General features: G+C 39.4%; 2 protein-coding genes across 3 annotated transcripts; one reads left to right on the top strand and one right to left on the bottom strand.

Annotated features, from left to right (window-relative positions):
- Positions 1-8,968: 8,968 nt before the first annotated feature.
- On the bottom strand, positions 8,969-11,495 carry Sur-8 (leucine-rich repeat protein shoc-2). Its single transcript, XM_067152912.2, has one exon. It carries the CDS (start codon positions 11,031-11,033, stop codon positions 9,345-9,347), a length of 1,689 nt encoding a protein of 562 aa, XP_067009013.1. The 5' UTR covers positions 11,034-11,495; the 3' UTR covers positions 8,969-9,344.
- Positions 11,496-108,342: 96,847 nt separating this feature from the next.
- Positions 108,343-227,742, top strand: LOC136878824 (very long-chain specific acyl-CoA dehydrogenase, mitochondrial). Of its 2 annotated transcripts, none has more exons than XR_010860845.2 (11): positions 108,343-108,623; positions 117,695-117,905; positions 123,364-123,582; positions 124,621-124,745; positions 142,487-142,617; positions 171,294-171,469; positions 179,338-179,601; positions 179,956-180,124; positions 189,311-189,498; positions 203,076-203,210; positions 215,504-215,640. XR_010860845.2 is itself a non-coding variant. In XM_067152334.2 (11 exons), the coding sequence occupies exons 1-11, from the start codon at positions 108,556-108,558 to the stop codon at positions 225,533-225,535; spliced, it is 1,902 nt and encodes a 633-aa protein (XP_067008435.2). In that variant the 5' UTR covers positions 108,343-108,555; the 3' UTR covers positions 225,536-227,742. The 2 variants fall into 2 exon arrangements, 1 of the variants encoding a protein (XP_067008435.2); XM_067152334.2 differs by lacking the exon at positions 203,076-203,210 and adding an exon at positions 225,398-227,742 and having other exon boundaries at positions 215,504-215,716.
- The last annotated feature ends 60,616 nt before the right edge of the window (positions 227,743-288,358 follow it).

The raw sequence follows: 288,358 nt of genomic DNA, 5'->3' as shown, positions 1-288,358 counted from the left end.
AAGTATGTTTTCATTAATCAAGAATGCAAGTTAGAGGTTCGAAGGCGATCAGATACCGCCCTAGTTCTAACCATAAACGATGCCAGCTAGCGATCCGCCGAAGTTCCTCCGATGACTCGGCGGGCAGCTCCCGGGAAACCAAAGCTTTTGGGTTCTGGGGGAAGTATGGTTGCAAAGCTGAAACTTAAAGGAATTGACCGAAGGGCACCACCAGGAGTGGAGCCTGCGGCTTAATTTGACTCAACACGGGAAACCTCACCAGGCCCGGACACCGGAAGGATTGACAGATTGAGAGCTGGACACTGGGGAGTAGCTTCTAATGAAACAGTCTACAAGGAAATAGAACCAGTAATGAGCACCATCAGGAAGAAACGCATTTCATTTTTTGAACATTTATTCAGGACACCAGAGAACAGTATCATCAGGAGAGTAATGGAAAAATTATGGAATAGTAAGTGCAACATTAAGTGGATTACAGAAATCAGGGAAGATATGGATGAACTACAAATTACAGTGGAAGACCTAAGAAACAAAACCAACAAAATCAAGAAACAGACAAACCAGACTGCAAATCAGAATCAACAAACAGACAATAGGAAGGGTGATTCGGTGAAGAAAGAAGGATAAGATCAGAGAGAATGAAAAAGTACTGGGCTGACAGGAAACTGAAAAATTCTTTGTATAAAGTTGGCTAGAGTGGTCCAATGAAGGCCATAAAATGTAAATAATAATAATAATAATAATAATAATAATAATAATTGGCCTGAAACTAAAGCCAAAAGAGGGATAAATGAAGCTGTTTTGCTTGATCGCCATTACATACAAGCATTCATTTCAGATTCCATAAACAAGTTGCTTGTGTTTACCAACGATTCTAAGGAGCAAAACCATAAACTATGTTGAAATTTTGGCAGTCTCAAGTTCTTCATGGTAGGTTTAAAGAAATAAAGCACCACATTCGAGTAGGGGACATAGCTATTTACCCTGTTATCATCACTTTGGAATCATTGAAAAAAAAAAAAGCACCGAAAAGATAAGGTTGAGCATTATGAAGAAAGGATGACTATGATAAAAAAGAAAAGTTCACTATTGTTGATGTAAAAGGATTTATGATCAAAGATTATGTTTCTGCCCTTGGTACCATGCATTTCAAAAACGTTGTAGCAAACATAATACATTTCAGATCACTAAATATAAGAAATCTATATTTAAGGAATAATTTAAAGATGGTGGGAATGTGTATTTCGCTATACATTTCCGTGAGGGTGAGAAATTCAGTACTGAAAAGGATTCCCACTTCCTTGAAATTATTTCAGGAAAGACTAGGTAAACAACTGATAGAGAATCTGCTACCTGAGCCCCTGCCCTAAACACAGATCAGCAGTGATTGATGGTGCATTTATGATGAAATATGACTAACGGTACCTCTCCCACCACAGGCTTTGTACTCCTACATGCTGACAGAGAATGCAAATGAATGATGTTCTAAAAGTGACAAAGTGCCTCACCAAACCAAATACACTTGCTTACTATGAGCGCTTAAAGTGGTCGTACTAACATTGCCCAAGATAAAATTGAAGTCCTACAGCGCTATCCTTCCAAAACATTCAATATGCTTATGGTTAGAGTTACTACACCAATGGCCCTCAGTCTGGGGCCCCCTTTAAATGTCAAGATCAAACACTGAAAAACCTAGGTACATTAATATAGAGAGACTTTACAACCTCAAGGTACGAGCTCAAGTTTTAAATTTACAACAAAAGAACAAGAGTTGCCACATGGAATGTGTGAAGTTTGTATATGGCTGAAAAGCTTGTTAGTATTGAAGCACCAATGCAGTGCCTGAAGATTCTGGGCCTCAGTGAAATTAGATGGCCTAGATCAGGGACACATAAATTCATCCCCACCCCTGGAGATTGTGTCATGCTTCTTAAATTGCAAACTTCACACTGTGTCATGAACACTGTTCAGGTTTATGCTTCAACAGGAGATAAATATGACGAGTTGGTTGGGGAATTTTATAGCACCCTGGAGAAGGCAATGACCCTTACAAAGGTACGTTTTGGAATGGAGGATGACACTGTTGGACAATATGGTCTTGGTGAGAAGGTGTCTCAAAGTTGTCTGGTGCAGTTTTGTTTGAAACAACACACTCTGTTATAAACACCTTCTTCAAGCTATATTGTTATTAGTTTTACATCTCACCAAGTACATTTTTATGGTTTTTGGAGATGCCAAGGTACCAGAATTTTGTCTTGCAGGAGTTTATATAGGCTACGTGCAAGTGAATCTTCTGACACAAGGCTGACTTATCTGAGCACCTTCAAAATACCACCGGACTGAGCCAGGATCGAACCTGCCAAGTTGGGCTAAGAAGGCCAGTGCTCTAATGTCCAAGTTAGCCTACTTGGCCCGGCAACTTGAAGCTACATTCCCAGCTCTTGTATACTTGGATATCCCCTGTGGACTGCTAAAGTCTCCTTGTCAGGAACCAGATAGACTTCATACTTATCAAAAATCATACGAAAAAAAGTTTGTGAAAGTGGCCAAAACCTACACTGGTACAGATGTTAATAGTGACCACAATCCTGTCATCATGGATTTCAAACTCCAGCGCCTTGTCAAGATCAGAAATTCTGAAAAACATAGGCACATTAATATAAAGAGACTTTACAACCTCGAGGCATGGGCTCAAACAACCTTGAAGCTTAAAAAGTGGAAGAGTGTAGTAAACAACTCAAGAACATTTGATGTTTAATCAAAATGGAGTGTTCTAAAGAATGTATTCACTGATACTCAAGAAACAAGACAGTGTATATTCAAGCAGCCATGTATGACGGATGAAATATTACAACTTATGGAAGAAAGACGGAAAATGAAGCACAGGGATAAAGATCGGTATGAAGATTTGAACATGGCTGTGCGGAGAAAATGCAGGGAGACCAAAAATAAAAACTTTGGTTGGTGGAAAGGTGCAGAGAAATAGAATATCTCCAGGAGAAACATGACTTGGTCAACCTCCATAATAAAATCAAAGAACTTGCGGGGAAATATTGTAAGCCATATAAAGCTATAGTGAGGTGTACCAGTAATGTTATCTAGGTGGGAACAGAAGAAATGCTGAAGTACTGGAAGGAGTAGATTAAGAATCTATTTAAAGATGTACTGCCAGAAAAGCCACCCTGTGTTGATGACTGCAATGAAACAAGTCCTGACATAACAAAAGAAGAAGTATTGTATAAACCTCCAGAAGAAAAAAACTCTCAAACTCATTGCTCAATGTTAAGGTAGAGGTCTAGACCCCCTAACTGCACTATTCAATGCAGCATATAAGTCAGAGAGAATTCCACCCAACTAGTTACGATAAACTTTTATTAGCCTACCTAAAATAGCTAGTGCATCACATTGTGATTTACCGCATGACCAGCTTGATGTTCCATGCCTTAAAGGTATTCTTACACATCATCCACACTTGTATCTATGCAAAATATGAATACGAAATTGGTCATACTGTTTGGTTTTAGACACGGATGGGGAATTTGCAAGGCTCTTTGAATGTTTTGACTCAGAGATGCCTGGATATAAATGTCGATGTGTACTCATGCTTCATCAACTATCGAAAAGCTTTTGATTGCGTATCTCATGCAAAACTGGCTAAGATTTTGAAAACTACGATGTTGATGTTGGTGATCTATGTATCAACACTTGGCTCTAATGGAACCAAATAGCAGACGTCAAAATAGAGGGAATCATAACTGAGAATACAACTACATGGAGAGGCGTACGACAGGGCCGTGTCCTGTCCTCTCTCCTTTTTTAATATCTACTCCGAGGCTGTGTTCAGAGAAGCTGTGGAGGATGTTAACCTAGGCATCAGGATCAATGGCAATGTCATTAATATCGGCTTTGCTGATGGTATGGTTATGTTAGCCCGTAGTCTTACTGATCTTCAAATTATTATTAACAACATTTTAAGGATCAGTACAGCATTTGGTATGTTTATGAATACTGGCAAGACCAAGGTGGTTGCATTTTCAAAAAACACCAAAGCAGGCCTCCTCCCACATCAACAATACAATTGTTCAGCAAATGTCCTCCTTGAAATACCTTGGAAATGAGCATATAACTAAACAATACAATAGATGTATTTATAAGACCCTTACAGTAAGTATAGGATAAATTCCTCTTAGGGCACCATCTCCCTACAAACACTGGCAATACAACTGATTACGACTACTCATGAAAGAGCGGCTTGAATGGTTTCAAACAGAAGTTCAACAGAACAGAGTGAATTAGCACTGCGATCCCAAGAATGAAACCTTATACAGGATCAAGCAAGCCAAAAATGTGTTCAACAGTATGAGGACCCTATTCACCAGTAGAAACTTCAACCTTCAATCCCAAGTTCGGATGATGAGATGCTATGTTTTCCCTGCCCTTCTATATGGTTTCAAAGGCTGGACACTCAACCTCTTGCTGGAGAGGCAGACTGAAGCTTTCAAAATGTACTTGTACAGAAAAATGCTTTGAATATCCTGGGTAGAAAGGAAGACCAATGAGGAAGTCCTCAACTTTGTACACAAGAAAAAAAGAGCTTCTAAAATCTATCAAGGACCGAAGGCACAACATGAAAAGTGAACGATATGAACTTCAAATAGTTGAGGGAAAAATTGAAGGACGACAAGTTGTGAGAAGACTGAGAAATTCCTGGCTTGAAGACCTGCGCCAACGGTACAAATAAACTTTTATTGAAAACTTCTAAGCCGCTGTTTCATGAGTAATCATAATCACCAACCGTTGCAGGGAGACGGCATCCTAAGAAGAATTTGTTCGGTACTTCCTGAAAGGGTCTTATAAAACACCTTACTGGATAGTTATTTTTTTCACACCAAAGGGCCCAAATGTTGTGAATAAAAATATGTTTATATAAATTAAATGACTGCATGTAGAACACCTAAACATTGCACATCTGTACACACCCCCTTTATTGCTAGTGAAAACATAACTAAGTGAAGTATATTACAAATGTTCTCAAGTTCTTTCTGTCCTGAAAAATTTGTAATGATGGATTTGGGCTCTCCTTCTACTGACCTATTCCATTACTATTACTACGTAACAGAACACATATATTTATATATTCTGCTTAAAAATAAAAGCAAGTCATCCTCATTCTTAGGGACCTCTCCTTTCATTTTAACTGTTGCACTAACAAGGTCAAGTGTGTAGTTATGTTGGGATGGGAAGGTAGCAGCTGTGACCTTAATTTAGGTACCACCTGGAGTGAAGCAGGAAATCATGGACATTTTCAGGACTGCCAGTGGTGGGAACCAAACCAACTACCTTGCAATGCAAGTCTACAGCTAATGGCAAAATCACTTGGTTAGATGCAAACAGATTACCAAGGAAAATTATTTACAACTTTACGACATGAGACAAAGAGAAGGTATAGAGATTTGCTAATAAGAGGTGGGAACTGGCTCACCATCAAAAATGAAGAAAGATTCCAGGATAGAAAATGGTGGAATAGCTTCATAAAATGACCCAATGAACAGATGGAACAATGTTTGATGTGATATTGATTTGAAATATGCCAGGCATCAAGTCTATATGGTCTGCCACTGTAGGTTAGCTTTTTTCTTATTACAAGTTGTTTTACGTCGCACCAACACAGATTGGTCTCATGGCAATGATGGGACAGGAAAGTACTATAGGAGTGGGAAGGAAGCGGCTGTGGTCTTAGTTAAGGTGCAGCCTCACCATTTGCCTGGTGTAAAAATGGGAAACCACAGAAAACCATCTTCAGGGCTGCTGACAGTGGGGTTCGAACCCATTATCTTCCAAATACTGTAGGTTAGCCAGTTGAAGTACTGTTGGTTGAAAAATTTCACCATCAGAATGTTGACTGCAGGATAGCAGAGACAGTAGTACAGAATTTCTAATCAATTACAGTAAATGGTGCCAAAAGCCTGGATTCAATTCCAAACCTCTCCGCAGTGTTCATATGGAACGAGCATATGGTATTGTGTGTGGTGATTCGTCATTCAGATGGGGACATTAAAACCCGTCCAGACTCCTTGGTATTAATACCAATGTAGTTGGTCCGGTATTGGACATTCCTATGGGAATCTACATCTATATCACCCTTGGTATTACTCGACAGAAGCAGGCCATTGCAATTTAAGAATCTCATAATTGTTCCGTATTGACTTTACAGTAAAGAAAATATGTCATTTCAGTAGCCTAGTCCACATTTCCTAACTTTGTACAGGTTAATTTTTATGCTATTGATACTTTTCACCAAGACTTCACGAATGAGTGTTTTTATATATTACTCTATATGATTTTTGGTTATGTTTGTGTTTTTATGTTATGGCAAGTTAAAATATTTCGAGATCAATTCTTTCTTATGGACATTTCTATAAACTTTATACTTCTTCATCTTCTTCAAGGGCTGCCAATAAGTGGCAATACTCCCTGTGTGTCACAGGATACTCCATACCAAATTCTAACCTAACTGTGTCTTTAATAGTGCATTCCCGTAACCCAGTACTGTAACCAGTCACTATAAATAATTTTGTCACTAACAGTAATCTAATTGTTACTAAGTTATTAATAAATAAAAGTGTCACCGAGAGTATACTAACCCTCCATATCAAAAATGTTGACACTGACAGCAATAAGTATAAAGGACGCTGTGTAACTCAACAGAACTCTAACCTAATCCTATCACTAACAGTGCTTTCCAGTGAATCAGAACCTAACTTGTCACTAACAGTAACCATCAAGGGTCATTAAGGGAAAGGAGTTATGATTACAATAACAGTAATATTTGCCTACACTGAGGTTAGTCCACTATGCATTTGTTATATGCCAGCCATGCAATAACATTGTCCAACAGAGCAAAGGGTGGATAATGACAAGTGTTAAGCGAGAGTGAGAGGGAAGATGGCATGATGAAAACTACCGAGCAATCTGAAAGTTTTGGGAAATGATACAGTTGTTTGTTTCTGAATATCACGAGACAGGCCTCCTTCTATACAACTGAAGAGTTGAATTCCGTCCAACTACTTGAGGACCGCACAGTGAAAAGCAGAGTAAGTGAAACTTCAATACTAAGGCACAGATTGATATTCACATGAAAAAACACAACAAATTTAACAGGAGTGAATAAAATACCCACTACATTCATACCTATTGGCTGTTGGATGACTGTGTGTGTTGGATGACAGTGTGTGCTACTACTGATATCACTTTGCAGTTACAATAATAATTTATATTTGCGGGTCCACCTTTTCAATATAAATTCTTTTAGAACTAATTTTCAAGAATTGTCTAGTCAATATGGAAATAATATAAAATTCGTTATTTGTAACAATATTACCTTTTGTTAAAATTAGTACATACATACTATCTGTGCAGAAGAAAATTCCAACAGTTCTTCACTTTGAGCTAGCTTTTCATCCATCCTACTGACTGTTGCTGTTTTATATTCCTACTGTTCAGTAATATTTGTTACAGTTTCTGTTGTACATAAATATCCATTATTATAACTGTACAATGAAGGCTGTTCACCCCCCTGTGGTGACAGAACATCCCCTGGTCGAAAGGTCAAGATAAAAAATGAATGGAAAACATTTACTGTAGGAAAGTTACAGTATTTACTGAATACATAAGTGTGTACAGTAACTGAACTGCTTATAGAGGTTTGTGTCAATGAATATTTAATTAGCTTTGAGGGTAAAAATATAATAACCGGTGCTGAAGGATTATTTCATAGAATGTTGCTTAAAATGCTTCCAAGCTTACCTTAAAATGATCGTGGAAGAGAGATGTGTTCAATACACTTGCCAGGGACCAACCTACCCACCCCTAGAAGTACATTTACTTTTATAACCAAAAATACGGCTTTAGACGCCCTACTCCATTGCTTATAATGGTGATTGGTTCACGTAAGGAAGAGGATGACGTCACTGACACCTCGGATGAGGCCGAGAATTTGTTACCCACCATTGCCACACTCCCTTCGAGAGGCTCTTTTCTATCGCCTTGGCGCATACTGTCTGCATGGCAAGGAAAAAAAGTATAGCCATATCAAACCAACAGTTGGCAGCATTGTCGTTCCTCTCGGTGCTACTAGTGTGACAGCTCATGTTACTAAACCTTGAGTACCGCTTACTATAGTTTTGAATGGAAAATTCTAGGTTCCCATGGAAGGATTTAAATATTTTTCACCAATAGAGCATGTCAAAAACAGATCAGATGTAAAGCTTTTCAGGCGTTTGCTCTATTAGTGAAAAATATCTAATTCCCTCCATGGGAACTTAGAATTTTCCATTCGGAATTGCTAGGCAGGCAATAATTCCACTGTGGAGATTTATCTCCCGTATGCAGTTATCAGACTGTGCCTTTTATAAGGGCTTCTGATAAGTTCACCTGCATACACCCCAGCGTCAGTGGGTAGGGTCTGACACATCCAACTCTGACGAGTCTAGTGTCAGACCCAAACCAAAACGCTGGTTAATAGAGCAAACGCCTGAAAAGCCTTACATCTGATCTGTTTTTTACCATAGTTTCCCCGCTTTGAGTGATGATTATCTATTAACTGGAACATGTGTACACACTAGGCCTAAAATATGTTTGAATAGTAGACCAACACATAAAAGCAATAGTTCTCAAATTAACTCTCCCGCCTTATCTGTGTCTGTCACAGAAATGTCTGACTATATTAAAATGTAATCACTGTCTAACAGCCCTTAAGATGCCACCTTTCCATTACAATGGCCTAAATCTCAATGAAATATGTTTCTACATCTGCATCCAAGGATAACAGAGTACTTTCAATTTAATAATAAACATACCGTATCACAATTTCACTTTGTTCCCGAAGCAGAGAAAGTACTATTCAAGGCATGCAATCAACAATCATATGTGACTGGTTGTTATGAATATTTTAAGGATTTCTTCACAATGAAACAGCATACCAATAAAATTCAACCACTGGCACTAAGATCTTATCACTGCAAGTCTCTATCAGATGTCTCAGAAATGTAGTACATTTGGATTACAACAAATATTTCACATTCAGCACAACATTCTCATTCTTCCCTGGATGGGATCAAAAGTGAGCCATATGCAACATATACACTATACTATTACATTATGTTCATGTGAATATTGGCCAATTCACAACAATGGTTTCAATTACATATATATATATATTTCTCCAAAAATCTTTTGAATTGAAGTAGTTTTTCTAAACTAGGGCCTATTCTAATAATTGAGTTTACTAGGACAGGAGAAGTTGGTTAATCTTTCAATCCATCAAAAAGGACAAGAATACTGACCTACATGGCACGATATGGGCCTTGCATTTTCAAAAAGTGAATTACAAGAGAAGGACCACCAGCTACAATTTCTGGAGGAATCTGAGTCAGAGGACAATTCTCAATACTCATTATCTGCAAATTACTACAGAGAGCTAATTCAAATGGTAAATTGTGCAAATTAGGATTGTCATTAATATACAAGGACTCCAAATTTTCTAATGTTCCTATCTCTTCTGGAAGATAACCCAAATTATTTTCACCAACACTCAGATAATCTAGGTTTGTTAAGTGCCCTATGGCTCTTGGCAATGTGGTAAGTTGATTGGATTGGAGGATCAACTTCTGCAAATCTCGCAGAAAACCTATTTCATTTGGTAAGGTCTCAATTTTGTTTTCTTCCAAATCAAGAACTCTAAGTTTCCTTAAATTACCCAGACTTGCTGGAATTCGCTTGAGAAGATTGTTTGAAAGTATGAGAACTTCCAAGCACTGCAAACACTGAATATCATCTGGAATTTTAGTAAGCTGATTTGTTCCTAAATTTAGTTCAACCATGTTACACCAAGTACCCACATCCAATGGCAAGGATGTTAACTGATTTTCTTTCATGTTTAACTTTGTCAAGTTTTTAGCACGAGAAAATATTCCATATGGGATTTTATCAATTTGGTTGTGTTCCAAATTGATCGAGTCAACGTTTGTGAACTGGGAAGGGCCACCAGATGGGTAAGATGTAAAGCCATTTCTTGACAAGGTTATGCTAGTCAAATGACACAAACTGGAAAGAAGACCATCTGGAAGCTGAGATATAGCATTTCCTTCCACATTGAATTCATCCATATGCACACAATTGCTGAGTGTCCTTGGTATTGCACTAAGTCGATTGTACCTTAAGCCTAATCGTATAAGAGCCTGCAAATTTCCAATAGACTCTGGAATGTCCAAAAGTTCATTGTGTTGTAAATCTAACGTTGAAAGTTGAACACAATTACCAATCTCTGTAGGGAGATGTTCAAGATGATTATGTGACACATCAAATGTAATTAGGTTAACTAATTTCCCAATACCAGCAGGCAATTCCTTAATTTTGTTCTCTCGGAGACTCAACATGGTCAGATTTGTAAGATGTCTTATTTCATCTCCAACTACTTTAATCCTATTGAATCTGAGAAATAACGTTGTCAGTGATGTTAATTTATAGACAACATCTGGGATCTCATTTAACTTGTTGTGCCTGAGATCAAGAACTTTCAAAGATTTTAGGTTGGCTAATGCATCAGGTAAACTAGTCAAGGAATTTTCACTAAGTGCCAAGGTTTGCAGATTGACTAGGCATCCGATCTCAGGTGGAAGTGTCACCAACTTGTTACCATACAAATAAAATTCTACTAAATGAGTTAAATCACGAACTGTCGAGGGCAACTGCGTTATACTAGATTTACTCAAATCTAGCCTTGTCACACCATCTTCTTTGCACCGCAAGAAGTCTTTAGCCACATCTAAATCTGCTAATATGGGTTTATTTTTCTTGACTGTAGGTTTAGGTTTATTTGATTCCGGGTGCTTGACAGTAACAACCTTGGGCCTGGCGCCATCACCCCCTCCTAAAGATCCCGAAGATAACTTCTTTTCCTTGATACTTTCTTTCGATTCTTTTGTACTCGAACTGATAGATGTACCAGATGCTTGTTCTGCCGATTCCGGCATGTTTCTTTTTTCTAAAGGTGATAGGCCACCTTCCTGGACGAGTCGATTTATTAAAACTTCGTTTGGAATGAGTCAGTATATGATAAACGCAGATTGAGTAGTTGACATTTTCGCCAAGAGAGTGATACTCGAAAAACAAGGCGCTGTCCACAGTGAAATAAATACGTGTTTACAAAACGTTGAAACAATTAACAATTTCGATCAACAAATTCCGCAAGTACACCACATACATTTAACTTTCGATCAATTACCACAATACACTGCATACACACGCAGCAAACTGACGCGAACATCTCATTTCAATTCTCAGCAGATTAATTACCGAACTATAAGTCTTGCGAAACAATCGCCACTAAATATGATACCAATTAAACTTCGTAAATTCTAATCGGCTTCCTTAGAACTGTCAATCAACTGCGCCGCAAAATTATGCATCAAAACGAAGAAGACTACAAAAACTACAGACCGACATGACGGCGAAAAAAATACACGAGCAAGTCAAAGAGTAAATATGATTGGTGGGGTGTAAAACCAGAATCTCCTAGACAGGAGTTTTTGTTGGTTTTAATAATAATAATAAGAGAAAAGCGCACAAGGTGCATGGATGTTCTGCATATAGCAATTTAGTCGCTACAAAGTTGTGTTAGGGATATATGTCTCTGGTGACAGCATAGCGCTTATTACCGATCACACTGTTTATCGCACTGTTCACATACATACGAAACTTTGTCCGGAGCGTTGCCTACACTATAATACAAGGCCTTGAAATGCACTCGTGGAAACGGGTTACTTCCTAGTTCACCATTCAGCCGCTAGGATCGCGGTGTTGCCCCAGTAGTAGGGCTAGGCTGATTCTAAGCCAATTTCAAGGTCATCCGGTCTCCCGAGCCAATGAGAGGCCCCGGAGTGGGTCACGTGACTGCTCTTAGCGAATGGGAGAGCAGCGCAGCAGGGAATGCTGAGGATGGGGCGTGGTTTGGTGTTTCCCGCTATGCCGGTGAATGGGTGGGGGGGGGGGTAGGGCGTTGGCTCCCGCCAAGACGCCATCTTGAGTCAAAGCTATGGTTGGGCGTTGGTTTCCCGCCAAGACACTATCTTGAGCTAAAGCTATGGTTGGGCGTTGACTGTCCGTTCCCGCCAAAACGCCATCTTGAGCTAAAGCTATGGTTGGGCGTTGACTGTCCGTTCCCGCCAAAACGCCATCTTGAGCTAAAGCTATGGTTGGGCGTTGGTTTCCCGCCAAGAATCCCATCTTGAGTCGAAGCTATAGTTGGGCGTTGACTGTTGGTTTCCTGCTAAGGCACTATCTTACTCCGGAACTATGTATGGGCGTTGGCTCCTACTAAGACGCTATCTTAAACTGAAGGGCGTTGGCTGTTCGTTCCTTAACAGGCTACTATAGAATAAAAACTATTAAAGTACATCTTCTTTATTGATCCAGGAATTGAAAGTGTTATTGAAACCGAGCCATTTAACGTACAGTTTATTACCACGTCTCCGAAGAACACGTTCTACTAAATAATGATTAGGGTATTTGGTTTTCTGTAACTCTTCAGCATAGAATCCTCCCTCGATGGGTTGTCCAGTAAGATCATGGAGTAAATAGGTGACTGGGTTGGTGAGTTTGATCTTGTTGACTTGAAAAATTTCTGTGCTCCAGTTAGGGGTGTATCCTTTAGCGAAGACGGATTTGTGTTTGCTGATGCGGACAAAATCACCTTTTTGAAAGCGATGACGCCGTGGGTCGGCTATTTTGATTACACGATGAATAGCATCTAAGCGGGGTGTATTCTTGGTAACAAGGCGAGGCTTTATGCTGATGGTACGATGAGGTGTATCGTTGTACCTGGACATTAGCTTAGGTAGGAGTTCGATCCAACGATAGGTGCCCTGAGCAGTAAATTCTTGCCACATGAGTGTTTTGAGTGTGCGATTGAATCGTTCTACTACACTTGCTTTGAGGTTGCTGTAGGTTGAATAATGGTGAATGCTAAGTGTCTTGAGATAAGAAGAAAACGTCTTGTTGTAAAACTCCTTACCTTGATCCGTTTGAAGAAGACGTGGGCAACGCTTTGACCGTTGAATGATACGCTGGAAAGCCTCTGTAACTAGTGAACCTGTCTTTGCGCGAACGGGTTCTGCAAAGGCGAATTTAGAGTACACATCAATAACAGTGAGCAGATACTTGTAGCCGTTATTGCTGCGGGCGTAAGGAATCATTTCAACAAGATCGGCTTGCCATAGATCATCTTTTCCGCGTGTGATAACACGTCTACGACGATAGGTGCGACGAGCTAGTTTATGTAACTCGCGAGCGATGCTAACCTTTATAGGTGAGATCTTGCTTCGAGGAGCCATTACTCGATAATACCTGCGTGACGTAATTCCTCTTCTATTTCTAGAATCTCTGCATCGTGTCCCGTATGACCAGCCTGTTGAGAGGCTTTTAATAGTTGTAAACGTTCTACAAGTCGGTTAGGATCGTTCCAGTACGTTACGTCTACGTATTGTGACAGGGGTTTGTAGGTATAACGGAGACCTCGTGCAGAAAGGTGTCGTGTAGGAAACAGTTTGGAAATAATTTCTCGATACTTGTAGCTTTTGTTAGCATTGACAGCTTCTGAACGCTCGTAATTACGTCGAAACGCTTCTGTAGCAAGAAGAATAGATTTATATTTCTGAAGATCGGCGTCAGAAATGATATCGGGGTCAGGTAGTCGTGAAAACAGAAGTTCGAGGAGACCTTTGGTAGGTTTGTAGGTTACATTCTTTACGACGAGACTGTTATCATCAATCTTGATTTCAGCATTACCGATACGAAAACGATCCTCCTCATAGCGAATACCATAGGTGGTGTCGGTTTTTTTTTGTAAATAGTTTTTCTAAGTAGGGAGCGGTAAGTGGACCGTAGGTGCTTTGAAGAAATTGCTTTAACTGACTATGGTATTCTGGTGTAGACAAGACGTCAGACAAGGTTATCTCTTGTTGTTTGGTAGGTGTTTCTGCAATAACGTCTGTAGGTATAAACTCAACCTGCTTGACCTTTTTTGGCGGTGTAAAGACATCGTCTTCTTCTTTATCCTGCACCTCCTCGAATTGAGATGTTTGTGTAGTAACAGAACTTGTGGATGCTTTTGGTGAAGATGTAGATTTTAACAGTTCTTGCAACGGTGTACCGAGTTGTGTTTTGAAAAATAAATCAGTGTCTGCTTGAAGACGTTTAAGTTCTTTAAATTTATGCCGAATATTGTTCCGTGCACGGATAATACGTTGCTTAACCGCTTTGTTGGATGTTGACATGATGTCGGATGCAGGTCGAGTGCGGTCTGCAGAACATACACGCATCCTTAAATACGTATAAAATGGTCGAACCCCTTGCGATACCGACCATGATCAACTTCGCTTTCTTTGTCGATAACTAAAAACCCGTAACGCTGTGATGACCAACATGTAGCGCACAGGCGTTTAAAATCGTTAAAAGTCATATCTGTATTAACATGATCGTCATACACGTGACGCATATTAAGTTCATCTTGACGGAAAAGCACAATCATATTAGCGTTGTCACGTATCAACTGCTTGGGTATACGGGAATAGGTTTGGCATAAATAAAAACAGTCTACATTTTTGTGTCGTCCCATACTAAAGTACGCTCGAATGACGTCGTGCTGTTCAGTAGCTACATCGTCAAAAATCATAAGAGAATCGGGAAGTACATCATCTGGTGACACGACTTGCTCACGTGCATGGAACGGAAAATAGCTCATACCTGCAAGATCCTGCATAACAAGTTGTAAAAAGACATACAGTGGTTGATAGAGTGACTTTGCAAAAATGTAAATATTTTGAAATCGTACCCCGTTAAGGGAGGTAATGAGGGTGAGTAGGAGGTTGGTCTTTCCACAGCCTGATGGCCCAGCGATAATGCATCGGATGGTAGAAGGAAACAATTTTCCATGACGACGTAACGAGGTTGTATCAGAGCTAGGTAGGAGATGAGACAGTACGTTGCTTACAGGCAATGTGTCTTGTTGCTTAATAATCTTCATGTTGACTGATTAAAGAGGTAAAGAGGTAAATAATATATAGCCACGGACGAGTCACTGGTTTAGCAGTAACAGCATGGATGCGTTTGGAAGAACACGGTCTGCGAAAAGAAAACGTGTGTTACAGGCCGTTGAGGATCCTAAGCAAGACACTGATCCGGTGAACAAACGCTATGTTGATGCAGTTGCATTACCACGCACTACAGACCTAGATTACGATTTTAAAGGAAAGCGTTTAACTAATATACAAGATCCTACACACCCTTCAGATGCGTGTTCAAAGAAATATGTAGACTATTACCGTTTAAGACGAATAAAAGGAGAGTATGAAGCCCAAAAGAAACGAATCACGAACGTGGCTGATCCTGTAAATCCTCAAGATGTATGCACGAAAGCCTACCTGGAAGCAAATGCTGTAGTAACAACAAAAGACAATAACTATGACATGAAAGAGCGTCGAGTAATACGATTGGCTCCCCCAACAAACGACACGGACGCAGCTAGAAAGGATTATGTAGATAATAGAGTGAATAATTTACATCGATTAGTGCCAACTCTAACTGAGCAAGGCTATTCAGCAAACAATAAACGGCTGATACAAGTTGCTGATCCTGTTAATGAACAAGACGTATGTACAAAACATTACCTAGCTTTTGAATTGAGTAAACTCGGAACAATTCAATATGGTATAATATATATGAACAAGCTGAGACTAACTGACGCAGCTGATCCTAAAAATCCTTTAGATGTCGTTACTAAACAATACTTGGATAAAAGGCTTGCACTGCACGTGGAAAAAAGGGATGTAAGCGATTCCGGCCGCATTGAATTCAAACCAAAGAAACCTTAGAGTATTCAGCAGTAACAGGATAGATAAACGAATGAATAAAGAGGTAAGTATCAGTTGGTTAATGAGTGTTGACGAGTAAAGGTGTGCAAGATGGTGAAACAAAGTTATCCTAACGTCATGAAGAGGAAAACAAAGGCAGTAGGGTGGAAAGCAGCAGTAAAAGCAGCGCGGCAAGCCTATCGAGGAGAAACCAATCCACGGTTAGCTATTACCAAGGCACTACGAGCGGCAAAAGCAAGAGTTAGCCCTAGGAGCAAAACAGTGTTTCACAAGCGTGCACGAGTTATTCCTATACCGAAACGTGGAGGATTTTTACCAGCACTGTTTGCTGGACTAGCTGCATTAGGTTCTCTCCTTGGTGGAGCTAGTGCTGTAGCTAGGACTGTTAAAGCCGTCGAAGAAGCAAAACAGCAGTTGAAGGAGAGCGAACGTCACAATAGGACTATGGAGGCGATTGCATTACGAGGTAAAGGAGTACACATGAAGCTGGCCCCATACAAGAAAGGGTTGGGTATCTACATGTCACCAAAAAACGCCTACTGAAAGCACTGCCACGTCGAGCTCTAACCCATGAGGAAGTTGCTACGTTTGCTAAACAATTAAAAATTCCCTATTTTCGTGGCGTGTTTATGCGAGACCAGTTACCGACACACCCACGTAACTGTGAGAGTGCCGTGATTAATTTGGATGACAGTGATGGTTTGGGAACGCATTACGTAGCTTACGTTAAACGCGGAACTAAAGTGTGGTATTTCGACAGCTATGGAAATTTACCTCCACCGGTGGAGCTCGTTGAATACTTCGGAAGCAGTGCTGTTATCGTTTACAATACAAACCGTACACAAAAATGGAATACGCGCATATGTGGTCGACTATGCTTAAGGTTCCTATATGAATGGCAAACAGAAGAGGAGAGTTATCAGTGTTAGAGTGATGTCCGGTGTTGCAAGAACGTTTACTATACGTGGAGAAGGGCCTGAAACTACTGTGTACTTCAACCCGCCGATTGAACTTGGACATCGGCTACACGGACTTGGACTAGTTTCCTTTGAAGGCTACAATAAAATCTATAACGTGCGAGAGGGGTCGAACAAGTTTTATTACGACGATCACGTGCTAACCCTACCTCCAGGCACATACTCAGTAGATGATATTCGTGAACATATTGAAAATATTTTGATTCAACAGTTTGGTTTCGAGAGCTTTATTACTAAGAAGCGCAAGTTCTCTCTTACAGCAAGCAACGTTACACACAAGTGTGTTATCGAATCCTCGTTTAAGATCGACTTTAAATCACAACCCGACTCGATTGGGCCGTTGCTTGGATTTACCTCAAGAGAACTAGCACCGAACGTACGCTACGAGTCTGACCAACCGACGACACTGTTGGATGATCATCACGTGACTATTACCTGTAACATTATTACGGACGTGTACAGCAATCAACGACTTTCACACGCCCTGCATGACTTTGTTATTACAGAAGAAGGTGGCTACACTATACGGGAGAAGCCAGCTGTGGTGCTCTATCATCCCGTGACGGTAACACGCATCAGTGACATTTCCCTTCGCCTTGTAAATAAACGCAATCAGCTTATTAATTTAGATCCACACACGCACGTCACCTATAAACTTCACCTCAAACCAGTATGAAGCAAATCTACAAAACACGGTGTGCATCGATGAAGCGCAGCACTTGTTTCCGTGGAGCCATCAAGTTAACACGTGTGCATAAAAAGATTCTCCTAGACTTAGGCTATACCCTACGAAAACAACATGGAAGATATGCTAGACATTATGAGCTCAGCAGTAACCCAGGAAGGCGTAGTGCGAAGTGAGCTTCATTCCTATCAGCCTTTTACGTTTGGACTTAATAACAATGATGAAATTCGCACGGTTATCAACCAGCAGGATGTATACACTTTACCGCATGAAAGTTACCTCTACATCGAAGGTCGCATAGAAAAGGCAGATGGAAGTGGTGCAAGCACTTCAAAACTAAATAACAACGCTCTTGCTTTTCTCTTTTCGGAGGCACGCTTTGAAGTGAATAATGTCGAAGTAGATAATACAAAGAATGTTGGCATTACAAGTGCAATGAAATCCTACCCTTCATTTGGCAGTGAAGAAATTAAACCGTTACGTACGGCAGGCTGGTGCCCTAATGCTACTAACGACTGGATGATTAATGCGGATGGTACGTTTACAGGAATTTTACCATTAAAACACATTCTAGGCTTCGCCGAAGATTATAAACGTATCATCATCAATGCAAAACAGGAACTGATTTTAATCCGTGATCGGAGTGATTACAATGCTCTTAAAGCAGCAGCCGCACCTCTAGATTCAAAAATTACACTACATCGTATTCTGTGGAGGATTTCTCAAGTAACATTATCCGATCGAGAAAAACTTCGACTGCTTAAAATTGTAGAAAATGATACTCCAATACCTATACGCTTTCGAAGTTGGGAACTGCATGAGTATCCTGTGCTACCGACAACAGACAAACACAGTTGGGCTGTAAAAACATCACGCTTCACAGAAAAACCTCTCTATATTATTTTTGGATTTCAGACAGATCGTAAGTTTAAACATGCAAAGGATTCTTCTCAGTTTGATCACTGCAAACTAAGAAACTTTCGACTTTACCTTAACGGAGTTACCTATCCCTACGAAAACATAGACATTAATTTTGATAAAAATAACTTTGGTGTGCTATACGACATGTTTTGTAAATTCCAATCATCCTACTACCAAAAAGAAGACTGTCCTCTATTTCAGCCTGAGGATTTCAAAAATCAAGCACCACTTGTTGTGATGGATTGTTCATACCAGGAAGAGGCTATAAAAGAATCACCCGTTGATATTCGTCTAGAATTTGAAACGAGCGAAAATATTCCAGCTAACACAACAGCCTATTGCCTCATTATTCACGAGTCTGCTGTAACTTACCGCCCTCTATCAAATATCGTTACACGATTATAAATAAGAATGTAACTGATCTGTTGACATCAGTGTTTGTTTAAACATTGTAGAAGAGTACTGCTGAGAACATTAGATGCTATGGTAGATGAAAGTGCAAGATTAAGGTTAGAAGCGGAGCGTTTGAAGACATTTGAGAAGTGGCCTGTAAAATTCATTGCTCCTTCAAAATTAGCAGCAGCTGGTTTCTATTTTATTGGCACTAAAGACATTGTACGATGCTATTTTTGTGGAGTAGAATTAGGACATTGGGAAGAAGGTGATGATCCATTTCATGAGCATGAACGCTGGTCTCCGTCGTGTTCTTATGTAAAATCTGCAAACAAACAGGTAAAACAAAAGTGTAAATCCTGCTTACCTAACACCGAGTTCGATGCTATACTTGTTATTTACCTTTCGGTGGTGAGTGAAGCTATTGCAGCCTATTATAAACGTAAAAGCTTGCGTCATATGCCACAGCATCTAATTGCGTATTTACCTACTGGATTTTTGTCAACGTATGCCGCTTCTGATGTTAACGATGATTGGGATCTACTACCTACTCACAGTAAGATGACATCGGATGTAGCAGCATGCAGACGCTGTCAACGACACTTCAAGCACCGGGGTGAAAGTGGAGACGATTGGGATGGACCAAATCCAATGATAAAAGACTGTACACAATGTAAGAATGAATTTTTAAATGTATTTAAAAATTGTAAATAAATCAATTTGATGTTTCTTATTTTAAGTTTTAAGATGAATTTTAGAAAAAACCCTGTTTTACCCCTCAAACCTTTTTCTTACCTTTTCATCTCAAAACATCCTAAAACATTATTTAAGATAAAAATCATAATTTTAATGTATATGCTTATGTTTTGACGTATTTTTTCGATTTAAGCAGTTTTTCTCACACTCCTTCTCCCGAGCACTCCCGGGACACTTCCGGGCACTCCCGGGACACTTCCGGGCACTCCCGGGACACTCCCAGGACATTTCCGGGCACTTCTAGGACATTCCTAGGCACCTTGAGTTTAACGAGCTGCTGCTTGTTTATACAACGTTTTGCTAAACGGGCATAACTGCATACTACAAGTGCACAAAACTGATGACTATCCTGTCCTAAACGTTTACTGTGTTAATACACAGCTTCATTTAAACCGAGAAGGGCAGTCAGGCGTAAAACCTTTATTCATCTACCTCAAAACCCTAGTACAAGAGAAGAGCAGAGGAATGAGTTTAAAAACATAAAGTGTTATCCGCGCTGTACCTCTATCTTGGTAGTCTAGCAGCTAGTGTAACGTTACCTGACACAAAAAAAGGCTTAACTTCATGGGTTTGCTTGATTAAACGATAAGCTATGCTAATCTCGGCTAGAGGTCTGTAGTCGCCGATGAATGAGATGATCAACATGTACGTTAGATTTTGTACAGGTGCACTCGTGCGTACAAGTGCACTCATGCAGTTGAAGATATCCGTCAGGTGCACTCGTGCGTACAAGTGCACTCATGCAGTTGAAGATGTCCGTGAGATTTTGTACTCATGCAGTTGAAGATGTCCGTGAGATTTTGTACAGGTGCACTTGTGCGTACAAGTGCACTCATGCAGTTGCGTGTAGAGCTAACCGTGAATGTGTAATTATTAGAAAGTAGATGGTCTGCAGTATATATAAAGCGAACCTATAGCTGATTTACTAGTGTCCACAATCACTCTAAACGGAAGCACTTCTTTGGTAAGTAAAATCTGTTGATTTCCTATTCTAAAATAAATTATTAATGACTAAAACGGTTACACAGAAAGAGATATTGCAAAAGTAACATTAATATAAAATGTTTACAAGTTTATTTACATAACAAATTACATACTGTATAAGAAGTATAATATGATGATGTTCTCTCAAGATATCTTACAAACTGTCTAATTGATGGATTAATTCATCCAGTTCACATTTCTCTATGTCTATAAGTGATGGAGTTGCCTGTATACACATATAGTCGAAGCTAGGAAAGTCAGTTTTTTCATCATAACAAGCAGGAAATGTTACATTTTTTATGTGCTCCCACTTACAATACCATAATGCCTTTAAGCACACTGTGCACCAGTATTCACTTTTATAATTATATACTCTCTCTATAACCATACAGAATGGTAACACTAATGTTTCTGTAATAGGAACATAGTCATTCAAATTAAAAAGTGTACTAGCACACGACAAACAATAATACATATCATCTAGAATACAATTTAAATAAAATTTCGTTACTAATTCTGTGTTTTGCTTTGCTGTATCAGGTAACTGTGGATAAATAACATCATGGTTGTCTGAATCAATCACCTGTTTAAATAAATTATATGTAATATTATCATACAAAATCACACGTTTCACACCGGGATTTCCACAACGTTTTTTCACCTGTAGTGATGTAGAGCAGCTAGCTCTCTTTCGTTTATTGCAAGTTGTTGTTGATTCTGTCTGGGACTGTTCCCAGTCACTGATTCTCGTGCTGCAAAGAATACATTTAGCGTCAGGTCTAAATTACCGGTAATGTTTAGATACTTAAATGCAGCCCACCACCGTTCATTAGTTGAAGTACAAGCAGACATGATGCAGTTCGGTATTATGAGTGAACACTGACATGTACAACAATATATATGCTTCTTCGAAAACCACCGTGTTAATTTTATATGTTTATATTTGTCAGGAGAGACACAATCCACACAATAAAATACTTGAACTGTTGCATCAGTACATAGAAACTTATAATGAACATTTTCGTTAGTATGTTGCAGTACACTTTCTGAATATTCCTCTAAAGATTCATAACAATACAAATCAGTTCTTTCAGTAGCAATATTCCTTTGCATACAGAGTTTCCATGAAAATAAATTTTGAGTTATTTCTTTTAAAGGTATTCGTGAGTAAAAATACCTTCTACTTCCACTCGATGTTGTTGCTTCAGAGTTGAATTCAGCCATACTGCTTGAGAACTGTACAAGACCGTACTATGCTGGATCACTGATACTTCTATTGCTGTTGGTGTTTATTTTATATTATTCGTCAAGGGCGTTTAGGGCGTTGTTAAGGAAAAGTAAATAGTGAAAGTATGTTTTCAAGGTTTCTATTTTGTATATAAGATGGATCCGTAGACAGGCAAACCACAGTTCTTCACCGCCAGTACTACGAGCAGCTATACTTTACTACACCTAACTACCTGTGTAAGTACACAAAATGAATCCTATAGATCAACAGAAATATCAGCATGTGTTACTAACGAGAGACATGAAATATAATACTTTTAAAAAGATTCAAACATCATCGAAGTATCGTTTTTGCATTCCACCTGTGCCGGTGCCGCGACTAGGTCAAACACGACTTAGAACAGATTATTATATTGAAAAGGCGACACGCATTCCGCAATATATTTGTGTAAAATGTGTGTCACCAATACACCTGTTAAACAAAATTTCAGAGACTGAAGTTGGTTTCTATAACGACTTTCTGCAGCAACTGCTAGATTTGCAGTATTGGTGCAGTTGTTGCAAAGAAGGACTCTGGAGGTTTGAGTGGGACGATTTGCCCTGGTCATTGCTTCAAGTTCCACGGTCAGGTTCTACTAGAAATTCACCCGAAGAATACCTTCCTCCAATTTTACCTGGTCATATTAATGCTGCGCAGTACCTCAACTTAAAAAAGCAGATTGATAATATTATTCAATTTCGGAATGATATTTTCGCAAATGCCTTTCCAGTTTTATAACTAGTTCCTTATTGTGTGTCAACTACCTGATGATATAATTATATGTTTAAACCCGGTAGAAGTTGTAAAAGCATACAACAATTCGACACACCATGTCCTACGATGTCGGCATGTAAAAGATCTCTGATGACACATTTAGTGTTCATCCGACAAAATCAAAATGTCTGCACACATTAACTAAGACTATATTATGATTTTTTGTATTTAAAAAACTCTTTAGTAACCTGTTAGTCTACAAGGTTTTTTTGTGTATCAGGTATAAATATCGCTCGCTCTTGTACATCACTATCAGTTCCCTCTCTGATCTCGTCCGGTCAACTCAGGAGGTTCTCTACCAAAAGGTAAGTTGTATCAGCTGATTATTTATTATGCATGCTTAGTATAGTGATTACATCTTCTAAACATAACAACTGATTTCTTTTTTAAAAAATTTTAGTTTACCATGGATCCTCTAATCGAACTAAATAATCTTGGGCAATCTTCAGGGTTAGAAACAAAACGGCTGCGAGACTTGCCGGTAAATCAACCATTTCCAGTCACGTCCCTTCAAAAAATAAAAACTAAGTTTGGACCTCGGCTACTGTGCACGTGTGAAGAGTTTGTCGTTTTCCTGCCAGCGCGCTTTAACGACGTATCTGACGATTGTATCACAGCCATTAACAGTCGCAACATATGCCTAGAGTATCTTGGTGTACAGAACGGAGTTTGCTTGCTTCGCTTCAACGAGGGAACAATTGTTTGAGCAGCAGTGGCATACTGCAAGTATAAGATCTATTACTGTGTAAAACGTTTATTATTGTAATGCTACTAATAAAATTATAACTGTTCTAGTATACTGTTTATATATTTTTTTTAACATAGATTGTAGTGTAAGTTTTGGTGTATATAACGATTTATTACTATGGCATCTAGTAACTGGGAAGATATCAGCACTTGCTTTTCAACTCGTATTGCAAGCGGTGTTATAAAAAACCCCAACAATATCGTAGACCCTAAATATTTTTTACATTCTTGTTATAATGTATTTCTCAGTAAAGTGTTGGTATGGTTAGGGTTACATGCTGCTATCAAACTAAACGGAGAATTAGCTTGTAAGTTTGTGTTGTACAAAGACGAGAAAGAAGTGCACGAAACATTTTATTTGATTACAAAAATGAAGAAGCTCTTGCGATCTGATAATATTGCGGAATGGTTTCGCAAACACATCGTAGACGCGTTGCTCTCTAAATTTGATAAATTTCAGGAAGGGAGTAGCGGTAAATCCTTGCAAAGTATTTTACACCTTCAACTAAATGCTTGTCGGTACGATCCTCTAAATTCCGGTTCGCGGTACATCACACTTCCTATGTCTGTTAAAAATAAAAAAGCTGTCATCAATATTCAAAATGACGACGACTATTGTTTTCTATGGTGCATAGCTGCTGCGTTAAAGCCGGTTACTATACATCACAACAGACCAACACAATATGAAGATACGTTCAATCAATTACTCTACACCTTAAATTTTGCTGACGTCACCTTCCCTATGGATGTGTCAAACATTGCCAAATTCGAATTGAATAATCCAGACTTTTCGTTTTACGTGTTCAGTTTAGAAGGTGAACGTATTATAGGACCCCTGCATGCAGCTACTGATCGGAAGCAGCATCACATTCAACTCTTGTACATTTCTAACGAAGACAGCAGTCACTACTGTCTCATAACAAACCTTTCCCGCTTGCTAAGTTCACAACTTTCTAACAACTACAGGAAGAAGTACATATGTGAACGCTGTTTACAGTACTTCTCTTCACAAGCTAGGTTAGATAATCACATAGTTGATTGTGCGACTCAACCCGCTGTAAAACTCGTTTTCCCCGAAGGTGACGCAGCAAAGATGAAATTTCGTAATTATCACCGGCAGAATCCCGTTCCATTTGTCGTCTATGCTGATTTCGAATCCCTGACACTTCCTGTTGAACGGTGTCAGCCAGATCCCTCCAAGCCGTACACTGACTTCATTCAGAGACACAGTCCTTTTTCGGTAGCCTATCATGTTGTTTGCTCCTACGACACTTCGCTTTCATTTTTTAAGATGTTCCGGGGACCAAACTGCACCGCATGGTTGGTAAAGGAACTTGAAGATCTAGCTAACCGTGTCCATACAATTTTAGAAAACCCGGTTCCTATTGAAATGACATTAGATGATTTAGTTGCTCATGATGAAATCAATCAATGTCATATTTGTAAGCAAACTATTACTCCAACACAGATTAAGGTGAGAGACCACTGTCATTTTACAGGCCGTTACCGAGGACCGGCTCATCAGTCGTGCAACAGTACGTATCGAGCAGCAAAGTTCATTCCCTGTTTCTTTCACAATCTCTCCGGCTATGACTCGCACTTCATCATACGCGAGTTTGCTAATCTACAAAGTAGTCAATTTAATGTAATCGTTCAAAACCATGAGCGGTTCATTAGCTTTACAAGACGTGTAGGGGATATTAGCATTCGCTTTTTAGACTCTTACAAATTTATAAGTTCCTCTCTTGATGCACTCGTCAAGGGTCTTCCTAGCGATGAGTTACACTATATACGTCAGTATTTTCCTCATCCTGAACACTTTCAACTCTGTATTCGGAAAGGAATTTTCCCATACAGTTATGTTGACCATTGGTCAAGACTAGATGAACAACGATTACCTCCTCAGTCTGCCTTTTCTTGTGTTTTGAATGAAAGCAGTACTCCATCGCTAGATGATCAGCAGTCTGCATCATCGAGTACCACACATACCAGGGCTATCTCGGATGAGGAGTACACACACGCCTGTAACGTGTGGAACAAGTTCGGCATAAAATCACTAGGTGAGTATGCCGACTTGTATTTGAAAGTAGACACACTTCTACTTACGGATGTGTTTGAGAAGTTCCGTAAGATGTGTTTATCTATTTATCATTTAGATCCATGTCACTACTACACAAGTCCAGGTCTTTCGTGGGATGCCATGCTTTTTACACGGGTATCGAATTAGATCTCCTTACCGATGTAGACATGCTCTTGTTCTTTGAACGTGGCATTCGAGGAGGACTAGTCTCTCTCGTTAGCAGACATGCTACAGCTAATAATCCGTACCTGGATAACTACGATCCGGAGAGAATCGATTCATACCTCATGTACTATGACGTAAATAATCTGTACGGATATGCTATGTCTCAGCCTCTACCATGCAAAGATTTTGCCTGGCTATCAAGGAGAGAGATTGATCGTTTTGACCTTCATGCCGCTGCTAAAGATCCTCACCAAGGATTCGTTCTTGAAATTGACGTATCATATCCATCCACATTACACGATGCTCATTCTGACTTGCCATTTTGTGTTGAGCAAATGATTCCCCCAAACAGTGAATCCAAGCACAAAAAGCTATTAGCCACACTGTACCCTAAGAAGCGGTACGTCATTCACATACAAAGTCTGCTTCAATGTTTAACTTACGGTCTACAATTAGTGCACATTCATCGCATCGTTAGGTTTACACAACAAGCATGGCTTAAACCCTACATGGACTTGAATACGGAACATCGTCAACGAGCTACTACTGATTTTGAAGTTAACTTTTTTAAACTCATGAATAACTGTGTATATGGTAAAAGTATGGAAAATGTCCGCAAGCATCGTGACATTCGTTTAGTCAACCAGTGGGAAGGCCGATACGGTGCACGTCAGTATATTGCGAAGCCTAATTTTCAAACTTACAAAGTCATTGATCGTGATCTCCTCACCGTTGAAATGAGTAAAACAGAACTGCTCTATACGAAACCCATTTATTTAGGTATGGTTATTCTTGATTACTCAAAATTAAAAATGTATGACTTTCATTACGGATTTGCAAAACAACACTTTGATGACGTCTCTCTACTCTACATGGACACGGACAGTTTCATTTACTGTATTCACAATACCAACGTCTACGATGTAATGCGAACCCATTCTAAACACTTTGACACATCCTCCTACGGTTCTGACAATCAATTTCGCATTCAGCCACTTAATAAAAAAGTAATAGGTCTCATGAAGGATGAATGTGGTACTAATCTCATGACGGAGTTTATTGGTTTAGCACCTAAAATGTATACCTATCAAACAGCTAATTCTCGTTCAGTAAGGAAAGCAAAGGGCGTTCGTTCTAGTGTAACAAAACACTTACAAGTAGATCATTACCGTAGAGTTCTCTACAATAAAAAGGAGGCTCTATGTAAGCAAATACGCATAATATCCCGCTCCCATCAAGTGTTTACGGTAGAACAAATGAAACGCTCTTTAGTTGCCTTCGATGACAAACGCCACTGGTCTTCTGATAATCTCACTAGTTTGCCATGGGGTTATGATAGTTCCTAGTGTATTTCCTTGTTAATAATGATGTATCTATTTTATGTACTTTGTACACTATCATCTCTGTAAATAATGATGTATCTATTTTGTGATTATATACTTTGTATTATCTTCTTGTCAATATAAGATTTAAAAAGAATACTGTTTTATTTCTCTATTACAACAAACCTATCCTTTTCCTAAATACATTTTTAGGATATAATTAAATAACAATTCTATGATGTTTTACAAAACAACTTTATTTTTGCAAGTGTACATGAAATTAACATTTAAAAAGTTTTTACATAGATTTTCTCATCTGCCTTCCTCTTCGACTCCTAATACCACCACCTATCATCAGTTTTCCTTTCATAGCACCAGCGACAACCAATGCAGCCATCTTCTCTGCAACCGATGCATTAGGTGACGTCACACGCTGCATAGCCTTACGCAGCAGAATCTCATCAGCGACACGTCGCAGTTCAGGTTTGTTGTCACGTTTACTAGCACGATAAGCCAAGTCATGTTCCTTGCAAGCAGCGTCCAACATATTAATACCAGGATCTCCACGTGCCAGGCGAACGTCTAGTCGAGTTCCAGGGCCACAGTATTGATAAGAGGGTAGATGAAGCTCGAAAGGAAGAAGATCAACTACTTTATCGATGAGCCCACGCCCAGCACGCTTCTTCACCATTGTCCCAACACAACTCGTCTTCTTTTTTCGCGCTTGCTGGGTTACTCTCTTCCTCTTCGCAGCCATGATAGGTGTTAACAAATGTAGTCGATTTACTTTTATGTCCGTGATACAGTTTGATTAGTTGACACGTACGACACTGCCTCACCGATGGTATCTTAGCTAAACTCACTTGATGGTGATGCTCATACACATTGCAAGGTTGAAGCTCCGATAAAACAGGATCTTGAGTCCAAGCACGTGGCGCCTGATCCCAGATCTCCTTTACAGCATTCGCAGCTACATACAGTAGAAATGCCTTAGGCAAAACATTCAACTCCTCCTCAGTAAATGTGTCCAGTTTCTTCTTACATGCGAAAAACTTTACAATTGCCTTTTCAATACTGTTTAAGTTACATCCAGTATCAGACAAAAATGAAATAGACATACTGAGGTCTTCACTGCACAGGTGTATCCTTCTCACTGCTCTTATTTACACTAAAACACGGTGTTTTACACATATTTCTCACCTCCCGGCATGCATTGCAGCATAACCAATCAAAAAGCAAGCACACATAAAGAAAGGATTTCCTAATCGTATCTACGTTGTGTTCTCTATTTTGAACAAGAGTTTGTAATGACGGACATCCCAGGTCATGTAGATCAACTAGTTCACAAGTTGGTGATACGTACTTGCGCAGCCATTCTTTCTTTTCACAGCCTTTAACACACACTACGTCCGCTTCAGATAAACAAGCATTCATAATCATATCTAGGAAGTAATAAGGAATACCTTCTTCTTCCCACCGCAGTCCAAGATTCTTCCTAATCCATTGTGTTTGCCGTTTATCCTCATCAGTTTGCAACTGATAGGGAAACGGAGCATCAAAGACGAAACTGCTAACTTTTGGGGCCCACAACGTAGTGCAATCCAACACAGCCAGTTCCTTAAACACAAATCTGTTTCCATACACTTTAAAACCTTGGACGTCAACAATCAACGTTCCTGGCATGATAAAGCACACCACACTCTAGCACAGTATCATGTCAACTAAATCATCTTATTTAGAACTCACACCTAAATTCCAGAAGTTGTTACAGATCATCTCTATTAGTGCACTCTACTTTGCCACAGAGTAACCAATAGCAGAGCGGCAACAGTCAATTACAAAGTAAATCATAACTTCAACTGAAGATAGCGCCTTAGCAGCAACTGTCAGCCAACGCCCAACCATAGCTTTGACTCAAGATAGTGTCTTGGCGGGAACGGACAGTCAACGCCCAACCATAGCTTTAGCTCAAGATAGTGTCTTGGCGGGAAACCAACGCCCAACCATAGCTTTGACTCAAGATGGCGTCTTGGCGGGAGCCAACGCCCTACCCCCCCCACCCCCCACCCATTCTCCGGCATAGCGGGAAACACCAAACCACGCCCCATCCTCAGCATTCCCTGCTGCGCTGCTCTCCCATTCGCTAAGAGCAGTCACGTGACCCACTCCGGGGCCTCTCATTGGCTCGGGAGACCGGATGACCTTGAAATTGGCTTAGAATCAGCCTAGCCCTACTACTTGCCCCCTTGTATTCGCATGGCCGTATATGTCAATAAGTCAAGTATATCCTAAATTTAAAAGAACTGAATGTTTTTGCGAGTATTGACAGTACTTTATTTATAGACTGGTGCTGCATTGGCTTGGATATGTCATTGAAGTTTCAAAACTTTCCTTCTGAGGGGCTTCTTATCAAGTTTCAAAACTTTCTCTCTTCTACTTGAGTGGTTCAAAGTAATATTGTCTAACAGAGGTCTCAGAAATTTTCATAGTAGAAAAAGAGGTGGTTTTTCGCCTTTACACTTCCCCCACTTAATTTCACTGTTGAACATGTCTTTCGAAAAAATAAACGTACACCTTTTAGTAACTCTCTTCGGGACAAGTACTGCGTAGCGGAAGTGACAAATTCCGTCATTCACTGCAGAAGTGCCACAGACGACTTTCGGTATCTGAGGGCTCCTCGATCTTGAAAACGAATAAGACACAATGTTGGACATTGAGTAGCTGGAGAACAGATATGTTCTAAACAGCCTTTACAGTCTGTTTTTTCTTTTGTCACACGAACCATAATGTCATTGTATTCCGCTTGGAGTCTTAGGTAGCTGAAGAAGAGCTCGATGTCATAGCTCGTTAGGTTCCTCATCAATGCATAATGCAAATGTATACTTATGAGGTATTTTACGCAGGCCACAGAGGACTGGGTAGTCAAGATCTATGTCTGATACATTTCTCTCATGATTCTTTTTTACTATCTCTGAATGCATTTTAAGTTTCTTAATATATGACAGGAAATCATTAATTAACCAACTGAGGAGTTCACCTTCAGTACTAAAAGATGCTTTTTTTTTTGCTAGTGACTTTACATCGCACCGACACAAATAGGTATTATGGCGACGATGGGATAGGAAAGGCCTAAGAGTTGGAAGGAAGCGGCCGTGGCCTTAATTAAGGTACAGATCCAGCATTTGCCTGGTGTCAAAATGGGAAACCACGGAAAACCATCTTCAGGGCTGCCGACAGTGGGATTCGAACCCACTATCTCCCGGATGCAAGCTCACAGCTGTGCGCTTCTAACCGTACGACCAACTCGCCCGGTTAAAAGATGCTCGTTTGTTCTCGTTACGGAATGTCCCATGTGAGGAGTTGCAGACATTATGCGCATTGAACAATTCAATAAAATGCTCCATAAAACAAATGGCTTATTTTAAACTGTATTTTATGGTCTCGGAACAAAACCACCTCCATACTTTACAAACCAGAGATTGTTTCAGGGGAAAATACAATATTTTTAGCTCTTGCTAGATTCATTTGCGTGAAATTTGTTGGGCAAATTATTTTCCTCGTTGGTTTCCTAATTTAAGATTTCTGAGTTTGAAGAGGCCTCACAAAAGATCGCCGGTCACGGTAGCATAGTTTAAAAAAAAGTCCAGTGACAAATTTTGGGATCGCCCGATTCTTATGACGTACCGTAACTCGGATCAAAACTTAGGAACAGAGGCCTACTTCGATCAGTTTGAAGTCGTATCTTATGCGTAATACTTCCTCTGTATAATGTTTCGAACATTGAACATTCACTGGAAACTTGTGAAACGAAATTCCACTGCCTTTAATTTCTCGTGAATAAACCATGACTGGAACTGCGAATGCTTAACATCAGACAAATACATAATACATTCATAACCAACTCAGTTAATGAACACGTTTAAAGGCGCGAGCCTGGTAGACTGGGGGCAAGATAGCGATCCTAGCGGCCCGGCATTGAACTTCAGTGTAACCACTTCCATAGCGTTTTACGGGCTCTATTTCCAGGCCTTGTATTATAACGTAGGCAACGGTCCGGAGTATGGAAACCCTTTTTCTTGAATACGCGATGGTGGAACCCGTGCACAGCGTGTGGCGCAGATCGTAGTCCTCACCTTTCCATTCTGTAGACGTCATTGCTTCGGTCAGACATGCAGGTCGCCTAATAGGCCGTCTACTAGAAAAAGGCCTGCACCAGGCCTCTCCGGAGGCCATACGCCATTATATATATTGCTTCGGTCGAGTAGAATTCCAGCCATATCTCTTTTTTCTTGTTCTGAAGTTCTTCTAAGAGTTCCTGATATGCTTTTGTGGATGGTAGGGGCATTTTCTGTCATAACTGTTCTATGAAGAAAGGTTCCCCGACGAGCTCATGTGATAGTCTAGAGGGAGTGAATTTCGATACACATAATCGCCTTTTAAGATATGTTGCTTTGATCTACTCGATGTCTTTGAGATTTGATTTGGTGAGATGAGTCCATATTAATTCTAGTCCGTAAGTCACTATGGGCATTATCGTGGTGTTGAAGATCTTTATGGCAGTGGTTACAAAGAGTCTGCGCAGGAGCTTTTTATTTTATTTTATTTACACATTTTGGCATTTGGTCCGTAAGACTATGCTGCCAGCTCTGTACATTTAAAAAACAGGAAGGTCAAAAAGCAACATCTTTACCACCTGGGACCTTTCATCGCGTTGTGACTAATTGGTGATAGAAAGCTACGGTACAGGAACTTCGGTTGGATGAGGACATTTTAAATACAGACTATAGAACAAACGTATCACAATGTTAAATTGGCTTCACTTAAAAATTTGGCTATTGCTTGCTATATACGGATGTCATAGCTGCTGAACAACGACGAAAGGGAACTGGGAAGTGGAACTTTGAGTTGTATAAGCGTTTGATATAAATTGGTTACTTGTGGTTTGTATATAGTGCATCCTAAATTGTATGGTTGAGGTCTGCTTTTTGATTGAGGTCAGAGGGATCACTAGATTGAATGCGAATAATTACCCACACGAGGATCAAACAAAGCGTTTAAAATAGGCATACCTATGGAAAAACGGGAAATAGTTTTTGACACAGAATTCTGGCCAAATGGAGTAACCTACCGCACTTATCGATTTCGTAAATAATAAAGACGAGACACCCAGAGAATTCCAGAAGACGACAGGCAAGACATTGGACATACTACTTTGGAATGTGGGAGGGTTAAAGAGTATTGTTAATACAGCACCAGATGCTATTTGAATAGGACAAGATGTAATAATATCTACAGAAACATTTTTGATGAAGCCTTTTGGCATCACAGGATATTACACAGCACACACTTATGCTAGACCAAAAGTTTTAGGCAGACCGGAGGGAGGTGTATTCCTCATGTTCAAATACACCATAGGAAATATTAAAGAGATAGTAAAGGAAGAAAACATGACAATCGTAAAATCCATGGACATTACAGTAGTGGGGATGTACATTACATATGGCACATCAATAGAAGACACATCGGAGCAGGTATTAGGGGCTATATCACAAGCGAGAACAGAAGAAAATGCAATTATTGCAGGAGAATTCAACTGCAGAATTGACAAACCAAATAACAAAACAACAACTAAACTGAATATTCTACAGGAGGAAGGTTTTAAACTCATCAACAAGGCCGAAGATATAACCTATATAGCGTACAATGGAACAAGCAAAATATACTTAGTTTTTTATAGAGGAAAGAAGATCATAGCTAAAAACCAAAAAAGAAATGGAATACCTTGAACACATCGCTCACTATAAACATATCCCCATACATACCAGAAACATAGATGAAAAGTCACTTCTAGACTCACATAAAACAACAAGAAAAATAGAAGTACTACAAAACAACACACAAGTTATAGAAAACGTGAAGTGACACCTAAGAGACAATGATATCAATCTCACCATACTACCATTCAAGCTGCTATAATTGCAGCAACGGTACCAGCCATCAGGAAATCGAAACCATGGTTTGACATTGAGTGCTACCAACACCGAAGAGAAACGTTAGATGGCCTACACAAAGCAAGACTCAAAGATGTAAAAGATGCCCTACAGGAATATGCTAGGAAGAGAAAGGAATACAAGATGCTCTTAAAAAGCAAGAAATCACAATTTATAGGAAAAGAAGCACTAAGAGAAGCAGATGAAGCACGCAAGGACCCCTACATAGCACTTAGAAGAAAGGTCATCAGAACACCAGATGAAATCCAAATGGAAAGTTGGGAATGCCACTTCTCTCAAATTTTAAATAAAAGACAGACAGACAAATCACATGGTAATAGGACACCGAATAGTAGTACTGTTGGGAGATCAGAAGAATGCACATGCCCGATAATAATAATAATAATCGTATGGCCTCAGCTACCGTGTGCAGACATTTCAATTTGACGCCATCTGGCTGTCTGCTCGTCAATTTCGACGTTCCGTTTTACTCTAGGCCCCCACTAGATGGCAGACCGAGTAAACCGAAACTCTCTTGGGCGTCTATGGCTGAGATTTAATGAATTTTGTCGGGTAAACACCAAATGTGTCACCAGAGATCTTTTACATGCCGACATCGTACGACATGGAGCGTCGAATGGACTTTTTTCCGCCCTTCAAAAATCCGACTACCTCTGCCGGGTTTGAACCCGCTATCTTGGGATCCGGAGGCCGATACTCTACCGCTGATCCACAGAGGCAGCTACATGCCCGATGAGGCATGGGGTGAAGGAGTTTTCACCAGCAAAGCCAGTGACGCAGCGGTTACCATAGCAACTCCGCTACTACCCAGGCGACTTTATATTGGCAGCTCTTCGCTCTTGTCAGTTGTAATCCAGCAAACTGCTAAGTGTGAGTCAATGTTTTCGTGTAGCAGATAAGAGCAGATCTGTCTGGGAAGAAAAGGAAGTTCGTGCTTGCAGGCCACATTCCTTATTCTTGCATTCTTCTCATCTCTACACAGTATAATTGGATGGTTCTGGCGCCTTCTCCTCCTCCGGCTACCAGGGGCCCACTCCTCCTCCCGAGGGGCCTTCCCAGGGGCCCGCTCCTCTTCCCGGGAGGCTTTCCTAGGGGCCCGCTCCTCCTCCCGCGGAAAATTTGAATTGGTAAACAAAGCCACATGCTTTCTGACAGACAACAACGCATCGCTAACCTCACTGGTGCCATCTTGGCGGGCCTAAACCTCAGTGCTACCAACTTAACCTCACTAGCGCGAGATTTGAATTGGTAAATAAATCCAGGTGCTTTTTTGGCAGCCAACAACGTATCGCTAACCTCAGTGCTACCATCTTGACGGGCCTAAACCTTAGTGGTGCCAACGTAACCTCACTAGCGCGAGATTTGAATCGGTAAACAAAAGCCACGTGCTTTTTGATAGCTATCTTCCACCATCTTTAATCAACAGCCAGGTGGCGTCAAATTGAAATGTCTGCACACGGTAGCTGAGGCCATACGATTATTATTATTATTATTATTATTATTATTATTATTATTATTATTATTATTATTATTATCGTGAGGTGTGTTACTATCTTTAGTGCATGGCTCGTAGTCAAATATGGAACGATACTCGTCACGAGAGTTGGGGGACATGTATTTAATGTACGGTCTGGCAGGATGTAGTGCCCGTAAAGCAACACAACGGTACAGAGAACGCTTTCCCAACAGGCGTCATCCCAATTTAATAAGTTTATCATCGCGGATACCTACTTACGAGAGACGGGATCATTCACGCCAGTAGGAAAGAATGAGTGGATCCAGATCACCTCAGCCTCTGCACCAGGGGCGTATTCTCCTTGAATGCAAGGCATTCATTGCATGCGTTATGATAACACAAAGAACTGTCTGATGTACGATTTTAGGTTGTTTCAAGTCGAATATTAATGATTTCATCTCTCAGAAGTTCAAAAGGTCCGCGCAACTGTACTGGTTCCGTTGCTTGACTACGTGTGGTGCTGGTGTAGTCTCGCCGTCTACACCACTCTAGGAAGAAAGAGACAGCGATTGGAGGAGTTACGGTTGTAAGGCATGCAATCTTAAAATTGCATTCGGTGGCAGACGTAGTTCTGAAACCCTCCGAACGATGTCGCTGCAATTGAAACTTGGTCAGAATTTGTCACCCCATACCCGTGCTACCTCTGCCATCTGTTAGCAACTTGGAGAAAGTCGGCATCTTTACAGCGAACGGGACCCACAGATTACCCCCCAGCGAGAATCCAACGTGACGAAACTGACCAATGCCACTGGGGTGACTTACCTCCAGTGCTTGAGTTGTGGCTAACTAGTGAGTTAATTCATTGTGTTTTCGGTGTTTTATTATATTTTGCGCACATATGGTATTAACGGATATAATTGTAAATCAGTTTGAAAAGCCATTTACTGGCCGTTCGTTTGATGAAAAGATTCAAATAGTTAAAGCCGGGAGACCTCTACCTTCCCTCGTAAATTTCTTCTTCTTCTTCTTAATCTGCTTACCCTCCAGGGTTGGCCTTTCCCTCGCACTCAGCGAGGGATCCCTCCTCTACCTCCTCAAGGACAGTGTACTGGAGCTTCAGACTCTGGGTCGGGGGATACAACTGGGGAGGATGACCAGTACCTCGCCAAGGCGGCCTCACCTGCTATGCTGAACAGGGACCTTGCGGGGGATGGGAAGATTGGAAGGGATAGACAAGGAAGAGGGAAGTTAGGTACCATCCCGGCATTTGCCTGGAGGAGAAGTGGGAAACCACGGAAAACCACTTCGAGGATGGCTGAGATGGGAATCGAACCCACCTCTACTCAGTTGACCTCCCGAGGCTGAGTGGACCCCGTTCCAGCCCTCGTATCACTTTTCAAATTTCGTGGCAGAGCCGGGAATCGAACCCGGGCCTCCGGGGGTGGCAGCTAATCACACTAACCACTACACCACAGAGGCGGACCCTCGTAAATTTAATAACAGAAAACAAGAATTGTGTACACACGTTCAATCCAGAAACTTACAGTAAAACTGTTTGGCTCGAGTTCACCTACATGTAATTAGGGTGAGTAGAATGGAAATTTACTTAATACATTGTGTTAACTGCATGGTTACTAGTTGCATGCCTCAGTGGAGATTCCAGGATACGCCACTGCTCTGCACCCGTTGCGGGGGTCTCTCACTGGCCAGGCCAGGCGTGTGCGGAACCTTAACTACACACCGGAGGTCTTCATGTAAGAGGCAATTATTTCCTGAAGGTTATTGTTGTGGGCGAGGTGCAGTGACCATGTGGTGACTGGATATGCTTTAAAGTTCTCTTACTGGTGAAAGGTGAACAGGATGTTAGTTTATGCAACAAGCAAATTGTTCTTTACTGAACTCCACCCCTACTGTGACTGAGGGAAAGAATAAGGAGAGGTGCAGTGCAGCTGTTAATAGGCAAGATCTCCTTGGCAGTATGTTGAAGGTTTTCTACCCGCGAAAGGTGAACAAGATGTTTATGGCAAGTTGCAATTTTGAGTGAAGGCTAACCAGCGACGACTCCACCCAACTGGTGAGGAGTGAAGGTGATGGCAGGGAGTATTTAATGAGCAGAGCACGCCATGCTAACTATAATCTAGTTGGTAGAGAACTTCTCTACTACCGTACTTTTCTTTCTTCTTCAGTGAGTGAGTTGTAAGTTCATTTAGTTAATTATTTGTAAAAGCAATACAAATTTCAACAAAATGGATATGCTACTGAAATTAAATAAGAAAGCAAACGCACCTCAATTTCATTAGAGAAATATAAGCGAGTGGCAAATTAACCATCCTTTTAAGGTTAAGGAACTGGGAGCAGTGGAGACACGTTTCGGACGGAACATAATAGCCGAAATTGAGGGTGAAAATGAAGAGACCGTGAGTGATTTCCTACCAGCGCAATTTGCGAACATTTCTGCAGAAGAATTAGAAGAAATAAATTTATTAAAACAAATAACCTGAATAATGATCTATAAAGGCATAGAGAGGGGGTACCAACAGGTGTGCTTCCTACAGTAGAATGCCGACAGTTACAACAATTATTTTCACTAAGTATGCAGAAGGTCTTTTCTTTTTATATGAAACTTCTTTTTTCCTTATTTGAATAATTATTTTGTTAATTTAAAATAGTATGCGCTGATTATTTTCAGGTCCGTGTTGCTATGATGAATTGGAAGAAAGTGGAGATTAAGCCTGGATCCGAAAATCAAGCATATCCAGTCATACAGAGTCAACGATTGCAAGTACATCGAGGGGAGGAAGTCGACGCAATTGCACAGCATGATCAAGGTAATGCGGGACAGCTGAGCGCAGAACAGCAGCAAGAACTGTCTGGTAATTGTATTTAACTATGGAACGTAGGGTGTGGACTCTTAAATTTCACAGTATATGTGACGAAACTTATTAAAGCATATGAAAGCCAGCAGTGCTGTAGTGCGATTTCTCTTAACCGAATTTTCAAGTAATGAACATTTTTTACTGTTTGTTGGGTACAATACATTCGAAGAAATATATAAAATTGAATTTTACTTTTCCTCACAAGAATCGACTAAAACTTCTTATTACCGGAATACAATATTAGAGAAGCTTCAGGACGAGTTTCCAAGCGAAGCTATTCACTGTTCACTAGATGTAGTAGGGAGTGAGCTGGCTCGATGGTTATACTGTGTGATGACGGATTGTACATTCTTGATAATTCGTTGCTCCGCCAAATGTTGGACTTGTCTTGAGAACGCAGAAAAAAATTTAGCACCAGAACGAAATTTGTGGCCGCATTTTTTAGTCATGGAGTTTCCTTCGAGCAAGCGTAGAAAATTAGACATTAATTTACAGAAGGACGAAGATGAGGGAAGAATGCAAGCACATTTTGATGGAGCGTTTGAACGCATTCGTGCGCTTATGAGGGAGGTAAATGGATCCCTATTAATATCATATAAGTTCGAACCTAGCGAGGAGCGAGAAGAAGCTGCTCAGTTAGAGCTGATTGAAAATCTTAACGAGCAAGAGGAATTGCCTAATCGGATGTTAGAAATTTATTTACATGCTCTCAATGTTAATGGGCTAACTCTTCAGATAGAAGATCTGTCTGATTTCCAGTGTAAGCAAATTGAGAAAGTCTTTCGTCGCAGAGTGTACACACTAGCGGTGGTAAATGTTAAAACTGATTTCTTACTTCCAGAAAAGTTCCTAGATAAACCTTACGTGTGGTTTAATAAATATGTGAAGAAAGCACTTAACACACAAGCATTAAAAGTAAATACTGTTCTCTGCACACAACATGTTCTTCACGATAAAATCGCTAACAATTATTTTCATGCTAGGAATGCAGAAATTAACGAAGGTACGAATTTAAGACAGTGGTAGAACGAGCATGTGACTAAACCGATTCTGAAAATAATGACAGAGTTCGAGGCTCGTGATTCGGGTTGGTCTCTGCTGCGAATTTGTGAATTGCATATAAACATTAATAAATATGTTGGTTTTCACGTACGCAAGTCGCAGAGTAGTCTAACGTTGCCTTCAGCAATTAGAAACAATAATGCAATTATTAATCTGCAGAACACACGGGATGCTTGCTTTGCATGGAGTGTAGTTGCTGGCTTATTTCCAGCTAAACGAAATTTGAATCGCATGTCTTCTTATCCACATTATAATTTAATTTTAAATTTAAAAGGCATACCAATCCCGATGTAAATGACATATATTAGAAAATTTGAAGGTCAAAACGAAATCTCGGTGAATGTATTTGGAGCGAAGTACGATGAAAACAACTGGGTGTGCATAGGACAGAAAGAAGTCAATAAAGAGTTTACTCTTGTACCTTTGTACGTTTCATACAAAAGGTGTGAAAAGAAAGTAGATCTACTAATGCTTCAGGTTGGTGACAGTGAGAAGTATCACTTCTGTTTAATTAAGAATCTTTCACGTCTTGAGCGCTCACATCTTACGAAGTGTCAGAAAAAACTTATATTTGCAGACGATGTTTGTCTTACTTCCGTAATGAGGAAAAACTAGATTTGCACAGTAATGACTGTAAACAATTTCCGGTGGCAAGAAGTATAATGCCTTCGGATAGTGAACGACTAGTTCACTTTGCAAAGTATAAGGTTAAAGGGTCAGTGCCTTTTATTGCGTATGCTGCCACAGAATGCATACTGAAACCTGTGTCTACTTCTTTTCCAAAAGATAACACATCGCATTCAACTCCAATGCACGAACATATGCCATACAGCCTGGCATATTTACACTGTAGTTTTGACAGAGATTTGTGCTCTTTCAAACTCTATCGAGGTAGTGATTGTGTTAAATGGTTCGTAGATGAGATGTATAACTTGGTAGACACGCTTGTACCATCTTATTTTGAAACAAAACTGATGTTACCATTGACTGTTGAGCAAGAAAATTATTTCCTCTCGTCTACTTATGTCACATATGTGAGATGGAAATCGCAGATAATGAAATTAAAGTTCGCGATCATTGTCTTTTAACTGGTGTTTACAGGGGATCAGCACATCAATCGTGTAACATAGAGTATCGTAAAATTTCTACATTGCCGGTAGCATTCCATAATTTGACGGCCTATGATGGTCATTTTATAATTAGAGAACTGCGTGGGAAGAGAGGGGATGGTGCGCCAAATCTTGGAGGAAACATCAAATTGTTAGCAGTGAACATGGAGCGATACAAGGGATTTTCAAACTTTATACGTTATAACCCAAGACAATGTGTTGAGCTAGGATTCATAGACAAGCTGTATGAACTTTATTCCTTTTTCACTGGACAAAATGGCACTATTACTTAGTGAGAACACAAAGCTTGTAACGAGACGTTATTTCACCGATGATTTACAGTTTAAACTTGCTTCTCGGAAAGGAATATTTCCTTACGAATACATCACTAGTATGGAGGTGTTAGACGACAGTATTTTGCAGCCACGGTGTTCACTCATTAGCTCTTTGAAGGGTAAAACTGTGTCGAAAGAAAACTACGCGTTTGCTCCCCTTATATGGAATAAGTTTAACTGTAAATCATTGGGTGAATATTCCGATCTTTACTTGAAAATCGATACCTTTTCTCTTGGCTGATGTATTTGAAAATTTTAGATTGAGTGTAAAGGAGACATATGGTATTGATGCCGCTCATTTCTACACGGCACCGTCTATGTCCTGTAGGGCTATGAAAAAAATAACACCTGTTCAGCTAGAATTACTTCAAGATATGGACATGCTGTAGTTTGTCGAACACTCTATACGCGGTGGCAATGTGCAATTCATTACGCGGCATGCAGTAGCAAATAACAAGTACATGTTAACATAGGATGAGTCCAGAACAGAATCATACATAATGTACTTTGCCGTGAACAATTTGTATGGATTCGCTATGCAACAGTTTCTTCCGACGGGCGGGTTTCAATGGGTAAAGAATATCGAGAATTTGGACATTATTAATGTAGGTGATGAAGTAGATAGAGGGTATATGGTGGAGGCTGATTTATTTTAACCCCCAGAACTTCATGATAAACATGCCGATTATCCTTTTTGCCCTGAAAAATCCACGAAACTAATGAGCACTCTTTACAACAAGGAACGGTATGTTCTTCATTATAAACTATTAAAACAGTGTGTAGAATTAGGTATGAAAGTAGCTCGCATCTACAGAGCGATTCAATTTAATCAGAGCGCATGGCTAAAATGCTACATTGATTTGAACACACAGAAACGAAAGCTAGCAAAAAATGAGTTCGAGAAAAGTTTCTATAAATTAATGAATAACGCAATTTTTGGTCTTTCATTAATGAACATAATGAAGCTGGGCGACATCAAAGGGGTCACACAGTGGGAGGGTCGTTGTGATGCTCGAACGTTGATCGCAAAAGCAAACTTCAAACGTCGTATCATAGTGGATGATCAGTGTATGTTTATCGAAATGAAGAAACTTCAAATTCTTCACAATCAGCCGGTTTACCTCGGTGCTACAATTTTAGATTTGTCAAAAATGAAAATGAACGATTTTCACTACGACGTTATTTTGAGAAAAACTGATTCAAACTCACAACTACTATACATTGACACCGACAGTTAAATATACAATTTCTCATTTAATATATACGAGTTTGTGAAGGAAAATTCAGTTTTGTTTGACACAGGAAACTATAACGAAAATAATCCTTTCCAAATGGAAAGAAAATTTTAGGTGAAATAGGTTTAATGAAGGATGAAAACGGTGGAAGTATCGTTGAAGAATTTGTAGGTTTGCGGGCAAGGATATATGCTATTAAGTTGTGTGAAAAAATGAAAACTACTTGTAAAGCTAAAGGTGTCAAAAATGTTTTCCATCACCTTACAATTGATCAGTATAGACGTTGTCTGTCTGAAGGTGAACGACTGACCAAACTACAAGTGTACATCTCTTCTACTTCTCATTCCGTGTTCACGGTTCATCAAAATAAACTAAAACTCTCATGTAATGATGACAAAAGGTACATCACACACAACAAAATTCATTCATTACCATTTGGACATTAAAGTCTTGCAGAGAAGGAATAGGCAAAATAAAGAAGCAGAAAATCTTATATTAACAAATTGTAACCAATGTATAGCAGATATTTTTGCCCCGCGGGAACTACCTTGCATAGTAGGCCCCCTTTTGCGTATCCTTTTTTTTTTGTAAGCACCTCTTCCTCGTCCTCATCGGTTTACCCTTCCGTATGTAATAACAATGTAATTTACTCTGTAGGTGATAGTAGTAAAATGTGCATCCACACTATCTCCAGGTTATCAAGTAATAGCAGGAGAAGCTCTTTAAGAGAATTGCAATCTTATAAAATTGCAAAATAGATATTTTTTCTTCTGTATTCAATTTATCAATTTTTTCGCTCTAGAGAGATTTGTAATCTTATAGAACTACAAACTTGATAAACATTAAGCTAATTTTTGTTTTTCCTTTGTTCAAATTATTGTACTGTATTTAAACTTTCTATTTTAAAGTGCACTGTAAACCTTCATTTTTTCTACTGTCTATATTTAACAGGGCGTTGTAAATCTTGATTTTATTAATATTTTCTCGAAAAATAAAAGCCAAACTAGATAATCAAAAGTTGTTAGATTTTTTCAACTATCCCACCCTATTAGTTCCTGCCGCCACCTTTCTTTTAGTCCTAAAGAAAAAAGGCAAACTTAGGGGTAGGAAAATGAAAAAATATGTATTTCTTTTTAAATTACACTAATTTATTTTAACTATATAACTAGAGGAATTTTTAAAAATACATTTTTGTATAATCTTCGCACTTCTTGCACAGCTAGTAGACCTGCAGGGGAGAAAAACGTTAATTAGTTGATAGCAAAATAAAACAGAAAGAGCAAGCAAGAAGAAGGAAACCATTATCTATTTTCTTCACTTTAATAATTGTTGAATCAGTAGCTGATATCAAGCTCGGACGTTAATAGTCGTTCTTGTTGTTGTTGCTGGCTCATGAATCCTGACAGGGATGGTGTAAGTTTGCCTTAAAATGATCTAGTTAAATACTGCCAGAGCGCACTTAACTGATGTTCGTAAATAGTTAATGTTTTTTTTTGCTAGGGGCTTTACGTCGCACCGACACAGATAGGTCTTATGGCGACGATGGGATAGGAAAGGCCTAGGAGTTGGAAGGAAGTGGCCGTGGCCTTAATTAAGGTACAGCCCCAGCATTTGCCCGGTGTGAAAATGGGAAACCTCGGAAAACCATCTTCAGGGTTTCGATAGTGGGATTCGAACCTACTATCTCTCGGATGCAAGCTCACAGCCTCGCGCCTCTACGCGCACAGCCAACTCGCCCGGTGAGTTAATGTTTTCAGCGAAGAAGGCCCACTCAAATTTATTGAATCTGCCCATACCTTCCTTCTTCAATTCCTTTATTACTGAACACACTATTCTCATCATACCATCTGATGATTTTAACCAACGATGAACTGCGTGAACGTTGAACATAGCACAGCTGCCTGAATGTCTTGCTATATCTGGAAAATGACGTGGACAGTCAACAGGAATACACTCGTTACTTATTGTCTTTAAATCGGGCACACCTTCTATAATGTTAAAATCAATTATGCATGAATGAGGATACTCTCGTAGTGCCATTAGACGTAATTAAGTAACACAGTTGCACACAACCAGATATTGGTATTGTTGATCACTGAGAAGATTGAAGTACGACGTAAGCGTGAAATCTAAATTAGGTACACTCACACCTAATATTGCTGTAGATAAAACATGTGTAGACGAATCTATATTACAACAAGCTATCTCTTAATTTCCAGTGGGTAATTTTTGAATGTCAACAATCACTCCTCTAGGTTTTGCACTCATGGTGTGTTCGATATCGAAGAACTGAAGCAGAGAATCCTCTCTTTCTCTCGTTTATACATTCTGTTAGGAGAAAAGGAAGAAAAACTCGTAAAAGATTACTGGAAGAAGAATACTTCATTCGTTGGAGGTTTATAATTTATTATACGAACGTGAATAATGATTCAATGTAGAGTAGTGTTGGCTGGAATAGGTTCGTTCCTTTCAATTTCAATGCGAACAATTATATAGGAAGATTTTATCGATTCTAGCTGTTCCATGCAATTAATGACAATAGGACAATGCGATTGAAATTCACTTTATGATATGTTCGGTTTAGAACGATTATCGCATTACGAAACCTGATGAACATATCATGCAATTCACTGCAATTGCCATTGTTATAATTAGCCACATCCTTTTCATATGGGTAAAAGTTTGAATTTAAGAGGCGGCCGGAGCTGGAACGGCCGGCCACCAGCTCAGTAGTTGTTGTGACATGGGTCAAAAGTTTGTAAGAGTTTCTATAAGGAAATGGAACAAGGTAAAATTATTTTGTTTTTATAGCGTACGGTAGTCTGTGATACATTACTCATTAGTGTAAAAGCATTTTAAAAAGAAATGCAAGTATAGTTATAAAATGGTATTTAAAATAACGAATCTCCATATGAAATTGAGCTCTAAACCGCGGTTTTCCTAAACTTGTTTTAAGTCAAGATGGTGTACAAATTAGAAGCAAACTATACCGTAAAGAAGTTTATTTTTTTCTCTAAGCGGCTACTTTAACATAGTTCAAAATTAAGGATTCTTTATATATTTAATCGTGATTTTAATAAAGCTCTGCTTATTGACTTCCGAGTGTCGGCCGAATTCTAGTGCTGGTAGTTCAGCCACTTTCCGTCAGATGCCGCAGCGTCACAAAGCCTTGTCCTTGAAGAGGGATGATGACAGATTAGCTCTTAGCCGGCCACAGACGAGCGATCCATTTGGCCCGAGTCCATTTAGATCGAGTCCATTTGGCAGCGGTCAAAATTAGGTAGACACACACGAACGCTCCGCGCCGAGCCCAGCTCCAGGCAGTTGTGATTATCTGCTTGTGAAGTTCACTGGTTCTGAACATGGACGAAGAATTCATCACCTTAGCAGCCGCTGCTGTGGTTGTGTGCATGAAGTTGAAGACAAGAAATCCGAGGAGAAAATGGCAAAAGGAGTGGTTGGCTAAAAGAAGGAAATTTACTCATGTCAATCTGTTGAATCAGCTTTCATTCGAGCCTTCAGATTGGCGAAATTACTTGAGAATGGATGAAACAACTTATCATACCTTGCTGAAGATGGTTACGCCCATGATCGAGAAAAGGGATACAAATATGAGACAAGCTATCAGCCCTCACGAGAGACTGACTGCTACTCTCCGCTACTTAGCGTCTGGATGTACCTATGAGGAACTAAAATTCGTTACTGCAATATCGCCTCAGGCTTTGGGAACTATAATACAAGACATGTAGAGCGATTCTAAGATGTCTGCAAGGATGCATGAAGGTAGGTAAAAGTTAATTTCTAATTCAGTAGCAAAAATATGCGTACGCCTACGAAAATGTAGTTGTTCAGTCATATAGTAGTGTACAGGGTAAATTATTTTCTAAATACTAATACAGTAATAGCAGACTTACTTTTATTTATCTATTTATTTATTTACAAAAAAATGAAGCGAAATCTGAAAAAATGCAAGTAATATATGAAATGAAAAACCTCGGGTCAAAGGAGAAGAAACAACAGTACTACTAATTCGAAAAGTCTACAGAAGAATTTATTGTATTGAAATATTTATGGATACGGCTCTGCAGCATCGAAGTACGCCCTCATTATGGGGTCCTGGCTTCCTGAGGAAGAGGCAGGCAGACGCCCTTCATCGGTGACGATTCTGGAAGTGGCGTTTAACACTCCCTTTTCAGCATAAAAAATAGCGTCATTTATGAGTTTTTGGCAAAAAGGTGTCATCGAAGCCGAAATGGACTGCATGTTTTCGGCAACATATTCCCCAAACGCATCATGAGGTTGCCTTGTTTTTTCAGTTGGTGTGGGAATGGTGACAGGCTGGTCCATTCGTTTAGATATTTTCTCTAAAACTTGATCCACTCTTGGAAGGGGTCGCTTGAAAGAGCGAGATGATCTGGATGATGCTGAACATTGACTCCCAGTGCTCATGTGATCATCATTATCTGCCGAATCTCCATCATTGCTCTGGAAAAAATGAAATGAAAAAATGAAATAAATAAATAAATAAATAAATAAATAAATAAATAAATAAATAAATAAATAAATAAATAAATAAATAAATAAATCATGAAATAAAAGTAACCAAATACAAAACAAATATCTTCTTACAATAATAATCCATTTATACAAATTTGATAATATACGTTATATTTTATTCATCACATTGTAATATTTTATTGTTCACGTTTCCTTTTTCAGATGCCTCATACTAAAGAAGAATGGAGAACGATCGCCCGCCGATTTGAGGATAGATGGCAGTTCCCCCAACTGCCTTGGGGCGATCGACGGGAAACACATTCGGATCGTCCCCCCTCCTGGAAGTGGATCTTATTTTTGGAACTACAAATATTTTCATTCCATTGTACTTATGGCGTGCGCTAATGCCGACTATGAATTTATTTGGTGTGAAGTTGGCATTAACGGTCGGGTATCAGATGGTGGAGCATTGAAAAACACTGATTTTTTTGAAAAACTGAACATGGGCTAGCTCAACATCCCTCATCCAGAGCCTTGTTCTGGCAGTGTGACTAGTTTACCATATGTTTTCGTTGGGGATGGGGCGTTTGCTTTGAGGAGCGATTTTTTGAAGCCCTATGGTGAAAAAACTTTAACAAGGGATCGCAGAATTTACAACTACCGTTTATCGAGGGCTAGGTGAATCGTGGAAAACATTTTTGGGATCATGGCTAATCGTTTCAGGATCTTTCACAGCAGTATAAATTTATCGTTGGATCGAATAGATATTGTAGTATTGACGTGTTGCGTCTTGCACAATTTTCTTCGGAAAACCTGCCCGACTTATACCATGGAGGAAATAGAGTTCGAAGAAGGGATATCACCAACCGAGACGCAGACGCCGCTACAAACTACCGCATCGTGGAATGCACCTGCATCTGCGAAGCTCGAGAGTTATTCAAAGAGTACTTCGTTGGTGATGGTGAAGTGCCTTGGCAAGATGAAAGAATATGAAATGCCATGTTAATCACAAACTTACATAATATGTGCATTAACTTGTTTCCCTCGTGTGCAGAAGACCTGTTTTATTTCTATGCACTTAATGTTTAAAAATAATTAATATTGGGGATGTGTTTGATTATGAATGGTTTGACATGAGAAGTTACAAATAAAATGTATTACTCAACTATAGTCACTTATTGTAAATTTACCTCATCTTCCCCAAATGGCATATCATCTAACACCGACGTTACCGAATGACTTCTTCGTGGTATGTCTTGATCTTTCAGGAAGCTCAGTTGGTCGTAGTACCAGAGTTTAGGAACGTGTGCACTAGATGGTTCTGTCCCTGTGGTCTGAGATGCCTTTATCTGAAAGTCAAATGTAAGATACCCCAATTGAGGAATTCAATACAACATTCTTTTATATTACGTAGCCGGTTGAAAATGTGTTAACAATACACACAGATACTACCATACACATCCGTTTAGTATTTAATAATAATAATAATAATAATAATAATAATAATAATAATAATAATAATAATAATAATAATAATAATAATAATAATAATTGCGGCACTTACCTTCCTCAGCTCTTTGTTGTACGAACCCCGCATAGAAGAAAGTTTCTTTAGCACCGTTTCCCGGTTCGCTTCAGGATCTTTCGTTTTAAATAATTACACAAGTTGGTCAAGAGCGTTATTGCGTTTCACTTTGTCGTGATAATCTGCATGAGTCACTTGCCACAGGCAAGGATGATTGCGATAACTCTCAATCATCTCAAGTACGAAATCGCGCCCGCTAATAGTACCAGACATTTTGTGAGATATATGTTGACGACAAGGGGTCTCTTTCAATACTGACAGCAATTTGGAGCGGGGATTCCACACACACGGTGAGGCCAACAGATGGCTCGAGTCCAATCGGACCCGCGATTCCCCACACACGGGAAGTCCAATTGATGGCTGGGTGGCTCGGCGCGGTGGACTTTGGATCGGGCGGAAATCCAGCTGTGCCTGCCGAGCCACGCCGATCCATGTAGGATTCCCCACACACGATAGGTTTCTGGTTCGGCACCAGGCCAATTGGACTGATGGATCGCTCGTCTGTGGCCGGCTTTACCCATGCAGGGATGTGGTGAGTGAGATCTTCAGCTGCTCTCAGTTGCTTCCTCACCCTTGCTTCATAACAAGCGGCAGTGGACACGCTGACAATAATTCGTTACTCGCTAGTTGTGGTATGACCTTTCAGTAGCACGTTATTTTTTTACCGAGTGCAATGGAGTGGCAAAATGCTTGATTTGTAATAAGACATTAAACTTTGTTAACAATTTTAACACTGGGGAAGTTCGCCGTGCGGCTGTGAGCTTGCATCCGGGAGATAGTGGGTTCGAACCGCACTGTCGGCAGCACTGAAGATGGTTTTACGTGGTTTCCCATTTTCACACCAGGCAAATGCTGTGGCTGTACCTTAATTAAGGCCGCGGCCGCTTCCTTCCAACTCCTAGGCCTTTCCTATCCCATCGTCGCCGTAAGACCTATCTCTGTCGGTGCGACGTAAAACCACTAGCAAGGAAAAACAGCTGCCTTATCTGAGGTAGATGTTACCTGACTTTAATGAATTGTCTTTGTTATATTAGTGACGCAATGATGCTTACTATTCAAAATAAGACAATTAACTTATTTTTATTGGTAACTGTAGGTCGGAGGTGAATCGTCAGTTCGAATAAGCTACAACATATCTTACTAAAAGAATGGCTAAATGGCGTAACGTTACAGAAAGAGATTCAGTAATGGTTGAGAATCCGCATACTGAATAGTAGTTGCTAGTAGAATAAGAATAAATTGCTATAAATATACGTTGTTCCTCTTTCAGTTGTAGCCTATTACAGTATGGGCAGTGGCGGTTCTAGATACTTAAAAACCGAGCTGGATAGCTGCAGTCGCTTAAATGCGGCCAGTATTCAGTATTCGGGAAATAGTAGGTTCGAACCCCACTGTCGGCAGCCCTGAAGGTGGTTTTCCGTGGTTTCCTATTTTCACACCAGGCAAATGCCGGGGCTGTACCTTAATTAAGGCCACGGCCGCTTCCTTCCCACTCCTAGCCCTTCCCTCTCCCATCGTCGCCATAAGACCTATCTGTGTCGGTGCGACGTAAAGCAACTAGCAAAAAAAGAAATTAAATGGGGGGGGGGGGCTGTTTGGATTTGAAAATCTTGGTAACGGAATTCAAAAGAAAAGTAACCATGTTTATGAAAATACAATGGGCAACATTAGCACAACCATTAACATGTTTATTTCAAATACGTTATATCCGGAAATTATCAATTTCTTTATTATTAAGGAATTTTAAATCAATGAATTCACTAAAACTGAGCCCCCAGCCCCGCCAGGGCTAGAATCGCCACTGGATATGGGTTTAAATCTACGTTTGTTACTAGTGTGCACGGAAACTCACCACTGCACTGCTTCCCTTGCTCTCGATACGAGGCTTGCAGGCGGACCTCCCCTGTTTCTGCATTACAACCCTCCTTGAGGCTCCGTGCATGTGTCACTGTTTATAATACCCATTACAGCTGGGACAGATAGAACGCAACCGTTTCGGGAACACAACCGTTGTTGAATGAAACAATTACAAGAATATAACCGTTTTTCAGTTGCAGTGCGGTGGTGGTGATTATTGTTTGGATTTTTGCTAGGGGCTTTACGTCGCGATTATTGTTTTAAGAGGAAGTACAACTAGGCAACCATCCGCTATATAACTCTAATCAGAGAGAAAAAATGGAAGGGATCCGACACTTCGAAAAATGAAGGTATCGGCCTAGGAAAGACAAGGGCCACGAAGGGCGTGAAAATGAAAGACTCCATAGGTCTCCTTACGTAATACCGTCGGGGTCGGAAAAGAACAAGAGTTGACTAAATGTGGTCGGATAGGATTGATGAGAGAAGAGAATATCGTCTACTGCAGCTGGTTATTCAAGGGAAGATACAAGGCAAAAGATGACCAGGAAGAAGGCGCATTCCTTGGATTGATAATTTGAAAACTTGGTTCAACTGTTCCACTACTGAGCAACATCCAAAGCAAGAATCTCTATTATGGTAGCCGATCTTCTGAAAGGAGATGAACCGAGCTCGATAGCTGCAGTCGCTTAAGTGCGGCCAGTATCCAGTATTCGGGAGATAGTAGGTTCGAACCCCACTGTCGCCCCCTGTGGGTGGGGGTGGTAGAACAACACCCACGGTATCCCCTGCCTGTCGTAAGAGGCGACTAATAGGGGGCCCAGTGGCTCTGTACTTTGGAGCGTGGGCTGGCGACCACGGGGCCCTTAGCTGAGTCCTGGCATTGCTTCCACTTACTTGTGCCAGGCTCCTCACGTTCATTTATCCTATCCGACCTCCCTTGGTCTACTCTTGTTCTCTTCCTACCCCGACGCTATTAGGTATGCGAGGGCTAGGGAGTCCTTCATTTTCGCGCCCTTCGTGGCCCTTGTCTTCCTTTGACCGATATCTTCATTTTTCGAAGTGTCGGATCCCTTCAATTTTTTTTTCTCTGATTAGTGTTAATAGAGGATGGTTGCCTAGTTGTACTTCCTCTTAAAACAATAATCACCACCACCACCTGAGTCATATGATGAGCACACAAGTACAATGTAGTGCAAACTGATTGATATCTATCAAGTATACGCGTCCAGATGAATACAATAATCACCACCGCACTGTCGGCAGCCCTGAAAATGGTTTTCCGTGGTTTCCCATTTCACACCAGGCAAATGCTGGGGCTGTACCTTAATTGAATCGATTATTTCAGAAACCAGTCAAGCGCCAAGTCTATTATTTTTTGGAAAATGAAAAAAAACTGTCTAGCATCAGACAAAATGTAATGGTAGGGGTTTTAATTTTTTTTGCTAGTTGTTTTACGTCGCACCGACACAGATAGGTCTTATGGCGACGATGGGACAGGAAAGGGCTGGGAGTGGGAAGGAAGCGGCCGTGGCCTTAATTAAGGTACAGCCCCAGCATTTGCCTGGTGTGAAGATGGGAAACCACGGAAAACCATTTTCAGGGCTGTCGACAGTGGGGTTCTAACCTACTATCTCCCGAATACTGGATACTGTTTTAATATTTTAGCACGGAAGTATTATATCTCTTAATAATTTCTATCTAAGGAAAAATATTTTGTGCTTATTAACTTTGCTATAAAAAACCGGAAAATATTTCCACTTAACTGGTTTCTGAAATAAACGAGTGTTGCAAACATATTTTTATGGGATAATTCTTGAGTTTTGAAGGGATTTTTTCATAAACCCCATATTTGTTTTTAAAAAAACATATTTTAATAGGTTTAGACTGTATTGCTGATACAACAGGATGAAATCAGCAATGCCTGCTCATCATGACAAGAGGTAATCAGTCCTTATAAACAAACTCCACAGCACATTCTCTTTCTGTATTAGGCCTTTGTAAAATGCTGTCATAAAAGTGTTCATATTCCATCAGGTAAGGTTTTAAGGCATTTAATTCACGTACCTTCTTGATATTGATGGCACCTAAAACAAACAGTAACAAAGAATAATGTAGGGCTCAGACCAGGTACTTCCTTGTCTGAGTAGGAAATGTAACCTTCTCCTTTTACCCTTGCATTCCGAGTAATATTACGCGTGTGAGTTTGTTTGTCTACCACTCCTCATTTCCTTTTTTAGATACAGGTTCGTCATCTGAATTTTTTTTTTTGCTAGTGGCTTTACGTCGCACCGACACAGGTCTTATGATGACGACGGGATAGGAAAGGCCTAGGAGTTGGAAGGAAGCGTCCGTGGCCTTAATTAAGTTACAGCCTGGTGTGAAAATGGGAAACCATGAAAAACTATCTTTAGGGCTGCCGACAGTGGGATTCGAACCCGCTTCTGAATTTTCAGACATATCACTAAGAATATAAAAAACACTGCACTAAACAAAAGAAACATTTTTTGAATCATTTGTTCACAAAACTAGGAACATGCGATTCCAGAAACACAACAATGACAACAAAAACAGATGAACCGCTGGTTATTCTGGATTCAGAACAGCAGCGCCAACCGGCAGCAGTTTACCGCAGAAATCAACCAAGCGGTGTCACTTAACTGGTTTCTGAACTAAATACGAAACTCAACGTAATGCCTGACCATTATAGGACGAGGTTTCTTGACTGGTTTCAGCACCAAAATGTGCGTATACCCTCTTAGTAACATATTCTGCCATTAACTCATTTTTCCATTTTTTGGCACTTGACTGCTTTCTGAAATAATCGATTCAATTAAGGCCACGGCCGCTTCCTTCCCACTCCTAGCCCTTTCCTGTCCCATCGTCGCCATAAGACCTATCCGTGTCGGTGCGACGTAAAGCAACTAGCAAAAAAAAAAAAAAAAATAACACTTGATGAAGAGGGATATATCAACGTGAGGAGCCCGGCACAAGTAAGTGGAAATAAAGCTAGGACTCAGCTAAGGGCTCCGTGGTCGCCAACCCAGACTCCCAAGTTCAGAGCCCATGGGGCCCGCTTTAGACGCCTCTTACGACAGGCAGGTGATACTGTGGGTGTTATTTTACTACCCCCACCTACAGAGGGAAGTTGCAGTGCCCCTCAGCTGTAGCGTTCTTTACCAGCACCGTTTCAGAGTCTCATAACGGGTAGGTATACAAAACCGTCGTTTACAATCCTTGTATTTCTTGGAAATGGGGTTTTCCAACATAACTAGAATAACTCACAGGTCAGATAGGTCATTCCGGTGAGCAGCGTTGCTATTGGCTAAAGCGCCTGACGTCACCGAAAGCGAGAATGAAGTAGTATTCTTTTGAGCTTAGTAGTTACTCTAATTACAACTCCGTACTCGAGAAACGATCTACGCCGCTTTTACTACGGCCAGGGAACGCCACATCTTTATCTTCGTATCGTAGCCGTGCCAATAAAACACAATCAGGGCCAGACACCAAATAGGAAGTCGGCCTCCCCCACCATGCCTAACTGTGTATTACCAGGCGTAGATCTCTCCTTCACCGATACAGCCCTACTGAAGTACCTCAAGAACGAAGGAATACCTGTCACAAAGCTAAGCCGGATCCAAATAGACTTCAGATCCACCGACCGAATCCTCATATAACTGGCCACAGAAGACGCTTCGCCGAACCATGTCCGCCCCATATGGTAAACGACTTGGGACCGGACCCGGGAGCCAAGCCACCCCGACAATCTCAGCAACCAGCAACAAGGCCACCTCCGCCATACACTCCACCACCCTACTCAATAACTTACCCACTCACCACTACCATTACCACCATCACAACCACCATGGTTACCAACCCTACCCACTCATCCCGCAATACTCCCATAACCACCTCAGTAATGACCCACTCCACTCCTATAATGATGTCTCCCCTACCCCCTACCCAGCCTAGCCCATTCAGGCCACTAATCGAAGAAGAAGACGCCACCAGCATGACTACAGAAACTACAAGACAGACGCCATCACCACCTCCAGCTCCCGAGTCCAACGGAAAAATCCCGCCACCGCCCGAGTCCAACGGAAACAACACACCAACGCCACCACCAGCGCCCCAGTCCAACGCCAACTGCGTCGTCAAAGGAATTAATCCAACCTTACCATCTGAAATCATCACACAAGAGCTAAGACGATCAGGACTTAACCTGAAAACAGTATCCAGGGTCCACAACTCAGCCGGGCTCACCTACATGGTGCGGCTCCTTCTTCAGCAACCCGAAGACGCGGAAAGGCTCATACAACACGGGATCCAGCTCTTCGGGAAGCAACACCGCGTAGAACCATCTCGCTCCCCTTCTAAAACCCACCTCACAACCAGCCCCGTCCCCAACACCATCTCCCGAATCCACATCGCAATACCAATCTCCTTCACCTTCTACTCACAACCCTAGCCAACATCACATCATTCTACCACCAAATTCTTCCCCTCCTACTCTCTAGTACTAGATAAGGAACTATATGTAATTCGCAATATTTGTAACATGTATAAGAACAATGTAACCAATGTATGTAAAAACTCAATAAAAAGCACGAGAACAGATGCTGCACTCCTTAGCCAAGAGGCCAACCCCCCAAAATCTCCAATTAAACGCAACACCGTTCCCCCCTCATCCAACTCCCTAAAACCTCCAACCCCGCCAAATCTCCTGGCCAGAGAGAAGGCGTTAGGTACCTTCTAGGTGGCCCGTCCCTCTCCTGAATGAAAACTTCCCCCTTGGTCCTTGATCTAATTACACTCCACTCAAGTCATGAAATACAGAACTAATGGATATTTAGATGCTGTAACATTTATTATTTAAAACTTATACGAGAACATACGACTTCAAATCCGTCTTTGTCAAGACAAAGAGACTCTCACAACGGCTCGAAGGTTGGAATGCAGGCCTTCTGCCCCTTGGCAGGTTCGATCCTGCCTCAGTGCGGTGGTATTGGAAGGTCGACACGTTAAAGAACTCTTGCGGGACAACATTCCGCCAACTCTGCGTCTCCGAAGACAAGTTATTTTATCGAATTCAAATTTTAACACAATATGCAATGGGATGTTTTATACATTGTTTATATATTTCAGAACTGTTTGTTTCCAAGGGAAGAAACTGTTATAAATTTGTAAGGCTTTTTTATAACTCAGGGTTGTTGGAAAATTCCGTTCTTGGTCGCGTTACAATCTTTATCGTATGTCCAAAGTATCACTGTGTGACTAAAAATTGCGTAAATGAATTCTTCTGTTATATCAGTTTGTATTTTCATTGGATAGAATTATATTATGTATCACTTACTGGCCGGTACAGGGAAAGACGTGAGGCGGGGACGGGGTTGATGCACTACTTCATTTCAACATCGGAAACAGTGTCCGGCGTGCTGGCCGTTGGTCACAAGGGTCCCGGGTTCGATTCCCGGCAGGGTCGGGAATTTTAACCATAATTGGTCAATTTCTCTGGCATGGGGTCTAAGTATATGTGTCGTCTCCATCATCATTTCATCCTCATCATGACGCGCAGGTCGTCGCCTACGGGAGTTAAATCAAAAGACCTGCATCTGGCGAGCCGAACTTGTCTTCGGACACTCCCGGCACTAAAAGCCAAACGCCATTTCATTTTTTTGTCGGAAACAGTACCTTATTTTGACTGCTTTGCTCAGCACTAACCGATGCTCAATAATTTCCTGGAATCTTTCGCATTCCGTACAAATGTCAACACCATCAGCTCCGTGCAAGTACTGTATCACAACTTCCTGGTGACAGACTATGTGACGCTGGAGAGTGAGAGGGGAATCGCTCGTTCGGCCTTGGCTTTTCTTACTGCCATCTATGCACCCGCGATGTAACTATCAGTGGAGTTAGTTGTCGACATCAACGAGACTAGTGGCGATATTTTGAAATAAAAGATGGATCTTGAGCTGACTACGGCCGCCTCTTAAGAATATGGCAAAGGATTGACTATTACAGTGATCGAACTCAGAAGAAGAAGAAGCATTAATTTTTCTTTCTATCGGTTTGGAAAGAAAGCATTAAAACTCTCGGTTTTTCTATTTGTGATGTAGTCATAACCGTCCAATTATTTTTCACTGAATTTGGATTAGTGGGCAACTCATGATAACACCACGATCGAAATGCTACAGGAATATAAGGACTTTTTTGTATCAACTTTATGCGTTTAACTTGTTCCTCGTCAGACAGTATTCGAGTTGGTTGCTTTATATACATTTGTGGCGGCCTCTAGTATTAATATATGAGTATAAACTCATGTATGTTTTACAAACTCCCAGTGGCGGCTCGTTTGGGAGGCGCTAAGGCGCGCGCCCCCCACGGGGTTCCATTAAATTAGGGAATTTTAATCTCAAATGTTAACAAGGGAAATATTTTACTATAAGATTATTATCAAGGGCGCGAGTTGTACTGTACTTCGGCCCGATGCGCTGCTGGCCCCGCGCAGGAGGGCGCTCTCTCATAGCGGACCAAATACTCTGAGTCTCGCTTGACTGGCCTTGAGGGAGCCAATCAGAGGCGCAGTAGAGATGTGCTGTTCTACGGAGATTCCGGCGCGTTTCTGCCGCGGCCTATCGTTGTAGCCAATCTACCCGAAACATTACTGATTTGATTTCTATTTAACAGGGGTCAGTTTGTGCCATTTCTATCCTAAAACTAGGAACTATTTTACTGACGCACTTACCTGAGTTAAATGTGCCGGCATATATTTAAAATAGTCTTGTAATTTTTAGGATTATTAACTAACGAAACGAGTAACGACTGTAACTACTGTCTCCTCGCACTTGACTCATGTTGGCCATACTCACTGGAGAGCGCGATGTTTAGCTTTGTGTTGATGAATGTTTTTGTGAGGTGACTGTGACAAGGTGAAATTAGGAGAAAGGTTGTGATTTATATGTAGGCGTAGTGTAATGTTTGCACTTCATACAGTATGATTACCGCCGAACATATTAAAGAACTAACGTTTTCTTCTCTTTCTATCGAGAAGAAAGTCGAACTGAAGGAGTGTTTTAGGTCGACACCAGACTTCTTGCTGAAAAATCCGGAGACCAAGAAAAATGAAAATAGGGCTTTCCAAAGAAAAATTAATTCTCCTGACGTATATAACAAGAACTCGCGGATATGTGGAAATGATATCTCAGAAACCTTTTACTGCTTTCCTTGCCTGCTATTCCCCCGTTCTAGGAAAGGAGATAAATGGATCACCACAGGGGTGATATCAATAGTACCATGGACTTTAAAACGCTTGGTGACGTCAATGTCGTGTCTTGTTTAAGTGATCACTACAATGAAACTATTCGTAAACTCGATCGTGGACAAGAACAGGCAAATATTACTATTATTATTATTATTATTATTATTATTATTATTATTATTATTATTATCATCATCATCATCATCTGTTTATCCTCCAGGTTCGGTTTTTCCCTCGGACTTAGCGAGGGATCCCACCTCTACCGCCTCAAGGGCAGTGTCCTGGAGCTTCAGACTCTTGGTCGGGGGATACAACTGGGGAGTATGACCAGTACCACGCCCAGGCGGCCTCACCTGCTATGCTGAACAGGGGCCTTGGGGAGGGATGGGAAGATTGGATGGGATAGGCAAGGAAGAGGGAAGGAAGCGGCCGTGGCCTTAAGTTAGGTACCATCCCGGCATTCGCCTGGAGGAGAAGTGGGAAACCACGGAAAACCACTTCGAGGATGGCTGAGGCGGGAATCGAACCCACCTCTACTCAGTTGACCTCCCGAGGCTGAGTGGACCCCGTTCCAGCCCTCGTATCACTTTTCAAATTTCGTGGCAGAGCCGGGAATCGAACCCGGGCCTCCGGGGGTGGCAGCTAATCACGCTAACCACTACACCACAGAGGCGGCGTATTATTATTATTATTATTCAATAATTTTCAATAATAATAATGTTAATGTATGATCAGTCTTCAGCCCTAAGGCTGGTTGGATCCTCAACAGCTCTGCCATCAGCGGTAATAGATGGCCTAGGCATCACTGAAGAGGCATACTAGGGAAATGAGGAGTGAGGTAGTTTCCCGTTGCTTTCCTCACTGAGCCAGAAGTTGCTGTTACATATGAGTCTGCCAAGCCCACTGAAATGCATGCACCAACCGACCCTATGAGCAACTTTTTCACACCATTCATAACAGGGACTGGCTGCAGAAGGAATGGCATTACTAGTATCACTCATAGGCCTACCTCAGTCACTTTCATATTGTCAAAGCCAAGAATAAGACAGAGACAGATCAATGAAAGAAACAAAATTGCTCTAGCCCATACCAGAAGACATAGTGCACTGTAAACACTAGGTCCTGCCAGTAAAGCCATGTAATAATAATAATAATAATAATAATAATAATAATAATAATAATAATAATAATAATAATAATAATAATAATAATAATAATAATAATAATAATAATCAAAACAATTGCATATGCATAGCACCGTATAGTGTTCGAAGTGTGTATCGCGCCCCCCACTGCTGATATCCACGAGCCGCCACTGAAACTCCTTGAACTTCGTTTATGTTTCGAAGACTTTTATATATTGATGTTCTGTGCTTCTAATATTATCATTATTCTCTCTGTTTATTATCCATGTTTTTACTTTTCGTCACCACGATAGTTGGAGTGTTATTAAACACATTAATACACCATCCCTGTTCTATTATTCAAGTAAATAATCATCATCAATTACTACCAGAGCCGTCTACATTTTACAAGCCGGAGTCATGTAAGTTTGGCAACGTCCAGCGGAGGCGGAGGCGAAAGCGCGGGAGCTATCTGTGTATGTTGATGTGTAGTGAACTTCGTGTTGCGTTTATTTGTATTTTTCATGGATATGTTCGAGTATATGTAACAAGGTAGATGACTGAGGGACATACGTAGAACCTATTATCGAAATACGTGAAGGCATGCCCGAATTTGGGTTATTAATAACACGTTTAGTGTATTTGCAGATGCCCAGAAAATGTTGTGTTCCTATGTGTCGTAGCAACTATGACATCAAAAAGGATGGTTATGTTACCTCATTTAGGTTTCCTTCTGATGAGGAATTAAAACAAAAATGGATTCGTCAAGTTAAGCGGGATAATTGGGAACCTGGGAAGGATTCAGTCGTGTGTATAAAACATTTCACAGATGATAGTTTTTCAACAGGGGAAAAGTTTTGTGATAGTAAAGGCAATATAACTGTACAACCACCTAAACCTAATGAACTTCTTCCTAATGCATGTCCAACTATTTTCCCAAATTTGCCCAAATATTTGTCATCGAAGAGTGTAAAAAGAAAAGATCCTGAAGATAGGAGACTGGAAATTAAGAGTAGGGAAAACAAGAGGAAAACAGATTTGGAGGAATCAAAGCTTCAAGATGACTTAATAGCTGACTTTAATCATTTAAGATCCCTTCTTCATACCAAAATTGACATGTCAGTATGGCAGATCAGTATCTGTAATGAATTTCTTTGTATATACAGATTAAATCTGGATGATTTGCCAAATGTAAGTAATTTACTAAAAATTCACCAGGATATGCATGTGACTGTATATGTTAATAGTTATCAGGTGTCAGTCAAAGAAATTAAATGTTTAGCTGATGGTAAAATCTCCAAGTGGTCTCAGCTAAATGAATATTTATTAAATTATACAGGAGCCACTGCTAGTAGTGTTAGTGTTGAATGTGTACAAAGTAATGTACTTAAAATGCTTGACAAGCTCATAGAGTTTTGTTTTGTGAGGTTAGCAGTGAAAGCACAGACTTCTCATCTAACCTTGTTTTCTCAAGGGAACAATTCGAACTTTGTACTAAAAGGAAAAAGAGTTACTCAAAAAGTACATTGATTCTTGCCTTTATGTTGAACTGTCAGTCTCACGCTGCTTATTGTTCTTTGCGTGAGAGTGGTACACTGATACTACCACACCCTAAGTACCTTGAAAAATTAGCAGCAAATTTACAAGTGTCACCTAATTCGGAAAAGGAAAACAGAAACTTTCTTTACCGAGTGACAAGGAATTTATCAGACATTGGAAAATGCACTGACTGACAGAGCAAATGCAACACCAAGAAGGAGTGGTCAGAACTTTATGCCAATTGCAGGGTAGACTGACGTCACTGAGGTATGCTCATTATGTGAAATGCGCCGCTGTGCTGCGCACGTAGCGAACGATAAATGGGACACGGCGTTGGCGAATGGCCCACTTCGTACCGTGATTTCTCAGCCGACAGTCATTGTAGAACGTGTTGTCGTGTGCCACAGGACACGTGTATAGCTAAGAATGCCAGGCCGCCGTCTACGGAGGCATTTCCAGCAGACAGACGACTTTACGAGGGGTATGGTGATCGGGCTGAGAAGGGCAGGTTGGTCGCTTCGTCAAATCGCAGCCGATATCCATCGGGATATGTCCACGGTGCAGCGCCTGTGGCGAAGATGGTTGGCGCAGGGACATGTGGCACGTGCGAGGGGTCCAGGCGCAGCCCGAGTGACATCAGCACGCGAGGATCGGCGCATCCGCCGCCAAGCGGTGGCAGCCCCGCACGCCACGTCAACCGCCATTCTTCAGCATGTGCAAGACACCCTGGCTGTTCCAGTATCGACCAGAACAATTTCCCGTCGATTGGTTGAAGGAGGCCTGCACTCCCGGCGCCCGCTCAGAAGACTACCATTGACTCCACAGCATAGACGTGCACGCCTGGCATGGTGCCGGGCTAGAGCGACTTGGATGAGGGAATGGCGGAACGTCGTGTTCTCCGATGAGTCACGCTTCTGTTCTGTCAGTGATAGTCACCGCAGACGAGTGTGGCGTCGGCGTGGAGAAAGGTCAAATCCGGCAGTAACTGTGGAGCGCCCTACCGCTAGACAACGCGGCATCATGGTTTGGGGCGCTATTGCGTATGATTCCACGTCACCTCTAGTGCGTATTCAAGGCACGTTAAATGCCCACCGCTACGTGCAGCATGTGCTGCGGCCGGTGGCACTCCCGTACCTTCAGGGGCTGCCCACTGCTCTGTTTCAACAGGATAATGCCCGCCCACACACTGCTCGCATCTCCCAACAGGCTCTACGAGGTGTACAGATGCTTCCGTGGCCAGCGTACTCTCCGGATCTCTCACCAATCGAACACGTGTGGGATCTCATTGGACGCCGTTTGCAAACTCTGCCCCAGCCTCGTACGGACGACCAACTGTGGCAAATGGTTGACAGAGAATGGAGAACCATCCGCACTCTTATTGACTCTGTACCTCGACGTGTTTCTGCGTGCATCGCCGCTCGCGGTGGTCCTACATCCTACTGAGTCGATGCCGTGCGCATTGTGTAACCTGCATATCGGTTTGAAATAAACATCAATTATTCGTCCGTGCCGTCTCTGTTTTTTTCCGAACTTTCATCCCTTTCGAACCACTCCTTCTTGGTGTTGCATTTGCTCTGTCAGTCAGTGTCTGTAGCTTTAAGTCTTGATGAAATTTATGTGAATCCCTCTCTTTAGTACAAGAACGGAGTACTCATTGGTCAAGCCAAGAATAGCCCTTTACAAGAAGCAAGAACAATACAAGCTTTCATGGTGCATTCTGCATTTGGATCCTTTAAGGAAGTCATCTCTCTCACCCCAGTGAAAGCACAGTCCGGAGATATTTTATTTAACCTGACAATGAATGCTCTGACACTTGTTCAGAATACAGGACTAATTGTTATGTGCATAATATGTGACAACAATAGGATAAATAAGAATATGTTTCGCAGTATGTGTTCATTGTTAGGAAGTGAAAGTCCATATTGTGTACCAAATCCCGAACACAAGAATTTACAGATATTTCTCATGTGTGATCCTGTACATATATTTAAGAACATCAGGAGTAACTGGCTGAATCAGAAAGACAGAGACAACACTTTTATTTTCCCTGATTTTGAAGTAGATCAGATTATCCGTAAGGCGTGCTTTAATGATTTAAGGAACCTTTATGTGTACCACAGTCATGCATCCAACCTGATTGCTACAGCTTTTAAACTTAATTATAAAACGGTGTATCCCAACAATCTTGATAGGCAGAAAGTGTCACTTGTTGATAATCTGTTCCATGACACCACCATAGCTGCTTTAAAAAGCAGTCAACTAGATTCTAATGCCACTGCAATTTTTTTTAGAAATTATTAGTAAGTGGTGGCGTATTGTAAACGTCAAAAGTGTAACTAAAGGAATTTGCAAGAGGGACCACAATCAAATGCCTTTTACTGAACTAGATGATGACCGCATTCAATTTCTTCAACATTTTTGTGAGTGGGTAAGCAGTTGGGACGATTTAAATTTGGTTCATGGTCACTTAACAACTGACACTTCAAGAGCTTTGGTACATACCACAACTGTCCTGTTAAAGATTATCCAATTTTCATTTGAAACTGTGAAACCAAATTATTTAATGTTAGGGAAGTTTCAGAGTGACAATCTGGAAAGAAGGTTTGGTCAGTACAGACAGCTTAGTGGTTGTAACTACAATGTTACTGCACTTCAAGTTATAGAAAGTGAGAAGAAAATTAGGATTAAGAGTGTTCTGGGCTTGCACTCATCTAGGTATGGAAAAGTGCAGTTTGACTGTAGCCAGTTAGAAATGTCTGATTCCAACAAGGCAGATGATATTAGGCTCAATATGGCAGTGATAAAAATGTTTGACTCACTTTTATCATGTGACATTTCTGATGGGCATTTTGAGATGTCAGGTGTAATATACATTTCTGGGTATGCAGTAAGAGCAATATCCTAAAGGATAAGCTGTGACACATGTTTAGGTCTCCTGCAGTGCAATGAAACAGATGACCCCTATTTTGAAGAACTTCAGAGAGGTGGGTTAGTGGTGCCATCAGATTGTGTTGTGTGTGTCTGTGTAACAGTGACAGGAATGTTTACCTTGTTGGTGTCTGAAGACTACAAGGAAGACTACCTTGATTGTGGAAATCACAAAGAAGTTCTCTTCTCTCTATCCAGATCTGCTTTAGGGAGAGATGAAAATCAACAGTTCTGGTTTGAACAGGGTAACTGTGGGCATGACAATAATAGTCTAATAGACTGTTTATTGTCCACATTTTGCAACGTCATGTTGAATAATTATAGAAAGCAGATTAAGAACAAGAGTTATGCCAGCAGTGATGATAAAATCAGTAAACGAAGGAAGCTGTCAACACTCCATAAATATTCAGCTCGTGAGTACTGTTCTTTAAAGGGTTTTGTTTTTATGCATGTAAAATGTGTATTTCTAACTTTATTGAGTGCATTTCTTGATGTGTGTGTTTCTTAGTGTCATTTTTCACAGTGTGTATATTTTTCATAACCATCATGTTGGTCTAAGTGCGCTGAATATCATTGAAGTCAATTCAAAGTCGGACACGCCCCCTTTTCTCTCGGCCTCCGATTTACAGATACAGCGTTGCCAAGCGTACCTTCCGGCTTTAACTGTAGATGGCTCTGATTACTACACATTTATGTACTTTAACCTTAGATGTATCTTCCGTGTTGGCCGAAAACAGTGCACATTTGTCATCTGTAGGACGAATAAAGATAAATTCAAGTTTGCAATTTATAAATGGTTTCCTGTAGTCCTCAAATACACCGCAAAGAACACGCATTGGGGTATTTGTATGGAACAGCTTTGTAGTTGAGTGAGCAATATTCGCTTCGTTTCGTGGTGTAGTACGGTAATTGAAGTTAAACAACCGGCATTTTGAAGCGGTAGCATTTCATTTTTAGAATAAGTGGCGAACGTGCTTCTGGCACTAGTCGTACCTACGCGCCGTGTTTTTCAATTTCCTTCCCATTATATTCAATACGAATTTCATCGAAGAGGTTTGCTGCAAAGTTTTGATCGGGGACGGCTGTAGTTGAAGGTGTATTCTCTGTGCTTGATTTATATCACCTTCTATGTAAATATTGGCTTTAGAACGTAAAAGGATTGCTCTTGGTTGTGTACAGGAACTCGAATTTCATCGTTGTTTTCATATTTCGTGCCCGCATATGGATGATAGCTCCTTACTTCCCGCCTGGCTACTCTGTTGTCAAATACAACTTTGTCTGTTACGTTGAACATAATTCTTTTTGATGTTACTTTGATTATACACGAAATGGGACTGAAGTAGTTTCTGAAGGAGAAATAGAATTTATATAATTTATCTTATGGTAGTCGGTAGCATTGTGAAAAATCTTTCCGAGTTCTTTCAATTTCCTTCGCATTTAATTTAATACGAATCTCATCAGAGGGATTTGCTGAAAAGTTTTCATCGGGGATGGCTGAAGTTGAAGGTGTATCCTCTGTGATTGATTTAACAATACCACCTTCTATGTGAACATCGGCTTCAGAAGGTAAAAAGACATGCTCTTGATTGTGTACAGAAACTGGAATTTCATCGTTGTTTTCACATTTCGTGCCTGCATATGAATGATAGCTCCTTACTTCCTGCCTGACTACTCCGTCATCAAATGCAGCTTTGTCTGTTACGTTAAACATGTTTATTCTTGATGTTTCCTTGATTATACACGAAAAGAGAATAAACTGGTTTCTGAAGGAGAAATAGAATTTATAGCAGTCGGTAGCAATAATCTTTATTTTTTGCAGTTAATCTTTTCTTGTAGCGTACACGATGAGATCTGTTTTCATCTTGACTCTATATTTTACTACTCTGCCTGCTTTCTTGTTTACTCCTCGCTTTATTGACCGGTTGTTATAAATTACTACCATAATGTTGTTGTTCAACTGTTCCTTACTCGAATGATAGCACATAAATGTACCAGCATCTCCAGGAAAATATTTGCGACACTTAACCCACTTAGAAAATTCCGCAACATATTTTCTCGAGTATTGAAGGAACGCCTCATTTGCCCTCTGGTATTACCTCATTTCGACTACTTTGACGCCGTGTACAACGACTGCTACTCTTAACGACAAACTACAACGCGCGCAAAACGCCTGTCTTCGCTATATACATGATCTACGTTACTTTGACCATGTTACACCTGCCTACGATGTACCAGGTTGGCTATAACTCAAACACCGCCGTAATCTTCATGCTTTATGCCTTCTTCATCGAATAATCTCCTCATTCTCACCTCCCTACTTGTAGAGTCAATTTAACCACCTCTCATCCAATCACTGTTTCTGAACACGTTCAAATCCTATCTACTCCACCTCACCGCACCACACGATAAACAAACTCATTTGTTATTTCTTCGGCACGACAATGGAATACACTACCCGCCTCTGTCAGAACAGCCTCACCTGCTAGTTATAGAAAACTTCGTCACCGTTACCTACTAAGTAATACGTAGATGAAGTTCTAAATTGTTATTCGTATATTATGGAATTATTGTAGATTTAGCCTTCATCAAGCTACAGACGTTATATAATCTCACTGTTATTATCAAGGTTAATAGAAATTAGCTAATAATGTCATAATTGTGTAAATAATCATCATCATCTTCTTAATTTATTCGTCTTCTTTTTCATCATCATCATCATCATCATCATCTTCATTTCTCCTTTTTTCCTATTTTATTGTTTTATTTTTATCATAATATTGCATTGGTTAGTAGTTGCAAGATGTTTCAGTTGCAAGTGTATTTATTTTAATTTTGCACGTATAGACACTATATTTTCTGGTTAGATGGAAGAAAGGGCCTAATGGCCTTAATCTTGTCAAACAAAATAAATCCATTGTATCGTACTGTATTTTGTCAGGACCTTCTGCACTTCGTTTATTCGGTAGTTAATCAGTTTGTTGTACTTGGTCGTCATAGGGGTTTGCGGTGTTGCATGTTTGCTTGTGTTATCGTTGTTTAGAAGCGTAGTGAAATATTTTCCCATTTTTCGATGGCTCTTTCCCTCGGTTTGCACGTTTGTTTCTTTCTGATAATGGTAAACGAGTATTTTTCGGCGTCGGCTATTAGTTTTATGTTTTTTTTCCTCCAAGTAATTAGCTCTCTTATTTTTTAGGAGTTTTTTGTATTTCCTTATTTTAGTGGCGTATGCCCCTAAGCCGTTGTTCTCGCTGTTGGAGTGCGCGTAGAGTGTCTTTGCGTGCAATGTAGCACTTGGCTGTCGAACCACTATCGTGCTCGCCTTTTGTTCGTTGTTTCAGTCTTCCTATATTAGGTTTGTAGCTATCTTCACTGCTTTACCTAGGTGCCCTTGAACAACAAGTGCTGTTGCTTTCTGTGTTTTCGATTGGTCTTGCATTTTCGTTGTATCAAGTTATCTTGAACGAGGAACTTCCTCGTCATTAGGGGTCGTGGCTTCTCTCTACGTGAAAATTCTGTGTAGATAGGTATATATTTTCTGACTGGAGCTGAGCGTGAGGATCATAGACCTTCTTGTTTCTTGATTGTGAATGTTACTCCTGTGTAGAACACGAGTTCAATTGTCCTGGCGCCATTAGGGCGAAGTAATTTCAAGCTCTTTTCTGTTTACCATTATGAATCCTTCTCTCAGAACTTGGGAAACTATTTCCGAATTAATATTCGGCTTGTCTATCCTGCAATTGAGGTCTCTTACGATTATTACTCCTTCATCGGTGTTTACTTTCTTTACTGCGTCGCGTAATGTTTCAGTGGCGTCATCTGTTGGTTTGTTCGGTGCAATGTATATTACTACCGTATTATCCTCAGGTCAGTGGTCTTAACTATGACAGTGTTTACTCCTCTTCGTTCTTCCTTTACTGTCCTGATCGTCGGTTTGAGGAAACAGGAGACTCCTACTGCCGGTCTGCTTCTTGTTGGTGTTGCATATATAGGATACCCATAAAATTTTGGTATGTGTGTTGGTTCTGGTAGAAACGTTTCCTTGGCTATCATGATGTCAAAATGTTCTAATGTGTTTGGAGGAGTGTATATTAAAGCGTTCCTTAGTCCTTCGGTGTTGCAGGGGAGGATTTTCGATTTTTTACTATTCGAGGAACACTCCACTGTTGCGTTGCTTTTTTGCCTTGAAAGGAAAAATCTACTAACGAGGATCTCTGCAGGCCAAAAGCCCAAGGTTTCCGTCATTTGTAGACATTCAAAGGGGATTCCCAGTTTGCAGGCTTTCACAAGCCTTTATCTGCGGTATGACATTTTTTATTAGATAATTTTTTATGTTATCTTCTGTAGTTTCTTCTTTGAGCTTTCCCACGTATAGCAAGGCTCTTTTGCTTGCCGTCTGTAGTTCGTCGTTGCTTTCTTTTGTGCCGATGATGGACGTACGGTTCCGTTTGGTCTCTTTCACCGCTGAGGTCAAGAGCGTTTTAACTTCCGGCCCGATGTCTTCAGCGTGCCGATATGTCGACACTGAAAATGTTTTTCAGTAACTGAACTTTTGTCCTATAAATAAATAAATAAATAAATAAATAAATAAATAAATAAATAAATAAATAAATAAATAAATAAATAAATAAATAAATAAATAAATAAATAAATAAATAAATAAATAAATAAATAAATAAATAAATAAATAAATAAATAAAAGACAACAAACAAACTCGTGGCAACATTTCTGGACTGAATCTGCCCGCCTGAAAGGGAATTCCTCTCATCGAATTGAGCCTTTTTTTACCTACTTCATTCACCCGTCGACACATCATTAATATAATACGACTTCGATTCAATCATGCCTTAACACCTCTCTATAAATTTCGGTTTAAGTTTATAGACCATCTCCTCTGTGGACGTGGCTCAACTAATGCTGAGACTAATCACCTCATTTTCAAATTTCCCCTGTACAACTCCTACCACCGCCGCTTCTATTCGTGTATACTTATTTTCAAACTCCCTCTTCCAACATGTGTTGCGTGTAGGTCCTATTGTTTATAACCCCTCTCCAGAATCACTCAACATACTAAACCGGTTTCTCAATTTCGCTAATACACTGAAGAAAATGGAAATTGCAACACCCAGAAGGATTAGGTCTACATTACTGCAATTAAACATGCAGGACGAGCGTTCGGTGGTGATTCGATGATAACACTTTCAGGTCCCTCTGACCGCAAGTTTGGACAACAATCAATACAGGATGAGTCCACCACGAGCTGCAATACATTGATGAATTCGTCGAGGCATGGATTCAATAATGCTCTGGATCGCTTCCTGAGGAGTTGTAGCCCATGCTTGCTGCACTGTACGGGTCAGTTGTTCCAGAGTTGTGGGTGGATGTGGACGGTTGGCCAGTTGTTGACCCATCATTCAAATTCAAAACAAATTAGTCCGCTCAAACACATCAGTAATTACCAATTCACAGATTCATAATTATGAAACAAGAATTACTTATAATATTCACTACAATCAGATTCATTCCACTAGTTATGGTCAAAACTCTGTTTGGCATTTTTCTATAACTATGTATAACTCGCTTCCAAAAAATATAAAAATGTTACCAACTTTATCTATCTTCAAAAGTAATTTAACTAAATACCTGAAGTAGTATGGTAATTATGGTTAGGAAGCTTTGTCCTATCTTATCTCTTACACCATGTTAAATTATATACTTACTGTATTTTATTTTGTAATCAGATTGTGAATATAGCTGCCATTGTCATTTATTTGTATTGCACCAAGAAGAGCCTTGGCTCAGGTGCCTATATTGAAATGAAATAAATAAAATAAATAAAATAAAATAAAAATCATGTCCCACAGATGCTCAATAGGACTGAGGTCCGGGGATCTGGCGGGCCATTCTAAGGTTGTGATGTCGTGGAGAGCTTCTTTGGGGATGAGTGCAGTGTGAACCCTGGCATTGTCCTGCTGAAACATCCCATTAGCAATGTTCGCCATCATAGGGACAACCCCTGGATTGAGTACCCTATCAACGAACTGTCGAGCAGTCATAGTGCCCTCAATAGGCACTAATTGTGATTTCACATTAAAGCCAATAGCTCCCCAGACCATAATGCTTGGTGTTGGCCCTGTGTGCCTCTCGACAATAAGATCTGGGTGGTCCCTCTCTACGGTACGTCGGCGCACACGATTCCGGCGATCACTGCGGGCAAGACAGAAGCGCGATTCATCACTAAAGACGAGCCTATGCCATTCGTCGACCCACGTCGATCTTTCTCGACATAAGGCCAGCCTTACACGTCGCTGTTGTGGGGTCATTGGAACACCTTCTGCAGGGACACGGGCTCGTAAGCCAGCTGCACGCAGGCGATTACCAGCCGTTTGTAGTGTAACGTGGGGTGCCACAGCTGCTCGAATATGCGCTGCTGTTGCATGGGGTTCCATCCGGGCCATCCGAATGATGCGGCCATCCTCTCTCACAGCTGTCAGTCGCGCTGGGCTGTGCCAGGTCTACGAGTGTGGGTACTGTTGGGAGATCACAAGAACGCACATGCCCGGTGAGGCACGGGGCGGAGGGCTTTTCACCAGGAGAGCCAGTGACGCAATGGTTACCATAGCAACTCCGCTACTACCCCGGCGACTTTATTTTATCTTCTACTGGCAGCTCTTCGCTCTTGTCAGTTGTAATCCAGCAAAGTGCAAAGTGTGAGTCAATGTTTTCGTGTAGCAGATACGAGCAGATAAGAGCCGATCTGTCTGGGCAGAACAGGAAGTTCTTGCTTGCAGGCCACATTCCTCATTCTTGCATTCTTCTCATCTCTACACAGTACCTTCATTTGACCACTGCTGCCATACACGTTGTACCGTAGATGCCTGTCGGCCAACACGTGCAGCGACAGTCCTTAGCGATAATCCAGCCACACACAGCCCAATTATCCGAGCCCTCTCAAACGGTGCTAGTTGTTGATAGCGTGCTCTTCTCTTCGTCGAGACATTTTTGACGGGGAACACTTCACAGCACAGACTGCAAGTCAACTACGCTACACCAGAGTCTGTATACTGGAGTTGATTCCTCCGCGACCAATCACGTGGGGAGACCTGTAGCAACACTCTAATGGGTCTGAAACTTTTATCGTTTACATACCTACATAGCATCGTCCCATATCTTAAAAATCAACACAAACGATCAATGCCTTCGTGGTGTTGCATTTTCTATTTTCTTAAGTGTATATATCTATACACTCTTTTTGATACAATTCTCCCATAATATCATTGTCTTCTAACATTCTCGACTACACAGTAGGTATACTTCACGTTTCACTCATTGTTTTTGACTTGTCTTTTCTTAACTACTGATTCAACTTCCCCTGAATTGATACTGCCTTTTGTCATCTGATCCCATCATGTTTCTGTGCGTACTTCCACTGTTTTAAATTCCATTCATTCTAGTGTTTTTAGGTTATATTATATTTTTATGTCATATTTAAGTACCTACAGCCATTACCTCTGTCCGTCCTTCCTGTTTTTCCATATCTATACTATTCCCCCATCCCTTCATGTATCCCTCACACGTCGTTATTTGTCTCTTCATCCTCTACACCTTAAATGTATATCCGGTCTTGTTCGCCTGGTAATAAGACGCCGTGGTGGATCATACAGGCGTGAAGATTAGGACCTTGTGCCCCGGTGTGTTTTTCCTTTGTATTCAGAACATGTGACAATTTGTTGTTCTCATTTACAGTTTGGATGATACAGGGTACAAGGTCAACTCCTCCCGTGTGTTCCATGTCAGCAATATGCTGGTTGATCACTTACACTCTATCCATCCATCTTTTGACAATTGTTGTCCTTCAGGAGATGTTAAACTAAAATTCTCCCCACAGTTGTGTATTTTGGTATACATGAGTGTTACAGCGCGATTTATTACAAGTATTGGAACTGGTGATATAACAATCCCATTCAGTTTTCAAGAAGAAGCAGAAGAAAAAGAAATCAACCCAGTAAATGGACGTAGTGCGCTGAGCAGAGTCCAAGTAAAAACGAAGAACAGTCTCACTTACTCCTTCCTGTAGTGCGGTTGGTGTGCGAGGTGTAGTGTACTCGTGTTGTTTCTCGAACTTACTACTTTGTTCTAGATCCTCGTGCGTATACTAAGTGTTGCAATATAATGACTACTGACAGTGGTGGTGAAAAGGAGACCGATCAGGCCTCTAATAATAATGTGTGTCGAGAAGAAATTGAAAACGTGGTTTTAAGTGCGAATAATGGCCTCACTTCTAATTCCTCTCTGAATAATACTCCCCCATGTGACTCTAATGCTGCGTTTTCTACTAACACTACAACTAATGTTTCTTGCTATACATATCCATCTAATCACCCAGGGCCCTATATTGTTTTTGTTTCCTCCAAAGGTACTAACAACAATGGCAATTTACATCCAATGGTCCTTGGTGGACTTCTTTATGAACGAAAGCTTTTCGTTAAATCTATCCAGCCAAAAGGCCAAAACAGGATAAAAGTCACATTTCATTCAGTCTCTCATGGTAATGCCTTTTTGCAAAGCTCATTTCCTTCCTCTAATAAGTTGCAAGTATTTATACCACACTCAAACACATTTCGCATTGGTATCATCAGAGGGGTCGGTAAGGACCTAACAGAAGCCGACATACTCACAATCATCAAAAGTGACATCAAAGTGCACGCCGTGCATCGAATAAGTAGAAAAACCATGCAAGATGGCCAAGTCGTCTACTTGCCTACTGGATCAGTTAAACTTGTTTTCTGTTCTATAACGCTCCCCAAATTTGATATACCAAGTGTTACTCGAAGTAATTCCGTTCAATTTTTACCCTATCCTTTGTGAAAAATGTCAAATATACGGTCACACACTCCGTAATTGCCAATCTTCTATATTTAGATGTTGCAACTGTGCACTTAACCATGCTATATCTGAATGTGTTTCCAACGTCACACATTGTTTACATTGTCAGCAGGAACATATAACGGGTTCTGCAGATTGTGCTGTCCATAAGCGACAAGTCGAAATAAAGAAATTAATGTGTATTGATAATGTATCGTTTTCCGAAGCCGCTTCCCGATTATATCCAACCACTGTTGCTCAACATGACAATCTACATCATCCCACTTTCATCTCCCCCTACGATTGAGACTCCACGTAAACGCAAATTTACACAGGTCATAGTCAAAGAGCTACCTCCCAAACCACCACCAGGTTATGATAGGGCCGGACATTTGCAGCTTTTACAGCCCTATTATTCACACCGTATAATGCAGACTCAAACCTCGCAACATACCATTCCCTCTTCTCAGCCAATACCCTCTACGTACCGGCAAGACATAACTCCACAACACTGTGTAACGGACTCGTCACTTCATCGGCAACTACTGTTATGAAATTCGCCACGCACATAACCTATTTTCTACGATTAGTATGGACTTACCCTGATCATGATATAACTGCATGTTTTCTCCAACTGAACTTGCATACTTCATACTTTGCATGAACTCTACTCTATTCATCTTCACCATCTTCGATAAACTAACTTCCTTTTTGCTGACTGACGTCACGTGACCGCCTGGTTTATTCGCGCATGCTTCACTAATCTCTGGAATCTTCCAGATATATTTCTCATTCTACTCCACACTATAAATACCTGACCTTCCTCTGGAAATATTGAGATGGACTTAGGCCTGTGTGGAGGAAGCAACATCCTACGTCAACTTCGTCCTTAATTACATGGGCCCAGAGGTCTTCATTTGCGGGCAGTTCAATTTGCTTCATGATGAGGTACGACAAACTGATTTCTTTACTGTAAATATTTTAAATTGCATTGGGACCGACTTGCCCTGCAAAATTAAACTGGGAGCATGGCATTTCCAGGCCGAAATTTCACTTGCCCCTTTGTATTTAAAACTTTTCATTGACGACCTTCGTAACAACTTTCTTTTGAAGTGTGCGTGTGGTGTATTGGCAACTGTGCGACTTCTACTGTATACACACTTCTATTCGTTCAGTGCTTCGGGATATTGTGAAAACTGGTTTAATGGAACTACATTGTGGTTATTTGGCTGTAGAACTACGTCACCTAGTGTTAATCTGTGTGATAACGGAAGTGGTGGTGACCTGCATATATTATTTGCATTTTGCTCAGATAATTTTTCTGCTGGTATACTTGAATTTGCTAACTGAACATCTTCCTTTTCTTGTCTTGTCGTTCTGGGTTTCTCTTTTTATTGCAGTATTCATCCTTTCCCTGTTTGTCCCTTTCCTTTCCTGTGGCATTCTTTCTCTTGGATATCTTATCTCCTTTTTTTATATAATGAATTTGTAATCCGTGTAAGTGGTTGGGAAAATATTATATTTGTATAGTCCTCCTTTCATGTAAATTGTCAGAGGTTTGATTTATTATTTTAATATATATATATATATATTTATAAATTTTATATTGGTTTCTGATCTATTTTCACTTATCATGTCCTTTATTCCTCCTTACATTTTTTCTTTAACTTTCCAGGTTATGTAGCATCCTTTCCTTTGCCCAATATCTTGTTACTCAGCAATGCATGTTGGAGATTTCTAAGACCACGGCCTCCATTCTTAATTGGATAGTTACTTCATTGCATAAATCGTACTACTTGAGGGGAAGCTATTCTTAGATTTTCCCTTAGCACTATTATACATAATATATGTATATTAACTTACTCTCTGTCCAAACCATAACAACCAACATTCCGCAATTGCCCTTCAATCCATCATACACTACATTTACCAACCCGCACTTAATACAATCATCTCTCCAACTCCAAAAGTTTCAGCAATAAATTAAACCATCTCATTACCAAACCATCTTCGCCTATACCAACACTTCTCCCACACCACATTTTTTTTTTCGATAAATCTAAACTAATTCAGCAATAAATAAACCATCTACATACCAACTCCCGGATTCCGATACCACCTCTTATCCACCGTTTCCATTCCAGATCCACCTCATATACCTTCCACAATACACCACTAAATCTAAATTTACAACATCTCAGATTTACAAAATAACACCGCTTAACACCGCTTCTCACCATATTTCAACCATAGTCCTCAATAACTGCGACCATTTTATACCACCACTTCTCCAACACCTCATTTCAGCAATATGACACATCTTACCTTAATCGTATCTAGATACCAGGCCATCTTCACCTTAAAATACCAAACACTCATATACCATCTCTTCACCAACACCACATTCCAATCTCTACCATCCAAAACTCTTGTCCCTCTTAACACTCACTTAGTTAGCATTAAATAAACCTCCTACCCAACCAAAAGCTAATACAGCTACCCTTCAATACCAACACATCGCTTCATATACCACCTCTCAATCTCATACCACACTATCATGCTACCCTCTCTCTTCTATACATCAACAATAAATATACCACTTCACCATTGCCACATTTCGGCCTTCACAAATAATTACCATCATAACCTAATAAATTTACAGTGAATAACAATTACTGACATATCGTAAGACTTACCAATCAGCGTCAACTCCAAATATCACAATAAATATATCACTTCACCCTTACCACGTCTCAGCCTTCACAAATTATTTACCATATTTCAGTCTTCACAAATAGTTACCATCCTAGCCTAATAAAATTACAATGAATAACAATTACTGACATATCATAAAACAAACAGACCATGCCATCCTGTCCTCTTACCCAACTCCCCTAACTAAATACTCAGTCCCTATATACACTAAACCATTAAAATTTTAACTTACTATCTCCTTCCCTTATACAGATAACTATTCTACCCCCCTATTCCCCTGCCCACCCTCTAACTCACTCTCCTTCATTTTACTCTCGCAGGCCTTTTTTGTCGCACAAAAATACCTGTTCAATTCACCCCCTTTTTCCCATTGTTTAAGAATCCATCTCAGTATTGCGTTCTCATCCCCTCTCCCCAGTACTTCCCGATTCTCGGCACTCAATAATCTGTGTCTTAACCCCCTCGTTCCCTCACAGTCTCTTAGCAAGTGAAACTCATCATTCACATCTCCACAAAGTACACACCTTGTCTTATCCCTGCCCTGTAACCAGCCCTTATTCCTTGGCAGACCTAAAAGCCACCACATCATCCCATATCGATTTGACCTATCAACGTATCTAATATTCAACCCTGCTATCTCCTCTATTTTCGTCAAAACAATCAGCGAATTTCTTAGTCTGCTTTCCCCCAATAATTTCTGCCTGTGGATATCCCTAATTCTCCTTTCTAGTATTTTCATCCCTCTCACTTCTGTCTTTGACCAAACCTCTTCCCACAGGTGCCCTAATCCTATCCTCTCTAAATATCCTTTTATTTTTTCCAACCATCCACCCTTATACATGCTCTTAAATTGCTGTACATATGCAGCCTGTAAAACTCTCCCACCTTCCTGTCTTTTTAAATTCATCCAATATCTAACTATTCTTTTCACACCCTCTGATTCCAAATCCTCCCCACACATTAATTCCGCCCCTACGTTTGCTGTACACCTCGGTAAGCCCATCACTAACTTAGCAAAACTACTAACAATCTTTCTTAGTTCCTCTCTTTTTTTCATCCAGCCCCCAAACTTCTGCTCCGTATAATACCCTCCCCACTATTACCGACCTGAACACGAGTCTCAGTGTTTTATAACTGATCCCCGGGAACTTGAGTAGCAAATTTCTGACTGAGGCTAAGGCTGCCAAGCCTCTATATTTCATTCTTTTGATCTGGTCACTCCAAGTTCCTTTATCATTAAAAATAACTCCTAGATATTCCAGCTTCCTTACCTGTTCCAATCTTTCTCCCTGTATTACCCAATTCCCTTCCATCTTTCTTCTTTTGTTCACCTGTACTATCAATATTTTAGACTTATTTCCATTAATTTTCAATCCCCATTTCCTCGCAAATAGCATCACTGACTCTAAGGCCCTATTCATCGCCCCTGAAGTTAACGTCATCAATAACACATCATCCGCAAATATCAGTCCTGGCACTTCCAAACCATTAATTACCGGTACAGCCCAATTTCCTGCCCCAAACCCCTCTAAAATATCGTTTATAAATAAAATAAACAGTATAGGCGATAACTTGCAACCTTGTTTTAAACCCACCTTGGACTCCAATGGTCCACTCATTCTCTCTTCTCCCAATTTTACACAAAACCTGACGTCCCTGTATATTCCTTCCACTGCCCTCAACATCTTCTCCGAAATCCCTAGCCTACCTAATTTCTCTCGTAGGGCCTCTCTATTTACCTTATCAAAAGCTTTCTCAAAATCTATTGCTGCTACATAAACCGTACTTCTATTCATATTCTTATACTTTTCTAAAATAGTCTTTACTATCATTATATTATCCACTGTTCTTTTCTTTTTCCTAAATCCCCCTTGGTAATCTGTCAAAATTCCATTTTCTTCCGCCCACCCACTTATTCTGTTCGCTAGCACCCCCGTATATATTTTACTCAGAGAATCCAACAGAGATATACCCCTATAACTGTTCACATCGTTCCTACTACCCTTTCCCTTGTATATAGGGCATATAATTCCTGTTTCCCATTCCCTAGGGTAATTTCCTCCCTCGAATATCCTATTGAATAGTTTCACCATGCCCTCTATCATTATCTCATTTTTACTAATTTCCTTCCAAAACTTATTATTTATACCATTACACCCCCCGGCCGACTTCGCTCTGGCTCTACTTATCACTCCCCGGATTTCCTCTCTTGTGATTTCTTTATCCAAGTCATAAATTGCCACTCCCCTATTACTCCAAATTACTTCTTCTCCCGAACCTCTCCATCTATCACCCCCCTTTTTTCCTAGTAATTCCTCGAAGTGCCTGACCCATTGCACTTCCTCAATACTCGTTCTCTCCATATTCCTTCCACCCTTAATAATTCTATTAATCTTATCCCAGACTCTCTCAAAATTGTTAGTCTTGCAGTCATTATTTATGGCTTCCATTTGTTCCTCTAACCACGTCTTTTTTGTCTCAGAAATTTTCTTTTTATACTCCTTCCTCAATCTACAGAAAAACTCCCTTTCTTGGCTTCCACCTTTCCTTCTATATTCTCCTAAAGCGTCCATCACCCTCCTCCGCAATCCTTCACACTCCCTATTAAACCATTCTTCTCCCTCTTTCTTATTTCCTTTTCTAGCTTTCACCTTCTGCGCTATCATCTTTATTGGATGTAGCAACAATTCCAAGGCTTTATCAGTATCATTCTCTTCTAACGCCCCTTCCCACCCATATTTCAGAAGATGTAACTCCTCCTTTACTACCCTATTCCAATCCCGGCCTACCTTCTCTGTCCATTTGTACTTATTATAACCCCTCCCTCGTTTATCCTTTGTCTCATTTTCCTTCATTGTACGCTTCTCTACCTCTCTTTTCAGCATAACCCTCACCGGGAAATGGTGTGACTCAATCCAATCTCCTATTTCCATACTTACAACTTCCTCAATCATCCCTTCCGAGCTCAGAACCATATCTATCACACTACCCCCTTTCTCCGTAACATATGTCAATTTCCCCGTCCTGTCACCCTCTATCCACCCATTCAGAATATACAAGTTTCCCACAGCACACATCTCTAGGAGCTTCTCTCCATAACTATTTGTAATTTTGTCCTCACTCCTTCTGCTTTCTAACAAACACATTCCATCCTCCCTACTATAAATTGGGCTCTGTTCTCCTATTCTCGCGTTCCAATCCCCAAATAACAACATATCCTCCTCCCCTGGATACATTCCCCTTATCCTACCAATATCCACCAATAACTCTTCAAAAAAATATTTATTTGCATATTCTGAATTACTAGGATGACAGTAAACAAAAGCTAGATTTATTTTCTTCCTCCGTCCCTCTCTCTCTCCCAAATTCAATCTCAGCCATATGGTTTCCATCATATCGGTCTCTATATCCTCTACTCTTTCACTAATTTCTTCCCTAATTAGAACTATCATCCCTCCTGGTGCTCGTCCCTTATTCCTCTCTTTTCTTCTATATTTATATTTTATCTCAAACCCCTTCCATGTAATCTCCCTCCCTGTTTCCAACCACGTCTCTAAGAGTGCCACAACATCGAAACTTTCAATTACTTCCCTAACTTTCTTGTTTCCTAATTTGCTCCTTACTCCTTCAATATTCACACATCCTATCTTCCAAAATTGTTATAACTTTCCCTCCCTCCCTTCTAGGTCTCCCACTCTATTCTTACTTCTAGTATTTATCGACCTCTCTCCCTCTGTATCCTCCATCCCTTTACGTACTTTTCCCCATATGTCTTTTAAGCTCTTACTCCTGACTTTACTCATAAGTTTTTTACCTTCTTGTCGATCTGTCTCCTCTTGACCTTTCTTTTTCGCTACACCACTGCACCCTGCACTCACCTCTTCTTGCTGCTCACCCCCACTCTCCCCCTCACTATTTTGGACTTCTGAATCCATCTCCCTTTGTCCTTTCTTACTCACTGCACCACTACACTCTCCTCTCCCAGTTTCTTGCGGTCCACTCTCACCGTCCACTTCACTATCTTGGTCTTCTGTCTCCCGGCTGCACTGCCCATTCTCTTCCGAGACGCCCTGCTCTCCTGCCACGTCCCTCCTCCTCTTCTTTTCTTCTTTCTTCTTCCCATCTTGCCTTGACCTCTCACCACTCTCAACCCTCTCGTTTTCGTCCATTTCCTTTAGCTTAGAAACTGAATGAACTCTGACCCATCGCCCGTTCGTCACCTCCAACCTCAGACCTCTTATTCGGGCCTTTAGCCCCTGGTTCCTCGCTCTCCAAAGGTGCCTATTCAAGATCTTCGCGTTTTCACTTCCTTCTCTTCCCATGTCTCCTTTCACCCCTATTTTCCGCCCTTGTAAATTCTTGCTGTTTCTTAACACAGAATCTGCCATTAGGGTTGAGAACAATGTAACCCTAATTGGCCTCCGACCTTTGATTCTACCAACTCTCTCTACATCATCAATGTCTACCTCACTAAAGTTTACCTTCATAACATCACGTATAGCTTCCACCACCTTAAATATCAGCTCAATCTTGCTCTCTCTCGCCCCTTCCTCAATTCCATATAAAAATATGGCTTTTTTCAATCTCTCCTGCCTGTACCCCTCCGCTTCTTTCTTCATCTTCATCACCTCGTCTTTCAGATGCTTCACTTCCCCTCTCAATAACTCGATTTCTTTCTCGTTATTGACCACTCTCCTGCTCGATTCCTCTGTCTTCGTTTCAATGTATATTACTCCCATGGACCCAGTTACAACTGACAAGACCTCATCCAATCAGTCAACTCCTCAACGCAGAAAACAATGTACAACTGTGCATTAATAATCGAATGATTCAGCTCACTCAATTGCTTTAGGATCAACCCTATATACTAAACGTGCTGGCCAATTACGTGAAAGTTTACAGCTAATATTTGCGGAGGGTAATGAGAATCATTCCATGGAATGCTAGAAGCATACGCAACAAATATCATGAACTGCAAATTCTTGCGAAGGAAACTTCACCCTCAATAGTAGCCCTCCAAGAAACTTGGCTCGCACCAGACAATAAATTTTCCTTCAAACACTTTTCTATTGAACGACATGAAGGAATTGGATATGACGGCACAGCCGTTTTGATACATCAATTAATTCCATACAATCTTTTTACCCCACAGTATCACATACCAAATTCATACGTTTTGAGTATTCGTTCTAATAACACATATGTTATTTTATATTGTCCTCCCGATATCTATATCACCTCCGACCACTGGAATCACTTTCTTCAACAATTCCCAACTGACGGCCAACTATTTTCTCCTCGGTGTTCTAAACATTCGTCACACTCAATGGTGATCTCTCATCGATACCGCACGGGGAACTCAGTTCTTCAACGCCACACATCAATGTAATTTATTCATTCTTAATTTTCCCCAAGACGGTTTAAACCACCAGTTTCTCCGCCTAGCACGGTACATATCTCCCTATGCAGCTATAATATCGCCTCGAACTACATGGAGAACATTAGGAGATAATCATAATAGTGATCACTATCCCATCCTAATCACCTATGGATTCGGACCAATAACTCAAAACCCTCCGACCCACATAGTTATATACGATCCCTACATCATTTTGGTGCATCGTGCTTCACGTCATTCATGATAAAACAAGTATAGACATACCGCGAGGACGAGATTTTCTATTCTTCCGTTTTACACCTGATGCAACGGTATCTTGACTCGTTTCACACTGTCAAAATAACATCAAACACATCGACTTATCAGCACACTGGTCTACGACGGTGGGACTCCGAATGCCATCAGTTAATACAAAAACGAAAGAGGCTCTTTAAAGTATGCCATAAAACCTTAACACCCACTAATTATTTCCGTCTTAAACGTCCCATAGCTGCCCTCAGACGAACATTCAATTATAAAAGACGACAAGCCATGGAAACTCTTGATTACTTCATTTAATAAACATCTTTCGTCAACACGTCTTTGGAATGCGGTACGTGCCCTTACACGGGTTTCAAATCCAGCTCCACGTCGTACTATAGCGCCCAACATTCTTGAAGACTTCCTTCTACCATTAACAACGGATTATGTGGCTCCACCTTACATTCCAGTTTGTCACTCTTCTACACCACAACCTTCAGTACTCATACGCCCTATAACCCTCTGTGAGTTTACAGCTACTCTTAACACTTCTACTCCTGCTCCAGATTACTTATCTTACTATATGTTAAAAGCGCTACCGCTAAAAGCCACACAAGCAGTTGTCCGATTCTTTAATATTGTCTTAAGTTCCTCTACCCCTCTAGATGAATGGAATACTTTCTTTTTAGTACCTATCCCAAAACCTCATCTACCAATGACAAACGCCAATTTCATTCGGGGAATAGTACTTGCCTCTTGTATACGTAAAACCTTTCTTAAATCATGATCCACAACTTTGTCTGGTTTTTAGAGTATTATTCAATAGTAAAAAAAATCGATACGCATATTTTAAAGGCCGAAGCTCTCAAGATTCAGTTAATATCCTCATCACCGATATCTTAATAGCAAAACCCTGAAAACAACATACTGTTGCTGTATTCCTAGATATTAAAGGAGCTTTTGACTCTGTCCCACTTCATCTGTTATGAGACATGTTATCCCGAACAGGTACCCCACGTCATTAATCACTACCCTTCGCAATTTACTAGCCTATCGAGCCCTCATCATTAAACCCCCATACAGCATCCATGCCACACGACAATCTCTGGTTGGCCTTCCACAGGGTGATATATTTAGTGGTATACTCTTCGCCTTATACCTATCAGAATTAGAACAATTAGTTATTCAATCTGCGAGAATCATCATTTACGCAGACGACATTGTCATTTACACATCCAACAGTACGTCCGGAGGAAAAACTTAGAAATTCATGGACTGCCTCAGCTTGGTGACGAGAATCCAGCCGCAGTTGTGAAAGCACTTGGCAATGCGTTCGGTGTCGGAGTGACCGACAGTGATATTGATGCTTGTCATGGTCTACCCCCAAAGAAGCAGGAACTCCCTCCTCCTCTCCTTGTAAAATTTTGTAGCCGGTTAAAAAAGTATCAGCTGCTCGCAGCAAGGAAGAATAAATCAACACTAAGCTCAAAAGATTTAGGTATCCAAGCAGCAAGCCGAGCTGTATATATCAACGAACATCTGACATCGGGGAATAAATATCTCTACAAGATGGATAGGGATCTATGACAATATGGATATAAATAAATTTGGATAAGGGACTGCAAATTCTACGTAAGAAGGACTGAAAGCCATCGATCAGTGCGAATTAGGAGCATTGATGATATTAGAAAATTGCAGAGCGAAGACACAAGATTAACGGCACAGCCAAGATATCATACCAACACACTTTAATGGCTGTACCTAAGTGTTACAACAAATATTCCATTTTTACATCAGGCTGTTATGAAATTCAATACGATTCCATAAATAATTTTGTTTTACAGAACATCAGCTCATATACAGTTGCTTCTCACCTGGACGGAAACAGCTCTACTGGCCTGTCAAAATCTTACAGTGCGGTTAGGTGTTCGTACCTAAACAGCAGGAGTATCCGAAACAAACTTGAGGCAATAGAAATTCTGTTGCACATTGTAGGCCAGGTAGATATATTGGTTGTGACAGAAACTTGGGTAAAAAGTGAGGAGGCGAAATACTATAATGTACCTAATTATAGAACCATCTTTTCACACAGAGACGGCAAAGCTGGAGGTGGCTTAGATATTTACATTTCGCACTGTTGGAAAGCAAATGTGAAAATTAATTGTGAACTTGATCATAACTTGATATGGTTTGAAATTTATAGGGATAAATTTAGTAGTAGTTAATTTAAAAGTATTGATTTAATTGCGGGATATAACCCAAATAGGAATAATGCCACATCATTTCTAGCATCCCTCGAAAATTTTCTAAGTAAAACAACTAACAACTTATGCCTATTTTTGGGTGACACGGATATTGATATCTTAAATAGTGACCAACTAAAAAGAAAATACATGAACCTGCTTTCTTGCTATGATTTCAAGCAATGCAATAATGTATATCCAACACGAATATGTGATACCACAAGCACTTTAATAGATCATGTGTCTATAAATAATTATGGAATATATTATTATTTATCAAATGTTGGTAGCATAATTAGTGACCATAATATATTAATATTTGATATTCTTTTGCCAAATTCTAAATCTCCATCACAATCGCTTGAACTGAAAAGGCTGGAAGCAACTAAGGTAGACCGAAAAGGTGATAGACCTGAAAGTAGTAATATCACTGAACATAACACAAAAGTCATAAACAACACAACTAGTAGAATTGACATAATAGATAATTCTTTTATTGACCAGCTACCGCTTAGTACACAAAGGCAGACCGAGCTCGATAGCTGCAGTCGCTTAATTGCGGCCAGTATACAGTAATCGGGAGATAGTGGGTTCGAGCCCCACTGTCGGCAGCCCTGAAGATGGTTTTCCGTGGTTTCCCATTTTCACACCAGGCAAATGCCGGGGCTGTACTTTAATTAAGGCCACGGCCGCTTCCTTCCAATTCCCAGGCCTTTCCTATCCGATCGTCGCCGTAAGACATATCTGTGTCGGTGCGACGTAAAGCAAATTGAAAAAAAACACAAAGGCAGAAAGCACAAAGTCATCGAACACAAAGAACTGGTAGCTTGCCATGGATATCCCCTGAACTTCCCACCCTTATTAAACGACGTGACATTTTACATGCAAAACTTAAAACTCCCACCCTAAAGAATAACATCAATCTCAATCAGGAATATCGCAGGTGTAGAATCAATGTGACAAATCTAAAAAGGAGTTTAAAAACCAAATATTACTCTGAAAAATTTAGAATTCATAACAAGAACCCAAAGGAAACATGGAAAGTAATCAATGGAATCATACATAACAGAAAAACAACAAAAGGCGATAATTGTACATCTCTAGAAATAGATAACAAGATAACTACAGACAGTCAGGAAATATGTGAATCATTAAATTTATATTTTTCAAATATTGCTAAAACCCTGGCTTCAGTAATCCCTCCCCAGAGCACTGAAACACTTTTGGTTCCTAGTTACTTGAACCCATTTTACCTAGATCCAACTGATGAAACAGAAGTAAGATCTATAATATCAAATCTAAAAAACAAGAGTAGCTGTGGGCAAGATGATATAACTGCCGACTTTCTAAAAGAATTCCAGGATTCTTTAAGCGGGATGCTAACAGATATCATTAACGAATCCTTGGCATCTGGTACAGTACCTAGTGAGCTAAAAATAGCTAAAGTAGTTCCTGTCTTCAAAGGTGGGCACGGGAGGAATCCTAGTAACTATAGAGCTGTCTGTATTCTTTCCATAATCTCCAAAGTATTAGAAACTATTGTTAAAAAGAGACTTCTCACTTTTTTAAACAAAAATAATTTCTTTTACAATGCACAATATGGCTTTCGTGAGAACTCTAACACTGAAATAGCAACCATAGATCTCATAAATATGCTGCAAGAGTCAATAGATTTTAATAGTGTTGCTGGTGGGTTGTTTATAGATCTAAAGAAGGCCTTTGATACAGTGGACCATGAAAGACTGTTAGCTAAATTAGAGAGAGCAGGAGTTGTGGTGTTGCTTTGAAGTGGTTTGATAATTATCTGTCTGATAGAAAACAATACGTAGTGCTGAATAACTGTAGGAGCTCAGCAATTAGGGTACCCATGGCGTTCCACAGGGGTCAGTATTAGGGCCGATTCTCTTCCTAGTCTACATCAATGTCAATGCAACTTGCCGCTTGAAAGGACGTATCACACTATATGCCGACGACACAAACTTGTTCTATACTGGTTGCAATATAGACTCCATTAATAAAGATATGCAGGAAGACCTCAATACTCTGTGCTTTTGGTTTCAAGCAAATAAATTAACAATTAATGTGCAAAAGACTAATTATATGATGACAAAACAAGGTCAGAATGAAATCCCACACAGTAAAATATATATGCAGAATACTGAAATAAAACTAGTTAGTACTGTCAAATATCTTGGGTTGGTGATTGATAGGAACTTGAACTGGACAGACCATGTTGAATACATTACTAAATAGATCACACCTGTTGCAGGAATTTTAAAGAAACATAGCTATCTTATTCCACAACATCTTCTAAAACAGATCTACTACTCTTTAATTCATAGTCACCTACAATTTTCGAATGTAATCTGGATGCGCTGTAAAAAGTCTGACTTGAATGAGCTAATGGTAGTACAAAATAGAGCTGTTAGAAATATACTTAATCTTCCCTACTTAACGCTAATGAAATATCTATACCTAAGTGCTAAAATACCACCCCTAAGCATGAGTGCAGAATTCAATACAGCTGTACTCATGTATAAAATAAAACATAAATTTATACAACACAACACTACATATACTCTGAATTCTGACAACCATCCATATAGTACTAGGCATGCAAATGACTTTGCCTTATACAATGTTCACTCTTATAAATATAGTATAAACAGCTTGAAGTCCTCTGCGATCCATTTATTTAATAACATCCCTGTGGAGATAAAAACAGTACCAACTTTGGCAAAATTCAAACAAAGAGTCAAGCATCATTTATGGGAAAGATACAGTGCAGTTTAAATCAAAATATTAGTTGTCATTTAAGTCATTCTCTCAAACAATCTTTCAAACTGTCTGGAACTACTCTTGTACCTCTACAACATTTATGTTATGGAAATGTAAATATTCTGTAATCTGTTCTTGTACCTCTGCAACTCTGTGTTATGTATATATACTGTAAAAACTCTGTAATCAATTCCTGTATGTCTGCATCTTTTATGTTATGTAATTGTAAATAATCTGAAATCTATTCTTGTACTTCACCAACTCCTATGTTATGTTATGTTATGTTATGTTATGTTATGTTATGTTATGTTATGTTATGTTATGTTATGTTATGTTATGTTATGTTATGTTATGTTATGTTATGTTATGTTATGTTATGTTATGAAAATACTCCGTAATCCATTCTTGTACCTTTGCAACTTTCATGTTATGTAAATGTAAATACAGTCAGAAATTATCTGTAATCCTCATATTGATGATGCACATATATATTTATCTGTTTATATGCTCAACCGTTTACTAATAATCTTACATACACAAACTATATTTTGATGTGTAAGTGTTCGCCAGTATGTAATGTCCTGTACAATTCCTATGTATGAACCTGCAGGCTCGTAGGAATTACTTGAAATAAATGAATGAATGAATGAATGAATATCGTTCGTAACTCCATCCCTCAAAGCATTGGCCTGATACACATGGCTTAACAATATCTCCCTCCAAATGATCTGCATTTCTATTTACTAATAAACGTATATTCAATTCTGACCCTTCAACATTCTCCTCATATGAAATTCCGATTCGATCAAAACATAAATATCTTGACATCATACTTGATTACAAATTACATTTTCCCCTACATGCGAACCGCCTACGCCACAATACTGCCACGTACTTCAAATTATTACCAGATATCACCCGCCGTTCGTGGGGAGCAGATCCTGATACCGCAAAGTTTTTTTTTGCGCTACAATACGCGCTCGTTTAGATTACTGTGCCCACATCATTGCTATTGCTACCCCCTCTGTACTCAACTCCCTAAATGCAATCCAACATCAAGCGCTTCGTATTTGTTACAGCGCTTTGCCAACTACACCGACGAATGCCCTACAAAGTTGAAACGGGAGACTTTCCCTTGCAGATACGATACGATGACAATATCTTACATCGAAGTACCTTCTCAAACGACTTCGAACAGTATCCATTCATCTTGTACCCAAACTTCAGCTCCTAAATGCCCGGTTCCATTCCCCTCCTATGTAAAATAAACGAACTCCAGTCGTAACCTGGGCATATGAGCACGTATCCCCATTTAAATCCAAAATCATAAGGAGCCAAGTACTACCACATTATTCTGTCTCCTATGACGTCCTCCAATACTCTCCCTCTACTATCATATCTACGCCTTATATACATAATGCTGTATAGGTTGTTGGGCTTATGCCGTGCCAAGAAAATAAGGTGAAATTCTCAACGTTTCGCAGAAAACTGTGCTCTGCGTCCTCAGAAGACATCTCGACTGACAACGAGAAAGGCCATTCTCGTGGTCAGTCGAGATTTATTTTCTTGACATGGCATAAGCCCAAAAGCATTTACAGCATCATGTCTATAAGTACCGGCCGTGAAGGCATTAATGGCAAAATATCTACGCCTTCTTATTTTGATATGCTCTCTTATTGTATTTGTATTTATTAATGAACATAACACGCGTTCAGCCCCGAGTACATGTTCACAATAATATAAATAAATAAATACTAAATACTGCTACTGTACACCTTGGCCGTGCCATGAAGCCTGTCTCTTCATGCCACGTCCAGCTACTCCCCTGTCTAATTCTACATTCACACTTAAAACATCAATAACTAATAAAATTAATAAACGTAGTCCTACCTAAGCCACCCTTCTCCCCCATATACAAAATCAAATGAACAATAAAACAATAAGACCTAACGCTACAGTTTTAGACCAGACCTCCTCAGCCGGGTCTATATTTACATTCCAATGCTGGTGTTGCACTTTCTGCTTGTTATCACTCACACGTACCCACTCGTCATGCAATCTTCATGCTTCAGCATTTTCAACACCTTTATTGTTCCCTGACCTACTCCAAAATAAGCTACAACAGCAACATTACACCATTGCATACCAAACCAGCCATCTTATTCCGTCATTGCATTCCAATCAACCATACCGTAACTTTTACCAATCCGCGTTAACATTGCTTTATTTCATTTCATTCCGTCATAACACTCCATAATAAAATTACCTCTCATCTCCAAAAATTTCGGCAATGAATAACAAATACCAATCACACACAAACCAACCCCTCTCCACCATCACATTTCTTCGTCTTCTCCATAATAAAATTACCTCTCCATCTCCAAACATTTTCGGCCAGCAATACTCCAACACCACATTTCAACAATACCACACCAACCCTACCTCATATACCACCTCTACTTCTTCTACAAATACACTCACCTTCTGCCATCCACCATATACCCCCACTTCTCCGACACCACATTTCAACCCTATAACATATCATAACTTACTCCATTTACCATACACTCATACTCATCCTATTACCCATCATAATCACCTACCGAAAACTCCATCTTCCACCAAACCAAAATTTACAAATAGCCAAACTACATTACTACATCTTCATACTTTTCCAACACCACATTTCAACATCTACAAATACCACCCATTCGTATACAATCACATTAAATGCAACTTACTCATGAGTACACTACCACTTCTCCATACCTTTCCAACACCACATTTCAACATCAGCAATACCACACCAACCCTACCTCATATACCACCTCTACTTCTTCTACCAATACACTCACCTTCTGCCATCCACCATCTTATACCACCAATTCTCCAACACCACATTTCAGCCATATAACATATCATCCACTCTACCAAAATTTACAAATAGCTAAATTACATTACTACATCTTCATACTTTTCCAACACCACATTTCAACATCTACAAATACCACCCACTCATATACCATCACATTAAATACAACTTACTCATGAGTACACCACCCCTTCTCCATACCTTTCCAACACCACATTTCAACATATACCACCTCTGCTTCCAACACCACATTTCAGCCCTAGCACACACTCGTCTACCATCATATAAATCTCTGTCTACAAATATCACACACTCATACATCATCCACCATCTTATACCACCACTTCTCCAACACCACATTTCAACCCTATAACATATCATAACTCATATACCACTTCTCCACCACAACATTTCAACTTTCAACTCAACTAACACCACCTCCATCTCTTACCTCTTCTACAATCATGCTCTTAATTACTTACTTACTCGCTATATTATTGTTTTTTGCTTCTTGTTACCCTACTCTCATTACTTTTCGCAGCTCTCATCATGTCCGTATAGTTTCTATTTCTCCCTCTGCTACGACTCTGATTCTGCTCGAAAATCTCACGGGTTAACACTGGCCTTACTTCTTTACCCTGATCTTGCCTTACTACACCACTACACTCGGCTCTCTCAACTTCTTGCTGCTCACTCTCCTTGCCCCCATCACCCATCTGTTCTTCAGCCTCTCCACTGCACTGTCCGACCGCTGCTCTTTCCTTGCCGTTATTCCTACTTCCACTTAGCACTTCTCTCTGTCTCTCTTGACCCTTTTCAGTAATACTTCCGATATGCTTTGACTTCATCCCTAAATCCATCCTCAGCACACTGTTATTTGTATTTCGCCTCACTTGCCTACAGTTTATTTCACTACTCTCCTTTTCCTCATCTTGTTTTAACTTCGATTCTAAATCCATCAATCTATCCACAGACCATATCCTCTTCCAGCTTCTGTCTGACACCACTAGGTTTTGACCTCTAATAGTTGCCCTCAGCCCCTGTTTTACAGCCAGTATCTTGTGTTTTCTGAGTAGCCTCTCATTTCTGATCGCTTCACTTCCTACGTCTCTCTTTATCCATATTTTCTCCTCCTGGACGTTTCCCGCATTTGTTAACACAACATCCGCCATCAACGTTGAAAACAATTGTACTTTTATAGGCCTGTTGCCCCTAGTTCTCCCCACTCTCTGCACATCGTCAATATCTACTTCACTAAAATTTATTTTCATTTTTCCCTGTATTAGGTCCACTACTTTATAAGTTGTAAGAACTTTGCTTTCTCTCGACTCCTCAGGCACTCCATAAATAAACAAGCACTACTTCCTTCTATATAAAGTATTTGCTTCCACTTCTGCTTTCAGCTTGCAATTCTCCTCTTCAAGTCGTCCTACTTTTTCCCTTAATGCTACCACTACCTCGGTGTTATTTCTCGCCTGTGCAGCTATGTCGTCCGTTTTTTCTCTTATCCATACTTCCATTTTTTTCAATCTTACTGGTTTGTTCTTCAATCATATCTTTTATTTGCCCGAAAGGGCAAACTTCTGCAAACACCTCTCTTACAGCTCTTTTGATTGCGTCCATATTTTCCCCTTCCTCATTTCTACTATATGACGGGCCCGGGTTCAACTCGACCCCCCCAATACATAGTAAAATTATTATCACTGCTGCCGGTAACAATAGTTCTCCTTTCCTCTCCATATCTACTTCACACCCACGTGGCTTCTTTTCTTCTTTCTTCATTTTCCTCTGCCATCTTCCTATCGTCACTCTGTACTGCTCTATACCAATCATTTTCGGCCTACTCCTCGGCGACCTTCCAACACTCCACACTCTCGAACTCCACTTCCCCTCCCGTGACCCACAGCTCAACGCGACCTCCTTCGTCCGTGGCTTAGGCAAGACTCCCCCGATATGCTCTCTTATAGAGTTACCAATTTTCCATCATCTTCTAAAAAATCTCGCATCTTATACTCCAATGTTGGCCATAATTTTTATACGGACGGTTCTAAGAATGTTTGTGGTGTAAATGCTTCATTCTATTACGAACTCACACAGCATGTTGTACTATATCATTTAGCCCCACTTTTCCAACTTCTCTGCTGAATTACTCGCAATCCCACAAACACTACTGTTTATTAAAAATTCATATCTACCTTCTGCCAATATCTTCACAGATTCACTATCCGTCCTCCAATCATTTAAATTGGTACATTTATAACGTTAAACACCTCCTATATGAATTACATCAGTCAGGTGTATATATAAACTTCATATTGATTCCAGCCCAAAAAATCATTCCTGGAATCGAGAAAGCAGATAGCTTATTAAAGAAGCTTCCCTCCCATCTATTCCACCCTTAACTTTTGCGACCCCCAATATCTGACTTTTTTCTGAGTTTAAAAGACAACAAACAAACTCGTGGCAACAATTCTGGACTCTGAATCAGCCCGTCTGAAAGGGAGATTTTACCATAGAATTCAGCCTTTATTACCCACTACACATTGGTATGCTAAAACATCATACACACGTCAATTCAATCATGCCCTCACACCTCTCTATAAATTTCGTTTCAAGTTCATAGACAATCCTCTCTGTGAATGTGGTTCCACTGATGTTGACACTAATCACCTCATTTTCCAATGTCCTATATACAACTCTTCCCGACGCCACTTCTATTTAAATTTACTGACTTTCTAACTCCTTCCAACATGTGTTGCGTGTATTGTTTATAATCCCTCTCCAGCGTTATTCAATATATTAAACCGGTTTCTCGATGGCGCTAATATACATCTCTTAGCTCGTTTTCTATATAATACTCACAACATATTATCGTCTTCTAATATTTATTTATTTATTTTGCAACCTTACCAATTAGTAAACCAAACATTCAAAAGAAAAGCACAAACATCAAGAAGAAAACAAGCACAATACTTACCGAAAGGCAGTAGCATGAAATATGAAGCGTGGAGGGCAAAGGCGAGAATAAAAAGGCCAGGGTCTTACATAACTTTGACAGTTTGCCAGGTAAATATTGCTAGCTACTAAATGACACACCAGATAAATTTGAAATGAAGAAAATTTACTAAGCAAATGTAATTTGAAAATGGTATAAAATAAGAACAATAAATATATATATATATATATATATATCTTTTTCTAAAATTTAAAAATGCAATCAAACTAGATGAGAAAAACAGTATTTTAAAATAAAGTTGAAATTAAGGAGAAATGAAGCTCACATTAACATAGGCTTCCGCCGAAATTAAGGTTTGAAAATTCATTAATAACTCATTACCTTACATGCAGAAAATAATATTATTTAAAAATTGGTTGCAACCGATATGCGGGCCCGCGATATAAAATCACTTTAAAATTGAAATTTGCTACACTACTAAAATACTAAATTACAAGGCGCACACAAGCACACACGAAAAAGAAGAAAAATTAGTGGCTCCAACCGCGAATAAACATTACACCAAAGAAACGAGCTAGATGAAAACACAATAAAATAATAGCGCACAGCAACCCCAACAAAATGAGGTATATAAAAGGAAATTTACAATTAACGGTGCGCTCATAAAATAATAAAGAACACTGAAACACCCAACAGGAGCTACCCGTTACCGACGCGAAGCCAAGATCTCCATAATAATCATCAAAGCCAACCAAAAATTCGCGTATCTTCAGATTAGATAAGAAGGGATGACATGACGTAATAAAGACAAAAGCAAGGAACACAAACAATGGGAGAAAAGATAATAAGACAACGAAAGAAAACTCCCATTATTAAACTTAATTTCGACCAGCAAATTTCAATTTTAAGATTTTAAGTTATTAAAATATTAATAATAATTATTATTATTTATCCAAGAGGTGATAGTACCAGTTTACATTAGCTCTAGTTAATCAATTTACCTGCAGTTTACATACTCTAGAACAGAGGGGGCCGTGGAATGCGCTACGATGCGAATATGAGGTGTCATTAATAAAGGCCCGTAACAATGCGATAATAATCACGTACAGATAATCAGCCACGAAGGCAATAGGACTAAAATCAGACAGCAAATACCACCAACCAGGAACAAATTATGGGAGAAAACACGCACCGAAATGAATTACAAAAAAATAAGAGTAATAATAATAATAATAATAATAATAATAATAATAATAATAATAATAATAAGATTCATCATCATAATGAACATCAAGAAACACAGTTGGCAATAATGCACACCGACAAAAACGTAAGATAAAATCACTTACACAAAATATCACCTCATAGATGCATAACTAGCGATCCCGAGCTCCCTACATTACATTAAATTTTCTTTTTCCAACGGATTCAGTTCAAATATATATAAAATTTTGCTTACAAGGTTACACTATACCAAAATTGTCGTTTATAATGTTGCTCATGTCCACGATGAAATTACTCACACTAGTGCCTGAACGAACGGGATCCCTTCAATAAATTATAATTTTCAGTACTTACTTGGAGTTAAGATATCCAACTTACGAGACACTTGAAACTTTTCATAGCGATAACGGTTAACTCACTGCACCAAGTTTACATGTTACATTAAGAAAATATTAAGGTTGGAGCACACTGGATAACTTTCCAAAAATAACAGGACCGCCGGAGTCCGGCTCCATAGTAATTGCTTTCCCTTCTTGCCAAGCCGTCCGCTTGGGAGCTTCACACAACACAGCCATCTTGGAGAGTCGCGGCAAGCAGACTACTGCAGACTACTGAGCTCACACCGAGCTAGGCGAGTAGCCAGTCCCATAATTCAATGCGTGCACCGCGAAGGTGCGCAGAAGTTAAATGATAATTCAGCGCATCAGATAGTCCAGTCAAATGCCTGACAATAATGGATAAATAACTTGAATTAAATTGGTCTGGTAACTTCCACAGTTAGGAAACAGTTCCAACAATGGCCGATAATATAGATAACGGCTGGATACACAAGTCGACATGACAGATGAATAAATAAATACTCTTAGATGCTTTGATGTAATAATTCAGTTATGTCCAGTAAATATTAGTTCCCATTTTCACATTACATATTTATTTATTATAGAATGTTCCAGTGAGCTAGTGGCTCAATGAGGGACTGCCCTTACAATCACACCATGGGAGATTTTAGTTTCAGTTAACAGATAAGGCATGGGCCTACATATATAAGAAGGTATGATTTACAAATATTGATTTACATCACATCAATATTTTACATGGAAAAAAGAAGATATTCAAAATAAAGTAAACATAGGTGGAAAAATAAGTACAAAGTGGTTATCGATTTATTCTCCAATATACCGGTACTGTTCAAGGAAGTACCTGTGTACTTCTTTTTTTAAATCTATACAACTTATTGATTTGTTTCAATTTTGGACGTAGATTGTTAAAGGCTGTGCTCGCTGAATAACAAATGCTTTTAACACCATATTTGGTAGTGCTTGTGGAATCTTTGTAAAACTGGTTTGCTGATCTTGTGTTATGGGTGTGAATATCTTTGCTGTATCGTAGTTCTGTATTAACAGAAATCATATTATTTTTATACCTGAACATAAATAAAGCTTGATGGTATTTAATCAGGTAATATGTTTGTTTCCTGAAAAACTTCCACAGATGGTTTTAGTAAATCATATCCACACATAATTTTTAAATCTCTCTTTTGGAGAATTTCTAGTTCCTTTACAGCTTCCTGTGTACAATTTCCCCATATTGTATTGATGTACATAAGGTGTGAATGTATGAGGGAGGTATATATATTTCTTAAGTGATGGGTATTTTATTTCAAAATATAAATATATCATGTGCAAACGGGAATATCTTACCAATAAACTCAAGATAACAACCCTACCCATCACCAAGGTCCATATATTGTATTTGTGTCCACCAAAAATACGAATAACATTGGCAACCTACAGCCAATGGCACTCGGAAGACTTCTACATGAAAGTTATTTCCATGTTCACTCCATTCAGCCAAAATGGAGAAACAGGATTCAGGTCACTTTTCAATCTGTCCTACATGCTAACTCATTTTTACAGAGTAATTTTCTTGCCTCACACAATTTACAAGCATTCATTCCACATTCAAACCTATTTCGGATTGGTATAATTAGAGGGGTTGAGAAACATCTTACAAAAGCTGACATATTAGCACTAATTAAATGTGATGTAAAGGTACATTCTGTACAAAGGCTAAATCGTAAGACTATAGAAGAGGGAAAGGTAGTATATGTGCCGACTGGCTCAGTCAAAGTTGTTTTTTGTGCGAAACATTTTCTCAAAAATCTCTACATTATTCAAGTTGTGTTAAAAGTTACTCCACCGGGCGAGTTGGCCGTGCGCGTAGAGGCGCGCGGCTGTGAGCTTGCATCCGGGAGATAGTAGGTTCGAATCCCACTATCGGCAGCCCTGAAAATGGTTTTCCGTGGTTTCCCATTTTCACACCAGGCAAATGCTGGGGCTGTACCTTGATTAAGGCCACGGCCTCTTCCTTCCAACTCCTAGGCCTTTCCTATCCCATCGTCGCCATAAGACCTATCTGTGTCGGTGCGACGTAAAGCCCCTAGCAAAAAAAAAGTTACTCCATTTATTTTTTATCCTATTATTTGTGTGAAATGCCGAAGATATGGTCACACGCTAAGAAATTTTTTATCTTCCACCTTTAGATGCAGGAATTGTACTTTAAATCACTGATAACTGATTGTCTATGTAATGTAATACAATGTTTGCATTGCAATCAGCAGCATGTATCGGGTTCGACTGTTTGTGAGGTACACAAACGCCAAGTCGAAATAAAAAATAATGTGCCTAGAATATGTCTCCTTTTCCGAGGCTGCTTCGCGTCTATACCCACAGCCAACAGCTCCATAAGATTCTCTTCGAAATTCCCCCCACCTTACATACTCAAGCGACTCCAATTGTTGTTGAAGCTCCGCGTAAGCGGAAGTTTACAAAGGCTATTGTTCAAGATTTGCCACCCAAACCAACTCCTGGTTATGACCCTATGGGAAATATGCAACTTCTGAAACACTATCAACTTCCTCGGCACGCACGAATGATCGCTCAGCAAAATCCCCCTTCTCATCCTCAGCGGATCCCATCTACATCCAGACAACGCTCATCACAGTAAGCGGTAAACCAAACTGGTGTGCCCTCTCGACGTCATACGCAAAAGAACCATGTCCTACATTGCCTACATACGCTCATGTTGCTACTACACCCACTACTTAAGGATCAACCTAATATGTTAACCATGCTTGGACAATTCTGCGACGGCCTCCAGCTCTTATTCAATCAAGACAATGAAGATAATAAAACTTTTTTTGCTAGGGGCTTTATGTCGCACCGACACAGATAGGTGTTATGGCGACGATGGGGTAGGAAAGTCCTAGGAGTTGTAAGGAAGCGGCCGTGGCCTTAATTAAGGTACAGCCCCAGCATTTGCCTGGTTTGGAAATGGGAAACTACGGAAAACCATCTTCAGGGCTGCCGATAGTGGGATTCGAACCTACTATCTCCCGGATGCAAGCTCACAACCGCGCGTATCTACGCGCACGGCCAACTCGCCCGGTGAAAATAATAAAACAACACCGGCTATAGTAGACCTACAAGAAACTTGGCTTGCGCCCGATAATGTTTTTTCTATACCTTCTTTCCAAATTGAACGCAAAGACTGCCCGGTGTATGATGGAGTAGCATTTCTAATACATCAATCAGTCGCATATCAGCTATTTCACCCCCAATACCAAATACCTAACACATATGTACTTGCATAATATCTAACATTATACATCAATTATGTGGTTAAGTATAAGAGAGGGCCACGAGCCCTAACTTCGCCACTGCTAAAATAAATAAATAAATAAATAAATAAATAAATAAATAAATAAATAAATAAATAAATAAATAAATAAATAAATAAATAAATAAATAAATAAATAAATAAATAAATAAATGTTGCCCACCTGATCGATATATATCACATACGCAATTGCAACAATTTTTTAATCAATTCCCCGACACCAGCCAACTCCTGATTTTAGGAGACATGAATATTCACCATACCCAATGGGGTTCACAAGTTGATACACCTAGGGGAACTAACTTCTTGAATGCAATACAGCAAAGTACCTTAGTCATTCTCTATGATGGTTCACCGACCAGACTACCTCCCCCGTGGAGCACCTCCCAGTGCAGTGGATATTTCATTGTGCAGTTATAATATAGCATCCACAACTACCTGGCATACATTAAGTGATACCCACAACAGGGGTCACTTTCCAATATTTATCACTCATGGTTCCGGATCAATAGTGACACCCTCATGGTCCCAAAAGGTAATTAGTACAACACGCTCTTTACATAAGTTTGATCCCGCGGCGTTCAAGATATTTATACTCAATCAGATTGAAAAACATACAGACGATGAATTTAATTACAATACTCTCTATCAAATGATATATCAATATCTGGAATGTTATCATCCATTTAAACCAACACCTAACGCACAATCCCACAATATTGGTGGCCTCAGATGTTGGGATGAGGAATGCCACCACTTAGTTCTTACACGGAAACGCCTTTTTAAAATCTATCGGAAAATATTAAACTTAGCGAATTATATTCACCTGAAACACCATACTACGACATTTATTCCACCAAAAAAGATGCAAAGCTTGGCAAACATTTATCAATTCTTTCCATAAATAGACTATATATACCAGTAACAATTTTATGGAACGCGGTCAGAGCACTGACGCGTGTCTCCACGCAAATGACTGGACCTTTAATTCAGCCCGATATATTAGAACAATTCCTTTTTTCATTAACTCCGAATACGGTGGTCCTACACTATATCCCTAAAAGCAACGATTCTACACGATCATCCTCAGTTTTGTTCCAGAACATCACCCTCCGTGAACTTACAGCTACGTTGCTAAAATGTAAAACATCCACACCTGGACCGGATTACATTAATTACACGATGATAAAAGCCCTCCCCAATCAGGCCTTACAAACACTTGTTATTCTCTACAACCAAATCCTACAAACCTCGGCCCCTCCAGAAGACTGGAATACATTTTTCTTAGTACCTATTCCCAAACCACGACTAGCGTTGAATGATCACAAGAATATTCGTGGAATAGTATTAGAATCTTGCATACGCAAACCAATTAAAAATAATACTACAACGTTTTTTACGGTACTTAGAATACCATGAATTAGTTCCCAAATACAATATGCATATTTTAAAGGTCGCAGTTCACATTATGCCATTAATATACTACTAATTTACATATTGCTTGCTAAAACACGCAAATACCACACAATTGCAATCTTTCTGGATATACGGGGGGGGGGGGGCGTTTGATTCCATCCCCATTGTATATGTTATGGGCCTCACTATCATCATCCAAAGGTATTCCTACTTCGTTCTCCACACTACTCCGAAACCTCCTTACATATAGAACGCTTATAATAAAACACCCTGATTCTGCACCTATTTCTCGTCAGGCTACGGATGGAATTCCTCGGGGCGATATTTTTAGTGGCATATTATTTGCATTGTATTTCTCAAACCTAGAACAACTTGCACTACAATATGCCCGAATCTTACTCTATGTGGATGATATAGTCATTTACACATCAGAGAGAGATATTGATAGTGCCTGTAATACTATTACTTTAGTAATGCTTGAAGTACAGAACTGGCTCAATGCCCATGGTTTATCACTATCTCCATCTAATTGTTCTACGCTCATTTTTACGCAGAAACGAATCTACAACACTGAACCGCTAACAGTGGGTTCCTATGAGATACAGATAAACACACATAATAAATATCTAGGCATCATCGTAGATAACAAACTAAATTTTTCAAGACATGTCAACTACCTCAGAAATACGGCTGATAATTATATAAATTTCCTCAAAGCTATAACGAGGCGATCATGGGGGGCAGACACTACAACAGCGAAGTCCGTGTACTGCGCTACAATTCGTTCAAGATTAGATTATTTCGCACATATCATTGATATTGCTAATCCCCAACACTGAATACGCTAAATACTATACAACATTAAGCATTACGTACTTGTTTTGGTGCATTAAAATCTACACCATCGAATGCTTTGCAAGTGGAAATGGGAGGACCACCACTCCATATTCGCCGGCAGTACCTTGCTTCCAAGTACTTACAACGACTTTTAATATCAGTTTCTAATCAGATTATACCGAAACTCCAACTACTGTATGAAAGATACAATTCGTATAACATAAGAAATTTAAAAAAAACCTGCTATAATAAGTGCATTCTAACACGTATCTACATTCAAAACAAATATCATCAGGAGCGCAAAACTCACGCATTATACAATATCGTATGAAGTATTTCAATACTTCCCCGATACTATCAAAGCCAAAACTACTAGTTTTGCTTTGCTGCAGTATAATACCTCTACGTTTTCATCAACCTCGAAAAAACGTCGTTTATCATACTCTAATATTGGTAATAATTTCTACACCGATGGATCTAAGAACTCCTGCGGAGTAGGCGCAGCGTTTTATTATGAACGAATACAACACATTGAACTATATAAGCTTCACCCGTATTTTTCTATATTCACAACAGAACTTATAGCGATACGGCAAACACTTCTGTATATGAAAAACGAATCAATCCCGAATGCCAATATCTTCACAGATTCACTATCAGCCTTACAATCGATCCAGTCCTCTAAATTCACGCTTAACTGGTATGTTTATAATGTTAAGCAGCTATTATATGACCTACATAATACTGGTACACAGATTACGATTATATGGATTCCGGCGCATAAAAATATTCCCGGTAATGTAAAAGCGGATAAAGCTGCCAAAGAATCATCGCTGCTCAACACCCCTCCAATGACATTTATGACTCCCGTACTGATCTAATTCCAATACTAAAGAAACATCAAAAATCAACATGGCAACAGTTCTGGAATGAAACTGCAAGAATAAAAGGGAAATTCTATCACAGAATCCAACCCTCTCTGCCAATCCAACACTGGTATCAACGAACAAGATACACACGGCGTCATAGGCTACGTTTCAACCATGCGCTTACGCCCATGTATAAGTATCGTTTGAACATTGTTAACCAACCGATATGTCAGTGAGGATCAAATGAGGCGGATCCAAATCACCTCATTCTCCAGTGTCCGTTATATATTCAGGCTCTAACACGGTTACTTGCAAGTCTAATACGTTTACGACTACCGCTTCCAACAAGTGTTGATTGTCTTGTTTACAATCCGACACCGGAGGTAATATACAAAGTAAACAGATTTTTAGATGATACGAAAATCATACTATAAGAAATTCCATCCATTTAACGTTTTCATTAATAGTTGTGTCATTTACAAAGTCTTCGTCACACTCCCGTCTATGCCTCTTTAAGATTTGATTAGGTTTAGTTTAATATACAACGATAACAGGTACTGAGACCCATTTTCGCTCTGCTACTGTCTTTGGTCGACTCTATATCATATGTGTTTGTGCGTTGTACTTTTTTAGAAAGATCCAGAATAAGCAGGTAAGGTTTAGGTTAACACGTCGTTCGTAATAACACACGTTCTTGGCACGTTTTCATTACACATTGAGCAATATCTACATAACAACCCTCTATTTGTGTTATCCCGTCCTCAGTACTAGATCCTTTAGTTGTTGAGTTATATTCAATGTCTTTCCCAATTGTAGACCAGTTCTAGTATGTCAAAGTAGCAAGACGCCAAGATGGGTACTGCGGCGTGAAGATATAGTATCTTGTGCCACGTGCTTACTCCTAGGTCTGTTACCTTTAAACCCACCTGATGTAGATTTTCACTCCTACTAGTGATCATTGTCTTGAAGTACTTTCTGAATAGTTGCATTACTTCCACTTATTAAGGTCCGATCCCTACATCATAATAGCTCAGAAGTTTACAGTTTTACAAGCTTTAAAATCTGTGAGATAAAGTGTTTATTAGTCAGCATAAATAATTGGTTCTGAGTGTTGGGAAAAAAAGAAAAAAAGGTTAAATTAAGATTTTTCTGAACTTCATCGTCACCCCCTGCAACTGCAGACAATATGTGATATGCAATTTGAGAAGATAATACAAAAGTGAATACTCAGCCTGTTGAATAAAACCAGAGCCGTCTATATTTTACAAGCCGGAGTCATGTAAGTTTGGCAACGTCTAGCGGAGGCGGAGGCGAAAGCGCGGGAGCTATCTGTGTACTATCTGCGCACTTTTTAGTTCTGTTCTGTTCGTGAAGTTGATTTGGGCTCTTTATTTTACCCAGACACAATACTGTAATATATTTATACTAGTTCTACACACGCACACAATTTCAATAAAGTAGTCCACCAATGCAGTTGACAATGTTTTCTGAGTACGAAGTACTTGAAGATTGAGGGAAGTAGACCATGCAGCAGACTCAAAAAATGGGTTCAAAGCACGTGAAGTAGTTCAGGAAAAGACGTATCACCTAGACAATTGAGAGTGAGGAAATACGTATACAAGACTAGGAGATATAGGAAAAGCACAGGGACACAAGGTATACTAATCTTCACGCTAGAGTGGCCGTCTCAGCGACTTCTACAAAACATACACACCGGGCCAACATATAAGGGACAAGCAGGAGAGGGCAGGGGAACGACGGAGGGGTGGATACATGTGAGAGTGTAGGACTTTGGACAGATGGAAATAAATATCTGAGCAACGTATATGGGGATGTAGAGAGGGCAAAGTGTCAGTGAAATCGTAAACAAAAGATGAAGAGGGGCGACAGTGTGTTGATATGAACATCAATGAAAATGTACACGCGATCGGTGGAGGGGGCGATGGGAATAAACGGTAGCTATGTGTCTTGTTTGAAGAGGAGGCGTTAGGGAGGGCGGGAGGCAAATGAGAATATGATGAAATATGTAAGTAGTGTCAATGAATTGTGGGAAAGTGGGGTTAGAGTTGTAAATTAGAGTGATCTAAGAACTGATTTAAGATACGTATGATTGTGGGAGAGGGCTTGTAGACGAGACATGCAATTGACGAGGGGAGTGGATAATTATATTGTATTAAGTTGGAGTACAGGCATCGGCGAGGAGAGTTGTACAATGGGCATTGAAACCCGTGGCCATAATTAATGAGGATAGGAAAGTGATCACTTGTATGAGTGTCACTGAGTACCCGCCACGTGGTTATAGAGGCAATGGAATTGCGTCAAAGTGATAGATCGACTGCAGTAGGCAACGAACCAGGAGGAGTGAGCCGGGTAGGGGAACCATCGTTCAGAAGCAAGAGATTATGTTGAGTTACAGCATGTAAGAACTGTGTGCCTTTGGAGGTGTTGAGCGGGGCTCCCCACTGAGTATGATGAATATTGACATCTCCCAAAAACAACAGTTGGGTATCAGGTGGAAACTGATTAAAAAATTTGAACCATTGGGCAAAAGAGATGTAGTTATCAGGGGGATTATACAAGTTTATAACATATGTGTTCTGATATATAAGACCTAGGGAATAGGTATTTGGTATTATGTATTGTGGATGTAATGGAGTGTACAATAACGAAGTATGTATCATAAGTGCGACACCATCAAATCCTGGTCCGTCATGGCGTTCGATAGAATATCCTGGAAAATAAAATTGAGTTGTATGAGAAAACCAAGTTTCTTGCAAAGCGACTATATGAGGAGATGTTTCGTGCATGAGAATTTTGAATTCGTATTGTTTATTTTGTAGGCTCCTAGCATTCCATTGAAGGATGCGTACTACCATTATTAAAGATAAGGTGTAAACTTTCGCGAAGTTGACTAATAACTGGTAAGATATTGGGGTGATCTCCAATTAGTTGAGTAAGCTGCATGAGAAGATTGAGAACACACTGATGAACATGTTCTCGCTGAGGGAGTGTAGTACCTGTTTGAGGATGCTGTGAGGGTTGCAGAGGCATTGACGGGCTCGATGTTGAGGGAGTGGGCTGACTGGGTTGAATGGGGTATTGATAACTCAGAGATTGAGAGGGGCGAGAGGATGTAGTGGATTGCACTAGCTGGAGATACGCAGCTCTATCATAGCCGGGAGAAGGTTTATGTGGCAAATCCTTAACAATCACTTGTGTGAATTTGCGTTTGCGAGGGGCGTCTGGTATAGGAGAAGGATGTTGAGAGGGTAGGGGAGGAAATTGTTGAATGTTATTATACTCAGAATAAGTAGGTGGAAATAGTCGAGCAGAAGCTTCTGAGAAGGAGATGTTATCAGTGCACATGAGTTTTTTGATTTCCACTTGCTTCTGATGAACAGCACAATCTGATGAACCCGTTTCGTGTTCCCGATTGCAATGTACACATAATTTGACATTAGCAAGGCAGTCTGAGGGAGGATGATTCAAACCACAGTTGCGACAGCGAAAGTTAGTGGACTGGCAATTGCGTATGGTGTGTCCATAACGCTGGCATTTGGAACAAATAATAGGGTAAAATATAAAGGGATTGACTTCTAACATTACATGATAGATTGAAACATATTTGGGCAACGTTTTGGAGCAAAAACAATCTTTACGGAGCCGGTAGGTAGATATACTGCCTGACCATCTTGGAGGGATTTACGGCGTAGGCGATGAACAGAATGAACTTTGACGTCACTCTGAAGTAAAGTAAGAATATCGGATTCAGTTAGATCTTTCTCAACACCGCGTATAATGCCTACGCGGAAGATATTGGAGTGAGGAATAAAGGCATGCAACTTGTGTGTATCAAGGAACTTATTCTGCAGAAAGTCATTAGCATGATTAGGAGAGTGAAAGTTTACCTGAATCCTGTTACTGCCTTTATACTGGATGGATTTAACAGGAAAGTTCCTTTCATGGTGTAAACGCCCTATAGCCATAGGGTGTAGGTTGCCAATGTTAATACCTTGTTTGGATGAAACAAAAACAAGATATGGTCCTGGGTGGTTTAATGGGTATAAATTACATGCACTAGTATTAGGAGGTTGAGCAGGAGGGGGAGGGTTAGTATTGCATTGGGTCGAAGTTTGCAACGAAGGGGTAGGAGTAGAACTATCATTCACGTTTGTATCCATTTTTTCTTCTTCTTCCCGTTCAACATTACTATTTGACGCGGGATGAAAGTCCCGAGTACCTCCACTATCAGAACTCATGCCACCACTGCACAATCACACGCAAGCTAGCACTCGAACGCAGGAGTAAGTTCTAGAAACTTCAGACACCGAACACGAAACCTCGAACACAACGAACCGTACAGTACGATGTCGCGGACGATACTACGCGCACTTTTTTGTGATAGATTTACACCCTAGTGCTGAAGTGGTCGACTTCGGTTATCTTCGAGATTCGTATTGGCAACCTTTGAAACACAAACTAAGAATCGCTTATCATCGCTGTGCGACATCTGGCGTACACTTTAAGTACTCGTACTGTTGTTGTTTACACAGCAAAGCCAAACTATAGAATTCATTCTAGGAACACGTTTCGCAACGGGAAATGTTATATAGTATTATATATTGCGTGTGTGACACAGTTGTTTTGCTTAAAATAATAAAGGTTTATAAAATTCATATCGAACAATCATATTATCGATTCAATTCAGATTTCATTTCCATTCAGTTTGCAGTATTGACGGAGCCCTTCTTACTTCTCCAACGAGTAGAAAAATCTATCACTAAAAAGTGCGCATACTATATGTTGATGTGTAGTGAACTTCGTGTTGTGTTTATTTGTATTTTTCATGGATATGTTCGAGTATATGTAACAAGGTAGGTGACTGAGTGACATACGTAGAACCTATTATCAAAATACGTGAAGGCATGCCCGAATTTGGGTTATTAATTAATTTTATTTAACGCGCATAATGTGCAAAGTATTACTATATAAATCATTAGTCTTCGTTGCAAAATTTCACCAGTGATTCTGATCGCTGTTTACAATTTAAAACATGGTACCTAGTACAGTGTGCATCACATCTTAAACATACACAGTTCAAACCTGGTTCATGATAACGCTTTATATTACACAGTTTATAATGGAACCCATGAACGGAGAACCTTGTCAGCAGGTGTCGCAGTTCATATCCACCTTGAACCCACTCGCGATTTAGCATGGCATCGGTAGAGTAGAAATCTTCCCAGATGTCAGCCTTCTTCGATCGTAGGTCTCGAAGCAGATGTATATAGGGTGTTGTTGCTGGAAGTAACAACTGTAACCTTAGCTCTTCCACATAAAATCCCTCTCTGGATAGCTCATACACGAGCCGGGAAGGAGAATATTTGGAGAGGCACAGAGCCCGTTTCAAGTAGATTGCCTTCAACTTCTCGATTTTATCTAACTGTTTCATACTCAAATGTTCCCAAATGTTTTCCAAGCCATATGTTGCTATAGGGCTGATTTTTAGATGAAAGAGTTTTATGGCCGTTTCTAAAGACAAGTTTCTCAGGTGCTTAATGTCAGATATTGCTTTTATAGATGCATTTAGACGGTCTATGAGATGGAGGGTGAAAACATTACCTTGGGTTTGAAAAATTACACCCAAGTATTTAAAATGCTTTACGGACTTAAGTTCTTGGTCTTCATAATAGAAGATTCCATGAGGTCCCCCTCTTCTAAACGTCATGGACACTGTTTTTTCTACATTCAGTTTGAGCTCATTTTTCTTTATCCAGCCTACTATTTGGTTGAATGATTCCTGGAGTTCCTTTTCTGACGTTGATGTTAAGACCATATGATCAGCGTACATTAATAGTTTGACGCTTTCCTGGTTTACCAAATCTACTATGTCTGCTGTCGCAATGATGAATAATAATGGACTTAACGGGTCTCCCTGTAATACCCCGGTTGTTTGTTCCAAAATAATAGATTTGGTAATGCCATCATCTACTTCTATTGAATTGTTAAGCAGTAAGTTCCTAATCAGCGGTATAAGGTAGTTCGTACTACCAATGAAACTCTCCACTTTTTCTAACAGTATGGTTCTGCTTATGGTGTCAAAAGCTTTCGAATAATCTATAAAGATGGCATGCAATTTACCCCCTGGTTTCTTTAAGGCTTCTTCTATGTCATTCTGGAGACAGCGGATAGCTAAAGTCGTTGATTTCCCTTTTCTAAATCCAAATTGCGACTCCGGTAGGTTATTTTCCACCAGTTTAATGAGACGTTTACCCACTAATGAAGTTAAAGTCTTTAGTAGAGTTCACTCTAGCGCTATTCCTCTATATGAGTTGGGATCTGCGGTATCACCTTTGCCTTTATATAGCATTTTAATAGTAGATTTTCTCCAGTTGTCTGGTATCCTACCTTGCCGCAAGCATTCATTCATTAGGCGAGTGATTCATCCAATTTTGGGAGAGCAGCTTTAAGATGTTCATTAAAAATGTGATCTGGGCCACATGCCTTGTTATCTTTAGATGCTGTAATAGTTGATACAACCTCATTAATTGAAAAATCGTCGATTTCAGGGATTGTTTGGAAAACTGGCACGAAATAATTAGTAGGTCGTGTGTCTCTCTCTTGAAGCACTGCACTCAAGTGCTTTTCCCAAACTTCCATTGGTAAGTTCCTGGAGAACTTTGGTTGTCTAGGCTTCAGAGCCATGCAAGGATCTAGACTGGCACGTTCTATAAGTTTCTTTTCTTCTTCCTCTCTATATTGATTTTTGGCTTCTTTTAGTAGTAGTTTGTATGCTCTCCTTTTACTGGCATATATTTCAAGGAATTCTCTTGTTTTCTCTCTTCGGGCTGTATGTAATGCTTCCAGCACATCTCTACGACATTTATAGCATTCATTGGTGAACCAGGGTTGAGATTTCCTGACCACAGGTATTGTTGGTAGAGTAGCATTCTGGAGCAGCACTTCTAGATATAATGCGGCCTCATTAAGATTACCCTCTCGTAATAGGTTAAGTATCGCTTGATTATCTTCACCACAGATAAGAGACGGATTACGTTTTCTACTTATTTTTGTACGGTCTCTAACTGTATCAAGCGTACTAGGCCTATTCTCCAGCTGTAAGGAAGTTGCAACTGGTAGGTGTTTCCGTTGCGCCTCGAGAATAACCTCCTGCTTGATCGACACAAACTTAGAGTTTATAAACACCAGATCTATTGTGCTAGCACCATTATGAGACATGTAGGTATTCATGTCAGAGGCATTCACCAACCGAAGACCTTCCTCTTCTAAGAAGTCCAAAACTTCTGTTGATTTTCGATGTTCTGCATCCATGCGACAATTTAGGTCTCCGGCAAGGATAATGGCATCATCCCTAGTAGTCACAGTTCAAGCTTTACTAACTTCCTCAATAATCTCAGTTGATGAGAAATCTGGCTGGAAATATACACATACACAAACACACGGCTTGGTTCGAACTACTAAAACGTTCGTAGATCTGTATTGTACACTAAATGGTGAGAACTGATCAGTGAACAGACATGCAATGCCTCCTTTGGGCCTCCCTACTGGAGGTTTTTCTGCCATGACGAATGTTGAATAATGTCTACTAGTTTGCCACGCATGCGTTAAAAATGTTTCCACTAGGATTATTACATCAAATTCCTGTAATAACACGTTTCGTGTATTTGCAGATGCCCAGAAAATGTTGTGTTCCTATGTGTCGTAGCAACTATGACATCAAAAAGGATGGTTATGTTACCTCATTTAGGTTTCCTTCTGATGAGGAATTAAAAAAAATGGATTCGTCAATTTAAGCGGGATAATTGGGAACCTGGGAAGGATTCAGTCGTGTGTATAAAACATTCACAGATGATAGTTTTTCAAAAGGGGAAAAGTTTTGTGATAGTAAGGGCAATATAACTGTACAACCACCTAAACCTAATGAACTTCTTCCTAATGCATGTCCAACTATTTTCCCAAATTGGTCCAAATATTTGTCATCAAAGAGTGTAAAAAGAAAAGATCCTGAAGATAGGAGACTGGAAATTAAGAGTAGGGAAAACAAGAGGAAAACAGATTTGGAGGAATCAAAGCTTCAAGATGACTGACTTAATAGCTAACTTTAATTATTTAAGATCCCTTCTTCATACCAAAATTGACATGTCAGTATGGCAGATCAGTATCTGTAATGAATTTCTTTGCATATACGGATTAAATCTGGATGATTTGCCAAATGTAATTAATTTACTAAAAATTCACCAGGATATGCATGTGACTGTATATGTTAATAGTTATCAGGTGTCAGTCAAAGAAATTAAATGTTTAGCTGATGGTAAAATCTCCAAGTGGTCTCAGCTATATGAATATTTATTAAATTATACAGGAGCCACTGCTAGTAGTGTTAGTGTTGAATGTGTACAAAGTAATGTACTTAAAATGCTTGACAAGCTCATAGAGTTTTGTTTTGTGAGGTTAGCAGTGAAAGCACAGACTTCTCATCTAACCTCGTTTTCTTAAAGGAACAATTCGACAACAATAGGGTAAATAAGAATATGTTTAGCAGTATGTGTTCATTGTTAGGAAGTGAAAGTCCATATTGTGTACCAAATCCCGAACACAAGAATTTACAGATATTTCTCATGTGTGATCCTGTACATATATTTAAGAACATCAGGAATAACTGGCTGAATCAGAAAGACAGACAAAACTTTTATTTTCCCTGATTTTGAAGTAGATCAGATTATCCGTAAGGCGTGCTTTAATGATTTAAGGAACCTTTATGTGTACCACAGTCATGCATCCAACCTGATTGCTACAGCTTTTAAACTTAATTATAAAACGGTGTATCCCAACAATCTTGATAGGCAGAAAGTGTTACTTGTTGATAATCTGTTCCATGACACTACCATAGCTGCTTTAAAAACCAGTTAACTAGATTCTAATGCCACTGCAATTTTTTTAGAAATTGTTACTAAGTGGTGGCGTATTGTAAACGTCAAAAGTGTAACTAAAGGAATTTGCAAGAGGGACCACAATCAAATGCCTTTTACTGAACTAGATGATGACTACATTCAATTTCTTCAACATTTCTGTGAGTGGGTAAGCAGTTGGGATGATTTAAATTTGGTTCATGGTCACTTAACAACTGACACTTCAAGAGCTTTGGTACATACCACAACTGTCCTGTTAAAAATTATCCAGTTTTCATTTGAAGCTGTGAAACCAAATTATTTACTGTTAGGGAAGTTTCAGCGTGACAGTGTGGTAAGAAGGTTTGGTCAGTACAGACAGCTTAGTGAATGTAACTACAATGTTACTGCACTTCAAGTTATAGAAAGTGAGAAGAAAATTAGGATTAAGAGTGTTCTGGGATTGCACTCATCTAGGTATGGAAAAGTGCAGTTTGACTGTAGCCAGTTAGAAATGTCTCATTCCACCAAGACAGATGATATTAGGCTAAATATGGCAGTGATAAAAAAGTTCGACTCACTTTTATCATGTGACATTTATGATGGGCATTTTGAGATGTCAGGTGTAATATACATTTCTGGGTATGCAGTAAGGGCAATATCCAAAAGGATAAGCTGTGACACATGTTTAGGTCTCCTGCAGTGCAATGAAACAGATGGCCCCTATTTTGAAGAACTTCAGAGAGGTGGGTTAGTGGTGCCATCAGATTGTATTGTGTGTGTCTTTGTAACAGTGACAGGAATGTTTACCTTGTTGGTGTCTGAAGACTACAAGGAAGACTACCTGGATTGTGGAAATCACAAAGAAGTTCTCTTCCCTCTATCCAGATCTGCTTTAGGGAGAGATGAAAATCAACAGTTCTGGTTTGAACAGGGTAACTGTGGGCATGACAATAATAGTCTAATAGACTGTTTATTGTCCACATTTTGCAACGTCATGTTGAATAATAATAGAAAGCAGATTAAGAACAAGAGTTATGCCAGCAGTGATGATAAAATCAGTAAACGAAGGAAGCTGTCAACACTCCATAAATATTCAGCTTGTGAGTACTGTTCTTTAAAGGTTTTTTTTTTTTTATGCATGTAAAATATGTATTTGTAACTTTACTGAGTGCATTTCTTGATGCGTGTGTTTCTTAGTGTCATTTTTCACAGTGTGTACGTTTTTGATAACCATCATGTTGGTCTAAGTGCGCTGAATATCATTGAAATCAATTCAAAGTCGGACACGCCTACTTTTCACTCGGCCTCCGCTTGACAGATGATACAGCGTTGCCAAGTGTACCTTCCTTTTTTTAACTGTAGATGGCTCTGGTAAAACAGGAGGGAGACCTTACAGTATTGGAACTGGGTGTTAGTTAAATACCGAGCCCAATCAAATATCAAGAGTTCGCAGAAGAGGAAGAAGAGGAATCTTGTAAACACGGCTGGCACTTGCTTTGACAGCTGCTGCAGCTGTTGGATTGAGGTCAAAGTATTTGTCAATTAGTAGTGATAAGAAAATGCATATTCATGACGCTGAGATAATTACTTCAGACTGCTAAGCTGTTCAGTAATGCGACAAGCCTCAAAATTTGTTTTTGGTTCGTTCTGTATTGATATTTGGTGCAAGTGAATAGTTTTCCATCATGCTCCGATTTTCACGACTTGTGTCAGTGCCCCAGAAAGGCCTCCAACTCATCGGAAAAAATTCAAGGTAAGTTACGGGACAGATAATTTAGCCGAATTGTGTTTCGGAAGAGTTACAGGCCTATTGTTCTAGTCACTCTGTACTGCATGAATGTCGAATTTTCTGTTTTCTTTAGGATCAGTGAATAGATATCGCGAAAAGGGATGAAAGGAGAACGAAGCCTGTGTTATCCCTAATCCCAAAATGATCTTCTTTTATCAATTTTTATGAGTTCGTATTTTAGCCAGATGCATTTTATAATGTATCTCTATCTGTTTCCCCTTTCAATATAGGGTACCGTATAAGCTTACTTGAATATTTTCCAAAATTCCCCCTAAGTTGGTATGCAAACTCTCAAAAGAAAAAAAAGGTAAAATTAAGTTTTTTTCTGAACTCTGTCATCACCCCCTGCAACTGCAGACAATATGTGATAAGCAATTTGAGAAGATAATACAAAAATTAATACTCAGCTTGTTGAATAAAACAGAAAGGAGATCACCATCACTTCCTGTAAATTCTTCGGACCGGCCAAGCGGCCGTGCGGTTCGGGTCACATAACTGTCAGTTTGCATTTGGGAGATAGTGGGTTCGAACCTCACTGTCAGCAGTCCAGAAGATGGTTTCACATTTTCACACCAGGAAAATGTTGGGGCTGTAACTTCAGTAAGGCCACATTAGCGTAGTTCCCACTTCTAGACCTGTCCTATCCAATCGTCGCCATGACATATCGTTGTCAGTGCGACGCAAAGCAGATTAAAAGAAACAATTACAAATATGATAATTTATGCCAAGAAGTGCGCAGATACCTAATTAAAATCTCATCCGATCTAATCTTTATGAAGACAACTTTATGTTTTTCAAGGTATGATTTCGGCTTCAATCTCGAGTTGGTAACGTGGTGACATCATGCCGTGTGGATTATTGTGTGTGTTCAACCGTTGTCCCGTTTCTTTGCAGAGTCAGGTATGGAGTGAGATGAATCTTTGTAGCAAGTTTTTACGACAGGGTCTATCCAGTGGCGGTTCGTGTCATTTTGCTCTGGCAGGGCTGTGCCACCATATCTTTCCCCTCCCCAGCCAGTCGAGTTTTCACTGGCCAGCACCATGATACTGTTAGATTAATAATGATAATCCGATGGCACTAGCTCAAGAAATCTGCTCGCATTACAATATTAATTAATGAATTAACTACACTACAATGGCATTTATGCATACACATTAATAGTCTAACAGCTAATGCAATCCCGACTATTATGGAACTGCACTGTTTCACTGATCACAATCACAAGTGATAATAACAACATTCATGAAAACAAATAAGCAGTACAATCCCGAATTTCTCTCTCCTTGCTCAAATTTCAAAGCATGAAAACATAGTTAACAATTTGATCACACTACAAATAGTGCCGTCACGTTATGGTTACATTTTGAATCTTTATTTTTTAGCTTCTTTATAGAACTGAATTGTTTAAATAGTCACTATAATGGAATTCATTGTTTTGTAAAGTGTTTTGGAATTAAACTCTAACAACAGTTAATATAAGACATGGGGGGAAAAGCCTAGGTAAATTGCAAAGTGTTGGCGATGTGCTGAGGACTCCGCCGTTCAGCACTTAGACCCGCCTGCGTTCTTCCTTCTCCTGACAAGCCGGTATCATCCTTCCAGACTCCTCCCGCTCCCGCACCCCAGACCCGCCTGCGTTCTTCCTTCTCCTGACAAGCCGGTATCATCCTTCCAGACTCCTCCCGCTCCCACACCCCGTACCCTTGCTAAACTCTAGTAACCTACTGAAGGCTCTGCCGGAGAGACCATACTAACCTTGCAGACCATACACCCACCTGCACTCTTCCTTCCCCTGACAAGCCCATCGTCGTTCTTCCAGGCTCCTCCTGCACACTTGCAAAGTGTCGGACCTGCTCAGGGCTCTGCTACCACAGTCCGAATGCCTCACGGCTAAAGAGAAAACATCAAGCTTGCTAGACAGTGACCACAGTCTGGAAGCCGTCGCCATTTTCGTGAAATTAGAAAAGCAAAATATTTACAGCCGAAATAATAAAGATAACGTTGTATAACTGAACAGCACACCACTATAAGTTCGACTTCGCTACATTTGCCCATCACTTTATGTAATCAATTACAGAGTGAAATAGCGATAAATGTTTTTGAAAAGGGGATGGGGCGGCGCCCAAAAGCCCTTCATGCATGGACCGCCACTGTATCAATCAGTCATCAATGATCTGCATTTAGGTCTGTTGCCCAGGTGGTAGATTCCCTATTAATTGTTGCCCTTCTTGACATTACCCTCATCAGAGGAGTTAATGAGATGAAATGACGTGATATATGATAGTAGAAAGGGAGAGGGTGAAACCAGGTACTTGCACATAGTCTACTCCTGTCGAATAGCACAAAGGGGCCAACTCAAATCTTAACATCTACATCCGATGGAAGGTGAAGCTTTATCTGATCTTGTAACGATTAAGAGGGGGTCCTGCAATGTGGTATTATTGGACCTTTGTTTTGTTATGCCAATCAATCAATACTGATCTGCATTTAGGGCAGTCGCCCAGGTGGCAGATTCCATATCTGTTGTTTTCCTAGCCTTTTCCTAAATGATTTCAAAGAAATTGGAAATTTATTGAACATCTCCCTTAGTAAGTTATTCCAATCCCTAACTCCCCTTCCTATAAATTAATATTTGCCCCAGTTTGTCCTCTTGAATTCCAACTTTATCTTCATAGTGTGATCTTTCCTACTTTCATAAACGCCACTGAAACTTATTCGTTTACTAATGTCATTCCACGCCATCTCTCCGCACCGAGCTCGATAGCTGCAGTCGCTTAATTGCGGCCAGTATCCAGTATTCAGGAGATAGTAGGTTCGAACCCCACTGTCGGCAGCCCTGAAAGTGGTTTTCCGTGGTTTCCCATTTTCACACCAGGCAAATTAAGGCCACGGCCGCTTCCTTCCCAATCCTAGCCCTTCGCTGTCCCATCGTCGCCATAAGACCTATCTGTGTCGGTGCGACGTAAAAAAAAAAAAAAAAAAAAAAGGCATCTCTCCGCTGACAGCTCGGAACATACCACTGATAAATGCTTACAATATAGTGATTATTTTAATCCACCTATTCAATACAAATTGGTTTTGTGTTGCTAGTTCATAATACTACAACAATGAATTTACAGGGACAGGTTTCGCTTTATTTACAAGCATCTTCAGCCTACATAATTGTCTCAAGGTTAGGACCTGTCATATTTGGATTGTTTTTACAAATTTTTTGCTTGAGTATAAATCCATGTTTAGTAATAATATTAGTCTAACCTAGTCAGTGTTCGGTGACAGACGTGCTGAGTGAGGTGCCGGTAGAGCCGGTGTGGAGTGTGACCGGTAAGTGGAAATGTAAGACGGGAGGGAAGAGGAAGATGATTGGTGTGGATCAATATCGTGCAGCTATTGGAGGATGGCAGGGGAGATGGAAAAAGGAAACAGTTAGAAATAAAGGAGGTAAAGTGGAAACAAGAATGATGGGCGAGATGATACTGGTGGCAGCGGTGATTATGGTACTGTTAGCCATAGGAGGGGTGGAGGTGAACCCCGGCCTGACTTCCAGTGGCAACATGAACTGGGAAGACATGGAGGTCATAAGAAGAGTGGTGGAAGAAGTATGTCCGTTTGAGCAGATTAAAAATATGATGAAAGAACAAATGAAGGAATTTTAACATATGAGGCGTTGGATACAGGAAAAAACAGACGAGACAATGAACAAAGTGGAAAACAGTGAGAGAGAAATGATATCACGAAAGGCAAAAATAAAGGAGATGGAGGAAGAGGTGGTGAAGCTGAAAGCAGAAATTGAAGACAGCTACTGAGAACGCAGGAAGAAATGCTTATTTATATATGGAGTGCCAGAAGACAAAGTGCTGACAACCTATAAAGTTGTGGAAGTTATTCAGAAAATGATGAAAATTAACTTTAGTGAAGTTGATATTGATGATGTGGAAAGGATAGGTAAAAAACGGGGTGATAGGCCGATAAAACTGAAGTTGTTTTCCACCCTGATGGCGGAAGTAGTGATAAGAGGCGCAGATAATATACGTAGCACAAAAATTTGGATTAAAAGAGACATGGGAAGAGAAGGGGTAAAGAATATAAACACCCTGAAAAAACATTTAGTCAGGGCTAAAATACAAGGGTTAAGAGCCTACATTAAGGGTCAACAACTAGTAGTATCCAATGGACTATGGACCAGAGTGTGGACAGCGAAGAAATTACAGGAAATGGAAGAGAATAGGAAGAACGAAGGGTAGTGGGGAAGAGAGTGGAAGAAAGGCAAGTCATAGACAGTAAAGTGGGTGAAGACGGACCTGGAGATAAAGAAAGAACCAAAGAAAATAAGACACTGGACCCAAGCTCGCAGCAAGAAGAAATTAACTTGACAGAAGAAGACATGAATGCTATTTACAAATCGATCGAAAAGGGAGCCAGAGAGGTAACAGCTGAGATGAGGAGGGAAATAAGGAAGGAAACCAATGAGACCAGGGCATTAATTAAGGAGCTGAGGACGAAGGCCTGTGGGAGAGAAGAAAGGAAGATACAGGAAGTGATTTTGGGGGCGGAAACACAAGATGTGACAAGAGCACACAAAGGAAGTGAAAATATGGCTGGGAGGCAGGAAGAAGAAGCAAGAGGTACCCTGGCGAAAGGGAGAAGTTTGAGCCTAAGGGAGAGATGGGGTAAGAAGAACAAATTGGACAAAGGCACATTGACAAGAAGCAAAAAAGGCAATTTGCAGTAGAAAGTAAATTGGTGTGCACATGAGAATAGCGGAGTTTGTGTGTTATTCGTAACTATGACAAGAGTGATTAAATAGTTAAATTCGTAGGCAGTAAAGTGTGCAGTGAATGAGGAAGAGTGTGATTGTAAATTGGATAGGTGTTCAGGATAAAGCTAATATGAAGAGATGGTTGGTATATGAGCTGAGGGTCCAAGTTAATGGTGAGTGAATATGGTTTCAGTTAAGGTGGTGATTTGTCTGGATTCTAAAGATAATAAATATAGTGAGACAATAGAGTTCAAATAATGGTCAACAGTAACGAAACGTAAGGTGAAAAATTGCACACCGGTACTACAGTGGAGGAAATACAAAGCCAGGTTTGCAACTTAAGTAGAAAACCAGAGAGGTCAGTGTTCAAGAAAGAATATGCTGAGTGCGAACCCGGCCGGAAGTGATATACTCTTTGTTTAAAGTGCAGATGTAAATCTGACACAACATCGTACTCTACATAGCAATATGTTAACAGTTTAGCTTCTCATTGCCATACTGTCTTGTTTTAAGTGCAGATGCAAACCTGACACAACATCGTACTCTACTTAGCAATATGTTACCAGTTAGTTTTTCATTGCCATGCTGTCTTATACTAGGGACAACAGACCATTCTGCCTCGTTGCCATTTGATTATTATTATTTATATCAATATGGCTTTTTTTTCCTTGCTTTGGTGTCAGATATGTTTATTTTACAGGAATTATTATATGTGTATGTTAGATTAAGCTGCCTAGGTTGGGCATTATTATTTTTCTCCTTAGTAGATCAATAAGGCTTCAATGCTGTCGATCGGAGGAAAATAAAGGCATATTTACTATTTACTAGTAATAATATGTGAAAAACATAGGAATTATGTACACATTAAAAGTATGACAATATAAATTGCAATGTTGAATTGAAGAAACCCTTAATTCTAAAATACATTGACGTCCAAAACATAGTAACTACAATTTAAAAATTTTGGTTAAAATTGTTTTCACAATTACAATGTTGAATTGGAGTAACTCTTAATTCTAAACAATTTTAACAATTTTAACCAAACTGTCACAAACAGTGGAGCTGAAAGAACACTTCCCTGTTGTACTCGTGAGTTATATCAAACCATTCTAAATGGCTATCACCAACTCTGATGCAACCGTAGCACTTATTGTATAACATTTTTATCTTACCAATAAGATATTCTGGTTTGGCTAGCTTTTCTAGGCTTCTCCATGTGACTATCTCTTGGAACGCTGTCATAACTTTTTTCCAAATCCAAGAGGACTACAAATAGGCCTTTTCCATTTACCCAATACTTCTCCGTGAGATCAGGTCTACAGTGCTTCTGTGAGGTCTAAACCCATGTTGTTCTACCTTTAAGATAGACTTTTAAGATGGGACAGAAGTGTAATACCTCTGTAGTCCTATAAATGAATATTTGCCCAATTTGTCCTCTTGAATTCCAAGTTTATTTTCATGTTATGATCTTTCCTACTTTTAAAAGCTCTGCTCAAGCTTATTTGTCTACTAATGTCATTCCACATCATCTCTCCATTGACAACTCAAAACATACCACTTAGTTGAGCATCTTGTCTCCTCACTCACAAGTGTTCCGAGCCCAAAGTTCACGTTTTTGTATCATTATTCCTTTGTCGGAAATCACCCAGAACAAATCGTGCTGCTTTCCTTGGGATCTTTTCCAGTTCTTGAATCAAGTAATCCTGGGGAGGGTCCCATACACTGGGACCATACTCTAATTGGGGTCTTTACCAGAGACCTATACGCCCTCTCCTTTACATCCTTACTACAGCCCCTAAATACTCTCATAACCTTGTTAGTGTGATTACTTCAGTGAAGATAATTTATTATATTAACACCTAGGTAGTTAGTGTTCCCCAGGAGGTACGATCCCACCATCAACACAGTAATTAACCCGTCTGTGTCGGGGAACATTTGAGTTCCACTTTACCCAGCGGATGGAAGCGATTCAGATGTGAGCACTGAGAAAATACTGGGTTCTCTTTAAAAATTCACTGCTACAACAGTTTAGCACAGATTATTTTCAAATGTTTACCGTAGAGACTCAAAAGAATGTAGTTTACAGTGATTGACTTTATATTTGCTTTATAGTCTACTTATGGGGAAGAGACCTTCCATATTTTTACACACTGCAAAGAAAACTGGGGTAATCGTTATCATGGAAACTTTAAGTGGAAGATCCAAGAATCATTTAGCACAACTCCTAGGATAATGAGGCGATTAGCTCATGAGATAAGGGCATGTACTTTGGAGCGTGTATCGTCCGTTACTTGGTCCCACACACTCTGCACTCCCATTCCTTATATTATGCATCCACTGTCAATTCGCTCAGTTCAGGCTGGTGTTGTGCTTTTATCGTCTAATTTATTAAAATTTAATTACATCTCTTTCCTTCAAATTGCACCGTGGCACGATTCAATGCCACGCAATATCGTATTCCGAAGTGACAGTGAGTCAAGCAGTTGAGTCATCAGAGGCTTCAAGGCATTGAAAGAATGATAGAAATCCTCATCAGATGATGTCAACATGCATATCAGTGAAAAGATGGTTATATAATATAAATCTACTGCTGTATAATGATAAATTTCTGCTGCATTCTAGCGGATGTATGTAAGTCCATATGCTCAATGCTTTCGAGCAGAAAGAGATGAGACTATTTCAAACTTTTTAGAAAGATAAAAGAAACCCTGATTTAGGCCAATTCATACATACAAGGAAGGCAGAGATGATCACCTTCAAAGATAATATCATTTCCATCTTGACAATTTTAAAACTTTACAAGTTAGAACAAAATGAAGTGACGCCTGCAGGGGTCTATTAATATGCATGGAGGTCAGCACAGCTCTTGAAGAAAAGGGAGTCTATACGATGTATGGAGGTCGGCGTCAAGAGGTTAAAACTGAAATCACTTTTTCTTTGGTGACTTTTCAACCCTTTTACCATCATACTATTGTCCACTGTTCATTTCACAACACTGTCTATGTCCTCCTGCAGTCGCTCACAGTCCTGCAACTCATTTACTACTCTATACAGTATATCATCATCTGCAAATAGCCAGTTCTTTACTCATTATTTATGTAGGCCTATAAGAAAATGTAAAGGTCTAATTATTGCCATGTGGAGACCCCTTCTTAATCATTACAGGATCAGATAACACTTCACCTACTCTAATTTTCTAAGTTCTATTTTCTAGAAATTTTGCCACATATTCAACTATTTTTTGTGTAGTCCATTAGCCCTAATTTTTGTCAGTAATCTCCCATGATCTACCCTATCAGAAGCCTTGGATAGGTCAATAGCGATACAGTCCATTTGACCTCCTGAATTTCAAATATCTGCTACATCTTGCTGGAATTCTACAAATTGAGCTTCACTGGAATAACCTTTCCTAGACTCAAACTGCCTTCTTTCAAACCAGTTACTGTAGTAATTTCACAAGCATGTCTAATATAATCAGAAAGAATGCTGTTCCAGATCTTACAAACAACACGTTTGTCATCCTTTCCCTCGTACACTGAGGCTACTATTGGAACTCTCCATTCATTTGGTATCGCTCTTTCATGCAAACTGTAATCAGATAAGTATTTCAGATATGGCATTATATCCCAAACCATAGCCTTTAATATACTGTATCCCCAGAAATCTTCATCAATCCCAGCTGCCTTTCTAGCTTTCAACTTTTGTATCTTTTATAAATGTCTTTATTATTATAGGTAAATTTCAGTAATTCACCAGTATTTGTGATCTTATATCTAGACATTATCTTTGTATCAGACTACTTTTACGTACTGCTGACTGAATACTTCTGCCTTCTGTAAGTCTTCACATATACACACACCTCTTGTTCATTAATGATTCCTGGAATGTCATTCCTCCTCCTCCTCCTCCTTCGTGGAATGTCTCATAACTGTGTGTGTTCATTCTCCAGTGGCGTGGTCTTGCTGGGTTCGTTCTTTATACAAGTCCACAGAAGCTTCTTGTTGTTTCCATATCTGGATCATTTCTGCATTGTTAATTAGCTTCCAGCATCATCTAGGAGAGTGTGAGCTTCAACAGTTTACCAGAGCTATTGTTTTGCTGCTGTTCCACAAGTATTGTAGCCTCTTGTTGCCATCCCCACAATCTCAACCTTTGTTACTATACAATGCAACATACCTCATAGGTAATCTAAACGATTATCCACTATATTTTTAAACTGTAAGTTTTTCTAGTTTTGCCACTGTTGTCTGTATTATATAAACTATTGTTTCTGTTCTAGATGCCTTGCCACTGCTCCAAACGCTGCAGTAAAGGAGGAGGAGCCCCGAGCCAAGTCCGCACCAACTTCAAAGGAATCCCTATCCTTCATGATGAATTTATTCTGTGGAGTGGCAGAGACTAGTCAAGTGTTTCCTTATCCTGATGTTTTATCACAGGAACAGAGAGAGACACTCAGCATGCTGTGTGACCCTACAGCTAAATTTTTTGAGGTTAGTACCATTGTGATGTACAGAGTTATGGCGAATATATACAACATCTCACACTTGGTCCACTATTGTAATATGAGGTGGATCAAATATACCATATTTCACTGCATAATTGTTACACTTTTTATGCCAAAATTTCTTTTAAAATAATAGTAGAGTGCAACCATTATGCAAAGAATATTTTAATACCAGTATTTATATTACAAAGTAAACTGTATTTTATACAAGTTTAAGGTGCATGTAATACTTGCATATATACATAAAAATAATTAAAATAGTCCAAATCAAAATTCATAATTTATTTGCAACAGTTTGGTAAACGTTTCTCCAATCTGAAAATAAAATTAACTTATTAAGTTAACTGTCATTAATCGGAGAATTAAAGTTAAAATATTACTCTAGCAAAAAATATTGCATGTTGTGAAATATGGATTTCCCGGTAAACAATTTCGTTTGGAGTAATAACAATAAGTTAATTTATGATTTATGATATTTATCTCATGTAATAAAACAATTCTGTGTCGCTATCGCTGGTTTCGGTATCTGATGCGCTGTCCTCGCCACTGCCCAAAACGGCATCAGATTATTTGTCACTCTGATACACTGCGTCATCTTCGGATCCATATAGTGCGTTCAAATTCTCAATCATTTTGAAGCTCTTGGAGACTAGTTCTGGTGGTATAAGGTCCAAACTCTTCATTGCCCACGAGCACAATAAATCGAAGAATGGACGTGTAATATTTCCATGGGGAGTTGATTGCTGATCACCACTCATCATTAACTCATAAAATCTATGTAAGTGATCTTTAAATATCATTTTAATACACATATCCAGTGGCTGCAAAGTAGATGTTAGGCCACCGGGAATGGCTACCTTTCGTATCTTATTTTCATTGAGAAGTGACCTTGGAAACTGTCTAAAACAAGTGGAGCCGGCTGTTTCCGTAGTGCACCAGCCCTTCTATCCCACACATTTTTAAGCCACTACAGTATCAGTTCTATGTCCATCCAATCCTTTGGTTGCACTCGTACATGAATTCCATGGTGAAACTGTATTTGCTTAGGAATTGTTTTCCTCTTGAAAATTACGTAAGGCAGCAACTTTCTTCTGGGTGTGTAGCTGTGAGCTTGCATTCGGGAAATGGTGGGTTCGAACCCCACTGTCAGTAGCCCTGAAGATGGTTTTCCGTGGTTTCCCATTTCACACCAAGCAAATGCTGGGGCTGTACCTAAATTAAGGCCACAGCCACTTACTTCCAACTCGTAGGCTTTTCCTATCCCATTGTCACTATGGTGAAACTGTATTTGCTTAGGCATTGTTTTCCTCTTGAAAATTACGTAAAGCAGCAACTTTCTTCTGGGTGTATAGCTGTGAGCTTGCATTCGGGAGATGGTGGGTTCGAACCCCACTGACAGCAACCCTGAAGATGGTTTTCCGTGGTTTCCCATTTTCTCACCAAGGTGTACCTTAATTAAGGCCACGGCTGCTTCCTTCCAACTCTAGGCTTTTCCTATCCCATCGCCATCATAAGACTTATCTGTGTCGGTGCGACGTAAAGTCACTAGCAAAAAAAAAAAAAAAAAAAAGAACTTATCTCAGTTGTAAATGTCAATGTAATCAATGTTTATGTATTGTAGGTCTTTCTGAATTAAATTCGTCCATTTGAATTTGCTGCTTTGCCTCTAGATACAGTGCTGAAGATCCTTGAAGTGAGTCTCTGGCTGTCCATCCTGACTACATGACCATAGAACATTAGTCTTCTCTTTCTCATAGCTGTTCTAATGCTCTCTATTTTACTCTACAGTTCCTTGTTGTGCCTGATTTTGTACCCATCTTCTTCTTTAATGGGACCCATGATCCTTCTGAGGATCTTTCGCTCTTTCAGTTCCAGTTTTCTGAGTTGTCCTTTCCGGGTCATGTTTAGGCATTCTGAGGCATACAGTACAGATGGTCTTGCTACGGTGTTGTAGTGTCTAAGTTTAAGATTCAAGGAGAGGGATTTAGACTTGTATATGTTCTTATAAATATGATAAACTCTTCCTAATTTAGTGCATGTACTCTTCATTGCAAGGTCCTCATTAATATTTGGGGTTATCCGTTCTCCAATATATTTGAATGAGTTGGCCCTTCATATTATTTTGTCCCCCAAAGAAATGAAGTTGGGTGCTTCTCTGATGTTGGTCATAAATTATGTTTTGTTGACAGCGATCCTCAGCCCTACTTTGGCTGTTATGCGTTCAAGGGAGGATAGCTGGTACGTAGCTTCTTCCATACTTGAAGTTAAGATTGTGAGGTCATCTGCAAAGACTAAGCAAGTGACTGTTAACTTGTCTTTTTTGTAGCCAATTTTTAATCCAGAGTTGTCAGCTAGTGTATTTATCCAATCGCAGCTGTTAGCTGTGGCCCAAACCCCACTGTTGGCAGCCCTGAAGATGGTTTTTCGTGGTTTTCCATTTTCACACCAGGCAAATCCTGGGGCTGTACCTTAATTAAGGCCACGGCCGCTTCCTTCCCATTCCTAGTCCTTTCCTGTCCCATCGTTGCCATAAGACCTATCTGTGTCGGTGCGACGTAAAGCCAATAGCATTCCCGAATGACCTTCTCCAGCAGACAGTTAAACAGGGTGGGGGTCAAACCATCTCCTTGTCTAACACCTGTTTTGATCTCAAAGTTTTTTGATAATACCCCTCTGAATTTGACTTTGTACATGGTGTTCCTTAGACTATGTCTTCTTATCCAGTCCCAGTTCAGTTAACGTCTCGGTCTCTCTACCGAGTTGTAGGCCTTCTGGAAGTCAACGAAAATTGCTACATAGGGTGAGGAGCTGAGATTTTTGTAGGTAAAGATAGTTTTTAGATTCAGAATCTGCTCTGTGCATTACCTTGACTCCCTAAATTCAGCTTGGTACTCTCCTATGCAGGAGTCTAATTGTGCCTCCAATTTTTCAAGCAATGCTTTGGAGTGATTTTGTAAATCGCTGATAGGAGAGAGATCCCTCTATAGTTGTTAGGGTCTAACTTGTCTCCTTTCTTGTGCAGCAGATGGATAGTCCAATCCCTTAGTAGTGTTTCCATCATCCAGATGTCAGTTATGATTCTGTGGATATTGTCAATTGACTCTTCATCTGCATGTTTCCATAATTCTGCAATGATGTCGTCTTCGCCTGCTGCTCTGTTAGATTTCAGTTCAGATATGATCTGTTTGATTTCTTCTTTGGTAGGAGAAAGGGAGTCAGGGTTAATAACATTCTTGGGTTCTTCTGCATTGGGGAGGTCATCAGACTATTTTGCAAGGGCCGTAGTACAATATTCATGGTTCATTTTCAGTTCTCCGTCTGGTCCTCTAAGGTGAAGTGTTGGGGCTGAGCAAGCATTTGTCTGAGATTTTAGAGTTTTGTGTAAGTTACTGGTGTTGTTCCTTCGAAAGTCTTTCTCTGTCTGATCCATTATGTCATTGTTATATTGCCTCTTAGCATATCTGATGGTTTTGGCCATGTTCTTTCTGATTGTTAGGAACGCTGTATGATTTTACATGCTTTTGTTGCGGTTCCATTTCACCCATGCCTGTCTTCTATCCTCTATTGCCTTATTACATGGTGTCATCCACCATGGTTGCTTACTCCTTCTGGTTGCAAGGATGGTTTCTGTTGCTGCATCTATCAGTATCTTCTGTAGATTAGGCCAATCCTTTTTATTCTGATTATTGTTTAAGAACTTAGTAAAGTTGTTGTTGTCTTTCAACTGGGCTGGATTAAATTTTGGGATTTTGGACCTGGTGTAGTTGTTACCTCTGCACTTCCTGAGTGGAATGAAATTTGCTTTGACCAAAGATAGGTAGTGGTCTGAGTCAATATTGGCACCTCTCAATACCTTGACATTCATTATTTCCTTGCTATTCCTTCTATTGATGGTAACGTGATCTAGCTGGTACTCTCCTAGCAAGGGATTGGGACACCTCCAGTTCTTGGCTTTTCGGAGGACGTGTCTGAATGCTGTAGATTTAAGAACAAGGTTGTGATTCTTACACAGATTGATCAGTCTCTTACTATTACAATTGGTTCTCCTTTGGGCCGGGTATTCTCCGACTATGTTCCTTAACCTGCGCTCCTTACCAATCTGGGCATGTAAGTTCCCCATCAAGATGATCACGTGATGTTCTGGAATCTTATCGATTGTCTCTTCCAGTTCTTCCCAAAAGTATTCAACACTTTCAGTATCACTCTTATTAGTATCGTTGGTAGGTGCATGGAAGTTAACAATTGTGTAGGCTTTGTTGAGACTTCTGAAGGCTATAGTGGATGTTCTCTCATTTGATGATGAGGAGATAATGGAGTCTGTCATTTTGTTGTTGACTATGAAGCCTGTACCCAAGTGAGCATATTCATCACTCTCTGACCTGGCTGTCCCTTGTAGATCCTGAAGCCTTGTGACTCAAAAGGTTCTTCATCAGTAAATCTTGTCTCCTGCAAAGCCGTTATAAGGATGTTGTGTTTTGTTAGGACGTCCAATGCATGTTTGTTTCCCCGTTTGTAGGAGGGAATTGATGTTTATCATTGCCAGAGAGTTGATGTGTTTCTTCCTCTTACATGAAGATGCAGGCTCCCCAGAATCTGATGGCCTGTTTGCTCCACTGTGAGTGGGGGTGGATTTGTTAACACCTGGGTTAGATTTCCAATTAGTCGTTTGTTCCATGTTTCCAGAGTTACGAAAATGTTTGGTGAGGTTACCCAAAGGTAACGTGGTTTTTAACTGTCAAGGTTGTAAGCCTTGAAGCCCTCAGCACTGATCGGTTCACTGACCCAGCTTCCCGCTGGGATTGGTTACCCAACCTTCCACTGGGTTGCTCAGCTTAACAGGGGGCACCTCTTGTAGGTTACGTGCTGGAGTTGTAGTGAAAGAGGCTAGTTGGGTTCGCTTGCTGAACCCAATATATTATTGTTGCAGGAGTTTGGCAATGACGCATTTCACTGCCATTTGCCCATAGTCACAAGGACTCTTCCAGGTTGATTCCTGGGACCCTATTCTTCTTATTATTATTCTTGTACAAATAGATGTAGGACATTAACAGGAGGGATACTCATAGTGAGGAGATAAAGGTTAAGTTATGAGTGAACTCGTTGGATGAAACTGCTCGTATGAATTGGCTTCAGTGGTGGGTCATGTGAGGTGAATGGAAGAGTATGCATTAACCAGTGGGATAATGTGCTTGGGGTAGGAGGGCAAGAGAAACTGAGGTGATCCGGGTGGCAATGGTTAGACTAATTTTTAACAATATAATGATAAAAGATATAGAACTAAAAGAGGGCACAAAGCTAGTTGCAAATAGAGGATTGTAGAGTCACATAGTTCATTCGCAGAGGCTTGAAGAGCTGTTTTCTTTACTGATGTACTGCTTTGTGGCCACAGGCCAATAATAAAATGGTTGAGATTTATTTTGAGTTTGTCTCATTTTGTCTTGTAGGAAGTCAACAATCCTGCTAAAAATGATGACTTGGAGAGAGTTGAAGAAGCTACCATGAATGGACTATGGGACCTGGGAGCATTTTCTATTCAGGTGCCTCCAGATCTGGGAGGTTTAGGTCTATCCAACACCCAGTATGCAAAACTTGCGGAAATTGTTGGATCTCATGATCTTGGTGTTAGTGTCACCCTTGGAGCTCACCAATCCATTGGCTTCAAGGTATGAGAAATCCTTATTGTACTGTACCTTCAAGGTTCTAGAAATACCATATTGGCCCAAATATAAGATAATACTGAATTTTTGGAAGGTAATTACAAGAAAAATGAAATGATGAATATATTTATCAAGCTCTCCTATGACTAGGATAACTTGGTAAATCCTAAAGTAAATCTGTGAAAAAAAGTTTTCTTTTAAAATAAATTACTGTGACTTTCCTCAGCTTTATTATGTAACGCTGATAGGTGATCAATTTAGCACCTTAATCCGCTATGAGGCATTGCACAAAAGTGATACAGTGTCAGAAACACAGTCTTGAACACCACATTCCAGGCTTGTCTTAAATTCAGTTACCAGCACTTTAAAGTTGCGTGCCACCTCCATTGCCTTTATTAACATTGTGATTTATTGGATAATGCTGGTTTTGTTTCATCTGCACTAATTTAGTAAGTAGCCTATCAGTTTCATTAAATTTTCCTCCCTTTGTCCTCTGAATGCTTTTCTTGATGTGCCGGCATTCTTGCACCTTCTCCACTATCATCATACATTATGTTTGGAAGCACCAAATGTACATTTTGCCTCAAATAAAACCTGCAATTTGAAGTATATAGTATAACATGTCCTCTCTCTTTTATTAACATGAAGTGATGAAGATGTTCTCCTTTCTACATATCTACTTTGACTAGAATAGTGACCAAAAAAATGCATCGATGATGCCAAGCCAAAAAACAATAGATCACAAACCATAAATTTGATAAAACTTCCAATGCTTGAGAAATTTTGGTTTATTCATGACCTTCTACTCAGCTTAATGTCCACGGTGACTCCCACTGCACAAGCCAGTACAGTTTGGGAATCCTACATCTAGATCTTCAAGAAAATTATTTTCTTTAAATGTTGGATATAAGACTACAGGTTTTACAATTACATTTTATTGTTAAAAAACGTACTGTTATATTCAGGCCAATATGGTATCTCTGTTCTACCCTCAGCCTTGCTGTGCCCTCCCGTCTTTTAACTAGTATGTAAATACTCTTATAGGGAATCCTCCTATTTGGAACGCCGGAGCAGAAAGCAAAATACCTTCCTCGCGTCACAACAGGGAGACAGTTAGCAGCATTTTGTCTGACAGAGCCTTCATCTGGTAGTGATGCAGGATCTATCAGGTAAATCCATGTCTCATCCTTGTAGCAGACATTCTTATGTTTTCTGAATTTCTGATCTCTGAGTTATCTATATAAGTGGAATCAGTAAGGTCATTCTGTGTGCTTGTTTATCTCAGGCAAGATTGTCAGGGTTTTCTGTACATTTTTGAATTAAAGTAAATAGCGACAGAAAAAATGTTTCATAGAAAACTAGCAAGCCTCTCAGACTGTGCAGGAGCAATTTTGAATTTATGATGGTAGGCCTTATAAGATTTTGTTGGAAATGACATTAGTTATTATTTTCCTGATGTATTGTATGTACGTAGCTCAGTGCAGCATTTTTCCCAAGGCCTTTCCAACCACTTGCCTTTTAACTTGCTCCTTTCTCCCCAGGCAATGTTTAAACCATTCCTGTACTATTACTAAATGATAACTCCTAAACTACTCATTCAAGTATTGTAAAGGACATTTTTATCTTAAGATTAATGTGGTGAGTAAATAATCTATTTTGATAAGAATAAGGTAGCAGGTAGGGACCCTCTTCGGAGGCAGCCCTGCCCAGGGAGTGGCGCCCCTGCCTATGTGAGTCTCAGAACACACTGACCTGGTGTGTATCATCTGGTAAGGGTCCCAGCTCAGGGTTACGAGTGAAGACCTCAACGGCAGTGAAGGCGGAGATGAAGATCATTGGTACGGCCGAACTGGCGGATGAGGCACCCTTGCTTTTTGGGATAGTAATAAAAAGCCTGTTTAACATCCAGGTGCATCTGAGTGGTATCCACTGGCTTCCTGATCCGCGTCTGTCACCTTGTAGGTGCGGCGGCAATACCAAGCTCCAGGAACTAACAATCCCTGGTTCTAAGCACCCAGCACTGCTGGATTTCCTATTACAAGCCAAACATGATTCGTGAGCGTACTAACAACATTACCCCAGGTGGTATCCAATCCACCCGTCGCGTTGAGATGGCAACCAGGCTTTCGGATTCTGGGGAGCTTGGACAACCACGAAAACATGGGAGAGAGTCGGAGCTCTCTGGTAAACTATCCCACAAAACCCCCACGTACATTGGTACATTCAATATCAACACTTTGATACAACCAGGAAAATTACTAAATTTAGTCACAGAACTTGATCGGCAAAAAATTCTTATCCTTGCCCTGCAGGAAACTCGATTTACTGATGATGCCACCTTGGATTATGGAAATTACCATATATTCAAAAGCAAAACAGACCAAAATATTCTAAATAGGACCCCTTTATTTGGCATGAGCTTCGTAGTACATAAAAGTATACTGAACTCGATCCAAGAAGTTAATTCCATCAGCAATCGCCTAATGACCTTGAGGATTCAGTGTGCCAATAAAAAATATACATTAATAAATGCACACGCCCCTACAAATATAGACAACAAGAAGAATCCCTAAAACGTGGACAAATTTTGGAACAGACTTGAAAAAGTGATGTCAAAAATTCCAAAGGATGACGTCAAAATCCTCTTAGGCGATTTCAATGCAGAAATCGGCCGAGAAAAGGAACACAGGAAAACTGTCGGACTCTACCCGGCGCACAAATTTACGAACAAAAACGGTTCAAGGCTCATTGAACTATGTCAACAGTGCAACCTTAAAATCATGTCCACATCCCTCAGGAAGCATCCCAGGAAACAAAAAACCTGGAGGTCCCCCATTGAATCCATTGGAGAATTTCAGATTGATCATGTAGCTATCTCGTATCAGCTACAGAAAGAGGTACATGATGTACAAATGAGAAGAGGAGCAAACATCGACTCTGATCACTATCTCACAAGAGTTAAAGTAAAATTTACTCCAAGAAAATACCACCCCAAGAAAATCCAACAACAGAAATTTGACATAAAACAGATTCCTGTTATGGATCTAAAAGAAGCATGGGAAAATCAACCAGCGAAAACATGGGAAGAATTCCACACCAAAATCATACAGAAGGCACGAGAAATGGTACCCTTAAAAAGGAATGCAAAACACCCCTGGTGGAACTCAACATGCAACCAAGCCCTAGAGATAAGAAAATCTGTGTTTCAGAAATACAACAGTAGAAAATCCCAGAAAACTCAACGAGAATTTTATGAGACCAGGAAACAAGTATCCAAAACCATCAGGCAAGAGAAAAGAAAGCACCTGAAAGAACAACTGGAGTCAATTGAAGAAAACTTTAGAAACCACAACACAAGGGATTTCTACAGAACATTCACAGAAAAAATCCGAGGATACATTCCACAGAACTTATGTTTTAGGAAACAAGACGGAAAATTGGCGTTTACTAATAAAGAAAACTGCCAAGAACTTGCACGGTACTTCTCAGAACTTCTTAACTGCCCCGAACCCACTGAAGGATTTCTTGAAGAAGCATCCAGTTTCACTCACCCAGAATCACCTCCACCAAACCCGGAAGAAATTCAGAGCCACATTAAACAACTAAAGAACAACAGAACCTCAGGAAGAGACGGGATTGTTGCAGAATTCCTTAAGAATCTTGGTCCAAATTCACTCAAGGAACTTACAGAAATCATACAGAAAATCAGGAAAAATGAAAAACTCCCAGAAGACTGGAAATGTGCCTTGATTCACCCACTTCACAAAAAAGGAGACAAAACTGATGCGAACAACTATAGGGGAATCTCCCTCCTTGAAGTCGGCTACAAAATTTTCTCTGCATGCCTGTTGAAAAGAATACAAGAACAACTAGAGCATAAAATTGGTGAATATCAAGCTGGGTTCCGCCCTCACAGATCATGCACTGAACAGATCTTCAACCTCAAAACCGCTCTAAAATTCAGGGCCCTCGGAAACCTTCCAATCATCTGTACCTTCGTAGATTTCAAGAAGGCTTATGATTCAGTTGATCGTCAATCTCTGTTCAGCATCCTGAAAGAACAGGGACTAGACTCCAAAACTCTAAACTTGACCAAACAGACCCTCACCGACACGAAGTCAAGAGTGAAATTCATGGAAGAAATCTCAGACAAATTCCTGATAAAAACTGGTGTCTGGCAAGGAGATGGACTATCACCCCTCCTCTTCAACCTCGTACTAGATAAGGTGATGAGGGAATGGGAAAACGAACTGAAAGCACAAAATAGCTGGAACCCAGTAAACATCGGGACACGAAAAAACAAGCTTGAAATTCCATGCTTAGCCTTCGCGGATGACCTGGCCCTTTTGTCCAGCGATGAAGTCACAGCAATAAATCAAGTTGAAATTCTCCAAGAATGTGCCAGAAAGGTCGGACTTCAAATCTCCTTCCAGAAAACTGAATTTTTCTGTGCAAAACTAGACATCCATAGTCTCAATACAAAATACGGACAAATCAACAGAGTCCTTCACTTCAAATACCTGGGCGAAATCCTTGAATCAACCGGACAAGAGAAAATAGCCCAAAACAACCGTGTCCAAAAACTCAGAAGAGCTTATGGGAGAACAAGAGAAATCTACAACAAAAAATGTATGTCTCTTCACGTTAAGATCAAACATTACAATACTGTAATCAAACCGGAGGCTTTATATGCAGGGGAAACTCTAACGCTTCATAGAAAGGGCGAACTGGAAAATATCCTAAAAGAAGAGCGAAAAATCATGAGGAAAATTTTAGGACCAAGACACACGGGAGAAGGGTACCGCCTCCAAACCCGGAAATCCACAGAAAAATTATCTAATATTGCGGCAGACCTCAGGAAAAAAAGGCTAAAATTTTATGGACATGTTAAGAGGCTTCCAGGAACTAGACTAACCCACCAAGTTCTTGAAAGAGTTGACAAACTGAAGAATTTTCTTTGGATACAACAAACAAAAGCGGACATGAAGAACGCACAAATTCTCTGTGAAGACATTTTGAATCGAAATATATATAGAAAGAAAATTGACAATTGGGAAGTTACTCCAGAGAATGAAGTACCAAAAAGAGCAGGTACCAAGTGGACGGAAGAAAGGAAAAGGATCTTTAGTCAACAGATGAAAGCATCCTGGATCCTCCGCAAACGAAATCATAAATAAAGCTTCGTGTGTTCCGAAAGGGACCATTCACGCATAATAATAATAATAATAATATTATGTGATTAATCTCAAGATATGTTTTCTAATTTTAATGCTAATTTTTTTACTGTAAACTGCAACATAAAACTTATTGAGGGCTATCTTTTACAGATAGGTGTATACTGTTCAGAATTTTTGAGGATCTTTTTATGTCTCATATGATATTAATTTGATTTTTCCTTATTGATGAGTCTACAATTCACAAGGTATAAGGATGGGATGTTACCAACTAATCAGTACATTATATATTAAAAAGTACGTATTAGGTCATATTATAGTATCATTTTTGGCCTTTTTATGGACCATCATCAGTTAAATATACTGTAATTATACTCCTTAGTTCTAACATGGCCCAGTTCGTTGTTATTTAATGTCAGTGTTGTCTTAAAACACTCTTTTGTTTTAAAATGAAATCGTTGGTGCTATCTTGAGTTAATGCATAGAATAATGTTTTAGTTTGACGCAAGTGCGATAAACACATATAACTTTAAAACAGTTAGTATTTGTGTTGTTATTATTATTATTACATCATATACACATAAGATACGATCGCGTTGTTTGTGAGGTTATGTCATGAAATATGCACTGTCGGCGGCGGTGGCTGTAACTCGATCCGAGTATATATAACTTCATAATCTATAATCTTCATTTCCGTTTTGACGAAATGCATAATTAAAAATAGGAGAGGATTTCCACCAATCAATACTTATTTATTGCATATATTAAGCTACAGGACCGGTTTCGACCTCATATACAAGGTCATCTTCAGCTGAACCATACATACATATTTATATAATGAAGCTTTGATTAAGATTGTGTTGTTAAAGGAATGCTATATGATGATGATGTACATTTAGTCACATACAAATGGGGCAAGTCTTAGCGTGAACTGGCGTATATGTCATTCTGTACAATATTGCAACTGTATGTCTAAAATATTATGTTGAAGGTCTTAAAATTAGTGTATAAAATATGTCTTTACTTAAACTAACTTATAGATAAATAAAATGTATAAAAGCACTTCATGCATATAAACTTTCATTCTTGCTTGTTGGTCAATACATTGACTAACTTCCGTATTTAAGTCTTATTTACAGTTGTACACTTCAGCTGCTATTCTTGGAGTTTGTAAAATTGCATGGGTAAAAGATTTTGTCTTCATGTGTATATGTGGGATAAAACACTTTCAATTTTAAAAAAGTGCCAAATGTATGGATGAAATTGAACTAAAATATGTTCAGCTCTGCTGTGTGTGTGTTGCCTTTTTATTGGAACCAATTCATGTTTTCCTGTGGCGTCCGTAAATTTGGATGACATTGGGTTCAAAGTAGTGGCTCCTTTCCCATTTGTAGCTGTGCAACTTCTTTCTGCATACATTGACCAGTTCAACTCAGTTTATGGGTGTGTTTATGATGACTAAACATACCAGTCCTGGCATAAAACATACCCCCACACAAATCACACTAAATGGATGGAGGAAGGCGGGGTTGTAATTGGCGGAATTTTCTTGCTTGTCGCTTGGCCTCTTGATGTCTGCGGTGTTGTCTTTCAAACAAGTTGACAGCGGTGGATATAGTGTTCCGCCGCAGTAAGAGGTCCACAGCACATTCTTCCCGTGTCTGTATATCTATACCAGTTGTCATCATGATGTGTTGCAGCTGGTCCTTAAAACGTTTAAGAGGGGCTCCATGAGGTCTACTGCTGGAGCTAAGAATTTGGCGGGGAAGCCTGGTATCACCCATGTGGTGACCATGGCCTAACCATCTCAGTTGATGAGCGATGATTGTTGCCTCAATGCTATTTAGCTGCGCTTCGTCGAGAACTGCCGTGTTGGTCACATGGTCCTCCCGTTTAATATTCAAGATCAATCTCATTTTCTGTTGGTGGAAGCGCTCAAGTTTTTTGATATCACGGCGGGTCCAAGTTTCACAGCCATATAGCAGCGTTGAAATGACAACAGCTTTGTACACCATGAGTTTGGTATGCAGTTTTAGGTCGTTATTCATGAAGACTCTGTGCATTAACCGTCCGAATGCTGCATGAGCAGCCCCAATTCTTTTATCAACGTCTTGTTCACAGGTACACTGTTTAGACAAGATGCTTCCAAGATATGAAAAGTGATCAACCTGTTCCAATGTTGTGTCTAAGATGGAGATATTGAACTCAGGAAGAGTTAATCCTGGGTCAGGTTGTGCAAGTACCTTAATTTTTTTTGCGTTAATAGCAAGACCAAAGCGATCACATGCAGTTTTAAAGCAGTTGACTGACTGTTGTTCTGTCACCCGGGTAACCAAAGTACACCTTTGTGAGCAAAATCATGCCAGATTGAAAAGGCTTCCATCAAAACGAATTTTAATCTCCATGCCTAAGTTGTTTGGAGATGATTCATGCAGCAAGGCAGCTGTGTACAGTGCAAAGAGTGTAGGAGCAAGCACACAGCCCTGTTTCAATCCATGAGTGATTGGGAACAAATCTGACACGGAGTTACCACGAAGAACCTGTTCAGACATGCCATCATGAAGAGCTTAAACCAATTCCACATAACGTTCAGGACATCCAAAATGTCTCAATACTTTCCACATAGGAGATCTTGGTACTGAATCAGAGGCTTTTTCCACTGTATATAGACATTTATGTCAGTTCAATTAATGTAAGAACCTGTATATAATTTATTCTTACCTGTATATATAATTTGTAATCCACTACAAAATTGTGAAACACACTGTAACTTCCCGAATGGTACTCGGTAGACGAGAACGATGGGGAATACTCTGTACTCTATATGTATTAAGCACGCTAGAATTTTTGAGAAGATATTTTTTGTAACTATCTTTCGAGAAGCCTGGCCAGGCACATATATAAGGAGTCGATCTTGACAGTAGAGAAGAGTTATTGTTCAGTAGAGTTATGAGTTAACAGGTTATACTTGTGACCACGTGTTGTGACATGCTTTTAAGCAGTCATCTGTTTCAACTGTGTTTTATGGTTGCAGTCTCCATGTGCAGTGATGGGGAATTGTCATAATGGCGGTTTGTGATGTGAGTGTTTTGTTTGTGACAGCAGTGAGTAAAGTTATTTGTGTGTTTAATTTGTAAATAGATGTGAATAAATAACTGTACCAACTGACAGCATTTCGTGTGCATCTTTGTGGATACATTAAATGGCGACCGTGGCAAGAACGTAGGAATTTGCGAGTAAATACAAGTGTAAGTGTGTAGTAGATCAAAATGCAAGTGATACTAGAGAATATGTTGCTGAAACAACTGAACGAACTCACCAAGAGGAACCTCCCGACGAACTGGAAGAAAAAACTGCTACAGACGCGGCTACGGGAAGATCTCGTGGGAAAAGGAGAAGATCCCGAAAAGTTTTTAATCAAACTTGACGAAGATTCGGAGACAGAACAAGAGGTAAATATAACCGAAATGTCTTCTAACCTAATGACGATGATGCAGGCACTAAATAACAAAATTCAGACATAAATGACAAAATGGCAAAATTTCTCAAGCTAACTCAGTTTTAAACGGAAAGATAGCCCAAGTGTACACACAGGGCCTAGAATAGAAAATTTCAACCGTAAATGGCGAAATTTCATCGCAAATTAGCGACGTCACCAATCGATTAACGCAGCAGATATCGGACATCAGATCAATAGTAGAGTAAGCCAGCTGGAAGGGGATATCTTGGACCTCAAGGAGGAGGTGGAAATCCAGGTTTTTGGCATAAAGCAACAGGTTGAACGGAGGATTTTTAACATAGAGGGGAATTTTGAAAGCCGTATATCTGCCGTCGAGGGAAATCTTGGGAGCGGCATTTCTGCTGTTGAAAGAAGGTTAGAAAACCGGTTTTCGACCATCAAGGGAGATATGCAGAATATAAGGGAAAACATCCTTCATGCAGTAGAAGATAGATTAACACAAACAGGACATATCACCACACCTCTAACCCCCTCAAACCTGACCTGCAATACAGCACACCTAGACCCGAAGGTGATTATAGAGAGCCTTCCAGAATACCATGGGCAACCGGAGGAGAACCCTACTAGCTTCATCGAGGGATCGGTCAGCCTATTAGGAAGGACTAATTTACCAGAGGACATCGTCGTACAGCTCATCACACCAGGATTAAAGGGGCAAGCCACTACTTGGTGGAACACTTTGAAGGGTTAAATCTTTTTTTTTTTTTTTTTTTTTCTATTTACTTTACGTCGCACCGACACAGATATGTCTTATGGCGACGATGGGATGTGAAAGGCCTAGGAAGTGGAAGGAAGCGGCCGTGGCCTTAATTAAGGTACAGCCCCGGCATTTGCCTGGTATGAAAATGGGAAACTACGGAAAACCATCTTCAGGGCTGCCGACAGTGGGGCTCGAACCCACGATCTCCCGTTTACTGGATACTGGCCGCACTTAAGCGACTGCAGCTATCGAGCTCGGTAAGGGTTAAATCTAAACTGGATGGACTTCAAGAGGGAATTCCTTACTAGGTTTAATACCGAAGGGGTGAAGAGCTCCATGAAAAGGAAGCTACTGACTGAGGCACAACCCACTGTCACGAGAGCTAGCGCCTTCGTCCTACAGAAGTACCAACTCTTCGAGCATCTGCACCCGAAAGGAAGCAAAAACAACATCTTACCAGATATCACAGAGCTACTCCACAATAAGATTCGACTCCTAGTGAGAGTATCGCAACCGAGATCCTTTGATGATCTACGCAGAATCATCGTCCAGCTGGAGGAGCAACACAAGAGCAAAGCTACGGAAAAGACCAGTCCATTCTGGATTAAGGGAGGATGGGGCCGAGATCAGGAATGCACAATAAGACCTTACAGATGAGCAACCCTTAACGTATCCACAGAGATGCACACAAGATGCCGTCAGTTGGTACAATTATTTTAGTCACATCTATTTACAAACTAAACACACACATAAACTTACTTAATCACTGCTGCTCAAGTACAATGAGAAGAAAGCTTCCACCTAATCAATACTTATTTATTACATTAATAGTTTCGACCTTTCCAGGTCGTCTTCAGCTGGTCACACAATCACATATAACATATCGTGCAATCATAAAACATTATTAGATCTTACAAAGAATGTCATACGACGATAACATGTCAAAATTATTCTCATGATTGGGGGCAGTCGTTGAATTGGAACTTGGTATCCACTGTCTTTTATGAATAACATACATAAAAGCACATTCACATAAGTTTTTCTAAAATCAAATGCTGGCTTTGTAAAACATGTATGGTAACACAGAGAACGTATGTATTGATCACAATTTGTTAGTTTTGTGGGTTGCACTTCCCTGTTGCCTGAACCTTCAGTTGTACATCGTGATGGAATCTTATTGCTCAATGTTAATTTGCCTTAATTTTTGAAAACTAATTAGTTTTGTCCTTAAAGTCTTGATAAATAGAAATTTTTATGAACACTTAATGATAACTGTAGGAATAAAACATGTGTTAAAATTCAATTACCTGCATTGTGGTATAAATTACACTATAAAATGTCAGGTTCTCAAGTGTGAGATTTTTGTGTCACAAACAAAACACTCACATCACAAAACCGCCATTTTGCCTACAGACTGCCTGCATCGGCATGTCAGTTAACCACTACTTGTGTTCACCAGTGAAATTCCTAAACAATAACTCGTCATCACCATCAAGACCACCTTCTTATATATGTGCCTGGCCAGGCTTCTAGAAAGCTACATTACAAAATATACCTTTTCGGAAATTCGAGAGTGCCTAATACATATATTATAATGTACACAATATTCTCCATCGTTCTCGTCTACCTATACCATTCTGGAAGTTACAGTGTATTTCACAATTATGAATTACAAATTATGTATACAGGTAAGAATAAATGATATAATATTAATTTACAGGTATTTACATTAACTGAACTCTTATGAATATTTATGTACAGCACGTTTCATGACATAACATCACAAACAGCGTGATGATATCGTATGTAATAATAATAATAATAATAATAATAATAATAAATGGATGTAAGCACTTCATAATTATACATTAAAAGTAGTAGTAATAATAATAATAATAATAATAATAATAATAATAATAATAATAATAATAATTTGAGTTCGATACTTGTATTATTTACCCATGGGTGAAAGAATATTGTTTTCAAGTTATATCTGTTTATCGCACTTGCGTCGATATCCCCCCTATAACTTGAAACAATTTCCACACTTTGTCACACTCGTCGACTTTGTCTTGAATGTAGATTGTATCTTTTTTCTTCCTCGATGTCGCTGGATGTGTTCGCCTCCTCTTGACCAGCATGTGCCAGCCTCTTCCTCGATGATAATCGATGTGTTCTCCTCACGATGACCAGATGGTGCTGTGTCATTAGTGGCCTCTCTTCCAGGCTTACTCTGTATACGCAGCGGTTGGGTGACTCGCCGTAACTCCGATGCTTGGACCTTGTCAGGAGAGTTGGTCTTCAGTAAGTAGACCCCATGACCCGGCTGTTTATCCACCTCGATGGGACCAACCCATTTAGGTGCGAAACCTACGTGAAACCCTCCAATCTTATTACTGACTGGGTGGTTACGTCATAGTACTTGTTGGCCTGGTAGGAAGATCTGGGTCTCTTCGGCATCTTGAGCCTTGGCCTGGGTAAGGGATCTCTTCTTGGCCAAAGCTTGCTTCTCCTTGATGTTCTGCTGCTGCTGCTGCCACTCTGCCAGGGAAACAGCTGCATCATCTTGACCCGAAGTGAGTGGGGGACGAATCTCCCAATCCCCGAAACAGCTCTTCTGGGGAATAGCCAGTGACACGGTTGATGCGTTGTCGCAGGGCAAAGAGTGACTGTGGTATCTGATGGTCCCACAGTCAATGTTCTTTGTCTATCAGGTGGACTCATAGCATCCTTTTCAGCTCCTGGTTCTGCTGTTCTGTTGGATTTGCCCTTGGGTTGTAGATAGGAGTGGTCTAGTCCTCCACACCCCATTCCATCACCATTTGCTGCCACTTCCTTGACGTGAACTGACTCCCGTTGTCTAACAGAATGCACCGTGCATAACCGTAGCGGCTGAATGCCTCGTCTTGTAGCAGGCTGGTGATGCATCCCGTCGTGGTTTCAGGTATCGGAAAGGCCTCAGTCCATCTTGTGAAGAGGTCAGTGATTACTAGAAGTCCTGTTTTACCCCGTGGTGTTCTAGGATAAAGACCCATCAAGTCCAGGACTATGACCTCCCACAGGCGTTGTGGCCATCTTCCTCGTTGCTCGCCTTGGTGCAGGCACAGTAGTCCAGGATGTTTTTTTGCATGTTGACCCAGAAGAATCTTCGTCGGATAGATTGATATGTCTCTTCGCTTCCTGGATATCCGGCTTCCGTGCTGACATGGAACTTCTCAAGGATGTCCGTCGTGTGCTGTCTAGGGATCACCACTACTGCAGGCGTTTCGGAGAGGTGTGACCTGTACATCAAGAGTCCTCTGTCAAACCGGAAGTTCTTGTAGCACATCTTGAATTCCCTTGGGACAAGTCGGCTATCGGTGTTCTGCCTCCTAATCCACTGCGTCTTGGTCCTACAGGGCTTGTCTTGTTCTTACCACTGTTTGATCACTCCCACATCAAGTTCCTTCTTAGTGGTCATAAGGACAGGTTCCTTAGGCTCACTCTGGTGTTTTTGTGGTAACTCCCTCTCGACATTGGTGCTCCTAGCTTCAGGTTCCATTGCCGGGTGCCTAAATAAGCTGTCTGCTCCTATGTTCTTCGGTACTGGGACGTGATACACATTGAAATTCTGCAATTAACAGAGCCCATCGCATCAATTTAGATTTTGAGCCAGAGACCGAGTTCAACCATTTGAGAGTGGCGTTATCGGTGTAGAGCTGGAACTTCCTTCCCTCCAAGTAGCCTCTGAATTTGCCCATGGCCCACACCACGGCTAAGGCTTCCTTCTCGTCAGTGCAGTAGCGTTGTTCGGTGGGAGATAGCTTCCTCCTGGCATATTCGATGAAGTCCCTTCTGCCGTCACTCCTCTCCTGGAATAACACTGCTCCTAAGCCGGAGTCGCTGGCGTCTGTCTGCAGGCACATCTTCCGTTGAAGGTCGGGATGGGCTAGACCGGGAGAATTGCATATCGCAGCCTTAATGCCTCGGAATACTGCATCTTCCTTGCTGGTCCATCAAAACGGGCAGTTGTTATGAAGTAGATCGGTGAGTGGTATTGCCTTCTCTTCAAAGTGTGGCACAAAGCTGCTATACCATCCACACAAACCAAGGAACTGGCCTGCTTGTCACTTGGTCCACGGGCGTTCAGCTTCTTTGATAGCTCGATTCTTCTTCTGTTGCCTTTCTAAGCCTTCAGAGGTTAGGACATGGCCAAGATATTCTACGCGGGACTGGGCGAAGTGGCACTTCTCCAGTTGGCAAGTCAGTCCATGAATCTTCATCATTCCAGCACTTTCCTCAGATGTACAAGGTGTTCTTGAAAATTGTTGCTGTGAATTAAAATGTCGTTGAGATACACTTGGCAAAAATCTCCAACATATCCTGATTATACCTTATCCATCAGTCACATGAAGATGGCAGGAGCATTCTTCAATCCAAAAGGCATTACTGCAAACTGGTACAGTCCTCTCGGTGTCATGAAAGCATTCAGTGGTCTAGAACTTTCCTCGGCCTCCACTTGCCAGTATCCGGAGCTGAGATCCAGAGTGCTGAAAATCCTAGACCCACTTGTTTCAGTGAGTCTTTCAGGTCAGGCATGGTGTAGGCATCATTAACGGTCTTCTCGTTCAGCCTGCGGAAGTCCGCACACAGTCAATACTCAATATTTTTCTTCTTCTTTTTCTTCTTCTTCTTCTTCTTCGGTAGGACGATAGGTGAAGCTCAACAGGATGGAGAGGGTTCGGTGAAACCTTGCCCTTCCATTTCTTTAATCTTCGGGATGACGAAGTTGCGCTTATCTGGGATGATTGGATATGGACGTTGCTTCATGGGTGAGGAAGCGCTGCATTCAGTGGTGTGCGTGACCGTGGTAGTCTGCCCTATTTTATTGGTGATGACTTCCGGAAAGTCCTTTAAGGTATGTCCCAGCTCCTCTTCTTCACTTGGTCGAAGATGTGTTAACTGGATATCTCCCAGGTTTACGTCAACTTCCATATCCTTGCGAGTCTTCAGATTTCCTTTGTAGCAGCGACCCTCAGACATCTGTCTTTTCCCAAAAAGACTTCATGAGCTGCATAGTCTAGGATCACCTAGTATTCCACCAGAAAGTCATGACATAATATGATGTCAGGTAACAGGTTCTGAATCACTGCAACATCAATTGCAATAGGCATGTTCATGCATTTAGCGGTTAGGTTAGTCTGTCCTTGGATGGAATAGGTTACTCCATCCGAGGTGGTAAGACTTCATAGGCAGTAGTATTCTGGCGACAGTCTCGTTGACAAATGAATGGCTTGCTTGGCTGTCAAGTATGGCTGAAAAATTCTTGTTGCCAATCCTTAAGATTGCAACGATATGTCATTTTGTTTCAAAGATATTAACTATCCGAGTGTCTACATTTTACTGGACCCCTCTGTATTGACTCATCAGAATGCCTATCATTCCCTTGTCTGTCTTTGGAAATGTCTTCAGTTTTGTCTACTTGGGCATTTTCCTAGATGGCATCAGCCTCATTTCTGTCCAAGGGATCTGCAACACAGGCAGTGTGAAGGAATCATGTTCTACAGGAATAATGGTTCAAGAGAAGGCCACTCTCACCTGGTGTAAGGCTTTGCTTATTCTGTTGATAGGAAACATAAGGTCAATCCCTAGTATTCCAAGTCACATCTGCCATCAGGCCCTTAGGCTTTTTTTTTTTTTTTTCCTTCTGAAATCTGACTTATTTTCTTTTACTCCTACTGGATCATAGGGCTTCTGTGGAACCGCTCCATTAAGCCCTGTTGTTGGCCAATCTCTTCATCTCGCTTCAGGTCTTTGCCATTCTCTTCCTGGTCTTCTTGGGACATCCATGCCTGACCACCTTGTGAGTTCCAATCAAATCCAGATCTTTCGATGGCTCCAGTAGGCTTGCATTAAGTGCCTTATTCATCACCATTTTGTCAATTTTATTTGCTTTGTTACCTCCCATAGTTCTTCGTTAATAAAATATCCAGCCATCTAACCTCCAGCCATCTTCTGTTGATAATTCGATGTAGGCAGCAGTTTATGAAGACTTGCTGTAGGTTTTTCATCTAATGGTCATTTTTCTATGTTTTTTGGCCATAAATGAGTACTGACTTTACGTTGGTAATTTCACAGAAAATGTATTTTCAGATCAGTATTTTGAAATAGAACGTAGCCTCATAACAGTTTGCTCTGAAAATCATCATCATCATCATCATTTCCCTTTATCCAGCTGTAGCCGGGTAGGGGCAAATATGGTTCCTCTCCATTTTCTTCGGTCTTTCCACCACTCCTCCTCCAACACTGTGTCACAGTCCAGGTTTCTTCCTATAATACTGCGTTGGATTGTGCCCGTCCATCTCAATCGTGGTCGACTACGGCCTCTCCTTCCTTGCATTTGCATTTCCATCACCTTTTTTGGCATTCTTTCATCACTCGCTTTACGTGCCCAAACCATCTTAGTCGGCTCTTCTCAATTCTGTCATTCATTTTTTCCACTCCAATTTCTTCCCGGATTTTCTCATTCCTTATTTTGTCTCTTCTACTCTTCTGTATCATACTCCTCAAAAACTTCATTTCGGCTGCCTGTATTCGACTCTCATCCTTCTTTGTCATTGTCCAAGTTTCTGCCCCATAAGTAGTTATGGGTACGTAATACATCTTATACATGGTTTCCTTTGCTTCCATTGCCACATCTTTGTCCCATAACATGTTTCTTACACTATGATAGAAACAGCTTCCAGCTTAAATCCTCTTACTAATTTCAGCATCCAGTCGGGCATTCTTCTCTTCTCTGCTCTGAAAATGTTTGTACATAATTTCACGAAATCACACCCAGCAGTTTCGATATGATGCTGATGTCAATTCAGGCAGATGTACATCATTTCATTTTTATATATAAAGACTAGCTAATGAACCCGTGCTTCGCTACGGGATTCTCAGAAAGACTGCCTTTGTGATTTTTCTAACTACAGTTAACTTAGGCCATTACACAAACGTCAGTAGGAATGTAGGGATTAAAAACAATGTTATCATATGAAATACTTGCTCAAATGAAAAACCGCACATTTTCTCACTTTTAACGAACAGTACTACAATGCAGATGATATTGTGATTTGGGGAGAAGACGACAGGAAGGTTCAAGAACAGTTGAATGTGGTGAATGGGAAGATCGAAGAATGTGGATTGAAAATAAGTGTAGAAAAGAGTAAAACTCTTGTTATGACTAGAGAGGAGAAAGAAGGGAAAGGTCAGATTAGACTTGCAGACAAGCCCCTCGAAGTAGTGGAAACGTTCAAATACCTGGGGAGTGAATTAATGGAGAATGCTTGACTGGATGCTGAGATTAATAAGAGGATTCAAGCTGGAAGTTGTTTCTATCATAGTGTAAGAAATATGTTATGGGACAAAGATGTGCCATTGGAAGCAAAGGATACTATGTACAAGATGTATTACGTACCCATAACAACTTACAGAGCAGAAACTTGGACAATGACAAAGAAGGATGAGAGACAAAATAAGGAATGAGAATATCCAGGAAGAAATTGTAGTGGAAAAAATGAATAATAGAATAGAGCCGACTAAGATGGTTTGGGCACGTAAAGCGAATGAGTGACGAAAAAATGCCAAAAAAGGTGATGGAAATACAAATCCAAGGCAGGAGAGGCCGTAGATGACCATGATTGAGATGGAAGGATACAATCCAACGCAGTATTATAGAAAGAAACCTGGACTGGGACACAGTGTTGGGGGAGGAGTGGTGGAAAGACCGAAGAAAGTGGAGAGGAACCATATTTGCCCCTACCCGGCTACAGCTGGATAAAGGGAAATGATGATGATGACTACGATGCCGATCGAACAGTCCAAAGTTCCAGTGCTGGAATGACCAGGCCGCAGACAGCCATGAGCCATGAACACTCCTCTGCCATTGTTCCGTTAAATATACACACTGCTCATTCCAATCAGTGCCTCAGGGTAGGGATTGAATAGCTCGAATGCTATGATGAACCAGTTTGTTACGTACCAGAGGAATGGCATGCTTAAGAAGAAAGTTATGTAACTCCCCAGATACTTCCCACCAATATTCAGGCAGGCTGTTATACTCTGGTACGATCGGGCGAGTTGGCCATGCAATTAGGGGCGTTCAGCTGTGAGTTTGCATTCGGGAGTAAGTGGGTTCGAAAACCACCGTCGACAGCCCTAAAGATGGTTTTCCATGGTCTGCCATTTTCACACCAGATCACCGCTTCCTTTCCACTCCTAGCTCTTTCCTATCCCATCATTGCCATAATATCTATCTGTGTCGGTGCGACGTAAAGCAAATTAAAAACAAATACTAGGTATACAGCACTAATCCCATCTATCGGGCATGACTGGCAACAGAAGACACAAAGCACATTACAACAAACAATGGTCAATGTAATGTTATTGTTGTTCGGTGTTATGAGCTTTCTGTATTGTAAGCCTTCACATTTCGTTTTCTTTCGACTCTGTGATATTAGGGCGTCGTACGAAATAATTTGTAGCATAGGCTGTAGCTCCTTATTACCCGACTTTACATAACGATTTTCATTAAATTCTGTTTACCCATTTTCTTGTGACATGGTGCTGATACAGACTTAGTAACAAAAATCCAAAATCATGACTATCTCTGTTATCATAGCCGGCATGGTAAAAATGTATAAGACATAAATGATAGGAAATTTCATACTACGTAACTTTAATAATGCAGTATTTGTCGATAGGACCACTAATAACACAAATATTTGAGAATTAAAATTTAGGCCTTCCCCTAAACTACCATTCCACTAATTATTTATGACCTAGATTGTAGCGACTTATTTCCCGACTTGCGTAGTGATTTTCATTAAGATAGACCATTTATAACATAAATATTTGTGAATTAAATTTTAGGCCTTCCCCTAAACTACCATTTCTCTCAGCATGAATAAGATTATTTATGGCCTAGATTGTAGCTACTTATTCCCGGGCTACCGAGCTCGATAGCTGCAGTCGCTTAAGTGCGGCCAGTATGTATTCGGGAGATAGTAGGTTCGAACCCCACTATCGGCAGCCCTGAAAATGGTTTTCCGTGGTTTCCCATTTCACACCAGACAAATGCTGGGGCTGTACCTTAATTAAGGCCACGGCCGCTTCCTTCTCACTCCTAGCCATTTCCTGTCCCATCGTCGCCATAAGACCTATCTGTGTCGGTGCGACGTAAAGCCACTAGCAAAAAAAAACTTATTCCCGGACACTACATACTGATTTTCATTAAATTCTCTTCAGCCATTTTCTCGTGATGTGTGTACAGACAGACAGAAATAACGGAAAATTAAAAAGTGCATTTTCTTGCTACGATGGACACGACCGATACAGAAATACCATCCTTTAAAATTCTGAGCAATGTACAGACGAAACTCTTATTTTATATATATAGATGAAGGAGGTTAACTTTTACTTTCGTTATCTCCTCAAGAAAATTGGATATTACTAGTTACCGTATTCAGTTATTTTATTGCAATATCTTTTCAGATCACGGGCTGTCCTCTCTCCGGATGGAAAGCATTACATTTTGAATGGTAGCAAGATCTGGATCAGCAATGGTGGGATTGCAGAAATTTTTACTGTTTTTGCTCGAACACCTGTTAAAGATGAAAAAACTGGTGAGTGGAATACAGTTTCTTAAGTTAGCCACAAATGAAATTTGAAAGTTAGGAACTATTCTTATTATCACGATCACTAATTACTATCATTATATGCAAGCCCTCAAAATTCTAAGTACATTGTTCATGTATTTTCTTCGTTAGCAAATATTTTATGAAATTAATTTCTAATTAATGAAAATATTGCTTGTGCTACAGTCTATATATAAAAGAGTTTACTAAAACAGCTCTGGCAAATTCGTCCATCCATTCTACTGGACCGATTTGCTTCATTTTTGTTGTATTCTCTCCGGAATTACCTGCTTGTGAATCATGAGACATTGATAGATCTGTAAGTTCAGCCAACTTTGAGTAATCATAAAATCGCATCATTAAATTATCACACTAACAATTGTGCAGGCGAAGGCTTACCCTAACTCGCAATACATTCTGTACTTAACAGGTTGTTAAGCGACTAACACTTTAATTAATATTCTGGTATGTGCAATTTTCATCCTTAGTAATGGCATTGCATGCAACCATGTTTGATCACTACATGTCAAGCCAGAGAGTATACACTTCCTCTGATCACCGAAGAATAACGTTCCCTGCTTGATACTCTAACCTTTTCCAGCTTCCAAATACAGTAGAAGTCCGTTAAAGCGAGAATTCATAGCAGCGAAAAATTTTGCTCGCTCTAGTGGATTGTTGGTTTATCCGATTTTTGTATAAATGTTGGAAAACACCAAAAACATTAAAATCGGTATGAAATGGCAACCAGTTTGTTCAAAACTTGCGTTTCCGCAGATGATATCTACACTATGGCTTACTTGTTTATTATTTTTCAAAATTCAATACTACGTGAAAGTGTATGTATAATTTCATTCTGAAAAAAATATAGTACCGTATTTCTCCGAATCCACGATGAACCCCACTTTTTCCTTCAAAAAATGTAAATTAGGCTCAAAAAGTACTTTGTAAAATCATATGAATGCCTTTGTTGTACAGTAGGTCTACACATTTTTAGACTATTTTTAGGCACTGAACATTGGCTTTCGGCATGCCTTTTTTTTTTTTTTTTTTTTGCGGCTGCACAATTATTCTTTAATTTCATGAGTTTAAGGGCCATTAACTTAAAATTGGCATCATAATACCGAGGAGAACTCGTTGAAAATTTGCCAGCAATACATATTCCATGCGTCTCCACAATACAACGATCCATCAGGAAATTATTCTTCCTGTCTATAAAACTGTTACTTATATTCAGCGTCAGATATAACCGACTACCGCTACACGCACGTCTCGCTTGCCGGGTTCGGCGAAATTCAGCGGCTAGCGATGTATAGGCCTAATTGCGGACATTGAAAGTCAACAAACGAGTGTATTGCGCCACGGTATGGCCATTCCTCTCTTGCGTTTTTTGTGCACGTATCTCACAATTTCATCTTCGATTTCTTTAAAGCGTCCGTGTTGTGGACCACTGAGTGCATTTTTTGTACAGTACGCATTTTTTAGCTCTCTTTATCTTCACGCTACACCAAATATTCGCTTTACTTATGCCTATGCCATATATTCTTGCGGCTGCATAATTATTCTACATTTCTGAGTGTTTAATAACCATTAACTTAAAATTGGCATCATAATATCGACAAGAATCCGTTGAAAATTTGCCGGCAATACCTTTACCACGGACCTTTAGAATACGACTGTCCATCACGAAAATATTCCTGGTGTCTATAAAACTTAATTTTACTAAGCATCAAGTACAATAGACGCGTTATAACTCTGCCACTGAATAGCCGGCCTTTCTAACAATTCGAAGGCTCGCATGTTTTGATGCCATTATGCAAATTTGAGAAACGTTTGTGTAAAGGCTAATAGAACGTCATTCTCTCTTCTCTATTTCCCGAGATCCAGTGATGTTACACACAGGCACTGTACAACCGGTTGTTGCGGCTAGTGATGTATAATAAAGAGAGCCGTAATTGTCAGCGAGTTTCGTGTGTGAATGCGCATGTGGGGGTGAAAAACAGCATGGTTACCATGGTAGTTGCCACTGGTATCCATTAACTTACTGTTAGGCCGTGAATGCAAGACAACCCTTGAGTTTTCACCTGAGATTCTGAGAAAAAAAACAATGTCATCTTGGATTTGGAGAAATACAGTATCACTCCAGAGGTTTCTGTAGCAAACACTTCAGTTTTCTTCTTCATATGGCATCACCTAACCTAACCATATATGTATCATGAAAACATATTTGAAACACATGTAGAGAAATGATCACCTTCTGCTAAAATTTACATGTAAATAGCCTTTCCGAAATTTAACTGTTCTCTGAAATCAGTGATGTACTCTGCCATATCTTGAGGTGTATCACATTCTTATTTAATTTCTGTATATAACATTAAAATTAACAGATCGTTTACTTCAGTTTTTATTATTATTGAGTTAACAACTGCTATCGGCCACGTTAGTTATGCATTTATTACAAAAACGCGTTATCCTCTTTCATTTCAATTTTTTTTAGAGAACAGCAGTTGACGAGAGAGCTTGCAAATGCACATAGTGAGAAAACTATACCGTACTGAAGATGATCGATCGCATTTTGTGGCAAACGTTTCAGTTTTCTTATTCAAACAGAGTCACCTATCCGAACTTAACCATACTATACATATGATGAAAGCACACTTAAAGTGCCAGTAGAGAAATGATAACCTTCTCACTATAAATTTTCATAATAGCCTTTCTGTAATTTAACCAGACGCGAGAAAATATAAACTAACCCCTGAAATCAATTATGCACTCTGCTATATCTCGAGGTGTGTCGATTCTTACTTAATTGCAGTATTAGGCTTAATTTTAAGCGGTCGTTTAGTCAGCCTTAATTTTTAACGAGTTAACAACCGTTATCGGACACATTATTTACACATTTATTATGAAAATATGTTCTCTTTCATTTCAAATTTTCTTTACGGAACAGCAGTCGATGGGTATTACTAATCAATAAGTTCACCTGCATACACCCCAGCATCAGTGGGTAGGGTCTGACACATCCTACTCTGATGAGTCTAGTGTCAGACCTAAGACTGGTTAATAGAGCAAACGCCTGAAAAGCCAAACATCTAATTTTTGATCTGATTTTTGATATGCTCTATTGGTGAAAAAATATCTAATTCCCTCCATGGGAACTTAGAATTTCCATTCGCCTTCGAATGTCGACGAGAGAACTCGCTAGTGGATATAGCGAGGAAACGATAGCGAAGGTAATCGATCGCATGTAATATAATCGCTGGGGTGCATAAATATCGGTAATGGAAAAAATCGTGTGCGCTTAATCGCTCGTAATAATGGATGCATCAGTGATAGGGCTCTCGCTGTAACCGAACGACTATACACAGTTTAATATAGGAATTTTGAAGGGACAGGAAAAATTCTTGCTATAACAGAGTTCGCGTTATGTGTCGTACTCGCTATGGCGGACTTATACTGTATATTCAACAGATGGAGAGCATTCCTAATAACTTACATACTGCTAAGAGAAAAAACTCTACATACAAACAGCTCCCATCATGATATACACCTTAGACATTATCTGGGAACACCCATCCAACTTTAACCTTGGCTACATTAGAAAGAGTGAAGGCCATGTATCTTAAGGAAGTTCTCTGCCCGGCAGAAATGCTCCTTCGAAACTAACCTATGAGCTCACAAGACAACCGTTCTATGTAGAACTGCGATTAAAAATACCATTGCCTTCTACGACACAATAACAAGCTTTACGTAAAAAACTGCAGGATAAAAAAAGCGAATATATTGATAGATTTTTTTACTGAACAGATGACATGATGATGGCAGAATAGATGAATTCTGACTACGAACTGCAGCATACCATAATGCACTTCTTATAAAATGTTCATAAAACTGTTGAAAAGGACAGGCAAAATAATGACTACGACAGACACATCAAGACGAGTTATCTGACCTATTTATAACGAATGCTGCAGAGCAGCACGGGTCCTCTAGTTTTTATTATATTCCATTGATATTTTGCCGTAGGTTCAAGGTCTGTGTCATTTTATAATTTGCATTTGACTTGAAAAATATTTGATATTTTATTATTTTAACCTTTCACACAAGATAGCAACTTTTTACACAAATCAAAACATATCTTTACATGCAATTGACTTCTAGATCCATTGCAACTTCTGTTGTCTGTATAATGATGGACATCCTCATAACATAACACTACCGGGCGAGTTGGCCGTGCACGTAGAGGCGCGCGGCTGTGAGCTTGCATCCGGGAGATAGTAGGTTCGAATCCCACTATCGGCAGCCTTGAAAATGGTTTTCCGTGGTTTCCCATTTTCACTCCAGGCAAATGCTGGGACTGTACCTTAATTAAGGCCACGGCCGCTTCCATCCAACTCCTAGGCCTTTCCTATCCCAACGTCGCCATAAGACCTATCTGTGTTGGTGCGACGTAAAGCCCCTAGCAAAAAAAAAAAAAAAAGTAACACTAAAACTGTGACTCAAGAAACATTTTGAAGGAAGAAGAGCATAATTCTTTTTGCATTTTAGAAAGAAGCAAGCAAAAAAGCAAAGTCACCTCCGTACAGGCCATGAAGACCCTTGGAGGAGTGGAAGGTAAAGGCTTCCACCATTGTTAACCTCGGCATGTGATGGGGTAGAGTGGTTAGCTTTACGCCCGGCCGCCTTTGCCCCCAGGAATTAACCTGGTACTCATTTTTGGTGTAGGCTGAGTGAACCCCAGGGCCATATGCACCTCCGGAAGTGGAAATCTCGTTTCTTAAATTTTACGACTTCCTGACGGGGATTCGAACCCACGTCCTTCCGGGCGAACCGAGTACGCCTTTACCGCCTCGGCCAGGCAGCCCCCTTAGAAGGAAGCAGATAAACATTTTCGTGCAATGTGCCTCAAACACATAGGTTGATCCTTATGTTGCTATATTTCCTCTGTTAGTTCCAATAAACATCCATGCAAACATATCACTATATGGGCTACTTTTATTATTTTTAGCATACAATAAATGAAACAGTAGTAGTAGTAGTAGTAGTAGTAGTAGTAGTAGTAGTAGTAGTAGTAGTAGTAGTAGTAGTAGTAGTAAGATGAGCATCAGCTTCATATTTAACATGTTGTAACCGTTCATGCTTCTCCAGCCATACTTTTACGCGATATCACTCGATATCAAGATTATCTACCATTGGCAGTTATTTTTTTGCTAGGGGCTTTACGTCGCACAGACACAGATAGGTCTTATGGCGACGATGGGATAGGAAAGGCCTAGGAGTTGGAAGGAAGCGGCCGTGGCCTTAATTAAGGTACAGCCCCAGCATTTGCCTGGTGTGAAAATGGGAAACCACGGAAAACCATCTTCAGGGCTGCTGATAGTGGGATTCGAACCTACTATCTCCCGGATCTAGGCAGTTATTTATATGACATATTTATTTTAACTTCAATCATTTGTAAATAAGGTTTTTGGAATCATATTGTATATATTAGGCACTTTTGTGTATGTGGGGCTATGCCCTTTCTCCATTCACCATCCCTAAATTGTAACTACAATTAGTGAAAAATGAATAATAATAATAATAATAATAATATCATCATTTATTATTCAACTTATTATATTATGTAGGATAGGAATTCAGTATGTATTGTAAATATGGTCAATGTTGAGACAGAGTTGTTGTCATTTCATCTCATACTTGTGTACACAGAAAAGTTATTCTTGAAGGGGGGAAGTTGCATGACTCACGGGTTTAAGTCATGAGCAAAGGTATGACACAGCGACCCACGTGCAAGGCTAGCAAGCCAGCATACTACATCATCGCCACGCCTACTGGTTTCTTGTGAAGAAAGAAGAGGGAGATGATAATGCGATCTACGAATCAGATGCTTCGTTATATTGTGATGGGGTATTGAGCTGTTATCAAGAGTGGGGAGAGCCCGGTGATATATTATCTAGCGCGGAGCAACCCTCGAGGGACACACATCGCTACCAGAACGTCAACTACTTTATTGATTTTTGAGACAGTGAGTGCTCGTTTCGAGACATAGTTATTTTCGTACAGTGTGTTGTCGCTTCGACACAGTACTTAGCTGCTCTGATGCTGTCGGATCTGCGTGAGACAAAACAAGCTTACGGCTTGTGAGATATTCAGTAATTATTCTGGACGAAGAACTACGTTTATTACAAGTCTGTATAGTATCAGTAGCTAAGTTGGATTGAGTTTTGTGCTAACATGGAAAAATTCCATCTCTCTGAATTTTCTTCTCCTATGATCAACGCTGATCAATTTTCACAAGTATAGGGCCAATATCTAATTTAAAAGACTAGGCAATTAGGGAGTGCTAGTCCAGATAGCCCAAATCACATCACAGAAGGAAGGAAGGAAGGATGTCCAGGGAGCCAATTCTACAACGAGAAGAGGAGAACGAGTAACCACGGAAAATAGATCACCTCAACGGAAGCTGCAATTGGTGAGCTTCAATTAGATAAAGCAAGCAACAGTTAATTTCAGTAACGTAAATTCTTAAATCCCTCCGCGCTTTAAGGAACTTTTCCGATTCATCTAATTTTTTTGTATAATAAATTCATTTGTGTTTTATATTGCGTTAATTTTCTTTCATAAGCAATATTTAATGGTTAATTATTTAAAATCCTACCCCTGTGATTTAAGTATAAGTCTCTAAGCTAATAAATATAAATTGTGCTTTACAGTTTTCTTTAAAACTGTAACGCTGGCGCCCAAACATTACATTGAGAAATGGGAAACCATGGAATGTTAATTGATTCTATTTGCGTGGCAATTTGCGGGCAAGCCGCATATAGTTTATTTTATATTCATGTGTCCCCAGGTATTAACTTTCGTCTCCTGAAGTGTTAAGATGAGGAGATCGAAACAGTTACAACGTTGAGTGCCAGACTGAATTTCATAGGATTGCCGTATAGTGCCATGAGCTAATAACATCGAGTTACTCCCTGGTGCCAAAATGTTCACAGGATTAACCAAGCATATGATCGCTGAAATGAGGATGTATTTATGATATATTAGGTTAAATTATGTATATTAGCTAAAATATTGCTTATACAGTAGTTACTGTCTCGACGCTCGGTCATACTTACCTTTTCCTTTGCAGGGACGCGTTATATGCCGTTGATTATGAGAGATGTGTTATCTTGTTCATACTGGAGCTGTAAAATAGGAAATGTTTGTAAATGAAGAATTTCCGATTTTAGGTTAGGAAATTTTCGTATAACATGAAAATCATGTGAATTTGGTAAATTAGGATGTAAGAAAATAATAAGAATTAGTAGTTACAGAATATTGAATAAGTATATAATTTTGTTTGTATAACTTTTAATTTAAGTAAGAGAACCTAGCAGCGATGATTGTTGAACATGGGAAACCAGTGACTATATCGCTGAAGGCGATCATAATTGTTGCAACAGCTGGCTTGGAAACCCGGAGTACAGTGGGGAAATGTATGCTGAAGACTGTATTCATCAATGTGGATGAATGTGCGAGATCGCCATTTGTTCTGTAATGGGTCCAAAATCACTGTAACTATGTACTTCGTCTACATCATCATTGTCTGACTTGTTCGATATATCGTCCATACTATCTGCACTAAGTCATTTACTGCTCGATTTACTCGTACCGACTTAAAAAATAAGAGGAAACTCACAGCACTGCACACTTACATAAACAATCCGAGCGCGAGATAGACAATGACTTTGTCAACCTACAAAGCACTCTTGACGTACCCATATGGGGTCGCACCAAAACTGGAATTGAGGAATGGAAGGTGGACTATGCAGTACTTAAATAGACGACCAACAGATGGCAGGAAGAGACTGTATACAGCTTCGAAACGCATACTTGCTGCGCACCCGAATGGGTTCTCACAGTTCTCTAGTTAGAACGAACATACGACCCCATATGGGGACGTGAAGTTCAAAAACTTGAGTACTCTCACATTCCCAAATGGGGTCGCTTGGTACTCAACGTGTTAAAATTACAGTATAATTATTTGAAATTTCACGTGAACTGAGGCATTTGTTTGGCAACATAATTAATTCATTTTATGTTAAAATTCATACCAACGTGCTCTGGAAAGTACAAAGTTAACGAACTTGTGGCTGTAATACACAGTCTTCCTGTTATTGAGCTTATGACCAAAGAAAACGCTGTACATTGATTGAATGGAGGCAAGGTGCGGGAACTAACAGACAATGCCATTGTTGAAATTTTACATTTGACAGACTGAGACAAAAGTGATGATGAAGTCGCTGAACACATTTTTTACACAGATGGCCTGTGGAGGATCCAGGCCGCACTAGCTTAGATAAAACTACAGGAGGCCACAATGCATGATTTTCTTTGGTTGAGATAGTGGCATAAAACAAGCTCAAACAAAAGAAAATACAGGTTGCTTGCAAAGAAATTGTGAAATTTTTTGAAAAGGTTTTTAATAATGTTATTTGCTTTACATCCTACGAACTACTTTTACGGTTTTCGGAGATGCCGAGGTGCCAGAATTCAGTTCCACTGGAGTTCTTTTACGTGCCAGTAAATCTACTGACACAAAGCAGATATAATTGAGCACCTTCAAATACCACCGGACTGAGCTAGGACTGAACCTGCCACGTTGAAGTCAGAAGGGCAGCGCCGCAACCATCTCAGCCACTCAGCCCTGCAAGAAAAGCTTTTCAGGGCCTGTTCTGTTCAGTACAGTACATATGACTTCCAATTTTTATAAGACAAGTTGTATTTAATTAAATATTTAGATTACATAATTTCTAACTTAAAACCATGACTTGCTACACATTCCGCCTTTTCCACGTTTTCTGCTATTTTAGGTACCCTCTGCCTCGGTTATCTTGGATAACTTGGTTTGTAGTATATTGTGTAAAATAATGGACTAATGAATTTCTTTCATTACTATGAATTTTTTTTTGCAATTGGCTTTACGTCACATCGACATAGATAGGTCTTATGGCGATGATGGGACAGGAAAGGGCTAGGAGTTGGAAGAAAGCGGCCGTGGCCTTAATTAAGGTACAGCCCCAGCATTTGCCTGGTGTGAAAATGGGAAACAACGGAAAATCATCTTCAGGGCTGCCGACAGTGGGGTTTGAACCCACTATCTCCCGAATCCTGGATACTGGTCGCACTTAACCGACTGCAGCTATCAAGCTCGGTACTATGAGTTCTGTTGCTTATAATTTTAATTTGACTTACATATAAAAGCAGAATTCCTACTCAGAAAACTGTTGTGGTTTCACGTAAGCTGCTGGTCATCAGACTTTTTTGTTTTCTCTCTCTCTCTCTCTCTCTCTCTCTCTCTCTCTCTCTCTCAAGAATGGATCTGGTAGGCTTTTACATCAGCAGAGAAGAGAAATTAACTATTTCTCATTGTAAAAATATTGACATCATATCTTCTCTCTCACTCTGCTGTTTTGCTCCCGACACACTGATGGTCAATGGTTTTACATGACTACTAGTATTACAGATGCAGTCTCGTTCACTCTGTTGAGCAGTGCGGTTGTATAGTGAGTGCAGTTGTATCGAGTCTGTTCTAGAATTTTCTACTTAGTGCTTGAAGAGTGGTAGAGTGCACAGTATGGGACAACATGGATAGTGACAGTGGCGGAGGTAAAGAACCTGATCCTTCAGGTAACGAAAATGTACATCATGAAGAAACAGTGAGGACGAATCTAAATTCAGCAAATAACATTAAGTATATCTCTGTGGCTATTAATCCTCCACCTAATAAGGCTCATAATTCAACTACTAAAACCACTAACAATAAGTTTGCTTCATATAGCTACCCTACCCATCACCAAGGTCCATATATTTTATTTGTGTATGCCAAAAATACGAATAACATTGGCAACATACACCCAATGGCGCTCGGAAGACTTTTACAAAGTAATTTCCATGTTCACTCCATTCAATCAAAAGGGAGAAACATGATTCAGATCAATTTTCAATCTGTCCTACATGCTAATTCATTTTTACAGAGTAATTTTCTTGCCTCACACAATTTACAAGCATTCATTCTACATTCAAACCTATTTCGGATTGGTATAATTAGAGGGGTTGAGAAAAATCTTACAGAAGCTGACATATTAGCACTAATTAAAAGTGTTGTAAAGGTACATTCTGTACAAAGGCTAGATCGTAAAACTATAGAAGAGGGGAAGGTAATATATGTGCCGACTGGCTCAGTCAAAGTTGTATTTTGTGCGAAACATCTTCCCTAATATGTCTACATTTTTCAAGTTATGTTAGAAGTTACTCCATTTATTTTTTATCCAATTATTTGTGTGAAATGCCAAAGATATGGCCATTGTTGTTGTTGTTGTTTGAGTCATCAGTCCATAGACTGGTTTGATGCAACTCTCCATGCCACCCTATCCTGAGCTAACCTTTTCATTTCTACGTAACTATTGCATCCTACATCTGCTCTAATCTGCTTGTCATATTCATACCTTGGTCTACCCCTACCGTTCTTATCACCTAAACTTCCTTCAAAAACAAACTGAACAAGTCCTGGGTGTCTTAAGATGTGTCCTATCATTCTATCTCTTCTTCTCGTCAAATTTAGCCAAATCGATCTCCTCTCACCAATTCGATTCAGTATCTCTTCATTCGTGATTCGATTTATCCATCTCACCTTCAGAATTCTTCTGTAACACCACATTTCAAAAGCTTCTATTCTCTTTCTTTCTGAGCTAGTTATCGTCCATGTTTCACTTCCATACAATGCCACGCTCCACACGAAAATCTTCAAAAACATCTTTCTAATTCCGATGTCAATGTTTGAAGTGAGCAAATTTCTTTTCTTAAGAAAGCTCTTCCTTGCTTGTGCTAGTCTGCATTTTATGTCCTCCTTACTTCTGCTATCGTTAGTTATTTTACTACCCAAGTAACAATATTCATCTACTTCCTTTAAGACTTCATTTCCTAATCTAATATTTCCTGCATCACCTGCCTTCGTTCGACTGCACTCCATTACTTTTGTTTTGGACTTATTTATTTTCATCTTGTACTCCTTACCCAAGACGTCATCCATACCATTCAGCAACTTCTCAAGATCTTCTGCAGTCTCAGATAAAATAACAATATCATCGGCAAATCTCAAGGTTTTGATTTCCTCTCCTTGGACTGTGATTCCCTTTCCAAATTTCTCTTTCATTTCCTTTACTGCCTGTTCTATGTAAACATTGAAAAGGAGAGGGGACAAACTGCAGCCTTGCCTCACTCCTTTCTGGATTGCTGCTTCTTTTTCAAAGCCCTCGATTCTTATCACTGCAGACTGATTTTTATATAGATTGTAGATAATTCTTCGTTCTCGGTATCTGATCCCCATCATCTTCAGAATCATAAATAGCTTGGTCCGATCAACATTATCGAATGCCTTTTCTAGATCTACGAATGCCATGTACGTGGGCTTGTCCTTCTTGATTCGATCCTCTAAGATCAAACGTAAAGTCAGGATTGCTTCACGTGTTCCTACATTTCTTCTGAAGCCAAATTGATCTTCTCCCAACTCAGCTTCAACTTGTTTTTCCATTTTTCTGTAAATAATACGTGTTAAAATTTTGCAGGCATGAGATACTAAACTAATAGTGCGGTAGTTTTCACACCTGTCAGCACGGGCTTTCTTGGGAATAGGTATAACAACATTCTTCTGAAAATCGGATGGGACTTCTCCTGTCTCATACATCTTGCACACTAAATGAAATAACCTTGCCATGCTGGTTTCTCCTAAGGCAGTCAGTAATTCAGAGGGAATGTCATCAATTCCAGGTGCCTTGTTCCTATTTAGGTCACTCACAGCTCTGTCAAACTCTGACCTCAAAATTGGGTCTCCCATTTCATCAGCATCAACAGCATCTTCATGTTCCAGAACCAAATTATCTACATCTTTACCTTGATACAACTGTTGGATATGCTCCTGCCATCTTTCTGCTTTGTCTTCTTTCCCTAGAAGTGGCTTTCCATCTGAGCTCTTAATATTCATACACCTAGATTTCCTTTCTCCAAAGGTTTCCTTGATTTTCCTGTATGCAGCATCTACCTTTCCCCGGACCATGCAGCCTTCGACATCCTTGCACTTCTCCTTCAGCCATTCTTCCTTAGCTACCTTGCGCTTTCTATCCACTTGATTCTTTAATTGCCTGTATTCTTTTCTGCCCTCTTCATTTCTAGCATTCTTGCATTTTCGTCGTTCATCAATCAGGTCTAGTATCTCCTGAGTTATCCACTGATTCTAGTTGATCTTTTCTTCCTTCCTAACATTTCTTCAGCAGCCCTACTGACTTCATTTTTAATGACTCTCCACGCATCCTCTATAGTGTTTCCTTCAGCCTTTTCATTTAGTCCTTGTGCAACATGTTCCTTGAAACAATCCCTCACACTCTTTTCTTTCAACTTGTCTAGATCCCATCTTTTTGCATTCTATCCTTTCTTCAATTTCAGATGGCATTTCATGACCAACAAGTTGTGGTCAGAGTCCACGTCTGCTACTGGGAAAGTTTTGCAATCCAACACCTGGTTTCTGAATCTCTGCCTAATCATAATGAAGTCTATTTGATACCTTCCAGTGTCTCCAGGTCTCGTCCACATATACAGCCGTCGTTTGTGGTGTTTGAACCAAGTATTGGCAAGGACTAAATTATGATCAGTGCAGAATTCAACCAGCCGACTTCCTCTTTCGTTCCTTTGTCCCAATCCAAATTCTCCTACTGTACTAACTTCTCTTCCTTGGCCTACCACTGCATTCCAGTCTCCCATCACAATTAGATTCTCGTCACCTTTTACATATTGTATTAAATCTTCTATCTCCTCATATATTCTTTCGATTTCTTCATCATCTGCTGAACTAGTAGGCATATAGACCTGCACTATTGTGGTGGGCATTGGTTTGGTGTCTATCTTGACGACAATAATTCTTTCACTATGCTGGTCGTAGTAGCTTACCCGCTGCCTTATTTTCTTATTCATGATTAAACCAACTCCTGCATTTCCTCTGTTTGATTTTGTGTTGATAATTTGGTAGTCGCCTGACCAAAAATCTTTTTCTTCCTGCCAACGTACTTCACTTATACCAACTACATCTAACTTTAGCCTATCCATTTCCCTTTTCAGATTCTCTAACCTACCACAACGATTCAAACTTCTAACATTCCGCGCTCCGACTCGCAGAATGTCAGTATCCATCTTCCTGATGATCGCCCCCTCTCGTGTAGTCCCCACCCGGAGATCCGAATGGGGGACTAGTTTACCTCCGGAATATTTTACCCGGGAGGAAGCCATCATCAGTACATCATTCATACAGAGAGAGCTGCATGTCCTCGGGAGTTAGTTACGGCTGTAGTTTCCCGTTGCTTTCAGCCGTGTAGCAGTATCAACACAGCTAAGCCATGTTGAGTATTATTACAAGGCCGTATCAGTCAATCATCTAGACTGCCGCCCTTGCAACTACCGAAAGGCTGCTACCCCCCTTCCGATGAACCATTCGTTAGTCTGGTCTCTCAACAGATACCCATCCGATATGGTTGCACCTGTGGCTCGGCTATCTGTATCATTGGGACGCACAAGCCTCCCCACCGCGGCAAGGTCACAAGGTTCGCAGAGGAGAAATATGGCCATATGTTAAGAAATTGTCAATCTTCCACCTTTAGATGCAGGAATTGTGCTTTAAATAACGTGACAACTGATTGTCTATCTAATGTAATACAATGTCTGCATTGCAATCAGCAGCATGTATCGGGTTCGACTGATTGTGAGGTACACAAACGCCAAGTCGAAATAAAAAAATCAATGTGCCTAGAGAATGTCTCCTTTCCTGAGGCTGCTTTGCGTTTATACCCACAGCCAACAGCTCCACAAGATTCTCTTCGAAACTTTCCCCCACTACATACTCAAGCGAGTCCAACTGTTGTTCAAGCTCCACCTAAGCGGAAGTTTACACAGGTTATTGTTCAAGATTTGCCACCCAAACCAACTCCCGGTTATGACCGTATGGTACATATGCAACTTCTGCAACATTATCAAATTCCGCGGCACGCATCAATGATGGCTCAGCAAAACCCCCCTTCACATCCTAAGCCAATCCCATCTACATCCAGACAACACTCATCACAGCAAGCGGTAAACCAAGCTGGTTTGTCCTCTCAACGTGATACTCAAAAAGGACCAAGTCCTACATTGCCTACATACACTCATGTGGCTACTACAACCACTACTTAAGGATCAACCTAATATGTTAACCATGATTGGACAATTCTGCGACAGCCTCCAGCACTGATTCAATCAAGACGATGAAATAGTTCAATGGAATGCTAGAAGTATTCGGAATAAATATCATGAATTGCGAATATTGTTAAAAGAAACAACACCGGCTATAGTAGTCCTACAAGAAACTTGGCTTGCGCCCGATAATGTTTTTTCTATACCTTCTTTCCAAATTGAACGCAAAGACGGCCCAGGGTATGATGGAGTAGCATTTCTAATACAAAAATCAGTCACATATCAGCTATTTCATCCCCAATACCAAATACCTAACACATATGTACTTGGTATAATATCTAACAATATACAAGTCATAAATATATATTGTCCACCTGATCAATATATATCACATATGCAATGGCAACAATTTTTTATTAATCAATACCCCGACATCAGCCAACTCCTGATTTTAGGGGACATGAATATTCACCATACCCAATGGGGTTCACAAGTTGATACACCTAGGGGAACTAACTTCTTGAATGCAATACAGCAAAGTAACCTAGTCATTCTCAATGACGGGTCACCGACCAGACTACCCCCCCCCCCCGGGGGAGCACCTCCCAGTGCAGTGGATATTTCATTGTGCAGTTATAATATAGCATCCACAACTACCTGGCATACATTAAGTGATACCCACAACAGTGATCACTTTCCAATATTTATCACTCATGGTTCCGGATCAATAGTGACACCCTCATGGTCCCAAAAGGTAATTAGTACAACACGCTCTTTACATAAGTTTGATCCCGAGGCGTTCAAGATATTTATACTCAATCAGATTGAAAAACATACAGACGATGAATTTAATTACAATACTCTCTATCAAATGATATATCAATATCTGGAATGTTATCATCCATTTAAACCAACACCTAACGCACAATCCCACAATATTGGTGGCCTCAGATGTTGGGATGAGGAATGCCACCACTTAGTTCTTAAACAAAAACGCCTTTTTAAAATCTATCGGAAAACATTAAACTTAGCGAATTATATTTGCCTGAAACACCATACTGCTACACTACGGCGAATATTCCACCAAAAAAGACGCAAAGATTGGCAAACATTTATCACTTCTTTCCATAAATACATATCAGTAACAAGTTTATGGAATTACATAAAATAAATTTCATTAAAGTCTGTATTGTCGTATGTATACTTTAAGGTTAAATCAATATTCTACCTTTACAGTACCAAAAGTTTATTGTCTAATTATTTAAACAACATTATTTAAAATATGATGGGACATGTTTCGTCTAACTTGAATTTTTTATGGCTGATGATGTTTAGAGGTTAGTTAGTTACAAAAGAACTAATAGTGATGATTAGACCAGTGTTTGTAACAAAATTACAGATGATCACTGGTTATAATCTGTTTCACTGCAAAGCACTGTTAGTGACAAGGTTAGATTAGAGTTTTGTTAAGTTGCAGAGGAACCTTGATATAAATGTAACTTAAAACCTTTTCAGTCTGTTGAACACACAAGTTCAATACAAGCTCACCAGACAAAAAATTAGTCACCCCAGTGCTAATGCACAGATGCATTGTTAAGGAATGGATTAAATTTGAGCGAACGAGTCCCATGCTCAACCGTATGCACACTGCCTCTACGTGAGAGTAAATCAGTAGCTATCAGTGAGACACTGATGTTTCAAGCGAACAGTGTTTGTCAAGATGGGTACACGTAAGGATGAGACAGAGTGGCAAATAGGGGCAATTGTGTCTGGCCGTGTCCATGGCCATACAGTGCGTGAATTTGCTGGATTTGTTGGTGTTTCACGGCTGACTGTTCAGTGCCTCTACAAGCAGTGGTGTACTGCTCGTAGCCACGAAACAAGACGTCAGAATTGTCGTCGGAAAAAGACCCTGACCGAGAGGAACTGGAGACGTGTTTCATGTCTTGTGAATCAAATACCAATATAAATGGTCCGTTATTGGACATTATAAGTTTTCCAGCTAACTGATTCCTAGTTGCCAGCGTTTCGCCCCAGTGTGCTAAGTTGGGCTCATCAGTTGGTAAATACCACACCCACCAAGACGCTTGGCTAGTGCATACCGTGGAGGCCACTGCGTAGGCTAATTGGAGCCACCGGCAGTGCCAATGCACTATGAGAGACTTTGTCTCATTATCAAAAATTGATGCCTGCCTGGCCATCAGATGACATAGATGTTGATTCCCATAGGGAACCTGAAATATTTGTCCTGAATGAGTAAATTTATAGCTGGAAATAGTTGGAAATAGATCTGAAGGATACGAAAGGGTGATTGATAAATGTGGGGAAAATATAGAAGGTAATGGGATTGGGAAGCGTTTGCTCGACTTCTGTGCTAGTATGGGTTTAACAGTTATGGATACATTCTTCAAGCATAAAGCTATTCACCGCTACACATGGGAGGCTAGGGGTACCAGATCGATAATAGACTATATCTTAACTGACTTTAAACTCGGGAAGTCTGTTAGGAATGTGCAAGTTTTCTGGGGATTTTTCAGTGATACAGACCACTATCTGATCTGTACTGAACTAAGTATCTGTAGGCCTAGGATAGAGAAAGTGAAATCTGTCTGCAAACGAATAAGTGTAGAAGATCTCCAGGATGAGGAAATTAGACAGAAGTACATGGATATGATTAGTGAGAAGTTTCGAACAGTAGACAGTAAGCAGGTTCAGGATATAGAAAGAAAATGGTTGGCATACAGGGATGCTGTAGTAGAAACAGCAAGGGAATGCCAAGGAACAGCTGTGTGTAAAGATGGGAAAAGGCGAACATCTTGGTGGAATGATGAAGTGAGAACAGCTTGTAAACGTTTAAAGAAGGCTTATCAGAAATGGCTCCAAACAATGGCCGGTGTAGACAGGGAATTGTACGTAGATGAAGGAAGCAGAGCGAAATAAATAGTTGTTGAATCCAAAAAGAAGTCATGGGAAGATTTTGGTAATAACCTGGGAAGGCTGGGTTAAGCAGCAGGCAAACCCTTCTGGACAGTAATGAATAATCTTAGGAAGGGAGGGGAAAAAGGAAATGAACAGTGTTTTGGGTCATTCAGGTGTACTCATAATAGATCCTAGGGAATCACTGGAGAGGTGGAGGGAATATTTTGAACATCTTCTCAATGTAAAAGGAAATCTTCTGGTGGTGTTGCGAACAGCCAAGCTCGCGGGGAGGAGGAAAATGATGTTGGTGAAATTACGCTTGAGGAAGTGGAAAGGATGGTAAATAAACTCTATTGTCATAAAGCAGCAGGAATGGATTAAATTTGATCTGAAATGGTGAAGTATAGTGGGAAAGCAGCGATGAAATGGCTTCGTAGAGTAGTAAGATTAGTGTGGAATGTTGGTAAGGTTTCAGATTGAACAAAAGCAGTAATTGCACCTATCTATAAGCAGGGGACCAGGAAGGATTGCAACAACTATCGAGGCATCTCATCGATTAGTCTCCTCTCTTCTCTTCTTCATCCATTCTCTTTTCCAGATTTTCTCTGGTAGTGTACCAAAGCCCTCCACCTTACTTGATCTTTCCACCATTCCTCTTCTAGTACTTTATTGCTATCGACTCCTCTATTTGCAATACAGTCCACAAGAGAGCTCCTCCATCTCATTCTAGGACGTTGCCTAGTCCTCTTTCCAATCTCTGTATCCATGAATGTTCTCTTTGGTATTCTCTCTCCTGGCATTCTCATCATGTGTCCAAACCATTTCAGCTTTGCTATATCAATCTCTTCTTGAAGTTTACACACTCCCACGCTTCTCTTTATTTCCTCATTTCGTATTCTGTCTCGTCTTGTCTTTCCCTGTATGCTCCTCAAGAACCTCATTTCAGCTACTTGTATCTTACTTTGGTTCTGCTTAGTTAACGTCCAGGCTGCTGAAGCATAGGTCAGTATAGGTTTATTATAGGATGAGTATAAAACCTTCTTGCACTTCATTGGCACATCTTTGTTCCATAAAATGTCTCTCACACACTGGTAGAAAGGCGCAGACTGCTGTATGCTTAAATCAATTTCTCCATCTAAATTTCGATCTTGTGATATCACGCTGCCCAAATGTTTAAAATTTTTCACTACCGGTACTTCAAGTGGTTCATTTCCTATTTTCATCACTCCATTGGATTTTCTGTTACCTCTTGTCATGATCAAAGTCTTACTTTTCGCAGTACTAATCTTCATTCCAAAATTTCTTATCTCATTTCATAAATCAACCTGTGGCTGTACTTCCTCTTCATTATCTCCTCAAACTACAGTGTCATGAGCAAAGAGCATAGTCTTTACTTGCTCACCCATCATCTCCTTGATATTATGTAGAATGCTATCCATGATGATAATGGAGAGTAAGGGAGACAATACACTTCCCTGCCTTAAGCCTGTCTCAACTCTGAACCATTCAATTTGACACACTTTGGTTCTAACACAGCTTTTGCAATTCTGATACAATGCTATTACCATCTGCATTGTTTCATTTCTAGTCTGTGCCTCAGTCAATGTTCTTCATACCAAATTCCTTGGGACACTGTCATATGCCTTTTCAGTATCTAGAAACGTTACTACCATGACCTTTCCTTATTCCCAATACCTTTCCATGACTTGACGCAATGTAAATATTGGGTCAAATGTGGACCTGCTTCTTCTGAATCCATACTGGTGTTCTGTCAATTTTCCCTCTACTCTGTCTCTTATTTGCCTATCCAAGATTCTTTCAAGGATGAGGTATCAGTGTCACTCCTCTGTAATTTTCACATTGCCTCCTGTCTCCTTTCTTGAAAATTGGTATAATGACCCCTTTCGTCTACTCTTTTGGAACAGTCTTTTCTCTCCATATCACTCTGAAGAGTCTACACAACCACTATAGAGCAACTACTCCTGCTGCTATTATCATTTCTATGGTGACCTTGTTAATGCCACCAGCCTTGCCTCGTTTCATTCTTTTAGTGGCCCACTCAATCTCTGCCATGGACACATCATTTTCCTTATCTTCCATCTGCACTAAATCTGGTTCTTCAATTTCTCCTTGTACTGAGATATTTTGCACATTCTAAAGCTGTTCAAAGTATTTTCCCCTCCTCTGCAATATATCCTGCTTCTGTGTCATCACTTCCTCCTGTTCATTTTTAATGAAGTTAGCACCTTCTCCTGGGTTTTTCTTCTTTTTAACCCACTGGAACAAGATCTTTTTGTTTCTGGTTGTATCTTCTTGCAGACATTCAGTGAATTTTTGCCAGCATTTCTTTTTCTCTTCTTGAACCACCTTGGAACACTCCTTGCAGTGCCTGTATTCTGTTTTGCATAAACTTAACTATATCTTTTACCCTGTCATTCCACCAGGGCATTTCTTGATCTTTCTTCCTGCCTGATACTTTTCCACAATTCTTTTCTAAGAGACTCGACCATGATTGTTTTAAAGTATGCCCATTCTTCATCGACCCTTCTGATTTCTTCCTTAGGTATACTTGTTTTAATGTGTATTTGGAACTCTTCATTTATTTCCTTCTCCTGCAATTTTCATACCCTTAGCTTTCTCTTCCTAATCTCAGTCATCTTTTGTATCTTTCCCATCTTTAACTTAGCTATCACAACTCGGTGATCTCCTTCAAAATATTCACTTGGGAGGGCTGTTATGTCTACCAACATTTTCCTGTTACCTTTCTTGACCAGAATGTAATCTATAAGAGTTTTGATTTTGTTCCAACTATATCTGGTTATCTTCTGACTGTTTTTCTTTCGCAACCATGTGTTACCAATGATCAGCTCATTTCTTCTACAAAATTCTGCCAAAATATCTCCAGCCTTATTTCTCTTCCCATATCCAAATGATTATATAATCTCCTCATCTCCTTTTCTTTCCTGACCTACTTGGGCATTAATGTCTCCTATGATCACAGCCTGTTTGTCCTGTATATGGTCTTCCTTCTAGATATTCAAGGTATTCCTCTAGATCCGTATCTGTATTTCCTGTTTGTGAAGCATACCCTTGAATTACATCTGTAACACCAGTTTCAAGTCTCTATCTGACCTTAATCAACCTGTCATTTATGTTTTCCACCAATTCTAGGTATTCGTCTTTTCTAATTATGAGACCTACACCATTTTTGGCTTCCCTTCCTCCACTATAGCACAAGGTGTATCCTTTCTTTAGTTTCCTCTCACCTTTTCCTTTCCATTTGGTCTCACTAATTCCCAGCAATGCTATATCTTTGTCAACCATAAAATCTACAATTTCTTCCACTTTCCCTGTTAGTGTCACTACATTGATGGTCGCTATCTTGATGTATTTGGTTGCTGGTCGCCAATTTTTCACATTTCTCACAGCATCACACGTTGCTTGTGTGGAACACTCTAGCATTTTGCACGTAGCTTGTGGGTAACGCCCTAGCATTTTGCACGTAGCTTGTGGGGAACGCCATAGCATTTCCTGATTCTTCAGTACACTTGTCATCATATAGGTTTTTATTACGATGGGGTTTGCCACTCCGAAAGGCATTTTAGAGCTCCTAACATGGAGTACAGACGCTACAGCTGATATGGGGTTTTTAGTGTCATTTCCTCCACTGAGGGTCCATTTCCCTTCTATAAGGACTCCTCCACCCTTAGCCGTTGATTCTTATAGTGGGTCAGGCTATTTATCGCAGCCCAACAGTTGTCTTGTGAGTTCATAGGTTAGTCTCGAAGGAGCGGCTTTTGCCAGGCAGAGAACTTTTTCAAGATACATGGCCTTTACACTTTCTAGTGTAGCTAGGTTATCCTTCGACAGGTGTTCCCAGATAATGTCTAAGGCGTATGTCATGATGGTCTGTTTCTATGAAGACTTTTTCCTCTCAGCAGCATGTAAGTTGAATATATTTGGAACTTGGGAAAGGTTAGAGAATCAAAGAGTATCTAGCAGGGAATAGTATTCTTTCGTGATCAGAGGAAGTGTATACTCTGTGGCATGACAGGTAGTAATCAAACATGGCTGAATGCAATGACATTACTAAGGATGAAAATTGTAACCTTTACTACAGTGGTTACACAAAACAAAGCACTAAACACAATAAGGGGGGGGAGTAAGAAAACACTACACACTCAGCAAAACATCAGCTGGACTACCCAGATCTCCGCCAACAACATAATACGTAAATATCAGTAGGGCCAACTAGTGGACAATAAACCAGGAATGTGGAAGGAACTATGACCTACTGAGGGCATGGACATGGCTTAGGTTGCGGTTTCCAAAATAATTCGCCGTGATCCTTAAATTTGAAAAATATTATTTACAAGTGAAATTTTACAAATACATTCCGAAACAAAATCCACCAACTTGCAACTTACGAACTATAAGCTCTGTGATACACATAACTTAGAGGTTCTTTGATAATGCTTTTCTGCGCAAGTTCAAAATTTCAAACCAACTATACATCTAGTTACCAATGCAGTTGTACAGTGCAATTTATAGTGAAGTAAACGTACTCTCCAAAACTCTAGCGTACATCAAGTGACACTGAACTACCAGAGGCAAACCCCAAGGTAAATATATTAAATTACAATCTACATATTTAGTGAAATAAGAAATGGAAATGCCTCGAAAACAAACAGGCAAGCCCAGCTGAAAAGCTAAGGTGTCATAAATAATTAATTTGGCAAATCTAGGTTAGGCTAGGGCAGACTCCTATACGAAATAGCAACTGAACATTACGGAAATTTTAGCCGGAATGGAATTCAAGAGTGCTTACCCGAAGGTGGCCCATCCCGGAAGCGAGGCGTCGCACACGGCGTAAAACTTCAGACAGACCAAGACAGACAAAACAGACCAAATTATCACAAACTCAGCTTCGCTCTCTATATATAGGTAAACCCTGGCCTTGGAGTAGCCAATCAGAATGCGTGAGTCCGCCCATCCCCACCTAGTTTCACCAATCACAAAACCTACTTTCAGTCGCGAACTTTAACTAAACTTCTCGAATATGCACTTTCGCGAATCTTCAATTTCCAGAATATTTAGAAAATGCCTTCTAGAACACATAATCAACAAAAGGCAACACACCCTGTTCAAACATTCATGTAACTTTCTGGATACTTCCATTAAGTACAGAACTGAAATCTACTTTTTACAAATACATATGTTACAAATATTACACTGTACAGGTTAGGTCGTTTCAAATAAAACATGACCACACTTTACAAATAAAGGCTTCAATAAGCATTTTCCACTTCCACTACATTGTTCACCTGTAACAAAAATCACATACATCAGAATATTAATGAAAGTGTTAGTCGCTTAGCAACCTACTAAGTATAGAATGTATTGCAGGTTAAGTAACCCTTCACTTGCAATTATTGGAATGATCATTTAATGATATGATTTTATGATACTCAACGTTGGTTGAACTTAGAGACCAATCAATGTCTCATCATTCACATGCAGATAATTCCAGAGAGAATAAAACAAAAATGAAGCAAATCGGTCCAGTAGAATGGACGGACAGATTTTCCAAAGCTGTTTTTGGTAAACTGTTTTATTATATAGATCAGGGCCTCTCAGAGTGCATGCGCCCATGCACTGCACGGCGCAAGGTGCAGGAGACGACTTCACTAGGTTGGCCAGAGTGCAAACACCCACTCCACTTCCCCTACACCTGTCTCACTCGTTCGGCCTGTCTTCACCTTCTCCACCTTTCCCGCTGATTCTCACCTCACTGCGAAATGTTTATGTGCGGTGAGTGGTGACGCTGTTGTATGGGACAATGTTTCCGGTGTTAGAACACTCTTATTTCAATTTGGTTTGAGCAGATAATTTATCTTCTCTAGCTCTTATTTACCTTTACCTTTGCAATGATACCAGTTATGTCTGGAACAAGGGACCGGCTGACAGCAATTCTGAGAGTCTTCTTTAAATTACAATCAGAAATAGTTCTACTCGCACGCAATCGAGTTTTCGTACAAGTCAAAACAGGAAAAAATACCTTTCACATATGCCTGTGGAACCAAACATAGAAATAATCTTAGCTGCTTCTCGATACAGCTTAGGAAAATCTTTCTTCGACAATTTCTTGTAGAATTTGAGCAAAGCCTTTGTATTGGAAAATAGATCTTTTTGATTAACTTAACACATAATTATTGTCCACTGAGTAAGCATTTGGCTTTATCGTCACGACTGAGAAAAAATACGAAAGTTCCCAGTTCGATTGAAATGGATTTTCAGAAGTGTTTGCTTTCTTCGAAACAGGTTGCGCCATTATTATGTTGTTGTCTTGCACTTATCTATTTCACTGATAAACAAGCCATCTATCACCGAACGCTTCGTTCCCCTCAGCACACTAGAGTACTACACTATCCGAGTCAAGCCAAGTTGTGCCTAGTCGGACCGATGCACAGTGCATGGAGCTCATGTGCCTCGATTTGCACGCGTGAGGTTTTGGGCGTTTGAGAGGTCCTGATATAGATTGTTATTTAGTTCAGTTTTGAAGTGTTATTACTGTATAAATATTGTTACAAGTGAACTATGTAATGCGAGTGGAATGTATTTTTTTTTGAAGACTTTGTTTGTAAAATACGATATGATGTTTTATTTTTATTGACCTAACCTGTACTGTATAATATTGTAACACAGGCATTTGTAAATAGTAGAATTCTCTCTATAGTTCCTGGAAAGATCCAGAAAGTTACATAACTTTTGTACAGGGTGTGTTACTTTGTTGGTATGTGTTCTGCCTATTCTGGAAAAATACGACTTTCGCGATCATGTGTATTCTAGAATGTTAGTCAAAGTTCGCGATCGAAAGTAAGGTTGTGATTTATTTATTTAGCGTATGGCATACAAATACGTTATTACAAATGAACAAAAATAACCAATGAACTAATCTACAAACAAATATCTAGATCTTGTATGTACTCAATACATTTTGGGGTTGCCATCAAGAAGTCTTCATATGGCCCTCCATATGCTCTGATGCTGCATTCCTCCCTGATGTGTTTAATAGTTTGTCGCGGTGCACCACAGTCGCATAGCGGCGAGGAGAGCATTCGCCATTTAAAAAGTGAATCCCCACATCTTCCGTGTCCCGTCCTGAGTCGGTTGAGCATTGACCATACCTTGCGGGGTTGATCAAACCCTGGAACTGTCTTATCGATGCATGGCATTTTCAGGCATGTAGCTGGAGCATTTTGCATCCATTCTTCCCTCCAGGAATCGGTGATGTTGAATCCGATGTGATTGATCTCGGCTGCAAGAGGTGGATTTCTCGAACGAAGTCGTTTTATTTTGAGGTCTGAGATGTCAGAGTGTACCGGTAGTCCAGGGTTTGCTAGGATCTTGTTGTATTCTCTGATCAAAGCTACTTTCCTTCGCAGGTTAGGAGGTGGTATGTTACTTAGGACAGGCAGCCAGATTGTGGGAGTAGACCTGATTGTTCCTGTAATAATGCGCATAGTACTATTAAGTTGGACATCAACTTTGTTAGTATGGGCGCTGTTCAACCATACTGGTGCGCAATACTCCGCCGCAGAATATACCAAGCTCAACGCAGACGTCCGCAGAGTTGTGGCGGATGATCCCCACGTGGTTCCACAAAGCTTTTGTATGATGTTGTTTCTTGTTCTCAGTTTCGCAGCAGTTTTTGTGAGATGTGATTTAAACGACAGGGTCCTGTCTAGCGTGACTCCCAGATATGTTGGTTCCTTATTGTGGGTAAGTTGTGTACCATCAAAGTAGACTTCCAGAGTCCTATTGGATTGTCTGTTGTTGAGATGGAAGCAAGTCACCTCTGTTTTTGATGCATTAGGTCGAAGCCTCCATTTACGAAAATACTCTGCAAGCACAGACAAATCAGATGTTAGAGTTTCTTCCATGGGTTCGAAGTGAGTGTGCCTAGTTGCAATGACCCAATCATCAGCATATCCAAACTTTTTGCTGACAGTTTCTGGCATATCAGCAATGTAAAGGCTAAAGAGCAGTGGGGCTAGAACAGAACCTTGGGGGAGACCATTTTGGAGGAATTTCTGGCCACTGGTTTTGTTTCCCATAATAACCTGAAATCCTCTGTTTCCAATCATGTTATCAATAAGCTTCGTAATTTGTTGGCATGGAATGATCTTCATCAGCTTGTAGAGTAGGCCTTGCCGCCAGACGGTATCATAGGCTGCTGATAAATCAATGAAAGCCACAGATGTTTTCATCATCTTCTGAAAGCCTGCTTCAATATGTGATGTGAGTGCCAAAACTTGATCTGCGCAACTTCGGTTGGGACGAAAGCCAGCTTGTTCTACAGGGATCGCCGAAAGTATTGTTTGACCAATCCTATTAATCAGTACTCGTTCCAAGAGTTTATATATAACACTAAGTAATGCAATTGGACGGTAGCTTTGCACAAGATCTGCACGTTTTCCTGGTTTAAGGAGAGCAATTATCTTGGCACGTTTAAGCTCTTGAGGTACATTTCCTGTTTTTAGCATTGAGGTGAAGAATTTTGCTAGCCATGTCCTCATATATTTTCCAGATTTGATGAGAAACTCGGGGAGTATGCCATCAAAGCCAGGAGCTTTACCGGGTTTTACATCCTTTATTGCAGCTGCAACCTCTTCGGGGGTGATGTCATGTGAGTACTCTGTCGTAGAGCCAGCTCTAGCTTTTATTTTTTTTAGTTCCTGTTTAATATTTGTTGTAGTCGCGCGATGATTTATTCCTTTAGAAGTTTTGACAATGTGTGAAGCAATGTTGTTGGGTGTTACGAGACTATCTTCTCGTACGATACGACTAGCTCCTCCTAATTTACGTAGCAGAGACCATGCTTTTCGGCTAGATACTTTGAAATCGATTTTCTGAGTAGTGTCTATCCACTTCTGTCGGCGTGCAGCATCCAGGTTATGTATCAGATCATCTGCTATTTCTCTGTCACCGCTACTTTGAAAAACGTTATAGAGTTCTTCGCATTTCTCGTCCCAGCCTGGAATATATTCTTTACGATATCCCCTGGGTATGTGCTTTTTTGCTGTACAGATAACGGCTCCAACAAACCTGTTATAGTTATCAGCAGATGGTGGGATCCAGCCTAGACATTTATCAAGGCTTTCGGAGAAGGCGTTCCAATCAGCTTTTTGTAGATTCCATCTGGGTCGTGGAATTGAGGTTATCAATGGGATATTTGTACCAATTTCTATTAAGGCTGGACGGTGTTGGCTATGAGGGAAATCTGGTAGAATGTTGCGGGTAGTGCTGACAAGGTGATGTTTATCATCAGCTGTAACAAAGCATAAGTCTGGGTCGTATTCCTGTTTCCAACGTCCTGACCGGAAGGAACTACGGTCTTTAGCATCAAAAATAAGATGGATATTATTTTCATCTGCCCAGTTTACTAAAGTCTCACCATTCGTATCAGATACTCTATATCGCCATTGCGTGTGGTGACTGTTAAAGTCTCCTACAAAGACTGCAGGATGTTGGTACGTCTGAAGAACGTGGATTGGCCAAGGGGAGCTTGGTGGTTTGTAGATATTACATATGATTAGTTCCCCAATTTTGATTGTCACTGAGTGAATATTGTCATTCGTGGAAGTTGATAGCAGATGGGCATTTTCTATATCATTCCGGACGTAAGTGGCTACTCCATAGGCATGATGATACGTTGCGCCAATGATGTCATATCCTGGTATTTTCCCCCTAGAACAAAGTTGATCTTCATTATCTGCATGAGTTTCCTGTAAGGCAACCACATCGATATTATGCTTCACCAATATCTTTTGTAAGATTTGACATTTGGTTCTACTAATGCCCTCAATATTTAGTTGACATATTTTAATATTTGGTCCAAGATTTCTAGATTTTTGGCCCTGCAAAAGGCTTTTGATATAGTGTTGGGTCATCTTCTTATTCAGTTTGGTACGTATTTGTCGTGTAGCCAGGAGATCTGGAAAGATTGTCTGGCAGCCAGTTGTGTTGCTTTCTTAACACCACCCGGGGGACACGTGTAGGGCACTTTAAGTTAAAACCTACGGACGTGAAGCAACGTCGACCCCGCCGTAAAGATGGCTGACTAAGTAAGGGCAGAAGGTGTAAATAAACAATTTAAACTCTGTGGCCTAGGCAACGCATAAAATGTAGGGTAGAGTTCACGTCTGCATCATGGTTTCCATGGCTGTGTAAAATGGCCGACATTTAGGGCAGTGTGATTGATAGAACAAAAAAAGAATAATAAATTGCCCTTCTAACTAGTGTTTTCTATGGACTGATTGTAGGAAAACAAGATGTCGGACACTTAGGGTAGACAAATATAGTAAAAATATGAACTTAATATCGCTTGTAACAGATTGTAGCCGCAAGATAACAACACTACATGTACATCACATACAAACACACCACGGATAGCTCTTAGAACCACAACTGAGGCATTAGTTCTTAATAAATCCATATACATCACAGCACATCTTTATCTGATCTAGGTGGCGATAGGGAACTCGTGCACGCTGATTGGCTGCCTCCAAGGCTGGAATTTCCTATATATAGTGAGCGAGGCAGTGTTCGAATGAATTCTGTATCCTGAAATCTGTCGGTCTTGGTCTATCTGTCTGCGAGCAGCCTATCTGGATGACGTCCCCCGGTTTCTGGGATGGCACTCTCCTCGGATAAGCACTCTTGAAGTCCGTTCCTGCTAAAATTTCGGTAATGTTCCGATTTGCTTTTCATACAGGAGTCTGCCTTAACCTCGCCTAGATTCACCAAATTAGTTACTTATGACGGCTTAGTTTTTTAGCTGGACTTACCTGTTCCTTTCTGAGGCATTCCCATTTCTTGTTTCACTAAAATACGTAGGTTGTAGTTTAATATTATTTCCCTTGGGGTTTGCCTCTGGTAGTTCTGTATCACTTGAGGTACGCTAGGTTTTTGGAGAAACTTTTCCACTTCACTGTATATTGCATTGTACAACTACATTGGTAAATAGATGTATAATTGATTTGAGATTTGAATTTACACTCCTACGAAATAAGCTATGTACATCACTGAACTTATAGCTCGCAACTCGGAATTGTATGGTGAAATGTATTTGTAAAATTATTTGGTAAATAATATTCTTCGAATCTAAGGATCACGGCCATTTATTTCGGAACCCGCAATCTAAGCCATGTCCATGCCTTTGGTAGGTTCCCAGTCCTTTTCACCTTCCCGGTTTATGGTTCACTAGTTGGCCCTACTGATATTTACGTACATGTTTTGTTGGAGATCCGCGTAATGCTAGCTGCTGTTTTTCCAAGTGTGTAGTGTTTTATTATATTGTGTATTGTGCTCTTACCTTCCCCTTTTAACTGTGTTTGTGCCTTGTTTGGTGTTACCACTGTAGTAGAGGTAACAAATATAAACAATGTTAATATATAGTAATTGACTATTGACATGTGTTTCTTGTACAGGTGCTGAGCGGGATGTAGTGACAAGCTTCATAGTTGAACGCTCATTTGGTGGCATTACTAGCAGTCCTCCAGATAAGAAGATGGGTATCAAAGCTTCCAATACAACTAGCCTGTACTTTGAAGATGTCAAAATTCCTGTTGAAAATGTGTTGGGTGGAGTGGGTAATGGATTTAAGGTAGGCTTACAGTGGACAAATTTGAAAGAATTCTTACAGTGTAATAATGGTATTTGTTTAACATTTGTTCAATTACTGCAGATTTTTACAGATTTGTGTTGGAGAAACACCTGGAATTGTCATTTCAAGGAGTTCAGCCTAAAAGTTAATCACATTAAGAACAGTTATTATGCCAGTAAGCTGGCAAATAACAAACATTGAATTGAATTATGCAAAGCTGGAAGTAAAAAGTAATTATAATCGGTGGAAGACGGTAAATAAAAATGTAAATAGCCTATGGGATGGATTTAAAGCAGTTGTTGAGGAGTATGAAAACAGGTGAGTAAATGTTGTAAAGAACTAAAGATTTTAAGAAGGAAGTGCAGGTAAAAAAAAAAAAAAAGAAAGGAAAAAAGAATAAGAGTTAGGAAGGGTTGTGAAAGTAAAGAGAGATTGTTGGGGCTTACTAGAAAATTAAAAATAGCAAAAGGTTAGCTAATGATAACAAGGGGGCAAGCATAATTTGCAATAGAATGTCAAAAATCAAGCCCTAGTTGCTAGGAGAGAATGTGAATAAAGAGGAATACCAAAGAAAAGTTTCAACCGAATTACCAAAGAAGTAAAAGAGGAGAAGAGTAGCCGTCATTCCAAAACACCCTGGTTTCAGAAACTGAACCACTATGTGGAAAAACAAGTGCAATATGCAGGAAGAAAGGAATAAATTGGTGGAATGAGAGGGTGAAAACTGCTATGAAATAAAGAAGTGAAGCAAAAAAAGGAGGCTAGATAATGAGAAACATGAAGCAATGGTCCTCCTTAAATTAACTATTGAACACAAGTTCTTAAGTAGAATTATGACATTAAATTAACGTCTTTCTGTGCTAGGCACACTATCAGCATGGAATATTGCTCAACAGATGAAGATGGTCTGATGACATTTCAACAGCCTCATTTAGTTGGTCTCTAATAAACTGTTCAACATAGGTGCTCAAGTAGAACTACGATATAAATACGTCTTTCTGGGCTAGTTAAAAAACCTTATTCACTACTTTTGAATAAGACTATATCAAGTACACATGCCAAGGTCCAACATTATGAAAATTGGCACAGTGTTGGAATGCATATCCTTATTATTTTGTATATAATCATTTGCATGTTCTATTCCCATTTTCATCAGTATCTTTAAACTTTCATTTCATATTCAACATTGGCTCTAGGTCATCAATATTGTTAATTCTCTCTTGTACCCAAATCGAGCTACTTATGTAATGATGGCTTTTTTAAGTGAAGTTTTTAATGTATTCAATTTTGTAGTAGATTTTAGATCAATTTTATTCAAGGTACCTGATATGGTTTGGAAGTTTTTACTGTATTCAATTTTGCAGTAGCTTTTAGATCAGGTACCTGATATGGTTTGAGGTAATGATACGGCTGATGATGCCCCATAGGAAAGGACGAAATGTGTCCCAACTCTCATTTTAATGAGGATTTAACTCTATCTTTAACATTTTGAGTTGTATTGAATTGGTGGAATAGTAATAAATTTCATACATTTATCATGAAATCAGTCCACCAAGAAGATGAAATTTGGTACCTGGCACAGGGGTACTGGAATAAGAATTGTGAAGCGACTGATTAAAGAAGAAAATGAAACATGTTGGGATGAGTTCACTACCGGCTAACAAAAGATTGTGAAAGTAAAAGGAAGTTGCTTTATAAACAGAACAGAAGAAGTGAGCTTGGCAATATTCTTCCACTGGAAATACATGATGGGAATCTGATAAAGGCAGGTCAAGGCATCAGAGAAGAGATAAAGAACTACTTCAGAAGTTTATTAAATGGAGAATGTCTTGGAAATGTCATCACTGAAGATTGCATTTTAACATGTTCCTTGCGGTTCAGGTCATCACGTGTCCCAAAGCATGTTATTCTTATCCGTCGGTGCAAACTTCCTAAATTTGCAGAGTAAATAACTACGTCCCATAGATCATTCCATGTTAAGAAAACGGTACTGCTCTTATGGACCTACACGGAATGAACACACCCCCTCTTGGACACCTGTAATTCCCCATGATTAAAGAATATTATAATGTAATTTATATTGTATTATGAAAGAAAGAAAAGGGATGAGGCATATTTTTGCCCGTGAGTTATTAAAATAACTACTTAACATTCTCTGTTTCATAAATTCTTTCACAGGAGGAAGCACAATGGCGGGAACAGCCATCGCTTTGTTGCCTTACTTCGTTTTCTTTCTGAGTTGCTCTGGTACATGTAATGCGTAATCTGTTATACTGTGAATCACCGGCAGATCAAGTCCTCTGTTTATGTGTGTGTTCTAATATTCTCGTACTGTACAGCAGTTGTTACTGATGATTTTTATGCTGTGGTGTGCTGTAATACATCACGACATGACTTTTATCTGTGCTTGGTTTTGTTATTTAGCTGTTGCTTCTTAAGTGCATTTTATTTTTAACACTTTTTTCACAATCACATTTAATTTTTACCATTCTTTTCATGGGGTGATATGATGGGACAGTAGTACCCGGCTTTGCCTGGGCAAATTTTTTAAATGCAATTAACTGCATCCCCTACCTCCCAAGCCTATAAAAAATAATAATTCTGTTTTCTATTTTCTCCCCCAATATGTCTTGAACTTTAATACTAAGGTTTAGCATGTGCGGTAGTTTACCCATGTTGCTGTAAAAACCTAAATAAGCCCCCTCTACAAACCCCTGTACCCTAGATTTCATAAAAATATTTTGCAGCTTAGTTTCTTCCCCCCTTTATCTTGAAATGAAATGCTGAGTTTCATCAAAATATGTGCCACAGTTTGATATGGCAACCTTGTTGCCATAAGAGCAACACATTTTTCCTAACGTGGAATGACAGATTTCTGATGACTAAAGACAGCATGGTGTTGATATTGAAGTAAAGGATTGAGGCATGCTGCTAGTTTTGATCAGCTCACCAGTGACCTGAAGGAAATTTTTTGCCATCTTCCATTCATATTGCTTCGGGTCGCAGTGTGTTCTGATAGTTGTTTAACCTATCTTTTTTGCGGGAACCGCTTAGCGTGGTTGTGGCGAACAAAGCCTACAATGTTGCTGCCTTCAGATGGCAGATTGTTGTTTTATACAAAGAGTATCACCCTTTTGATATCTCATGTAACCTATTCCTTTTTACATTGCTCTAAGTTAAGCGAATATAAGTTTTCAGATTTTTATTTATTGAAGTAGTTATTGGCATGTTTATTGTCGTCCATATATAAAATTTACAAGCAAGTTCACGTCCCTTTTTAGGCATGGAGCCTTCACATTCTGACACACTGATGGTGCAGAAAATGAGGTGGTTTAGGATGGCATTGGATCCCAGATGAATTGCTTTTTATTTGGAACAAAGTGATGAGATTGATGGTTATTTCTCTCCAGTATCTGATGATGACCCTACGTACAGCCTCACTATAGTGACTCATCTCGTGACACAGACAGTGACTTTGAAGCATGTGGGTCAGCTGTTTACGGGGACGAAACTCCAAGTGATACCTCTTCCAAATCAGATTGCTGCTGATGACGATGTGCCTTTAGGCAGGCATGATGTTGGCATACCCATTTTTGAGATGACTCACAATTGAACGTTGTGACTGATTTCGATAGCCCTTCTAACATTTATAACATGTTTGTAACACAGCAAATTGTGCAGATTGTAGTAACCAAAACAAACAACTTGTTGCACAAAAGTTAGCAAAGTGTCCACCAAGAAGGGGGGCGTTATTCAAATGGTCTGATACCACGGAAGAAGAAATGGCCAATTTTTTGGGGATATTACTTGGCACAGGATTAAAGTATGTCCCTGAACCGCCACTTTATTGGTCGAAGAACCCTTTATATGAGAATAAGGTAATAAAGGCCACTATGGCTTGTGATTGCTTCCTAGATTTGCTCTCCTGTTGGCATTTGTGTGATAATGGAGCCCCTAGGGAAGGAAATAAAAGAGTGTACAACGTGAAAACTCTAGTAGACCAGCTTCAGGAAAATTTTCAGAACTCCCTAACCCCTGGGAAAAATGTTGTAACAGACGAGTCTATGGTGCCATGGAGGGGAAGATTGCTTTTCAGGAAATATATTCTGAACAAGTCACATAATTATGGAATTAAACTCTATAACATCTGGACGGAAGATGGATATACATTTGCTGTAAGAGTGTATCAAGGGAAAGATGATGAGCTGCAAGAAACAGATCATGCTAAAGCAGTCACCATGAAAACATGCAAACCATTGTTGGAGAAAGGTCACATCTTGTTCACTGACAAATTTTATACAAGTGTTCCATTGGCACAGAATCATTGGACAAGAAAATGCTTGTCCGTGGAACAATTCATCCCAATAAGAGCTATCACCCCAGAGATGTGGTTAATAAGTTTCTTAAAAGGGAGTGATATTTATGGAGCAGAGATTGAAAAGGGGGAGTGGGTCAAAATAATTAACCGGATGGACAAGTGGAGAGTCTTGATGATATTCCTGATCATGGCGATATTCTGGAAGACACTGATAAAAGGAACAGGAAGTAAGATCCAATTTTGAAGCCGAAATCTGTGTTACACTACAAGAAGATCAACAATGACGTATAAATCTGTCGCATGAAATCTCGGTGGAAGGCAGAGGGCCACTCAGACGAGACGCCTTTCCACTGCAAGAAGGGTGCGGATGAGGCTGGGATTGTGGTTCATTGTGGCGGCCCAGGCAGGATGGCCCTAGGTGATGTAGGAACGGATGAAGGAGGTGTAGGTGTGGAGTAAGAGTGGTGTTGAGACCCCAGTTGGTTCCGGCAAGTCAGCAGAGCAATTGGGATCTTTTTTGAACTTGAGAGTGAAGGTTCCAGAAATGAGGATTGAAGGTGAGATGTTGATCTAAGGTGACCCCCAGGTGCTTTAGCGAAGTTTGTGGTTGTAAGCGGGCGTGCGGAGGGTGAGGGGGAGGTTGGCAGGATTTCTGGTGTGTTTAGGTGACCTTTCCTGGGACGGATTAGGATGGATTGGGTCTTGGTAGGATTTAACTAGATGCCAGCAGTCACATCATTGAGTAGGGAGTTTAGGAAGGGCTTTATGGTTCGACTGATAGCTTGGGTGGAAGGAAGGGGGGCAAAGATGGCGGTGTCATCAGTGAACTTTAGGAGGGTGGTGGGAGGTGGGGATTATGGGTTATCTGCGACAAATAGGACAAAGAGTAATGGTGAGAGCAGTGAACCTTGGGGAAGACCTAGGGTCATGGGAAAACTGCTGGAGAGGGTGCTTTGGATCAAGATTCGAGCTGAATTGCTTGAATGGTAGAAGGTTAGGAGTCGGAAGTAGGATTTGGGGAAAGTGAAGTGATGTAATTTGAATATCAGAGCGGGGTGTCAAAGGGAATCAAAAGCCTTGTTGAAATCAAACATGATCAGAAGAGTAGGGCATCGTAGGTTGAAATTAATGGCATTGAGTTGGACGAGGCGAAGGAATTGGTGGTAGGCGGAATATCCAGGTCAAAAACAGAATTGGGAAGGGGGAATGAAATTGTTGGAGTTCAGGTAAGGATAGTGGCATCGAACGAGGATTTTATCTAGGAATTTGGCAAGGACAGATATTAAACATATGTGGCGGTAGGAATCAAGTTCTGTTGGGTTTTTGCCTAGTTTTGGAAATAGGAGCATGATGGTACGTTTCCAGCTTGAGGGGTAGAATCCAGTGGTGAGAATGAAGGTATAGAGTTGGGCAAGGAGGGTCAGCAGGGCAGGTGGGGCTTCTTTTATGTGTCTATAGCGGATATTATCTGGACCTGGGGCGGTGGCCCGGGTTTTATGGAGTGCGGCTGTAATGTCTTTGTCTGTAATGGGAGCATCAAGGATGTGTTCGGTGAGGGAGTGGGTAGAAGAGGGGGTGAGCGTGAGTGACATTTGGAGCGTGGTGTAGAGGTCGGAGTCTGAGGAGTCGAAGTGTCTGTCAATATTATATTTGAAGTGTAGTTCAAAATGAGATGCCATGATCTCCAGCTTTTCCTTGGTTGAGCTTGGAGATCGTCCTAGGTGAAGTATCGGATAGCGGGGTGTCCTATGTTGTCCAAGAAGTGAAGAAAGTCGTCTCCAGAATAAAGATGGATGGGCGTGGAGAGAAATTAGGTTAGTACAGGTGGTGGTCCAGGATCGTCGTTTGTGGGCCGTTAAGTAGTTGCGTATTATCCTAATCGTCTTTCGGAAGTACTGGTTCCTGGTTCGTGTGTACTCTCGAAGGTATGATTGTGATCATAATTGTAACTGAAGGAATTTAGGTGGGAGTTGGGGTTGGGAGGGTCTAAATGAGGTTGAATGGATATGAGTTTGGGCTGTTGGGGTAATAGTTAACTGTAAGAAGTTGAAGAAGGCATTAGTGAATGGTTGGTCTGTGGGGAATGGAGGGGTTTGAGTTAGTGCATTATCGATGTGTTTTCCTGTAGGCAGGCCAGTTTGCTTGGGAGTAGTAGGTCTGTGGATGGGTGGGGGTGTGGGAAGACGTGGAGAATGTGTGGGTATTGGGATGAGGATGGGAAGATGGTCGCTCCCGATGCTTGGGAGATTTGAGACTGTGAGGAGATGAACTAGTGAGTTGTGTGATATTACAGCATCTGGGGTGGTTTGGGAGCTGGGGCAGGAGGGTCCAGGAAGTGGGATGAGTGAGGAGTCTATTCGGTCTACGGTTGAATGGAGAGTGCAAATTTCTTGTTGGGTATGGCTGTGAAGATTGAGGTCAGATAGGATTAGGAAGTGGGGAAAGATAGCGTCGAGGTGAGTTAAATAATCTGTGGGAGAGGTTGGGTGTTGCGGCTACAGATGGTGCCCAGGTGTAGAATTCGTGATCTGAAATAAATGGTTGCAGTGATGGATTCGGGGAAGGGATTATTGGGAGGGGGCTGGTATATGCGGATGGGGAGTGAGGGACGGACAGCTATGGCTGCGCCCCCTCGATCGATGTCATAGGGATGATCAGATCGGTGGAGGGTGTAGCCAGGCAGGTGAGCTGACTGGTGAGGGCGAAGCATAGTTTCATTTAAGAGGATTGTATGGGCAGAATGTTGGTGGGTGAGGGTGTGAAGGTGAAGACGCTTTTGGTGGAAGGACTGAATGTTTAAGAACATGATGGAGATGGGGGAGGGAGGCTCTTTCCGTGATGACCTATAACCCATGATTAGACCAAGGACTCTAGGCGGGAGAAGTGAAAATGTGAGTTTAAACCGGTGTGGGTTATTTGGAAATGGAGATTCAGAGTCTGGTTCACCACAGCTTGAAGTTGGTAAGGACTAAAGGGCAGTGAAAGGAACGAATGTTCATCAACGCTATTGTTATAAATTTAACGATGCCTTTGATGGTGGGAGGGGGAAAAGCAGAGTTGACTGGAGTGGTTGGAGGATCTATGGTCTGGATAGGGGCCACCAGGTCGGGACGATTTTCAGGAGGGAGTGGGCGGGCTCGAAACTGGTGGGAATATGTTGGATGAGGTTCACCACAGGTGTGACAGACTGGAGGAGCACTGATGTTTGAACAGGGGGAGGTGGGATGTGGCTGGTTACAATGCCCACACATTGGTTTATCTGCCCTGCACTGGGTGGTACTATGCTGGTTGTAGCACAAACACTGCTCGCAGTGCAAGGGCAGGGGTGGTGGGGCGGGGGAGGGCTCAACTCATGTACTGCTAAGATTTTGCATTTGTGTTGTATTTTCAAAGTTTGATTATTATATTAACAGGCCTTGCACAGTTTGATAAGGTGAAGCTCATGTACAGTTTCCTCCCCTTCCACATCACTCTAGGCCCATGTCACAGTTGCACATTCACCTGTAAAGAACATCTTAAAGTAACCAAAATATACATTTTCCTGTATTAGGTGGCTATGAATATCTTGAACAATGGAAGGTTTGGAATGTCAGCCACCCTGTCCGGCACTATGCGTGCCGCCATCAAGAAAGCTGTGGAACATGCAACAACAAGAGTTCAGTTTGGTCGGCGAATTGAATCCTATGGTGCAATCCAAGAGAAGTTGGCTCGAATGGCAATGCTCCAATATGTGACAGAGTCTTTGGCATATATGGTCAGTGGTAACATGGACAGAGGCTGTATGGACTTCCAGCTGGAGGCTGCAATTTCTAAGGTAAGTTCTTTCTCTATTCAAGTCATAAAGATAGGACACGAATAGGATAAACACAATGGCAGGACAGTGCGGGAAGAAGAGAGAAGGACAAACATGAAAACAGGAAGCAGAAACAAGCTCGTTGGGGCCTGAGAAGGAATTAATGTAAAATAATTGGGTTTGATGAGGAGAGTCTTATCTGTTGGAAGTTGCGGAGATTGTCTTTGTTCTTTAGTGTTATGGTTGTCCTTGTCTCTTCTCACCTGTCGTGAGCTTGTAAATAAACAAGTTAGTTGTAAAAATAGTTTTTTATGTATCCTATTCTTCTCTTCTTGTGGTCACTAAAATACTGTACTTTCTGTTCCTTTATTTAAGGTGTTCGCATCTGAGGCTGCATGGACTGTCACGGATGAGGCCATTCAAATTTTGGGAGGAATGGGCTACATGAAGGACTGTGGTCTTGAGAGAGTTCTTAGGGACATCAGAATCTTCCGAATATTTGAGGGAACAAACGATATCCTGCGTCTGTTTATTGCTCTGACTGGTAAGTTAACTATTTTGTCACCTAAGTTATGAATCTGTAAGCTTCTTGCACTATAATTTTGGTTAAATATCATAAGGAGCCTCCGTGGCTCAGGCGGCAGCACGTCGGCCTCTCATCGCTGGATACCGTGCTTCAAATCCCGGTCACTCCATGTGAGATTTGTGCTGGACAAAGCGGAGGCAGAACAGGTTTTTCTCCAGATACTCCGATTTTCCCTGTCAACTTTCATTCAAGCAACACACTCCATCATCATTTCATAACATTTGTCAGTCATTCATAGATCTAAATCACTTAAGGAGTGGTGACCCCATTAATCTAATAGCCTATTATGGTTCCTTCATTACATCCCTAGCCCGGTCAAAGACTGGAAAACAGAGGTTGTAGGTTTTCATTTTCATCATAAAATTAAAAAAAATATGTGCTTAAAATCACGTCATTTTATGCACTTTGCTAATTAGTTTATAGGCTGAAAATGTACCTTGCTATGTCAATTGACACGTGGACAGTATTTATCTGGTGATAAGGTTCATGAGGCAAAGATACTTTAATACCACTTAAGTACAGACCAGTTGACTTGGATCTCCTTTAGCCCTTCATTTGAATACAACAATTTTTCTTACTTGTATTTTTTTTTTGCTACGGGCTTTACGTCGCACCGACACAGATAGGTCTTATGGCGACGATGGGATAGGAAAGGCCTAGGAGTTGGAAGGAAGCGACCGTGGCCTTAATTAAGGTACAGCCCCAGCATTTGCCTGGTGTGAAAATGGGAAACCACGGAAAACCATTTTCAGGGCTGCCGATAGTGGGATTCGAACCTACTATCTCCCGGATGCAAGCTCACAGCCGCGCGCCTCTACGCGCACGGCCAACTCGCCCGGTTTACTTGTATTTAATCCTTCCTCCAGTTTCACCTGGAGGAGAATTCAATGAAGAAATTGTTTTTTGGAACAAGTTCAAGTGAGTTTTGCAGGAGTGGACAACTAGATTCTAAGTTCTAATAGGCTTTTTAAGGTGAAGACAAATGCCACTTAAAGGTTGAAAATAGCATGTTTTTTTTTTTCTGTTGGCTAGTAACGTCCAAAACACAAGCAAACTGATTTTGTTCGAGATTATTCAAATTTCAAACTATGTACTGTTATATTTAGAATATACTGTAATGTTAGTTACTCTAAAAAAATGGATCTTCAAAAATCCAGGCACTGGTTTTAATGTTGTAATTTTGAATTTGGTCATTCACATTAGTATCCTTTTAAATAATTTGAGAGTGTGAGTATTCTAGAAGAGTGTGTCAACCTCCTTTCCCATTCCAGCTTCCTGCCAGGTTGGGGCACTCATGGCACTTCTCCACCTTCCTCTCTCCTTCCACCATTCTTCTTATTCTTCTTATTCTTCTTCTTCTTGTACTCTCCTCCATCCTCTTTACATGTCCAAATCATCTTAGTTTACTACTATCAATTCTCTCATTTAAGTTTTCCATTACGACCTCCTTTCTCATATTTTTAATTCTCAATCTGTCTTTCTTTGTCTTTCCTATCATACTTCTTATGCCGCGTATACACTTGAGCATTCGCCCCGAATGAGCATGCATTTGCCCATTTTCGCTCAGATGAGTAGAGGGCGAACTGAATGGATCCGCATGCCTCAGCCCGATACGAATGTTGTCGGTACCTCAAAGTGCTCTGTTCGTGCTCAGTGTGGACGGTTGATGACGGGAGGGGTAGTCTGAACAGTATGAGCCGACTGCTTCCGCTATGCATATGCGATCTCGCTCGTGCAAGTGAAGTGAAGGAAGTGTGTGAAAGATAATTTCAAGTTGAAATGTAATTGTCCCAGGATAATTCTCTTATCCTCCTGGGGTACTAGGGCCTACCACAAGTATCCTGTTCTGTGGAACCCCAAGGATGGCTTCTGTTACAATACCTTAAAAAAAGGACGATGCTTGGAGTGAAATTGCTGCCCTCATGCAATATTTCCAAAAGATGAGTGCCGCAAGAAAATTAACATGTAAACACCTGCAGTTTCATCAATACTTAAGAGTATTTTTTCTCGGTATTTGCTGTAATAAAATTATTCTTCATAAACTTTTTTATTTAATTATTTTGCTCGCCCTCACATAATCCTTTACGTTGGCTTGACACACTTCAGGTCTGATTCTGCCAATGGCTTGTTTCGAAATTTTGAAGAGGTACTGCAGACTCATGTAAGAGTCTCCTGTAGTCAGAAATCGCAGTGTCACAGCTAGGCGTTCCTCGGCAGATATGGCTTTCCTAAATGTATTGTCCTCTCTCTCAATTGTAGCTCTGACACTATGCAATATCCATTCAAAATCCTCGGATGACATTCTCGTAAAAATTTAAAAATTGCCATCCCTTTCATGTCCGATCGTTTTTAACAATTGAACATTGCATCTCTCTTCATACAGTTTTCTTTGCCACCACTGCTTTCTCCGTTTTGTTTTCAAGGAATGCAATAAATACATATAACAATAACTGGCGACTATCAATTTTCAATTCACCATTGTGGCCTCAGATCAGGCAAAACACTATGCTACACCTAAACACAGACGGTGTTCTCGGTCCGCATGAGGTCCAAACACAGTGGAAACTTGTTCAACAGATTGGCATGCGAGTCATGCTTGTGCGCTCCTGCATCGGCAACGCATGCTCATTTGGGGCGAATGCTCAAGTGTATACGCGGCTTTAGGCAATTCATTTTGCTGGTCTGAATTCTACTCTCCTCCCTACCTGTCATTGTCCAGATCTCAACCACATAAATCAATATGGGTGCATAATACATTTTGTACATTATCTCTTTACACTTCATTGGTATTTCCTTATTCCAGACAAGGTTTCTTACACTGGTAGAATGCATTGCCCTGTTGCACCGTCCTGCTAATCTCCATGTCCAGTCTTGTATTCTGCATTAATTCATTCCCTAGGCATTTTAAACTTTCAACAACTTCAAGGCTTTGAGCACCAATTTTCACGTTGCCTTTCTCTTGTCTTTCTCCTTTTGATATCACTATGGTCTTACTTTTGTCTGTGCTAATTTTCATACCATCCTTTTCAATAATCTCATACATCAATATAACCAGTTGTTCTTTTTCTTCTTTGCTGCTCATTCCCCAGACCACAGTATTGTCTGCAAATAGTAATAACTTCATCTCCTTATTCCCATATGCTTCTTTTGTTCTAGAATAAAACAGTGAAGCAGTTTGCAAAAAGCATCTGTACTTCTGAGGAGCGACCTTAAGTTACACCTGGCAGTAGGTATAAAATGCCTCTGGGAATGGGGACCCTATCGTAATAACCTATATATGATGTGGTACTTCAAAATGTGGTATTTCTAGAACGGTGTGTATTATTTTAAAATACATCATTTGAAACACTTTACCCGCAGAAGACCCCAGTATTAATAAATATATTTAAGATCAGCAGACCATTTCATTTCTTGCAACAGATTTTGGACATCAGATTTTGACCTTAGTCATAAAACTAGCTATAGTTGTTGACGGGACAACATGTGCATGTGCAACGTTACCTAACTCCCCAGCTACTTTCCGCCGATATTCAGGCATGCTGTTTTACTCGGGACGCTCCAGTAATCCCACCTGTATGATATGGACGAGGACTGTGCGGTTTTACGCCTTCAGACAATCATTACGAAAACCATCACCAATTAACACGACTGAACAATATTTCTATGCTCAGCATTGATACAGACTAAGCAACAAAAGTCTAAATTCATCCATTCCATTATCATAGTCGGCACGGTAAATAAGGCATAAATGATGGAAATTGTATTCTCTATACCTTTTGTTAAATAGTACTTTTTTATAGGATCAATAACATAGGTATTTAAAAATTACAGTTTAGGTGCCTTCCCTCAAACTACCATTTCATCCAGCGTGAATAAAATTATTTATAGCCTAGACTGTAGTACCTTATTCCCTGACTTTACATGCTATTTTTCATTAAATTCTGTTCCCCTGTTTTCTTGTGATTTGGCATTGATATAGACTTACCAATAGAATTCATGAATACCTCTGTTATCATAGCAGATATGGTGAAAATGTATAAGACATAAATTATCAGAAATTGAATTCTATATAACTTTAGTTCTGTAGTTTTTATCGATAGGACCACTAATAACATACAGTAGATATTTGAGAATTTAATTTTAGGCTTTCCCCTAAACTGCCATTTCACTCAACATGAATAAAATTATTTATAAATTCAATTGACAATTATTAAGGAAGCTTGTTATGCTGTTCCGTAATAGCTGCTAACTTATTACATTGTTGTCCTTGACGAGTGTGCACATTATCACATCGAAGTGCTCACATGAAAAAATGAAATGTCTCGAGACTAAATACAGCTCTTTGGATAGGCATACCAGTGCCGGCTACGTTGCATAGTTCTTCAGCATTAATGTATCTTCCTTCTTTCAATCTGATTAGGAATAAAACCCCAAAAAGAGCCATTATTTCTGTTCTTGTAGTATCATTGCAGTCGCACACAGATTCGGCAGGGGAGTGCATTTTTGTCAATAAAAATATTAGTTTATGAAATGATATTGTCAGTGATATCAAAATCTGAGAATTTTAGAAATGCATTCAGTTCTAGTATCCCTTGCAACTCGTTTTGGGCCAGGAAAATATTTTATTATATTTCTCGACCTACTTTTGCCTGGTTCAGTAACCAGTTTCCTACACCAGGCTGTCTCTAAATATTTACTAAATAAAATCTGAAATCATCTCTGTTATTGTGAGGTTCACCTGCTCCTGAATCCACTGACTGATCCATATCACTATCCTCTTCTTTCTCCACCATAACTATGTGTCTATGATCGTCGTCCTCGTTCTTGCGGAATTCAGGTTGAAGTCTGGATCATCATCGGAAAGCTCTAGAAGGACTTGACGAATGTCCTCCAAGGTTGCCAATATTTCAGCCCTTTCAAAAGAAATAGATAATAAATCTTTTCAATGTTTGTTTAAATCAAGAAACAATTTGTGAACAAAACAAAAGGAATCTCCTATATTTATGTTCATGAAATCGATCTGAAACATATTTGCCAATGTGAAAAATAATATTGGAATGTTCACAGTGAGAAGAGTTATACAAATAATACATCACAAGGGATGAGCTGCATGAACTATAAAACAAGCACACACGGAGCGAACATGTCCTACACCAAGTGTGAAAGAAACTGTTACGGGAGTGGGTGTGCCCTTCACTCAGTGCGGGGCCACGGTACCTGTCTATTTCCATAGCCCATAGACGACTGATAAGAGGCAGATAAGCGACCAGTCGAGTTGAAATATAGTGGTCATGTAATGAACCAAGGCTCCCAAGGCGGGAAATAACTACGTTCATCAGCAAAGTGAAAACAAATGAATTTGCTGCATTGAGTGCGACACAACGTCCAATGGAGGGTTAATGAAAAAAAAAAATTCTAAATCATTTGTTTACATTTGTAAAAATCATTGACTAATAATGTTTCTGAAATAAACTCATGGTTCAATTAAAACTTAATGGTTTTTGACATATATTGGAATAAATTTAAACATAGAAACCCTAAAAATTAGTAACTCAAAGGCTATAAGTAAATGAAGATGTAATACATACAAAATTAACATATTACTCTCTACAAATTGATTGTTACAGTCCCTGAAAACATTGTGAAAATGTAATTACTTACACACTGGTCAGTTGTGTAATATTTCTTCATATAAGCCGTTCCTTCCTCTTCGGAGATACAATCCATTAGCTTGAGAACGCCATCAGCTCTTTTATCCTTCTTGGGAGATACCTTCAGGTAGGAAAAACTAACTGATCAATGTTTATACGGAACATATGACACTCCAGGCTATCAATAATAACTACACCGTCATAATATACTGGCTGATTTTGAATTGGAACTTCTCTTCCTCATGCTCAAGAGATGTCACAGTTTTCTTGTAATATCTTTGCCACCAACTCTTAAAGTCTGTTATATAAGATAAGGTTATTTAGTTTGTAAGTCATATAGAAGTTAACTTCACTGTTAACTCAAAATGGCCAAAAAAGTTACTTATGTTGATTCTGAAAATAAGTGATTTTTAGGATAGGATAGAGATGAAACTCAATAATAAATTTTGGTTCCAAGCAAGATGGTAGACTTGGCTGCGATCAGAGATAGCTCAGAAATGCACACTGTATGCTATACCTGACTATTACTATGAAAAGAGATAGTGCAGTGATATAACTTCTGGTGTTGCAATGCACATCCGGCCATGCTCCCTCCAGTTGCACCTCCTACTTCCTCCCCCTCGTGTCCTTCACCATCCCCTGCGATTATGGTGCAATGTCACTATTTCTATTCCCAATACTTTATAATTCATGTATTTTTATTTTCAAGTAGATATTATGTTGTAAATAATGATCTAATACCTCTCATTCATATAATATATCCTAACCTCAACCACAAAGTAGTTTTACATTAAAATGAACAATTGAAATGTTAACATAAAGCTGAGAAATAATACATCCTTTTAAAATGAAGACAGCAGAATACAGCACATGCAAGATAATGGGTATCACATCAATACCCAAGTACCATATTATATTCATGAAGACGAAAGTATCAAAACAAAGCACTGGTCAGAATATAGACATGAATACATAAATGAAATCATTCAGTTTCCAGCCCCTGAGGTGGACTCAAACAGGAAATATTGGATTGCAGGAGATTGGTTAAAAAATACAAAAGAAAAATAAGGAGACAACATTTATTAATAAAGCAGCAACAATTCGTTGATAGAAACTATGACCAGAAATGTATAAAATGTAATTCAGTACTCCATGTTTAAAAACTCCATCTTGACTCAATGAAAACATTTCTCAACACACATAGTAGATCTTTTAATAAACCTCTGTCACTGAAGCAGATGTAATGATTTTCTTTGTGACTGTAATATAATGCACTGAAAGTCTTGCAGTATTGTAATTGAAATATTTTGTATCTTTGCACAGGCTTTACAGATAGAAAATATGACCCTCTGGTCACTTCTTGAATATTCCTGAACACACATTCTAATTACGCAGATATTAAAGGGCCTAATCACTTCCAACGTGCAGCTTATCTCTTAAATTCGAAATAAAAATTGTACTCCTGAGTTTCAGCATCTGTAAAGAATACAAACATATGGAAATGTCATTACATTTTAGAGTATGTAGTAAGTAGCTGCAAGAAGTACCAGAACAACACATATATGTTCTACAAGGCAGTATGGTATAATTTACTTACCCCATGTATTTAAAAAAATATGCATAATGAGAATATACAAGTTCATCAAGAATATACCAATACTCAGCTTCAGAGTCTAGTCAGTGGCATTCACTCAGAACAAAATGTTATTTGAAGAGCAGTTTAAAAATATGCACCGGGCGAGTTGGCCGTGTGCGTAGAGGCGCGCGGCTGTGTTCTTGCATCCGGGAGAGAGTGGGTTCGAATCCTACTGTCGGCAGCCCTGAAGATGGTTTTCCGTGGTTTCCCATTTTCACACCAGGCAAATGCTGGGGCTGTACTTTAATTAAGGCCACGGCCGCTTCCTTCCAACTCCTAGGCCTTTCCTATCCCATCGTCGCCGTAAGACCTATCTGTGTCGGTGCGACGTAAAGCCCCTAGCAAAAAAAAAAAAAAGAAAAGAAAAAAAATATGCATTTCAAATGCTAGGTTTAAAAATGGGGGATTAATTATACCTTTTAGCAGTTTCCTGAAGGTTTGAAATTTTTCACTGTGCAGAAATTATATTATACCTTCTTCCACTTAACATCAAAACAATCCACCAGAACACAACTTCATTGACAGTAAATATTCAAAAAACAAATACTGAATTAGCACTGGGAAGATTTCAAATCACCAGTAGCAAATGGCCACATAGAACGAAAACAACATGAACAGCATCATGCGAACTATCACTTGAAATTTATACGAGTGAGTGTAAACGAAGTTCATGGAGTGGTCAAAGCCGGATCCAATCAAATGGCATTATTTCCACATGCTCAATTTTTTGTCAGAAGGACCTGTAGATTGAAATTCGACTTTGAAACACTTCACCTCAAGTCCCCTTCATAAATTCCACTCCTGACGTGGTCAAATGACTGGAAACAGGCTGTGGATTTTCATTTTTTCATCTCAAGTCAAACAGCCTCCCATTATAAAATTCTCTTATTTCATGCCTACTTGTCTACAACTATCTGCACGTTATGAAGTCTACAAGAGACATTTAGTGTGATCTAATAAGAGTGGCAAGAACTACCTGAAGCTAGCTACAGATTGGCACCAAAAACTCAAAGAGTTTCACCTGTGTGATTCAGAACACCGTTTTGTAATATACAGGTCTGCCAAAAATATATATTCAGACTTTTATGAAAGAAAACTCTAAATTTCATAATAGTGCATCATGAGTTGAATACAAGTTTTACCTGTACAGTTAAGGAAGGTGCTCAAAGCAGTTGCCATTAGAGGCCAGACACCTATTTCAGCAGTGAGCAGGTAAATGAGCAACCTCGGTCAAAGTGTTTATGCAGTTCGCTGCACATGCTGCTGTCATTCCTGTACGAAGGTCTCTAAGCATAGCCAGCTTTCAGAATGTATCGTACATTTGTATTACTAACCCTTGTCTCACTAACCCCTCTCTCACGTGCACGTTACATAGCCAATCTCCATAGTGACATTGTAAAATTTTTCAAAACCATAGCCGAAGAAGCAGGACTTGTAGATGTATGAGGCCTTCAGAATCTTCTGTTATGCTAGTCACAAATGGTTTCATGTGTCTCAAGCTTGTTACGGAGTTGCATAGTTGTCAAAAACGTTGGGAGTTCTGTTTGAAACTCACACCTCCAATGATGTTGCAGTTCAGCAACATTTTCACACTTGATATATTCTACCACTTTAAAACGCACTTTCATTCCTCAAACATCAGCCATGCTCTGGCCATTTCTTTCACAGTCGTATATATCACATGTGAGTAGTCACAACTTTTGAGAAAACACCATACGGCAATTATAATTCGTTTCAACTTCGACAACATTAGACACCTGTATAGTTTTGTCTTGAAATCTTTCCATAATTGTGTTCTCTTTGTTCTGTGTATATGGTAGAGAAGCAAAATTTTTGTAAACATAATATTTTTCTCAGGAATTCAGTATGCTGGAGCACATTTACGTGAACTTCAGAAAGCTTTCAAGAATCCTGCTGCCAATCTGGGCCTGATATTTGGTGAGGCAACAAAGAGGGCAATCCGATCTGTTGGGCTCGGAGGTGTGCCCTCCCTTGAACAGTATGTTCACCCCAACCTGGCAGCGTCTGCAGGACTTGCAGCTCGGGTGAGTCCATGTCCAACTTCTCTGTAATTTTAAATTCTCTTCTGCTTGAGAGAAATATCTCTTTGTATGTTCATCCTTTTCCTTCTGTCACTATGCGACCAATGTTGCTTGGATTTTTTAAGCCCCTCCACTGTATGTGAGGGATTCTCTCACTACTCGACCAGCCAAGCATGGTTTGTCATGTAGTGGGAGTATTCTTCACAGGTACTGTATAGTTTTCCTGCGCCCCTACAGTACTGTACTGGGAGGGATACTCTCTCTATGCAGTCAACCATGCTTGGGTTTTCCCAACCCTACAGATTCTCTCACCACATGACCAACCATGCTTTTCTAAGCCCCAACAATATCTATTAGTAGAGGCAAGATTATTTAACCCCTCAGCGTCGGAGCTATTTAAAGAGCTTCCTACCCCGCGGCCGGATGAGATTTCAACTACGCGCAACTGAACTACATTGATTCACTTCAAGTGTTATTACAAGTATAAGAGTAGCTCGATATTCACGAAATTTGGAATTCCTTACGACAGAACTATGTACGTGCAGATAATTACATAGTTGTTTCACATTTCCTCAGTAATTTAGTTTCATGTGATAGAGTTCGAAGCACTCTTCGAGATAGAGACCCAAGTCACACTCCTGGCAGCAGTACACCGACGTCTTCCTTTCGCTGTGTTTTGAACATACGATACAACGTCTCTCAGGTTTGGATTTCTCACTCTTGGGTGCTAATTTCCTGATAAAATGTCTTTTCTGCAACCTTGGAACTAAATTATCTGATGCGCGCCGGCCTTGAATATTTCGTTCCCCGCCCGAGCGAACGTATTTTGTAAACAAACCTTCCATCAGCTGAACCCGATAAGATAACTGCTCAATGTTTGTCCCTGTGATTAGTCTGAATATTATTAGAGAATTCAGGAATCAGAAATCACTGTTAAAAACTTCCCTTTGATCTGTATAATTATCTATAGCCTCCCACACGAAATTTCCAAGTACTGGTTCCTCCTCATCGTCACTCTCATAATTTACCACTGCATCCGCTACAGCCACATCATCTATTTCATTATCACTGCTGGTAATACTGTCACTACTACTTCCGACTAAACTTTCATCTGAATTATACAATATTTCAAGCACGTTACTGTCAGTCAAATCACGGCTGAGCGCGGCGCGTCACACGGACTGATGAAGCTGCAGCGAGACCAAAAAGAGCATGATGAAACTGAATGAGGGGAATAACATTTATGACGAAAAAACTAACTTGATACATATTTCAGACAAAAGGTCGAGACATCATCTTTCAAACGAGATGTATACCATGAACAACTGGTTCTCGTATCGTATGACAGAAAGCAGCACTAACTCATGCCTACACAGTGCGCTCATGGAGAGTTACAAAAATATTACAAGCTTATAAATAAAGACAAAATATAATAAATAAACTGCACTATTAATGTAAAATTAGAGCAAAGAACATCACTCGAAAAGACAAACTTCTCAGAATATCATTTCATTTTATTCTGTGGGAATGAAGCCAACAGACTTATTTGAAAAGCAGAGATTAGTGCTCAGACTTACTTGACAAATACTTATCCTTGCAAAAACAACTTCATTTTAACGATTTTTAATTCTTATTTACAACACAGATAAACCCGAAAATGTCTTCTTGGGAACAAAACAGTTTGCATATCCATAACTCGAAAACTCTTCACGCTGTAACCAAAAAATGTGCAACCATGTATGGGTCTATACCACGTATAGAGGTCGGCGCTGAGGGGTTAATGAGGTACCTTAATGCAAACTAATTCCAATTTATGTTTAATGTGGTTAACTACTCCCTTCCCCCTTCATTTCATACAGATGCTGAATGCAAAAGAATCAAATCCCGAAACAACAGAAATTGATGTACCTATACTGCATAAACTTGAGAATCCACATAAATTTATTTTCTTTCTGTTATTGTGTGATTAGTAGTTGTTTTTATTTCTTTTGTCTTCAGTTTTTTTAGGTTAAAAAACAAAGTTCAACCTGTTCAGCTGTTGTCTGTTATTGGTAGATATGACAGCATTGAGAAATTTATTATATTCCATTAGAAATCAATTATCGCATGTACAATCAATACTGGTATCTCTTCATGCTTCACCTGTAATGCCAGTGTGAATGCTTGCTACAGTTCTATTATTCCTGCATCGTGGATCTTTATAAAGTGAAAGTTATGTAAAGTATTTTTCATATTCAAAGACATTGTAGTTTGTTACTGCCAGGCTCAGACGGTTGAGGCACTGGTCTTCTGACCCCAACTTGGCAGGTTCGATCCTGGCTCAGTCAGGTGGTATTTGAAGTGTTCAAATATGTCAGCATCATATTGGTAGATTTACGGGCATGTAAAAGAACTCCTGCGGGACTAAATTCTGGCACCTCAGCGTCTCCGAAAACCATAGAAAAGTAGTTAGTGGGACGTAAAGCCAATGACATTATTATTATATTGTTACTTTCGTTGTAGTATTGTGTTCATACTTTATTTTAAGTTCCATTAAATTGCAATCTAGTGAATGGTGTGAAAAGGAGATGTGGCATGAGATTTGATGCAATGCGAGTCGAACATGAAATACTGGGATAGTAATAACGTACAGTAGAACAAGATACCAAAACAAAGTGTTAGTGTCAAAACTCGAGCACTTTATTTTAAAGTTGAAGAATTTTACGTAAATGAAAGTAATATGTTCTTGTGCATATTCTGCAACTGTTGTGTGGAGCACAAACAGAGAGATGGATGTACTAAACACATGGAGAGAAAAAAACACAAAGTTAGAAAACGACGCACCCAGTCAGCCGCAATGTAAAGACAACTAACTTTGTGTGAAGCAGAAAGTGTATTGAAGAAGACAAAAATTCATAAAGAAGATTTTATTGCAAAAACAACAGAAGCCTTGCTTGCAGTGGATTTACCTTTGAAAAACCTGGATAGGCCAACTTTGTGAATGGATGAATAAATATATTAAGAGCAATGATGACCTTCCTTCTGCTGATTGGCTGAAGATGATGCTCAGCAGCGTCAAAACTAGTTCCAAGTAAATGTTATAACTTGTTTAGTTTAATATTAGTATTGAAAAGGTGGATTTTTAATTTTACTAATCTATTGTGTTCCAGTTCACAGCAACTTCTGTCAGGGACCGAAAATGGCTTCCTACGCCATGGACCTAAAATGGCTCCTTGACTTGTATTTCCTATCTTATGTATGTTGCATAGTGACAGTTGATCTATGCATTTAATCTTGGTGACAGCATGCTGGATTGTCATATGCCAACACATGTTTTCCAACGGTTTTTGTTCGGAAAATCTCTTCCATCTACCTATGTTCAAAATTTAAGATCTCTGCGTGCCGTAGACTTGGTTAGGCATCGTGCGCGCGCACACACACACACATACACTCTCTCTCTTTCTTCCTTTTATTACAGATATATGCTCTTTCCAGCTTAAAGTTGTGTCCAGAATAAGACCTTAGAATGGAAATGAAATTACTCCTACATGTGAGTCTTAACTTTTACTCTGTTTAAAGAGGTTGTAGCATAAGATGTCTGGCACCACTCCCATTTTCTAATGACAAATTGATCAAATCAACAAACAGCAATAATAATGATCACAATTTTTCAGAAAGATGTTATTAAATCCATCATCTTTTCCCCATCGTTGCCATAAGATCTATCTGTGTCGGTGCGACATAAAGCCACTAGCTGAATAATTATCACTGCTATTCTGTATTTTTCTGTATATTATGCAGTCGTCCTCAAACAATCTGCATTCACTTCAAATTTGTTCGGCAAGTCATTGATAAATGCCGTAAATTTGAGTGACCCTATAACACTACCCTATATTACTACTGACATTGTAGAAACTTCATTGAAGTATTTACTTCCCTTCCTTTTACCCTCTGTGTGTGGTCTGTCAAAAATTCTTGGACCCACAGAATCGCCCTTTTATCAATGTTTGTTTCCACCAATTTTTGGATCAGTATGTCATATGTCAAAATCTTTTACAATAGCATCAACTTGCACACCTTTGTCTAATGACTCGCTAATATCTTGAAAGAGCGACGACATCTGGCTCTCGCAGAAGAAACCTTTTCTAAAACCGTGTTGACGCCTATTAATCCATGCACTTTTCTCCCATTGTTCTTATAGATATTCTGAAATGAGTTGTTCTATTTGTTTGCATACAAAGGAGGTAAGGTTAATGGGTCTATAGTTGTCCATTAGCAGCCTGTTGCCCCCTTCAAAAATCGGGACTAAAGTTGCTTTCTTCTTGTCATTACTTGTAACAAATTAATAAATGAGGGTGAAGCTGCAAATTCATGCTAGTCTCATATAAAACACAAAATTTACTGCCATTGTAGGAGTGCTGAAAAGGTTACATGACATAGGATTAACTACACAGCAGCTCAGAAGCATTTATTTCTCACTTATACACTTGTATTTGATTTACATGAATATAATTTGAGGATCATTCAATACAGAAAATAATAAAAGAACTTGAAATACTTCAAAAAAGGGCCTTAAAATTATTAATTACAATGTGCCATATCACTGTCCGAAATTGATGGAACTAAAATGGACGCAATTGCCAAGATAAGTTAAATGCGGTGTATAAACTCAGTCATCTATATCAATATCAATGAAATACAATATATGGCGTGATCGAGGCAGGAAAGATCAAGGCGGCAGTGACTAAGACAAGTAAGAGTTCAGAATTGTTAGAACACTAGTATTGAAAGATTGAAAATTGAAAGAGCAAAACTTGAGCAATGGTCATATTGATCTAGAGCTATTTATCGTGTACAGCATTTCAAGACTTGGAGAGAAATTCAATTAACTTAAGGAAGAAGATTGGTGGAATCTATATATTTATTGAAAAACACAGAATTGCGAAAACCATAAATAAAGCTGCGAGATAGGAAAAAAATTCGAAAGAAAGGCATACCGATACATTAAATTGTCAAGATGGCAAGGGATAACCATTGACAAGGTTACAAGGAAGGAAATCTTAAGGATACGGGAAATAGCTAAATTAACCTATAAAATAGCAACTTTAACACAGATATCTGAAACAAGGGTAGACATTTTGGTAGTCTACAAACGCTATTAAGACTGAAGATTAAAACGACAGACTTTACATTGAATTTAACATATTAGAAGGCTATGGAATCCGTATCATGGCACAACTGACTTCATATGTATTCATTTCTGTTATATTTGCGCAAGACATGGCTCTCACGATGTTCTAAGAAGACTATGGCGAGAGGTCCAGAGTAGACTGACCTGAGGTGACGGCAAAGGAACTTACCTATCCCAGAGCATCCTAATGACCAGCGAGAGGATGTAATTGTCGTGCCCGAACCACAGATGTCCTGGAGCATCTAATTTAATCCCGGTGGAGCTGACGGAAAAAGATAAGTCTTCTTTATTAGCGCAGTAAGTTAGATAAATCTTGCAGATTTTAATATAATCTTTCATTTGTTGGTGAATAAATGGTTAGACATTATGATCTTCAAATTAACTCAGATATATTATATTCTCGCGAATTAATTATATACTTGTGTCGAAATGCATGGATAATAGGTAGTCATCTGAATAACATAACCAATCCTTGGGTAGGATATGTGTGAAATGAACAACGTGTAAGTGCTATCGCAGTGACATTTAAGCAAATGAAGATTTTGTATGTATGTATATATATGTGTGTGTGTGTGTGTGTGTGTGAATTATGAGATCTATATCGATAGAATAGTTTAGGTTATAAGTGAGTAAGGGTTAATATCTTGTAGTGTGGAGATTGTGCAGTGCCGTATAAAATCAGAATTGAATTATATGAGGACTAGCATGGTACCCGTGCTTCGCTACGGTATTATACTGAAATTTATAACTGCATGCTTATTGTTTTAGATATATAATCCGCCGAAATTCGCGATCTGACATGTTTTCAGCGAGAATCCACCAAAATTCCCGATCTGACTCGTTTTCTATTAGATTACGGCACGTTTCCTCCCATTTTTCAATCTTCCTTTCCAGCAATCGATTTCGTACTTCCCGGGCTAGGCTCAGGTATTCTTCCCGGTCAGTTGGGTCCGTAAATCTTTGCCATACCGTATATTCCTATAATCATTTTTAATCTGGATAAAATCCTTCAGGAGATCCGGCGTGGTGTCTTATTGGGAGCCTTGGCGGCACTGAACCCGCGGCCGGCTGCATTCTTAGTCATTACCCGTCCAGGAGCCGTTTCCAGCGCGGTCCGCACATTTAACGACGGTCCGGAACATTATTATTATTATTATAACTATTATGTGTTGCTGGGATGAATGATGACAGGGAAAACCGGAGTATCCGGAGAAAAACCTGTTCCGCCTCCGTTTTGTCCAGCACGAATGTCATATGGAGTGACCGAGATTTGAACCACGGAACCCAGCTGTGAGAGGCCGGCGCGCTGCCGCCTGAGCAACGGAGGATCCTTATAAGTACATTAAGAACAGTAAAATCAATTGGTCTCACCTCCTTTTACACCCCACCGCCGTTAGTTTTTATTGCCAACCCTCCCGCCCCCCACCCCCCAAAAAATTAAAAGAAGGCGTGTTTCTTTATGTTTAAGGGAGATTCCAAACACCAATGTTCACGTCTATTACCTTCAGTTTTGAGAGATAAGTATCCCCATAAATATGATTTACTTTTGTCACTTCGTTTCAAACTACTCCCCCCCCCCCAAGTGAATTTTCCCGCAAAAAATACTTGTTTCTTTAATAGTGAAGGATCTTCTAAATACCAATTATCACGACTCTAACTTCTTCACTTTTTGATTTATGTGTCCTCATGAAAGGAATTCAACTCCTTTACACTCCCGCCCCCCACGATGGTTCCCCCCCCCCCAAAACGCGTTTTTCTTTGTTTTTAAGGGAGATCCAAATACGAATTTTCACGTCTGTAACAACTTTAGTTTTTATTAGATGTATATATTCTCATACAATTAAAGTCAATTAATTTTTTTAATTTTTTAATTCATTCACCCCCTCCCCCCCCCCCCCCCCCCCCGCTTCATTGGATTTTCCGAGAATACGTGTTTCTTTACTTTTAAAGCAGATTGCAAATATCAAATTTCACGTCTGTAACATCTTCATTTTTAAGATATCAGTAGCCTAAATAAAAGAATTCAACACCATTTTCAGTCACTTTCACCCCCCCTCCACCCGAGTGGTATTTCAGAAAATTAAAAATACACGTTTCTTTATGTTTAATAGAGATAAAAATACCATTTTTCACTTCTGTAACATGTTAAGTTTTTTAGATATACTGTAAAAATTTTCATTTTAAAATTTCACCCCTTTTGGGTTCCCCTTAAATGGAGTTTCCAAAAACAAATCATTAAAGGCATTCAACCCATTATTCACCCTTTTACACCCTTCCTATTGGAATTTTCCGAAAACAAAAGAATACGTGTTTCTTTATTTTTAAAGGAGATTCTAAATACCAATTTTTACATCTAAAAACTGTAACAATTTTGAGATATAGATACACACATTTTAAAAAATCACCCCCTTTAATCCCCCATTAATTGGATTTTCCAAAAACAAAAAAATACGTGTTTCTTTATTTTTAAAGGATATCCCAAACACCAATTTTCAGGTCTGTAATATCTTCAGTTTCTGAAATATAAGTAGCCTCATCAAAGGCATTCAACCCCTTTTTCACCCCTCGTATTGCGATTTTCCGAAAACAAAAAATACGTTTTTCTTTATGTTTAATGAAGATTCTAAATACCAGTTTTTACATCTGCAAACTTTAAAAGTTTGGAGATATGGATTCACTCATTTTAAAAATTCACCCCCTTTTCACCCTCCCATTAATTGGATTTTCCAAAAAAAAAAAAAAAAAATACGTGTTTCTTTATTTTTAAAAGAGATCAAAAGTACCAATTTTCAGGTCTGTAATATCTTCAGTTTCTGAGATATAAGTACTGGTATCCTGATTAAGGGTATTCAACCCATTTCCCCATTTTCACCCCTTTTCACCCCTCCTATTGGGAATTTCTGAAAACAAAAAAATACGTGTTTCCTTATTTTTAAAGAAGATTCTAAATACCAATTTTTACATCTGTAAACTTTTAAACTTTCGAGATATAGACACACTCATTTTAAAATTTCACCCCTCATTTCACCCCCTTAGCGAAGGAATATCCAAAAATCCTCTCTTAGCGGGCACCTACATCTTCATATGAATATATCCCCAAAATTTCATTTCTTTACGTCCAGTAGTTTTGGCTCTGCGATGATGAATCAGTCAGTCAGTCAGGACAAGTTATTTTATATATATATAGATATGAGAGTAATATGAAGTGAAACTGAGATTGATTGAGAAGAAATGGATTAATCAAGTGAACAAATGATGAATAGAGAAATCTGTGTGCCAAGTTAATGTATAGATGTGGATTATTTGCAAGAGAAGGAAGAAATATGATATTGAGATATGAAGAAGGTGATATAGGAATATTGAATAAATATGAGGAAGAATAAATAAATGTGATATGTATTGTTTCATCGATAATAAAGGGAATAATCAGTTGTGAAGATAAAAATAAGAATATTGACACTATCCTGGGTAGGTAATCTACTTGATACCATGATGTGTAAAAACGTATGATGAAGTTCATAAGGAGTTAAGGCACTAGTAAATCATTGAAACAATTCAGTACAAGGAAAGTTGAATAGGATATTAATTAGAAATGAATCCATATCTCTACCATAATGTTGAATATTCACTGAAGAATTGCATGGCACTAACTTAATCCTACAAGCTACAAGTATTATAAGTTTTTCATATATAATTACAGAAGGTAAAATAATTGATAGAGTCTTCATGAGTAATACTCTATACCCATTTTACCTCCTCTGCGAACCATGTGACCTTGCCGTGGTGGGGAGGCTTGCGTGTCCCATTGATGCAGATAGCCGAGCCGCAGGTGCAACCATATCGGATGGGTATCTGTTGAGAGACCAGACTAACGAATGGTTCATCGAAAGGGGGGTAGCAGCCTTTCAGTAGTTGCAAGTTCGGCAGTCTAGATGATTGACTGATACGGCCTTGTAATAATACTCAACATGGCTTAGCTGTGTTGATACTGCTACACGGCTGAAAGCAACGGGAAACTACAGCCGTAACTAACTCCCGAGGACATGCAGCTCGCTCTGTATGAATGATGTACTGATGATGGCTTCCTCCCGGGTAAAATATTCCGGAGGTAAACTAGTCCCCCATTCGGATCTCCGGGTGGGGACTACACGAGAGGGGGCGATCATCAGGAAGGTGGATACTGACATTCTGCGAGTTGGAGCGTGGAATGTTAGAAGTTTGAATCGTTGTGGTAGGTTAGAGAATCTGAAAAGGGAGATGGATAGGCTAAAGTTAGATGTAGTTGGCATAAGTGAAGTACGTTGGCAGGAAGAACAAGATTTTTGGTCAGGCGACTACCGAATTATCAACACAAAATCAAACAGAGGAAATGCAGGAGTTGGTTTAATAATGAATAAGAAAATAGGGCAGCGGGTAAGCTACTACGACCAGCATAGTGAAAGAATTATTGTCGTCAAGATAGACACCAAACCAATGCCCACCACAATAGTGCAGGTCTATATGCCTACTAGTTCAGCGGATGATGAAGAAATCGAAAGAATACATGAGGAGATAGAAGATTTAATACAATATGTAAAAGGTGACGAGAATCTAATTGAGATGGGAGACTGGAATGCAGTGGTAGGCCAAGGAAGAGAAGGTAGTACAGTAGGAGAATTTGGATTGGGACAAAGGAACGAAAGAGGAAGTCGGCTGGTTGAATTCTGCACTGATCATAATTTAGTCCTTGCCAATACTTGGTTCAAACACCACAAACGACGGTTGTATACGTGGACGAGGCCTGGAGACACTGGAAGGTATGAAATAGACTTCATTATGATTAGGCAGAGATTCAGAAACCAGGTGTTGGATTGCAAAACTTTCCCAGGAGCAGACGTTGACTCTGACCACAACTTGTTGGTCATGAAATGTCATCTGAAGTTGAAGAAATTGAAGAAAGGAAAGAATGCAAAAAGATGAGATCTAGACAGGTTGAAAGAAAAGAGTGTGAGGGATTGTTTCAAGGAACATGTTGCACAAGGACTAAATGAAAAGGCTGAAGGAAACACTATAGAGGAAGAGTGGAGAGTCATGAAAAATGAAGTCAGTAGGGCTGCTGAAGAAATGTTAGGAAGGAAGAAAAGATCAACTAAGAATCAGTGGATAACTCAGGAGATACTAGACCTGATTGATGAACGACGAAAATACAAGAATGCTAGAAATGAAGAGGGCAGAAAAGAATACAGGCGATTAAAGAATCAAGTGGATAGAAAGTGCAAGATAGCTAAGGAAGAATGGCTGAAGAAGTGCAAGGATGTCGAAGGCTGTATGGTCCTGGGAAAGGTAGATGCTGCATACAGGAAAATCAAGGAAACCTTTGGAGAAAGGAAATCTAGGTGTATGAATATTAAGAGCTCAGATGGAAAACCACTTCTAGGGAAAGAAGACAAAGCAGAAAGATGGCAGGAGCATATCCAACAGTTGTATCAAGGTAAAGATGTAGATAATTTCGTTCTGGAACATGAAGAGGCTGTTGATGCTGATGAAATGGGAGACCCAATTTTGAGGTCAGAGTTTGACAGAGCTGTGAGTGACCTAAATAGGAACAAGGCACCTGGAATTGATGACATTCCCTCTGAATTACTGACTGCCTTAGGAGAAACCAGCATGGCAAGGTTATTTTATTTAGTGTGCAAGATGTATGAGACAGGAGAAGTCCCATCCGATTTTCAGAAGAATGTTGTTATACCTATTCCCAAGAAAGCCGGTGCTGACAGGTGTGAAAACTACCGCACCATTAGTTTAGTATCTCATGCCTGCAAAATTTTAAAACGTATTATTTACAGAAGAATGGAAAAACAAGTTGAAGCCGAGTTGGAAGAAGATCAATTTCGCTTCAGAAGAAATGTAGGAACACGTGAAGCAATCCTGACTTTACGTCTGATCTTAGAGGATCGAATCAAGAAGGACAAGCCCACGTACATGGCATTCGTAGATCTAGAAAAGGCATTCGATAGTGTTGATTGGACCAAGCTATTTATGATTCTGAAGATGATGGGGATCAGATACCGAGAACGAAGAATTATCTACAATCTGTATAAAAATCAGTCTGCAGTGATAAGAATCGAGGGCTTTGAAAAAGAAGCAGCAATCCAGAAAGGAGTGAGGCAAGGCTGCAGTTTGTCCCCTCTCCTTTTCAATGTTTACATAGAACAGACAGTAAGGGAAATCAAAGAGAAATTTGGAAAGGGAATCACAGTCCAAGGAGAAGAAATCAAAACCTTGAGATTTGCCGATGATATTGTTATTTTATCTGAGACTGCAGAAGATCTCGAGAAGTTGCTGAATGGTATGGATGAAGTCTTGGGTAAGGAGTACAAGATGAAAATAAATAAGTCCAAAACAAAAGTAATGGAGTGCAGTCGAACGAAGGCAGGTGATGCGGGAAATATTAGATTAGGAAATGAAGTCTTAAAGGAAGTAGATGAATATTGTTACTTGGGTAGTAAAATAACTAACGATGGCAGAAGTAAGGAGGACATAAAATGCAGACTAGCACAAGCAAGGAAGAGCTTTCTTAAGAAAAGAAATTTGCTCACTTCAAACATTGATATCGGAATTAGAAAGATGTTTTTGAAGACGTTCGTGTGGAGCGTGGCATTGTATGGAAGTGAAACATGGGCAATAACTGGCTCAGAAAGAAAGAGAATAGAAGCTTTTGAAATGTGGTGTTACAGAAGAATGCTGAAGGTGGGATGGATAGATCGAATCACGAATGAAGAGATACTGAATCGAATTGGTGAGAGGAGATCAATTTGGCTATATTTGACGAGAAGAAGAGTTAGAATCATAGGACACATCGTAAGACACCCAGGACTTGTTCAGTTGGTTTTTGAAGGAAGTGTAGGGGGTAAGAACGGTAGGGGTAGGCCAAGGTATGAATATGACAAGCAGATTTGAGCAGACGTAGAATGCAATAGTTACGTAGAAATGAAAAGGTTAGCACAGGATAGGGTGGCATGGAGAGCTGCATCAAACCAGTCTATGGACTGATGACTCAAACAACAACAAGTGAGGTATTGGAATTCAATTAATTATCTGACTATAGATCTCATCAGGCACTTTATATAATTAAACTAATTTGCAAGATTTATAAAACGAATGATATCCATTTGAGCTGATAAGTGATATTAGATATTAACATAGAAATTAGCGCATAATGTGGTTGACTTATCTTTTTCCTGATGCATCCATAAAGCAGAATCCCAGAATAATAAAAATCTTACCCTCATCCTAAATAAATAAATAACTACAAAAAGAGAAATAATCGATGCTGTAATGTAATATTTCCCAAGAAGATTTGACTGAAGTTTAGGGATATTTTCTTTCATACATATAATTAATGATACAAAGATAATGTTGTGATTTCATTTCAATGAATTTGTGTTGTACAAAATAATTTTAATTTTCCTGTTGTATATAATTATGATTGCAATTTAATCAGAGATCTTTGACACTACAATGAGAGTTAATTAATGAATTTTCAAAGGAAATAATAATTCTTTTTAACTATATTTCTTTCTTTTCCTTAATTTTCTCAGAATTTGAATAAATAGATGTGATAAAGATGTATTTGGTACTTATGTTTATACTCATGCATATTCATATACAGTAGAGTTTCGATTATCCGACCTAAACGGGACCTGGAGTACGTCGGATCACCGAAAATGTTGGATAATGCAGAATAACTTTGAAAATGAACTAAAACAAACAGGAAGGCTATAAGGTACTCTATTACTAAAACAACGACATGTTTTACGGTACACTATTTATTGAATTATTTCAATTGTACAGGATATGCAGTACTGGACAAAAACATTCCAAATGTCTTACGAAAAGAAACTTGTCAACAATGTCTGCTTGCCTGCTGATTCACATTTTCTTGCTGTAAGATCCCGCCATCAACGAAAAATCAACACCTCCATTGGGCTTGCTTCCGGCTGTTGCTTAACATAGTTTAATGCCATTTCTAATGCACTTAATCCGTCACTGTGAGTCATCGTTTCCTCCTTTTGTTCTGCAATGCCTCGTTCTTTTCCTCCATCATCCTCAGTTTCATTAGCATTCACAAAGTCAATAATATCAAGGTCAGTTAGTTCAAACAGCTGATCTTGTTCATACCACTTACATCTTGAGTCGTAGCATCCTCACAGCCAGGAATGCAATTCAGTAAGGGAACAATGTTTTCCATGTCTTCTTGTACCACCTCCTCTCGATGTTCAACCCCACTCGACAATACATTGCAAGACTTTGCAAATGTTGTTGTTTCATCTTCTTCCCTAGACTGCGCTATCCAGTATGTCACGTCTTTCATGTTGATTTGTTTTAACTTTTCTATCATGTCGTTGCCATTGTACGTTTTCTCTATCAGGGATGAAAGGAGTTCCTGCTGATATTTCATCTTCAATGTTTCCAACACACCTCGTCCATTGGCTGGTATAATGATGTCACGGTTGCACCCTCCACAGAGTGTGACCCAGAATTCAGTCTCCACCAAAAGTTCAAGGCGAGTCTACCAGTGTCGGATAACACGGAATATCGGATAACCAAAGGTCGGTTGAGCGAGACTACTGTATTCAATTTTAATGTAAGATATATGCGGAATTATTTTTTAACATAATTGATTGTTGGTACGATGGAGACGTCCATCGGTGTTGGCGATAAATGACTTATCCGTATGTCAGAAAGGTCTTCCCAACTTCTATGAATTCATGAAAAAGGAGAGAAACTTTGATAGGCAATTCAACCTGAGCAAGCTAGTCTGGATTTCTTCGCGACCTGCCCTGGACGCAGAAAAGGCGCAATAAAGATAACTTTTTGACACTGCTCAAGGGTAATACGATTAAAGAAGTATGATAAAGAGAACAACAACACCACTTCATGTTGCTTCACTGAACATCGGTACCTTGACTGGGTGACGCGGTGAATTGGCAGATTTGCTGAAACAACACAAGGTGGACATTGCTTGCTTACAAGAAACACGATGGAAGGGACAGGAGTCTCATGGCATTGGAGATGCATATAAGCTCATTTATAATGGAACATATAGTAGCAGTGGTGTAGCTATTGTTGTAAATGCTCCATTTGTGGGTGGGGGTTATAGAATAACACCCACGGTAGCCCCTGCATGTTGTAAAAGGCAACTAAAAAGAATTCCTGGGGCTCTTAACTTGGGAACATGGATTAGCGACCAGGGGGCCCTTAGCTGAATCCTGGCATTGCTTCCACTTACTTGTGCCAGGCTCTTCACTTTCATCTATCCTGTCTGACCTCCCTTGGACAACTCTTGTTCTTTTCCTATCCCAACAGTATTAGGTTGCGAGGCCGAGGGAGTCTTTCACTTTCATACCCTTCATTACCCTTCTCTTCCTTTCGCTGATACCTTCATTTTTTGAAGTGTTGGACCCTTTCAGTTTTTTTCCTTCTGATTAGTGTTAATAGAGGATTGTTGTACTTCCTCTTAAAACAATAATCAGCACCCCCTTGTTGTAAATGCTGACCTCCATAGCCATGTTACTGAGGTCCATCGATGCTCTGATAGTTTGATGTTTATTATCATTAACACTACGGCCTGTGCATATTCTCAGCCTGTGTTCAACAAACTGGCTGCGATGATAAAGAGAAAGATAAATTTTGGCTAGAGCTGCAAGATCAAATATGAGCATGCTTTCCTGAGGTCTTATTTGCTGTTGTGACTTGAATGGCCATGTTGGAAGCAAGCAAGAGGATACATCTGCAGTGCTTTTGGCACAAGAAATGTTGATGACTGGTGAGTTCTTTGCTGAAGCTAATGATCTTCTCTTCCGTAACACATATTTCAAAAAATGCACCAGCAACTTTACAGCTGTAAAGGATGTGAAGGTCATACCATCTGACTGTCGTGCCTCACAACATAAGCTACTCATTTTTGATATGAAGATCAGAAAAGCTTTGAAATTCGGTTATTTTATGATTGCCCTCGATCAGATCAAGTGGTGGAATCTACAGAAGCAAAAGGCAGCTCTTATCAACTGCATCAAATTCCCCCCAATCATTCCAGGCTCTGTTGCCACATGGGCAGTTTCTCCGTGTTTCTGTGGTCAAGGTTGCCTAGGCAACCCTGGGTACAGCAAAGGTAGGCCAATGCAGTATAGACAAGCAGGCATTTCTATGGACTGAACAAGTCCAGAGAAAGTGAAGGAAAAGAAAAATGCCTACAAAAAGTGGCATGCTAACAAAACCAAAGAGAGCAGAAAAGAATGCAGCGAGACAAACTGCCAGGAAAGCTGTTGCTGAGGCCGAAGCTGAACACTACAAAGATGTGTATGCAGAGCTAGTCACTAAAGGAGGTAAAAGTAAAGTAAACTCGTGTCCTCATCCCGAGGTGATGCAGCACTTTTCAGGCACACCCCCAATGGAGGTGAGCTGCATGTACCATTTCAACCACAAACCAGCACTCCTGCCATTCTTAAATTTCTGGCAGTACCGGGAATCGAACCCAGGCCTCCGAGGATGGCAGCTAATAGCACTAACCATTACACTACAGAGGTGGACAATAAATTAATAAATTAAGTGGCAAGAGATCAAGCAACACAAGACATTGAATACTTCATGTGCATCAAAGACAGGGATGGGCGCCAACTGCAGGACAGAAATTGAATCCTTGAAAGGTGGCAGCAGTACTTCGATAGCTGCAGTCGCTTAATTGCGGCTAGTATCCAGTATTCGGGAGATAGTAGGTTCGAACCCCACTATCGGCAGCCCTGAAAATGGCTTTCCGTGGTTTCCCATTTTCACACCAGGCAAATGCTGGGGCTGTACCTTAATTAAGGCCACGGCCGATTCCTTCCCACTCCTAGCCATTTCCTGTCCCATCGTCACCATAAGACCTATCTGAGTCGGTGCGATGTAAAGCAACTAGCAACAAAAAAAAAAAAAAAAAAAGAAATATTGTATGTGGAATTTCTACATTCACCCGTTTCAGAGGGCTTGCTTTGCTCCAGACCAGTAAGTCACATCACCTCCAATGAGAATTCGTCCATGCTATAAGGTGTATGTAAAACTCAAAAGCACCAGGCCCAGATAGTCTACCAGCAGATATTTGGCAGCTGTAAGAACTCCTTAATGATGCCACTAAATGGCATTCTTTCAAAGTCATAGTGGATGAGGGTCATGTTCCCACTGACTGTGCAACAAGCATAACAGTGACCATGTTTAAGAACAAAGGTGACTCAGTAGACTGTTCAAACTATTGATAGTGCACCTCTTGTGTCACATGATGAAAATCTTTGAGCAGATTCTAGACCGGTGCCTGACAGTTGTTGTCACTATAGGCATCAACCAGTGTGGTTTTGTATAGGGAGTCAGTACTTCTGATACTATGCACTTGGCTTGTATGCTTCTGGAGGAACATCAAGAAAAGAATAACTATTACACCTGGCATTTCTCGATGGAGAGAAAGCATTTAATTCGTGTTCTGCATCAGCTCATCTGGTACGTATTGCACAACCATGACGTGCCAGAGATGCTTATCGACTGGGTCTAGATGCTTTATGAGAATACTTGCAGCAGAGCAAGTTGCACTGCGGGCCTCTCTGGGAGCTTCCCTGTGAGAATAGGAATACATCAGGGATCAGCCCTGTCAACACTGCTCTTCATACTTGTTATGGATACCATCTCACGTGACATGCATGTGAGTCCTTGAACCGTACTGTATGCTGACAGCATCTTACTTGCAGGTACAACCAAAGAGGAATTGCAGGGCTGTATTCAAACATGGAGTGAACGCCTAAGCTGATATGGCCTGCGTCTAAATGTTAAAAAGTCTAAATGTTAAAAAGACAGAGTATCTGGAAAGTAACCTGAGCACATCCACCATCACTGGTCAAGACCTAGTGAAAACTAACTGCTTCCATTATTAAGGATCCCGCCTGGAAAGTGATGGTATTGATTAGGCATCATCAGTCGAGAACGAAATGCCTTCGGAGCCAGTTTGCTCCCCACTCACGATGAACGAGAGCACCTTAGCAGGCAAGTAAGGGAAGAAGTAGGGGAAGTGCATGACGTAGTATGTACTAAATGCCAGTGGCGCAAGTACAGTACGGGCACGGTATGCAACCCACCTGACTGCTGCTCTCTTGTCACGTGACAAACACCCGTCCCGAGCGGAGCAAGTAACACCGGCTCCCTAGAGCAACTACGTGATGACGTCTGGTATTGATCACGAAGTGTGGGTTAGAGCGAATGCAACATGGTTTAGAAGGAGGGGAGTCCTAGGAGTAGCCTACTGTGCAATAGGTGTGTACCAGTCCACTTCAAATCAAAGGTGAACAGCACTATAGTTCTTCCAGTGGTGTTGTATGGGGCCAAGAGGTGGCCATTCGCCAAAAGCGCACCACGGAGATGCGCATGCTACATTGGTCTCTTGGAGTTTTACTCCATGATCGCATAACCAACAACATGATCTGACAGAGGATGGGAGTTTTCAGTTGTTTCCACTCAAGAAAGAATGCGAGAAGGGAGTCTAAGATGGTACATCCATATCCTGGAAGCGACAAATGGTACCGTCACTCGCGATGTGTATAACTTGACTGTCAATGGTAAGCATCCACATGGAAGGCCAAGACAATGATGGAAAGATACCCTGTGCTGTTTTTCACAAGAGTTTAATCCTGATGTAGACAAATAGGTGGAACATGTCTTTGCACGTGGATAAGAGATAGTTCATTTGATGAGCAATCGTCTCATCTTTTGACTGTATGCAAGCTCTTAAGAAAAAGAGTATGTCTCATTAATTTTTATTTTATTACTTATAGAGAATTTGGAGGAGTATATAACAAAACTAAAATATGTTTATCATATACACGTATGTACATTTGCATTTGATCAACTAAGGAGAAATGAAGGCGTAAGGCATGGTGTAATACTGTACATGAAATCTCCTCACAGTGTGGGGAAGCTCCAAGCTGTACAGCATAAAGCATCCTGTATTGGCAGTCAGTGAGTCAGTATTCAGTGTGAAAGAAATGGAGCAAGAGGTAGGACCATCACATATTGTGAAGCATACAAGAGCAAAACTGCTTATAATTGGACATACGAAGGTCGATCAAATATAAACGAGGTTTTTGTTCCTGAACATCAACAGTTGGTAGGACTGGCTCCATGCTTCTGCTATGCTTAGGTGGGACCATTAGGAGTGGGGAGTGCGTGCTGTTATATATTACCCGCCGTTTCGTCAGTAATGCTCACGATATCGGAGCATCAGGTGCACCCATCCACTGCGCAACGAATAATTATAAAATTTCTTGTTCGTGAAGGAGTTACAGCAGCAGACATTTGCCAGAGGTTGACTGCACAGTTCGGTGATCAAAACATTGTGAGGGACGCGTATGTGTAAGGAGTGGCGGAGGAAAGTGGAGGCATCACCAGTGAAAGCCAAGACTCGACTGTCAGCTGGCGAGGTTCTTGCAACCATTTTCTTTTGATCGGTGAGGCATTTTGCTGATTTATTTTTTGCATGAACAATTCACAATCAATGCTGCTTACTACTGCAAGTTGTTGAACAAGGCAAGGGTTGCATATCACTGCAAAAGACGAGACCAAGCTAAGGGAGTTGTATTTTTCGAGCAGTCTGTGGAGATTTTTCTGGGCAGCTGCAGAGTGGTGAATCCATTATGTTCATTTTATGGAGATAGGATTTAAAGCAACCATGATTTTTAATAAACTGGGTGGTTATGAAGTTGGGCCAGATAAATGAGGACAGTCTGTGTGATATATTAGGAATGAATAATTTTGTATGGAAGGAATCTTCGGAGCTGGTATATTTCCAAATTGTTGTATAGTATTCGGTTAATACTTGTTTGGCATAATTTAGAGGTTGTGATTTGTAGTCTATTGTAGATTTATAGCTGGCAGCAATCTTGGCAAGATAGTCAGCTCTTCCGTTCCCTTGAAGTCCTGTGTGTCCTTTAATCCAGTGAAGAGTAATCTTGTTTGTTTTGTCGAGGGTAATAAATTAGTCTCTTATTTGAGTGGTGAGAAGATGGGTAGTTTTCTTATTAGCTACAGCAAAAATTACAGCTTTTGAGTCAACAAGAATAGCATAAGTTGAAGTACAGTTTTTATGTAGTTCTGTCCATTCCACAGCCATGATGATGCTCAATAGCTTGGCTTTAATATCTAACCTTTTTATTTCAATGAAGATTTCCTTAGAGTTTTTCTTGACTACCATTCCTGCTCCAGCATGATTTTGCGTTTTCGATCTGTCTATGAAAATAAGGACGTCTGCTTTATCAACAGCTCCTGAAGTATTTATGTTTATATGATTGCTCTCTATGATGGTTTCTTCTTAATCTTGTTTGGATTTCAGTTTCTTTCAGTGAAAGAACTACTGCGTTTGTGGGTTGACCTCTGGAGATGGCTTTGATGTCGTTATGTAAAAGAATGGCTGCATCTATGGGCATTGTGCAGGCTATAGCTTGCAAAGCATTGTTGGAGACTATTCTTTATATCTTTGTTGCAATTTCAATTTGGCTCTTTTTGATATAGAGATGCTCCATACTTCCGCGGCATACAATATGATGGGTAGAATAGCATGATTACATATCGTCATCAAATGATAAGACATGCTTCAAGTCGCTTTGGAACATCTGACTAAGTTGTTCCGGATTTGCATGTGCAGGTACCAGTCCATTTTGTTGTCCAGCATTACTCCCAAATACTTCATTTTTGACACAACATTGAGATCCCAAGCTGTAACTTTAGGATGACTTGTATATTCTTCCTTCTTCCTGATATGCATTGGCATTAGTGCTGACTTTTCCTTAGATATTTCAAGTTTGTGTTTTTCACACCAATCCCGCATGATTTCTAGGGCTGTCTGAAGCATGGAAAGAATATGAGAATGAGAAGGACCTCTGAACATGAGCATAACATCATCAGCATAAACAACTATGTCCAGATTGAGCTCATTTACAGCTGTTTACATCAGGATCAAACTCTTGTGAAAAACAGCATAGCTGCAGACATGAAGATTCTTCAACTGACACCGAACGTTGCATCTGATCACTTAAAATGGCATACATCAATCCAAAGAGTAGATCCTGTGCCTGCAGGAAAACAAAGTTGAAGAAGAAGAACTTTTTGAAATGCTCCGTTGAGATATACAGGGACACAAACATTTTGCCTATCAGAATTCATAATATGGTGTACTGTGAGGCACTACTCATGTTCATCATTTCATAAAAATGGTATGATCTCCTTAAATACAGGAAAGACATTCATAACTATCAAACTGCATCAGTAGATCAGATATACACTGGTGGTCATGTGTTTTCTACAAGGCATGGAATAGAAAGTACAGCATATTCTGTCTCACTATCATACAACAAATTGGATAGGATAGGATATTTATTCTTCCACCAAATCAGATACATGTATACAAAGCACATTTTCATATTGGATACGTCTTAAAGCTATATGATACAAAAGAAACTGCCGAATGAATTAAGTAGTATTAAACTATTTCCAGTATTTAAAAATTCTTATAACATTTAAATACAATTGTTAATTATCTCCAGTATAATACCAATATTGTTGTGACCAACATATTTTATTGCAGCTGTAATATGAATATTGCAAATTTACCATTAATTTTGAAGCATCACTTAAAAGGGAAAGGGCAGTTCCTCCCTTGAGCTAATAGCTCATTGGGACAATATTCAGATAGTTAAATAAACAGACAAATAAATCAATCAATCAATCAATCAATCAATGAAGCAATATTGTAAGGATGTGATTTATTTTCAACTCTCTGAACATAAGGACAAGGGATGATTCTTCTGTTGCAGTATACCAGAAGAATCTGCCACTTCTGAAGGAACCGAATGAAGTTGAATTCCTGTATGTGTACATTATTTAGAAGGATTTGGTGAAAAATCAGCAAGATAATCCAGACACACAGTAGTTGTTGAATCTGATAGTTACTGTGCCTAATTAAATCTGAACTTCCATTCTATGGCAATATTAATAATAATTTAGATCCCCTCATCTAATGTTGATGCTGAAAGATTGTTTTCTAAATACTCTGCAATATTGTGAGTGACAAAAAATTCTTAAGCCAGATAATGCTGAAACATTAACAGCGGTAGCCTTTGAATGAGTTGACCACATAACCATGCTGTTTAGTAGTACCTGTATGTATATTTAGTGATTCTTAGTTTTATATTTAATTTATATTGCAAATGTGATGATTTTCATTATAATTAATTAATTTTTGTTTGTTAGAATAGAGCAGACTTGAAAAATCTATATAATATGTACTGTATGTAGATCACACTTAATACATATATTATGTCAAAGTACTCTGGATCTTATCTTTGCAGTAAAAATGTTGACAGAAAAGTACTGGGAATACGGAAGAAATCTCTGGTGATTGCATTTATGTACAGTGAAAAACCATATGATAGTGTTCCTCGAAACAAGATATGGGAATGTCTGGAAGACCTAAAGGTGCCAAAGTACTTAATTGACAAAGTCAAGATGCTATACCAGAAGTGCTACAGCTGTGTCCAGATCAAAATGGCTTGAAACAAAGAGAGGTGTCCAACAAGGAAGTGCCCTCTCACCACTCCTCTTCGTAATAATAATGGACAAGGTCATAAAATCTATCAAGAAAATGGACAGTGAACCAAACACCCTGGTATTTGCTAATGATGTGCTTTTATGGAGAGAGACAGAAACTGAAGTTCAGAAGAAACTTAACGAATCGAACAATACACACAAAAAGTTTGGACTGAAGATGAGCAAAACAAAGACAGTGGAAATGACCATCAATAGGGAAGGAACAAGCTCAAATATATTTCTGGAAGGAGTAAAAAATCAAATCAGCTTCCCACTTCAAGTACCTCGGAAGCACAATCTCGAAAGACAACACTGTTAGGCAGGAAATACACAGCAGGTCACAGAAACCATCCAACTTCTACAGTCAAGTCAGAAATCTTCTCTGGGACTGCAAAATACCACAAAAAGCTAAAACAATCATGTACCACACTTACTTTACACCAATCCTCATGTATGGTTTAGAGACATGTACCTTACTATACAAAGACTTCAGTAAAATCCAAGCAACTGAAATGAGATTCATTAAAACCATGAACCAAACTACCAGAAATGAAATGAAGTGAATAGGAAAGAAGCTGGTATCGAGGTTCCTATTACCAGTGTCATAAAGAAACACAGACTTCAGTGATATGGGCACGTAATAAGAATGAACAAGGAAAGACCTGCCAGAAAATATTTTGACTTTAATCTCATAGAAGACCACAGGAAAGACCAAGAAAATGCTGGATAGAGACTGTAAGATCAGATCTGGAGGAGAGAGACACAAATGGGAGGATGTACTGGAACAGAAGATGTATGAAGACAGAAGGAGATATACACCACACCCGGAAAACTGGAGTTGGGAAATGATGATGATGATGATGATGATGATGATGTCATTCACTTCATTAACAACACCGATAACACTAAATCTCCCCTTTTTAAAAGAAGAATTTATCAAAATCTAACACCAAATGATCTTGACTCTACCGATTAGGGATTTTCTCACTACATTACCAACCATGCCTGGGTTTCTCTAAGCCCCCAGAAGTAATTACATGACCAACCAAGCTTACCTGCAAGGGATTCTCTCTCTGACCAACCATGCTTGGGTTTTTCTAAGCCCTTACAGTACCTGCGAGGGATTCCTCTCGCAACCCAACCAAACGCATTTGGGTTTCTCTAAGCCCCTGTGCAAACTATCAGGGATTCTCTCATCGTGCAACCTACCATACTTGCATGCATGCATTGATTGATTGATTGATTGATTGATTGTCCCAGTGCGTTAGTGGCTCAAGGAGGGGCTGCCCTTTACAATCACAACTTGGCAGCTTTCAGTTTCAGTTAACAGATAAGATATATAAATACGAAGAAATGTTTTACAACTATTGATTCCTACATCATATCATTATTTTTACATGGAAAAAAGAAGATATTCAAAATAAACTAAACTTAGGTGGAAAACTAGGTACACAGTAGTTATCAATTTATTCTCCAACATACTGTTCAAGGAAGTACCTGCGTACTTCTTTTTTAAATCTGTACAACTTATTGATTTGTTTCAATTTTGGAGGTAGATTGTTAAAGGCTGTGCTTGCCGAATAAGAAATGCTTTTAACACCATATTTGATAGTGTTAGTGGAATCTTTGTAAAACTGGTTTGCTGATCTTGTGTTATGGGTGTGAATATCTTTGCTGTATCGTAGTTCTGTATTAACAGGAATTATATTATTTTTATACCTGAACATAAATAAAGCTTGAGAGTATTTAATCCGGCATTTTACTGGTAATATGTTTGTTTCCTGAAAATCTTCCACAGATGATGGTTTTAGAAAATCATATCCATACATAATTTTTAAAGCTCTCTTTTGGAGTAATTCTAGTTCCTTTACAGCTTCCTGTGTACAATTTCCCCATATTATATTCATGTACATAAGGTGTGAATGTATGAGGGAGGTATATATGTTTCACTACTGAATGGAGTACTCTCCTTAATTTGTGTTGTTACTTTTAGAATTAGAATATTATGATCACTGAGGTCACTTATTACATTATATAAATAGTAATCAGCAGTGGCAAAGTTTGAGTGCATATAATCAATTAAAGTTGAGGATGTGGGTGTTATTCTTGTTGGTAGCCTTGTATTGCAGGGGTAAAAATTGTAACAATTCAATAAAGATGTATAGTTCCTATAAATAGTGCTATCTTTTAAAAAATCTATGTTATCGTCTCCTATAAGCAATGAATTTAATTGTTGTGTATTGCACAAAACAAGTTCAAGGTCTATCATAAAATTAGTAGTATTACTCTCCTTTGGGTTGTAATATGAAATTATGTTATATCTCTGGTTTTTGCTAAATACTTCTATTTAGAGAATATTGTGATAACTGTTAATGATCTTAATGACTTTAGTTGTCCATTTTCTTGATACATACACTGACAGTCCCCCTCCAGTACCCTCTCTAGCTAGATGGTAAGTTTCAAAGCTACAGTAGGTATGTTATAATAGGATGTTTCTTCATCTGATGACATTAGAGTTATAACAGAAAATTGGCTAAGTTCTGTAACCTCTTTAATAATAAGCATAATATCCTCAAACTTCTTCCTAACACTTCGTGCATTGATACAGATACATTTAAATTTAGAATTTAGAGCTTGATTCTTAGTTTGTAATTTATAGTTTTCTATAGTATCACACTGGATCTCAACAGAAATTATTTCCTTACTCCTATAAATGTCCTTTACCATTTAAAATCAGTATAAATTCATGTGAATATAGTACCTGCAGTGTATACTGTCGGTGTTTATTCTCGAGGTGTGCGATCTTTGCCTCATTGCTGATGAGCATGCTTGGTCCATCCCTAGCTTCACGGACGTAGACCTTGCAGTCCCTTGTCCATGTGGCAAATATTTTGCCATTCTGCTTCAGTAGCCTGCACCTTCTTGCAGTGTTCTCATTCTTGGGCGAAAGATGGTCATTAATGAATACTTTGCGTGATGGGCAGTTCAGTCCAATATCCTGGGTGTTCAACACTTCTTTCTGTATTCTCGCATTCACTATTTCTTCTTTCTTCCACCTGTTAGTGAATTTCACCACAATTCTTCCAAAGTCCCCACCTCTTGACAGCAGACGATGAGTGACATCAATCTCCTGAATACCCGAATCAACATCCAATGCCCTGGCTGTTTGAATTACCAAATCATACACATTTTCTTTTGCCATTTCTGGTATTCCACTATTTAACAAATTGTTCCTGCAGGTGTACTGTTTAAGGTCTTCTGACCCATCTGAAGCCTGTTTGGTATCATTGCTTACACTCACCAGAGATTTTTCTTATTCAGATGTTCTTTTCTTCAACTCACTTGTGAGCGTTTTGAACTTCTCAAACTGGTCATTTATAAATTCTTTCGCTTCCTTAATAACACTGAGTTCAACCATGAATAAAGTTTTCAGTTCTGTAACAGATAATTGTATCTTCTCCGTAACCTCCTTAACTATGTCACATTCGCTTAGGTTAGGTGGCGGGTGATAATCGTCACGTTTATATTTCCACACCTTTTACGGATCACTTCTTACCGCCTCGTAAGCCTTCTTTGACATTCGTGTGCATTCCTTGTGAAAATGATGTCCACAATCCCCTTCACAATTAACAAATTTATCACAATTTTTTTTTGCGGCACGGAGAACAAACATTACTAGCCGCTGCCGCCATTTTGGACAGTTCATTGTCAATATTGTAACTTACTATCACTGTTTTTTTTATTTCTGAATTTTCTTGTTTTATGCATCTTCATTGCTGTATTAAATGAGTGAAAGTTAGTTACTCATGTAAATTGTATGTAAATATTGCATTTTTTCTGTGCTTATGTTAATTTATGTTACCTTCAATTCCTGTTGTATAGATGAACTTTATTCCTATTGATCATCATTTTCTGCTGGTATTGTAACTGTATATTGCCATTTTTTTTATTCTCTTACAGTATTTTATTTATTTAAATGCTGTATGAAATAGGTGAAAATGATTGGACATTGGTCTTCATTTATGCTCATTTTTGTTAGTATGAGGGAATCCCTTGTGTGACCACCCGTGTGACAACTCCAGTGTTAAATCTTCTCCTTTATTCAAAGAATTTGCTCATGGCTTTGAAGGAAGAGGCCTTATGGTTCCATTAAGACTGGCACTATGAACCTAACATGTTACAATGCTGTTTCTGTTGTAGAGCATCGTTGCCTTTGGTACAGCTGTAGAGTCATCGCTTTTGAAATACGGTCGAAATGTTGTGGATGAGCAGTTTGTTTTGAACCGCCTGGCTAATTCAGCTATTGACATTTACACAATGGTTGTGGTGTTGTCCCGTGCCTCCAGAACGCTGGAGTGTTCTCTTCCAACTGCAGCTCACGAGCAACAGATGGCTGAAGTATGGTGCAGTGAGGTATGTATGACAGTTGTGTACCTTTCAGTGTGCTAATAGCACTGCCTGATAATGTTGCAAATGAGAAGGTGGAAAGCATGATGCATGTAAATTTCACCTTATAATAGTTATACCAAGCCCCCTTAAAAAATGAGCAAACTTTGAAAATACCCTGCAGTTACAAAGTATAAGCAGTTTCTAGTAAGTGCACTGTATAGTGGTATCCTCCATAAGCTTCTAAGCATTTGCTGTGCGTTTCTGAAACCATTAGTTACCGCTCAGCAGCTGTTAGTATGGGAGAGTGTAGAGTGTATTTTGCAATTGTTCAGATGTCTGTATATTGCAAGCAACGGATCAACATTCACTTCTATTTAAAAGTGGGGAAAGAAAGATTACGAAGATGTTCCAAATGATGGGCATAATTTATGGCAGTTTGCCGAGACCAAAGAAATTGCGGCCAGTCGGGTCGAACATAAAAGTCTTATTGACGGTCTTTTCTATCATCAAAGGTTTCTAAGAAATAAATTGACAAGACCTTTTCAATACAACATATCAAGTAAATAATATTACATCAATCTTGGGACTAGTTTCAGCCACTTAGTGGCCATCTTCAGCCAAATAAGATTAAATAGATTACGTGGTAACTAAAATATAATTATGTATACCAGACAAAGACAATGTTGCAGGAATTTTTATAACATTAAAATACCTATAATAACAAAAATTATGGTTATGACTTCTTGTCATAATATGATGTCTTTAAGTTGACTTAGGACCTCAGGTAAAGAAGTAAATCTCTAATGTCTGTTGTAGAACAAGCACTGGCTTGCTGGAGGAAGCAGACAAGCCATGTAAACAAAGGAGTGGATAGGGAACAAGCACTGACTTTTTGTAGGAAGCTTCCTGGAACAGCAGTTTATTGTTTAACTCTCAGGTAGTAAGTCATATTGCAAGAAACCTTTGATTATAAGCTATACATTTCATTTTAAGTGCAGTTATAAGAAATAGTTTGACACTTGTTATTATATGGGCCCAGGATATGACCTGGGGGAGTCATTAATTCAACCTTGTGACTCTGGCTAATAAATGGGGGTGAGATGCGAATATAAGAACTCAACAAGAGAGTTCTCTTAGCCTCTCTCAGCATAATTCTCCACAATTCTACCTACATGTGGTGCCCCTGTTAAACTGAGCAATCCAGCGGAAGGTTGGGTATCAACCCCAGTGGGAATCTGGGTCAGCGAGCCGACAGGATGTGGAAGACAGTGGAAGGCAACGGGAAACCACCACTGGCAGTATCTCCCAAGACGTTCATGAGATGGACCTCTTTGTAAAATATTCTGGAGGTAAAGATTCCCCTCATTCGGATCTCCGGGAGGGGTGTACAACAAGGTTTTTAAAATATGGAAGGAAGGAGAAGAAGAAAGAAGAATTATTGCGGATAGGGACGTGGAATGTTCTAACCCATTTACAGGAAGGAAAATTAGAAAACGCTAGATATGAGATGAAGAGAAATAATTTGGATGTACTTGGAATGTGTGAAGTGAGATGGGGTGGATGTGGAGAACTATAAAGCGGTGACTTTCGAATGTACTATTCGGGTGGAAATAAAAATGGATTGTATGGAGTTGGAATACTGATTGGAAAACAACTGAAGAACAAAGTTATGAAGGTTGAATATATCAGTTGAAGAATTATGATGAAATGAAATGGCGTATGGCTTTTAGTGCCGGGAGTGTCCGAAGACATGTTCGGCTCGCCAGATGCAGGTCTTTTGATTTGACACCCGTAGGCGACCTGCGCGTCGTGATGAGGATGAAATGATTATGAAGACGACACATACACCCAGCCCCCGTGCCAGCGAAATTAACCAATTAAGGTTAAAATTCCCGACCCTGCCGGGAATCGAACCCGGGACTCCTGTAACCAAAGGCCAGCACGCTAACCATTTAGCCATGGAGCCGGACAAGAATTATGATGATAAGACTGAAAGGAAAAAGAAAGACTTAGTGATCATTCAAGTTTATATGCCTATATGCCTACCTGTAATCATTCTGATGAAGAGGTAGAAGATAGATCAACTCATTGAGAAAGAGGAAAAGAATGCATGTATTGTTGTAATGGGTGATTGGAATGCGGTTATTGGTGAAGGATCAGATGGTAAGACCATTCGTAAATTTGGATTGGGAGACCGAAATGAGAGGGGAGATAGGTTGATTGAATTCTGTAATGAAAATTGCATGGTGGTTGGAAACACTTTGTTTGACAGCCACAAAAGGAGAAGGTATACTTGAGGTGCCTAGTATCAAACATGGACAAAAGCCATTTTGTTAATTTTTCAGTAGAGCCACATTTTTGTTTCTCTATGTTAACCTCCTGATACGAGTGTGAAACTTTTTGTGTGCCATATTGCCAGCCCTATGAACAAGAAAACCACTTAAGAATTTCATTCTAAGGCAATGTAAAACACGTTCAAATATGACGATGTCCATTTTTGAAACTAAGATTGACTTTTGTCCGATTTTGATACAAACATCCATGTAATTGTCCACTTTTGAAACAAAGTTGCGGGATGGCATGATAGTAAACTTCTGTTTTAAAAGAAATGTAATGAATATATGAAAGAAATAAGTTTAATCTTATACTTTGTTAACAACTAACATGATATTCATCTGAACTTATTGTGGTCGTCATCTTTTTCAGATCTTTCTCAATGAGTCCAAAAGTCCTATCTGACAGCAAATATGAGTTTCCAATAACTGGAAATATCAGTTCTCATTTCTTTGCTTCATTCTCCAGCTACTTATAAACAGACACATTGTCAGGGCGCAGCTTGCTTTGAGATGTGCCTGTTACAACAGACAGTTTGTAACAGTAAAGTTGTCTGGAATAATAAGCCGACTGATCACTTAATTTTGGCAAAGCAAGGTTCTTTTGGCAATCATAGGACATTAAAAGACAGTCCTCTTCTTTTTCTTCAGTTGTCGATTAAAATTCTCTGCTTGTTTTTTGTGGATAGTTCTCTTCAAAATTAAGGTTGTTCTTTCCTCTTCATTCTTTTCAAACTTAATACATTGCTCTAGTTCCAAGCATGTAGTGCACTCATCTGTGCATGGAGTGGAAAACCCAAAATTTAACCCGGTATTAAAAAATGTGCCTAAAGTAAGCTCCCTTTACTTGCAGTTCCTCTTGGTGGACACTTCGAAACATTGCCTTCCATATTGAACGAAAATATTTTCCCAAATACTTATGTTATAAGTAAAACACTGAAAAAACATGAGCACTACACTTCCAAGCACGCACCGACAAGAGAATGTAAACAAATGGTCGCCATGCCAGTTTGATGTCACTTCTTAGCAATCAGATTGGCTGAAACGGTCATGTCCATTTCTGATAGAAACTCTGTTTGGAGGTGTCCGATTATGAAAGAAACTGCATATTTCTTTGTTAAAAATAAAGTACAAATATTCGTTTATGAAAGTCATGGGCCACTAATTCAGAGAGAGCATTCAAAATACTATAATTTTATATTCATAACTCAATTTTGATAGGGGTGGCGCATGTCCGTGTTTGATATTAGGCACCTCACTTGGATATCTTGATTAGATGACAAGAAATATCAAATTGATTATATAATGATACAACAATGGTACAGAAACTGCCTAAAGAATGCTAAATGTTACCCAGGAGCAGACATTTATTCTGACCATATATTAGTTGTAGCAGAGGTACTAATTAAATTGAAAATAGTATGGAAAGGAAAGAAGAGGTAAATTAATATTGAAAAACTAAAAGACAAAGACAAGTGTAGAGAACTAGAGGATGAGTATTGTAACAATAATACGTTAGGAAACGAAGCAGAAAATGTAGAAAGGAGATGGGAAACTTTTAAAAATGGGATAAAAGAAGCAGCTAAGAAAACGCTTGGAGTCAAGGAGAGGAAAAGGACAAAGGAGGAATGAATAACATCAGAAAAGATAAGTAAAATGGAGGAACGTAGGAAATAGAAAACAGTAAATACAGAAGAAGGAAAGCGTAACTACAGGAAGTTAAATAATGAATTAAGAAGAGAAACAGAAAAGGCAAAGAAGAAATGGTTGACAGAAAAGTGTGATGAGATAGAGCAACTGGAGAAAGAAGGAAAATATGACTTAATGTACAAAGAAGCAACAAATATAGTATTCAAAGAAAAGAGAAGGAATAACAGCAATAAGGAAATAGAGGCTACAGATGGCACAATGATATATGAAAAGATGGGAAGAATACATAGAATGGCTATATGATCGGGACAATCGACCAAATGAAGAAGAACTTGAATTAGAGGAGGAAGATATGGTTAAAGGGGATGATAAAGGGGAAACTATACTGAGAAGAGAGATCGAAGCATCACTGAACGAAATTAAAAAATAGAAAAGCAATTGGAATAGACGAGATTCCTGTTGAACTGTTAAAAGCGTTAAATAACAAAGGAAGAATGGAGTTGATTGGATTATGTAATCAAATATACATGACAGGAAAATAGCCAAAGGACTTTAGTGAAATCATCTTAATCCCTATGGAAAAGAAAAAGAACAGCAAAAAATGTGAAGAACATAGGACATTGAGACTAATTTCACACGCAGCCAAAGGCTTACTGCAGATGCTTCACAGAAGGTTATATGGAAAGCTGAATAACTTTATAGGTGAAGAACAGTTTGGTTTCAGGAGAGGAGTTGGAACAAGAGATGCCATTGGACTTCTGAGGGTGATAGGAGAGAGGTACATAGAGAAAAACAGGAAGGTTTATGCTGTATTTATTGACCTTGAGAAGGCTTTTGAAGGCTTTTGACTGTGTCAGATGGGGCAGATTGATGACAATCCTGAAGAAACATGGAGTTGATTGGAGGGATAGAAGGCTAATAAAGAATTTGTATTTAAACCAGAGAGCAAGAGTGAGAATAGGTGAGTTGAGTGAAGAAATTGAATTAGGAAGAGGTGTAAGACAGGGCTGCTCTTTATTACCGACACTGTTCAACATCTATCTCGAAGAAATAATCAATGAAAGTTTTAATGGAAAAAGTGGATTTTTTTGTTGGAGGTAGGAGAGTAGAATGTATAAGATTTGCAGATGATATAGTTGTGATGGGAGAAAGCGAATGTGAAATGATAAAAGTGTTAGATAAACTCAACATGAAACTAGAATTAAGAAGAAGACCAAAAAACTGTGTTGAAAGTTTAGTGCCATATATTGTGGAAATTATTAACCGTTCAATTCTCAGTGGAGAAATACCCCAATTACTCAAATGTGCCAGAATTGTACCTATCTTTAAATCAGGAGATAACACAGATCCATCCAATTACAGACCAATTAGTATATTATCTGCAATTGGAAAACTCATAGAAATGGTAGTAAAAATTAGATTGGTAAATTTTCTGTGTAAAACTAATTACTTTTCCAATAATCAATATGGGTTTCTCCCAAATAGAGGAACTGATAATGCTGTATTTGATACAGTAATAGATGTTCAAAAGACCTTAGATGAAAATAAATTAGCAGCAGGGCTACTCATAGATCTTAAAAAGGCATTTGACCTGGTTGACCATAAAATACTTCTGAACAAGTTAAAATTAGCAGGAATTAGGGGTTTAGCACACAAATGGTTCCAAAATTATTTATCAAATCGAACACAATATGTGATGATTAAAGATACTAAAAGTTTTAAGCAGCAGACAAAAACGGGAATACCGCAGGGCTCAGTACTAGGTCCTATTCTATTTCTGATTTATATTAATGACATACAGTCTCTAACACTAAAGGGGAAATGTAAAGTATTTGCTGATGATATCTTAATAACTTACAAAGGACTATGTGAAACGCAAATTATGGAAGACATAAATTGTGACTTGGACAAGTTATCGGACTGGGCTTTATCTAAAAAAAATTATCATAAATGTGACTAAAACAAAATACTTAATCTTTCATAAAACAGCCCATAAGATAACAGTGGCTAACACTGTTATCCTAAAGGACCAAGTAATAGAGCGAGTCAACTCAGCTAAGTATCTTGGTATAATATTAGACTCAACACTTTCCTGGAAAAGCCATATTGATTATGTAATCAGAAAAATTACCCCTTTGATAGGAATAATGCACAGATTAAGATACAGTAGTTTTTCTCATCAACAATTGAAGTGTATATATTATGCAATGATCCACCCACATCTAACATACCCCATGGCACTACAGCCCTTGAAGGGCCTGGGCCTACCAAGCGACCGCTGCTCAGCCCGAAGGCCTGCAGATTACAAGGTGCCGTGTGGTCAGCACGACGCTTCCTCTCGGCCGTTATTCTTGGCTTTCTAGACCGGGGCCACCATCTCACCGTCAGATAGCTCCTCAATTCTAATCACGTAGGCTGAGTGGACCTCGAACCAGCCCTCAGATCCAGGTAAAAATCCCTGACCTGGCCGGGAATCGAACCCGGGGCCTCCGGGTAAGAGGCAGGCACGCTACCCCTACACCACGGGGGCCGGCACATCTAACATACGCAAGCTTTATTTGGGGAAGATGTAGGAAAGATTACATTAATAATTTGGAAATCCTACAAAAAAGAGCCATCAAAATCATGTATGGATTCCCCTTCCTCAAACCGTCACATGAAGTTTCTTCAGAGTCAAATATTCTGCCATTCCATAAACAAATTGCATTTTCATCAGCAGTCTTTATGTATAAGCTAGACAGGAAATTAACCCATTCTACTGTTAACTTCTCCCATTTTAGTGAAATTCATGGATATGAAACTAGAGGATCATTAAGGATATATCCCTCTCACTCTAATTCAGTAAAGTACGGAGTGAAAGGCATAGAATCATCAATGTTTAGGGAATATAATGTGTTGCCTCCTGTTATAAAGAACTCTAAATCGGTTGTATGTTTTAAGAAAAAACTGAAGGAATATTACTCTTTTACAGATATCTTAATATAATCTCTATATAACTTGCTTTAATTAATACAATAATATATATATTGTCCATATTTAGTATATTACAGCCATGCAATATCTGAATATACTTCTGAAAAACTATGATCCTAACGTGTAAAGAAAAAAAAAAGTACTTGTCACTTTACAGAAAAGCCATTGTATATGAAATTTAATTATTGTGTTGCCTTAAAAAAGTATGTACTGTATTGTCCCTATCACGAGCCAGAGGCTCATGGGACCTTTTGTCACCAATAAAAAAAATTTTTAAAAAAAAGTAGGAAGTTGTCATATTAGTATAGGGGGAGAAGAAATAGGGCAAGTCAGTAACATTAAGTATTCGGGAAGTATGATCAGAGATTATATGTATTGCACGAAAGAAATTAAGAAAAGAATTGCCATGGCAAAAGAAGGCTTTAAGAAAAAATCAAAATTACTTTGTGGACCACTAAACAAAGATTTGAGGAAAAGACTTGTTAAGTGTTATACTGTATTTGGAGCATAGCGCTGTATGGCACAGAGACTTGGACATTGAGAGAGGAAGATGAGAGAAGATTGGAGGCACTAGAGATGTGGGTATGGAGGAGAATAGAACGAGTGAAATGGGAAGACCGGGTAAGGAATGAGGAGGTATTACGAAGAGTTGGAGAAGAACGAAGTATGTTGCAAATCATTAGAAAGAGAAAAATGAACTGGATCGGAGATTGTTTGAGGAGGGACTGTATGGTGAAAGGCAAATGAGGAAGAGGAAGGAAAAAATATCAAATGTTGGACAATATCCAAGGAAATAAATATTCGGACATGAAAAACTTGGCGCAGGACAGGCAACAGTGAAAGAGGTTCATCCCATGACAAGACCTGCCATAAGGCAGAAAACCTAGATGATGCTGATGATGATGATGATGATGATGATGATGATGATGATGATGATGTTATAATAGGTATTTTAATGTTATAATTATTCCTGCAACATTGTCTTTGTCTGGTATATATATGTTTTAGTTATCACATAATCTGTTTAATCTGACATATTACTTACTTGATATGTATTGAAATGTGTCTATTTATTTCTGATAATTGTGCTTCAATATGGAACAAAAATGAAATTTATAGCTTATAATCAAAGGTTTCTTGCAGTATGACTTACTACTTGAGATTTAACAGTAAACTGCTGCTACAATTTGAAGTCTTTGATATATTTGAGAAAAAACCAGACTTATGGAGAAACAACTCCTGGAACCTCTGCTGTGACAATGCACCAGCTAACGTACTACTGTTGATTCATAAACTTCCGACGAAAGTGAAGATAAGTGCACTTCCCCATTCACCATACTCTCCTGGGTGTTTTAAGATGTTTTATGTCACCTTTTCTAGTCAAATTTCAGGAAATCATTCTCCTTTCACCAATTCCATTCATACTCTCTTCATTTGTGTTTCCATCTCTCCATTTTGCTTTCAGCATTCTTCTGTAACACCACATTCCAAAAGCTTCTATTCTCTCTTTCTGAGATCACAATATGAAAATGAAATTGGAATTCAAGATGACAAATTGGGGAAAATATTCATTCATAAAAAAGGGAGTTAGGGATTGGAATAACTTACCAAGGGAGATGTTCAATAAATTTCCAATTTCTTTGAAATAATTTAAGAAAAGGCCAGGAAAACAACAGATACGGAATCTGCCACCTGGGCGACTGCCCTAAATGCAGATCAGTATTGATTGAAGGAGCTAGATATTGTCCATGTATCACTTCCATATAGAGCCACTAGATGGCCCTAATGGTATGCTTTGTAACCGGCAGAAACCTTGAGCTTCCTATTTGGCCAATTGGAAGTGTCTGTAGGTATTTTGCTTTAAAATTGGTAGAATAACATCTGGCTGACATATAGGTATACTGTTGGCTGCAAAACAAGAAATAAACTCAGTTTGGTGTAAAGAGGGAAAATTATTGTTGCAGCATTTCTTTTGTAACATATGTCATTGTCATTTGGTGTAATAAAACTTCCAACATGGTTTGCTGCATTTACAAAACCAAGAGTCAGACTGTGTGTGTTTGTGTTGCCAAAAAGGATTGCATTCACACTGTATCTCGGGGCATTAATTAGAATAAAAGATTTTGTGTGCTTTGGATGATGGAATGTCATACAATGGTTTGTTTCATTCACTTCTTGTAGCTAGTAAATTATTAGCTTGTAACATAGCCATTTTAATTTTCATAAAATGTAGTACTTGGTTAATTTCTTTACAGATTCCAAAATAAAACAGCTGATAAGTGAAATATTGTATTTCTTTCAGCTATTAATTGTTCCTTTTTAATATAGTCCTAAAAAATTCCACTCAGTTCTGTTTCTGGACTACAGTACAGAAAACATAAATTAAAAAAGAAAAAAAAATAGTCACTAATTTTATCTACATTTTTGGAATAGTAAGAAAGAATGTTCTGAGGTAGTGCAGCTCTTTTGAGGCACACCTCCATTGGAGGACAGTAGCTAATAGTGCTAACCACAGAGGTGGACTTTGGAATAGTAAAAGAGAGAATGGAACATTGGGCAGCTGTCAGAAAGGAATTGAGTGACTAGCTTCAATAGCTGAGATATTATGAACGTTTATCCAACACAATTCATTTTTAGGGAAATGTTCTAGTTACTTTCAGCATAGAACTGGGTAATTGTGAGATAATATTATGATGTATAGCAAGTCAGTTATTGTATGCATACTTACGTTATATTGTTTTGATTTCAGGCTTCTGAACGAGTTGGTCGTAATTTGGATTCCACGGGAAACACTCAAATGCTGAGCAAGTTCAATAAAATGAGTTCTATTGCTAAGAATTTGTGTGAAGCTGGGCAGATAGTACAAAAGAACCCTCTGAATTTGTAAATGAGGAGGTCTCCGGAAGAACAGCCTAACTCCATAATTAACAAAATGGGTAAATGGACTATAAAGATTTCAGTCTATTATTAATCATCTAAAGGATAACATTATGGCTCTAAAGTCATTAGCAATGGAAATAATGCAACCTAATGTAAGCATTGTCAATATAAAATAATAAACTTTTTTCCACTAAGGATAAAACAAAAGAATAACATTGCAGTGATTTAGGTTGTTCTTCCATAGATACCCCAATTGTTCATTAAAATAATTGTTAGACCAAAGCTACCGTCTATAGATCCAGCTGAATGTTGCAGAAAGACTGGGAAATGCAAGATGACTGACCATTGGTTTTGTTTTAATAACCTTTTGGTTCTTCAGTCTGCCGAAACTAATTTTGATTAATAACTTTATGAACTACCTGAAAAAGAAAACATATGGTAACAGTATTATTCGTGGAAAAGGAGCAACTTAATTGAAGAACATAACGGTTATAAATTAACTGAGTCAAAACTGAAAAGAGATGGCTTAATTTTATATAATTTTAATCAATAAGAAACTACAGTGCCTGTTGCTCGTTGAGATTTATGAGCAAGGATTAAAGTGGTTAATAATACGAAATGAAATGTGAATTTTAAACTCAATAAATATTAATCCTAAACCTACATACACAATATTAAAAAGATAGAAACACGGGATATAAATATAAAACGATAATGAAGATGTCTGAGTAAATAAACTACAGCGCACAGCAGGTCTCAGTCTCAGCAATACAACTGTGACCTCCAAAACTTTTCTTCAGAATGGCACCCTCATTCTTCAGCTGGCGACATTCATGACGACGAATGTAGCTTCCTGTGACTCCTATTTATGTGTGTAATGAGTAGCCCACAGCCAAAACCACAAGAAAACGGAATTTTCTTTTAAACCATTCGATTTACAAACAAAATGCATATGATGTTTCTTGTAGAAAATTTAATTTCAAGGCCACATAATCCAGTTGTTTTTCAATAGGGTGAACCGTTTACCTGTCATGTTAGTTGATGTAGGGCAAAAATTTCCCCAATTTGGGACATAACCCCTGTAATATTCTCCACTAATTCAAAACATTGAAATATATCAAAATCAAAAATATTTCAAGCTGTATCCTTACCAAATTTCACCTCAATGAGTCAGTAGTTTTCGAGGTTATCCAGAACAAGATCTGTGATGATGTTTTACCTTAACAGCATTATACCAGTTGTAGGCCAAGAAATAATGCAGTCAGTTTTACAGATTTACTTGTACTTTTTTTTTTTTTTTTTTTTTTTTTCCCATCCTGCAGTCAAGTCTGTTGTAATAATATTGTCTATAATGGTACGATTCTTAGTTCCAAAAATCGGTTCTGAGAAAAAAAAAAGTTTTTGCTTAAACAGACTGTGTTTTTATTATATTAGTGTATGAAAATTTACCTTGGGTCAGTCAGACAGAATTAACACACTTTATTTGTGATCAACCCTAACATAGGAAATTGCTCAGAACTATCCAAGATTCAATGACTCATTCCACAAAGAACCACCATATTCTTTTCAGAAAAGTCTACAGTTATGAAAAAATTAGTCAAAACTTGTAGGCTGTTTGTGCCAGGTGAAAGAAGACTGACATCTTTCCTCAGAGGAAAGGATTTTATCAGAACCATTAGCAATTGAAATATAGTTTGACTCGATATAAGAGACTTTACATGTGATAAATCTCATAATTAGACCGTATTGAAGATAATGTATTAAAGTTAAAACCTTTTATTTTATAACCACCTATTCAATACAAAGATAATGCACTAAATTATTTATAAAATATTCATGAGGTACATTGGTTAATAGGACATGTTTCGTTCGTCTTTGCGAACATCATCAGCTATAAATAACAAAGCCTAAGGTCAGGTTTTAACTTTAATATATAAGAGACTTTGGTGGACTGTTTTGTTTTTTACTGAAGAGTGGAGTAAATCTATTTTTATACGGTTTTATATGATTGGTGCTGTAGGTGTCAGTGTTAGATCATGTGTCTGTTCCTTGAGTGTGTTTGATTTGGCCTTAAGGGAGAAAAACAAGAGTCAAAGTGAAGCCCAGCAAGAGATCAGATCACAATTTGTTTATAAGTTATTTTTTCTTATATACTGTAAAAGATATCTGTATTTATTTGCATTATAGTAAAGAGTTTGAATATATTTGTTACAATCATCAATTTTTATTGTGAACTAGGGGCTCTGCCTCCTGTGCCCTTCGGATGGAAATTCCCGGGCTACCTAGCTCACAGTTCGTAGTGGGTTATTAGCTACCATGAAGATTGCTGTCCTTCCTCCATGCCACATGTCTGTCAACTAGAGTGCATTCCTGTATGTCCATCTAAAACCCATCAACTTCACTGAATGGATAATCAAGCAGTGTAGCATGTGATTGAATCAGAGGGTGAACCAGAACATCACCAGACTCCCGATGAATCTTCAAAATATTGGTGTGAATTGCTTTTAAAAATCTACAGTACACTTAAATACGCTTTTCAACACTTAACTCAGAGGCCATGAAATTGACTAAACCAATGAATTGCTGCTGTATAAGAAGCAGTTGTGCTGTATGTTATCATCATCATTAGTTGTTATTAGTTGTTGTTTCCCCTCCTTCCACTCCTCCTCCCTTACCGCTCCTTCCCTCTCCCCTCCTAATCCAACAATGGCCGCTCCCCAGACCTAAACTATCCAACACGCTCTGTTCCTCTTCATCTCGCGCCATAGCTTTACCGCCTTATGTCCCGCAATAAACATCATAGAAACCTGCCCCCACCCTACACGTAACACTGCAACAATACACCACAAATACTGGCACAGTCAACCTCCAAACTCTCAGAAAACGTATTCCTTAATACCAATTTTATATTCTTGTCGATCTGAATACCGGACCTGTGAAGATTACAGATTATTTTGTGCATCTACAGAATGGTGGTGTTAATGAAGCTATGTAATATAGAGAGAGACTTTCAAAAGGTGGTTAAATGAAGAAGTTATATCATGTTCAAGATCATGCTTTCACGTCTCTGCACAGTATTTAAAATACAATTTACCGTTGGTCTTTATAGCTATTGTTGAGAGTGAAGGAGAATTTCCTGTTGTGTATGTTTATCAGGAACTCAAGGGAGACTTCATTAGTTAATCGGAACATAGAAAAAATGATGAACTCTTCTCAGAAGAACTCTTAAGGTTTCACTTTACTTTTTCCTGCCTGCTGGCTCTTCAGAAATGTGTGCGCGTGCGTTTTGTATTCAGGAATCATTCAAGGTGAATATTTTCGCACTGCAAGATGTGTGGTTAAGGTTATTTTTAATATTTATAACTTTTGCTTTCTCAACGATTCATTTGTTTCTACATTCGTCCCTGTTTTTATCTCCTCGTAAGATGTGTATTGTTTAATGTAACGCCTTGTGTAATATAAATGTCTACATGCTAGCCTGTTTCCCACATTTTGGCTGAAGATGACGCCAAACAGCGTCGAAACTAGTTCCAAGTGTAAATATATGTTGTAAATAAACTATAACATTTTTGTATTGAAAAGGTGGACCCTTTTATGTTTCCTATCTTCCATTTATTTATTAATGGGCGTCGTGACCTCATAACTCTATTATTTCCGTGTTGCAACATTGACGAGATGTCCCCATCCCGATCATTTTTCACATGTCTTTAATATGATCTGAAGTGGTAGACCAGTGATCTTCTTCGCCTGATCTATCCATCTACTTGCTGTTCTTCCTCTTCGTCTACTGCCTTCGATTTTGCGTTGCAGAATGATGGTATATGGAAGCTTATTGTAGACTGGCTTAGACCACGACACTAGGCAAGCTACATGGGCCAGGCGGCTATTGCATAATCCATTCGCCCAGGTGTGGTACAGCAAAAAAGCCGCAACTTGACTGAGGCTCGCACTGCATATATAATGATAAGCCAGAATGTGTAACATTTTTATAAAAATGTTCTTTGTAATACTTTAAATTTTACAAATATGTGTTTGATATCATTATTTTTCAATTTTTCCCAAGTTTAATGTAATACTGTTCAAATTTCAAATTCTTGTGGCATTTCACAGAGATAATTGAAAAAAATACCTCCTAAATTGTAATTGAATTTCTCCCAGACTTATAAACAGCTTTTAGCATTCTTAAATTTCTCTATGAAAAAGTTGAGATCAGTTAGGAAAAATAATTTACTCAATATTTTTGGTGTAGGAAATCTGTACACAGGCCGATGCAGTTTCACCATGCTTGGAAAGCATCAGATTACCAATATGTTGGCTGTCCGGTTTATGTTGATAAACTTACGTCATTATTATGCTCATGTAACTATGGTATCAGGTCTGAGGGAAAGGAAATTTGCAACTTCCATTATGTTTATGGATTTTTGGTTTATAAATTTAAAAAATAAAAATTTGAAATTTGAACTTATTACATTAAAATTGGGTGAATTTTAATAATACTAAGCACATACTGTATCTGTAGGATATAAAATAACCCTGATTTAAAGCTAGGTAGAGGGTGTGTGGGCATTTATTATATTTTTTAATATTGAGCCTGCTACTATTTTCTATGGCATTTCCATTATTGAATAAAAACTACTCCAGCAGGAATCGGTTTATGTTATCCTCATTGTTACCATTTTCACTTTCACATCCACGTGGTGATTCTAAAGTTTGTCCATATTTTTGCATTACATTAATCATGTACAAGAATTTCAATCAATCAGTCACAACTAATCAACATTTAGGGCTTGGTCCGTGTGGCAGATTACCTATCAGTTGTTTTCGTAGTCTTATCTTGAATGCTTTCAAGGAAGTTGGAAATTTATCAAGCATCACCCTTGATAAATAATAATTTTTATTTTTATTATCGACTATGATTGTTGTCGTCGAAGTGATAAGGCCAGCAAATATTTGTGCATGCTTATACTGAAGCTTTCATTGGTAATTACTAATACATTTGATTATAATGTGAGTATAAATGATGATTTATTACCCTCACTCCTGATTATAAGTTTGATAATTATATTCGGTGGTTTCTGTGTCAAGAAATTAAAGATACCTGTTAGAGTAAACTGAATTATAGGTTATAAGATTACTTCAAAGAACATAAGACACCAAAGGCAAGATCTAAGTCACGGCCAGTTTTACTCCTGCGCTGACATGATGACAGAGGTAGGAATTTTATGCAACGATGAGGATGTAGCTTGTTCATCAATGGAAAGTATCCAGAATTGTGGAAATGGGCTTGATGTGAATCAGCAAATAACGGAATATCAACAGAAGGAAGAGGAGCATCTCGAGATCGCCAGAGCATTGCTAAAAAGTAACATGGCAGTTCCTCTGAAGAATCTGAAGAAGGAAATTCGGAACGGCCTGGCAAAATTGGAGGAAACTCTAGATGCAGGGGCAACAGAGCAATAAGAACAAAAACCAACAACTGTAAAGGAACCAGAGCTGACTAAAACATCATTATCAATGGCAACCAAGAGGAAAGATGAGATCAAATGGAAAAAAGTCCTTCCCAAAGAGAAAAAGAAGAATGATGAGATAAAAAATACACAACCAGAAACCAACAGAAATGATCATGACGCAGCCACAAAAAGTGGAAAGAAGAGGAAACAAGATCACCCCCAAACGTCGGAGCCGTTCAGAATCTATCCTCATCACACCAATGAATGGTAAGACTTATGTGGATGTTTTGAGAGAAATCCGGAGTAAAGTGAAGCCAGAAGAAAGTGGGACAAATATTCGGTCAATTCGTAAAACAAGAGTGGGCGCTGTTCGTTTGGAATTTAACAAAACCATGCAAAATGAGATCAGGAACATCTTTAGTAAATCTTTGAGAGATGCTGTTGGACAAGATGGTGAAGTGAAAGCTCTGATCCCCCGAACATTGGAAATTCAGGATATGGGTGATGCTACCACTGCTGTGGGTGTAGAAGATGCTGTAAGGTGGGATTTGGGGAATTTCAATGGAGAGATAAAAATTATAGTCACAAAACTGAACAGCAGGGACCAGAAACTCGCCATAGTAGAGCTGGAAGACAAAACAGCTATGAAACTTCTGGAAGCTGGTCTAATCAAAGTAGGATGGCTCTACTGCAGATACGAAAAAGAATCATGGTAGCCCGTTGCTTCGATATCTTTCTTATGGGCATCATGCGCGTATCTGCAAAGGCCCAGACAGAAGTAAGCTTTGCTTCTAGTGTGGAGAAACTGGGCACAAGGCAGCAGGCTGCAAAACAAATCCACGATGTGTAATTTGTACAGACAGTGGCATAGAAGAGAATAAACGAAATCACATACCTGGCTCGGGTGCGTGCATTGTATTTCGTCAAGCTCTTGAGGAGGTTAAAATCAAAAACAAATGATACGAATTATTCAGACAAATGTACACAGAAGTCTGACAGAAAACGATCTTTTGACTCAGCTGATCTTTGAGGAAGGAGCAGATCTACTATTACTCAGTGAACAGTATCATGACAGGGATCACCCAAGATGGTTCGCAGACAACCTTGGAACAGCTGCAATTTGGATACCAGATCTGAGAAAATTTACGGTTAGAGGTTATGGGTGTGGAGACAGATTTTTTTGGGTTCTGATTGGCAGAATAACAATTGTGAGCTGTTCCTTCACTCTGAGTGAGTCTGTGAGTGACTTTCAGCCAAAGCTGGATGGCCTTGAAGATGCACTACAAGGAATGGACAACAAATTGGTGGTTGCTGAAGATCTCAACGCCCAAGCGTTAGAATGGGGCAAACCACATACCGACTCTGGAGGATGACGTATATTGGAGATGGCTGCTAGAACAGATTTGATAGTCATCAACATTGGAAACGTGCCAACCTTCCGGCGACCAGGCTGTAGGGGAACAATACCTGACATTACATTTGCATCCGAAGATATTTCATCAAGGATCACTGAATGGTGAGTGACAGGGCTATACAGGAAGTGATCACCAATACATCATTTTTCATGTGCTCCAAGAAGGTCCACAGCTAAGGAATATGTCGCGCAATTTACCAAACCAACAATGGAATACAGCAAGTACAGTTAAAGAGAAACTTCTTGATACACTACATAGAGAAATGGAGGACATATCAAGAAAATGCTCTGGTTATACAGGAAATGAAATGGTTAACATATGTGTCGAACTCGCCATGCGACTCCTTCAATAAGCACGTGATGCATCTATGACTAGAAGGAAATCGCAAAACTGTAAACGTCCAGCGAACTGGTGGACTGCAGAAATTGCGGATGTGAGGAAACGTTGTCTACGACTGAGGCACAGAGCACAGAGAGCTAGAGGTAGCCAGGAAGATGTCTCACTCACAGCAGAATATAAATCGGCAAGGAAAGAACTCCGAAATACAATCAAGAGAAGTAAAACTGACAGATGTTGGGCAATGGCTAAGGAAGTAGATGACAACCCATGGGGACTGGGCTATAAGGTCGTCTTGAAGAAACTTGGGGAACTATCAAATCCAATCATGGATCTGCAAACCATGAAAGAAATAGTGGCTAATTTGTTCCCTGATCATCCAGAGAGGATTGCTGATGAAGATGTAAGGCAACCAATTGACACCACTTTTCACCACAGAAGAACTGCAAAGAGCCATTAGTTTTCTCAGAAATAAGAAAGTCCCAGGGCCAGACGGTATACCAGCCGAAGTGCTGAAGATAACGGCAGAATTCTGTCCACAGTTGATGCTGATACGTACAACAATTGCCTCATGACATGTATTTTTAGCTATTGATGGAAAAAAAGCATGGTTAGTTTTGATCAGCAAAGGGAAGTCTGGTGGGTATAGACCACTGTGTATGCTTGATACTGCAGGAAAATGTTTAGAGAAGCTCCTACAGCCCAGAATACTCTCAGTAGTTCAGCAAGCTGGGGATTTGTCACCTTGTCAGCATGGCTTTCAGAGAGGCCGTTCGACAGTTGATGCAGTATTAGAAGTCGTGAACACTGCAAAAAGAGCACAAACGGGCAATCATTATTCCCGTAAAGTGGCACTTCTTGTGACCCTGGATGTGAAGAATGCTTTTAACTCAGCAAGATGGACGGACATGTTGGAAGCACTTCAAGAAACATTCAAGCTTCCAGAGTATCTCATGAGAATATTGAAAGACTATTTGAAGGATCGTTTACTGCTGTATAGTACAGAGGGTGGCCAAAAGACTAAACGGATTGCAGCTGGTGCAGCACAATGATCCATCCTTGGCCCAGACCTCTGGAACATTACTTATGATGGCTTACTGCGACTAGAGATGCCTGGAGATACAACACTTATAGGTTACGCTGATGATGTGGCTGTCTGATAGTGACCCGTGATCTGAAATTGGCGCAACTTAAACTGAATCAAGTGATGCGATGGGTAAAGGGATGGATGAAACCACAGACTAACACTTGCTGATCATAAAACGGAAGTTGTTCTTTTGATAAGAAAAAGAATTGTGTCGTTTCAAGTTGGACGGTGACAGACAAGGCAGCGAAATATATGACCAAACTTAGCCAACTGATGGGCAATAATATCAAAGGCCCAAGATCCAGCAAACGACGACTTCTGATGTCAACAGTCCAATCAGTACTTCTGTATGGCTCCGAGGTATGGGCTGAATCGCTGAAGACAGGAAAGTATAGGAGAATGATAGCTGTGGTACAACGAAGAGCAGTGTTGTGAATAGCATGTGCATGATATAGATGTTGATTCCGATAGGAATCTGAAATATTTGTCCTGAATGAGTAAATTTATAATACCAATATAAATGGTCCGTTATTGGACATTATAAATTTTCCAGCTAACTCATTCCTGGTTGCCAGAGTTTTTCCCCCATGTGGTAGGTTGGGTCGTCAGTTGGTACCTAGCACACCTGCCAAGATGCATGGTTAGTGCATACCGTGGAGGCCACAAAGTCTCTCATAGTGCATTGGCACTGTCGGTGGCTTCAAGTAGCCTACACAGTGGCCTCCATGGTATGCACTAGCCATGCGTCTTGGTAGGTGTGCTAAGTACCAACTGACAAGCCCAACCTAGCACACAGGGGCGAAACGCTGGCAACCAGGAATGAGTTAGCTGGAAAATTTATAATGTCCAATAACGGACCATTTATATTGGTATTAGCATGTGCATATCATATGGTATCCGAACCTGCAATCCTTACCGTAGCTGGAGTAGCACCTATTGATTTACTTGCTTTTAAACGACAGGAAATCTGACGTACTCAAGGAGAACTCTGACAGAAACGCGCAAAGAAGTTAGCCCGTAGCCGTTGAATGGAGCGCTGGAAATAGGGGCAAGGAAGTGAACCTCGAGGGAAATGGACAAAGCAAATAATACCATGTTTAAATGATATGATTGAACGGACTCATGGTGAGGTAAATTACTACATTACTCAGCTTCTAACAGGGCATGGATACTTCTGTAAATTTTTGCACAAATTGAACATAGCCAGTAGTCCAAAATGCATATACTGTCGTGATATAGATGACGTCCTACATACTTTCTTCGTGTGTGATCATTGTTTGACTGAAAGAAGTATTGTGGAAGCTGAACTCTAAGCACTGACGCCAGATAATATTGTGCTTGTGATGCTGAGGAATCAGGAATCTTGGGACAGGATGACAGAATATGTGGAAAGTATCCTGCGCCAGAAGAAGAGGGATCTGGATGCTTTTGAACATCAGTGAAAGAGGAATGAAGGAATAAGAAGTCTGAATGACTAAAAGCACGACACTGCCCTGAAGTAATGCAAGAGCGGTTCCGGGGTAGAAACAGGCATCGTGGGAAAATGGGTGTGTGGTTTTAGTGGGTAAGAATGCCACACACTTGTGGAGTGTGGACCCTTCACGAGTGTCTCATGTAAGATTTTCCACAATCCCTCGCAAAAAATAAAATATATATATATAATTATTATTATTCCAGTCACATTCCTCTTACTACAAATGAAAATTTGTCCCAGTTTGTCCTCTTGTCATCTTCATATCATTTAGTCGAGCAGCTCATCTCCTTACTCCGAAGTCTTCCCAGCCCAAAGTTTGCAACATTTTTGTAACATTACTCTTTTGTTGGAAATCACCCAAGACAAATCATGTTGCTTTTCTCTGGATCTTTTGTAATTCTTAAATCAAGTAATCAAGTATTCCTGTATAATCCAAAGCATTTGACTTTTTGGCATAAACACTGGTTTTATGTAAAAGTGCATAATTATTTTTAAAATATGTAGTTTTCTACAAAATATGTCATAATCATTAGTAAGTTCGCTCATTGCTGAGCGTCAAGACCTCATAACTATTATTTTTGTGTTGAAACCTTGATGGAATGCCTCCATCCAGAGAGATTTTCAGTTTTTAAAGTACTCTACATACCCTTCCATTTTTCACTAAAATTCATATGACTGCCACTTGTGCTTGCCATCATCCTACCTTTACCTCCATACTCAAATACTCAAGAACCAAGAAAAGAATACTTAACAGAACTCAACCTACAACCGTTAGGTTTAGATTCCACATTTTTTTTAAAACTGGGAATCCTGCAACTATGATCAACAAACACATGAAGCTACAAGCTTGCTTGCTTCATGCATTTATTTCTGCTTCCGCCATTCGGAGGCTGCCAAAAAGACAAAGCTTACATAAAAAGTTAATTGACAACTACAAGGGTCGTGTGTATAGCTTCTTCACTACATGGAGTGGATTAAGCTGGATGTCTTTCCTATGCCTTTATTTTTGAATTGGAGTAATTTGTGGTAAAAACTACATCTAAAACTTGTCATAGTTAGAAAATACCACATCATCTTTGCTAAAACCATTATTTTTATTTATTTTATGAAATACTTCCTCTCATGCAGAGGCTGCCTTGCGACAAAGTATACTTGAGTATGTACTTGAGAAATGTTGAAGGTAACCTTATTATAACAGTGATTTCTTAGAATTATCAGTGAGCCCCTTAAGGCTATGAAAGCAATCTCCCGTAACGTTGTAACTGGCAGAGACATCTGTTTCCAGAAATTAGCGGCAAAAACGGGAATCGTTCCCCTTGCTCCAATCATCAGACCTACTATGTCGATTTCCTCTATCTGATATTTCTCCCTGTAGTAAGGAATTGTTGGTAAGTAAATATTCCTCTTCTCGAGGTTAACGTCTGAGGGCTGCGACTTATGGCTTTCAAAGCAAATTGTGGGGTTGATTATGTAACCTCTCTTCTTATTCTTGAAAGCAATGATGTTGATCCTTCTGTGGCTTCCGTTGTCCACTAAGCCATGAACCTCTCCAAATACCTGGAAACCATGGTCTTTCAGCGTTGACGCAATTAACGAGCGGATGTTATGATGACGCATATTCCTTAAAAGTTCACCATGAGGACAAGATCCCAGAACATGCGCAAGAGTTTCAATCTCCTTGAGGCAGCGCCTGCAAAGGGAATCGTTCTGAGATCTTCCTGGTACCGATCTAACTGCTGAAATGTTTGCTGTCATCTTTAATTGCTTCACGCCATTCACTACATGATAAGCCTTGATGGTCTCGAATCCAGGAGTTGGCAGGAGTATATTCATTGTACAAACATACACCTCTTTACACCACTCACAGAATGCCCTTTCTCTCAGTACTCTTCTCATTTTCCTGGCATCAGCAAATTGTCAGATGGAGGGACATTGAGGGATTGTAGTGAGAGAGTTATTTCTTCTTTCAGATTTCTTGTAGCACGGATGTATTCGTCACCTGAGCTTAATAGTACCTTACAGATGTTAATGTGCTGAAGATGAGCTTCCCAAGTGACGCAGAAGAGTCCCAACTCCTTATATTTTTTCTCAGTGTAGACCATTCCATTAGGAATGTCTGCAGGTATTTGAAGAATTTCCTTAAGAGCACAAAAATAAATGTTATCACCTCGTTCTATACAGTTATTTTTCATTATTGCAGCAATAACAAAAAGCATATTTGTTCTCGTTAGTGCATTTATGCCTTTGTCCATTCATTGTCGACAACCATCGTTCATCTGGTATGGTGAGAGGATTGACGTTTCAGCTTTTCATGTTCTCTCTTGTGTTTTTGGAAACCACTTAAATACTTAGATTTACCAGTACTTGAACTCATAATATAAACTTGTGCACACATCACCAAGTCACCATCTGAACTGATCGCAACTGATTGTGGATTATCAGCCTGGCCTGATTCTAAATGCAGGTCAGTGATTTTCCCTTGAAAGATGCAATGCAGTGTAGCCAACTAGTGTTAGCCTAAAGTTGCCAAATTCTGAATTAAAAGTTACTAAATCGAATTAACCACCCTAATCCAGTTATAGTTTATGTGTACGATATTTAATATTTTTTTTAAAAAAATTTACGTACCTATTCAGAAGAAAAATAATTCTTAATTTTCCAGCTCTACAGCAGACGATGAAGGTCTCACAAGATCTGCACCGGGCCGTGTTTACGCCGATATATACCAATTTTACGCATAACATTTTCCGTTTGTACAAGTAACATGTTTTTCCTAAAAACCTTTACTGTATTCCTGCAATGTAGGATCACTGGAACAGTTGAACATTTATGCCAATTCCTTAGTTTTGTAACTTGATGGCTTCCCCATGATACATTTAATTCACTAACACTTCTAAGAACAATTTTAAGAACACTGTCTCTACAACTACAAACAATAAGGAAACACTATGGTATATTATAACATTATTGTGTCAAAACCCGACTATTACCATATGAGGCCAACTTCATCCGAGTTCCTCGACTTACTGTGTTGATATTTTATTTCAGAGATTGGCTGTTGATGAGAATAACAGACAACAGTATACTTAATCTATCTCCAAGTAGTGCAGTCAACTGGGAGGGGTTGCTCACATGCTACCAAATAGTTTACAATGTATTAAACTCTATTTTTAATTCTGTATACCAAAATAATCCCCTGTAAGGTTTATAATGCTAGTTGCTTTACGTCGCACCGACACAGATAGGTCTTATGACGACGATGGGATAGGAAAGGGCTAGGAGTAGGAAGGAAGCGGCCGTGGCCTTAAGGTACAGCCCCAGCATTTACCTGGTGTGAAAATGGGAAACCACGGAAAACCATTTTCAGGGCTGCCAACAGTGGGGTTCGAATCTACTATCTCCCGAATACTGGATACTGGCCGCACTTAAGCGACTAAGGTTTATAATTGTCCACCTCTGTGGTGTAGTGGTTAGTGTGATTAGCTGCCACCTCTGGAGGCCTGGGTTTGATTCCCGGCTCTGCCACGAAATTTGAAAAGTGGTACGAGGGCCGGAACAGGTTCCACTCAGCCTCGGGAGGTCAATTGAGTAGAGGTGGGTTCGATTCCCACCTCAGCCATCCTGGAAGTGCTTCTCCATGGTCACCCACTTCTCCTCCAGGCAAATGCCGGGATGGTACCTAACTTAAGGCCACGGCCACTACCCTCTTCCTTGTTTATCCCTTCCAAGCTTCCCATCCCCCCACAAGGCCCCTGTTCAGCATAGCAGGTGAGGCTGCCTGGGAGAGGTAGTGGTCGTCCTCCCCAGTTGTATCCCCCAACCCAATATCTCATGCTCCAGGATACTGCCTTTGAGGCGGTAGAGGTGGGATCCCTCGCTGAGTCCGAGGGAAAAACCAACCCTGGAGGGTAAACAGATTAAGAAAGAAAGGTTTATAATTGCATGCGAGCTTAGAACTGAATCTGATGCTGGTTAGAACATTCAAATATTATCAACTCGTCCAGAGGCAGATCCAGGGAGGTGCTAAGAGAGGCTTTAGCCTCCCCCCTCCCCAACCTCTACCTCCCTTGTTAAATTTAAAAATTATTTTTGTTGAATGGAATTAAATTTAACAGCATAGCGTATTATGTTCTGTATTCCTTTTCTTTTATTTGTTGAACTTTGCATTCTTTATTCATTAAATGTTCTCCAAAACTGTTATTTACCTTAGTTATCTTTGATTTTATAATATATTTCATTTGTATATCTATTATCCTGTAATTTACGTGGTTAAATGTAAGAAAGGGTCACGAGCCCTGACTTCGCCACTGCTAAAGTCAAACATAAATAAAAAATAAATAAGTAAAGAGAAAGTGTGATCACTTATCTGCGCGTCCGTACACTTGCCATTGTCTGAGGCAGGTACCACAGCGTCTGGCCGAAACTGTGACATAGCAGTCACTAGCTGATTTAGTTGCTAATGCATGTACCTCATGTAGTGCACAGAAGTTCTTTATTTTTAACTTTCATGAATCTGTGGATGTCTATGTGACATTAACTTGATTGAAAATAATGCTTCAGACCTCCACTTAATAAAATTAAGGCAATCCGAAGGTCATTGCGTATTGTTTATTCATTTTGAATGGCTGAATCTATTACAAACGCCAGCTCACTGCTCAAAAACCCCGAAGTTTTTCATTAATAGTAGTCATGAATAAATTTCACCTCTGCGACCCTCTTCGAATTTGGTAAGATACTGCTCATGTTTACAACACTAGGTGTGGCACTTTGGCAACAAATGATTAAATATTTCATGTAGTTAGTTCTTTTATTGTTAGTATGGCATTTTAGTGAGTTTCTATATTCTGTTAGTACATTCATATTGCTGTGAAAGAGGCATGTCTTGTTGTATTGTAATGGGTTGTATGTCGGGTTACAAGGAGCAATAATGAAGCAAAACATTCTTTCTATACCACCCAAAAAACCAGAGAGACATATTTTTGAAGTGGAAAAATGATGTTTCCCAGAAGGACAAAAATCTCGGTGTAAAGTTCTGTGTGCTGATCATTTTCATGACAAGTACCGCACATTATAAAGGCTGATAAATTTGTGAATAACGGCAAAGAGACGGAACTTCTGCGACTTGAGCTGGCTGTCATTGACCATAAGGATGAGGAACATGATAAAATGTAACGACTAGCTTCTGGTGAGGATGAGTACCGAGAATGAATCCACAATAATAGTGAGAATACAATAATTGCATCTACACCGTGGGAGTAGAAGTGGTACTGGAGCAGAAGTTTGTGCTCTGTGTTTATCTCTGATGTTTTCATCAACACTTCCACTGGATTTGATCTTAAAAGGTAATTTAAACTTAGGCCCTATAAAGCAACCCATCAAAACTCCAGGTCATCATTTTGGAGAAAAATATCTTCCACAGTGTAAGAAATGCTGATGCTTGTTGACCCGACCCTGCTCATTGTGGAGATAATAGCATGAGCACAGTATTATTATTTTACCTTACTTTTACAATATGCTTTACGTTTCATCGACACAGATAGGTTTTATGGTGATGATGCGATAGGAAAGTATGTAATAGACAATGGGCGATAGGAAAGGTCTAGGAGGGTGATGGAAGCGACTGTCACCTTATAAGGTACTGCCCTAGCTTTGGCTGGTCTGAAAATTTAAATTTGGTACCAGCTGAAACTGAAGAACTTGACTGTTAAAAATGGTTTGCATGGTTGGATGGGATTAAGAGGAGAAATTCCAATTTATATGAAGGGTCTTAGAACTATAGTGGTGTAAATAAGGACTTAAGAAAAGGAGAAATTTCAAGAACAGAGCAGTGTATATAAGGACTTAAGGAAAGGAGAATTTTCAAGAGCAGAGCAGATTTTAAATTTTAGTATGTAGTGACTAACTTTTTTTTTAAATATAGGCCAAAGGCAGGCATTTATACAAGTGGAGGCACATGCTTCCCCTAGTGCACCACCACTGCATTGTCATACATAGGAGGCTTGCCAGTGGTGTCTCAACGGCGCACTAGCGCGTGCGTCTTGGAAAGGTGTAGCATTCCAACTGATGAGCCCGCTGCTACACTGGAGCTAAACGCTGGTAGTTTCACGACTGAAAAAGACTTAAGAGCTTAAATGGTTTTAATAGGTTTTATTAATTTTATGATTTGAATATTATTCTATTTTTAAAGTTTTACTAAATGACATAGTAAGTGTAAGTGAACAGTATAGACACAACAATATTTTAACGATTTCAAGATTTATGTACAATTTGTTCTGTCGATGACTGTATTGTACAAATGTATCAAATCCAAGGATTTAGCTAGATGTTTGGGCGCTGCTGAAGAAGCGAGTTGTAGCTCTTGAAACATGTATGGTAGATAATTGTAGAAAAATGTAAAGTATTGACAAGGCGGAAAAATGTTTCATAGAAATTGAATATAAGTCAATACGAACAAGATTGAACCAATATGGTTAAAATAATCAAATTGGCCATTTTGCAGGATATTGGCAGAATCCTGTTGGAGTTACAATCGTCCTCAAATAGCACCAAGGGGCGCTGTTAATATTTGAACAGTACTGGGGGGTGTAGCTAGAGGATTCGATCCCAGCCGCTTTTCAATCCCGTAGTTTTCGGGATTAAATTTTTGGGATCCCGAGATTTTCGGTATTGACGTCATTTTTAAAAATTTGCAAAATGGACTGCGTAAAGTGAAACTCTCTGTGCATTTGAATAATCCAGTGCAGTTGGAAGAGTCCGATTTCGAGTTCATCGATGAAATCATTGAAGTCTTGGCTTCAGTCAAATTAACTGTAGAAGCACTCTGTCGTACTGATGCGAATTTATGCACAGCTGAAGCTGCCCTTAAGTTTCTTTTTAAGCAGTTAAATGACAATAACTCCGAGTTAGCTTCTAAATTCAAGATACATTTACAAAGGCGCATGAAAGATCGCCGAAGAAATGAGTTGAGTGGCGTATTATGCTACCTACAAAATCCTCATAGTGACAATGTGGCATTGGCGTTCGATGATGAAATAAAACTTACATTTTCGAGTCCGAGCAAAGTCCTGATAAAATAAAAATAAAAAACAGATTGTTTCTTTAATGGAGATATTAAATAGTAAAAGAAATGATGAAGAGGAAGAACAAAATATGCAAGTCGAGCCCATGAATACAGAAATTAAATTAGTAAAAGAAATGATGAAGAGGAAGAACAAAATATGCAAGTCGAGCCTATGAATACAGAAAAATGTGATTTGATGCTCAAAGAAACGTTTTGTCTCCTGAAGCATTAAATGAAAATTAATTTACCAGAATTGTTAAGAAGGAAATGAACCTATACGGATCTTCAAATTCTACCCGGAGCTATAACCTAGAGCAGGCTTATAATATTTACTAACGATTCCTCCAACCTCCATCGAACCTGAACGCACTTTCTTAGCAGCTGCATATACGTAGTACCGGTATGTCCGGAAAATACGTATAAAAGTTGAATAATAACTTTATTTGACAATTATTCAGGTATTACAATATGGTCTCCTTCAAAGTACTCTCCCTGAGACAAGATGCACTTCTGCCAACGCCGTTTCCACTGTTGATAACATTGTTGAAAGGCTTCAGTTGTGATGCTGTTCAGTTGCCGTGTCGTTTCTCCCTTGATGGCTTCCACATCACCCAAGTGCCGCCCCCGAAGCACCATTTTGCATTTCGGGAACAGGAAGAAGTCACAAGGGGCTAAATCGGGTGAATAAGGCGGGTGGTCTGACACGGTGATTGAACTTCGGGCCAAAAACTCACGCACAACGAGCGACGTGTGAGCGGATGCATTGTCGTGATGAAGGATCCACCTGCCCCCTTGTGCCAAATCCGGTCGAACTCGGGCCACACGAGCTCTGAGACTTGATGATGATGCGCTGTTCCTCAATCAGAGAGAGCTCCATACCGACGGCAGGTGAAAACGGGTAACTTTCAACAAGCAGCCGCACATTGCTACTGACACGCAGAGCTCTCCAACCATAGGGAGTAGAGATGGGGAGATTCTGAACGAGTGATTCAAAATGAACAAATCATTGCACTGAACGATTGAATCATGATTCAGTGAACGAAATGAATCGACTCGTTTGTGAATCGAAATCTGAATCGAGAGATGGCAGCCGCAACTCGTTCCTTGGTTCCTCGTTCGTTCTGATTCATATCGCCAAATCGGGTATCCACCATTTTTGAATCAATGACTACTTGTGAAGAACGACTGTTATTTTTTATTTAATCTGAACTAAAAGTCCGGTCCACAAGTCAAATACTCCTAACCTAACCTTACAGGAAAAAAAATATTTTTTTAATAAGAAATTATCACGTAGTTACAAGTCACACACTTCTCGGAACTTTAATATACACTCAACTTCCAGCTCGTTGCGAAATGTTAGGTTAAGTTTATCTCAAGGTTCCCGTTCACGTTCTTGTTCTCTGAACTAACGTGTGAAACAAGGCGACAAAATGTTCATATCTACTATAAATTTCAAATTCGATTCTCCTATAGTTTCGAATGGTAGCTACTTAAGTTTGGAAAGGATTAGTCAGACAGTTGTGTAGCATTTTTCGACTGTAACCTCTAAAAAAGGATAGTACTCTTGTTAATATGCTATCAATTATTATTATTATTATAACTTGAACATTTCACTTCTTGTAACCTGCAAACATGTAAAGCAGTAGCAGTAATAAAGAACATAACGGAATGATTCATCTGAGTCCATGGTTTCGCTTTCGGCTCTCCGTCACGTGGTATTGGAATGAACGAATCAAATGAACGAATCATTTTAGTGAATCGGTTCAAATGAATCGGTTCTTCTGAAAGAATCAGATTCCCCATCTCTAATAGGGAGCGTCCGAAGCAGTTCTGAGATGGGCCAATCGATTTCCGCCAACTAATGAAAACTAAAATTCTCCTCTAGAGGATTAATTTAGAAGGCAAAGGTTGGCATTACACATTCAGTTGCGTGGTACAGCAAATTCAAAACACAACACCGTTATCGTTGCGCGCGAACGGACCTTGGCCACGGTATGTAATAGTGCTTGTTAGACGAAAATTTGTAGAGATTCTTTCGCATTGAACGAGATTTTTAATCCAGTTTTTTTGAGAGTCGGTGTGAAATTATAATTATGCGCGTTCTTAGTGTGAAGAAATAGTATTATGATTATGAACGTACTTCACATTGAACTACCTAGCTGTTGCGAGTAAACGTCTGTGTGATTGTGCTTCTTACCTGCTGTTTGGAATAAATAAATTCAAAATATAAACTGTGTGCATTATGCTGTGTTTTACCTTCATCCTTTCCTTCTCGTGTTTTCCATTCCCATACATAAAAGTCGTGGGAAAGGGTTCAACGAACGAACGAAAGAATGAGGTTATGTTAGATCGTGATTTAGGCAAGTATGAGCGTTTTGGGGTTTTATATGAATTGCATTAACATTTTCAGTAATCAATGTTGCATTTATCACTTAATAGATGTAAATTTACATTAAAATGCGAACGGTGAAACAACGATACAAGCAAGCGTTATAACAGTATTGCCAACATACAAATACGGTAATTGCAATTTACTTTTCAAGTAAAAGACACGAGAGAAGCTTTAGATACAACTTTCCTACCGAAATACAATCATTATCTCTATCACAGTTACAATTTTAACAAAGTAACAACTACCATCATCATGTTTACTACGAGGTACTATCGTGGGATTTATTTCCTTATGTTGGCAGAGAGAAAGTGGCCACTGTAGCTTCCATGACCTGTTTTCTCAGCCAACTTTATTATACAGGAGCATCGCCCTCTACTATGGCTGCGCTAATACGCCTTCTCATTCGTCCAGTTATACATGTAAACGAGCGAACACGGTGTAGTTACCAGTTCAGGCGCTTGGGGCGCTGGCAAGCTGGCATTAGTCTGCTTTACGAGACTATTTCAGCGATCATTGCTAAGAGTGCCGGAGTAATTTGAGCCTGTGTTTATGTTACTTTGTGGTTTTCGTTGTTCGTGGACCGTCTTATGCTTATGTTCATAATATGGTTTACTGTTGTGTACCTTTATGTAAAAGCAAAAGCAGATCGGGAAATGGGATTTCATTTCATGAATTTCCTCTCAAGGAGCAACAACGTCAAGAATGGTTAAATATTATTTCAAGGAAGGATTTCTCGCCGAATTTCACTTCAAGATCATCGGTAGTTTGTAGTGTACACTTTCTGGAAAGTGACTTTTGTTCCGGTTTAAAAGTAAGGCGTCTGAGACCCAATGTTGTTCCTAGCGTTTTTCCCGCCTATCCACCACACAAGCTTCCTGCTGAAAAGCAGATTAGGCGTAGTATTCATAAGTCACCAATTACTCACAGAAGCAAGAAAAGGAAGTGTGATGAAGGCTCTGAATCCACTGGCGGACTGGGCGAGGATTTACGTGAAAATGAAATTCAGCTGACTGTCAGTTATTGTTCAGTAGGGACACAGACAAATTCTGACCTTGAAAGTAGGTTGTATAAGGCGGGAAAAGAGAAAGCAAACCTTCGAATGAAATTGTGGCGGGCTAACATGAAGATAAAAGTGTTAGAGGACAGACTAAAGTTAGCACATAATAAGCTAGAACAATATCAGAATAAGTATTACGATTCTTTAACCTCCGTAATTGAAGCACAGCAAAATGACGCCAATAAATCTGATCTCAAAGCATGCATTTTGCTAGACATGCTGGAGAATTTTCGCAAAAAACTACCAAGATGGTCCGAGAATATGATAAAGCAATGCGTGATTTTTCAATCTGTCTCTCCTAAGGGCTATAGATTTGCGAGAAACTATATGCTTGCCATACCGAGTAAATCTACACTTTCGCGCTATGTAGGAGATATAAACTGTGAGACTGGTATAACACCCTTAATAAAGGAGCGCCTCTCAGCTGAGAGCCAGCGCCTAAATGAATCGGAGAGATTGTGTTCATTGGTAGTCGATGAAATGTCCATCAAGCAACAGATGTTATACGACAAGAAACTAGACTCCTTCTTTGGGCAGAAAGACACTTCATTCCATGTTGAACAAATAAAAACCACTCAAGATGACTGTCATGCATGTGAAAAGAGAAATCCAGTTACCCTGGCCAATAACCTTCTCTGTTTTTTTATTTCTGGTGTGACTACTAAATACAGACTACCAGCAGCATTCTTCTTCTCTAAGAGGCTTTCAGGTACAGAGCTACATACTTTGACACTCACAACAATAAAGGAAGTTGAAGCTTGTGGCTTTTTCATGTTGCGCATTGTGAGTGATAATCATAAGACGAATGTCAGCATGATGAGAAGAATGTCTTCTTCAAAAGAAATCAAACCGAAGATCTGTCATCCTGTTAATAGTGAAAGGCCTCTTTTTCTTGCCTTCGATCAATGCCACATTCTAAAAAACGTAAGAAATTCCTTACTTAAAAAATCTATGTTTGATGGTTCCCAAGACATAAGTGGTGATTTTATAAAGAAACTGTATGAGATTCAATCAAAAGAAACTGTGAAACCAGTTCCTTTTCTTACTCGCAAGCACATTGAGCCGTCTAACTTTGAAAAAATGAATGTGCGGCGCGCGAAAGATATTTTCTCGACTGAAGTAATAACAGCCCTAGAATACTTAAAAGACCATTCATATCATAAAGATGCGCGCGATTTTGTTAATGCAGGTGCCACTATCAAATACATGATATCAATAAAGAAATGGTTTGATATACATGAAGCCAGTAGCCCACATGTAGCAACATTGCAGCCGGACAAGATGCATTTCTTCAGCTTGGATGACGAAAGATTGGAGTGGCTGGAAAATGATTTTCCCCAGTACCTCAAAGAACTTAAGACCGCCAGTGAGAAAGCCGGAAAACAATTTCTCAGCAAGGAGACGTATGAGGCCATTCTGTTAACGACAGCATCAACAGTGGGTTGTGTCAAGTACCTTCTTCAGTCAGGATTTCGTTTCGTACTGACCCGAGCATTTAACAGTGACTCTATAGAGATGGTTTTTAGCGCTCTGCGGCAAATGTCAGGCAGCAATGACATGCTGGATGCTAGAGCTGTCATTTTCAGTCTCAACCGAATTTTGAAAACGGGAATCTTAGCTATTCCTGCAAGCAGTAACGTGGAGGTGGAGTCTGGCACTTCTGTGATCGGAAATGCGGAAGAGAGAGTTCCAAACACGCCCCAAGGTCAACGCAATGTAGTGCATTTACCAGATCAAGTTACGCGTATCCTTGAGGATATGCACAAGTCCCCTGGTAAAAGTTACTTCTATAGTTACGGTAGCTAATGTTTAATTATATTGTACAATAACTATTTCTTTATTGTTGGTCTGAGGCACGATTTAAAACCCGAAAATTTTCTCTTTCAGATCTGGGCTACCCATCTATGAAGTTAGCATGCCTGTCGTATATAGGAGGTTTTGTTGTTCGAAAAGCACTCCTAAAAATCAAGTGTGACTTCTGTTTGATTCTGTTGACAAGACCGAGGTGTTCATCAGTGCTAATGGACTTGATTTATAAAAGAGATGAAAACAGCAGGCTGCAGTACCCATCTGATTTGCTGCTGTGGATTTTGAAAATTATTCATGATTTTGTATTGAAAGCACAACCGTTTATGCATAAAAATCCTGGTGCGTCTATGTGCGACTATTTAGTGCCTGTTTTGCGGGATTCTCCTCACTTCAGTTGTCCTGAAATCGGACATTCACAGTTAATTAGTGAAGTTATTTGCGAGTGTGCTATTCCTGTATTTTTAAATAGCATAGCCACATCAACAACAGAGATCTTTGAAAGACCGAAATACTTGAACTCGAAACCCTTAAACAGAAAGGTTCTGCGTATGTAGCTCTCAAACAGACAGGTGTTTGTATCTTTCCTGTGGTACCGTTGACATTATTTTTTACGGCTTTTTCCGTTGCGGAGAGACAGGCTCTTCATTGAATTATTTATTAAGATGTAAGATGTGATTTAAATATGTTCACCGAGTGATTGGCTAAATATTTAAAAAGATGTATATAAATTACTTTACATGTGCTGTAATGGACAATCGTGTTTGAATGCCAGCGAAACAGCGCTCCGCGGTTAAAATGGGAACTAGGCCCATATCGCTCATATCGCTGTATTGGGAAGGCGTATTAGCGCAGCCATAGTAGAGGGCGATGACAGGAGTGACGGATCTATTTCTCTTACATGATCCTTGTCTCCGACTCGAACTGAGCGTTGAGAAGATTGGCGACAACAGCAGTGCCACCTGGCGGCGCCTCCACGATACGTGATACGTCACCCCGACGGATTTATATGTATTTTCCGGACACACTACGTATGTGCAACAAATTGAGAAGCAGACTTGATGATGAGACACTGGACACGTTATTTCTCAGATCATATTTTCGCAATTCAAATTAGAATGTTTCTATTAAATTAGTTTTCTTTATATTTACGAGAAATGTGAAATGTGACATTGTTATTTTGAAATACTTTTTGCTAAGAAACTTTCTACCTACTTATTACGTTGTTACATGAAAGTCGTCTATTTAGTCTAAGTTCAGAGAGATTGTAGTTAATTTCCAAAGTTTATTTGCATAGTTTGTTACTTAAGGTTTTTTAATTTATGTAAGTTTAAAGATATCTCACTGATTCTTGGAAAAGAATAATTTTAACATAGGGACTGAGTGATTTTAAGTCTGATTAGTTAGAGTGATTACACTAGCTAGGTGTATACCGTAAAATATGTTGATTATGTCTAAATTTTGATTCGCTAATTAAACAGGTGATTTCTGTAAGAGGTTCTTATTTCTTATTTGTAACCTTCAATCCCGGAATCCCGGGACTGACCCAGTGTAATCCCGAAATCCCGGGATTAGAAATAAGTGCCGGGATCGAATTCCGTAGGTGTAGCCCAGTATTTCACACCATAAGGTGTTTTCTGGCAATTGCTATAATTTTTACTGTATTTCTATTCTACTTCTGTTTTTCACTTTCATTTCTTGCCTCTGTGTTGCTTCTTTAGGCTTAAGTAATAATACCGTAAGTCATCTTATCTGTTTACCTAAAAATTTAGGCCTAGAATTCAGATTCAAGACCCAGTTAGGCCTAAATCAGCGAAGGTAGCTGTGTTTGGTGATAGCCAAGGAAGGGGAATTGCGGGAGTGATTAACGACGAGAATATAGCAGCAACCGGAGAAATATATCCAGGAGCTTCTATCAGCAGTGTTGTGGAAAACGTAGAAGCAGCAACTAGGAACTTCGGGAGCGGCGATGCAGTGCTTATCATCGGTGGGACGAACGACGTAGCTCGCGACGACGCCAAGAATGTAAAATCACAACTTAAACATACACTAGGGAAGCTGACCCACACTAACGTTTTTGTAGTGAACGTGCCCCACAGGCATGATTTGAGTAGAGACTCGTGTGTGAACATTGAAGTGGACAAGGTCAATACAGATATTGTTAAAATTTGTAAACATTTTCGGAATACTCAGGTTATTGAATGCAGCAGTTTTGAGAGATACTGTTATACAAAACATGGCCTCCATCTAAACAATTCAGGTAAACGAAAGATAGCAAATATTGTTCAAAATTTTATTAATCTTAAGATATGTACTGTAAAACAGGCAACTCACTTGAGTTATAATACTGACCAGGAAAACTAGTAGAAAGAGTCAGCTGTACTTCAAGCTGGCTCAGTCAACTAGAAAAAGAAACTCAGGATAGTAAGGAATTTCAAGTTACCCAATTGCAACAGTCAAGTTTTAGGGAGGAAGGGGGTCTGAGATTGCTCTTGGTAAACTGTCAAAGTGTAGTAAATAAACAATTAAAATTCGGTACACTGATGGAATCTTATGAGACTGATGTGGTGATAGGAGTGGAATCGTGGTTGAAAGAAGGGGTGGGTAATAGAGAAGTATTTCCGGAAGGGTACACAGTCTATCGTAGGGACCGAGGAGTTTAAAAGGGAGGGGGGGTGTTTATTCTGGTGAAGGAAACTTACTGTTCACATGAATGGTTTACGGATGAAAGGGATGAAATATTAGGGATAAAATTAGTTTGTGATAATATGAAGGAGGTGGGAATTATAGGAACATACAGGCCTGGAAGAGAGGAAAGAGACATGGAAATCTTTGAAAAAATACTAGATTATACTCGTAAAAACAATAATAATGATATGGTAATAATTGGGGGAGATCGAAATTTGCCTGAAGTTGAATGGAAAGGAGCTGCAAGTGAAGCCCATGAACAGAAACTGGCAAATAAGTTAATTTGGGAGGGAGGATTTACACAAGTAGTACAAGAACCGACTCGTCTCAATAACTTACTAGATGTATTCTTGGTTAAACCATGGGAAATTGTTGATAAAACTGAGGTAATTGAAGGAATAGGAGACCATAAGGCTGTTATAATGGATGTAGGACTCGTACCAAAAAGGCTTAATAAGAGGGTTACACAAGACAAGAAATTGTACAGAAAAACTAAAGTTGATGAATTTGGGACTTACCTTAAAAAACAATTCAGTTGTTGGATAAGTGAAGGGAGTAACGTGGATACACTTTGGGCTAAATTTAAAGGAATTATTTGGGAAGGAGAGAAGAGATTTGTACCTGTTAAGAAGGGTAAAATGAACTCAGACCCTGTTTATTATACAAGGGAAATAAGAAAATTAAAAAGAAAATGTAGAATAGTAAACAGGAAAATCAAAGAGGGTAGGGAGAGTAGAGAAACTAGAAAACAGCTAACGAGGGAACTGAATAGAGTGAAAAAGGAAGCAAAAGAGAATTATATGAATGACATACTTCAAGAGGGTAATGACCACAAACGGAAATGGAAGAAGCTGTATTCATATATCAGGAATCAAAAAGGAAAAGGAATCCAAATTCCTACAATGGTGGGAGAAGCGGGTGAACACTATTTAACAGATACTGAGAAAGCAAACCTATTTAGTAGGGAATTTAGAGATTCAGTAGATGATAGTCAAGAGTTGGAAACCGACACAGAAGATAGAGAGGGAGAGAGACAGAGGGAAACAAGAAGCTTCTCATTCACAAACGAAGATATTTTCAGAGAAATCCATCTGCTTCAGCAAGGAAAAGCTGCAGGAAGTGATACAATTACTGGGGAGGTATTAAAGATAATGGGGTGGTACATAGTGCCTTATTTAAAATTTCTCTTTGACTATGTCATAAATAATAGTGTAATACCAAAGGAATGGAAGGAATCTATAATAATACCAATTTATAAAGGAAAGCGTGATAAAAGGAAACCAGAGAACTACAGACCAATCAGCCTGACCAGTATAGTTTGTAAAATTCTGGAGAGTTTAATATCGAAGTACATCAGAGGGATATGTGATGATAAAAATTGGTTCATGAGGAGCCAGTATGGATTTAGAAAGAAATTTTCTTGTGAGGCACAACTGGTGGGATTTCAGCAGGACATATCAGATCAGTTGGATTCAGGAGGTCAGTTAGATTGCATAGCCATAGATCTTTCCAAAGCCTTTGATAGAGTGGAACATGGAATATTATTAAAGAAATTGGAGGGAATAGGATTGGACGTAAGGGTTACACGTTGGGTGAAAACATTTCTAAATTCAAGGGTTCAGAAAGTCAAAGTAGGAAATAATGTATCTCAGGAAGAGAAAGTTTGGAAGGGAATTGCACAGGGTAGTATAATCGGCCCGTTACTTTTCTTAATATACGCAAATGATTTAGGGAACAATATAACATCAAAAATAAGAATGTATGCAGATGACATAATTGTTTATAGAGAAATAAACAACATTGAGGATTGTTCAGAATTACAAAGGGACCTTGAAAGTATCCAACAATGGGTTGAAGATAATAATATGAAGGTTAATGGAGGCAAATCAACTGTTACAACTTTTACAAACAGGAGCTTTAAAACTGAATTTGAATATACTTTGGATGAGGTAGTTATCCCAAAAGATGGCAAGTGCAAATACTTAGGTGTGAGATTTGAAAGTAATTTGCACTGGAAGGGTCATATTGATGACATCGTTGGGAATGCATACAGATCATTACATGTCATAATGAGGCTACTTAAAGGATGCAACAAAGAATTAAAAGAAAAAAGTTACTTGAGTATGGTTCGTCCATTATTGGAATATGCAAACAGTGTTTGGGATCCTCACCAAGAATACCTAATAAAAGAATTAGATAGTGTGCAGAGGAAAGCAGCAGGGTTTGTAACAGGGGATTTCAGGAGAAAGAGTAGTGTACCAGAAATGTTAAAGGAACTAGGGTGGGAAACTTTAAGTAAGAGAAGGGAGAAAACTAGACTTACAGGATTATATAGAGCCTATACAGGAGAAGAAGCATGGGGAGATATCCGTGAGAGGCTTCAGTTGGAAAATAATTATATCGGCAGGACTGACCACAAATATAAAATCAGAAGGAATTTTAGCAGAAGCGATTGGGGTAAATTTTCATTCATTGGGAAGGGTGTGAAGGAGTGGAACAGTTTACCAGGGGTAGTGTTTGATCCTTTTCCAAAATCTGTACAGATATTCAAGAAGAGAATAAACAGCAACAGAGAAAATAAATGAAAAGTTAGAGGGCATTCGACCAGTGCAGGTTAATGTAAATAAAAAATGTGTGTGAATAAATTAATTCCATCCCCTGGTCTAAGGAGTTTGGACAGCCAAAGTAGGGGACTGCCTGTAGGGGTGAAGTACAGTGGGGACTTCGAGGGCCCTGGGACCGCTACGGTAGCTGTGAAGGCCCTTCAGGAACTCTGAAAAGTGGTGGCAAAAGGGGCTCTGGTTAAGACGCAGCAGGTCGTTATGCTACTTAGGATCCAGAACGGGTAAAAAAATAGTAAATAAATAAATGCAATGTAAATATTAATGTTATACCAGTTGTATAGTATCATTTGAAGTAATTCCACATACTGTATATCAGTTGACTATATTTGTAAGTAGTACAGGAGATATTATAAGTAGAATTTTGTAAACAATATAAATTTATTAAGGATGAGCTGTGAGTTTAATAACATTGTTAGCGTAAATTGTATAATATTGTATTATAGGAAAAATTTTGTTCTCTTGTTAATTTAATATTTAGTGCTTGACAATAATGTATTTTAGTGTACCATTTGCCACCGAGGTAGACACCTCATTTGCAAATAAAGAGATTTTTGATTTATTTTTGAATCCCTGTGCCTAAATTCCTCCTCTGTTACTGGCTTCTTATATCCGTAACTCATACCATCACAATTTATTGAAGGGCATTTTATTCTCCAATACATCCACTTGGTATTGTACCCGTTTAAATGGTGCCTGATTGAATTTGGGGAAGCTGGAGTAATTTTTGTAACGGAACATTGGTTTACAAGTGAGCGTGCATCAGCTGTTACCGTGCCGTGCCGCTGCGGGCGAGTGTGAACTAGGTCAACAGGCCGGTGAAGGTCGCCAAGTCACGCAGTTACGTCACCTAGCTAGCCGACAGCCGAGAGGGGAACGATATTCTGGAGAAATCTACTTGCCGGTGTGAAAGACAAATCACGTCACAAGAAGGTCAACAGCCAATGAAAATCGAGGAAGGTGCTGGAAGGTCTTAAGATTTTTCTAGAAAGAAGTCGAAGCAGAGTCTCTAAAGAAAAGTTGAAGAGAACATTACAGTCTCGAAGGGGGAGAATCGAACAGAGGAGTCTCTAAAGAGAAGTCAAATAATACAGTCTTCTGGAAGAACGTCGTATAATCTTAGCCTCTAGGGAGAAGATGAATGTTCGCGGACAGTGTTATTAACTGTCTATTTCTTGTATGGCACAACCACTGTTTTATGTGAGTGCTAGTTTAACTTTTCGTCAGCCTAACTCAGTATAGAGCGAGGTTGTAATAGCCGCACATTTCACCGTGTGGAACTTGCGAAACCACAGACAGTTCGTGCGCTCATTTACGCCGAGTGTTGCAGTAGAAATCTATGGAATGTCTCATTGGAAATTATAATGAATGAATGAATGAATGAATTTTATTGAACTGAACATAACAGACTTTCGCCCAGTTACAATGTTCCAATAAAATAAACACAGACTATTTATAGCTAGACACTAACTACTTACTACATAACTACTTCTAAATCTACTTTGTAGCATCTTGCACATGGGCGGATCGCCAGCTCCACATGCAACACACCACCTAATTAAACTAACTACTTTACTACATGAATATATACTAAATCTGTCTGGCCGCGACATCACCCCTGGTGAGGAACTGCTACCACCCTTCCCTGGGATGTCACGAACAGACATGTCTCATGAGGCTCGGAAACCGATACCTCATAGACCCTTTAAGCTGTCAATATTATTTCCTCACCACTCCTTCCTGTAACAACCCACATGTGTGCGGATTGCCTAGCTCTACATGTAGGCTGTCACACCTGTATTTCACTGCCGAGACGGATTCTATAACTCGGCTCATCTTTCACTGTCTCATTGACAACTTACTTCCTCTAACCTAACACTATTCACTACTTTACACTACTTTACTCTACATGTGCAGGCGTACCGAATCAACACTTTAGCTTGAGATAGGTCAGGCCTATCCCCCCCTCTTCCAACTCTACTGTACGTCAGCAGCCAAAAACAAACAAACAAAACCAAACTAAAATAAAACGGGCTGACAAACAACCAACAATCTCATTAGAAGGTATACAGTACGGCTTACATATCAATGAATTGAATCTACTAATTAGAAATATACAATACCTAAGGAACAAAGAAACAAAACTGAACAAATATAAAAAACGAAACATATACTAAACTTATAATTATTATCGCCCTTACTTATTAGTGAGTTATACTATATAATGTTCCATATCTGTGAATAAATCGAATTATATTAATTCCACACGACCGATTAAAAAATGAACGGACATCACCCCCTCCCCCTCCCCCTCCATCCAAGGATGGCCACCACTACGGGGGAGAGGCCGTCCGTTCATCGCATCCATCACTTTCACATGTCACTGGTTCTGTTCAGTTTCGGACTGTCACTTACTTGTAACTTGTACCATATTCAGTTATAATCTACTACCACAGACATATTCATTAATAGTTGCTTACATATATCTTTGAACGTAGCTACATGTAATTATCTCTGTTTTCTTTACATTTTTTTCCCAAATACCTCTCATAATATTAAATAATTTGGCTATCTTTCCCGGTTTCTTCCATTCTCTGCTTAATAGACTAGAGAGTGTGTACAGTTCATTTTCATTTAGAATTTTATCCAATTCTTTCCTTTCTATGTATTTCTCTCTAATGTTTCTTGTTTCTTTGCAGTCCTTAATCAAATGAGCCGCTTCCTTATTTGAATTACATAAAATACATTTATTTTCGTCATTTTTTTCTCTTAAAGCTTTATTTTTATACACTCCCATCAGCCACCAGATTATTCCTCTCATTACCCTTTTTGTTAACATTTGTGTCCTTATTGTCATATTCTCACTTATTTTACAAAATTCTGTTAGTGTTCTCTTACTATTGCATTCTGTCCTAATTGATTGTCTTTCTATATCTTTCACTCTTTGAACTACTTTCTTTTTCAATCTCCTGTCATCCCTTTCAATATTAGTCACCCAGTATGATCCCATTCCTATGTACTCTAGAAGCTTCTTCACCCCATCCACCCAATAGCCTTCGTTTAAATGCTTCATTTGGTGATGGTAGGCTAAGCCTAATATTTCACCACCTCCCCCAGTCTTTAATCTCAACCAATACTTGACTATTCGCTTAGCAATCTCAGCTCGCATACTCACCCCTTCACACATCATTCTTACTCCACTGTTTGCAGTACGCTTAGGTAGTCCCATAATTACTTTGGCAAATTTCCTAACGGTTACATCTAAAGCTACAATTCCCTGATCTACTCCCCACATTTCTGATCCATACAGTACTTTAGCTTTAACTATTGCATTAAATATGTTTTCCTGGATTTTGTATTCTACGTTAGGCATCTTTTTATCTAATATTTTGCTACCAGCCAAGGCACTTATTCCCCTCATTTTGGATCTTTTTATTTGGTCAGACCAGTTTCCATCACTACTTATAATCAAATCAAATCAAATCAAAATCTCTTTATTTGCAAATGAGGTGCCTACCTCGGTGGCAAATGGTACACTAAAATACATTATTGTCAAGCACTAAATATTAAATTAACAAGAGAACAAAATTTTCCTATAATACAATATTATACAATTTACGCTAACAATTTTTTCTATTAAACACACAGCTCATCCTTAGTAAATTTATATTGTTTACAAAATTCTACAAATAATATCTCCTGAACTACTTACAAATATAGTCAACTGATATACAGTATGTGGAATTACTTCAAATGATACTGTACAACTGGTATAAGATTAAAATTTACATTGCATTTATTTACTTTTTTCTTTTTTCCTTTACCCATTCTGGAATCTAAGTAGCATAACGACCTGCTGCGTCTTAACCAGAGCCCCTTTTGCCACCACTTTTCAGAGTTCCTGAAGGGCCTTCACAGCTACCGTAGCGGTCCCAGGGCCCTCGAAGTCCCCACTGTACTTCACCCCTACAGGCAGTCCCCTACTTTGGCTGTCCAAACTCCTTAGACTAGGGGATGGAATTAATGTATTCACACACATTTTTTATTTACATTAACCTGCACTGGTCGAATGCCCTCAAACATTTCATTTATTTTCTCTGTTGCTGTTTATTCTCTTCTTGATATCTGTACAGATTTTGGAGAAGGATCAAACACTCCCTCTGGTAAACTATTCCACTCCTTTACACCCTTCCCAATGAATGAAAATTTACCCCAATCGCTTCTACTAAAATTTCTTTTAATTTTACATTTGTGGTCAGTCCTGCCGATATAATTATTTTCCAACTGAAGCCTCTCACGGATATCTCCCCATGCTTCTTCTCCTGTATAGGCTCTATATAACCCTATAAGTCTAGTTTTCTCCCTTCTCTTACTTAAAGTTTCCCACCCTAGTTCCTTTAACATTTCTGATACACTACTCTTTCTCCTGAAATCCCCTGTTACAAACCCTGCTGCTTTCCTCTGCACACTGTCTATTCCTTTTATTAGGTATTCTTGGTGAGGATCCCAAACACTGTTTGCATATTCCAATAATGGACGAACCATACTTAGGTAACTTTTCTCTTTTAATTCTTTGTTGCATCCTTTAAGTAGCCTCATTATGACATGTAATGATCTGTATGCTTTCCCAACAATGTCATCCACATGACCCTTCCAGTGCAAATTACTTTCAAATTTTACACCTAAGTATTTGCACTTGCCATCTTTTGGGATAACTACCCCATCCAAAGTATATTCAAATTCAGTTTTATAACTCCTGTTTGTAAATGTTGTAACAGTTGATTTGCCTCCATTAACCTTCATATTATTATCTTCAACCCATTGTTGGATACTCTCAAGGTCCCTTTGTAATTCTGAACAATCCTCAATGGTATTTATTTCCCTATAAACAATTATGTCATCTGCATACAACCTTATTTTTGATGTTATATTATTCCCTAAATCATTTACGTATATTAAGAAAAGTAACGGACCGATTATACTACCCTGTGCAATTCCCTTCCAAACTTTCTCTTCCTGCGATACGTTATTTCCTACTTTGACTTTCTGAACCCTTGAATTTAGAAATGTTTTCACCCAACGTGTAACCCTTACGTCCAGTCCTATTCCCTCCAATTTCTTTAATAATATTCCATGTTCCACTCTATCAAAGGCTTTGGAAAGATCTATGGCTATGCAATCTAACTGGCCTCCTGAATCCAATTGATCTGATATGTCCTGCTGAAATCCCACCAGTTGTGCCTCACAAGAAAATATCTTTCTAAATCCATACTGGCTCCTCATGAACCAATTTTCATCATCACATATCCCCCTGATGTACTTTGATATTAAACTCTCCAGAATTTTACAAACTATACTGGTCAGGCTGATTGGTCTGTAGTTTTCTGGTTTCCTTTTATCTCCCTTTCCTTTATAAATTGGTATTATTATAGATTCCTTCCATTCCTTTGGTATTACACTATTATTTATGACATAGTCAAAGAGAAATTTTAAATAAGGCACTATGTACCACCCCATTGTCTTTAACACCTCCCCAGTAATTTGATCACTTCCTTCTGCTTTTCCTTGTTGAAGCAGTTGGATTTCTCTGAAAATATCTTCATTTGTGAATGAGAAGCTTCTTATTTCCCTCTGCGCCCCTCCTTCTGTACCTTCTGTTTCGGTTTCCAACTCCTGACAATCATCTACTGAATATCTGAATTCCTTACGAAAGAGGTTTGCTTTCTCAGTATCTGTTAAATAGTGTTCACCCCCTTCTCCCACCATTGTAGGAATTTGGATTCCTTTTCCTTTTTGATTCCTGATATGTGAATACAGCTTTTTCCATTTCCCTCTGTGGTCATTACGCTCTTGAAGAATGCCATTCATATAATTCTCTTTTGCTTCCTTTTTCACTCTATTCAGTTCCCTCATTAGCTGTTTTCTAGTTTCTCTACTCTCCCTACCTTCTTTGATTTTCCTGTTTCCTATTCTACATTTTCTTTTTAATTTTCTTATTTCCCTTGTATAATAAACAGGGTCTGAGGTCATTTTACCCTTCTTAACAGGTACAAATCTCTTCTCTCCTTCCCAAATGATTCCTTTGAATTTAGCCCAAAGTGTATCCACATTACTCCCTTCACTTATCCAACAACTGAATTGTGATTTATGGTAAGTCCCAAAATCATCGACTTTAGTTTTTCTGTACAATTTCTTGTCTTGTGTGACCCTCTTATTAAGCCTTTTTGGTACCAGTCCTACATCCATTATTACAGCCTTATGGTCTCCTATTCCTTCAATTACCTCAGTTTTATCAACAATTTCCCATTGCTTAATCAAGAATACATCTAGTAAGTTATTGAGACGAGTTGGTTCTTGTACTACTTGTGTAAATCCTCCCTCCCAGATTAATTTATTTGCCAGTTTCTGTTCATGGGCTTCACTTGTAGCTCCATTCCATTCAACTTCAGGCAAGTTTAGATCTCCCCCAATTATTACCACATCATTATTATTGTTTTTATGAGTCTAATCTATTATTTCCTCAAATATTTCCACGTCCCTAAGTATTCGATTTTTTTACCACTTCTAACTTTGTCCTACCCATCCACCACTGTTCACTCTTAGAATGCTTAACACCCCTTTTACAGACCATTACTCTGGTTTTCTGTGGGTTAACCTTTAAATACCACTCTTTGCAGTAGTTCTCTACCTCATTAATACTATTTTGCATCTTGCTGGGTGTTAATGCAAGTAGAATGATATCGTCCGCAAAGATTAGGCCTGGAATATCTTGGCACTCAGGACATGGAGGAGCTCCTTTTTCAAATTCTTTCGAGTGGAAAATATCATTAATAAACAATAAAAATAATATGGGGGACAGTTTACACCTTTTTAAGGCCCACTTTAGAAGTTATCTCTCCCACTACTAAACCATTCTTAACTTTGACTGAACACTGAATTCCGAATATATATTATCAATTGCTCTTATAATTTTAGCTGATACTCCGATCTGCCACAACTTATGGGCAACAGCTTTTCTACTCACCGAATCAAAAGCCTTTTCTAAATCAATTACGGTAATGTACAACTTGCCTCTTTTCTTTCTGATATATTTATCTAATATTGTTTTAACTACCATTATATTGTCACGAATCCTCATTCTCTTTCTGAATCCTGCTTGTAATCTCGACAAGATCGAGTACTCCTCTGCCCAATTCATTAATCTTTTTGCCAATATCCCTGTGTATATCTTGCTTAAAGAATCTAGCAACGTAATCCCTCTATAGTTACTTCGTTAGATCTCTCTCCACGATTCTTGTATACAGGACAGATGATACCTTCTTGCCATGATTTAGGGAATCTTGCTCCCTCGAAGATCTTGTTAAATATTTTGACTATACGAACTAGGATAAAGCTATTTTTGCTTGCTTCCTTCCAGAATTCATTGTTTATTCCTGAAATTGCTCCTGCTTTCCTTTTCCTCCCTTTCTCTAATATTTCTTTTACTTCAGCGACTGAAATTTCCTTATCTAAATCGGGCAGGGAGCACCGCAATCCTCTCGAGATTCCCCTCTTCTGAACATCCTGTTTCCAACTATCTTCACCACTTAATAATTTACTAAAGTAATTTATCCATTCTCTATGGCTTATATTTACCTGGGTTATATTTTTTATATCCTTACAAATTTGATTTATTTTAAGCCATACCTTCTTAGTATTATTATTCAGAGCCTCTCTGTTTAAGTTGTCAGTTTGTTTCTTCTGCCACAAAACTTTAGTTCTTACCAATAATTCTTTATACTCTTTTCTTTTGCTACAGAATGCAGTTCTTGGTTCCTGCCCGCCTATTTTTCTGAATGTGTCTAGGGCTTTCATAACTTCTGATATTTTTTGTCTGCATTCTTCATTGTACCACCCACTATTTCTTTGTATTCTTACCTCCCGAGCCCGCATCTTATGTCCTGCCATCAGCATTGAGTTTTCTAATAGCTTTATCGCCTCGTCTATTTTATTATCTTCCATCGCGGACTTTATTCCTATCGTGATCATTTCAAAGGACCTACCTTCAAAATATTCCTTGAATTCTGCGCTGAGGTCTTCTCTCCGTATATATTTTGTCACTGGCCTCTCTTTAATATTATTTATGTAATTCCCCCCAGTATTCTCGTCCGTGCTTACCATATTAATAATTATGGGTCAGTGATGCGATTCTCCCCAACCTTTAACATTTATCCTCTTAACGAGTGGTAATGCCTCTCTAGAACATAATACTAGGCCAATTGCACTACCACCCATTTCTGTTATAAACGTTAAATTACCCAATTCATCTCCTGGCCACCACCCATTTAAAATATAGAGTTCTTCTGTACCACATAATTCTAACAGTTTTCCACCATAGTTATTGCAAACTTTATCTTGACTAATAATTCTTTTTCTAATTATTATTTCCTCAGCCTCTTTACTATAAATTGGTTTTTAGTCTGCAATCCTCGCATTAAAGTCCCGCATTATTACAATACCTATGTCTTCATATATATTCCTTAATCTGTTTACTTCTAGTGCTAATTCTGTGAAAAATTCCTTGTTTGCCAATGTCGAGTCTTCGGGAGGATTGTATACAAAACCGAAACATAGATTAACCTCCCTGTTCTGTTTTACCCTTGTTTTCACCCAAAGTATTTCTTCAATATCTGTTTCTATTATTTCAATTTTCTCCTTTATTTCTTCCCTTATCAAGGTTAGAATACCACCGGGATATCTACCTTTACGAGCATTCCTGCCCCTTGCCTTACTATACGTTTTGAAACCTTCAGCATGTACTTCATATCCCGGTGCTATCCAACTCTCAACAAAGGTAATGATGTGCATTTCTGACATTAACAATTTCACCTGTTCATTTCCTAACTTGCTCAAGAAACCTTCAATGTTGACCATACCAATATTCCATTCTAGTTATTTCTTACTTTTACTCTCAGACGAGTTGCTTGTCTTACTTCTAGTTATTCTCTTTCTCCAGTACTATAATACTACCCTCTGGTGAAATAACTATTTCTTTGTCTAAATTGTCCTTCTGTCCTTTGCCCTTTCTAATCCATAAGTCTATTACACTCAAGGATTTACCTTTCCCAGCCAGAGTCTTGGTTCTGTCGTCAGGTGTGCCGCTACTTCTTGGATTCGTGTAGACTCGACAGTCAGCTGTTTGTCCATCCTCCTCCACTAGGTGTTCGTCACTCTGCCGTCTTCTGTTCCTCTGTAGAGTATGCAGATCGCTGTTGTCATCAGATTGTATGTCATCAGCCACTGTGCAGGCAGCTGACTGGCACATTCCTTCCCAGTGGCGGCCCGTGACAAAATTTTTAGGAGGTTCACAACATTTCTGTTCATGTCTCAAATCAGCAAAAGAGTAACATAGGTACATAAATCATTTCACTAACAGTTCCTTGTACGGTTCCTTCTTCACAAATAATTTGGTAGAACCCCTGTAACCGAGGATAAATTTTATACGAGACTAATTTGTTAGTGTAGAACAAAAGTAAAATTCACAATAACTTTACTACACTGAGATTATTGAAGGATGCGAGCACTATTCTTGGTTTTTAAACAGCACGAATTTCACCTGGGTGTTAGTGTAGAATCAAACCAAACCTCATGGCCTACCAAGCAACTGCTGCTCAGCCCGGTGGTCTGCAGATTACGAGGTGTCGTGTGGTTAGCACGACGAATACTCTCGGCCGTTATTCTTGGCTTTTTTGACCGCCATCTCACCGTCAGATAGCTCCTCAATTGTAATCACGTAGACTGAGTGGACCTCGAACCAGCCCTCAGATCCAGGTTAAAATCCCTGACCTGGCCGGGAATCGAACCCGGGGCCTCCGGGTAAGAGGCAGGCATATTACCCCTACACCGCGGGCCGGCTGTCTTAGTGTAGAACAATAGTAAAATTCATAATAGCTTTACTGCACTGCGAACACTGAAGGATGCGAGCACTATTCCTGGTTTTTAAACAGCACGAAGTTCACCTGGGTATGACGAGAAGCATAGAAGGAATGTGTACCGCATTTACCGGTAATTTTTATAAAATAATTATTTCCGAATTGACCCCAATAGTCTCCACATTATCTCTGTTAGTTAGGGTTCTACTGTATCACATGGTAATTATTCTCATTTTGCAAATTATAGCCACTACTCTAAACAATTTAGCATGCAGTACAACTAACAATACTAGATCATGCTTATTTAAATGATAGGATTTAGATTAGCAACTCACGTAAATGCCGATTGTTTGTACAGGAAAGCAATCCTTCTGTCCTTCAATCGCGCAAATTTCTCAATCACTTTACGATTGAAGTCACTGATGATGTTGACAAATCTCTTCTCAATAGCAAGCATAGCCAGCGCTGACAGTCGTTCTCCAGTCATGGTGTTCCTCAGAAACGTTTTAATTCGTATTCAAAGTAGAAAAACACCTCTCAGGCTCCGCTGTCGTAATTGGGGTTGTGACAACAATTCGGAGTAATTCGCATACTTGTGGAAATGTGTCCCTATCTAGTTCATTGTCAAGCAGAAACTGCAACATGGAAATGGCCCCATCATCTTTCTGAAAGCCATTTCTCAAATACAATACTTCTAGTTCAGTCTTCAGCTGTATCTTATTTAGGCAGGAATACATATGCGCCATTGTATTCAGTTGTCTTTCTGGAAAAGAGTCTGAACAGACACCAAAATGCCTATTCAGAATTAGGGTACTAGCGAAATCTGCCGGTAATGTAATGCAATAGTAGCTCCTGGGAGGCTGTGGCTAACCATAATAGGGGAGGTGGCGGACCCTTGTGGTCAACTGTAATACTGCCACTGGGTTGAGGGTGGCTCTAGACGACAAGGCACATACCTTATCGTGCTCCTCGCTAATGGGAATATCAGTGCAGAAAACCATGACGTCATCTGCTTTGCGCATGCGTATAGTCTTCAGCACAATAGCGCCTTATCCAGTGTGCTCGCTGCACTGTCAGTCAAAACGAACAACTGTTGGTGTAACGGAGCTTCGATATAAGTCGATTGTCGAATGCTTTCGATCGATTGTCGAAATCAGGTCGAAAGAAAAGGATGAATGCGTAAATATGTAATAAAACTGGGTGTTCACGTGCTCCTGTGCTCCTGAGAGCCCACCGCCACTGTTCCTTCCTCTACAGGCCGCTGCACTTCCTGGTGTGATGAACTCAACTGTCTATCCATTTCTCGTAGCTGTGCAATTGACCAGATACGCGACCAGTTACTGGCACCTACTATAAGACGTTTGCCTCTTATGTATGCTTTTAGTCCATAGTTCCTAGCTTTTACTAGGTGAAATCGCAAGACTCTCTGTTCCATGATTGTCTCTTTATCTATATATCTTCTTACCCAAATCCTTTCTCCTTTCAAGTTCTTCCCATTGAGGATAATTTTGTTTGCCTTCAAAAGCAGAAATCAACTTAACCTTAATAGGTCTTTTCCCTTTGACTCTCCCCAGCCTATAGATTTCATCAATATCTTCTTCTTTACAATTTATCTTTATGTGGTTATTTATGATATCCAACACTTTATTCGTTAGATCATTCAAATCCTCCTTTTCCTTCTCTGGGATGCCGTATATGAAAATATTTTTCCTCTTTGCGTCCTGGATAGTCATTTTCTGTTGCCACTTTAATTTATCAGTTTCTCCTTTCATCTCCTTCATATTCGACTTCAATAATTCTATTTCCCTAGAGTTTTCCACCATCTTTTCTGTCATAATTCTTCTCTCTTCTTTTATACAGTCTTTCATTTCTGTCATATCATTTCTCAGCTCACGAATTAACTCCCTCGTTTGCTCAAACTGGCAAGCATCTCTGACTATTTCCCCTAATCTTATCTATGTCCTCCCAGCTCAATGAACCCGTTGGTCCAGGTTCATTTCTATGCCTCCTATTATCAGAAGAATTGCCACCACTGCTGCTACCATCATAGTTCCCTCAAGCCCAGATTTTCGTAAATGCACCTTATCACTTGGCGTACACACACACTTAACTCGCCCGTGCCATCGACCTATGGCCGCGCGGTATTGCTCTATAGCAATATTCATACTTCTCACCCAGCACTCACTGCACTATACAACCTCTCGCTTCGCTAGCTCGATTACAACTGTGGAAATTATAAGGGAAGTGAACTATCTGAAGTGAATATTCGAGAGGAAACCTGACCTATAAAACATCGTAGTACCAGTAATAATGTTCCGTCAGCTTCAAGACTTACTGTAATCTTGTGAAAGTGTTCAGAATTCGAAGCTTGGGGTAAAACTGAACCTGAGTGTACATCATTGTGCCAGTTAAGTGTCGTAAATAATTTAGTGGTATACAACTAGTGTGGACCCTATTTTCTGATACAAAATTTCAGTTTCAGCTACCTCTGTGAAGACTAGCCGACAGCATGAACAAACGAGAGGAAAATCCTGGAATTTTCTGGAACATTGTTGGAGTGATACAACGCTGCTGTACGTAGCCGTAGTCATGATGGGTTAAGCCAAAGTGTGCACGCCAGCGCGATGAACTTGTCCGTCTGTAAGCCTCCATAGCGGAAGAAGAGGACGCCGACGCCCATAGCTGCATCCCGACGCCAAGGATTTCCATCGGAACCATAAGTACCATTGTAAAATTTATTCTCTTTCAGTAGATGACTAGTAGATTGTATTCTTGCTTGGAGGAGTGTAGTTTCTTTTGAAATGTTGTACTAAAATGGTGATGGTAGAGTATTCATGCATTCTTTGATTTTTGGTTTCTACATTTTCTATCTTTACATTCTCTTGGAATAATGTTTGCGTTTTTGATTCTGTGATAAGTAATGCCAGTTGCCAATGAGTTTTACAAGGTCATGAATAATTAAGATCTTCAAAAGGAATTATGGGGGAATTAAGACCTAAAAGTAAGCATAGTAATAATAAGAGGAATAATAATAAAATGTGGTCATAATAATCATGACGAGGAGGATGAAATTAAATATAGGAGTAAAATACTAATAAATCGAAGGCTTAATGAACTATCAGTTTATGTGATATGATTGATATCAGAAGGGATGGTAATTGAAGTGTACTAGAAGCCGCTCATCGAGAAGACGTTTTCTAGGAGCCATAGTAGGAAAAATAAAAATAATAATTATAATAATAATGAAAGTCGGGCATTTGACTGGTTGTTGAGAATAAAATTGAACGGTATTGTGATGGTGGATTTTACGATGAAATTGACGATATGGGACCACTAGGGTGCATGTCAGTCATAGTGATTGTGATGAATTATAGTGATGATAGTGATTTATGGTGATTTGATAATATTTAGGGACTAATAATAGTTCTTTCCTGGGCTCACAGACGTATCTTTCCGATGATGGTGGTGATGATTATTTCTTCAAGATTAATTTAGTCATCCTATTTCGTCTTGTAACAATAGTATTGATGAATTCTTATTATGATCGGTTCATGCTATAAGGGTCTTCAATAAAATTTAGTGAAGAATATAATAATAAATGAATGATAATAATAAAGTATGATAGTTTCAACTGTGTGATAAATCTGCCTTAAACTGTTGGTGTGATTATGTTGTTACGTGACAGTTATCCATGTCTTTCCAAGAATGCTTATTCTTTTCGTGTTTATGTGATTTATTAGTCAATGATGTTGTTGTTGTTGTTGATTACGCGTAGTGTTACGTGATGCTCTATCCATCCATATAATACTAGTCAGTTAGAAATCGTTGTTATTATTTATAAAGGAATACAGTCGAGCGAAATCTGCGAGAGAGGGGAAATACGCCAAAGAATTTCTCAAGGGATTTCTCAAAATTATACAAAATTTCTCTAAATTGTAAAGCATTTCTCGAAAATAAGTTGTATAGAATTTCTCAAGAATAAGTCGTAAAGAATTTCACAAAGGTGTGATAAAATGATTTAGGAAGGATTTCTCATAAGTATGACAAAGTAATTTCTCAAGAAATTTTCTCAAAATATGCCAATATAAATTAGACAGAAAAATTTGTCAAAAATGTGCTAAAGTAAGAATTAATCAATGGGTAATCCGTAAAGATTAAGGAAGTAATGAAATATGGTTATTTCATGTTCAGTGTAACATTATTTTGTTGCAATTATAACGACAGTATCACTAATTACGTGATTGATCAAATGTTACAGAGAATGGCTTCGGTTGGAAGTTCATTGAAGGTGTAATTGAATCCAATGAATTCGCTAAGCATGCCAAGGACTCATAGTCATTTTGTTAACGAGAAGAATAATCAGTTGAATTATGTTGAAGAAATGTTATAATGTAGTATCTTTTCTAGCATTGTCCAGACTGAATTTTATTTTCATTATAATAAACCAGTTTGTTATTTTGTTCTGATTTTTATTCCACATTATGTCTCCTATCCAGTCACCAATGGCCCTGCAAATATAAATCGTCTGAAGGTCGGTCCCGTATAGCAAGTTGGCCCTGCGAACAGTCCACACTTTTGGGACTCTTGCTCCGCCGACTGAGCGACCCCGGAGAAGGGTACAGTATTTACATATTTATCCTATCTGGCTCTCCTCAGTTATAATCCTATTTTCTATAAATTTCATCTTTCTTAACTGTGTTATTTCCTTCCTTAATTACTCCGTATGTATGCGAGTGCAAATCCTGAAATCTGGACACTCTTTTCTTTGAGGAAAAATTCCAAGCTGTTCAAATGTATAAATTTGGCCTCGGAAAATATCAAAATATGGATAAATTTTAATTACGGTGCAGACCTTCGTTTCTAGGTAGTTGGTGGCTAAACGGTACGTCGTGTTACAAAACAGATAACACAGTCGCCATTCAATTTCGAGAGATCTACAACTTTGATACTTTTATTGTCATGGCTCGATTGTTGATACGTTAGTTAGCGCTGTATTCCTCGTTATCAAATCTCTCTAACCCGATTGTGGCTGGCATTAGGAAATTGGGCCTGTCTTTATAATAAAAACTCTCCATCTCTACTGTGAATAGTGGTTGCCAAGTGAGCCTGCCATTATAGTAGAAACTTCCAAACTCTACTGTGATTAGCAATATGTGGCCTGCCATTATAAAGAAAACTTTCCTAATGCCTACCTTACATAGGAAATAAAATATGACGTCCTCCCTGTTTTGTGTCTCGGATATCGCTAAGAGCTCTGCAATTTAATATAATCTTACTCGTTGCCTTAACAGTAATTTACGGAGAAATACGTTTACAATGTAGAATACTGTAGCGAAGTACGAGTACATTTGCTAGTATATATATAAAATAATATATCCTGACTGACTGACTGTATCGTTGCTGAGCCAAAACTACTGGAAATAAAGAAATGCAATTTTGGGGAAACATTTATGTTACGGAGTTATCCGTGGAAGCAGTGGCGGCCGGTCAATACGTGCTACCGGGCTTCAGCACGTAGCTTGGAACTGTAAGGAATATTCTTTATGTACAGTACAATTATCTTGTGCCCTTTCTTTTCTATGAGTACGATATGAATTTGTGTTTTGTGAAAATCAGGACGAGATCTGTCGAACACCTAGCGCCGTTCTCCCGGGGAACCTGGCTCGTGCTCATATGAAGTGAGGCCTTGCCTGTTGCACCAAAGAAGCAATACGCAGGCGCAGCCAAGCTTGCAGCACTCCCCCTATCCGGTGGACTATACCATAAGCCGGGATCAACTTTCACTGATCCCATCTATAGTTACTTCCCCTCCCGCAAGGGGGTAGAAGTGTTCGATGCCTCCTGCTACCCTGATGTTCACGGCCGACATGATGCGTCGCTCTAGCTAGCTCCTTACCGGCCTTGACAATCGGGTCCACGCACTGTAATCGGCCGACCTATTTGCGGTAGAAATGCATACTTCTTTATGGAAAATATATTGACTTTGGTTGCCGATTTATCGTAATTTAGAGCTATGGAGAATATTACATAGGTTAATACTGTTAAAATGATTAATCTTAAATGTTACTTTCATTCATTCATTCATTTATTTCAATTAATTCCAACGAGCCTGCAGGCTCATACATAGGAATTGTACAGGACATTACATACTGGCGGGCACTTACACATCAAAATATAGTTTGTGTATATAAGATAATTAGTAAATGGTTGAACATATAAACACATACAACATATAAAATATGTACATCATCAATATGAGGATTACAGAGAATTATTTCTGACTGTATTTACATTTACTTAACATGAAAGTTGCAAAGGTACAAGAATGGATTATGGAGTATTTTCATTTACATAAGAGTTGCTGAAGTACAAGAATAGATTTCAGATTATTTACAATTACATAACACAAAAGTTGCAGACGTACAGGAATTGATTACAGAGTATTTACAGTATATATACATAACACAGAGTTGCAGAGGTACAAGAACAGATTACAGAGTATTTACATTTACATAACATAAAAGTTGTAGAGGTACAAGAATAGTTCCGGACAGTTTGCAAGATTGTTTGGGAGAATGCCTTAAATGACATCTGATATTTTGATTTAAACAGCACTGTACCTTTCCCAAAAATAATGCTTGACTCTTTGTTTGAATTTTGCCAAAGTTGGTGCTGTTTTTATCTCCACAGGGATGTTATTAAATAACTGGATCGCAGAGAACTTCAAGCTGTTTATACCATATTTATAAGAGCAAACATTGTATAAGGCAAAGTCATTTGCATGCCTAGTACTATATGGATGGTTGTCAGAATTCAGAGTATATGTAGTGTTGTGTTGTATAAATTTATGTTTTATTTTATACATGAGTACAGCTGTATTGAATTCTGCACTCATGCTTAGGGGTGGTATTTTAGCACTTAGGTATAGATATTTTATTGGTGTTAAGTAGGGAAGATTAAGTATATTTCTAACAGCTCTATTTTGTACTACCATTAGCTCATTCAAGTCGGACTTCTTACAGCGCATCCAGATTACATTTAAATATTGTAGGTGACTATGAAGTAAAGAGTAGTAGATGTGTTTTAGAAGATGTTGTGGGATAAGATAACTAAGTTTCTTTAAAATTCCTGCAACAGGTGTGATCTTTTTAGTAATGTATTCAACATGGTCTGTACAGTTCAAGTTCCTATCAATCACCAACCCAAGATATTTGACAGTTCTAACTAGTTTTATTTCAGTATTTTGCATATATATTTTACTGTGTGGGATTTCATTCTGACCTTGTTTTGTCATTATCATATAATTAGTCTGCACAGAGTATTGAGGTCTTCCTGCATATCCTTAACAATGGAGTCTATATTACTACCAGTATAGAACAAGTTTGTGTCGTCGGCATACAGTGTGATACGTCCTTTCAAGCGGCAAGTTGCAATATCATTGATGTAGACTAGGAAGAGAATGGGCCCTAATACTGACCCCTGTGGAACGCCATGGGTTACCATAATTGCTGAGCTCCTACAGTTATTCAGCACTACATACTGTTTTCTATCGGACAGATAATTATCAAACCACTTCAATGCAACACCACGAACTCCTGCTCTCTCTAATTTAGCTAACAGTCTTTCATGGTCTACTGTATCAAAGGCCTTCTTTAGATCTATAAACAACCCACCAGCAAAACTATTAAAATCTATTGACTCTTGCAACATATTTATGAGATCTACGGTTGCTATTTCAGTGTTAGAGTTCTCACGAAAGCCATATTGTGCATTGTAAAAGAAATTATTTTTGTTTAAAAAAGTGAGAAGTCTCTTTTTAACAATAGTTTCTAATATTTTGGAGATTATGGAAAGAATACAGATAGGCCTGTAGTTACTAGGATTCCTCCCGTCCCCACCCTTGAAGACAGGAACTACTTTAGCTACTTTTAGCTCACTAGGTAATGTACCAGATGCCAAGGATTCGTTAATGATATCTGTTAGCATCCCACTTAAAGAATCCTGGAATTATTTTAGAAAGTTGGCAGTTATACCATCCTGCCCACAGCTACTCTTGTTTTTTAGATTTGATATTATAGATCTTACTTTTGTTTCATCAGTTGGATATAGGTAAAATGAGTTCAGGTAACTAGGAACTGCAAGTGTTTCAGTGCTCTGGGGAGGGATTGCTGAAGCCAGGGTTTTAGCAATATTTGTAAAATATAAATTTAATGATTCACATATTTCCTGACTGTCTGTAATTATCTTGTTATCTATTTCTAGAGATGTACAATTATCGCCTTTTGTTGTTTTTCTGTTATGTATGATTTCATTGATTATTTTCCACGTTTCCTTTGGGTTCTTGTTATGAATTCTAAATTTTTCAGAGTAATATTTGTTTTTTAAGCTCCTTTTTAGATTTGTCACATTATTTCTACACCTGCGATTTTCCTGATTGAGATTGATGTTATTCTTTAGGGTGGGATTTTTAAGTTTTGCATGTAAAATGTCACGTCGCTTAATAAGGCTGAGAAGTTCAGGAGATATCCATGGCAAGCTACCAGTTCTTTGTGTTCGATGACTTTGTGCTTTCTGTTTTTGTGTACCAAGCGGTAGCTGGTCAATAAAGGAATTATACATTATGTCAATTCTACTAGTAGTGTTGTTTATGACTTTTGTGTTATGTTCAGTGATATTACTACTTTCAGGTCTATCATTATTTTGGTCTACATTAGTTGCTTTCAGCCTTTTCAGTTCAAGCGATTGTGATGGAGATTTAGAATTTGGCAAAAGAATATCAAATATTAATACATTATGGTCACTTATATAGCTACCAACATTTGATAAATAATAATATATTCCAGAATTATTTATAGACACATGATCTATTAAAGTGCTTGTGGTATCACATATTCGTGTTGGATATACATTATTGCATTGCTTGAAATCAATAGGTGAGAAGCAACTGTATATGAACTGATGTTCTGTAAAACAAAATTATTTATGGAATCGTATTGCGGGGAGATGACTTAGTCCAGCTGACGTTCTGATATTGACTCTGATTGCCGATGTATCTTAATTTAGGGAATAAAGTAGTTACATTGACTAATAATGTTAAAATGATTAATCCTAAAGGCTACTTCCATTGATATGTGCCAATACAACGTCGTGAAATGAAACTGCGGATGATGGAGTAGTCCAACTGACGTTCCTTAATTGTGAGGAATAATAGTAATCGTTTTTATGATCATGGCATTTAGATACATAGCAGAACTTACCACAATGCTTTTGTCTTCTGATGTTAATATTGAGATTAAGAGTCATTGTTCAATTAGAGTTTTAAAATTCTTCAAGCGCTGCTCTCAGGAAGGGGGCTGGACAAAACATACGAGTCTTAGTTTTTCCATATTCGTTGTATGCAGAACATAAATATGACTCAAATATGTTTAAATGTTAATTTCAATATATATAGTTTCAAATTACATTTCATTCATACCTTTCACTAGAATATTAAATACCGGGAAAGCTGGCCATGCTAAATTCAGAAAATAAATTTTACTTGAAATGCAGTAGGGTGGAACAAGTTGGCCGCGCGGCGTGGAGCTGTGAGTTGTGAGCTTGCATCCGGGAGATAGTGGGTTCTAACCCCACTGTCGGCAGCTCTGGAGATGGTTTTCCGTGGTTTCCCATTTTCACATCAGGCTGTACCTCAATTAAGGCCACGGCCGATTCCTTCCCACTGCTAGCCCTTTCCTATTCCACCGGCGTCATTAGACCTATCTGTGTCTGTGAGACGTAAAACAAATAGCGAAAGAAGAAGAATTTTAAATAAAAATTCAGTGAGAGAAAAGTATTTTGAGTAAATAAAATGTAAACTGTTCTCTGCTCGATGATGATGATGCTTGTTGTCTAAAGGGGCCTAACATCTAGGTCATCGGCCCCATTGCTCAGGTAACAACACTTCATACGTTGGCCTTACCGTCATAGTAGTAGTGATTCTTACTTGTCAATGTTTAAATGTTAAAGTTCAGATTATCTTGAACAAAAATGTGTTGTGTTGCTGTCATATGGTAAATACGACACCGCCTAAAGGATTATTCTATGAAAGAAAATTCATGGGTAAAAATACCTGATTAGCGTGATTAGCGGCCACTCACGGAGGCCCGGGTTCGATTCCTGGCCCTGTCACGAAATTTCAAAAGTGGTACGAAGGCTGGAACGGGGTCCACCCAGCCTTGGGAGGTCAATTGTGTAGAGGATGGTATCGATTCCCACCTCATACATCCTCGAAGTCGTTTTCCATAGTTTCCCACTTCTCCTCCAAGCAAATGCCGGGATGGTAACTAACTTAAGGCCACGGCTGCTTCCTTCCCTCTTCCTTAGATATGCCTTCCAATCTTCCCATCCCCAACACAAGTCCCCTGTTCAGCATAGAAGTTGCGGCCGCCTGGGCGAGGTACTGGTCATCCTTCCCAGTTGTATCCCCGACCCGCAGTCTCACGCTCCAGGATACTGCCCTTGAGGTGGTAGAGGTGGGATCCCTCGCTGAGTCCGAGAGAAAAGCCAACGCTGGAGGGGTAAACAGAGTAAGAAAAGAGAAAGAAAGAACGAAGGTAAATACCCGACATAGAAACGGAAAACTGAGACGAGAGTGTTACCTGCTTTTAGCCACTCCGTAGTTTTGTCCTGGTCTACAGAGAATTCGTGAAATGATAGTGTCCCTTTGCTTTTTTTCCTGTTCGGAATACAAAAAAGGCACACAGCAATATATATTCGAATCTTTCCTAACATAGTTAAAGAAAAGCAAATCAACACACCATTAAAAAACGAATTAGCATATGAATTAAAATCCTTGTTCAAGACCGAGTTACAGCGAGAAATCACTTTGTTCTTGTTTCCATAAAATTTCTGCTCGAAGTACGAAAATGTGCACAAGAATGTCTCAAATTCCAAGATTTGTAAACACAATTTAAAAAATATAATCACCACACTACACCGTTGCCTACGCTATAATACAAGGCCTTGAAATGCACTAATGAAAACGGGTGCCACCTCAGTTCACCGTTCAGCCACTAGGATCGCGCTGTTGTCCCCTTGTGTTCGCATGGCCGTGTATGTCTATAAGTAAATTATATCCTAAATAAAGAGAGCTGAATTTTGTAGGTGTCTACAGTTTTAAAACTTTCCTACTCAGGGGCTTCTTATCGAGTTTCAAAACTTTCTCACTTCTACTTGAGTGGCTCGAAGCAATGTTGTCTAATAGAGGTCTCAGAAATTTTTGGAGTAGAAGAAGAGGTAGTTTGTCGTCTTTACACTCTCTACACTTATTTTCACTGATGAACCTGGTTTTCAGAAAAAAATGTACACATTTTTAGTAACTGTCGTCGGGGTAAATACTGCACAGCAGAGGTAACAAATTCCATCATGCGCTGCAGAAGAACCACAAACGATGATTTCGGGTATCTGAGGGCTCCTCGATCTTGAAAGCGAATAAGAAACAATGTTGAACTTTCACTAGCTGGAGAAGTGATATGTTCTAAACAGCCTTAACCGTCTGTTTGTTCTTCTGCCACACGCACTAAGTATCCTGCTACCATAGCTAGAGAAGTACCTGGTATTGTAGCTGTTGAATCTGAAACAAAAATTAATCATATTTATATACTAGCGAACACTTAAATAAAAAAAGTATTGTTCACACAGATCTGATGTAATTTACCTTGCAAGGGTTTTGCAATGATAGACATTACGTGTTAAGGAAGCTGCGGAATTTGCACATCATCGCGACTTTCATTCCTTCTATATCTTTCATCCATCTGGCACATTCTTGGCTGTAGTAAACTGGTTCGTACACTGCGGATCTTATTTTCATCCCTCAGCTCAACATTGCCATGTTTTGATGCCGCAATAATTCCTGTATGGAGCGTTGTTTCGATTGCGTTAAGGCATGATCTTGCGTCCATTGTGTCAATGTATCCCGCTTTGCGTCGTAGGTGGCTAAAGAAAAGCTCGATATCACCGCTTGTTCGATTCCTCGTCAAGACATAATGAAAATTTATACTTATGAGGTATTTTACGCAGGCCACAGTGGATTGGGTAGTCAAGACCAACGCCTGATACGTTTCCCTCGTGAATCTTTTCTCTTTCTCTGGATGCATTTGAATGTTCTTGATAAATGACAGGAAATCATTTATTAACCAACTGAGGCGTTCATCTTCAATCCTGAAAAATACCAGTTTGTTCTCATTCCTGGAAAATGTCCCATACGAGGTGTTGCAGACATCATGGGCATCGAACCACTTCATAAAATGCTCCATGAAAGAAATTGTTTTTTTTAAACTGTTCCTGTCTTTAATGTTCTCGGGACAAACCACCTCCATACTCTTCAAACCAGTGATTGTTTCAGGGGAAAATACAATTTTGGCTCTTGCTACATTCATTTTCTCCAAATTTGTAGGGTAAACTTCTTTTCTGGTTAGTTTCCTCATCGGCTTCATAACTGAAGATTTCTGGAGTTTGAAAAGACCTCTCAAATGATCGCCGGTCACGATAGCATTGTTTACAAAAAAGTCTCGTGACAAATGTTGGGATCGCACGTTTTTTATGACGTGACTGGGATCGAAGCTTAGGAACAGAGGCCTAGTTTTATCAGCTGGATGTTGTATCTCATGCGTAATGCTTCCTCCACACAATGTTTCGAACATCGAAACATTTACCTGAGAATTGTCGGTCACAATTCTGATCACTCTGAAACCACACTCTTCAACAGCATTTAACGCATCCAAGGTTAATTTTGCAAGTTGTGAGCCCGTAATGGATGAAGTGAAATAGAAAGACACCGGTATTCTGTAATATGTAGAGAGTCCCTTGAACAAAATGCAGAGTACAGTCCGCACACTTTATCTTGATGCATTTGTGTACGGGGTGAGGAGTAAGGAGGGAGCTGTCCCGGTATCGATAGTGCTGCCTGGTGTTGCCAACTGAATGAAAATGAAATCTGAATTGAATCGAGAATATGATCGATCGATATGAAATTTCTAAACCGTTGTCATCTTAAGCCAACAACTATGTCACATACACATTATATAACATTATAAAACATATCTCTCGATGCGAATCTTGTTCCTAGCATGAATTCTATACTTTGACTTTGATGTGTAAACAACAACAGTACCAGTACGTAAAGTTTACGCCAGATGTCGCACAACGATGCTTAAGCGATTCTTAGTTTGTGTTTCAAAGGTTGCCAGTATGAATCTCGAAGATCGCCGAGGTCGACCGATTCAGCACTAGGATGTAAATGCACCAAGATAAAGTGTGCGGATAGTAGTTTATTGGCCAACCTATCTTCGATTCCAAGAGCGTCGATGTCAATGTCATCCAGTCCAATAAACATATCTAATTTCCTGTCATACATAAGTTTCGGCTTTATGGACATTTCATCTATTATAAGGGAACCAACCTTTTCGTTATCGTTCACTAATGACAGTTTTTCTACCAGTAATCGGGCTTTAGTTAGCGAAGTTATGCCGGTCTCCCCTTTTGAGTATCCAACATACGATTTCAACGTTCTTGGAGGAGGAAGATGCAAAATATCGAGTGTTCTGAGAAGCCGATAACCAGTTGGCGGCCTTGAAGATAATAGCACACAAATTTTAACTGTAGTCTCCTGGTATTTACATTTCTTTTTTCCAAAGCTCTGAAGTTGTTCTAACAAAAAGTTTGCTTTCATATTTCCTCCCTCAGCTTCCTTCTGAATTTTAGAAACTCGACTTGCAAGATTTCCGGGATCCTTCTTTACCTTACTAAGTTCTGCTTCCAAGTCACGAATTTTTACGCGCAACTTCTTAATAATTGTCACGTGCTTTCTATTTCTTCTGATCTCTTTCCTTAATTTCCTGGTAATGTATTTTGGTACTGTTGATTTTAGGACGGGAGAAAACTGTGTACCTACTGTTGTGGTGCCTACATTTATCAGGTCAGATTCTCCAGTATTATCAGGCACAGGAGAATCCGACTGTTCCACACATTTTCTTTTATTTCTTATATACTCATTTTCACTGTCCGTTTTTTCAAGCTGTCTTTTCTTAGGAGCTTTCCTACATTTTAAAGTGACTTGTTTGTGTTTGGGGAACTCTGTAAAAACTGAAGGGACTTTATTAGGCAGGAGCGTCTTTTTAGATGTACTTATACTAAAGTCTTCTTCTCTGAAGTGTTTTCTGCACACCCTCGATTTTTCTGTAAGAACCCAGAGAGATCCCGGCTTGTCTCCTCTGCGAGATATAGCAACAAGCCACCGTTCTTTTAAAGCACTATTCACTGGAAACTTGTGAAATGAAATTACACTACCTTTAATTTGTCGTGAATGACAATAAGGAACACAGCAATAAACCATGATTTAACCTGCGAGTGCTTATTATCACAAGAATACACACATTCACAACCAACTCAATACACACGTTTAAAGGCGCGAACCAGGTAAACAGGGGGCAAGGTAGCGATCCTAGCGGCCCGCCAATGAACTGCAGGGTGACCACTTCTATAGCGTTTTACGGGCTCTGTTTCCAGGCCTTGTATTATAGCGTAGGCAACGCACTACACAATAAAAAATAAACTCACTAGCGCATAACTATCAGATCTCATTATCAAGCCAACGAGCACCACATTGCGAACACACTGCTAACATTTACGACAGCAAAACCAAAAAATAAAACTGGAAATGCGGCAATTTGCGGTATACAGCTTCCTGTCAGTGGGTAGAAGGCCAGCGCTCCAGTGGCATTATGGTGAAACATTCCAATTACAGCTTTATGCTGGGCTTCACAAGCGATTGTCAAGGCCGGTATAAGGAGCGCAGCGAGGTATCTAGTCGGCCGTGCTGATGTTGAACGTTGTAAGCGAGTCTGCCACTAGAGAGTAGCATCGTCTGGGCTCGAAATTAAAGCGTAAGTGGGGGAAATCTATCTCACACATATCTTCCTTTCGTGTCAAAAATAAGGAATTCGTAGGTGAGTCAAAGAATCTTTGACTGACCCTAAATGTTATCCCGCATTCCAATGTAATTTACTCTGGTGAAATGAAATGGCGTATGGCTTTTAGTGCCGGAAGTGTCCGAGGACATGTTCGACTCACCAGATGCAGGTCTTTTGATTTGACTCCCGTAGGCGACCTGCGAGTCGTGATGAGGATGAATGAGGAAGAAGACAACACATACACCCAATGATGGTTAAAATCCCCGACCTTGCCGGGAATCGAACCCGGGATCCCTGTGACCAAAGGCCAGCACGCTAACCATTTAGCCATGGAGCCGGACATTTACTCTGGTAAAAGGGGAGGTCTCAATGAATCAGTTGGCAGCTCTTTCAGTTGCTTTGTGCGGGTTTTGATCTCGCGGTTATATTACTGGTGCGTGTTTTCTGTCATTGTGTTAGTGCTAAAGTTTATACGGATATTTATCAAATCACTTATCCACTGCAGTGTATATAAAGTGAAATTAAATTAGTGTTCTTAGTGAAGATCTATATTCCCGCGATTCTATTTGCACTGATGTAAGTTGGGAATAGTGTGGGCAGTTTGATGAAAGGACTGCCGGTATTTTCTAGGAGAAGGTTAGAAGAAAATTTGAACATAAAAATTATAGTTCGTCCCATTCCAGTCTGAAATTTAACTCAGAAGGCTTCGCGCGGGAAAAATTCCAGTTATGTCAGGCATTTCAACTGTAAAGTTTACGACGATAACTGCTGGATACATGGTTGTGATGTAAGAAATGCTTTGTTTTGTTTTCCTTGCGTCTTCAAAATCAAATCAAAATCTCTTTATTTGCAAATGAGGTGTCTACCTCGGTGGCAAATGATACACAAAAATACATTATTGTCAAGCACTAATTTTTAAATTAACAATAGAAGATTTTTTTCTAGAATACAATAATATACAATTTATGCTAACATTTTTTCTATTAAACAAACAGATCATCCTTAATAAATTTAAATTGTTTACAAAATTATACTTATAATATCTCCTATACTTACAAACATAGTCAACTCATATACAGTATGTGGAATTACTTCAAATAATACTATGCAACTGGTATAATATTGAAATTTACATTGCATTTATTTACTTTTTTATTTTATTTCTTTAGCCCTTTTGGAACCTAAGTAGCATAACGATCTGCTGCGTCTTAACCAGAGCCCCCTTTTGCCAACACTTTTCAGAGTTCCTGAAGGGCATTCACAGCTACCGTAGCGGTCCCAGAGCCCTCGAAGTAATGATATCTGTACTATGAAAGCTGTGAAAGATCTGAAAATCCGGGCGTGTTCTTGGGATTCGTAGATTTTATGAGCAGTTTATATAGTGCCATTAAGAAACACATGGAAGCCAATAAGGTATTTAAGGGCACATCAAAAACCATCCAGAATGAATTGCTAGACTATATGCTGCAAGGCTGCCGTGAAAAGATACTGGAGGAAGTACATAACACTAAATACACTACTATCACGGCAGATGAAACTACTGACGCCTCTGAAGAGCCACAAGTGGCATTGTGTTCAGATACGTATTAAATGGCCAACCACTCGAAAGATTTGGGGGATTTTTTAATCCAGACGGACAAACCGCAGATGCAATATCTGAGTGCACGCAGCAGCAAGTCAATAGTAATTTTCGGACCGGGCGAGTTTGTCGTGTGGTTAGGGGCGCGCGGCTGTGAGCTTGCATCCGGGAGATAGTGGGTTCGAACCCCACTGTCGGCAGCCCTGACAATGGTTTTCCGTGGTTTCCCATTTTCACACCAGGCAAATAGTGGGGCTGTACCTTAATTAAGGCCACGGCAGCTTCCTTCCCACTCCTAGCCCTTTCCTGTCCCATCGTCGCCGTAAGACCTATCTGTGTCGGTGCGACGTAAAGTAACTAGCAAAAAAAATAGCCAATAATAGCAATTTTCGTGTTAATCCAGATAAAATTATCGCCCAAACTTACGCTGCAGCATCTGTGATGAGTGGTGAAAGAGGTGGAGTTCGAAGGAAAATCAAAGCTAGGCAATTACATTTACTGCCCACCGTCTCAACCTCGAATTTGCACACGAGGTCTCTCAAAATCAAGCTGCGCGCGTATTTTTCTGCAGCCTATCTGCATTTCCTGCATTCTTTTCCAGATGTCCTCAAAGTCTGGCAGCTTTGGTAAAAGTGGTAGTACAACGAATTCAATGATGTTCATCAGCAAGATGGAACTTCAAGACTAGTACCGTCAATGTCGTGTATGAAAACAAAAATGCTTTGTTGCAATGCTTTATGGACCTGGAAAAGTCGAAATTTGTAAGGACAGTTAAAGAAGCACGTGGACTCAGACACAATTTGGAAGATAAGGAATTTTTATTTAGCCTGTCCTCATGTGGATATTTTGTACTCGCAGATACATGCAAGATCGACAGATGCAATCAAAATAGGAAATGCTGTTGGCATTGTTACCAAGGCTGTTGCTTTAGTCAGAGATTCTATTGATCAAATAGCAAATGGAGTTTCTTAAGAAATGCCACAAAGCAAAAGACGCAGAACGGAATCTTACAAGACGGCTGATGCTGAGGATGTTTGTGATTGAATCACTGAAGAGTAAGTTGTAGATTTGAGTCTGTTTATTATTTAGAGGTTGCAAATTTATTCGATTCGATTAATTTTGGCGAATATTCAAAACAGTTCCCTGTAAAAGGAGTTAACGCCGTGGGTGATATATACAGACTCCCAGACAAGAATAGACTAATGACTGAGCTTAGCGTTCTGTATGAAAGAACTGATTTCAGAGAAACTGACGGTGCAGTTCCCTTGCTTCAACTGATCTTCAAGAACAAACTGCAAAGTATCTCAGGATTTTGATTACTATTCCAATGACCACTTCAGAACCGGAAAGATGCTTTTCGAGGCTTAAAAGGATTAAAAAGTTCCTTCGAAATAGTGTCAGTAACGGTTGAATGCATTAGCGATGCTATCATTCGAGAAAAAGCTTATCTCGGAAATCATGAACTTCAAACAAAATGTGATTGACAAGTTTTGCAGCAAAAAAGATCGCCATATGGACTTCATATTGCGCCATAAGGTTAGTAAAAACAATATTTCTCGAATGAATTATTTATCTCGTAGACAGTTGTCGAAGTATTCTTCTGCTCCAAATTAATGTTATTTTTGTTTGTTCTGAGTTATAAATTGTGAGAATTTTTTTAAAAATTATTATTATTATTATTATTATTATTATTATTATTATTATTATTATTATTATTATTATTATTATTATTATTATTACCCAGTTTGAAGTATGCGTTGTTCATCATGGAAATATGCACATTTAAAACAGCGTATTTTGCTTGCTTTTTTGTAGCACGTAGGACGATTTTTTCACGAGCCGCCACTGCGTGAAGGTCAGAGGTAAAAGAAGGTGTGGGCTGGAATAGGTCTCAAACTACAAAATTAAAGTTAATTGAAAACTTTAACAAAGGTTATATTTTCTTTTCAAAATCGATCAGTAACAAAGTATAACAGGTACCAGGGGCGTATTCTCCTTGAATGCAAGGCATTCACTGCATGCGTTATGATAACACAAAGAACTGTCTGATGTACGATTTTAGGTTGTTTTAAGTCAAATATTAACGATTTCATCTCTCAGAAGTTCAAAAGGTCCGCGCAACTGTACTAGTTCCGTTGCTTGACTACGTATGGTGCTGGTGGAGTCTCGCCGTCTACTCCTCTCTAGGAAGAAAGAGACAGCATGGCGGAGTTAAGGATGCAAGGCATTCAATCTTAAAATTGCATTCGGTGGCAGACGTAGTTCTGAAACCCTCCGAACGATGTCGCTGCAATTGAAACTTGGTCAGAATTTGTCACCCCATACCCGTGCTACCCTCTGCCATCTGTTAGCAACTTGGAGAAAGTCGACATGTTTACAGCGAACGGGACCCACAGATTAGCCCCCAGCGAGAACCCAACGTGACGAAACTGACCAATGCCACTGAGGTGACTTTCCTCCAGTGCTTCAGTTGTGGCTAACTAGTGAGTTAATTCATTGTGTGTGTTGCTGATTAGTGAGTTCATTCTGTGTGTGCTGTTACTGTGCTATTCTTCGTTTTCGGTCTTTTATTATATTTTGCGCTTATTGTGGTATTAACGATGGATGAGTCTAAAACGTTTGATGAAAAGATTCAAATAGTTTAAGCCGGGAGACCTCTACTATCCCTCGTATATTTCTCCTTTACCGGGCGAGTTGGCCGTGCGTGTAGAGGCGCGCGGCTGTGAGCTTGCATCCGGGAGATAGTAGGTTCGAATCCCACTATCGGCAGCCCTGACGATGGTTTTCCGTGGTTTCCCATTTTCACACCAGGCAAATGCTGGGGCTGTACCTTAATTAAGGCCACGGCCGCTTCCTTCCAACTCCTAGGCCTTTCCTATCCCATCGTCGCCATAAGACCTATCTGTGTCGGTGCGACGTAAAGCCCGTAGCAAAAGATATTCTTCTTCTTCTCCTTCTTCTTAATCTGCTTACCCTCCAGGGTTGGCTTTTCCCTCGGCTTTTCGGACTCAGCGAGGGATCCCATCTGTATCGCCTCAAGGGCAGTGTCCTGGAGCTTCAGACTCTGCGTCGGGGACAAAACTGGGGAGGATGACCAGTACCTCGCCCAGGCGCCCTCACCTGCTATGCTGAACAGGGGCCTTGCGGGGGATGGGAATATTGGAAGGGATAGACAAGGAAGAGGGAAGGAAGCGGCCGTGGCCTGAAGTTAGGTACCATCCCGGCATTTGCCTGGAGAAGTGGGAAACCACGGAAAACCACTTCCAAAATGGCTGAGGTGGGAATCGAACCCACCTCTATTCAGTTGACCTCCCGAGGCTGAGTGAACCCCGTTCCAGCCCTCGTACCACTTTTCAAATTTCGTGGCAGAGCCGGAAATCGAACCCGGACCTCCGGGGGTGGCAGCTAATCACACTAACCACTACACCACAGAGGCGGACTCTCGTAAATTTAAAAATAGAAAACAAGAATTGTGTACGCACGTTCAATCCAGGAACTTACAGTAAAACTGTTCGGCTCGAGTTCACTTACATGTAATTAGGGGAGTAGAATTGAAATTGACTTAATACATTGTGTTAACTGCATGGTTACTAGTTGCATGCCTCAGTGGAGATTCCAGGATACGCCACTGACAGGTACCAAGTAGCAGATCAACAAATTAACAATTTACAGTTCGTTACAAGATTTGGGCTTCGAGCCCCAAGTTTAATTTGTGAGCTCTCAGCTCAACCACAATTGTTAAAGGGCAGAAAACCCCTAAATACAAGGAGCACTTGCTCCCAGCTATTAACCTCAAGCCTCTCTAAGGCACCTTTACCACAACACCACAAAGAGCTGACCCGCTCTCGATCTTTCAAGCCTATCAGGGCAATAACAGACTCTTATCCAAACTGCCATAAAGGCATACAAAGAAACAGGGGTATTTAATACCCAACCTACAGGGCCTTCGCATGAAGAAAACTAAACATCAGATTAAGTTACTGGCCCAAAGTACAGAAGGGATTGGAGGCGTGAACTTGCACTCCTAAATACACTTTTAAAACCTAAGTGGCTCTAGGCCGAAACACAGGGCCTAATCCCAAGCTAAGGAGGTGACCCGTATGAGAAAATTTTAATATTTTAAGGAAGAGAAGAAACGGTTATGAAAACGTAGTCACCTCAATTTCAAAATGAAGGGGAGTTCGAGAGGGTAAAGCACTCTCTATCCCCGCTTTACAGTAAAAGAAATTTGTAGATTTTACATAGAAAAGGTAGGTTACATACTAAAGGTTTCGAACCCTCCCCGAGAGTTAAATTGCTGAGCTAGCAAGAAATGAAGATGTTAACAGGCCATTACCTTGTAGAAGAACTGCTGCTTGAAGAAAGAGGCGCTTCCCGCCCCCTGCTACATTTCCACACACACTAAGTTAGATGTTACTGAAGTGGCACCGAGACAAGAAAATCAGCAGTTTATATACCCTCGTGGAACATTCGAGACCTTTCAGGAATGAGTAGACACTCCCTTTCGCTTTCATTGGATAGCTTAGAGCAACATATCTATGTCGAAGAAGACGTACCTGATTGGTTGGAAATAAATTAAAGAAATTTGGGATTGGCTAAATTCAAAACAGGCGGATAGAAAGGATTAATGTTGCCAACCCAAAGATAACAGAACAAAATATAGTAAAAACAAAACTTATGATTACTAAATTTCTTCAAGAAGGTGCATTCCTCCGCACCAGAGTGTGTAATCATAGTTTTTAGTAGAGACATCTGGTAGAGAACGTCCACACTTCTTGATCAAATACAAACAAAAACACATCAAACTTCACACAGAGCTATCTTCGGAGAAACTGTTGAGTTAATACAGTTTGTTAAAGTGCAGGCTTTCTCCTGTAGAGGAGTTTCAACGGGCGTAATATTTGAACAAGCGGCGCGGAGGTGTACCGCCCGGTACAATTTATATTAAAATGTAGGTGCTCACCAAGGGAGAATTTTTGGATATTCCAACGATAAGGGGAGAAAGGGGCGTGTGAATTTTTAAAATGAATGAATGTATCTACATCTCAAAAACTTAACAGTTTATAAAGACGTAAAAATTGGTATTTGGAATCTCCTTTAAAAATAAGGAAAAACGTTTTTTCTTTTTGGAAAATTCTGTTGGGGAGGGGGGCAAAAGGTTAAAAACGGTTTGAATACCTTTTATGATGATACTTAAATCTCAGAAACTGACGATGGTACAGTCATGAAAATTGGTATTTGGAATCTTCTTTAAAAATGTAGAAACACGTATTTTTGGTTTTTGGAAAATCTACGTAAGAGTAGGTGAACAGGAGTGACAAAGGGGTGAATTTCTTAAACGAGTATATCTACAGTATATCTCAAAAACGTAACATGTTACAGATGTGAAATCTGGTATCTGGAATCCTCTCTAAAAGTAAAGGAACACGCATAATTTGTTTTCTGAAAATCCACTTAAGGCGAAGTGTTAAGGGGGTGCATTTTCAAAATGAGTATATATACAGTATATCTCAAAAATTGAACATATTACAGACGTGGAAAATGATATTTTACTTTATTTTTAAGAGAGATTAACACGTATTTTATTTTCGAAAAAAACACTTGGTGGTGGGGGTTGAAGAACTGAAGAATGGGTTGAGTGTTTATATTAAGGCCGGTCTCCACTGATTAACATTTAACAACAACATGTTAAATGTTAAAAGTGTTAAATGTTAACTGGTGACACCATCAACATGTTAAATGTTGAATACTGCTTCATTTAACATTGTGTCCACACTTAATAAACATATTAAACTTGACTTTCTTTGTTTATATATATATATGTAGTACATCATATCAATTTGTGGTAATACATTTAGGTGGTGTCTGGTATTTTCAGACAAGGACAATGGACTCAGATGAAGAGGATTTGGCCTTAGTTATTGCTAATGTTGCTTCTTGTTATGATTTAGAAATGCAGTTCTATTAGACACATTTCTTCCCGTCATCCTGCTCATTGCTTCAAAAGCAAACCATTTTGAAGTACGGTATAAATTTTGTCTGCTCCCGCCCCGACTTTTCCGATTTTTTTTTTTGCAATACTCGACTGTATTGGTAGCGGAGGTACGCTAGGTTTTTTTCGATGCAGTAGCAGGAACAATTATAGATAATTTAGAATTCCTGAAAAATGTTGGCTTCCTACGCTTTATCGCTGGATTCCTTTGATGAGACATCCCACAAACAAGGCCTTTCCATTATATCATTAATTAAGTCTAAAGTAATCTTGCTTCACTCCATTTCTGACTATAAATTTTAGTATAGTGCAGAGAGAACGACACACGTGCGCGTATCGGTACCAGTACTGTATTTGTAGCTTATAACAAAGAGAATGAGTGTTGCGGAGTGTTGTAACTATAATCCTACTTCACGAGAAGCACGTCGTTTGCATCGTTTGGCTATCTGTTGCATGGAAACAGAAAGGAAGTTGCCGAAACTGTGCCAACATCTCCCGAACAACGAATTGACTTGACATGTTTTCCACTTGGAGCGGAAAACACGCCAACATGTTAAAAGTGTTTACTTCAACATTCTGAGTTAACATGCAAAGTCAATTGGAAGACACAATCACAATATACATGTCAATTGTAACATGTTAAATTTAACATGTTGATGTTAAATGTTAATCAGTGGAGACGGTCCTTTAGGATACTGGTATCTCAAGAACTGAAGGCATTACAGGCGTGAAAATTGGTATTTGGAATCTCCTTTTAAATATACAACGTATATTGTTGTTTTCAGAAAATGCACTTGGTGTAGGGAGGGGGGAGGGGTGTAAAAAGGACTGAAAAACTGGTTGAATCCTTTGCATGAGGATACTTATATCTCAAGAACTCAAGATTTTACAGCCATGAATATTTGTATTTGGGATCTCTTTTAAAAATAAAGAAACACGTATTTTTTGTTTACGAAAAATCCAATTGGGGGGTGTAAATGAGTTGAATTCTTTTTATGAGGGTACTTATAGAATATATCAAAAACGGAGGATGTTACGGACATGATAATTGGTATAATTGGTGTTTGGAATCTCCTTTAAAAATAAAGTAACACATATGGGGAGGGGGGATCAACTTAAGAGGCGTGTATAAGGAGTTGAATTCTTTTCATGAGGATACAAATAAGAAGCGGACTTAAAACAACACATCCCTAAGGGGTTTTGATTGGCGGGTAAAAATGGCGTATGGCTTTTAGTGTCGGGAGTGTCCGAGGACAAGTTCTTTTCGCCAGATACAGGTCTTCAAATACCACACTTCTCCTCACTATTACTTTTTTCTTTCAAGTCTCCATAATCTATATCCATCTTTAGTACCTGCCTCGTACCCTATCATAAATGAGTCTGCTCTGGGATCTATCTTCCTCCTGTCTACTCTCACAGCCCATGCCTGATATCTAAATACTTTCAATCTACCTATTTCTTCCTCATGCAACTTCCTATTGAACCACAGTTCATAAGGTATCTGAAAATTTATTGCTGAGGATGGGCACCTATTTCTTAAATAGAATGCAGTCATTACTGCTTCTCCCAAAAATTTCTTTGGTATCTCAGACTGGATGAATAGGCAGGCACCTAACAGTATAAAATATGGATACATACTTCACTACCTTACATCTACTTTTTCTGCTACGTCACAGCGCTTCCGTATGTGTTTTGTTTGTCTAACACTTTCGTGTGTGATGTCTTTGCTCACTGAAGTTGTTTGAATTAATTAGGTGTTGTTTTCTTCATGTTGCTCATTCGTTCTGTATCCTAACTCATCCATTAAATGATATATTTATTGGTCCACGGATCATGCTATTTTCCTTTCAACAAACAAGTAATATATTTATTGGTCCAGGGATCATGCTATTTTTCTGTTTGTCAATGAGCTGTTATTCTAGTTCGTTGCCGTTTGTACTGCCCGCAGTATTCATATGGACAAAGAGAATGACAATTCACAGACATAGCACTCCCATTCGTCTGTGCAAGCCCTAGACCCGACGAGCTAGAATAGCCTGGACCTCAATAAAGAAACAAAAGACGGCACAAGCAGCGGAATGAGCAACATGAAGAAAACGACACTTAATTAATTCAAACAATTTCAGTGAGCAAAGACATCACACACGAAAGTGTTAGACAAACAAAGCATACGGAAGCGCTGCGACGTAGCAGAAAAAATAGTTGTAAGGTAGTAAAGTATGTATCCATATTATTCCCTGCAAGTACAATATTTCGTACTATTTCTTAATTTACCGCAGATTTTACACTTTATTTGAGTAAAATGAATTATTATATTCCATTTGGCACAAATATTACAGTGATATTCCTTCGGTACCTTTGGTATACAAAACCGCCCACTTATTCGAATTTCTTGACTATTTCTGGTGTTTTATTTTTTAATGATATAGCGTCGTCTTTGGCCGCCCCGCCATCTTTTCTGAACACTATCTGTACGGTACTGCCTTTTCCTGGTTAATTTTAAATTTGTTATCTGAAGCCCAAGCTTCTAACTTCTTAATTGTCGTCTGTAGTTCTACCTTTGAGCTCGATCCCAGATCCATGTCATCAGTGTACATTACTAAAGTAGTCTCAGGAGTGTCCGTCATTATTTGTGTGATATCTTCCGTTGCTACGTTGAATACTAGCGGACTTAGGGGGTCTCCTTGGGGTACTCCATTTGTTTGAATTTTTTCCCTGATGAGGATGCTCCATCTTCAATTTTGATTAGGTTGTAGTCTAGTATGGTCTCCATGATTCTCACGAGCGTGTTTTCACCAATCATTTGTTTTAATTTTCCTATCAGGATATCTCTGTCAATAAGATCAAAAGTCTTCATATAGTCAACAAAGACGACATAGTACTTCCCTTTTGGGTGCCGCAGTGCCCCTTCTACTTTTTTTTTTAGGAATGCTGCGCCTTTTATCGTACTTTTTCCTTTGCGGAAGCCTAGTTGGCATTGTGGTATGAATAGGTCTATTTCGTTATTCAGGCAT

This window comes from Anabrus simplex, chromosome 8 (assembly GCF_040414725.1).
Source record: "Anabrus simplex isolate iqAnaSimp1 chromosome 8, ASM4041472v1, whole genome shotgun sequence".
In the NCBI taxonomy this organism is placed as follows: Eukaryota; Metazoa; Arthropoda; class Insecta; order Orthoptera; family Tettigoniidae; genus Anabrus; species Anabrus simplex.
This window is presented reverse-complemented; position numbering and strand designations above follow the sequence as displayed.

Bases quoted from the DNA above. Each gene is read 5' to 3' on its own strand.
- Sur-8 (XM_067152912.2), bottom strand. From the start codon at position 11,033: ATGCCGGAATCGGCAGAACAAGCATCTGGTACATCTATCAGTTCGAGT.
- LOC136878824 (XM_067152334.2), top strand. From the start codon at position 108,556: ATGCTCCGATTTTCACGACTTGTGTCAGTGCCCCAGAAAGGCCTCCAA. The intron at 124,746-142,486 runs GTAAATCCATGT...ATATCTTTTCAG, and splicing joins AGTGATGCAGGATCTATCAG to ATCACGGGCTGTCCTCTCTC. The intron at 180,125-189,310 runs GTAAGTTAACTA...TATTTTTCTCAG, and splicing joins TCTGTTTATTGCTCTGACTG to GAATTCAGTATGCTGGAGCA.